Below are 261,918 nucleotides of genomic sequence, written 5' to 3' on the forward strand. Positions count from 1 at the left end.
AAAAAAGTTTACAATCACCTACATATATGATGTATAATTATAATTTCTAATGAGGTTGGTAGAAATCTTGACCAGCCAAATTTCAATTGTTACATGTAAAAAAGTCCCAAAATCTCATTTACTTTTCATGCTCATGCAAATGGTGCCACTTATGTGGTCCCAAAGAGAATGGTACATTAAGATATTTTTGGGAGGTCCTTATTTGATGCATATTGCTGGTCCTAAATCTTTGACCATATTGCTAAGTTTCATACTCAAACACAATCTCAATCCATCTCCCATTTATGTCCATGCATCTCTTGTCAAGTGATACATGTAAATATCACATGACAGAAAATTTCATCCCAGTGGTCTAGCAGTTTAACATGTCTTGTCGAAGCATGCTTGGGGTTTTTGTCACTTGACCGAGTCCTCAAATCTGTATTTGATGTTGGCATGCATCTCTCCACTCCACCCATACACTTCCCCACCTTGGGCTGCCCCACTGGGTGAAATCTAATGGTCTATGGCTACTTGATAGGTTGAGAAGAAAATAATAATAATAAATAGATAAATAAATAGAAGAAAACTTCATCCCATTGTCCCAAAAAACAGTCAATGGTTTGGCATTTGGATGGTTGGTCATAGGAGGGACCCCCTCCATCTCCCGTCTTGATGGCTTTACAAGCTATGGAATAGACATGTTATTGTACTCACCTTTTTCTCGTCCTCTAAAAGTCACAACTATTATATCTCCATTGTTTGGTACTTTAAAAAATAAAAAATAAAATAAAAATTGAGGATAAAGATTGATACATAAATAATGACCCAATAGTTTTTTTGTGTCTATTCTCTTCAAATTCAATTTTTTTTTTAATTGTTTCCTTTTTTTTCTTAACTACCAAACATAGCCTTGGAAAAATTAGTTTAGATTGAAACTTAGTAGGTGAGGGATAATGTGTGGAAAACAAGATCATAAAATTTGAGCATCAGCTGAATTATCACAATGCATAATTTTAGATTGTGAAATAAATAAACACAAACCTTGAGAGAGGGGGGAATCTTACATTAAACTGATCATTTGAAGTTTGAGGAATGGGAATTAAAAAATATATATATATATATATGCTGGATGACTGACTTAAAAGCTTAGCCACCGTGTGGTCTCCAGATCTTAAAACCCAAATCACATTTCTGTTAAATTGTCAGTGGCACTAGCGTACTAGCCCCACCTCCCTATTGGAATGGTTTAGAGTTGGTCAATGTAACTTTAATTTCAAAGAAAATTTCCAAACCCCCTCCCCCCCTTTTTTTTTGGGACACCCCCATTATGTTATAGAAACAACTCCAATTGATCTATATGATATAACACCAAAGTAGGGATGATGGGTCAACACATGGGAAAATTTGGGCTCCACATTATCTCTGAGGTGACAATTTTGGACTGATTCAAGGTCAAAAGATTATCTTTTGGGTGGGAGGTTTGGGGAGAGGGGTGGTTGGTGTTTTGACTTCGGAAGGGATGTCAATCTGTTACAACGGATTTTAGTTTCTAGCCACTGACATGTGGGTCTCCATGGTTTTCAAAAGTACAAATCTGCTTTTTGCCTTTCAAAATTAACCTTAGAATTACCCTTCGAGTATCAATGTTCAATGTCCACTTAAAAATGAAAAAGTATCAATGTACGAAAATACCTCAACTGAATTATTGGGAGATTTGAAAAAAATAAAAAAATTTGCTGAAGTATGGGAGGATATTTTGGGATGATTTTAAAATTTATAGGGGTTTGTAAACCTGGTCAAGGAAAACTCTCTCTTGAAATGAAACTACCATTAGAACTAGTGAAAACAAGTGACATTTTTTGTAGATGTTTGTCGCCTTGTCATGGATCTATACAAGCCTGCTACATAGCAAGGAATTGCCATTTGGTAATGAAGTTTAAGAATATCAACTTGGATGGCAATTAGATATATTTACTTGAGTCACGGCGAAGGGAAATCCCTTTTTGCAACTTTCGAATGGGTGAGAGAGGATATGGTGCAACAGTGGATTTAGGAAGGAGGGGGTAGTACATTAACTATTCATAAATAGGGAGATATTTTGGGACCCTAGAATCATGGCTGAACCCTGTACTACGGGTGTAGGGAAAAACTTTCTATCATCTATTTATACTATTGTTAGGCAAAAGGTTATGTACACACTTGTGCACATGGTGCCAGATAGGGACAAATGGGGTTCAAAATGACCAAATTCTCCATAGATGCACCATCATATGTGCATGATAAACAGTAGTGCGGGAAAATCTTCCCCTTCTAATTAGGAGAAAAGTTTGTTGGTTGATGACGGTGCAACTAAGGGAAACCATGAAAGTGAAATAGTCACTCACACGTAATATGAGGTGCCCAAATTTTGTGATCAGATTGTCACCCATTCATTATGGTCATACCAACTAACAATTCGTCAAGAAAAAGAAAGCTAACAATCCCTCATGTTTATTATTGATAGGGAGAGGGTTCTTGAGAAAATGGCATAGAGTAGCATGCCAATGAGGTCCGGCAAAAGGGTATCGTATATTGGAGGGCAACCAGTTCATTTCATTTGAGGAAGAAAGAAAGAATACATAGAGATGCTAGCGCACCTTACCCTCGTGGCTCAGAGAACCTTTTACCCTATTATTATTAGGAAAAAAGTTTTCTGTCTAGGAAGTGTGACTTACACTAGTGTTACCTTGTATATACCTTCTATCGCCCTATGAAATGAGATATTTGCTCTTATTAGGGGACGAGAGATGGCCTAGAGAGTGCTTATGTAGGCCATGCTTTTAGACATAAAACTTCAACCCTTCTTACTATGAAGAAAGTTTTCCTTACTGCAGAAAAGTACACCTATCTAAGGTCATTAATATCCCCCTCCCCCAATATTACGAAGTTAATAATTCCCTCTTACTGTTCTCAATACCTTCTCAACATCATCCGAACGCCTCAATCAAGGGATTCTCTATTGATCGTGGTCGAAGGAAAACCATCTCTTATTATTATTAGGGAGAGGGTTTTGTAAATGGCAACATAGCCTCTACACTAGTGTGTGGGCCAATCAAGATACCTCTCGTGGACAGAAAACACTTGCCAATATAATAGGAGGTTATATAATTCCAGACAAAAAAAGTGTGCTGAGAACTAAATGGTGATTTTTTAATGAAAGAATTAGAACAATGATTGTTTAAAGAACAAAAAAATCCGCTCGATAAATAATTTCAGCGGTTCATTTAACAGAATAGTACATCTCTCATCTTTACATCTCTCCCTTCACCTTTTTTGTTTGGATTTTTTCTATTTTGTTTTGTATGGATCCATGTCCCTTTTAAGTTGGGATAAAAATAAATTTATTGTTGTATTTACAAAATGGCGACGTTCAACGAATTTCAATTCATTTCCTTCATTTTCTTAGTTGAATCGGACCAATTTCAGGGCCATTTCTCAATTTCAAGGCCGACCCTATTTCTACCCCAAATGGTTTAGAGTAGATAGGATCAAACCGGTTCAGGTTGGATCAGAATCAATCTCTTATAAACCCTGCCCCATCATTGGTTTTGCTTCCTTAGCTGGGTTTTAAAACATGAAATTGGGGAATAAACCAGCCAATGCCGATTCCAATCAATATAGCACATATCCAAGAATTATTCCAACGATTCTATGAATAGATCGATTGATTCTGATCAGAATCGGGCGATTCCAGATCCGATTGTCCGATTCATGAAAACCAGATTAGTCAAGGCCAGACTCAATCCTCAAGGGACGTTGTTTAGTTGGTTAAGTAACGGAACGTACGAGGGTGGTAGTGTGGGACCCCTGAGGCACCGGTCCGGACCAAGGCATTGAGGCAAGGAACCGAGTTGACTGTTTAGACGTGCGTTCCATATGTTATCTTTGACTCATTCTAAAACCGAAGGAATGGAATCATAACCTTAAAGGATTCTAATCTAACGGTAAGTACAATCTTCGTAGCCGCATTTATTTTACTCTTTCAGTCTATGAAGCACACGAACATGGATCAATCACATTTATTACATATTTTACTGATGCTTAAAGGGTGGTTTGGTCAGAGAAAAATAAAAGGTCAATCGCCATTCCGCGGCAATTGATTTCTTTCTTCGTTCGAGGTCGAGGTCGACTTTGGAATTGGAATCAAATGCTTCGAAGCTTCCATCCATTGATCTGATCTGCTTCTTCTTCGTTGGTGAAGACTTCGTGAAAATCGAAATTGCAGAGTTTGCTCGATCCATTGATCAAAGCAATCTTCATTCGACTTTTTCTTGTCAAATTCAGGCTTCGGCCGAAGAATATTAATCAATAATGCTTCATAAGAGTTTCAAGTCGGGAAAATGGTAACTTCTGCCAATCCTATTACTTCTTCATTTTTAGTTTTTGATTCCAAATCAAATCACTCTGAGTGACGGATTATGCTAATTTAATTCTGGATTAAAGGATCGGAGAAGGTTTAAATGATTCACTATATTATTAGAGATTTTGCGAATTATAGGGTTTTGTTTTGCGGTATTAGAATCATTATTGAAAATTTGAATTGGTTGTTTGGTACAGCAAGACATCTTTGAAGCTTGCGGCAGCTCGTATCAAGCTCCTGAAGAACAAGAGAGAGGTACAGGTGAAGCAGTTAAGGAGAGAATTGGCGCAGCTTCTTGAGTCTGGACAGGAGAAGACTGCGAGAATTCGGGTATGCCGTATATCACTTTCGTCCTACAAGATAGAGTTCTTCATTCGGTTGTCTTTATTTTACATATACAGTTTTGTGTCATTATATATTTTCTTTTGTTCCTGATTGATTTTTAGTTATTTGACATCTGTTTTTTATAGCTTAGAACCTAATTTATTGATTTGTTTTAAATCTTATATCTTCTTGTGCTGGAGATAGTATGGTGCTTATTCCATGATTTGGAAGACTCGAGGGCAAAAAGCAACCTTACAGTTTGATGTCTTCTCACAGCGGACTGTGGGAACTGCTCCTCAGTTTTGTTGTTACCGATTAATTTCCAATTATGACTACATGAATCCTGTTTTATCACTCCATTCTATTTATTTAATACCATATCTGCTGTTTGTCAGCAATCATGTATAATATGAATCCTGTTTTATCACTCCATTCTATTTATTTAATACTATATCTGCTGTTTGTCAGCAATCATGTATAATCACAGCACCTCAATCCTGATTATCTTCAGTATTCCCCCCAATACTCTAACAACTTCAATTTACTCATACTCCTCAACTTCTGTCTCCTCATTTATATTTTATAACAAAACTATGATAATGAAAATCGACCCTATGGGATATCTATTAACCATGAATCTTAACCACTTGTATTCTATTCATGCTTTTGTCAAATATATTTTTTTTTTCTCTAGTCCTGGTTACTTTTAAATTTTTTATTCTAAAGCATTCGTCAATAATTCTAAGTGACATTTACCTGTTATCTTGTGTCATTGACCAAAACCATACACCATGGAATTCACCGTATGTCTGATCATCTCATCTATAATCTATGCATAGAGGTGGGAGTCAACGGTGATGGAAGTTCACTCTGATTAGAAACACACTCAATGGTTCTAAAACTAGCCAGAACCACATCATATTGTTCACCTTTCTGAATAAAGGTGAAAGGAGCTCCCCTACATTGGGACTGTTTGATGTTTAGATAATGAAAGAGTACATTTTGTGCCATTGCATTCTTTATATTGGATAATTTGTTGAACAAGTGAAAAAGTGAGCTGATGGTATTCAATTTAGAGGCAACTCAACTCAGCCTAGCCTTATCCCAACTAAATGGGGTCAGTTATATGGATCATTTTTCTCTGAATAACTCTATTTAAAGCCATACTTGTATTAGTCCTAAGGTTTCCATGTCTTTCCTCATCACTTCTCTTAAGAATCATTTTATGCCTACCCCTAGCTCTTTTAGCTGTTCGATCCGAAACAAATCACCCCTTTGTACTAGAGCACTCAAAGGCCTCTGCTGCACATGTCCATACCACCTCAAACGATTTTCTCGCAACTTATCATGTATCGGAGCTATTCTAAAATTGTGTGCAACACATATATTGTAATACTTAGGTAGGTTTGTAATACATGTTGGTAAAACAATTGGAAGGAAAATCTACTAGAAATTTAGTATACGTCAAGCAGTATGTGTGCAAGAGATAGATGACTCCAAACAAATGTTTGGCTATGCCCGACTCTCAGACACAACATTGGACATGAGAAAAATTCATGACTTTTTATTTTCTTTACTTTAGTACCATGTTTATACAGTTTAATAATTTGAATTGTCAAAATTGAGCATGCATTTTGAGTGAATTTTTTCTGTAAGCATTCGCATATGTGTGACTATATCTACATTTCAGGATAAAGAATCTTCTCATGCAATAGTCAGTTAAATAAATGAGGCGGCTATCTTGCCATAAATTTAGAGAAAAAAAAGGACTACCTGATATATAAAGGAGTCTCTATGAGAAGTGAATATTTTTTTATTCCTTTCCCCCTTTTAATACTTCTCTTTCTTTTTTCCATGTTTCAGGTTGAACATGTGGTGAGAGAGGAAAAGACTATGGCAGCATATGATCTTCTTGAAATATACTGTGAACTTATTGTGGCACGCCTGCCAATTATCGAGTCCCAGAAGTATGTATTTCCAGTTGATCTTTTTCTTTTTCCGTTTAACAACCATTTGGTCTATATTGCACATTTAGGGTTTCTTCCTATATCCACTTATTGGCAAAGTAGTATTTGCCTTTGTCAGTCAATTTTGGAGATCAAATATTTGGTTTATTCGTTGTTCTTTGTTACAAACTTCTAAAAGTATTTTTTTTTTTTTTTGAGAATGCATAAAGAGACACATGGGGAGTATCAATTCAATACTTATGTTCAGTAACATCTTAAACCACAAATTTACAACAGAGCAGCTCCATCAATTTTTAACATAGGCATAACTCATATTCTTCATTTGATGCAAAGTGACTATGCTACTCCCCACTCAGTTTGGTGATTATCCAAACTCATTGTTGCAACTCAAAATGGTTTTTGAATTGAATTCCTGAAGTTGAGTAATTGCACAATGGAATGATTCAATGCACAACAAGGCAGAGCAGAAACATAACTAACAGTTCCTAGTTCCTACCTTGTATATCGTACAGAAAGAGTTCGGTTTCCAGAAGGCTCATTTTGGAGCCTCTTAGTATATGAAACCCAAGTTGGAATAAATAGGGTAAAAAATAGTCGGGCCAGTTTTGTTAGCTATGTACAGTAGTGCTGGTTCTCATTCACTTGATTTTTTTCCATTTTGGGGATGCAAAGAAATATTTATAAAATTACTTTAAAATGTTTTTTTTTTTTGGTTGAACTAAGATGGTCACTGAGAGAGAGGGGGTAAATCAATGATCCCAAATATCTGACTCAACTCGTTCGCTTCATAACTCACTCATTGATGTCATTGACACTCAAGCCTCACAATCGCTCAATCCCACTGTATGCAAACCTTCAACCTAGCGAACAACCATACATTCCCGGCAGTCTTCAGTCAATAACACAAACACAGTCGTGTGTCACACCTAGCCTCTCAACCATATATGGGCATGCAATTTTGTGGCAAGGTCTACTTGGTGTGCACACACATCCTGTAGATGAATAGATGATGCACTCCATATACAAATACAATACACATAGGCACATCTACAACATGAAATATAACGTGGTTTGGCTGGTTTCCTACATCCACGAAGCAATTTCACTAGAGCTGCTCAATGCACACTACTTTAACTACACCTACAGCTGGGAGCACCTGCACCCAAATTTTCCCAGCAACAAACTGAGAGGGCATTACAATGCCAGTACAAGAGATAGCGCCCACACTCAGTTTACTCAGCATACAACTGAGAGGACACACCCACAACAAATTTTAGGCAGCATTAGCTACGAAGGAAAACCACTTCCTGTGTCCAGACGCAACTGGAAACCCTATAAACAGTCAAATGAGCTTATAATAGATGCCCTACAATGATACATGTCTAGTCTAGGGTTTTGGCAGTTAATGCACCCTAAGACTAGCATACAACGGATACAAAAATAAATGAAACATGCCAATGTATAGAAATGCTCACAATTATGCTCTGTCTCAATTCCTGGTACTCGGAGTAGAAGTTGGGATCTTTAATTGTCCCTTTAACTGGGGAGACTTGACTCTTCAAGTGCACAATAATAAAGCCCATCTAGTTATCCTTGGCAGTAGGACTTCACCAGACACTCTCTCTCCTCCTCTTTCTTCGTTCTTTTTTCTTTTTCCTTCTCTTCCTTATTTTCTTGCTTGCCTTCAAACTTCAATACATGCTTATCAATACATGTCCGCCATGATCATTAAGCTTCAATGGAGGTTGGAGATTCAATCCCGATGTTGGTGGAGGGAATTCAATGCTAGACAAGGCTTCCAACCTCAGTTTCTCCCCTATTTCTCTTCCTTCTTTCCTCTCTCATGTTCTGGTTGGGTAGAGCTCCCCATAAGGAGCATTTTTCCTTTTGAATGACCTCAATCAGATACAGGATGATGGACTTACAAGAATTTTAAGTTTATCCAACCAGAGGGCCTAAAATGAATATCAGAAGCCATTTAAGTACTCTTGTGTAGTACTGTAACATGGGGAGGCCCTCAACCTTCAAATCAGCATCATAAAGGATTGGTTAAATTGTGATCGTTAGATCGCATCAGTCATTGGCGAAGATCGCAGAACGACCTATCAATCAGGGCCTCTTCAAACACATCTTGGTGATAGAGTTGTTTGTCACTAGAAAAAGCATGTGCCAACGTTTCGGCATCTGATTGGTTCCCAGGTACAAAATCAATCTTGTGCGTCCGATTCAAAATCAAGATGATCGGCTGAGTCCAGCCCTTTTTGACATGTTTTACCACTTGCTCACTGAACACTACCGACTGTGCACTGTCCCCTAGGTTGTTAAACTGCCACATCACAGTTCTCACCTGAATGACCACAAACACCTGGATTTTCACCCACGTTCTTCTTTTATTTAGCTATAAAGTGGACATATCAGCATGAACCTATGGATGTACCATACAGTGTGGATGTACACTGTTCCCTATGCTGCCACTTGCATAGAAAAGAGAAACCGATGGAGGTTTGGGAAGGAGGAAGAAGAAGGATAGGTTTTGAGCATCTCACCCAACTGCATCCCACAGCAAAACAGCATAAGCGAGAGTACATAAGCTCCAAATATATAGAAGTAAGTTCAGATTACAAAATAGAAAGTGAATAAAAAAGTAAACTAACTAAATTCTCCTAAATAAGCTACTTGTTAACCAAGCAAATCTGAAAATAGAAACTCCTAACTAGCCTAATAGCTACTAACAACCATATTTGACTTGGCAATCAAGCCAATGCTAAAAAAAGAATCAAATCCTAAGCTATATTGCTGAAATTGATGGCTACTGCTGGATTCCTTCTTGAAGCTTCTACTTTCCAATTTGTGGGACAGCTGGCTGGTCTTCTAGAACTCCATTTGAGGACAATACTGCAGGGGTACTGTTTATGTGAACAGTGCTTTCTGGTTTTTGGGGTTGGCTCGATGGGACCAAGGAGAGGGCTAAACCAGGGCCAGAACTGAACCATGATCTGGTCAGCTCGAGCCCTCCTCTTGACAGACCCATCTAGATCACCCATTACAATAGTAATCCCAAACATAGTTGTCAAGGCATCATCATTTATATTTTGTTATTTCATTTACTTAAGATATTATTCATAAATAAGAAAATACCCCCTATTTGAATCCAATAAAAATGGTTTAAAAATTAAATTCTAAAAGAATAAAAAGTCAACTCCCCGGTCCAAGAACAAAAATTGGATTTTGGTTATAGGGCGATTTTCAACTTTCGAATGGTAAGGTTTTTCTCAATTGTGAAAATTTTATAAATCTTATCATGGTAGAACATTGCTAAAAACTAAAAGTTCGGTAAAATAATTTTTTGTTTTGATGTCAATAAAATTATTTCCATTCAGGCGATTTAACAGCATTCGCACACTTGAAAATAAGTTTGATGGGAACATAACTTTGTCTTAATAACTCAAATTTAAGTAATCTTAGACTTGTTGGAAAGCTAGTTTTGTGTTATACCTAATACAAAAAGTCTCATCTAAAAATAAAATTATTTGACCAATAAAACTTATTATAGAAGAAGAGCATTTTTCTAAATGTCAATAAGTCATGTTGATTTTTTATGACTTGATGTGAGTGTGACTATGTTGATTTTTATGACTTGATGTTGCTTAATGTTGATTGGTTTTTTTATGTCATAGGGTATACATTATAACATACAAAATAACTTTAGAAAATAGCGGAAATAAAAAATAACACATGGGCGATTTGATCGCCAGGCAACGCCATTGTGGGTGATTCACCGCCAAATTGGTTAGTCACCCCTCCACTGCCTTGGGTCGCCATGACTCCGTGACAACTATGAACCCAAAAATATAAAGCCCATGGCCCATACAAACCCGTTGGACACTCAAATTAAGTTTATTAATCCATTCTCTCCAGTTTAATGGCCTGGTTTGCTTCTGATCTTCTTGTTCTTTTGAACTACTTCATTTATTGTTATGTTTTCACTCTCCTTTCTGAAGTTCTGTTATCTGTTCTAAGATTTCTGGTTGATTGGTACTGGTTCCAGTTCTACTAGCCTCTCGATTCTTCTAGCTTTCTCTATTCTGTTATAAGACTTGACCCAATTTTGTAGATTTATTTTGTTAGTAAAATAGATTATTTGACTGAAGTTTTGGTTTGTTCTGAGATCTTGTGTTCTCTTATTAAAGTTCTCCAAAATCTAGTTCTGCTTCTCCATTTTCGATCCTGTTGTGATCTAGTTTTCTGGTTTGAAAACTGGTTCACATTAGCCACACACTGTCATGAGAACCAGTAGCTAGAGGTTTCCAGATTCTGTTCTGCCTCTATTTTGGTTTTTGGATAAGATTCCAAATCTTTTCCTCTTTAAAGAATCATATCGTGGGGTTTTTTCTACAAGATTTATTAATTTTTTTTTTTTAATTATTGTAAAAAGCTTATCTTGGTTGGGGACTATTTTATTCTAAGATTAGTTGGCTCCTTTTTTACTTATTATTGGTTGTTTATGTAATACATCTGTAATATGTTAGTTTGGACCTTTCCTATTGATTAAGTTATAGAACTCTTATTCCTGTTGGGTGAATGATGTAATCTCCTTTTAGCCAATCATAGGCCTTTAGTGTAGCAATAAATAGATGTAATGACAATAGGCCATCTCCATCAATTTTAAGAGTGCAGCAATTTGGTTTCAGATCAGGGTCTGTGGATTCAGGAGTGAGGCTTAGGTGGATTTAATCCAGATCTCAAAGATCCAGCCATCAATTTATTATCAAACTACGCAGGCCTTATTTACTTGCTGGACTAACCCCTTGATTACAATTTCAGGTCATTCAGAGTTCGCCAGCTGAAATTATCGAGTTTCTTATTTTCTGGTTCTAAGTCCTATAGCTGCGATCTTATTTTTCTGGTCTTCTATTAAATCAATTCTTTTAGGAGATTAGAAACCCCAATATTTAGTAAGCTAGATTTCCCTTGGTGGTTCTAGTAACCAACCCCCCGTGTGTGTGTGTGTGGGGGGGGGGGGGCACATAAATAGGAATCCATAAATCGGTTCATAATTTCCTGATTAGGGAATTCGGTTGCTGTGCTTTAGCTTCTGAAAAGTTGTAATTTGTGGGAATTTAATGGTTTATTTTTCTATTGTAGGTCTTATATATGTTCTTGTGCTCAAATTTAAGCTGTTTATTATAATATTTTTTCAGAAGCTGCCCCATAGACTTGAAGGAAGCGATAGCTAGTGTGGTATTTGCAGCCCCAAGGTGCGCAGACATACCTGAACTGCTGGATGTCCGCAAACATTTCACGGCGAAATATGGGAAAGAATTTGTTACTTCAGCTCTTGAGCTGCGTCCAGAATGTGGTGTGGGCCGCATGGTAAGTTTGTAGATTTTTTTTGCAGTCCTTGTTTTTGAAATTCAAAATTTGGCTTGTAAAGGAAATCAACCAGATGAATCGATCATTCCAAGGCTTACAACTTAATTTTAATTCTCATTTTACTGGGTATGGGGCTGCATGTGGATCTTTCATTGGTTGCTAAAAGATTTATTAGATTTTTAGCAAACATTTGTTTTTGATGATGTTGAAAATAGCAATGGTAACAATAGTAGTAATTACCATAATAATAATTCAGTAAAGGGCATTGATTATGGTATTGAAATTGTACAAAATACTATATATGGTTGAGTCTATGTTACTGGGACACGACACTTTAACCCAAGCACCCATGTCAACATGAAAAAACACAGGCGCAGGTAGAGGATATGAGTTGGACACAGTTATGGCTTTCAGAATGGTTGAGATGAATGCAGTAGTAGGAGAAGAAGAAGTAGTGTCCTTGCAGAGGAAGGGGAAGAAGGTTGTAGTGTACCTGCTGTAATGTAGATCTAGGATGCTGGGTCTTTCAAGCCAATCTGAACTATCTGAGACCGATGGTTACAAGAGAGAAATTCTCTGTTCTTCCAATCTTGCAATAAATAAAAAACATTTGATTTTTTTTTTTTTCTCCTTAGCTGGGCTTCACATGTGCCAGGTTAGGGAATTTGGTTTTCCAGGCGGGTTCTTTCGAACTGGGCTGGGCTATCTGGTCTTCCAGGCGGGTTCTTTCGAACCGGGCTGAGCTATCTAGTCTTCTAGGTAGGTTCTTTCGAACCGGGCCGGGCTATCTGGTCTTCCAGGCGGGTTCTTTCGAACCGGGCTGGGCTATCTGGTCTTCCAGGAGGACCTAAACCTAGGTAGGATCTTGTTTAGCAGCAGATTTACTCCTTTCAATAATCTTTAGATCGATTGAAAAATATAACAGAAAATTAGAGAATAAGGGAAAGAAGAAGGGGATAGGGTAGGCTCTCTCAGACTCGGGTTTCCCACCCACGACCTTTCACCATATGTTGACTATCTTAGTTAAGGGTGTTAATTGGTTCGGTTTTAGTGTAGATGGTTCGATTCGGTTCGGTGCAAGATTTTTTAGGTAAAATCAAAACCGAATCATTTAATAAACAGTTTCATATATTAAAACCGAAACCATTTATAAACGGTTTTCTTTTGTTTCCTAATTTTTTAGTCAAACAACTTCTTTACCTTTAAAACTTTTAGCGAAATGGATGTAAATTTTAACATTGAATTGAATTGTTTATTATATATATAATTTTATATTTGTTTAATGTAAACTTTTTTTTTTTTAATGGAAATGTATGTAAACTTAACATTGAATGACTTAAACTTATTACGTATATGTTAATCGGTTTAACGCTTTACCAACGGTTTAAACTTTAAAACCAAAACTGAATCATAGTTTCAATTTTTAAACCAAAACCGGACATTTAATAAATGGTGTCACGGTTTCGGTGTAAACAGCTCGGTTCGATACGGTTTCGGTTTCAAATTAACTTCCTTAATCTTAGTCATAGCCTCTCTCAGGATAATGGGAATGGGGATGGGATGCACAAAGCTAACTTTTTTTCATAACTTCAAATTGTGGGGGAACTCTTAAGGGTCATTACGTTATATAGGCATGAAAAGGTCGATAAAAAAATTACATGATATTATGACTAGAATTTTCTTCTTAAAAAGAATATTACTTTTTCTAGATGCTGAAAACTAGGGGTACTTGCACACGGGGAAAAAAAAAACTAAGGGTACTTAGTTTATTTCATGGAGGATGAAGAAAATTAAAACAACAATTTGGTGGATAAAATTGCATGAAAGCATGTTATAATTACAAATTTTTCTTCTTAAAATAGTCGAGTTGTTTTTCTCCGTAATGAATAAAGCTAAGGGTAATTTAATCATTTCATTGAGGACAACAAAACCAAAACAATCATTTTAGCTTTCAGGAGTGGTAGAATCATTATTTTAGTTGAAATGTTCCAGATGATTGAGAAGTTGTCTGCAAAAGCACCTGATGGTGAGACAAAAATGAAGATCTTGTCTACAATTGCTCAAGAACATAATATCAATTGGGATCCTGCATCATTGGTAGATAATGATTCAAAACCTACTGATTTTCTGGTAAGCACAATTGATTTCAGTTTGATTCAGTGTTTGCTTGGTATTGCATTGTCATAGAATGAATAATAAGTACCTGCATTTATATCAATCCCTGTTGAGCAGAATGGACCGAGTACCTTTGAGGATGCTAGTAAGACGACTGTGAAACCTCCTGATGTCCGATTCCCACCTGACCCTGGCTACAAGTACGAATCATCTACAAACCTGCCTGACCACAATGTAAGCATTCCACCACTGGGTTCCCAGGTTTCTGCTTCTACGGAAACCAGTACTTCCACAAGAATGCCTGCTACTTATAGTCCTGAGCCAAGAGCATCAGGTATGTGATTGTTTGGTGATGCTGGACTGAATGGCAGCATATTCCATCACATCTTCCGTTTACTCCTTCCAAGATTTATTGTTTTTTTCCTCATTTGCAGAAAGTAGAACTGAGCGGCAGGAATATGGACGCCCATTGTCAAGGAATGAGGATGTCTTTCCCCGGAACGGGCAGAACTGGAATATGGAGTTCACGGATGCAACCTCTGCTGCACAGGCAGCTGCAGAATCAGCAGAGCGAGCTAGTATGGCTGCCAGGGCTGCTGCAGACCTCTCAAGCCGTGGTAATATTATGAGGCAATATTCTACAGAATCAAATAAATCGTCTGTTTATGGATTTAGAAATGAAGGGTCTAGAACAAGTGGCTCAAAGTCACAAGAACCTTTTACAAAGGATTCAGCGGAGGTGGTGTGGGGTGCACCAGGAAGTTCTAGTGAGATTGGAAATCTAAGAATGCAGAATCAATCTAGAGATAGAGAAGAGACATTGCCTGGAGTTTCTGAAAACAAATTTGGTGGTGAAGCTAGTGTTAAGAGAAGACCTAGCAAGTCTATTTCTTCAGAGTCTGGTATAACTTCCCTTGACAATGAAACACCAGTGGTTAGCTCCCAAAAGGCAGACAGATACTATGAGAAAAGGTCATCCACTGCAGAGTCAATCAGCCCCAGTTGGCAGGGTGGATATCCTGAGAAGGCTGATTATGTTGATGAAGAAAGTCCGAAAAGACGATCTAGCCAATCTGAGTTAGATTCTTTTTACCAGCAGCCACAGAACGAAAGAAGTGAGTACGCTGACAATTATGGAGATGGAAGAACCAGAAAGCAGTCAAGCAGATCTTCTTCATCTCACACAAGTGCTGATGGTGATCACATTGATGTCATATCTAATGCGAACCTAGAAGAATATTGGAATGTTGTTGATGATAACTCTCTCTTCACCAATGACCGAGGAAATGTGCAAGTAGGCACTGAGCAATCGGTAGTTTTTGATGAATTTGGTTCAGATGATGACTATAATAATGATTCAGGGGCGAAGTATAATGGGCATGGATCCAGCTTTTTTTTCCCTTCACCGGGTAGGGAATCGCCTCAACATCTCTCAACAGTTGGAAATACATGGAACCCTATAGAAAACAGAGGCGAGAACCTGGAAAAGAAGCCTAGAGCAGAAGAACATTTTTTCACAGATCTGGAACCCCCTTTCAAGTCTTCTGATTCTGAACAGCAGATAAAATCTGGAGTTCCTTCTCAGTCAGATGACCTCGCACCTGCTACATTTGACGATTCGGAAGGCCTGAGTTCTGAGAGTGAAGTTGATGATTTACACACTGGTGGAAAAACAGGATCTGGTAGTGGGCTTCATAATAGCATCCCTAGAAGCCCATCACCACCCAAGAATGATAGGAGTCATTCACCACCAGCATCCTCTATTAAAAATGAAGTCACAAGAACGAACAGAAAGGTTATTTTGCCATCCTCTTCTGATGATTTAGACTTCGAAGAAGCACAACTTGGTAGAAATCAAGATGTAAAACTGAATGCTGTTGGTGACTCTTCAGAAGAATATGGTTTCACTGACATGTCCAGTCGTCAGTCATCTCCGGGACATAGAAGGTCTGTGAAGAGGTCGGATGATTCAGCACAAGAGCCTTTGCACAGACCAGTAACTGAAGAGCAGCCATTGCGGACTTCAAAATTTTCATCTGCCAAAGTTGAGGAAAATCCCAGCGCACTAGAATCAAATGATATTATGAACTCTGAAAGTGAGCTGGGATTGAACTTAAGAAAATTGACAGGTGGTCTCCGCAACAAGGGTTTCCAACACCCTCCTTATACAAGAGCTCCTTTAGGTGACACTTCACTTCTCTCACAAAATCAATCAACAGTAGATACCCCAACTAAAATTGAGCAACCAAGTGTTACCCCGAAGATGAAGACTCCACTTGTTTCTGGAATCCGCAATCAGAAGCCATACAATCAGAAGGTGCATATAAAAGCTCATAAGGAATCAAGCTCAGTAGCCTCAAAAACCATCCTTGACTCAGACAGTGATGATGCCCATGAAGCATCTCCACTCCAAACTGTTGGTAGTAGGAGTTATATGGCTGGTAGGCGTGATGATGGCCATGATGAATCCCCACGCCAAACTGTTGGTAGGAGGAGTTATATGGATGGTAGGCGTGATGATGCCCGTGAAGAATCTCCACGCCACACTGTTGGTCGGAGGAGTTATATGGATAGTAGGCATGATGTTGCCCAAGAATCTCCATGCCATACTGTTGGTAGGAGAAGTTATATGGATGCTAGGCTTTCTCGAAGGACAAAGGATTTTCCTAAACAGTCTGAAACAGTTTCGTCGGAGGTGGCAGTCACGACTGATGCTGGCATGGTAAAGAATAACTCTAGGAGCTCCCCTGCAGCTGAACATCGTCGGAAGCCTCAATCTGAGCTGATGAGATCAGGAAGTGCAGAGGATTCTAAGTTGGCAGCACCTAATGCCCCTGTCCAACAAAAGCCTTCTAAGCCTATAGCAGAGTCCAAATCTGCAGTACATCAGGAAAGTTCAAAGTTCTCTCCTCCCAGTTCAGCAGTGGATCAGTCATCTAATGTTTCCAATGCCCTGCCACAGACTGCATCTTCAGGAAGCAGTGGAAGTCCAAATACATCAAGTATGAAATCAACATCCAGAGAGAACTCATTGAAGAAAGAAGGCCATGTCCACCCAAAGCTCCCTGACTATGACACCTTGGCTGCTCACTTTCATTCTCTTCGGTCAAACCGCCGAGCATAGGTACATCTTTCTTAATGTTTTTCAATTATTATTTAGTATTCTTTCATGGACCAGGTAGAAATAATCAGTTGATTACATTATTGATCTTAGTATGTGATGGCAATGTAAATGTGTGTAAAATGGATCCTTACCCATACTTGGTAATGTTTGTGTTGCTTGCCAATTGATTCAGCTCTCAGCTGTGTTTTTATAGGAACCTGCTGCTGTTATAACAGGAGCCTGGATTTGAAACTCAAATAAGCCATATAGTTACAGCTATTGCCTATTCCCCCCCCCCCCCCCAAAAAAAAAAGTACAGCTATTGCCTATGTTTCCAACATCTCAGTGTTATTCCTTTCCAAGTGGCACCAGCCATCAATAATGCGATAAGCTTTTTCTTTTTCCATTTTTGTTTGTGCTTTATGTAACTGTGGTTGATTGCACAGAGCCTGTCACAATGTCGAATTTATCCTCCATACAATAGGCGGCTGGTCTTATACTCTTCTTTGTTCCGTAGGAGGTATAAATGGTAATTTATAAGTTTTTATACTGTATAATTGTAATTGTCTCAGATCTTAGGTATGTATCGCTATTCAACATTCAAAGTGGTTGTCAATGCTCTGAAGAATCAAATGCCAAAACTGTCATTGTTTGCTTTAGAAGTATATTGACTCAGATCAAGCAACTGCTGTAGGGGTTTACACTGGAGATTTCTTAGTTCATAAATTGGAGAATAAACAGTGTTTGACTCTAGTGAGTTTCTTGAGTTCCTAAATGGGAGAAGAGACGTGAACCTACCTCCATTATTGTTGAGGTCGTGAAGAATAGTTTTCTTTGACCAGGACAGGAATGGAGCGGGTTTGGTTTGCATTCGATGTCGGTGTCTGTTAAGGTTTGGTGGATATTTAATACCATTCAAAATTCACAATCACAAAGGTAAATTTTGGGGGTTGAAATCATCTGCAATTCCGATCTTGTACAATTCCGTGCAATACCACCTTCAGACGGTGACACATGTATTGATACCAATACAATGGTCTAGATCTGGTACAACTAATAAAACATTAAATCAGTGAAGAGGCATTTAAATCAGATCTGGACCATTGCATTGGTATCAATACACGTGTCACCCCCTGAAGGTGGTATTGCACGGAATTGTACGAGATCGGAATTGCAGACGATTTTTTTCCAAATTTTGGAGATGGTGTGTTCAAGTCAGCATTTCACAGCATAAATACCATTTTACCATATAGCTTTAAACATTTATTGAAAATTCAATTTTGGCAATTTTGGTTGGGAATTGGATAACAATTCAAATAGTTTGACAATAAAAAGGGGAATAGGACGAGTTAATCTTACTTAGGTAAGCTTAAGCTTGAAACTTGAATTCAAATGATTTGAATGGTGGGTAATAAGTAATAACACCTATCAAGAGTTCAAGATCGTGTCCAACACCATATACATTAGTCAATGACTCTTATGGTCGTAAGCATGGATTTAGTTATTGGTATTGGATTGGTCCAGATCGGTCTATTTTGCCCTTATTTCCCAAAATTAAAGTTTTTTCTTTTTGATAAGTTTATTCTTGTTTCAATACTGATTTAAAAGGTTTGAATTTTTGACCCGTTTTGAAGAATGACCTGCTCTGACATATTTTGGTGGTGACCCGAATGAGAAGTTTTTTGAGATCTGTGATGGAAACAAAGGGGTTGGATCGATAGGCCCAAACTTGGAGCCCAACACTGATCTTGTATGGAGGTGCCGATGGTATGGTTCGACCTGATGAATCGATCCGCGACTTGGAGGAGTATATAATGTACTATCATCTTATTGAACAAGTCATTATAATTTTGTGGGTTTTTCAAACCAAGTTTTCAGAACGAGTTTTCTCACCGTTGTTTGAGTGTAATATCTCTTCTACATAGTGAAACATCTTCTTCTTCGCCTGAGGACATAGCACACCACATCGGTGTGTGAATCTTGTTAAATCTTTGTGTTGTGCGGATCTGTTGGCTGTTTATTTTCGTATTTGTTGGTATTTTTTATAATAAAACCAATAGCTATCTAATTGGATTCAATCCATTATCTTTGTAACTAATACGATGTTCAGTCTATAAAAATCAAACTGGTAGCTATTGGTCAGATCAAATTCGATCTATCACCAGTTAACAATCTCTTAATGGTTGCATAAAAATCCTCTGTGGTGAGACAGTAAATGGCAGTGAGGATCCAATGGTTGGGTGCATGCTGGGGCCTCCTAGCCATTGGATCCTCATCACTATTCACAATTCACCGCAAAGGATTTGAACCACTTAATTGTATGCTATTGGTTTGTTCAGAGTCTAGTCTCAGTTTATTTAACAAAACAGAAACAAATGTTCAACAGTTTTAATAGTTAAACAACATCTCTCCATCCTAGATTTTTTGGCTATCCAAGTAGCCATCGAAATTATACTACTGTACTTCTTCATAAAAACTATTTATAATATATATATATATATATACACTAGTAAAAATTGCACGTGTGGCCATATGTCGAGGGTGAGAGGATTTGAAAGAGAGAGAGTCTGAGAGAGAGGTGTCCAGCTCAAAATAAATAATATAACAAATGTTATCATCTATCAATGATGCACTTTTTTTCGTCTCTTTTTTCTTCCCTTTTTTTGGTTAAAGCAAAATTACTTTCATAGATCACAAATAAGCCGAATATGTGAATATGTATACATGGATATTAAAAATGTTATCCTGACTTTGGAGCGCATTCTACTTTAGTATGCGTTGTTTGTTTGACGCAATGTTCTTGGAATTGAAGTTTATTTATTTTCAATGTTAGACAAGCTTAGAGGGAAATAGTATCTTGAAAGGTCTATAGGGCATTATGAGTGGCACAATAATGCTTCGAGATGAAAACCAAATAGTGTCAGGAAAATGATTTGATTCATCATTCTTCAAAATTACAAATTAAAATCAAAATCATTCGTTCTGTAATTTTTTATTTAATATAAAGTATATAGGAGAATGATAGGTATGCCGCCAATGTCAAGTATGCTAGCGGATAGCACCAATAAAATCACATGATGAAGTATAATTCAGGAAGGATATAAGGGTCATTTCAGAAAAAAGAGAAGAGAGAGATAGACACAATGGATGCTAACATACTTGATATCGGCGGCATACCCAACATTTTCTCAAAGTATATAGAATAATTTATAAAACTGAAATCACAAGAAAAGTTACTACAATTCAAAACACAAACGGGTCGTTAGGCTACTTTATAGGAAAACCTTGAGCAACATCACCGTACATTTTTCTCCTTAAATTGCCATTGAAACAAGGGATAGCTAATAAGAGCATTATAATGAGTTGCTGCAATGAGCACAAATATCAAAATAAGTAGTCAGATAAGATGGCAAAATATGGTTGAATCGGCTAAATAAATTTTCATAAAAAATCATTAGAAAAAAATAAAGTAACCTTCAATGCCTTTATAGTTGATAAGATCATGAGACCCTCAATGCAGAATTGAGAAATTTCATAGTATCAACTTAAATATTGATAATGACAAAGAATTTGAGAGAAATATTTATATTTCTGACATCTTTTACAATGTCAACAAAGTTGCAAAGAAGTTCTACTTCCAATCATCATTTCAAGAGTGGGTTTAGTTGATGTTGCTCAGTGCTAGAGTTGTGCCAACATTGTTGCTCTCAAATATTAGAGATTGGATTCGGTCCAAGACAAGTCGAGGGAGTGTGGTAGTGAAGTAAACTAAGAAGAGAAGTGCGAGAGAGAGAACGGGAATTAGAAAATTTTCTATTTATCCACAACAATGACAAAGGGATCTAAAAGAAATAATTCATATTTTTTACCAATTTCAGATTTAGATACTCACAGAAGAGTAAATCCTTGGAAGCACTTTGGTAAACGACATGATATCACTTACATTGCATAAGATGAAAAGAAAAAGCTCTATTGCAATTGAAACTATTGACTCTTCAAACTCTCAATCAATGATAAGGACCTGCAACAATTCCAATATTTTCAAAAAAAATTATTCTAAATATATTGGTAAACTAAGAAAATTGGAACTATAGGAACGAAAAGACGTCCAAGAACAAAAGAACTATGAAATATATATATATATATATATCAATGCATAAGTTTCAATACAGACATGGTATATATTACATTAAAAACAACTTTAAGACCATCCATAAATGCATTCAAAACATTGATACGGGTAAAGAAAATCTATCCTTCTGCCAATGTGTCATATCCATTAATATAAAAATTAATAGACACAAAAAATATTTATGAGGAGCAAAATCCATACCAAGACGATACTGCTCGAAGGTCCCAATAACAGGGTAGGGAGCCTTGGAAGTCTGATCCAATAGCCATGACTCTCTAATTGCCATGGAATTGGGTCAACTTCTTTCTTCACCCATTATAACACTGAAGAAATAAAAAGTAATCAGAAATTAAAAACAATCTAATATTCAGACTTGATATAAGTTGATAAAAACAAATTTAACACGTATTACCGAGAAATTTATAATTCCAATTTGTAATTTTTTTTCTCACAAACCCCTTACCTTGCAAAAAAATTAAAAATTTCTTGAGACATGGTGTACAAGGAGTCAAGAGAGGCAATAAAAAGCTTGCTAAGCATTATAAAAGTTGTAGAGAAACACTTCCAAAAAACAAAGGCTGCAATAAAAGGGTTACTAAAAAAATGGAAGAAGGCATAAGAGAGGAGTTAACACCGTAACCATCTAGAGAGTGTCTTTTTCCCACTCATGTTCTGGTTTAATTGTATGTTTTCTTCAAAAGTATCATTACTAAGGTCTAGCAGCTCTGAAAAATCTTTTGGCCCAAAGTTATGAACAACATCACTAATAACTTCAATTTTAGGAAGGCCTTAGGAGGTAGGCACTTCAGCATCCCTCTAACTAGATGCTTCTGTTTGATCTATTGGACCAAGATTTGAAACACCCACACCTTTGTCTATTGGAGCTGAACGAGTGACATTATATAAAAAATATATCATGTTATTTCTGACTTGCATTTTTTATTCCTATAAATTCAAAAGTGCAATCATAGGATGAAGAAACACAGGAAATAGAAGAAACATACTCTTCTTCCATTGGACTAATTTCTGGAATCTTTGTAGGAGGAGGTATATCCATTCTAATATCCTATAAAAGGCAAAAAAATCTCTATCAAATGTTGAATAGTACTTGGCATTCAAAATATCAGAAACTATAAGTATCATGACATAAAAAATTTGCTAAAGACTTTTGACCTTATTAATGAAGAAAGTAATATAAGGATTTCATTCAGCAGGGATCTGATTTGTAAACAAGATAAAACCAAACATTCACTCATAGATTGTACAATTCCAATATTTTTTCAAATAGAACATTAAAGAAAAAATTAATAAATAAATAAATGCAAGCACCAATCCAAAACTAAAACCTGTCAATGTAATCTCTTCACAGCTCTTAAGATGATTATTTGGTGATCTGAGAAGCAAAATACAAACATTAAATCAACAAGTTGAAACAGAACATAAGACACACATAGAATAGCATGACCAGAAAAATATTACCCATCAACAAATCATCCAAATTCCAAGCATCAAGCTCAAATGTTTCTAAGAAAGTGACAACATAAAATGGAGCATGAGTTGCATCCTATGCTAGATTAACATCTCTTGAGCCAAAGAAAATATTTAATGACTGCAATATCATATTGCTGTCATGCCAAAGATACTCCACCTTCTTTGAATATATAAAACCACCACCCAATAGAAGGTGCACTGACAATCTTAGCACAATTGGGATTTTTGGGAACATTATACATTCTAAAGGCACCATCAAAAGAAAACAATAGGAATAAATTAACTCAAGTAAAAGAAACACATGTTAAACATTGCATACACATTGAATCAAAGAACACGTAGAATACTCTCATAATAAACTACCAATAAATAATACAAAGGAATGGCAACAAATCGTTATCTCGAGATGGTTGATTCAATCTCCATATCCAATAAAAACATACATGCAAACGCACGTGAGGATAGAAATTAGTAAAAAAAATCAAAGTTACATGTGTTGTCTTACGTTGAGAGAGAGAGAGAGAGAGAGAGAGAGAGAGAGAGAGAGAGAGAGAGAGAGAGAGAGAGAGAGAGAGCATTGATGATCATTGAAAGATTAAATAAGCATTGTTACAAACAAGGGCAAGATGATATGAATATTTAGAAATAAAGTATCATCATGATATAGATCCAAAATTGTCCTAACAACTCTGTTATATAGCCCCAAGTTTATGCCTTCGTTTTGTGAGAGAGAGAGAGAGAGAGAGAGAGAGAACAAGAAACATAAGTTAGAAGGAAGGGGGATGTGAGGGATGTATTCATGGTAGAGGATTTGAGTAATAAGATCTTAAGATTTAATGGCAAAAATAATATAAAAAGATTAAAAAAAAAATAATAACCTCAAGATACCATGTTCACATGAAGAAAAATAATAATCAATGAGAGAGAGAGAGAGAGAGAGTTAAATAATGAAAATTTTAACCAGTGAAATAGAGAGAAAGAGAGTAAAATATAGTATGTAAGTCTCCTACATCTGTAACGCAAGTCTGAAATTTAAAATTATTCTAAAATGACCCAATTGCCAACATTTGAAATCTCTCTCTCTCTCTCTCTCTCTCTCTCTCTCTCTCTCTCTCTCTCTCTCTCTCTCTCAAACACTATCTCCTATTTGCCTTTAAATGGAACTCCTTCTCAATTATTGAATTGATTAGTGCCGTTTTACTAAAACAAACTTTAATTGACTATTAATCCATACAATTAAATATGGATGTGTTAATCATTAATCTTCAACGCTCTTCTAATATCATTAATCCATACAAAGGGATGGCAACAAAGCAATGTGGGACGGAGATGAAGATGGATAAGAGAAGTGAGAAGGGGTTTTATCAAGTTCAATTGCAGAAGTAGAGAGGGATGATTCCATCAATACCTCAGCCTTTGCATATCGTCAAAGAGCAATACCAATGTTTAGGAAAGACTGAACGTAACAGAGTTGAGCAGCGGCAAGAGAGTACCTTGAATCGATTGCTTGTTTGATAAATCTCTTCCGCTCCTTATATAGCCGAAGCGCCTCGTTATTCTTGCTTTTAAACTCAAATCACCTATTTCGCACTCGCAAAAGTCCACTCCAAGAAACAAAGTTCATTTTCGAAACTCCTACTTAAATGATCGTTTTTAAAAGTTGTTCGTCGCGGTTGCTTCCCTCGAAATCCACCGTTTCAGGGGAATGCAATAGCAAACATTGAAATACTTAAGAGGAAAGACCCAGTTAAGTGTAACCAACCTTCTCAAACCAATGGAGTCCACTGAAATAACTAATGGAGGCAAAGATGGCTTCATTCTGGATGAGGGCTTGATGAGCAAGGGAATGGTTGTTAATGAAGACTCCATTGAAATAACCAATGGAGGCATCTATACTCTACTCAAAATCTAGCTTGTCTTGTCTCTGATACTGTAAGAGAGGAGAATTATTACAAAAAAATAAAAGTAAAAGAGAGGAGGATGAATTTTTATTGGTACGGAATTCCTACGATATAGATTTTTTTACTTTAAATAAATCCTAAAAGATATTTTAAAAGAAGGGAAAGAGAGGAACGTGAGAGAGGAGGAATGGAGAAAGAGAGGAGATTGAGGAATTATTATTGATAAGGAAACTATTAAGATTTTACGAGAAAAAACTCCTAAAATATAGAATTTTTATAAAAATAAATCCTAAAAGATATTTTACAAAGAAAAAAAGGAAGAACGGTTGAGAGAGAGCACGAACGGCTTATTGTAAAAGACATAAGGAAAGTGAGAGAGAGAGAGAGAGAGAGAGGAATTATTCTTGATAAGGAAACTAATAAGATTTTGATGAAAAAGTTCATACAATAAAGATTTAAAAAAAAAAATCCTTCAAGATATTTTAAAAAGAGAAAAAGGAGGAACGTTGAGAGAGAGGTTGAAAGGCTTATTGTAAAAGAATAAGGATAGTGTGAAAGAGATAGATAAGAGATGGAAGAAGGTGAGAGAGAGAGGATGAGGAATTATTATTGATAAGGAAACTAATAAGATTTTGGTAGAACAAACCCCTAAAATATACATTTAAAAACAGAATCTTAAAAAATATTTTAAAAAGAGAAAAAAGAGGAACGGTTGAGAGAGAGGAGGAAAGGTTTATTGCAAAATAAGGAAAGTGGAAGAGAGAGAGAGAGATAAGGAAAGTGATTTAAGTGATTTTTAAAGAATATTTAAATATTAAAATATAAAATATAAAGGGTACCAACAATGTCAAAAAAGTAAAAAAGATAAGATATTTAAATAAGTAAGAAGGATAAAGTAGTCAGGTGAAAGATTAGCCACGAAATATGAGTACATATTTTTATATAAGAGTATATATATATATATATATATATATCATCCAAAATAGCAAATAAGTTCCATACCCAAACAACCTGTCCTCCCTTCTCCAACCAAAATTCACAACTAAACTAAACTTCCACTTCTTCCCATCTTTACTTTTTGGTGCTTCGCAGTCCCTGAAACAGAACCTTAGCTTCTGATTCCTGTGCACATCCCTTAAAGCTGAACTCCAATAACCTCTACCTAAACCTAAAGATCCAGAAGTAAATCACATGCGTAAAAAATATTATAACTATAGGGGTTTAGTCGGGTATTATCAGTCTCTATCCAAATGGTCGGTTTCTGTTTTTGTGATTCTAAAAACCAAAATCAATACTGAACCAATAAACCAAAATTCAATCAATCGATTTCAGTTCTGTTTGATCAGTTTCGATCAGTCCTATAATTTTGGGTTTGTGGATTTGCAAGTTAAGTTATTACCTTCGATTTTTCTAATTTTTGATGAGAAAATATTATCCAATAGTGCATGTATACATAAACACCCATGGCCAATAAGAGAGTGCATGTGAGCATTTCAATGCAAGACAGCAGGAAAATTACCATAAGATCAGATCCCTCCTATCCATGGTTTTAGTTATAGGTACCTGATAGGGTGAATCATCTGATTTGAATTTTGGAATGGATTAAGTCCAATCCCGATTTCAATAGCTTCTATAATGCTATTTTAAATCATTCATTATATGTTTGACTTTTATTTTCTTACCATTGTTTTGACGCAGCTAAGAAATAAACACATAAAAAAAAAAATGCTAATAAGATAGAAAATGAAGAAAAATACAAAATAACAAGGTCAAAGAGGACCAATTAACTTGAGTTTCCAACTCGTTCATTATTAGAGGATCTTAAATTCATAATGGGGCTCGTTATCCAAAAAAACTCATAATGAGACTCAGCATGGAACAACCAAAATTTCCACAAAAATATAATTTATCAATTCTATCTCGTCAAACCAAAAGATATATAACATGTTGCACACTAGCAGGCGGCAACAATGGGGTCATGGGACGGGGCATCATAAACAAGAGGAGCAAGAGGGTCATTTCAATGGCTAAAAGAGAGACAAAATGCTTGATAATGTGCTCAATCTTTTCCCATATTATATGTAGTGATTGGAGGAGTTGTTGGGAAAGAGTCGTCAAAAAAAAGAGGGAGAAAGTCGAGTGGACATTAAATGTTTATAAACATAACATAATTTTGTGAAAGTAAATTGTAATGTTACCTCTTACCGTTTGAAGATATTAGCACACCCTTTTTTTTAATGAGGTTAAATCTTGGCATTTCAATCATGGTGAAAGTTCATAATGATAACTCACTTTCACCTTGCATTTAAAACCCTTTTCTACGATTGCCTTAAATAAGTTTTGAAAATAAGAAATTGGGCAATCATAAAAATGTTAGAGCTTCATTTCACGTTGAAGAAGAGAGGGAAAAAGTCAAGTGGACATTAAATGTTTAATTTAATCACACTTGTAAGTAAGTTGTAACATAATTTTGTGAAAGTAAGTTGTAACGTTACTTTTTACCCTTTTAAGACAGCACACATTTTTTTTTCATGAGGTTAATCTTGGCATTTCAGTCATGGTAACTCGCTTTAACCATGCATTTGATACCCTTTTATACCATTGCTTTAAATAACTTTTGAAAATAAAAAACGAGGGGTGATCATTAAAATGATACAGCTTCATTTCACCACTACTGTGATAACAAATTGCATCCATAGAGTTATATACAATGGAAAAAGGCTCTCTAAACATGAGGCGTTGGGAATACGTAGACACTTTTATTATATTTTCTCTCTCCTTACAAAAATTGAATACAAAATTTGAATGCAAGTGGTGGATGGTCCCTTCTCCATGTTTAGCGAACACTTTCCCAATCAATACTAGGGAAGCAATTTTTCTGAAAGCATGACCTACGCTAGTGCTCCCTTTATCTATCTTTCTCCTCACCCCACCCAAAACAAGAGATAAGAATGCTTTTCATATTAGGAGGAGAGAGATAAATACATGGGAGTCATAACGGAGGCCATGCTCCCCAACAAAGTTTTTTTTTCTCATAATACAATCATATATATAGTATAAAATAAGCTTAGCTTGGCATTGCCTAACCCAAAACTGACAAAATAGGGTCACGAGGCTTTTGTCTATTGTGTACAAGGGCAATTATCATCACTCCTTTTTGCTCAACCTGTGTTTACTAAAGTCTCCCAATCTAAACCTGTTTCCTGATTCCCACAGAAAATCAAAGTTTCACCTCCCCTTCTCCCATGGTATTTCAAAAAGCTCCAAATTACTCTTGATATTGACCCCCTCTTCCTCCTTGCCTTTCCCTCCAATTCTTTTCACAATCCCCCACCCCCGACCCCGCCCCCTCTCAGCTAGTCCTCCAACTTAGAATATATGCCATATAGAGATTCTGAAGGGAACACTAGATGATCCAAATGAATCACTTGAAAACAAAACTCCTAATTACAATCCAATAACTTCAAATCTATCAACACATAATCCATCAAATCGACTACAAACTCACTCTCTCTCTCTCTCTCTCTCTCTCTCTCTCTCTCACACACACACGAAAACAAAGCACCTAGACACTTGTTCTTTCCATTCCTTATAAATCAATACCATGAAACAGGCAAAGAGAGCTTTAGATATAGGCTGGAGAGAAAATACCGAAGGAAAGGGGTGGGTATCAGGGGTAACATGAAGTTTTTAAAATATCAACGGAGAAGGAGAGGTGGAACTTTGGTTATTTGGAAAAAAAAAAAAGTTAGTATAAAGGGGATTCAGATCTTCTCCGGACTCCAGCCATACTAGACACCTAACGCGCATAGGACAATTAGGATCTCCTGGAAGTGCAGCCAGGAGCGGGGGTGCTTGCTAGGAATGCTCCCAATCATCGGATGTGGCTGGGAGCCCAAGAGAGGATCAAAATCCAATACAGGAGTGATACTTATTGGCTTATTGCCCTGGATTGTTATTGTACATTGTTGCACCAATATTAACCCTTATGATAATGAAATCAACAAGACCAGCAAGAAAAAACATCATAAAAGGGTGTCAAAATGGAACTAGAATCAAAATTGATCATTTCTAATCGAATAAAAAATCACAACGCAGAAAAACAATCCGAAAAACCAAGAGTCCTAAACTGAATAGGAACCGAAAAATTTGAATAAAACTAGTACCTTTCATTCGAATTCTAGCTTATACATTAACCATGCTAATAATTAATAAAATAATGATTAATTTTAATAAGCAACAATTGTTGCATCATACTTGAAATATAAAATATGTAAAATGTATTGAGACTAACTATATAATATATATGTTCAAGTACGGATTGAAAATGATGGGTTATGTTAAAATGGATTAACAAAATCTTTCTTGCTAATGGAAGAAATAGTTTGTTTTAACATGTGAAAGTGGAGAAGAAAAAAAATGGGAAAACACAGTACAGAAAAAGAAAAAGAAAATGATTGGTGAAGATCGAATATTTTTTTTCTTTTGTCACATAGAAGTGGGAGACAAGATGTATAGGGAGACAGAGAGCATGGTGAAACACAAGAATAGATAGGATTTAAAAATTGAGGTTATCTTGATTACCATTTTTCGAAAAAAACAACATTACAAAATGCATGTAAACCTATTGTGAAACAGATAATGAAAACTGAATCAAATGCAAAGATTTTTGTAGCTTATTTGATTCAATTTTGATTTCATCTTATCAAAATGTAATCGCACTGAAATTGGACCGATTGATATCTTCTGGCAAGCAATCGCGGACGAGAACAAATCCTTTGCACATATATTCATTTGGATGTATATTTGAGGATCCAACTAAGGGTGTTAATCGGTTCGGTTTCAGTGTATATGGTTCGATTTGGTTCGATTCACATTTATTTGGCTAAAATCAAAATCAAACCATTTACTAAACGGTTGCACTTTCTGAAACCGAAATCATTTACTAAACGGTTTTGATTTCATGGTTTTTAAACGGTTTTGGTTTCATGGTTTTTAAATGGTTTTTATCGCGGTTTAATCCATACGGTTTCTAAATTGTTAGCAATTGGTTTGCTAGTTTATTCGCATGCTTACTGAAATTTGCTTTTATTGATAAACACTTTAATCTTGTATCAAATTAAATAAGACACTGAACAAGTAAAGATTTAACTATATAATAGCAGTAAATTATTGAATAGACTGGTGAACAACTTCTATGGTCCTTAATGCTTCCTTAAATTAACCCATCATGTTTTGTTAAAATAATCAAACAACTAAACAAAAGAAAATATTATATAGAAAAAGTGAAATATAAACAAAGCTACTATTAAACACAACTTATCATTAGTGTTCTAAAGTAAAAGAGCATGAGGCACAGAAAACTCATTAGTTAACCCTTATCTATTAAACCACTATGCGGGTTAAATGGGTCGATTTTGACAATGTAAACAGTTTGATTTTCACGGTGTCAATTCTATTTTAAACCGATGGATTAAACGATTAAAACTGAACCAACCCATTTAACTAACCAATCTTAGACTAAAAACCATAATCAAACCATTTAAATGGTTTTACGATTTCGGTATAAGTAATTTGATTCAATTTCGATTTCAAATTCACATCCTTAGATCCAACGGGTGTCTCATTCACTTTCATGTATATCCCTCTCCTCTATTTTTAATGATAGAAAATAAAATAGATGTTGAATCCTAAGTATATTCAAATGATAGTACGTGAAGAGGACCAATCTCACCACGGACGAGTCACAAGTGTGAGGTTTTGTGCTTATGTGGGAACTGGTTCTTCGCAATGAGACGAGGATAAAAATGTAAATTTCTATATAAGACAAGAGTCCATCAATCGCTTTCTTGGAATGATCGAATCTTGACTGTGTATTTATCAAAAAGAGAAAATCCTGACTGTGTGGTTTCCAAAGCTTCACATGCGTGCCATGTGTCACACCTGACTTCCAAAAATTCAAACTCAAAAAATCCCCCACCATTACCGCCCATTCCCATTGAGCAAAATTACCATATCTCTCCGCTTCTTCAGTTCTCTCCCGTGATCAGTGGCTCGGTGCTCTTGCTGCCCCCATGCACACCTTCATGCGCTTCCACCACCACCATCATCATCATCACCCTTTGTCGGCCACCTCCTACTTCTCCCACTATTTTAATATAAAATCCAATATTGATCCAGTGCTTGGCTCTTCACTTCAATTCAAGTTTTTCATTTGTCCGATCGGAATCCAATGAACAAAGAAAGAATTGTCTACTTCATGGTTTCAAGTATCGGTCTGATATTGGTTGTATTAGGCTATCAGCCATATTGGATCAGTATCGGGTGAGATAGGTCTCCAATCCCCGATCGATCTGGATAACTGATCCACATCGGTTCAGGGGTAAAATGGTAAAAAAGTTAGCACTTTTATGAAAACAAGGGCAAAAATCAATCAATATCCACCGATCTAATCCGATTCGGATCAATATCGGCAGAGACCGATATCGATACCAATATCGTCAGAGACCGATATCGATACCAATATCGTCCCTTAAATCCTTGGTCTCTGTATCAATTGGAATCGGTCAGACTCAATTCGAAACAGAATAAAATTGGTGGGAATTGTGATTAACACCACCTTATAATGATGAATCCATATCACGTTAAGTGGAGAGATCATTCCCAAAGTCATTGTTTCATTACAACGTGGGTCACGCTTTTGATGAAAGAGCGGGAGTGGTTACGCTACTCTGATGGAACCAAATCTATGTATTCAAGTTTAATGTTGATCAGGGCGAATCTAAACCCTAAAGAGATAAGAACAATTAATTGGTTGAGGATCCATGAAAAATGAAAATCGACAAAGAAGATGTTCAGTCATTGCCATTACCTATATCAGATCGCATGTATTCGTGTTAATTTGGCAAGTGTTTGATCTCAAAACTGGACTGATATCGTATCGATTGAACGGTACAAACTATCGTAAAAAAATCCAAAAAAATATTTGTTTAGAGATAAATGAATCATTCCAATATTATAACGATTTTAGGAATGATCAATAGTCATTCCAACACCATGCTCTAAACCATGATAGCAACCTCACATTACCCAACCCTAGTCATAGAATGCACTCACTGCATGAGATACCAATTCAACGGAGAAACCAGAGTCCTACTTTGGGAAAGCTTATCACTGAATCACAACCGTATATTATCACGTCAGTCACTCTTCTGTCTTTGACTTCCCATCAAATCAACAGTCGGCAATATACAAACCAGGTGGGCCCCCCGATTAGACGGATGCTGTAAAATCACAGAACCAGACATCATAAGGTTTATAGAACGTAAGGTCACTTTTTTGTTTGCGACTTTCCATACAATCCCTTCATTTGTGGGGTACATATAATCCAATGCAGTTGCTCTTAGCTGCCGACGACTATTACAACGTCAGATTGGGATCCACACATGGTGGGGTAAAAAACCTACGGTTTGGATTGTTTATTAACCCTCACAGGTTCTGAGCTGCTGAGAATGCTTCGTGTGTACGTAACTAATATCTTCCACAGTTCCACGATTAGAAATCTCTTAGTTATTCTCCTCTACAACGCGTTGGACGCGTATGTGACTATTAATGGGTGAGTGCTGAAAGCGTTGGAAAAAATCTTTTTTTTTTTTTTTTTTTTTTTTTTTTTGATAAGGTAGATTGTTTTTGTGATTCTTAATTCTTAATTTGAGTTCATGCCTTGGGAAAATAATCCTCTGTTTTTTACATCCCTGTTTTTCCTTGTTTTGCTACCTGCAGAACAAGACATGTGGACAACTTTAAGACCAACGCACCGGATGTAATAATCCTTACCCAATCTTGACCGTTGGATCCTCTGTTGTCCACGTGTCGTGTTCTGCAGGTAGCAAAACAAGGAAAAACAGGGATGAGAAAAACAGAGGATTTTGATCCCATGCCTTCATGGTATCGGTACAGTAAATGTGAAAATATCTTCCGGAGTGAATGTAGTAGTGCAATGAATATCGAATAGTGGAGACATTCTTGGACCGCATGCCTAGATATTCTCGGCCATTTGATGCAGACCACCGCACTCACTGCAGACAATAACCGTTCACAATTCCTTTGTAATAATATCGATTCCAACAAAATTGATACCCATATGTAGGGGTGCCAATCTTTTGGTTTGGTTCAGTTTTAAATTCATTAACAGACCAATAAGCAAATATTTGGTTTGATTCGATTTTCGATTTGATATCAGGTTTTGTTTACCATGTAAATATATACATGTCATGACAAAAAGTACTCACCAGTAGTAATGCACTACGTGGATTTAGTGGAATGAAGTAAGTCTGAATTCAACAGGTCTTGGAACGAGGCAAGCTGATAAGGAAGAGTGCATTCGAGCTAAATTCCCGATCGATGGTCACTATCTAGGCCAGGTATAGCACGATCGACCCACATTATGATTAGACAATTAGAGGACTAGTCGTCAAGTGGCTGAGTTGTGCCTACACATGAAGGTCGGTGCGTGGGAACGGCTGAGCCATATCCAAACTACAGTTGGGGTCCCAACAAGACAACGTCCAAGCTACATCCGTGCAATTGAAGTATAATCACTCATTTAAGCCTAGAGCGGGGAATAACGGCTAGCCATCGAGCGCTTGGCAACCAAACTACCAAATCAATGTTGTTCGGCTCTCGATGTTCGTAAGGTTCCTTGACAGAATATGTTTACTATGAGGAGACATTCTTAATATAGTACTTAATCTCCAAGTAAGGATCAGATCTATCCTAATCAAGAAAGAACACTCACAAGGACTCCAAATCTCCTCTAGCATAAAGGAAATCTCCCGATACACGCAGGATATGAAAAGTTCCCATAGTTGAGACATCTCCTAAAAACACTCTCCAAATATAACTCCTGCTATATTTGGACTCCTATCAGCGCGAGGGGACTTTCCTAATTGGGACTCTCTGTTGGCGCTACTCCACAGCTATAAAAACCTAGGTAACCCTCCCTTTTTACGGGGATGGAGTTTCTTCCATTTTTACTGGAATTATTGTTTACAAAGAGATCTAACTTAGGAATAGGATAGTCCCCTGTTGGATTAGCCCGGTGCTCACTTTCTTGTGTTTATTTATATATAAAAGACCCACTAGCTAGAAGCCTAAGACGATTTCTTGAAGCAACAATACATAATTATAGAAGCAAGAAAAAAAAAAAACAATAATTTTATGATTTCCGAGTTCGTTTTGGCTTCAATCATTTTTAGTGCGATGTGATTTTGGTTTGATTTCACAATTTCCCAATACAAAGTTGATTCAATAAGCTTCGATTTGCTTCACATCAAGTAGGTTCAATTTCAACTGTTTGGCTAGGATTTGACACCCCTATCGATATGTATCTACCGTATCAGCCTAGATGAAATGTTTATGCCCTCCAAGATATCGATATCAACATTGTTTCGATCATTTTACCCTATGACCATACTAATACCATCGATTCATATTGATCGGATATTTATATCCCGATCTAATACCGATTCCTAAAACCCTGAGTGAAAGTGGAAGTGGAAGCATCTTATCAAACAACATTATACGAGGATGGGTGCAGGCGTGCACCAAGCTACCAATAGGTTGAAGTTTTCATGGATCAGAGCTGTATGAGTGTATATTATGATGAAAGATCATTAACTTGAGGCGTGGACCTATTATACTATAGTTTCCTGAAAAAAGTCCTATTATAGTATAGTATCTTTGATACTATTATATCAGGCTAGATTTTAACTTTGAGGCCCTAAGTTGAGGTTTCCTACTTTACCACAAGAGTTTGTATAGTTGACTTTTCAACCAATTGAATTACAAATTATGAATGAACATGTGTACTAAGTTGAATTATAATTGTCATTATGTCATCAACCAATGGAAACTACAGTGTCTTCATAATCACAGGTCACATACTCATTGTTTTTCATTTTTTTTTACCAAAAATAAAATAAAATAAAAATAGGCTACTCATTATTTTTTTTTTTTAATGAGTAAAATATATTCATGATTAGTATTAAAAAAATATGGACAAGTTTTTTCTGTCTGAAAGCTGCCTCTTTGCCCTGACATAGTGATACACTCCCCCCCCCCATGAGAGGCATGGTGGTTACCCTCTGTTTGTAGCGTAGGAGTTGCTTTTGGATGGAAAACTGTCCCACAAAATATATTCATGATTAAAATTAAGGGTGTAATTGGGAAAAATTGAGACGAATTTTTTAAAAACCAAGCTTAACATTTAGTTTCCAAGACTAGGCGGAGGTCCAACTCTCCTCCTTAACCTTTTTTTTTTTTCATATTATTGTTTATACTATATACTAAAAAATAATTTATACACTCATAAGACCGTCTAAATGACAACTCTATAGGTGTATTTAAAACTTGACATCTTTTTAATTTCTCTTTTTTTATTCTCAAAAGTTATTTAAGTTAGAGTAAAAAATAATTTGAAAGTGATTTATTATATTATTATTATAAAAAATTATCATTGTCTAATACATTTTCTTAATATATATATATATATATATATATGAAATGATAGTATTCACTATTATTGGGGGAAAAAATGTGTTATACTACAAGGAGAAAAAAATTAATGTCACAAATTATTTAATGTCTTAAGAAGTGTCACACAAAAATCTCTTAACATAAATATGGGATAGGGTTGGGCATACTACCATCTTTCTTGGAACTAGCAACCCAACTAATTGGGGCTAGGATGGGAGGGGAATGGGGATACAAAGGGGAGAGAGAGAGAGAGAGAGAGAGAGAGAGAGAGAGAGAGAGAGAGAGAGAGAGAGAGAGACAAAGCACCCCAACAATATGCCCAACATAAGGCGTTAGTCTGATCCGACTAAACTACCCTGAAATGGCCTGACCCTATCCCGAGCTTGGAAATCCCATCCTTTGCCAGGCTCACATACAAAAGAGCCTAGCCCAAGACCCTAAAAAATTTGGGCCAAAACTGAATCCATAGTTAAAATAATATATGTATCTATCTATCTTATCAAGGATATGTTTAATTTTTTTTTAAAAAAAAAATTGCATACTAGAAACTGTAAATTTTGTCAATTAGTTTTCAAGCTCAAGAAATTTCCATTAAAAAAAAACACACACACAATTTATGTTAAATCAGATAAAGATACCCATATCGACTAGCCAACTATGGTGAATCAGAATATGAGCTTTGTAACTATATGGTAGACAATAGAGAAAAAAATCACATTGTATATTTGATGAGGATATTCATATGTATTGGCAAGAGGCTGCTCCATAGAATAGAATAAGAATAAGGATAAGAAAAATTAATCAAAAATACAACTGGTAGTGGCATACTGGCATACTTTGATAGTTGGAAGATAATTCTTTGTAATTAACCCTTAATAGTTTGTCTGAAGACCCTCATTGACATTCCTAATCAGGTTAAAAAAATTGGAATGCCCGATAAGAATTTGGTTCGGTTCAATCTTGGTTAAACCAGTCAATTTCTTGATGACCTGACTGGTTCTTGCTGAAATTTTGCTTCCCCACTGGACAGTTCCATGTGTCATCTCTCTCTTATTTATTTATTTTTTTTATAATGAATAGCCAGCTTAAACGCTAAGCTAAGTATATACGGTAGAGGAAGAGAACATACAGATGTTGAGCAATGAAGCGAGAAGCGTCCAGAAACAGGAAATCATAGGGATTGCTGGTGGCCCACCACCACTTGGATGCTGTGATGAATTACAATTGTGAGAGATAGAGAGAGAGAATGCTTGGGTCCCACTAAGGATGATGAACACCTTCTATGTATCATTAGGTATATTAGTTGAAAGTCATGTGCGGGAAGGAAAGATGAAAGAACAGGAGCCCAGAATTGTCACTAAACAATAACACTATTGAAAACCAGAGAGAGAAAGTAGAGAGAGAAAGAGTATTTTATTGAAGGTTAAGCAGTGACTAATCTGGATTAGTGTTAGTGGAATGTTTGTGATCTTGTGATTCTTCCAAAGCCAAGTATTTAAAGGAATCCCAAACAAAGTTGAGAGACAAAGCTTCCTTTGTCTGAGGAGTTTCAACCTTTCAGTTCACTCAGAGAGATAGATAGTTCCTCTCTTCATCAATCATCTCGTTCTTAGATTCTTTACTGTCTCGTTTACAAAACTGAAATTTGTTTTCTTCAATTCCAATCTCTTCTCATACGATTCTGTAGATATCCAGAAACCCCAAATCATCTTTCAATCCAGCGAAAACCCAGTTCTTCAAGCTATCCATTTCTTCATGAAAAAGTGAGACACAGCGAATCAGAAACCCAATTTTGTTATTTTGTTCTCAGAATGCAAGATCCGTCTTCATTTCAACCTCTTAAACCTCATTTCGCGGAGCAAGAACAACTCAAGTGTCCTCGATGTGATTCAACGAACACCAAATTCTGTTATTACAACAATTACAATCTCTCTCAGCCACGCCATTTCTGCAAGAATTGCAGACGGTATTGGACTAAAGGAGGTACTCTTCGGAACATACCGGTTGGCGGTGGAAGTCGCAAGAACTCAAAACGTTCATCGAATCCGAAGCGTTCTTCATCATCTACTTCTTGTTCTTCTTCATCAACATCGGTTTCGTCGGCCCAGAATGTAGTTCCAAAGCCTGAACCGTCCAGTATCTACAGTTCCTCTGTTAACAATATGGATCAGGATCGTCGGATGTTGGATATCACAGGAAGCTTCAGCTCTCTTCTGGCTTCAAATGGTCAATTTGGAAATCTATTGGAGGGTTTGAATCCAAACGCTTCAAGCATTCGAACAGTTCAATTTGGAGAATTTGCAGAGAATTCAAGCTCAGGATCGATTGGGAATCCCACATTAGAGTTGCAAAGCAACAATAACCAGGAGACATTCTTGGGCATTCAAGGTGGTGATTCGAGTTGCTGGAGTGGTGGTAATGGATGGCCTGATCTCGCCATTTACACACCAGGTTCGAGCTTTCAATGAAAAAGATAAAAATCAAAAATCAAAACCCCTCTTTTTCCTTCCCTTTGCTGTGATATTTAGAGATTAATATGAATAACTTTAAGGTGACATTGGTTTGTACTTGGGTGGTGTTTGTTCTTAGGGTAGAAGGAGAGAAAAGTATTATTTCCGTTTTGGGTTTTTTTAGGAGAATATGAAATGATGTACTTAATATAAAGTTTGATATAATTTACTATTATTAGCATAATTTATACAATAATATAATAGAAAAAAAAAAAAAAAAAAAGGATTTGAGCTTATTAGGGTTTTTTTTTTTTTGGGTTTTATCTACTTATTGGTCCTTGATAGATGATGATGTATGACATTCATGAATGTGTTTGCGGATTTGATGTTTTAATATTAAGGCCATTACTTGTTGTTTATTGATTAAATTAAGAGATATGGGCATGTGATGAGATGAAGGGGAAGCTTAAGCCCTTGAAATCCTAATCTTCAAGATCTGATTTGCGTACATTTGCCCATACAAGGATGACAATAAGAAATATCTTTGTCACGCCCCTTTTCTCTTATTCTATATTTCCATGGTTTCATATGAAGGTTCATCCATAAACTAAGGTTTATCATATCAAAATTGTGGAATTTAGTGATGGGATCAGATTTATTAACCCCCCCCCCCACACACATTGCATGCATTTCATTCTTCTCAACAACTCAAAAATGTTGTGGAGTTGGTGGCTTTGGTGGATCACCAGCTCCTCCATAATAAATATAAACCTCTCCTTTGCTACTGAAAATAGAGGCATTTGCAATAATGGGTCATTTATTATTGACATTGTATATTGAGTGTCATTCCAATTTTGGGGTAGGCCTATGTTACCTGCCTATTGCCCGAATTTTGTAGGTTGTCTTTGGTGTGCATTCTCGGAATAGATTCTTAGTCTAGAACACATTTTGAAGTGAGAAAATAGAGAAGTTTTGAGTTTCAGAATGTGGTCTATATTTAGAATCTATTCCAACATCCTTAGTATATTGTGGGGCGGGGAAAGGATTCTATTCGAAGGGGCTCTTTTTATCAATGAAATCTCCACATGATGCTTTTTCCCTTCCCTTTGAATATAACATAAAGTGATGCAGGGCTATTCCTAGGATTCGCGTTTATCTTTTTTTTGTTTTTTTTTGCCCTTAGTTTGTATTTGATATGTATTCTCAATATAGATTCTGGGTCTAAAATGCATTCTCAAAGCTAGTTCTTCTTTATTTTCTCACTTCCAGAATACGTTGTAGACCCAAAATCTATTCGGAGAATGTTTACTTAGCAATCCTTAGTTTTTCTTGCCCAGTCCAAAACTACAAGTCTCTAATGGAATTTTTCTAGTAAGAAAATCTGCAAATAGTTTTACTTGCCCAGTCCAAAACTACAAGTCTCTAATGGAATTTTAAATGAATTATTTTCTTATTTTTCAATGAAAAATACTATTTCGCAAACAATGAAAGACCATTCTAGGCTTCTAGCTGAACAACTGCCGGTTTTTCAAGATTTTTAGGTCCAACCATTGGCCAACTGGTCGGACCGGCGCAAATGCTGAACAGGCCTCAATGACTCCCAGTATGATTTCAAATACATGGGCATTACAAATTCTCTTCTACAATCATCAAACAAGCCCTAGCAAGCACTAAGCAAGGATCAACTTCTATAGCAAAACCCTCCTTCCCCCACCCCCAACTTGGGCTTTTAAAGTGGGAATTTCGAGGAATTTTCACTAATCTTAATGTAGTTAGTGTAGCCACATTAGGAATGGACAGGTAGGTTGCTTGGACAAGTCTATTTGTGCTTAGTTGATGTGATCAATATTTAATCCACACCCTTTGTTGGATAAGTGGATGGTCAGTAACCATCCATCACCCTAAAGAAGCTTCTGATGAAGGACCACACTAATTTTTTTTCCAACTACATGTGGGGTTGTTTGATACTGGAGAAATTTAAATTCAATTTATGGTTTCTGGGGTCAGAATGGGTTCAGAATTGATCTAATTGGGACATTGAAACAATCCCATGTGCTGTGCTGAGATTAATAGATGGTGGAGAAGGGATGTTATAGAATGACTGCAAAGTGTTCGATGAAAGTTCTGAGAAGGAAGTAGGACTTAACCTTCCATTTATGGGGAAGAAAATGTTGACTAGTACAATGGGAACTCCTCTTATCTCATCATAAACAAGCAACTCTTTAATGGGATATGGAACCACTCAGTAAAGATAAGTGGACCTTCCTTTCTCTGCTACAGAGCTTGGGCAGTTTTTAGTCTATTACTTAATTGTTAGTCTGGCTTGGTTGCCAACTGTGTGAACATAATTCTTATGATAGAAAAGAGGAAGTTTCTTTTCACCCACAGTGAAGAAAATTGAGTACCATCATTATTTTTCTCCCCTATTAAACTTCTACTTCTTGATTCTTAGAGGTGATTTCTTAATGGGGATTTGAAGTGATTCTTTGTTCAAAAGCATGGTTTACGGCAACATTCTTTATGTCTATCACTCTCCTCCCCTTTCCCGACAGCAAATTCACTTCTTTTCACAAGGGAAGGAGAGAAATAGAGCACTCCGGGATAAAGTTCTTTTTCCCCTCCTTACATATTACAAGGTCAAGTGTTTTTTGTCCACAAGAGGCCCTTGCACCCATACATAGGGGTTGCACACCCCCAGGCAGGGACATGGTGGCCATTGCACACATAGACATAGGGGCTTCCATATTGCAATTATCCTTAGGATTAAGAAGGAAATGTTCACACTTCAAAATGGTAGTCTCAAAACTAGAATGGCTAAAAAGATTTCTATGAAAGGAAAAATTGATATTGATTATGCTTCGAGGAATAAAAATTTCCTTAGTTCCTCTTCTACTTTGGCTACATTTGGTATCATTTATGGAGCTTGTTTCTACTTTAAAAAAAAAATTGATAAAACACAAAAGCCAAAAAGAGATTAAAAATCATTTATGTGTTTTGGCCAAAAATGATTTTTGGTTATTTTTGCATTGAACTTTAATGAGCACGTGCTTAAAGTCCCAATATGGAAGGGTAAGGTAGTCATTTGTTTTGTAATTAGAAATCCAAGCCTCTTGCCTCCTCTTCTTCGGTCCAAATGGAGAAAGAGAGTTATAAGAAAGATGGGTGAAGGGAATCTCTTGACCCCTTTTTTTTTTTTTTTTTTTTTTTTTTTTTTATTTTACACATAGAGATACCAAAGTATTTCTCACAAAAAACCATTTTTGTCAAATAATTATCAAACTATTTTTATGTTTTAATAAAAAATGGTTTTCATTAATAATTTGTTAAATATGTAAAAAAAAAAAAAATATGATACCAAAGAAGCCTTAAGAAGAGGTATCAAATACACATTATAGATTACATAAAATACACTCAAGCTTTATTTGCTCCAATGTAGCCTTCATGGGGTTTTTTTTCTTCTTCTTGTTTTCTTAATTTTTTTGTTCTTCTCTTTTTCCGAGAGGTAGTGAGGTTATAGTTGCTTCGTTGGTTAAGAAAGGAAAAAAAGAAGGTAATTACATAGAAGACAATGAACAAAATTTATAGGGATTTGCTTAGTAGTAAATCAAATTTTTAGTTTATGAATAGTATATGGCCCTATTAAAAAACAAAAAATAAAATCGGTGAATTTCACATGATTCAGACATAAATGTTAAGTTAATGAAAACTGACTCACTTGGACCTGGTCTAGTCATTTCTTAAACTTGGGTATTATCCTCATGACTTATGAGTCATGACCATGTTTCATATTTTTTACTCAAGTTAAAACTTGTTTTTCCAAACATATGATAGACTACTTAGCCTAAAAATGTTTTCCTAAATTTGGTAACAAAAAAAAAGGTGGGGGAGGGGGGAACGATTCTGTGAAACATGGGATTTACTATGTCCCCTCACATTAATTTTTGAATCATTTTTTCTTTCTATAAAAAATAATTTAAATATTTCATCTTTTATAAGAGATATCCAGTAACAGCCTTAGCAGCTCAGAAAACCCTTATTTTATGTTTTTTGACTTTAGTCACTTGATCGAGTCCTCCAACCCTACACTCCCCCACGCTAGGTTGCCCCTTAGGCATCCATCTTATGGCCCATGGACCCTCGATAGGTTGAACCCAAAAAAAAAAAAAAAAAAAAAAAAGTTTCAAAACAAGTAAAAACAAGATGTATAAAATTATATATATAATAAGTATACTATTTCATTCGAAAAGACTAATACAAAGAGGGTTAATTGAAAACAATTCCCCAATCCAAATTACTTCAAGGCTGGCTCTCTCTCTCTCTCTCTCTCTCTCTCTCTCTCTGCCAAATAGGCAACGAGGGGAGGAAGGGTAGGAATGATAGATGGCGTGGATAGTGGTGGGGGTGGCGGCCCACGTCTAACTCAAATGGTGAGGTGAGGCTGGTGGGCACATGGGTCCATCATATCGTGATATAGCCATGCTCTACACAATCACTGCAAGCACGCAGTGATGGTGATGGCAAATTCATGACTTGGGGTGCACTGCTTTGCTTATTATTGTATGTTCCTAATCACTAAGACCACCATTACTGGGTTATGGATAAGCTTCGCTCCCATTGCCCCACCCATTCATCATTTGCTTGGGTCCTTTCATTTTCCAAGCTCTCGTATTCACTTGTGAGCTAAGATTAATACGAACTATCGAAACTCACGTAGGTCAGCCTCTCCGCAAAGTAAAGTAAGGTTATGTACATTACGACTCTCCACAAATTTCACAATACGAGAGCGATCGTGCATTAGATTTATGCCCTTTTATATTTATTTTTAATAGAAATATATGTGGATCCTTGGGGAAATAAGAGTCGTTCCTCACTATTACTAAGGTTTTGTTTGGAACTAATGAAATTCGCATTTCTAAGGCCCTAGTGTTATTGCCTTCCTCATAAGATATAATAACATAGTACAATAGAGCTCCAGAATCTCTTGTATTCCATATCCGGCGTGTAGAAATGAATGTCTCGCACCATTCCAAATTCAGAAAATTATATGAAAGGGCCATTAAATGGCTCGAAAAAGCTTGGACCACTTATGTAAGTTGAAATGGAGGTAGATGTGTTTTGAGTGAATAAATACTCTGAGATAGAATGAGAAAAGTCTATCATAATCCATTCAACCTATTAGAAGTTGGAATGGTTAAAAAATTTCAAAAATGAAAAATTTCAGTTTAAACAACAAAGAGCAATTAATCAAGTTCAGCAACGAGTTTTCCAACAATCCTTGCAATGCACTATAGCTCATACAAACCTATTCCGAAAACAAATTTATAAAGAGAAAAAACTTCGGCTCTATGTAGTTGCAAGGAATACAAATATTAATTTGAGAACCTCTACCAAGAATATGACAAAAATAAATAAGAAAAAAAGAGCTCGGGTATAAGGATTTCATTACTGTGTAAGCCAATTGTATATAACACCACTGATAAACACCAAAATAAGTAGTATTCATTAATGAAATATATTTTATAGGAAATTAAATTTATTTTTGGTATTTGATTCCTAGGAAAATACAAAATATTTTCTTTGCAATAAGAAATTTATTTTATAGGAAATGCAAATGTTTCCTTCACTTCCCTTACAATCAAAAGAAGCCTCCATTTCATCACCGTCATGACACTATGATGGCCACCAGTACTCTTGAGTCATAGGGAGGGAGGATATTGAAGGAGCCATTGTTGGATCGACTGTACATCTATTGTTTGATATATGTTAAATTTTAGGTCCCATCTCAACTGCATGGTTTAGAATGGGATACACTTTTCTTTTTCCCCTTCTATTTCACAAGGAATTTAAACTCAGAATTAAAGGTCAAATCAGTCCTTAAAAATCTTAGAATTGACCCCCAAATATGAAAACCCAATGATCGGATCCCAAAAACCCTAGAATCCGCGGATTCGATTCTACTGTTTAAAGGTAAATGATTGGGTGGGCTTTAACATCCTTTCACGAAGGGGAAACGATAAAATATTCCATCAGGTTCGAGACTCATATTCAAGCCCAACACATTGATAAATGGGTTATAAAGCCAAACATTGCTCTAGCCCATTTTTGGAGGTGTTGTGGGAAAAAGTCTAGCCCATTTATTAGTTGGACAAGTTTCGAACTCAATTTAATCCCATTTCTTCCCAGTGAGTAGCTATTTCCAATTTTCCATTTCAGTTCTAATTTTTGCTGTTTTCTGGTCGAATATTCTATTTGATTGCACATAATTTTTTGCAAATGGAATCTTCCTCCCGAGCTCGCAAAACATGTATTGATGACCTAAATGCCTGTGTAATCCAAACTTACCAATTATATGTATATTGATACGTATTTTTGGTATTAGCCAGAAGGTTAATCTTTTTTTGAATTTATGGCTGGACCGATGATTGATATTGTTGATGTAGATTCCCATTCAGTGAAGACCTGCAATCAATGGATAACCCGGAGGAGTGCTTTGGGAAAGAGGCTACGATGCCTAAGTCAATAACATGGTACGGAAAGGAAGGAGGTGAAGTAGAGCTCAGAGTGTTCTAAATCATACCCTTGATTTCACTAACTCCCCTTATATAGTGGTTGGTGCTTCTGCTTGTTGGGTGGCTGATCGCTTTCTCTACCGATGTGGACTCAAACGCTATTAGTGGATGGATCTCTTTTTTGGTTGAGGTGATTGATCTCATAACAGCTAACCTAACCATAGTTACTTCTAGATCTGATGACTGTTTACATGACCATGGTTGAGCTCGTAGACCATGATCAAGTTTATAAATGGTTATGGTCGACACTATCCTATGATTGGAAGGGGAATCTAAATAACATGTGGACGGTAGAGACGAATCCTATAGATGGAACACATGGTAGGTATATATGGCGTCGTCAAGATAAATAGGTAGAGACGACTAGGTCTTGGTCAGAGGTCATGAGAAATGCGATCTATGAGACCGATCAGTTTTGGTGGTATGGAGTCGACTAGATTTGATCGGCATCTTAACCGCATCACCCTTAATTCACGTGTTCACTTATTTGGTTAGAATGTATTATGGTAAATCAGATATCATCGTTCGATATGGTATCGACCGTAACCTTTATCGCGAACTAAAACTATGATGGTCTACTGACATTCTTACCAAGACTGATTCCAATTCTTGAAACCATGACACCAGACGATTTTGGCTGAATTAGAATCAAAATTCATGGTGACCAAATCCCTAGTAAAGAGGGAATGATCAGCTCGTTCCCATGTAAGAGATAATGACTTTTTTGTGGATGTTTTTCGTGTGTTTCCATTGGCATTTGTTTGCTCACGAACGACACTCCCCTCACAAGAAAACGCATCTCCCACCAAAAAAAAACCACTCTTTTTTTATTTTTTGGTAATGAAAAAAATCACTATTTGACTACAATAGGGGTGGTCATTAGTTTCATCATATTGAAGTGTCATCCAGAGTATTCCTAAAAACAAAATTACATGATACCCACTTTTGGATTTCGTTTTACAAAACCATGGACTTAAAGTACCGTTAACATAAATACTTAAAATCATATTTGGATTTACAAAACTTCCCATCAAAAGAACTTCAGTTAAAAAATAAATATATAATAATAAGCCACCATTACTTTGAGTAATTGACCCCATTTTTTCTATTTGCACGGATCCGTGTTGTTCACCCCATTTATTTGAGATAAGGCTTTTGTTGTTGTTGCTAATATTTTTGTTATTGTATTTTTCCCTACCATTACTCTGTGTACTTAAGCTTGGACTGATTGGAAATCTCAAATACTAGTTTGTTACTAGTTGATCTTGTGACAAACTGAAATTGAAATGTTGTATGCTTGATCATCATCAATCTGGATGGATTCCTAAGTTTGTTGGGGGACTCTTGAATGGACTAGAGACCCCTTTACGCAGATAAATTCTTGATTTTAACCGGGTAAAGAGATGAGCAGACATTGAACTCTCGAATATATTGAGATGATTGAACTTTCTACCACAGTTAACTATATTCTCTAATAACAAAAGCTGGGAAGCATCGCTGCCAATACCCTCCCTCACACTTTTGAGGACCCCCTAAAAGAAATAAATAAATATACTCAGTGCAAGGGGCTCTCGCGACCACGGGTCTGACAAGGGTCATAATGTATAAAACTGTTTTCACACTTCGTGGAGAGGAGGTTTCCTAACTCGAACCCATGATCCGGTCTCCAAAACCCTAGAATTGGCCGAAACAACCTCTCGGCATTATCGGGGTAAGGTGGCATAGCTCTCACCCTGGACCTCTCACATATGAGAGCCTCGTGCATCAGGTACACCCTTCTATTAGGGAGACCGATTGGGCTTAACATCCACTAAAGGACAAAAAAGAATAAACTATTCCATGAGGTTCAAAACCCATACCATGGGCCCATGGCATTCATATGTTTTGATGGATACCACTACATATTTTTGGTATGAGCCAAAAATTTAATATTTTTTAAATTTTTGGTCAAATGGATATTGATCAAATTCGCATCAATATCGTATTGGTATCAATTAAGAAATTCATAGGCTATGTTTGATTGTCAAAAACCATGATTCTACAGCCAGAGCCAGGGTCAAAATCAATACTATATTGGTATCAATACACATTAATTAATCATTACATTAAAAAAAAAAATGACGATATAATGATTGATTTATACTTACTCCTCAAATTCAAATTATTTTGAATTTTATACTTCTCTTTTCTATTCTTGGCTTTCAGAGATAGACTTAATAACAACGAAACATAGTCTAAGAGAAAAATTATCGAAACCGTGATTCTACTACCAGAGCCGAAATCCATGGAGGCCAAATCATAATCGAAATCCTAAAATAAGGGAAAAAATATCCTCTCAATTAATTGCATGTCCAATTAATGATCTAAAGACTAAGAGGACCCGAGATGCCAGGAATATACACCCATGTATTGCGATGCATGTCTAAGATCATCCCAGCCCTTGGATCACTATTGGGTACTAAATTAATTAATTAGAAAGAAGTCAAATCTAGAATAGGGGTGATCATTAGATTCGTATTTTACCCAAAAAAAAAGTCATAAATTCGAATAATGAAATGGGGTCCACAATACAGCTGGCATACCTTGGCTTTAGTTGTGTTTTGCTGGTTTCACGCGCTCTTAGCTTAGGCTATGGAAGCCAAAAACTTACGCTGAAGCTATGTTTGGCTGTCAAAGAAAAGAAAAAACAATAAGACATATCTCTCTCCTGAAATTAAAATTTTTTTAAATTTTTTCGTTTTTCAATTCCAAACATAGCCTTATGGTTGGGGATATCACTATTTAATCTGGTAATCGTGTCAATAGTTATCATGTGGAACGAACACGGGAGCATCGGATAACACTTAATAGGTAAGGATTGTTTCTGCTTCACAAAATGTAATCAGATCTTGTGCTTTCTTTGGATCTTTTAGATCATGGTTTTTCTTCTACCAAATAAAAAAAAGATCATGGTTTTCTTCTTCTTCATCTTGTGGGCTTTCTATCTAACTACCTTTTGGAACCTTTAGGCTATAAAATAAGGGAAATGAAACAGTTCCATTCACTTCCTCTACTCTCTCTCTCTCTCTCTATAGATACATTAGGGATGCAGCAAAACCCAGTTCATCAACTTCACTTTCACCCTTTGAAGTCGTTACCCTATAGGATTTAGAACAGCAGAAAACAGTTTCATACATATAACAATGGCTTCTTCTTAAAATCTCCAAACTATTCCAGATATGCCTCTAAAGCTCTGATTACCTTCCATTCATACACCCACAGTCAAAAACCCAGTTCATTCAACCAAGTAAATGCCAAGACCCCCTTTTCAGATTGGAGATTGGAGCCTATGCACACCCAAGGTTGTATTGTTGATTCTAATGAAGAAAGATGTGTTAAGGGGGAACCAATTGTAGAGCAGAGGGAACGCTTGATGATAGTAGTAGGAGGGACAAGGGATGAACTTACCAAGCTAGAAGTCTAGGGAAGGTAAGGGAATTTGAAAATTTGTATTTTAGAGTATCTTATCCAGCCTAAAATTCCATTCAAACAGTTGCTTTACCCAGAACCTTGGTTCCAGAGGACTTGAGATTGTCCAGCCATCTTATGATTGAGTTTAACAAGTCATTAGCATCAGATCCTCGTGTCCAAATATCTCATGTTCCTGTAGGAGATGGCTGTACTGTCTGCATACGCTTGCACTGATCTCAAGCTATTTGCTCTGTCTTGCACGGATGACCCCATTTAGTCAGGATAAGACTGAGTTGTCGTTGTTGCTGTTGTTGTTGTTGTTGTTGATCTCTCCACCATTACTCTGTGTAACTTAAGCTTGGACTGATTGGAAATCTCAAATACTGGTTTGTTTACTGAAACATTAGTAGTTGATATTATGAAAAACTGAAATTGAAATGTTGTATGGTTGATCATCATCAATATGGATGGATTCCTAAGTTTGTTGGGAAACTCTTGAAAGGACTAGAGACCATCTTATGCAAACGTCTTGATTTTAACCAGGTAAAGAGAGGCATTTAACTCTCCAATATATTGAGATGATTGAACTTTCTGCCACCATTAACTGTAATCTATAATAACAAAAGCTGGGAAGCATTGCTACCAATACCCTCGCTCAAACTTTTAAGGACCCCCCTAAATAAAAGCAGAAAAAAAAAAAGGTGTATCCCAAGGATTAAAGTATCGGTATTGGTCACCGTATCGGTCGGTCAAAATTAAGATACGTATCGGAGGGTATCGTATCGTATCAGAGATACGCTAAGATACGCTAAAGATACGCACATAAATGGATAGGGAACACATTTTTATACACTTTTGCATAAAAAAATAGTTAAAAAAAACTATATATAACATGTAGAATGCATAAATTAGGGGTGTCAATTCCTAAACCGAACCGGTAAAACCGGCCGGACCGAACCGATAACAACCTGGACCGAACCGAACCGAACCGAAGCCTTATTGGTTCGGTTCGGTTTCAAGTATTGTAACCCCAAAACCAAACCGAACCGCACCGAAAACCGGATGAACCCGAAACCAAACCGAAACCGGCTCAAAACCCGGACCGAAACCGAAACCAAACCGGTAAGAAACCAAAACACTCCAAAATTCATTAAAAAAATCAAAATTTGAATAGTTTTGTATACATTTGTATGGAAAATCGAATCCAAACTAGACCAAAAACCAAAACCAACCCAGTTACAAATCGATTTAAGAAACCGAAGTTCAACAATTCATCATTTGGTTGTTTCCTAATGGCTCCATACCGGTTTAAAAACCGATCCAAACTGAAATGAACCTAATAAATCCAAAACGGTACCAACCCGAACCCAAACCGCACCGAAGCCGACACCGGACCGAAACCGATAAATCCTTAATGGGTCGGTTTCGGTCACTTCCAAACTCACACCGAAACCGGTGGAACCGGACCGAAACCGCACCAACCCGGACCGTTGACACCCCTAGCATAAATACTTAAGTAGAGGGTATCGTATTGATAGACAAATATATTGAGTTGAAAATGTTCAAAATGATGAGGTTTGAGTTTCTTACAGTTTTTTCTTTCCTCATTGCCATTGCCACTGTGATGAGTGCCGTGAAGAGTGTCGTGGTGGTTCAAATCCTTGGCTAGGACCTTCTTCTTCAATAGGAGCAACTATGATGATATTCTGCACTTGTCGAATATAGGCACAATATTTACCCTAGTCGAAATATTTATGGTAGTGGGTCTCCCATTCATTGTAGAAAAATTAAATTTTTTTTATAGAAGTTGTAGATTAAATGTTTTTAAAGAACATATAAAAAATCAACAAAGTGTGGACCAATATATTTGAGTAGATCTGAGAAATAAAAAAAAAATTTGAAACCCTCACTTTTTTGGGGAAAAAATGTGGGTTTCATTTGAAATCATGTATTTAGTAATTATAAGTTATGACATTATTTTTAAGAGTTGAATGAACTAAATTTTCTAAAAAAAAAATATTTTGGGGATTTTTTTTTAATTAATTTCGGAATAAAAAAATTTTAAAAATATATTTTTTTGAGAAAAATAAAAAATTTCCATGGAAGTTGTAGAACACTTGTTTTTACATAACATATAAAAAATCTAGAAAACTGTTGGTGAGAGTGTGAAGTGTTTGTTTCAAACAACAAAAAATTCACACTTAAGTAGCCGTATCGTACCGATACAGTACAATACGGCACGATACCTTCGATACATACTGATACGGTACTGATACATACCGATACTCTCGGGATTTTTCAGATTTTCAAAAGTTCGTATAGTAGAGTATCATACGTATCGGTACCGATACGGTACGGCATAATACGATACGTACGATACGCCAATACACAAAAAGAGGCCCAAAATTCCCCGTAGCGTATCGGTATGTATCGTGCCGATGCCTACCGATACGGATACGTATCGGCCGATACGGCACGATACGCACCGATACTTAAAACCATGGTGTACCCGGTGCAAGAAGCTCTTGCCACCATGGGGTCTGGGAAGGGTTATAATGTACGAAGCCTTACCCCAACTTTCCAGAGAGGCAGTTTCCTAACTTGAACCTATGATCCGGTCCCCAAAACACTAGAATTGGCCGAAACAGCCTCTCGACATTATTGGGGTAATGTTGCATAGTTCCTGCCCCTCGGGCCTTGCACATGCGAGAGCCTCGTGCACCGGGTATGCCTTTTTATTGGGGAGACCAGTTAGGCTTAACATCCTCTAAAGAACGGAAAGAACAAACTATACATTCTCTAAAGAATGGAAAAGAATAAACTATTCCATCAGGTTCAGGACCCAAACATCCATATGTATTAGTGATACTGATACATAATTTTGGTATGAGCCAAAAAGTTAAATCTTTTTCCAAATTTTTGGTCAAATGGATATGATAAGATACGTATCAATATCGTATTGGTATCAATTCTGAAAATCAAAGGCTATGTTTGGTTGTCAAAAAATTGATTAAAAAAAATCTTTTGATAAAAAATACAAATATAAATCAATCATTACATTATAATATTAAAAAAAAAAAATTGATGATGATGCAATGATTGATTTATACTCTGTCCTTAAATTCAAAATAATTTGAATTTTACTTCTCTTTATATTCTTGGCTTCCAAAGATAGACTTATTGACATCTAAGAGAAAATTCTTGAAGCCATGATTCCAGCTATTCTGGCTGAATCAGAATCGAAATCCCAGATTAGGGGGGGAAAGATCCTCTCAATTAATTGGATGTCCAATTAAATTTTTGATTTTTATTTTTCTTTGACTTCCAAACATAGCCTTAGGGTTGGGGATAACACTATTTAGTCTGTTAATGGTGCTAGTAATAGTGAAGGTAACACATGTTGAACGAATACGGCACCATCGGTTGATAGGTACGTTTCTGCTTCACAATTTAATCAGATGTTGTGCTTGCTTTGGATCTATAAGATCAGGGTTTTCTTTTTCTTCATCTTGTGGGCTTTGTATCTAACGACCTTTTGGAACCTTTAGGCTAAAAAATAAGGGAAATGAAACAGTTCCAGTCACTTCCTGTACTAATATTCTGTGATCATTTGGTCTAAACTTAAGACTCTCTCTCTCTCTCTCTTTCCCTCTAGATTCGAAGTCTACTTTAGGGATGCAGCAAAACCCAGTTCTTCAACTTCCCTTTGATAGGGAATGGAACTGGATTGATATAACCTTCTCTGGTTCCTCCATCTGTGACAATGTTGGCAAAATGGTTTTTATGCTACCATTAATTACCTCTGGATAGAGCGTAACATCCGTAGATGGACTCCAAAATCTCGTTCTCCTGATAAGGTTTGGAAAGCTATCTACTTTGATGTCAAGTCCAAAATCTCATCCCTTCAGATCCGGCCAGTCCACAATACCTCTAGAAATTCGCACATCATTGCTTCCTGGAACCTCCGGGTTGATTTCATCCTTCCCACTTGATGTCATTTTGGGTTTTGGCTCCACCCCCCCCCCCCTCCCCCCTCCCCCCTCCCCTTTCCCCTTGCCGGCCATTGCTGGTGATTAGTAGTTTTTTGTAATTGACTCGGTTTGGCTTTTGCGCTTGGCTTTTGGCCTCTGTTTTCCCCTTGCTGGCTTAGGCCTCCCCCCCCCCCCCTTCCTTTTTCCTTTGTATATTCTTCTCCACTTGGCAATGAATTATTTATTCATCAAAAAAAAAACTTCCCTTTCACCCTTTGAAGTCGTTACACTATAGGCTTTAGAACAGCAGAAAACAGTTTCATACATTTAACAATGGCTTCTTGTTAAAATCTCCAAACTATTCCAGATCTAAGGCTCTGATTACCTTCCATTCATACACCCACAGTGTAAATGCCAAGAGCCCCTTTGCTGATTGCTGATTGCAGATTGCAGATTGCAGATTGCAGATTGCAGATTGCAGATTGGAGATTGGAGCCTATGCACACCCAAGTTCATGGGTCGTATTGTTGATTCTAATGAAGAAAGATGTGTTAAGAGGGAACCAATTGTAGAGGAGAGGAAACGCTTGATGATAGTAGTAGGAGGGCCAAGGGATGACCTTACTAAGCTAGAAGTCTAGGGAAGGTGAGGGAATTTGAAAATTTGTATTTGGAGTAGCTTATCCAGCCTAAAATTTCATTCAAACAGACACTGGAAAGTGTTGTGTCAGTCACTGTTTTCCAAGATGCAATTTCATAGTTGGGAATTTGATCCTAGAGTGTGATTCTTCTCAGTGAGTCAGCTCAGTACCCTCAAGGTAATTCACATCCAACCATAATACATCTTGTGTCAGCTACCATTAGAAAAGGAAAAAAAGGAGGTTTTGAACACCAACTACAATAAACCTTCCTACTTCTTGTGATGGTAGAGTAGTTTGTTCAGACCCTTTTTCTTTACTCAGATAATTTCGGAGCAGGCTACAGAACACATTCTCTTGCCCTTCTGGAACCTGCATCTGCCAAGGACTAACCACTTTCCACTTGCCCACCAAAAAATAAATAGAAGAGGGAGATTTGTCATATGTGAGATTCCTTAACCAAGTAATATATACATCACTTCTGATGTTCTTATGAATAAGATTAGTTGGAGAACCCATCACTGTTTTTAAGATATAATGTCAACAAGATTCTTGTTTCATAGTTTCAGTGAAAATACATGAACAGTTTGATCTGTTTATAGTTACTCAATTTAGTGTAAAGTTCTTATGGTATGAAAGAGATTCAATGCAAGCTTAGCCTCTTCCTGAACTACTCAGTGTCTTCTGCACAGATGCTGTATGAAGGTTACTTGTCTTCTGTCTGTCACTGTAGCTTTTTGTAAAAAAATAATGGACTGCTAGTTTAATAAAAAACTTGGATTCTCCTTGCATTACAATGACTGCATATACCACATATTTTTCATATGTAATATTCCTAAACCAAGCAATACAAACTTCACTTCTGATGTTCATATGAAAAAGATTAGTTGGAGAGCCCATCACTATTTTTTATATATAATGTCCACAAGATAGTTGTTTCAAGGGAACTACATTAACAGTTTGGCCTGTTTATGGATACATAATTTAGTATCAAGTTCCTATGGTATGCAGTGATTCAATGCAAAGCTAAGCCTCTGCCTGAACTACTTGTGTCTTCTACTCATATCCTGTACGAAGATATTGATAAAAATAGTCACTTGTTTTCTGTCTATAATTGTAAAAAATGATGGACTACTATTCGAATAAAAGACTAGGTATCTCTCTCTGCATTACAGTGACTGCATAGATATACCTTATTTTATTAGTTTGGACAGTTGGAAGTTCTTGTGCAAGGTAATTAGAGACGATGGAAGCATCTTCTAACCCGGACAGTGGGAAGGGAGAATCTAAACCTAGCAAGGGATTGTTGCAGAGTGAGGAATTGTATCAGGTGTTGTCTATGTTTCTCTTAAATTACCATTTTTCTTTCAGAACTTTATTCTGTTTGCACTCCTAGCTTCAAGAAATTTACTTTGATCTTCTAACTCTTGTGACAGTATATCTTGGAGATTAGTGTACACCCAAGAGAATCGGAACTTCTCAAGGAGCTAAGGGATGTTACTGCCAAACACCCAAAGTAACTGTCTCTTTACTACAACTATAGAGGTGTCATTTAGACAGTCCCTTACTCCAAACCCTAACATGTACCTAACATTGTTCCTCTTCAGGGCTGTTATGGGTACTGCACCCGATGCCGGTCAGTTGATGGACTTGTTCTTGAAGCTTATCAACCCAAAGAAGATAATTGAGATAGGTGTTTACACTGGATACTCTCTCCTTCTGACAGCTCTTTCCATACCTGATGATGGAAAGGTATTTCAAGCCACTATATATCCATTGATCTTTTCCATCCATCTACATAGCTATTTATGGTGCAAAATACTTTTATGCAGATTGTGGCCATAGATTTAGAACGAGAAACATATGAGATTGGATTGCCAATTATCCAGAAAGCTGGTGTCGAACACAAAATCACTTTCATTCAGTCCCTTGCGCTTCCAGTACTCGACAAATTGTTGGAAGATGTTAGTATAATGCCACCAATATTCTAATTTTCTGCGTATTTAAAACTTTGCGTGTTCTTTAATGTCACTATGCCTAGTGAAGTATAACGCTTCACTATTTGCCACATGACAATACATGGGTTAGTCCATGTGATACAGGACCAGGTAAGCATTTCAGGTTAAAATGAGTAGAGGAAGTGATTAAAATTACAAAAGATGCTATTTTGTAGCATTTTGGTCATTTTACCAAAACTCTTAATTCGTGTTTTCAGCAACTTTCCTCGCTTACTTTGGACTAAAATTTGGTCATTGGGATTTATGCGGAGTCCTCTAACACATGAACTAACCTAGGTACTACCAAGTGGCCAATAGTGAAGCATTATACAAGCATAGTGACACCTAGAAGGACCCTTTTAACTTTATATCAACTCCATTTTATGACTAATCCTGTTTGGGTTCTTTTGCAGCCTGAGAGTGAAAGCACATTCGATTTTGCTTTTGTTGATGCAGACAAGGTTAACTACTTAAATTATCATGATAGGATCTTGAAGCTTTTAAGAGTTGGTGGGATAGTTATCTATGACAACACACTTTGGCAAGGAACAGTTGCTTTACCCAGAACCTTAGTTCCAGAGGAGTTGAGACTGTCCAGCCATCTTACGATCGAGTTTAACAAGTCCATAGCAGCAGATCCTCGTGTCCAAATATCACATGTTCCTGTAGGAGATGGATTTACTGTCTGCAGACGTGTGTACTGATCTCAAGCATTTTATCTATCTTGTTTCTCCCCACCATTACTCTGTTATTCTCTGTAACTTCAGCTTGGACTGATTGGAAATCTTGAGTACCAGTTTGTTTACTGAAACATTAGTAGTTGATATTATGAAAAAAAAAAAAATGAAATTGAAATGTTGTGTGCTTGATCAACAGAAGACATCTCTTTTCAATTTAAATATGTAATACTTCACACAAAGTTAGTTTTATCTCAACTCTGTTACACCTCTATGTGGCTTAATCCATAAAATATATCATAAAACACAAATGTATATATATGCATAGCTTCATAATCAGAAGCTGGATCAATTTTTAGTTCTTGAGATAATATAACAACTTCAATCCAATTGAACTAAGACTATAGAATTCATGGAGGATGGTGATGACTGAACTGGTCTTCGTACTTGAATGCAAGGAACCATTTGTGAGCAGAAAATACAAGGATGCCATTAGTGCAAAAGGAGAGCAACAGTGAAATACAGTACTCCTTCCATACATGAGATGTGGGAGTTTAGAATCCGGATCAGCAGATGTAGAGGCAAGGTCCTAAGATCGCAATTGTCCCATTGGGTTTTTTTGTGTAGCTTTGTTAGAACTTTTAGGCTATGTTAGGTTGTCAATAAATGAAAATAAATTTTTCAAAAAATCATGATGATGATGCAATGATTGATTTATTTTCTTATGCATTCTTGGATCAAAAAACTATAACACATACCAAATGATGTTTCATCATCTCATAAAGTATTCTCAACCTATAATGCATTCTAAGAATACATACAAAACAAAACCAAAACCAAAACCCGTTTTTAAACGAGCATGTAATTTCCAAAGCTTCCCTTTTCTGTTTGGTTGTAAGGGAAATTAAAGGGAAGAGAAATGAAAATTTTTTTCAAACTTGAAATGGAAACGTTTATAATCATTATCTAACATGATTATATAAAGTAATTAAATTTCTTACTATGAGTAATGATAACTTTTAGATTAGATATACTTTGTATATGAAAAAACTGTGCATACAGCCAATGCTTCGTAAGCTAGCACCCACTAAGAAATGACCCCTACCCCTCTTGTATGATGCCCCATTCCACGCTCCCATCGGTGCTGCCCGCTAATTTATTTACCTCACACGAAGGATGTGTCTATCCCTCTCCCAATTTATATTATACGTTTTAATTCAAAAGGAATTGGACGCACAGTAAAGTGAAGCTTAATAACAAGATACAAAATGATCTGGAGTTAAGGTCTTAATCATGTGGGGTAATGATTAGAGACATTTCCTTTGGAAAAAGTTGGGCACGTTGCTGGGGTGCCTAGCCAGTGTCACCTTCTTCTTCCTCCCCTTTGGAAATGACCCCAATTCCCTCCTATCTAGTAATGTCAATTTCAGGCTTGACCGTTTAAGGCCCAAACCATCCTGATTCTATAAATAAATGTGTCAGGCTTAAGCCTGACTAGTTTATAAATTGGTTATTCTCGGTGCAAGGGTGCAACTTGATGGGTGTCCCACCAAGATCGGCTGATTATTGGACTTACACATTTAAGCCCAATTATAGCATTGTTTACTCAACTCGACATGTTTAAAATCCGATTAGAATTGTTTAGCTTGATTAAGGGCCAATACCTAACTGGAGTTTATAAGAAAAAAGACAATGCCTAGCATATGAGGCCTGATTACATAAATGGGACAGTAACGGTGCGTGGTCCTAAAATGGGTATTAGGCTCAACTAATTGACACACCTACTCTCGTCTCAGCCTCTACCCCAACCTTATTTTTAGGCAATGGAACCTTGCTAGTCTAGCATTCCCTCAATTAAAGACAGTTGGGCATAAAATATTCAATGCATATGGGGGTAATTAGATCTTTTCACATCCACCTCTGTCTAGGCGTAGAGAGTGCTTAGACGGGCAGGTGTTTTTCTATTTCTCTGTTTATTTTTCCCCTTAAAATCCTTGATTTGAAAATGTCACTTTTTCTTTCCTTTAATTTCCGGAGCTTTCTCTTCATTCACTTTGCACCCAAACAGAACCTAAATTTTATCCAATTGCGAAGGCAAAGCCGCAGCCAAGCCAACTCTTTTATAAAAGCCCCTCTACTCTGGAGTTTACCTCGTTCTCATTCCTTGGCACCCTAGGGTTTTACCAAAATCTTCGTTTCTCTTCTCACTGCGCTAAAAGCTTCAAACTCTCGATCCAACCAAAATCACAGAGATTCGAAGGTAATGGCCGGAACTGGCGTGGGTTTTTTTATTACATTCGATCATCGAAATATGTTTCGCGGTCTTCTTAACGATTCATACCATCGATTGATTTATAGAAGATGGGAGAGACGAAAGACAACGTTGAGACTTACGAGGAAGAAGAGCTTATTGATTACGAAGAGGAAGACGTGAAGGCACCTGATTCTGTCGGAGCTAAAGGCACCGGTGATGCAGTCAAGAAGTAAGCTTCGGCTCTCTTTTCATATTCTGTTGTGGATTAATCAGGGAAAACCTTGCTTGGTTCTTGTCCTTTACTTTTCTACTTGGTGTTGTAAAGATTGACGATTCGATTTTCTTCGGTTCACTGGTTGATTTGACGAATTATACTTTTGGCCAAAATCCATTAATATATTTTTAATCTCTTTTTTTTTTTTGGGTGCAACGCAGAGGCTACGTTGGGATTCACAGTTCTGGATTCAGAGATTTTCTATTGAAGCCTGAACTTCTTCGTGCTATCGTGGATTCAGGATTTGAGCATCCTTCAGAAGGCAAGTATTTAAACTTTTTTTTCCCTCTAATTTGATGATCGAAGGGAGAGAAACATAATGTTTTATACTTTTAGTTGAAAATTAACATGCGTGTTGACGTAGCTTGCTGTTGTCTGTATAACTATTGTAGATTATTGTTGATGAGAATCGAACCAGAGGCCTTTTCTGAGTGTCTCCTAGATCTGTTAGTCGTTGCGGTCCCTTTATCTCTATTTACAAGTCTAACGGGAGGAAAATCTAGTGCATTCTTTACAAATGCTTTTGGTTTCCTACTTTCGAAGCTCGAAATTGTTTTCAGAATGCTATTTACTATGAGGGGGCAAATTCGTGAATTCCCAGTTACAATTGGACTACATCAAGGATTTTCTTTAAGCACTTATTTGTTTGCACTTGTCATGGATGATTTAATCCAGAACATTCAAGAGAAGTTTTCGTGGTATATGCTCGTTGCTGATAATATTGTTTTGATGGAGGAGACGAAAACTGGGATTAACGCTAAGCTGAAGCTATGGAGATCAACCTTGGAATCAAGAGGTTTTAAATTAAATAGCATAAAGACAATGTATGATGTGTAGCTTTAGTCACACTACGATGGATAACAAACGGTGAGTATTAAGAAGAGAAAGGTTTTGCAAAGTGATCATTTAAGTATCTGGGGTCAATCATAAATAAAGACGGTGATATAGAGGATGATGTTTCACAGAGTATTAAAGTGGGATTGATGGTGTGGAGAGGTGCGTCTGGGTGTTGTGTGACCAACATATTCCTTCAAGGCTTAAAGAAAAGTTCTATAGGATGTCGAGATGTTGGGCAGTTAATAAGTGTCTATGTAGCAAAGATGAGGATGTTGAGATCGATGTGAGGCAAAACTAGAAAGGATAAAGTAAGGAACGACCATACTATGGCTGATTTGAGAGTTACCATTTAAGGTGGTATGGTCATGTTCAACGGAGGCATGTGGATGCGCTAGTAAGGAGGAGTGATCTGATTCAGATTGAAAGAGTTAAAAGAGTTAGGGACAGACCTAAAATGAACATTGGAGAAATGTCTTGTCCCTGAGTATGACCTCGAATAGATCCGATTGGAGGGTTAGAATCCATGTATCCAACCCCATTTAGGTGAGTTTTTACAGTGTTTTATATCCTTTTTTTTTCCCCCCTTTTTCTGCCTTTGATCGGATCCATGTCACCAACCCCATTTAGTTGGGATAAGACTTGAGTTGTAATTAAAAAAAAAAAAATGGTGTCTATTTTTCTTCTTTGTTGAAGTGCTTATTACTAGTTAACATGCACTCAATGCTAGATTACTTCTTTTTTTTTTAATTGGTAAGGTGTGTTTGATTTCATTGAGTTGATCAAGTAAACCTTTTGTGATGCCACAAAATTTTCATTCGAGACACTTGTTCACTGATTTAAAGATTTTTACAATATCGGGTTCTCTATTTTTAACTCCCATCCCCACCCACTCACCCATCCTGCTCCCACCCCAAACCACCCCCACCCCCACCCCCCAAAAAAAAAAAATTCTTTGTAAGTTTATGGGGTTGAAATTTCAGCCTTTTTATTTGTGAATGTCCAGGTAATATACTACTTCCATACTCCTTGTTTTGGAGGAAAAAATTCATTGGTAAACATTTCCATTAAAAGGCTCAGGAAGGTCATTTGTTTCTTACTGAGATTCCCCAACTCCAATTTTGTTCGGTTCTCCATCAGTGCAACACGAGTGCATCCCTCAAGCAATCCTGGGGATGGATGTCATCTGTCAAGCAAAGTCTGGGATGGGAAAGACTGCTGTCTTCGTTCTCTCAACCCTGCAACAAATTGAGCCTGTTGCTGGTCAAGTTGCTGCGCTTGTTTTATGCCACACGAGGGAATTGGCTTACCAGGTTTTTATTTTTATACCTAGTGCCTCTTCTATTTTTGTGAAGTTCTTGGTGTTGATAAATTATTTCTTCTAAATTAAAAATTACTTGTTATTGGCTTGTAGATTTGTCATGAGTTTGAGCGTTTCAGCACCTACTTGCCTGACATCAAAGTTGCTGTATTCTATGGTGGTGTAAACGTCAGGACTCACAAGGATTTACTTAAGAATGAATGCCCTCATATTGTCGTTGGGACACCTGGGAGGATACTGGGTTTAGCAAGAGATAAAGATCTCTCATTGAAGAATGTTAGGCATTTTATCCTTGATGAATGTGATAAAATGCTTGAGTCACTGGGTATGTATTTGCTGGTAGATTCCAATTTTGAACTACAATATGTGATCCTTAAAATTCTAAAGCGTGACTCCAGTCGAAATGATTGCTTGTCACCATCTTATCATGGCTGTTATCTGCAGACATGCGGAGGGATGTGCAGGAGATTTTCAAGATGACCCCTCATGATAAGCAAGTTATGATGTTTTCTGCGACACTCAGCAAGGAGATCCGCCCTGTTTGCAAGAGATTCATGCAAGATGTAATATTCTATTGCATAGTATACCTTCAGTTTATCCCGTTTTCTGTCAGAGATATTTCAACCTCTAGCACCTTCAGTCATGTCATCTGCAATGTGATTGACATAGATACTATTTTTTTTTAATTAAATATCATTTAGAAGCCTGGGGGATGGTTCGTTTAAGAATCACATCTGACCCCTTTAGTTTAAACAGTAAATAGTAAATGCATTGGCCTCAAAATCAAGTGGTGCTTCTCCTTGTCAAATTTTATGCTGTTCTCATGTCTGTTAATTGTAGAGTCAAGCACAGAATGTTGTCTACGGAGTTACTATGTCAGTTGGTGGTAGTCTGAAATTTCATTAGTGCAAGTAGTGAGGTTTTGTGAGGGTGTAAGATGATATCTCTGTGAATGAGAAGGCTCTAGCATACTTGGGATCTGTTCTTCATTGATTCGGTTTTTGGATTCAGTTATCTTCAAGTAGATGCAACTAATCTGCTCTTATCTTACTTGTGTTCCCTTCCAGCCCATGGAAATTTATGTGGATGATGAAGCCAAGTTGACCTTGCATGGCCTTGTGCAGGTAGGGCATGACATCTGTCTGTGTTTAGTTCAGTTATATTTGTAAGTTTGTTTCCTCACTTTTTATTGTTCCTGGCAGCACTACATTAAACTGACTGACTTAGAAAAAAACCGCAAGTTGAATGATCTTCTAGATGCATTGGATTTCAATCAAGTGGTCATATTTGTTAAAAGTGTGAGTAGAGCATCGGAGCTGAACAAGTTACTCGTGGAGTGTAATTTTCCATCCATTTGCATCCATTCTGGAATGTCTCAGGAAGAAAGGTTAGTGTTCTTTTATTCCCATTTGTTCATTCTAGCAATTTAGTTACACCATCTTCTAAATGATGTGGTTGCTAGTGGTTGATCTTCAAATATCGTGGTTTAATTACCACCTACATCTCCTATAGAGTATTCTGGTGCTGGTTTTTCTCCTTTTTACACGAATATCAACATTGCATGCTTTTTTTTTTTTGCCGGTTGTTATATTATAGATGGCACTTTCACTGGATTCATTGTGGAGATTTTGTTTACTTGTCAAAGTTAATTCTCGCTTTTGATTGGAGGACGTAAATGCCAGATGGTGAATACATCATCGAAGCTGTTTGGTGCAGTCCAAGCAAACCCCAAACAAAAGAGAATAATAGCTCCATAAGATCCTTGTGTCTTTGCGGTGTATAAATAATCCTTTTGGATTCATTCTCCATATTGTACTTGTTAACGTTCTTGAAATATACCAGTCCACGATCCGGGTCATTGGATTCGACTTGAAATAGCCTCAGATGATTCAGAAAGGCCCTAATCCAACCTCGGCTTCCAAAATCCTGATGTAGGTCATTTTAGGTCACTGGAGTGAGAAAATTCCCATCATAAAAGACAAGTGGCAATTCTGTAAATTTTGATAACAAGGACTTTTTAGGCAAGCCAAGAAACATAGTCAAGGACGCAAAAGTAATTAATTTGAAAGGAAAGGATATTTCTGGAACTTGAAACAAAGAAGGGAATAACACAACAAAGTAGGGCCTTTGTGCAAATAATAAGAATCAGGCCCTTATGTGTTGATATGGAAAGTATTCTTCTTCAGTCTTGGAATCGTGTGATGGCTTTTCATGACTCAACTCAGATTCGACAAGGGAGAAGAAGTATCTTAGAGAATTTCAAATCAATCATTAAACTACCTAAGGTCCTAAACCCATTTCTATATCCTACCAAAACAGAATTTTTTATGCATACCTATTCTTGTGGGTGTCTTCCTTCGCTTAGGTAACAACAACTCTCTCCTTGTCATTGAATCTTTGTGACTTCCTCTTATTCTCTCTCTTCTCCTTCTCTCCATGATTTGGCTGAATGGGGTGCTCTCCTCAATTCGACTAGGGCTCCTGATCAGACCAAGGTTCAAAGTATTGGGTTTGGACCCTTGGGAAGACCGAAATTCTAGGAAATTTTGAGGAAACCACATAATTTTTTCTGGTTTGGTGGAAACTTTGGTTTCGACTCCCAAAAATGTGTCTTTATTTGCCTTTTTTTGTGGAAGTCTTATTTTAGACATTTCTAACGCATTTACGTAATTAGTTTCATGGAAAAAACACTTAAAATCATACTTGTGGTGTGAACCAAAGTTTGCTAATGTACATTGAGTCGTTGACTAAAATTATACTACATAGTCTACATTATATGTAGTCTACAATCTATATAGGTACATAATTATGAAATACATGAATAAAATTTGAAAACAAACAAAACATTATGCAAAGGATCCAAGATAAGTAATAATATTACATAATTGTGAGTTCTCAAGTCTCAAGTCTCAAGTCTCAAGTCTTCAACATTCAACACACTAAACACACTAAACACTCAAAAAGTCAATTCCAAGTAGAGTGTCTAGACAGTTCCAGTCCATGAGCTGCGTATCATTGCAAATGTCGTAGCCGCTCCTCTGAATGCATCACATATGAGTCCCATGATATGTTTTGGGCTCATTTGTTTTGGTAGTCTGTCACTGACCATCTATATAAGATGAATCAACACCAGCTAGGTATCCCGGCCTAGGGAGTGGCTCTGCCATAGGATGTGGATGTGGCACACAAGGTTGGGATGGATACCCAAAGATAATGTCAACAAAAGATTACCCACCTTAGGTAGATTTCGCAAGATCCAAGCTTAGATTTAAGTTTTTTGGGCATAAGGAAGAAATCTTGAATGTTTTTCCAAGTTCCCACTTCACAGAGTAGAAATATGAGGAGAGAGTCGGAATTTTGAAATGAGAACACTTGGTTTCCCATTTAAGCATGTTTTATAAAGGTTGGTTTGACCCAAAAGGTCAGACCCATTTATCCACTAAAAAATTTTCACATTTCGGTCTATACCCATCAAAAGTAAGGCTATATGGTATTGGAGTCCTGGGATACTGTCGAAATGTGGGAAATTTCGACGGTATTGCTCGAGCTCTTGAACCATGGATCAGACTCTACTACTAAAACAACTCTACCTCCTACTTCCTTTGTTATATAACTCCAATAAGATAAAACAAAAAAAAACAAAAAAACAAAAAAAAAACAAAAAAAAAAACAAAAAAAAAAAAAAAAAAAAAAAAAAAAAAAAAAAAGAAGGCAAATTACGTGGTTGGCCCCAAACAATAAACATATCCCCTACATGCCCCTATTGGACCAATTGTATGCAACCGCATCAGCCCTAAGTCAGAAATGGCTTTGTATTGACCTTGATTCAGAGAAAATGGGTGTATTTTGGTGTAATTAAGCCTTAGGTTGGGTTACATGTGTGTTGGGCCTTGGATCCAATTGGTTTTCTTTTTAATAGACAACTTTAATATTCCTAAAATATGGGTGGGAGGTAGGAATACGGGATTTACTTTAACAGTTAGATCTAGTTAAAGTATAATTTTTGTTTTAATTATTATTAAATTGTTTTTGTTAGGCTGGAATAGTTCTCTATGAGTCGAGCCTTGTTTTAAGCAGCTTTTCCTTTATTTTATATAGAATTTCAGTCAGCTAGATTACCTCCATAACAAGATATTGGTTCTTCTTTTGGTTCTTTTATATAAGCTTGTAAGGAGCGATGTTGGGCCAGTAGGGGCCGGGAAGGATCCCTAAGACGAACTCAGAGTTACTGGGGAGGGAAAGAGGATTCGCACAAGAGAAAGGGGGGAAGAAGAGTCACACACATACACTAGCCCGTAGGCTCTTTACCAAAACCAATCTTAAATCATTCTTTTCAATCTGTCTAAAAACTTGTCCATTGGTTACATACTTATAGGAGAAAACGATCTCAAAATAGAAAGCAAAGAGAAACCTATTCGACTAAGGAATAAACTCAAATTAGGAAACAAGTAAACCGATTTCACTCCTACTCTAAGTCCTACTTAAAATAGAAGATTACATAATATTCCTAAATAAATAAAGCTTCCTAAAATCCTACTGATTCTAAAATCTCAAATATGGATTTGGTTCATCTATCTAGATATCTAGATGGTTTTAAATTGGCCCATGGGTGTGCACCTAAATCAATACCCCCGGTGTTGAGATTGTAAAAGGGTAACAATAACTATTCACGAACGGGGGTCAATTGCTTCTTGTCTGAAACACGAATAAAATCCAAAATATGAAATTTGGGACGTCCATTCAAGTCTAGAAAATCATAGGGTAGTATGAATCATTATAGGGAATAGTTGGCACTGCACTGATGTCCATCATTACTTGATCCACAATCTTCTCATTGTTCATTGTTGTTACTTGTTCCACAATCAGGCGATCTTCCTCTTGTGTTGATCCATTAGGCTCATCTTGTGACTGCACTGTCAGTATTTCCATTTTTATTCAACCGATCCATGAAGAACAAATGTTTGAGGCATATGGAAGGGTTGAAGGGTGAACAAATTTGTTACAATCAAGGGTGCCAATTCGATCTTCCAACCAATCTTGATCTAATTTAATAATGCATTGGGACGAATCAAACACTTCACAAAATGCTCTATCACAATATTGTGAAATAAATAATTCAGCAAAGAAATAAGCCTTAGACCTTAATAATATTTTGATCGGTCTTCGATAGCATATCCACCACAGATCCCAAGACAAAAGTTTTGTTTGCCTCTCATCAATCAACAAATTAGTAGGTCTTCCATTGGGCAATTGAACTCTGAACTTGAACACAAAAGATTCCTCGTCCAGGTTTGTATTTGGAATTGTCATCGGCCCACTGTGGTAAGAGAACACTTGAGACGAAGGCTTAATGGCAAAACGATGAATAATTGGAAATATAAAAAGGGTGGTAGAATGGTAATTATAAGGGAAAACAATTAGAATTCCACTATATCACTTATGGGTGGGGGGTATACTTGGAAGGTAAGTTAGAAAATAGGATATCGGGGGATACAAGAGAAGTGCAGGGGTAATATGGGAAATGAGGGTTTAAGAAGACTTCTTCTTGTTCGGTGGAGACTTGGGGTTTTCTTCGACCTCTGAAGAGAGTCCGTCTTCTTCTGGGACACGAGACTAATGGAGGTGGAAGTTGCGACTTCGACCAAGGAGGAGAGACTTGCGGCGGGAGCTTTGTAACCAGGTATGTTTGATTTCTCTTCTTTGAAACTCTTCGTCTCTCTCTCTCTCTCTCTCTTTGTGCTGTTGGCGGAACCCTTGAATAGGGAAGGCTTCGATTGAGGCAACAAGGGGGGGGGGGAGAAGGAGAGGTCACACGACCACTACTTGCTCCTATCCGGCACCAAAACAATTCATTCAAATCATTCTTCAAAAACATGTCAATCGATTACAAGAATATCACTATTTAAAGACTCAATAGAACCCTATTTTCCTATCATGAAATTGAAATAAATTAGGAATGTAGCTAAAAGGGGAAAAGGATCTCCTAATTACTTCCTAAGATCTAAACTAATAAAATTAGAAACAAAATAAAGGTCAAATTAGAAATTCCTACTTACCCTAATATCTACCAAAATAAAAAGATTACATAGATTTCCTCAATATAAAATAAAATCCTAAAAATCCAATTGGACCCGGTTCATCTTGGTCAAGATTTCCAGATTGGTCAACCCAGTTCAGTCATAATTCTGCATCAAGGAGCTACAGCCCTACCAATGAATTTGATGAATGGAAATTGGTTTTTGCCTTTTGGTTTTGTGAGATTCAGAGGTCTCTATATTTTGGTGATTTAGTGGGAGACCTAGTCGTGATTCCAGTAAGGCCTGGTGGTGATTTCAAGCTGGGTTTGGTGGGATGCTGGCCCTAAGGATCAGGTAGGATTCCTAATTCATATCCCTTTCCTTATCTTTTTTCTTGTTCCAATCAATTACCAGGTCAGATACGGAAAACAAGAAATAGAGCTATTTTCCATCATAATGATCCAGATTTGTCTAGCACTATATCTTTTTCCTACATCTACATCTCAGTTGAAGAAGGCTGTGCTTGTATTGTTCAGCAAGGGTGCAACACAGAGTCTATTTCTTATATCTTCCCTTCTATTCTGACAGAGCTACCTACTGAGCACTTCATTGTACACACTGACGATGCTTGGAATGCACGGCTGAAACATGGTTGTATGGGTGTGATTATAAGGAACAATTCTGGTCTATTATGTCTGCTAAAAACTGGTACTGGTTTATCTGCTGTTACCATGGAGGCAGAAGCAATTAGGGATGGTTTACTCTGTCAAAAGTCGCAATTTGTCAGTGTTGGTTCTTTCTCCCACCCACCTTTTGTCGGGCAGTGGTGAATGCTCTTAGTAATGCTGTATCTTCCTTGGATTGGACTACAATGACTATTGTTGAAGATATATTTCTTTTACCTTCTTATTCTTCTGTAGTAGTATTTTTGTTTGTTCCCTTCAATTCCAATAGAGAAGAGATACTCTTTCTTGTAAATTTTGCTCATCTTGGGCAGGATTTCTCCTCAACTGATTTCTATTAATAACATAATTTTTGTTTTTTAAAAATAAAATTACGGGGTCAGAATGTCAGATCATTCTATTTTCTACCCTGCACATGGATATCTCTCACTTTACTTTTAATTCAGTTTTTCTATCATTATACTATTCTGTTAGCTGATACTCTGATCTATTCTTGTCTAGTTTCCTATTCTGTTACTGGTTCTAGTTCTGCTTTAATTCTATTTTCAAAAACCTTTCCTTGATTGATTTCTGGTTTGCCTAGTTGAGTTGACTTAGAAAATTATGTCCGTCTTGATTTTAGAGCATTGTTCTGGCTTTGTTATTTAATGGTTCCTGTTAATTCTGTCCTAATCTATTAAGTTTCCGCCATCGATTCTTACAAGTCGTAATTCAAGTTGGTTTTCTTAAATCTCAGTTTTCTGGATCTGAATTCATATTCTGATTTCTGTTTAGTGTCAGTTACTGATCAATCATTATTGCTGTTCATTGCTAGTGTCTATTTAAGTTTTAAATTTCTGTCAACTGAATTCAGCAATCCTGGATTTCTGATCTAGAGTCTTAATCACAACAAGATTTCTTCATATTTCAGAATCTAGTTGAATTTTGCAGGATTTTTCCTTATCCCATAACCGACCGTTCACCGGAACTTTGGCCAAGTCAGATTTATCTTTATTCTGTTATTCTTTATTCTGTTATTGGTTCTCTTTTGAAATCTGGTTTGTCCTTTTTCTTGCGATCCTGTCATAAGCTGATCTCTTAGTGAATCTCACTGATTCAATTTTAGTTCTGCATTAAAATCAAGTCAACTTAGTTTCGATTTTATCGTCATTTTTTTTTTTTGTCCCCTCCTCCCATAGTTTTTAAGGTGGTAAAGCGACGGAGGCGTTTAAGGGTCTTTCGGAGCGCCTTAGCGATAAGGCGGGCATATAACGTCGCCTTATTGACTAAAGCGTTCCTGTGTAATTTTTTATAAAACCAATCTATTTGGCTCAAATCTTAGTTGAATCTTATTACTCATATGTTAAATAAATATTAAATATTCATATTCATACCAATGTAAGATATTTATCAAGAAAACAAATCAATAAAGTGAATAAACTAAGTTCATCTTCATCAATCATCAATCATCAATCATATTAACATATAATATAAATACATAATTATGAAACAAAATTATAAATATAAAGAAAAGAAGACATAAAAAATACAAGTATTTATTATAATTACCTCTATGATGTCAAAATGAGTGCCTAAGCCCTAAGGTCATCCACTATATTTCTACTCCTGTCAAAGAAGAATGAAGCTCACCGCTGCCGGAGCAAAATGGTCGTCTAGATCAGTGGTTCTTCCTTGTTCCTTGATTCCTTCTCAAAGCCCTTTCTTAAAACTCTTGACAAAGTCCAAACCCTGTTTGTGAATCGTGTTTTTGTTTTGTGTGTTTTGGTTATTTTTGGTGGAGTAAAGTTGATCCCATACATCTCAAGTGTTAACAAAATCATACACCTACTAATAAAAAAAATCTATATTTGGAATTTTCATCAAGTAATTTTAAAATGTGTTAAAAAAAAAAAAAAAAACCCATAAGGCGCCACTTCACGTAAGACGGAGCACTGCCTTACCATCTCTAGACCGCATCAGCGCCTTAAAAACTATGCCCCCTCCCCTTTTTGCCTCTAAAAGACATCTAAGCCCCTTCTATACCAATCCCAAGCATCACTACAATGTGTTAACCCTTGAGAGATTTTTGAAGATTTTGAGAGTTTCTTCATGACCAAGTCCCCTTCGACGTAATCTTCATATTTCTATGTACACAGCAAGGCAAAACTTTCTCAAGTGAGCCAGCTGGATAAGAATCTCTAGCCAAATCGTTCAGTTCTTCTACTGGGAGTTTTTTTTCTCTTCTGATTTGCCATTATTATCCACTTGGAGTGTTGATGTGACAAATATGATCATTGGATGGATAAAGCATCGATTGGATTGTTTAAATGCCAAATTTCTTAGTCAATCTCAACGAAGCATAACTCTTGAATTGTTAGAGAAACCTGATAGTTTTTATGCGTGTTGGAGCTCAGATGGGAGACCCTGGGGTTATACGGTGTGCCACTGCCATCTCACCACTTTCCATGTGCAAGTTTCAGCGTCACCTATTTGAGGTTTTAGGGGAATACCAGGGTATGCTTTTGTTAGTTTGGGGTAGTCTTTTGAAGAGTTTGAACAGGATGTACAACATGCACTTCCATATTCTTCTCCCTTTTGATTGAATGAGGTTTCATTTAGATTCGTGCAATGTCTTGTATCAAAATTTAACGAGGTTTGCCCAATATTCTCGCTAGTTGACTTGGAATTGTGTGTGGAGAAGGTTTTGTGGGTATTATAATGGAAGGATATTCATTCAAGGTCCGTGCATATTATAGTTCACATGTTGGTTTCTTCTGTAAATGACATCGCAAACAATTTTGTTGAACAAGGGTGGTTTGCCAAGAACTTGTTGATTTGTGTCCAAAGTTTGTTTTTCTAGAATCTCTTACTTTTGGTTTTGTTGCAGCTTTTCTTTGGTTTGGGGTGTGGCTTTTGGCTGTTTGCCTCCTTTGGGTTGTACTGTTCTTTTGCCTTTCTTTCCCTGTTTTCCTTATCCTGACGTTGCATACTTGCATGTGATGTGAAGGTTGACACGGTACAAGGGTTTTAAGGAGGGGCATAAAAGGATTCTTGTGGCAACAGATTTAGTTGGCAGGGGAATCGATATTGAGCGTGTCAACATTGTAATCAACTATGACATGCCTGATAATGCTGACACGTACTTACACAGGGTATGCTCTTTCTTTTTTTTGGGGGGGGGGTGTGGTGGGGTGTAAAAATCAGTTTTTTTTTTTTTTTTCTTTTCACCTAGTGTTAATGAGCTAATGATGGCCTCATCCAATTAAGCACTACTATATTGTTTCTGCAGGTTGGCAGGGCTGGTCGTTTTGGTACCAAAGGACTTGCAATCACGTTTGTCTCATCTGCTTCTGATTCTGATGTTCTTAATCAGGTTCATTCTGCTCTTTTGCAACTTTGCATTTTTATATCATTGGTTATATCCTATGTATGTACACATGAACTGTTTCATTTTTGTGCATGAATCTCATCGTGTTTCCTGTATTGGGAGCAGGTTCAGGAGAGATTTGAGGTGGACATAAAGGAGCTTCCTGAGCAAATTGATACCACCACATACAGTATGTTCCTTGCTTTTTATATCCTACATTCGATTTTTTTTTTCATGTATGGGATTAAACCGACTCATCTTTGGTTTGCTTTTTATGGTAATACTAAACTGATACTCCCGAGTACCGATGATTCAATGACTATTGGGTTTTGGGTCTTGTATAAAGGGATTACCTTGAGACAGTTTCAATACCAAGTGCATGAAATCATTTTTGGAGAATGTTGTTTAGTATCTGGCTGTTTGGGATGAATTGTGGACTGACAAATATTTTGCGTTGTTTGCAGTGCCATCATGAAAATACCTGCTGCAACAGTGTGTCCTATGTTAACAGAAAGGCGGCACCTTATTCGACTTAAAGTGAACAATTCTATAATAATATTCTACTCTGGTGGTTACCTGTGGGGTTGAAATGATCATTAATGAGCGCAGGTATTCTGACAAATGTTTGTGACAAACTTTGTGTCCCAACAAAATAGCGAAACCCAACATATTACTGTGGCCGTCTTTGATGAATGAAGCAGAGGACTTAAAGTTGATGTGCAAGGGTGCATCTGAATCTTTTTCTTGTGATGCCTTGTATGTTCAATTTGACTACTAGTTTTTAGGGTATGTTTGGGATAAGGTTTTGGATATATTGCTGTAAGCTGCGTTTTCAAGTCTTCACACGTAACACCTTTGATTTTGATTTTGATTTTGATTTTGATTTTGATTTCATTCAAACATTGCACCCCCCAGATCCTGTGGCACACGTAGATATAGATGAGATTCAAAACCTTGAAAGTCTATTTATTATATGTTTAACTTGTATTTGTCATTTCATCTAATTTGCAAGGTAGGACTCTTTTAATGTAAACCAGAAAATGGGAAAAGGACTCAGTAAACGCCCCTTCACATGCCTTCTCTCGTTAGTTATATATATCAGTATTAGGTCTGTTAAGTGATGTCATGTCAAGGTACTACAGAAGAAGAAATTGCAAAACCGATCAAATTTATCGTGGTTAACTGTATTCTGAAATATAGAAAAATCATTGGCTTATTAAATTATGAGACGTGAAAAAGATTCAACAAAAGACAAATAAATCCACGATTCATATCTTGGATAAATCAGTCAGATTATCTAAACCCAAATGTCCAATGCGATGCGTTCTTTACGTTGTGTTGAATCCTTTTAGTAGTGTTACCAAAAGAAAAAAATATATATATTTCTTTTTAATGATTTGTTTTGCCATGTAAAACAAAGACCACACTGCAGAAATAAAAAAAATCTTGCTACATAAAGTTTTTTATCCGATAATATGTTTTTTTTCCTAGAAAAATCTAATAACCAAACCCTTAAAATCAAGGGAAATTTACTGCGCCACCCGTTGGAGAATACTACAATGATAAAATCACCCCTTCTGTTTCACCAAATTATTCTCAGACCTTCTACTGCCAGTCAATGTTAAGTGTGGAGTTAAAATGACCATTATACCCTTACCATTAAAAAACTTTTGTTTTCACCATTATACCCTCCCCGTCCCTTCCAATCTCTCCTCCGCTTTCCTTGAACAACTTATTATCTCCGACGTTAACCTCACCGGAACTATCACCGTTGATATTGGAGACTGCCCTTCGCTCACAATCCTTGACCTCAGCTCCAACAGTCTTGTGGGTAGCATTCCTGTAAGTATTGGTAAGCTCAGGAACCTCCAAGACTTAATAGAAGGGAATAACATTAACATACATATTTGCTAAATCTCCATTCAAGACAAAACCAGGTCAAAAACACGAGATGGAATAATTCGTTTACAGAAACCCTAAATCCACAATAAATAGGACTACAAAATAAAACCCTAATATGGCTGCAACTTGTGACTCAAAGATCTTAAGAAAGGGACGGAACGGAACTAATCCCAGAGATTTGAAGAAGAAAAAGGTAAATTTCTATCCATCTACAAAACAAGTTCTTCTTGAATAGATTAGTAACAATAGGAGGAGATATAAAAGCATAAAGATTCTCATCCCACCATATCATGGGTAAGATTCTAGCCGAGATTGGGAACCGCATTAGCCTTCAAAATATTCTTCTCTTAGAGAACCGTCTTGGGGGTTCTTTACCACCGGAGCTCAGAAAACTGTCTAGCCTGCAAGTCCTTCGTGCTGGAGGGAACAAAGATGTTGTCGAAAAAATCCCAGATGAAATTGGTGATTGCGGAAACCTAACTGTATTGGGTCTCGCAGACACCCAAATTACTGGGTCTTTGCCTGCTTTCTTCTCTTAAAAAACCGTCTTGGGGGTTCTATGCCACCGGAGCTCGGAAAACTGTCTAGCCTACAAGTCCTTCAAGTCGGAGGGAACAAAGATGTCATCGGAATGGGACAAAAAACTATTGATTTCGGTAATGAAATATTAAATTATGGTAAGGGTATTTTTGGTACTTCCTATTTCATAAGGGCATTTTGGTATTTGAAATAAAATATAGTTGTTGATGTCATCAACTATAGTTTATTCCTTAAAGGTAACTGACGATAGGGGGTCTGAGAATAATTTGGTGGAACAGAGAGGGTGGTCTTATCATTGTGGCATTCTCCAGGGGTGGCGCGATAAATTTCCCTAAAATAAAAATGGAAAAAGAACTTTGTAGAGGAGTCTTGTGTCTAGTTTCTCCTCCCAAAACAAAGGATAGAGATGTCTTTACACATGGGGAGGAGAGAGACATTTATTTCCCAATTTAAAATATCCTTCGGAAAGGGGGACTTCCAAAAATCCCGACTGGTAACCAACTGCCCATTTCTAAACAGAGGGGGCAACAACATTCAAAGGTCTAAAAACATGAATAATATAGCAAGACTCAAAACAAGTTTGTAGGACTTGAACATCTGAAATGATGGATGAGATCTCAAACAGAGGATGAAACCCAACCTCATGTAGGATTTTAACAAGAACCATATAGCCTGAATGGCACACAACATGCCTAAGGCCATCTTGAAGACCAACTTGAAGGGTCAATCTAAGCTCAAGAGCCTCTTCAACTAGAGGAGAGCTAGGGAACAAGTGATTAGAGGCAACAAGACAAAGTTGTCTAGTAGCATCAAGAATAATGCACCCTAGCCCCATGGCTTTAAGCCTCGCCGAGTGTGTTGCATGTGTGTATATGAGATAAGATTCCACAGGAAAACCACTATGGATGTTTGCTTTCTATTAGAAAGTCCAAGAACCTGAAGTCCCTAGAAATAATGTCATAGTTTCCTCCAAATTTCTATTCACCATAGAGATCCAATCACTGAAAGAGGGCAAGGTAACTCTGAAGACTCTAGCATTCCTCTACTTCCAAATCTCCCACGCAATAGGGCATGAGCCAAGAAAAACCTATGTACCTCTAGCTTTGTGAGACGTGGAGTTCTTCCCCATTCAATAATCCACTCATGCATGGGCCTACTAGAGGTAGTAGCAAGTCTAAAAGTGACACAAGAAGCAAACCATGCTTGTTGGGTAAAATGGCATTTAAAGAGGTTATGCTCCACTGTCTTAGCTGCTTGAGGTTAACCATAACTCCTATAGCTTTTAAACAAGTTTTCCAAATTGCACGTTTGAGTTCCACAAGATTTTGCAAACTTCCTTGGAGATAGAGCTTACCCTAACCTTTGATTTGGAGAGAGGAGGGATCAAAGAATCTTCAAGTCTATATGTGGATCTAACTGTGAAGATGCCATTTGGGTGGGGGCCCCAACAAATATGGTCTTGATGACCTTCAGTGTTAAGTGGAATTATAAGAATAGCTTCCACTTCATTTTGCAAGAAATAGACTTCTCAATTTAGCAACATTCCATTACATAGTCGAAGTAATGATATCTGAAACCCTCTAATCAGTACAACCAGGAGGCCTAGGAGAGTGTACTAGTGTACCCTATATCCATCTAACGTAAGAATCCCAAGATCTTCTCAAATAAGAATAGAACTGCCATTTCTAACGATCTATAGAAGACTTTTATCTAGCAAGTTTCTACCTCTCGATATGCTTCTCCAAGCCCATGAAGGATTGTTTCCCAATTGTGCCTTAGTGAAAGCTCCATATGAGAAATATATACTCTGAAACAGTTTCACCCATAAAGAGTTTGGGTTCTTCAACATTGGTCATCCCATCTTTGCAAGCAAAGCCACATTCTTTAGTTTCATATCTCTCAATCCAAGACCACCCTCTAGCATAGGTTTGCATAGATAGTCCCATCCTACCCATTGAAGTTTCCTCTAATTTTTTTTTTTTTGGCCCCATAAGAACCTACATACTGCCTTATTTAAATCATCTAATAAATCCTCTAGAAGCTTGAAGTGGGTGATGGTATAGGTAGGGATTGAGGTTGCCACTCACTTTAAAAGACCTTTTCTTCTTGTAGAAGGTAGCAATCTTAATAAGGGTTCTATCTTTTGTCTCCTGGAAAGCATCTACTTTACTCTTTCCAATTTTTGAGGGAGGGCCCCAAATATTTGTCCAGCTTAAGCATACTAAGAATCCCCACAATGTTGGCAAAAATACGCCCTAAGCCTTAATGGCGTCTTAAGACAAAGAACGACTGAAGGCTTCTGAAAATTTACTGTTTGCCCACATTTTGCACAATGTTGGGCTACTAAATCTCTCCGCTTCTTGAGATAATTGTGGGTAGCATGCAAGAAGATAAGATAATCATCAGCAAAGAACAAATGAGTGATTTGTGGACTGCCCCTTTTAACAACTATCCCTTGTTGTCTTTTTGAGGCTATCGTACTAAAAATCAAAGATGTAAGGCACTCTATGCATGAAATGAATAAGTTTGGTGAAAGAAGATCTCCATGTTGAAGGCCTCAAGATGATTGCAAAACTCCTTTTTGAACCCATTTAATAGGAATAAATAAGACATTTTACTGAACATTGAAGGAGAATATGCACTCATTTCTCACATAACCCCAATCTCAGTAGAATAGTTGATAAAAAGCTTCATTCTATTCTGTCATAGGCCTTCTTCATATCAAGTTTAAATGTAACAAGGTAATCACCACCAATTTAGAAACAAGCTTCTTAACAACCTGACTTTTTTTTTTTTTTTTTGGGGGGGTGGTGGGGTGCCGGGGGTGAGTTATGTGGGGGCTTCAGTGCCACTCTTCTATGCTATGTTCAATCAGACTCCTATCATGATGCCATTCCTGCTACATGTGGCAGTTTCTGGATTAGGAAAACCAGACTTGTCTCACCGAATCAAAGCAACCTGACTATGGCAAACCATGCCTACAAGCCAATGGCATATGATCCATGGTCTTAAATCTCAGTGTCGGTATCCGAATCAGTCTCGGCCAATACCATGTCGGTCATATCAGAGAGTTTTGCCCCTCATTTTTAATTAAAAAAAAAATCAATTTCTAGACAAATTTACCATTAACGAAGAACTGTCTGACCTACAACAGGATTCCCCCCCCCCCCCCTCAATAGGTAGGTTAAACATTTTATTAACCCTTCCCTCCCAAACTGGCCACTGCTCAATTGGGAAGGCCCGAAGGGTCCCCACCCATTTTCCCTACTCGGTTATGTTTTTGTTAACAAACCATAACATCAAGGAGAGAAACCAAAGCCAATAAGTTTTTCAATCCCAATCCTCCAATAGTGTTCATAAATTTTAGGGTCTTTCCAAACAATGTACAGAATCCTCTAACCCATGTTAACAATACAAAGGGCTGGCCCCCTTAAATTACAGAGTTTCTTGATAGCTATTATGGTTGTCCTAAAACAAATCAACTGACTTTCCAACTATAAAACATGAAATATCAAATCGACAAAACACGGGCCTTGTACATACAAATGTATGCCATATGCCAATCACCTGAAAGAACATAAGATGTACGAAGTTACAGACAATGAGAAGCGTATGAATAGACTTTTTTAGGTAAATTGTGGCAGGTTTTACCTCCTCCAGAGAGCTTAGTGATGTCGTCCTCCCTCTGTGGGATCGGATTGTCGTCATCATATTGAATCCATTTCCCTGGAACCAACAGCCATTTTATTAATCAAATTTACAGATGTACATCATGGATTTCCAATTCATTGGAAATGGAGCAATTTGGTTTTCCCTAGAATCATGACTAACCATTTTCTTGTTTGACCCAAGCAACATAATGCCCTGAGTCGGCACTCCTTCCCTTGTGGGTAAGCACAGAAACCAATTCATATATTCCACTCAAGTGAACTCGTTTCTCGGATGGAACACCTGAGACATGGAAACCAAGTAAGCAAAACCAGTATTGGCAATTGATAATAGATTAAGTACAAAGTCTGTGAAATAAATATAACTGGCTTCTTCAGCTCACCATTCTACAGACATTTTAAGTGCAAAACAACCCAAGAAAGAATCCCTTACTTAACAATGGCAAATATCTAGGAGGTGTTTTACCTTCTTGGGTAGCAGCACTAGATGGTTCTCCACTTGCATTTGATGATCCCTGTGGGCAAGTAGAATATCAACATGGTAAAGCATTCAGTACAAATTGATTCACAGCAGTAGTCGGTTATTATTCTCTATTTAGCCAGTGTCAACACAAGATCATAAAATGTAGCAGGAATGGGCAGTAACCTCTGTCTGAAGCACCTTCACATCGTTCTCCATTGAATTGCTGTTCTTCTCACTGGTCTTCAGCCCAAACTTCTTGCTTTCTTCCTCTCTCAGAATCTAAGTATTGGATGCCAAGGATGTGAACATGCACATAGATATGTGCCAAAAGAGGGAGACAAAGGGTGAAGTATGAGTCAGCCAAATACACTGTGATCTCTATATGATAGTTGGATTTTATCAAAAGAAGGAACCCATCAGGAAGAAAATAGTACCTGGCGAGGAGCGTCCAATTTTTTGCGGAGTTCATCAGAACAAAAGTCATAAACATCCAACTCCAATGGGTAATCCACTTTCTGGAACAAAATACATTTTTTTAAAATTCTATATATTGACATACTATTCATGTAATAACAGAAACACAGCGAACCGCAGAATGAATGAAACATATAGGTGGGACTCCAGATAATTATTCAAGGTGATTCAAGGTTTTGTTCTCACTATTCCCATATGAGGTTAACATTCTCAAACATGAAGTCCAAACAATGCTCTGGAAACTCATTCAAGTATATAATGTAGAAAATGAAATTACCCGCAAAATCTTTGCCTTCTGATTTGACTCCCTCTTCCAGAAAAAGCGGACGAACTGAACAGTTAAGTACCTGCAAGTTGAAAAACCATGGGCATGATCATCTTTCAGCAAGAAAGCTGCAATATAATATCAACAGAGATTTATATATCTAAATAAAGGATTAGATCCGGGAAGTACAGACAATTTTGTCGGCTTTAGTACTCTAGATAATTTTTGTGAGATCATCTAAATACAGCAGAAGACTGTAAGTTCTTGCCTTGGTAAGTCATTAATACGAGACTCCTTCAAGTAAATTGCACTACGGCCCAAGGAAGGAGAGACTTTCTCCAGCTCTGACTTTAGTCCCTGCATGGAATCCGCCACAGCATAAATGGAAGCTTAAGTAGGGAAGCTCAAACCACCTTCAAATACATTTAACTTGCCACATGTATTATGAAGTTGCGTAGTGGAATATCCTAATGCAGCAAAGTAATTTTATGTACCCCCCCCCACCAAAAAATAAAAAAGGGGGGGGGGGGGGGAAGGTTAAATCCAGAACTCAAGTAAATTTTTAATGATGATAAATACAATAAAATAAAAAAGATCCATCACATGCATACAATATGTGCATCAATCTCAATTTTTGACATAGAAACGCCTGGTGTGGATGTTCCCATGTCAGCACAATTGATCATCAACTGGCACATTTATGTTAGTCCTCCAAAAGATGGATCTACTTGGCCATAAAAAGCACCCCCCCCCCTTCCCATGTCAGCACAATTGATCATCAACTGGCACATTTATGTTAGTCCTCCAAAAGATGGATCTACTTGGCCATAAAAAGCACCCCCCCCCTCTTCCTTGATGTCTCAATTGCATTTTAGATTAGCAATAATACTTACATGCTTTAAACCCTCATGCAAATGGTTGACCTCATGAGATATATGGCATTTAAGTGAGTAAACTGACTCTGATTCTGAGGTTTCTTCACCACTTTCTGCACAGTGGACCCTGGAAACAGAAAAAACTTATGAATGGCTACAAGTTTCTAGCATGAACCTAATTCTGTGCATATCCAATAAACAGTGTGCATAAGAAATAACATTTACATTGCAATAGAACTCCAAATGAAAAAGCAAGCTCTTCAATGAACTTGTGCAAAACACACTGTACAATTTTTAGAATTCACAATTTTCATTCATGACCATTGAGAATGAGTAGAATATCCACCGCCATTGAATCACGGAAGCAAGAAGATCAGTCCTCACCTACAAAGTTAATTTCTCTTTACTTGAACCTGTCATCTTCAGGCAATTTTCAGATCAGATTGATTCCAAGGGTGGGAAGCACTCAAAAGACAGTTATGCAGATAAATCAGAGAATCTGGTGGTGGTGGGTTTTCTTCTAAGATAAAAGGAAAGAGACTACTAGAAATGGAGCCGTAATGATAGGAAAGAAAGGTAATCACAAGGATGAGGGGAAGGGTGAGAGAGAGGGAAACAACATCAATATTAACTAAAACAAACTAATTTTCCATTCCAAAATTCCATAAAATCTTGTAGGGTTACAACCCTTATTTATAAAGACCAAATAAACAATTATCCCTTCAAGTTACCCAAACAAAAACCAACTTAAACTGATCAATTACGATATAGAAGATGTCAAACAACATAAACCACTGACTAACAATAAGACATAAAATACTCAACTAAAAAGGACCCGTTCTAGATTACACTAACTTACTTAACAGCACATGGAATCTGTAGAATTAAAAACCAAAACATGGGCTTATAAAAGAGGCCAATTAACGTCAATAAACCCCAAAATAAGAAACCGAAGGTCCATAGAACCCAACTATGGGCCAACATAAAGTCTTCTGAGGCCCGATCGGACAATCTTGACTATATCAGACAAGATTGATAAGCTAAGAAATTCTAGACCATTAATCTCCACAGACAAAACAGAGAAATATGAGGAATATTTAATACCTGCTGACAAGATCAACACCAAAAAGTGCCTTCAGAGTCTCCGGATTATCTCTGCAAGGAAACACTGCACAATTAGCTAATTTAAAAGGAAGAGCAAAACAGGAATTTGCGGACCACGGTTAGATATATACCCCACACCATCTCACAGATCAAATTTTAGCCCGAAACAAGCACAGAAATGGTAAAAAGTAGGCTTCAATTTCTATAAATCACAAGAAGCGATTCATGGGAGTGTAGTCTAGTGACATTTTTTTCACTTTTTCACTTACTTTGAAGCATGGTTGTCAAGGCATCTCTTTGGCAGCGGCATGGCGTCCAGGCACTACAAGAGGGGCTGGGAGTTGATCGCTTTTCTGTATACACAAAAGACAACTGCCTTGTCCAGCCTTGGGACCTGGGCAGTCACCCTTTTTTTTTCCTACTTAAAATGATTTAATTGATTGATTCCTTTTCTAACTTCATTATTGGCTTGTGTACAGGGTTACCATACTCATCACTACATGGAATCAGAGGTTATATATGTAGAAAACAAGACAAGAGACAGAGACGCAAAACCCTCAACTATTCCCTTCAGGAGATGAAACCCACATCTCCCTTCTACTCGGCTCCAGTAACAGTATCCCCACTATTCCAGCTCCAGTTCCAAGTCAGCAAAGGTAAGTCGTTTCTTCTTCTTCTCCTTCCTCACTTTGCTGCTTTACTCTTGTTCTTTCTTTCTTCTCCTTCTTCGTCATTTCCATTTTTTCTTTCTACATTTCTTCACTGAACTGTTAACACGGGAATCTTTTTTATTTACCTTTTCTTTCTTCATTGCTTGAGGTGTTATGGTCATGTTCAACGGAGGCCTGGGGGCGTCCCAGTAAAGAGGAGTGATCTGATTACAATCGAAGAAGGTAAAAGATATAGGGGCAGGCCTAAAACGACCAAAGGGGAAGTTGTGAAAGATGACATGCATAGTCTGGGCCTTGTCCCAAGTATGACCTCAGATAGAGCCTATTGGACGGCAAAGATCCACGTTTCCAACCCCACTTAGCTGAGTTTCTCCTGACTTGGTGGTCTGTTCCTCTTTCCTCTTACCTCTTACTTTCTTCTCTCTTTCATTTCTCTTCTATCATTTCTTATTTTCTTCTCACCTCTTCATTTCTCCTTTTCTGTTTGGACCTCTGTTTTCCCTACTTGTCGCCAACCCCATTAAGTTAGAATAAGGATGAATTTGTTGTTTCTCCTTCTTCTTCTTCATTTGTCTGTCAGTTTGTTTCAGGTTAGCTATTCTGATTCTGCCCTTTTTTTTTCCCATTTCAACTTCTCTTCCCCGTTTCTCACATTCTCTTCTGTGCTATCATGTGCTGGTGCTGCTGCCTGTTAGTCTATTGCTGTACATATACTGCAGTGCAGTGTTACAATTTACTGAACTAAAGTTTTTAGCTTTTACTGCATGTTAGTTTATAAAAGTTTGTTGTGAAATGTGAACAATTTGTCAGTTGTGCTATTTTTCAAAATTGGCTTCCTGTGACTTGAATTCAAACTCTGATATAACTTAAAACAGGATGTATTGTCTTTGTTTGTGAGAACTCAATTCTGACTCCTAATTTAATTATTAAAGTTAATTACTGGATATTCTAATATTTCTTTCTTGAAATGGAGATCTGTTTGTCACTTTGTCACTTCTGATTTATGATGGTTATGGTCTTGAGTGGATGGTGTTTCTGATTCATTGTTGATTGTTCTATTTATTTAATGACTAATATATATATATATATATATTTTTTTTTTAATGAATGGTTTTTTTTATGTGATATTAATTTATGGGAGAGGGTTCTCCAAGCAAGTGGTAGAGAGGAATGTACCATTGAGGTGTGGAAGAACAGTTTCATACATAGGAGGGCAGCAAGGTCATTTTCTTTGAGGAGGAGAGAGATAGAGAGGGTGCAATCGTACCCTCCCCTGGCAACTCAGAGAACCTTTTTCGCTTGATTTATTTATAATGTTTCTGATGTAGTTTGTAGTCAGTGACTCAGTCTTCTACCATATTGCATTGATATGGCTTCTATATTTATTCTTGATGTGGCTTAAATGTTGATTCTTAATGTAACATATACGCAAAATTATACCATTGGTATACTATATATGATGGATACATAAAAAAAATAACAATAAATAAATACTAAGACGCCTAGGCAACACTAAGCGCTTAGCTGGCCCACCAGCACCTTCAGTCGCCTTGACAACTATGCTTTGAAGGCACTTCTATTACTCATGTCAAGCTGAAATTTCACCAGTGAAATGGGTGTGGAACCTCTATTACATGGACCCAACCTCATTTGTCCAATTCTTCGTGCAGCAAGGTGGCAGCAGTGATCAAATGTCAATAAACTTTGATATAATCAAGATTCAAGAGTACTAAAAGAACCAGGAAAACCAATTTTTATTTTTTCCTTTTTTTATGAATAAAATAATTCATTACTTAGAAGAAAGGAAAGAATATACTAGGGCCCCAAGGAGGAGGGAGAGACTAACAAGAAGCCAAGAAAAAATGAACAAAATCATCACCCAGGGGGAGGGGGCAGCAAGATGGATGGGGGAGACCCTAGGACACAACAATGAGCATGTTCCTTAAGGAATCCCTTCTATTTTAGAGGGGGTGGGGAGAAGCAAGTTTAGAGCTAACATCGAAATAGATGGCATTCCAAATCTTATCGAAGGATCGAGAGTTAGAGGTCCATCTATGAAGATTCAGCTCCATCTAGATGTGGTTGATGGAGGCACAAAAGGCGAGTTTTCCCACAATGTAACAAATGGAAGAACCTGCAAATGACATATCAACCCAATCCACTCTCTACCAAGGGGGAGAACTCTTCTCCTAGTAGGCCAGAAGCTACCAAGGACTCTCTTCTAGATGGCAGAGAAGAAAGGGCAGGAAAAAAAAGTGTCATCCTGATACAGATACAGCTGCACTTACCTGGTTGGACCAGCATGACCGGCTTTAGAAGCCAAGAACCAAGAAGAACTGGTCCAACCCAGGTTTTTGGTTCAACAAGGGTTGGAAGTAGTTTGGTTTAATATGAAGTCTTTTATTTTCTCAAGTTTGTTTTGGGTAGAATACGTATGAGATAGAGAAGTAGGAATCTGTTACAGTGTCAGAGTCTAAGAAGGAGTCTTATTATTTTCTTTTAAATACTTGTATATACTCAATGTTTTGGACAGAGTGAATTTTATTTTAGAATTACTTGAATTTGTGCGTTGTGTGTGATCCCCATCCCCCTCTTTATGCGATTTCCCCTTTCTCCCCTAGGGCTACCCCATCAATTTGGTATCAGAGCCGAAGATCTCCATTCCCTTTCTTCCTTCCATCTTGTTCTTCCCTTCCCCATTCATTGTTTTGGTTCTACCGAGACTGAGAACAAAAAAAAAAAGAGGTTCTCTCTTACCCATCATTCCCAATTGAAACCCCAACCCCTCCCCTGACCTTTCGAGCAAACCCCCATCGCCCTAGGGTGTCTCCAGCAGCAAAAAAAAAAAAAAAAAGAAGAGCAATCGACGAAGAGAAGAAGCAGCAAGAAACAGAGAATAGAAGAAGAAGACGAGACGAGAGCGGAACAAAACCAGAGAAAAAAAAAAGAATCGAAGAGAAGCAGCAACGAGAGCTACCATAGAACCAAAAAAAAAAAACCCCCCATCGTCACTTTCTGTCTAGCAACTTCGATCGACCCCTCTAGGGTCCTGTAATTCCGCCAGTAGCAACCAACAAGAGAACAGAAGAAGAAAAGAAAAAGAGAAGACGGAAGAAGCAAAAACAGAAGAAGAAAAGAACAGAAGAAAGAACAGAAATCAGAAGAAGAAGATGAGACGAAGAAGAAGAGAGGCGGAGACATACCTGTTCTCGACATCTTCCCTAGTTGAGGTTTCCATCTCTAGAAGGACTCTTCTCCTTTTGTCGGTAACAGCCTTTTCTCTTTTTTACTTTCTCTAGTTTTCTGATTTTCCCACTTTGCCCTCTCTTTATCCTTTAATTCCTTTATCCCATAAATTTTTCATTGTTCCCAATTATACCCCTGCCCCACACATGATACCCCTTTGTGGTTTAAATTGAATTTCAAGTATTTACAATTTTGCCATCCCTGCAAAAAATAATAATAATAATAATAAATAAATAAATAAAAAAGACCAAGGTTATTTACCATCCTGCCATTGCTCTTTAAACCTCCATTATTTACTATTTGGCCATCATACTTGAATGTAATCTTGCCTATCTCCACCATTGTAGCCAATAGTGAAGTTGTTCAACAGCTGAACACCTATAAGGGAGAAATTGATGCAAAATTTGAAGCTCTCATTACCGATGTCACTTCCCTTAAGACAATGATGGAATCCATGTAAGTTTCTATGAGATCCATGCAAGCTTCTATTAATAGAGGAAAGATTCCCATTCGATATGGGGATTCTTCCAACACCACTCCACAAGATCCATCACTACCACTACCACCATATCATACACCGCCACCACCACCTCCACCACCATATGGAACTAGTAGATATAATGATGGAGCAAAAAGAGCAGCAAAATTGGATGTCCTTGATTTTTATGGAAACAACAATCCAGAACTGTACCTTGACTGGATTCACAGTTTAGAAAAGTTCTTCAGATGGTACGGGTTGACTGAGGCCCAGAAGATCCTATTTGCAGAGGCCAAACTGAAAGGCACGGCTCGAGTCTGATGGATCAAGCAACAGAACCGAACCTAAGGCATTAGTTTAGTCACCACTTGGGCTGAAATGCATGAAGTCATAATCTGGAGATTCTTGCCTTCTGATTACAAGCAACGCATGCATCTCAGGTTTGTATAGTTGAAACAGGAGAACCATTGAAGAGTATGTTGCTAGATTTTATTATTTGGCCACTCATTCTGATTTTGAGTGGGATGAAGAAGTATTGGTGGCACAATTCCACAATGGTTTGCACCCTCAGCTTAGTGCTACCCTTGCCTCTAGCCGACTGCCTACAATGGAAGATGTTGTACAAATAGCATATCAGGTTGAAGAAAGTCTGAAACGCCCATACAATAGGAGGCCATTTACAAAAACTTTTCCTAGGGGTTCTAATTCTATTTAACCACAGTCATCCCAATAGGAAAAGTCAATTAGCAGACCACAGGCTAATGCTTCATCTATGGCATCTTCACAACCCAGCCGGCCGTATTCTCCTCCTCGATGCGATTTGGACATGTCATCTTCACGGCCTAATCATCCATACTCCTCACCTCAGCGTGGTTATGACAGGAACTCAATATTTCCAATGGAGGCTATTCAATGTTTCCAATGCAAGGGGTACGGGCATCGACCTAATCAATGTCCTAACCAGTTGTTAACATACATCTACAAGGACAATTTTATACCCTATTTACCAGAAGAGCAACCGAAAACAGGAACAGTAATTCTGGGGGATGAATGCGATCGTGAGCCTAATGAGATTAATGATAGTGACAGTGATGGTGAGCCTCAACCGTTCTACATGATCCGTCCTCTTTTGACTACATAGAAGATTCCTAAGGAGGACGATTGGAGTCATAACAGTATCTTTCAAACCAAGGTGCGATGCAATGACAGCTTGTGTAATATGGTGATTGACCCCAACAGTTGTACTAATGTTGTTGCTGAAGATGTTGTTCGCAAGTTGGGTCTGAAAACTGAGCCTCATCCGAACCCCTACAAGGTTGGGTGGGTGAACAACAATAATCTGAAAATTCATGAAAGGTGTTTGCTCACGTATTCCATTGGTGGATTGATTGATTAGGCTCACTGTGATGTTCTCCCTCTGAAAGTCTGTCACATTCTTCTGGGGTGCCCATGGTTATTCGACAAGAAAGCCAAGCACAGTGGATATGAGAATACATACTCTTTTCAGCATAGTGGCCTTGAGATGAAATTCCTTCCAGCAAAGAATCTTCCCCCTCTCAAGCTCAAGAGGGTAGTTGGTATTTTTCTCATCAAGCGCATCGACTTTGATGGCATTCTTAGACCTCATCCAAACTCGACGGAGTTGAGTTCTTTTCAAATGAGAGTTAATGCAAATACAACTGCACTTACTTGGTTGGACCAGCATAACCGGTTTTAGGAGCCAAGAGCCAAGAGCCAAGAGCCAAGAGCCAAGAAGAACCGGTCCAGCCCAGGTTTTTAGTCCAACAAGGGTTGGATAAGGGTGTCAAATCGGAACCAAAACCGAAAACTGAATCCAGTTCCGAACCTAATACGGAGTAATACCTTGAACCCAATCCAACCCATTATAATATGGTTAAATCCTGGATCCAAAATAAGTATTTATAATTCGGTTCGGTCCGGATTTGGATTTATGCCAAGAACCGACGGATCTAACTGAAACCGGACCGAATAACTTAATGTCACTTTTTCCTCTTTAACTAAAAACTTGACGTAACTTGTATGGAAACCCAACAAAATTAATCACCTAAATGATAAATCATCTTATAGAGTTACAATTATAGTCCAACTGAAAACCCTCGTTTTTTAGTTTTTGCTGCCTTAGGACTCATGAACCGTGAGTTAAATGATCTACTTAACTGTAACTTTTCAAGTTTGAAGTATTATGTTCTTCATCTTCTCACGATCAGCATAGCAACAACTTTGTCTTAGACAAAGTTACAGTGGCTGAAAGTGTCCCTTCTTCCTTTTCTCACGATTTTCCGGCAGCCAATCGATCGATTCTTCTCAACAACATTACTATAGATCGGTTTTCCATCTCCTACAACGTTGCACTTGTTTGATTTTCAATCTCCAATAGCGTTGCAGTTTTTTGTATGAGTTTTCTTATCTTTCTAATGTATGTGTTTTTTCTTGAAACGGAACTTGAAAATTGTTGTCTCTGTATAGATATATTGTTGGGACTCATCCAATCTACCACATTACAGATAATTGGGCGTTTGAGACCATAGTTGTAACGGCACCAAGGCAAACCAAGGCGGTGGAGGGTTGTCTAAGCGCTTAGGCGAGAAGGCGCCCGCCTTAAGGCAAATAAGGCGACCAAGTGTTATTTTTTATTTTCTCTATTTTCTAACATTATTTAGTAAGCTATATATACCTTGTATTATAAAAAATAAAGATTAAGCAACATCAAGTCATTGAAAATCAACAATTAGCCATATTAAATCATAAAAAATTAACATTAAGTCATATTAAGTTATAAAAAATCAACATTTAGATAAATGCTCTTGTTCTATAATAAATTTGACTGGTCAAATGATTTTATTTTTACATGAGACTTTTTGTATTATTTATAACATAAAACCAACTTTCTAACAAGTCTAAGATTACTTAAATCTGAATTGTAATGACAAAGTTATACTTCGGCCAAACTTAATTTTAAGTGCGCGAATGCTGTTAAAATTGTCTGAATGAAAAAAGAAATTTATGGATATCAAAACAAAAGATTATTTTACTGAACTTTTGTTTTTTAGCAATGTTTTAATATAATAAAATTTATAAAATTTTCATAATTGAGAAAAACCCCACCATTTAAAAGTTGAAAATCACCCCATAACCAAAATCTAGTTTTTATTCTTAGATTGGGGGGTTGACTTTTTATCCTTTTGGAATTTGATTTTTAAACTATTTTTATTGGATTCAAATTAGGGGTATTTGCTTATTTATGAATAATATCTTAAGGCGACATGCAGTGCAAGAAGGCGATTGTCGCCTAGGCCCCAGGCAAACTGCCTGGATGCCTAGTCGACGCCTTGGCAACTATGTTTGAGACAAATCTCAATGGGCCGTTGAGCTAGGGACCTTTGCCATTGTTTATTGCTTGTTCCCGAATATGAACCAAAATCGGACCGAAACCGGATAGGTCAGGTACAAGTACCAATTTTCATAATTGAAGGGACTTGGTCCGGTTCTAGATCACACTAACAGTCCTTGGAACCAAAACCGGAACCAGACCAAATACCTGGTTCCGGACCGATTGACACCCTTAGGGTTGGAAGTAGTTTAGTTTAATATTAAGTCTTTTATTTTCTCAAGTTTGTTTTGGGTAGGATACGTATGAGATAGAGAAGTAAAAGTTTGTTTCAGTGTTAAGAGTAAGTAGGAGTCTTATTATTTTCTTTTAAATATTTGCATATATTCAATGTTTTGGACAGAGTGAATTTTATTTTAGAATTAGTTGAATGTGCGCGTTGTGTGTGATCCCCTTCCCCCTCTTTATGCGATTTCCCCTTTCTTCCCTAAGGCTATCCCATCACATCCAGCAAAGAAATCAAGAGGGAAGGACTTGAATGTGCCGGCAATGAGGAAGGAGTGCTTTGGGAGGTAATTAGAGAGGCCACACCAAGTTGTGAATAGTGACGGGGGATGTGGCCTTTAAACCAGACAATCTTACGCCAATGAACAAGGGAGCATCTAGATCTAACTAAGTCTCAAGCAGAGGAGAAGCTAAACATGCATGTGAATGAAAGAAGCCAAGAAATTTTGTCCCCTCTTCCGTGATGACCAGGGGGAAGAAGAGGCAAAGGAAAACCAAATATCTAATAAGGGGGGGAGAGAGGAGGGGACCAAACACCATTTGAAATGATGGAAGCAACTAAGGAATTTCTACCCAAACCAGAGGAGTAAACATTTCTGGAGTTTACCAAAGAAAATAGTACACCTAAAGGATGCCAGGAATTAAGACATAAGGAGGTCGAAGAGCCTTCGCCGATAGAGGAGGAGAAGGCTCCAAGAGCAGCAAGCCTAATGTTAAAAATTTTGCACCAAACCTAAGAGGCATTAGATGAAGGAGAAACAATCCACATGGAATCATTCCAAAGGGGGAAGGAATAAACCCAAGAAACCCACATATTTTTTGGCTTATAGACAATCTTCCAAGTGATCTTGAGTATACCGGCAATGTTGACCTCTTTAATCCTTCTCAAACCCAAACCCCCTTCGGATTTAGGGAGACAAACAGAAGCCCAACGAAGATGATGGAGGAACTTGGTTGAATCAACTCCCTTCCAAAGGAAATTGCAAAGAAGAGACTTAATAGCTTTGATGGTGGTGATGCAGCAATGAAGGTCTACTCAAGAAGGAAGAAGAGGGTCAACCCTAGTGGCTGATTGGGTCAACCAGATCTGTCTTATTGGCCCATGATTTGGGCTATTGATGGGGTTATTAGTTTCTAAATTCAGTCTATTGTTAGTTTCTAATTCCAGCTAGCAGTTAGTTCCCTTTTTCTTTAGTTTACAATTTCAGTTTTTTAGTAACTACATAGTAGTTTTAGTAACTTTTGAGTTGCTATTATTTGTAAACACCCCCCCATCATTATAAATAAAGGAAAGGGCCCTCTCATTGCCCACGATTTGATTTATGAAAGAAAAAACTTGCTGCTGCTGCCGCTGGTCTCTATTGAGGCTTCCTTGTGTCTGATCAAGGTGTAGGGATTGGTGTCCGATCCAGTTGGCTCCTTGCCGCGTGAAGTCCAGGAGGGTTTCTTCAAGCTTTCTTATTTCTTTCAAGTTTGTTTTCAAGGTGCTACTGCTGTCAAACAATCAGGTATTTATATCTCTGAGTTCTGCCCAGATTTTCTGACAAAAGAGCGGCCTCTACTGTTGGTATTAGTTCCAGCCGTCAGTTTACTCTCAAATTTTGATCGATTGTTCTCCCATACTCCACTAAGGATTGAGCCAAACTTGGGCTGTTTCTGTGCAGCCATTAGTGAGATATTCAAAATCTCTATGTTTTTGTCTTCTAGTGACCTGTCAAGACCAGAACTGAGATCGATTGGATTATTCCAATTTCTGTTGGTTGTTAGGCATGTGACTCATATTATTCTGTTATCTGAACCTGATTGGACCACTATCTGCTCCTGGTTTATTCTTAAAGAATCACTGTTGAATTGGATTCTGTGATTATTAATTAATATCTCTTGAGATCGATAACCTGCTGGACTGATAGTTAATATTCTGATTTCTGTTATATTGTTGGGATTGGTTTGGTTGTTCTTTGGTTTAAAAGGTCCTGCAGACTGAGACTTGGTTAGACCTCTATCCTAGTCTACATTAGGTGGACTTAGGAAGGACAAAAATACCAGATCAATATAAGTAAAAGAATTGAAAAAATCCAGCTAGCTCAATACACCTAGCATAATATAGAAACTTGCCTTTCCAAAGTTGAAGTCTTTTCCTTATGAGGTCTAAAATAGGGGTACAATGATGGGTAGTTAGCGTAGCAATGATGAGGGGTAACCCAAGGTATTTGACCAGGAGAGAACCCAGACAGAAGTCAATGAGTTCAAGGAGACGAGCTTTGAAGCTTCGAGGACACCAAAGAGGAAGAGGCAGGATTTGAGGAGACTGATATAGAGGCCGGAAAGGTTTTCGAAGAGGTGGAGGTAGGACATGATGGTCAAAATGGAGAGGGGTCAGTCTCAGAAAAGATCATGAGGTCATCGACAAAAGGCAGATGGGTTAGCAAAAGGGATTTAAATTTGGGGATGGGAGAGATATATTTTACAACAATTGACAGATTTACAGAAGTCGTCCTTTACTGAATTTTTTAAAAAATACATATTGTGAAGCAATTTTCAAATATATAGCATATTTTATAGGTTAGCCATAGCATTCGTGTGGACTCTGTAAATATTATTCCATATCATTCTGATTTTTTGCCACATTTCATTTTTAGTATGTACTTGTATTCAAGAACTGTTGAATTACAGGAATGATATATGAAAATCCATTAACAAATTATATATGTTGAATTTTTATCGTACTTTTCAATATCCAATGTTGTACTTCACCACAACCCGGATTTGCTAACCCATTATTACTGACCTTATATTCACAGCATAAAATGGCACTCAATAAACCATCAAAAATTCAATTAAATGCAATAAGAAAAAACCAATTTAACTAAGGGCAAACATAAGACAGGATCCAATGAGATAGCCAAGTCCAGCTTGTTGGTGTACAATGTCTTGTATTCCGTCAGAGTTTAATCTAAGGAGTACTGGTGCAGCACCTCAATAGGCAAGACGACGGTCCCGCTAGCCGGTTAGCCGGCCGTGGGGGTTGCAGGGGAGGCAGGAGGCCCCCCTGCATAGCAGAGGGTGTAGGGGGGCACAGCCCCCTCCCCCTCGAATTTTTTTATTTAAGGGCAATTGTGTACTTTCCGGATTAGGGTTTTTTTCGCATATATTTGTAGCGAGGGTTTTTCTCTGAAATGCAAGCAATACTGAGAGGTGTGAGGATGAGCGTTGTAACCCTATTCTCCATTGGTTGTGAAGTATGATCTCATCTCACCGGGGACGTAGGCAACCTTGCCGAACCTCGTAAAATCCGTGTGCATTGTTTGTTCTGTTTTTCCATCATCTTTTGCATCGTTTTAGGGTTGCGTTTCTACACAGCCTTCCTTCAGCAAGCCTATGGCCTATTGAGCCCAACCATATAAATCAAATGGGCTTTGGCTCAACACTAGCCCAATCACTTCTAGGGCCAGGCTTTGGCATAGAACTGAAACCAACATATGAACAAGATGAATCCCTGTTTACCTTGGCACTGCCCAGCCTAAGCCCGTCCCATGTATAATTGCTTCCCAAAACCCTGTTATATTTTTATTCAGAATGGTGGGAGGAAAGTTGGGCCAGGGGAAACTTGTACATTGGCTTGCATCTAGGGTCTTGTCCTTTCTCTAGAAGTTGATAACGGGACAAAAGAAAAGAAAATGATCAATAAAGGGTGGCAATCACAATACTTCAACATTGTTAATTTGTTATCATCTATTGTAGTGCAACATTAGCCATGTAATAATTTTCTAGCAATAAAAATAGATTATATTAGTGCCCCAAAAAAGAAACCTGATCTAAATGCTGCCCAGACACAAAGATTAAACAGACAACTTTGCTGGATTGAAAAAAAAAAAGAAGAAAGAGTATACACGAGATTCCCAGGATTGCCAAAAAATAAAAAATCAATGGAAAAAGAAAAATACCTGGAATCTGGTGCTTTAAGAGACTGAGAAAGAGTGTACAGAAGTTGCGTCCAACATTCTTCTGCATCCTGTTATTCATTTCAAAAGATATTACATCAATACTATTAATTATGGTTTAGCTACTAATGACCATTCGAAAGAAATAAGGTAAAAGAACCTGTTGCATGTAAACACCATTATGCATCTGGCCAAATTGTGGATACTTTTTACGTAACACCTGCAGAGATGAATCAAGTAAGCAAATCACCACGCAAGTAATTGAATTTTCTTTTATCCTCGATCAGCAGGTCAAAGTGCAACTTGCCAGCATAAATAATGCGACCAAAATGAAACTAAGTGGATAGTGGTCAAAATATTTGACAATGACTTTGCTACTTTGATGCTAGAATCATCTTGGTTAAAATATTTGACAATGAATTTGCTACTTTTATGCTAGAATCATCACCCCCACCCCCCAAAAAAAAGGACCAACTAACTAGAAGAAAACTATGACCTGCAAAAGAACCATCAGAAGACAGAACCCTTGATCTTCTTCCCAACTCCAAGATTGAACCACATCATTTTTTATCTCTTTGTATGTCACAGAGAAGAAGCTCACTGAAGGAGCACAAGATAACACAAAGATGAGCGGTCTATGAAGCACAGAATCAAACCATATTCCATGAGGCTACAATCCTAACACTTAGGAGCTAAATTTCTAAAATTAGTTCGTTTCGGAGCCTTTTGAAAGGTCATCCAACTATCTTCCGAACAAGTCCAAAATCACGAGATCAAATTGAAAAGAAGTTAGGAAGATCTAATACCAATATCGTCAGGCCCTGTTTGTTTGTTGGGGTTTGGTGAGTGGGAATAATGGGGCAGGAGAATTGTACACTTTTCCCGTAGAATACCAAAAATGTGTGTGTGTGTGTGTGTGGTTACATGGGGGGATTATTGCCAGACAGCACCTCCCAGGCTGAGTATCTTGTCAGTGGACCGTCTTTCCCACCCCATTCGTCTCCAAAGTCCTACCATTTTCACTAGGATTTGCGTGGAAGAGAGAGGAAAGAGTTCTGCATCTCCAACGGTCAGCGTCTTATTCTGCTACAGGGTTGTCCTGGGCGGGAGTTAAGCATGTCATTTATGTTGTTTATTTTTTCTTGCTTTCACTTGCTCACGTCACTTTTTTCTCCTTCTCCCCCCCCTCCCGTCTTTCGATTCATTTCTTCTTGTTACTTATTTCTTTAATTTGTTTTCTTCTGCAATGGAATTGTTTTTCCTTGGATCAGAATCAACCTATGGCTTTTTTTTTTTTTGCATTCATTCATGCAGCTACGGTTTTGGAGTTCGTCTTTGTTTCGGGTGTTGCCTTCTGCTTTTACTTCGATCGGAATCAACATTGTCTTTAGATTGATTGTCTATTGCTATTTGATGCAATTCGTCGGTGTTGGAATTACAGCCACCTTTTGATTTTTTTATTTCCTTTATTTTTAGAGTAGGGTGTCAGTCAACTGAGTATGGAGATTCAATTTTTATCTACATTTCAGTTTCTAATTTAGATTAGTTTCCGTTAATTGTTGTTATTTCCCTTTAAGTAGCCATGTAAGACAATGGAATATTTAGAATTTGGAACTGAATGAATGATTTTGTTTGGTTGAAACCATGACTGTTGTGAGCTGCAAGGTCATTTTTCTCCTTCCCCGATCTTTTCTCTACTCTTCCCTCTCTGGCCTTCTTCCCTTTTCCATTTCTTTATTGTGACTGTTCTCTCCTTGCCGGTAATCCCCTGTTTCTGCGATAGTTGCAGCCCTACAAAAGCCATTCAATCTCCTTCCAGTGTGATCTGGTTGGGCTGAAGTTTTGGTCAAAAACCCCCCTTCCTTGGGCAACCTTAAGTCCTTAACGCTAGGTTTCGTCTCCAAAGGGCCCTCCTAATGTGAGAATTGAATCAAGGTTCACCGCTGGTTCTACAGGCCATCGTCAAACCTTGTTACAGATTTCTCCTACCAGCTTTTCCACTTGCTGATCGAGTAGCTACCTACTGGATCGATAGAGCTCTGGCTGGCGACCCCACACCTGAAATTTCAGGCCTAACAGAGAAGAGCTGAAGGAGCTCTCTCCTTCGCAAGCTGCTGGAAGAAGGCAGAGTCATGGGTTTCGTCTACATCATCTAATTTCTGGTTTGACCATATTACCCCTTCCTTTCTCCATTATTCTCTCTTGTCCTAATTTTATTCCTAGGTTCTAAATTACCCTTTCTACTAGCAACTTGTAACCATTGCCTACGTCTCGAAGTTCAATCAAATTACAAGTCTGCCACCCCTTTCTAAACTTCTATCTATTTACAAAACTGCCACCCTCTTTGGAAACTTGATTTTATTTACAGATCTTCCATTTGTTCTTGAATTTGAGCCTCAAATATTCTAGTGGGCCCATAGCGATCCAATTTAGGATTATCAAACCACGGATCGGCATCACTATTGTTTCCATGTATGCATTGTACTGGTTCAGATGGACTTCTCACCTATCAATCTCACTTCTCATTTGAAAGCTTTGTAAGATGATGAGATAAAAGAATCAAAGGAAGCAGTTAAGTGGCCAGCCAAGTGCCAAGAAAACTTAAGGAGTCCGTTCTTTCGATTAACATTTTTTTCCCAGAGTTAAAAGGGCAAGAGTATTGTTTTCATCTTTTAAATTCAATTTTCGCTTCTCTCATTGAACAGAAATTATTCTCCCCGGCTATTCTAATTAGTCTCTCAGCTAGTAGTCTAACTTTATATCACCAGGATATGAAAAGAACCAACTCAGCTATACTATTTTGTACTCAGAAGTGCTCCAAAATTTTAATAGTCCATGTTAAATATTCAAATTTACTGCTTCTGGCGCAGCTACAGTCATCACCATCTCATCTTCTGTACGAGGAAACAACAATCCAGAAATTTTCTGAAGGGGTGTGGTTATAACACATACAAGCAGCGTTTCTTACGTTTAAGAGTAACTGGTTTTTGGTATTTCTGAAATAGCTCAAAATTTACAGTCCCAGAACATGTTGAAAGCTAGCTTTACTTCAATCCACCTAGCTTTTTAAGGAGAAGCTAGTATTTACTCCAATATTTAATGTTCTGCATGTTAATAGTTATTTAACTAACCATTTTAAGATCGTTTAAAGAGCTTGATCAAGATTTTCATATGATTATCCATGCTTAGTTAAGTAAACAACCATCAATCACTAACCATGATACGGATATGGTAACTCTTTTTAGGATTTGTTCTTCACCCAGAAAATCTATTCATTTCTTAAGACTATGGTCTATGGTTGACTTTTGCTTCAGTAAACAATTTAAAAGAAGAGATTTGTCGAAAGGGAATCATCTTTCTTTTCCTAGTTCTTTCCATTGGATATCCCTCAAGGGAATCACTATGACCTAATAGATGGATCATATTCTGTTTCTAATTACTCATAGATGGAGAGGGGACAAGTCGTCAAAATCAATCTACAACTACACTGAGGCAGAGGCGAAGGCAGAGATAGGGTTTTACTCTCAGCTCATGGCTAGCATCGTTGAAAGCATGAATGTGATAGCAAAGGCATTTCGAGAGTAGCATCCTTATCAAATGGATTTGACACCTACACTTGCCACCATACAGGAGATCCCCAGTATTCCTGATGTCATAATTGAAAGGGCATTTGAATATTTGAGTGAAGAGCTTGATGTATATCCCAGAAACAAGGCCCTAAAACCAATCCAGACTCGTCGTGGGAGGCAGCCTGGTCTGGTGTGGCTTGGTTCTTGGTTCTTGATTGGTTCAACCCAATGACATATTGAGTGGAGAAGAACTGAAGAAGATTCCTTCCTGATTCGCGGGCCCCATGCCCAGTTCGCATGGAGGAGTTTAAGCTGCAAGATTTTAGGAAATCTTTGAATGATCTCGTTTCCATTTTCATATTTTCTTGTAATAGCTAGGAAGATATTAGCTAGATAGTTTCTAATTTTAGTGTTACTTTTAGAAAGTAGGAATTCTAATTTATTGGGTATCCATCTATGCAAAAGGGAGGGATTTGATTTGATTTATAATTGGTTTCCAAATAGGATAATATCTAGTTGTAAGGGGATTCCTTTCCTTTCCATGCAAGGAAGGACCCAATTCTGTAATCAATTTGAAAGTTTATAATAAAGAAAGAAGCCTGATGTAGACCATGATCTGATGAAAAAAAAAGACCTGGAATATTCCAATTGCTGTAAGATCCAGTGAGGTGAGAGACGTCATGAGATGCCCAAGGATGAGTGAGATAATCGACCCAACCTATCCCCCTTCCTTATCCCCTCCTGTCTTTCCTTCTTCTCCCCCTTTCCTCCCTTGTAATCGATACCCCCCTTTTCCCCTTGATTTTTCTGAGTTCTCTTGGCCATTTGGGACCTATTGGACTACTTAATATCATTGATGGTTAGTTCACTGAAGTCTACCTTGAAGACCCAAATTGTTGTTGTAGTTAGCGCACCTGCGATTCTGGTTTAAGGGCTTTATCTGAAACCCTATCACTGATCAATCTCATCAACTAAGAGAACACCAAGACTGATATTTGAGTGATCAAATCTCCACATCAAGACCTCCACTCGATGCCTACTTGAAGACCATCCAAGATCCTGTCTGGGGTTAAGTCCCTCGCAATTTAACCTTACATTAGAGCTAGTGAAAGCAAATGTATTTATGACATATGAGGTCTCACACAGGGCATCTTTTCTTCAGAGGTTGTGGCAATCCCAAGACAACAATGGGTAGAAGAGCCTTCAAATTTATGAATGTCTTGTTTGTTGGGTAATAAGCATTAATATTAACATACTCACGTTTATGGATGATTATTATGTATGGATCCATATTTCATAATTGGACCAAGTTAGCCAAACTTCTTTAAATTTGTTGTCTTTGGATATTTCTTTCATGTTATTTTTGTGGGATATTAAGAATAACATTTGATTTTATTCAAACTAAATTAATTAAATAACATAGTGGGGGTTCCATGTGGTTTTAGTATTAAAATTGGACCCACATAGCATACATTTTTTTTTTTTTTTGGGGGGGGGGGGAAGAGGGCTTATGGGCGTAATGGTATTCTTGTAATTATATCATGGTTTTAGCAACTTTTTCACAACTTTACACTGCCAACCAAACAAGCAATGGGTACAGTTATCAAAACTTACTATCCTCTACTTGTCTTGTCACTCGGCCACCAACATGTGGGCCCCAATCCCCACACCCCTTTTTCTCCGGCAAACAAATGGAGCCTTAAAGTTCTAATGATGCAGCAAAGTAAGTATTCCCATAGCCAAAATAGGATCTTGTGTTCTATAAATGCAACACTAACAAAACCTCAGAAAACTAATGCTCCAAAAGGACACCTAGAGTCAGGGATGAAATCAGCTGTTAACAAATTTCAATAAAAAATGTTGAAATACTAGCAAAAAATAGACATGGCTAAAGTATTTTGGTTTCACAATCATAGAAACCAAAAATGTTTCAGTTATTTCACTGAAATCAAATAAGGTCCTACAGAACTTAATGAGATTTCAACCCAAATGGCCAATGTAATTCCTTGGTTGAGGGGAGCAGAACTAACTGACATTCAAGGAGCAAAGCGCAAGAAACAATTAAACAAAGATAACTAACCGTCAAAAAGTGCATTGGGGCAACAGGCTTGAAATTTCTATCTAGCTCGCTAAATAGGTCTCTTGTTGCCATGGTCAAGAGATGTGAAGACTGATCCAACTCATTGCTTCTTCCAGAATGAGGATACCTAGTATGAAACATCACATCGAAGAGCATATAATAGTTCAACAATAAACACAATTTTCATAAGTTCAATCAGCACACCTTAACTTTCTGAAAAATCAATAGCAACATAATGCAACAAGGCCACTCACTTGAGTAGCACAGACTTCAACTCTGGAACTGAATGTAGGCACTGTAGTGTAGAGTTCATGTAGCAGGTATTCCCCAAATTATATAGACCAGCAGTGTGACCCTTGAAAACAGAAATAATGCCTTAAGAGCATATAAATCAATGGAATAACATCAAGAGATCCCACACAAACAGCAACTACCCTTGAATCATATGTGCTTTTTTTGGGGGGAGGGGGGTGGGATGGAGAGGGGAATCCAGCCATAAGAATAATTTGTAAAAAATACGATCATTCAACTCACCACTGCAACAACTTGCTCTTCTTCCGGAAGGTCCTCCACAAAAACAGGGCCTTTCTCTGGGGCTTTTACAATTTCATCTGCAGTTCCCATCATCATCAATTTTTGACCCTAGCCAAGGATGCATAACTGTGAATATTCAATACAGAAGTAGAATGATAAAGGATTTTGGAACTTCTGATGCACTAAGAAAATAGTAACCTCTTTCACTCCTACTGTTGACCAGTCTGCATCATCCTGAAGTATCCACAAAAGAAGAAAAAAAAAAAGGTGGTCAAGCATGGATCTGGTATACCACCTTCAATGAGTGCCACCTCAACACCATAACTTGGAAGTTAGTGTTTTCCGGTGCTCCAGGACACTCAAATGAAGTAGTATTATTCATTATAGAAAAGAATAGCTTGAGTGATTAACTCAATGATTACAGTTACCTTCAGCAAACCACCTTTAACCATAATCTTCTGTCTTTCGGGGGGCACTCCAGTTAGATCATACAACTGGCACTTAAAAACTAAAGGGGGTTGGCTTGTGTCAATTTCTACAGCTGGGAACAGCTCCTTCTGCCATTTCACACTTACTGCACATGGTGTAACCACTACAATTATAAGGAACTTATTTGGTATACGTAGAAGGAACTAGTGAAGAAGCATTAACACTGGTCACTGATAATCTCATAAGATTCTTTTACAGTATGAGATGATTTTTTGTGATAATTAAACAGATAGCATACAACATAGTAGGATGACTCAACAATATGACATTTGGTGGCTCCATAGCAGTGGAAGGTTACAGTTGACAGAAATTTTCCATTTCGATTTTTTACATTGTCCGATCACAAAATTGTGGCCAACCATCACAGAATCCAAATTATTTGTTCATCTACAACAATAAGGCCCTAACATTAAAGCAAAAGAACACTGACGCATATACACTTTCTGATAACTAACCTTGTTGGGTTGGCAGAGTGACATTGGCTCCCTGACGCAGAATTCCAGCAAGAAGAGAAGATGGGCCAGTTGCTCTGGGCTTGGTTTAGTTCTTTGGGTCCAACTGAACCTATGTTTCAAGTTTGGTTTAAGTTGAGTTAATTTGAGTGGCCAATGTGTTATATGGGCCATGGGCTTAATATTTTTGGGTTTACAATTGTAATGGGAGAATATATTAAGGACTTAAATCCTATAAGGGATTAAGTAGTTAGTTTAAGTTATCTAATTTTTTAAGAGAGACTTAAGTTGTAAGGGATCTCTCTTACCAAACATAGGGGTTTCCTGCTTCAGTGATTGCTACAGAGTTATATATAACGGAGTAGGGCCTAGACCCTCCAACGATTTTGACAAATAACTATATGGCCCTATGCTGTATGATTTTCTGTTTGATGCAGGACTGCTGTCGTCAGATGCAATAGCATCCTTAGTGGGATGCCAAGTGGACTGGTGAGATGCTGGTCAAGTTCTAGGTGGGAGGCCTAGTACATATGTGTCTCTTATTCTATCTTCTTATCTTCTTTTCTTCTTTTCTTCCAAGGTCAGCTTATATTTCTCCTCATATTCATACTGTTCTCTACTGATTTGCCCCTTTTTTTTTCTTGGATGGATAAATAAATGTATTAAAGAAAGGGGGAATTACAAACCCAAAAGGGTAACAAGAGCCTGCATGGGCTAAAAGACAAGAGCTAAGAAGCCCATTCAACTCAAAGGACTGCAACCAAGGCCCAAAGGACTTCAAGTCTCACATATCCAATACATCACAAAAGCCCACATGGGCTAAAACCAAAGCAAGGAAGCCCATCAAGGGCAACCAAGTCAAATCCAGTTAGGGTTTGAGAAACCCTAACAAACTTCTTCATCTATCCAGCTGCCAAAGGAGCATCGCCGGAGAGAGGGCTGCCACTTTGGAGGGCGCTGGCCTTGTGGAGGGCCACGACCAAGCTTGCAGCTGGCCTAGCTGAGGTGACAGCCACGACTAAGTGCCAGCCTTGCAGAGAGCAATGGCGAAGCGGCTGCCGACCAAGCATAGCTGGCAGAAACAGCTGCTTGCCATGCAGCTGGCAGCAAAATGGCAGAAGCCGAGCGAGCCAGGCAAAGGGTGGCTGGCAAACAAGGCTGACGGAGAACGGTTGTTGACCAAGCGGGCTGGCAGGAGCCCAAGGAGAGGCAGAACAGACCGGCGGAGCAAAATCGAAACTGAAGTTAGAGCAGGCAAACGAGATCGAGGGCGATGAGGTAGCTGGCCGAGCGGGAATCCAAACAAGCATAAAATTCAGCAGGGATGGTGACCTACAGGGCTAGCGGCCAAGACGCGACTTCAACCGAGAAGAAGCTCCAGCAAGGGATGAAGAAACAGAGAAAGGAAGGAGAGGAGGAAGAGAGAAAGAGAGAGAGAGAGAGAGAGAGAGGAAACGAGCGAAGGAGAGGATGAGAGAATGAGAAGTGAGGAAGAGAGGCGGGGGAGCAGCCTGGCCTTGAGGCCAAGCTGCTCCAAGGCGGCAGCCCAAAGGGGGCTTTTCTTAGCCTAGGTTTGTGAGAGGGGAAAGGGGCTCTCACCCAAAATTCAATTTGATCAAGACCTCTTCAAGACCGATTTGCCTTTCTGTTAGCTTATTTCCTCAATCAGTTCTTCAGTTTTCAAGTCTAAATTTTGGTAAAAACTCTGCGTAGTTTTCACCCATAATTTCTTTTACTGTATAGTAGAATTCTGCCATAGTTTGAACCTTGCGACAACACCATTCCTTGCCTTGATTTGATGCATGGGCGCTTCCTTGGACCTGTACAAACCCATTTGGGAGCCCAGGCTGAGATGAACAGGGTCCAGTAGGACATTTAGGGATTTATTTGCTAATTTGAGATTATCTTGCAATCAATATTTTATGGAAAGAAGGGTAATGTAGGAGATTAGTTTCTTGGTTTGAGGTTACCTAGTTTACTACAGTTTCAATTTTAGAATACATATATGAGTCTTTTTATTTTCTTATTTATGCGAATGTAATGGATGGAAATGAATATGTAATGTCGAACTAGAATCGGCAAACCAACCTAGTCCCAAACAGCAGGATACTCTCGAAGAACAAACACAAGTCAAATTAGGATAATAGCACAGCAGATCAGATTACAAGAGAAATCAGACCCGAAACAGTTAAAGCTATTGAACCAAATACTAGGGTTTCTCTGATCAGATTAGGACCGATAACAGGGGCTTACAAAACTTCAAATAGGTCCAAAACAACTTAATACCATGAACCAAAGTCCACGAGCACAGTAGGAACTGAACCAGATCTGTCAATTTCAGTTCTGCTTTGTCACAGGTCACTAAAAGACAAGAAAATGGAGAATTTTTAAATCTCTCAAACCACTGGTCAGAAAGAGCTCCCCTTTGGGTCGAGTTCTTCCCCAGGTAGGACCTATCTTTGATCCAAATTTCAGCCCAAACGGATGGCTGAAAGTGTTTCTAGAAGCAAGGGATCAAATAGGAAAAATATGAGGATTTTCTGGACAGAATTGAGAGAAAAGTGATTTAATTAAATACCTATAATAGTAGATCAGATCTGGAACACCTTGAGTATGGAAGAAAAGAGGGAGATAACTAGAAGATAACCTCTTGTGCTTCACACCGCAAAGAGTTAATTGGATCAAACACCAATTCCATCAGCCTTGATCAAACACAAGACAAATCTCCATGTAGAAGACAATAGCAACAACCATTAATTTGTTTATTAAATCATCTAGGTCTTTAGGAGCCTCCTCTTCTTTATTTATAATGTCAATGGGGGAGGGAATTACAAAATAGAAGGTTCCTCAAAAAGGAAACCAAATATTCTCCTAATACAATAGCTACTAAAAACTGAAATTAGAAACTATTTGAAAAAGGAAACTAGCTGCTAAAGACTTGACTCAATTAATAACTTGACTCCTAAGGAAATAAATATAACTCAAATCAAGCCCAACTAGAAAGAAAACTAATGAAAATGAAAACTAACAAGCAATCCCGTACTCAATCTTAGAGCCCCCTTTTTAGACCCATAAAAGTGGTCTATTACACTTAAAACACATGGGATCAAAGGCCTAACATGTATGGAACCAAACCCTAGGCTTATTCCTAATAAAACAAGCCTATTTTGATAATTAATCTGCATCAACTCTCCCGGTCTTAAAAGAACTCGACTCCGTCGAGTTAGGTCGTGCCCCCAAGATTCCCTTGTAAATCGCTCGGCGATGAGGTGGCACATATCTCGAAACAGAAGGGAGCATAACTGCAAGAGGAGGGAGAGTAGTTTGATGTGTCACCGGAGCAGGAGTCAGTCGACGACGTGGCATGTCTGATAATGCATGTGGCCTCATTAAGTATATACGATCTCCTTGCTTCACCTTTATGGTGTTCCGTGCGCCATCATAGAGAATGCCTGCATGCCGCTGCCAAAGTCGCCCTAGAAGAATGTCGCAATGTGCCAATGGGGTGACCAAACAGGTGACATGGTACTGTAACGGCCCAAACTGTAAGTGTACTCGAACAACTGCAATTGCCTCTTCTCGAGCTGTGGGTCCAAAACCTCGCACATGAATCTTCTTGAAAAGCTGCTTATGTGGAAAGTTGTGTGCTCGAACAAATTCAGCAGATATGAAGTTTGCTTCTGCCCCAGTATTAACGACTGTATGAACATCAATAGGGTTGAAGCCATGTAGGAGAGTACCCTTCTGTCTGAAGAAAGGAGCCTTATCAACTAGTCTATTCGAAAAGGATGAAAGGCTAGCTGAATGAGCTTCTACATCCTCATCTTCATCATCGACAATATCATCGTCCTCGAGGGGATAAGGATATAAATGAGATTCATCTTCACTCTTCTCTATCGACTGCTTCTCTGCTATGTTCACAGAACGAGTCCTGTTGGGACACTTGTTGGAATAGTGACCCTTCTCGCCACAGCTATGGCATATGATATTCTTCACCCCAACACTATCCTTGTTGAACTCTGACCTTTTTTCTTCAACTCTGCAAGCTTCAGGCTTCTTTTCCTCCATACGTGGTGGAGGTCTAAAAACTGAAGAAGTCTTCAGCATACCCTTCCAATAAATGGATTTCTCTTCAGCTGTCTTGGCATGAGCCGCTGCCACATCAACAGACCTGAAATCAGTGTTAGCCAACTCAAGTCGAATCTCAGTACTTAATCCACTGATATATCGCATCACCCGTTGCTGGTCTGTTTCCTGAAGTCGACACCTTGAAGACAGTTTGTGGAATTCGAGGGTGTAAGAATCCACATCTTTGTTCCCTTGTTGCAAGTTAAGTAATTTATGGAACATTACCTTTTCATAATTAAGAGGAACAAATTTTTCAGTCAGGATTTGCTTCATGACCTCCCAATTGGTAACAGGTCCAAGTTTTCTGACAAATCTTACATGCAGTACATCATCCCACCATGAACATGCATATCCAATAAACTTGGTGATGATGAGTTCACACTTCTTCACGTCTGGAAGAGACTTATACGCAAAAATTCTCTTCACTTTGGTAAGCCAGTCAAGAAATTCCTCAGGTCCCTTTTCACCACTGAACTCGGGAACATCAACTTTGATGCCATAATCTCTGTCAAAAAATTGCCGAGTAACATCCTGGGGAACAACTGGATCAAGTTGCTGCCTCTGAGGTGTATCTTCGATCCGTAAAGTGTTGAGCTGAGGAGGTAATGTAGAGGATCCTTCTTCAGCTCGCTTGTCGGACCTCTTCATAAAGGCAATCATCTCTTCCATAAACTTATCAAACTTGGTTTCAGTCCTCTCAAGCCTAGCATCAGTATTCTGTTGGTTCTCCGCTAACTCGCGATACAATTTGTGCAACTCAGCATTGGTGATGTGACTTGCCATTGATAGAAAATTGCAGGAAAATTTGCTCTGATACCACTTAATGTCGAACTAGAATCGGCAAACCAACCTAGTCCCAAACAGCAGGATACTCTCGAAGAACAAACACAAGTCAAATTAGGATAATAGCACAGCAGATCAGATTACAAGAGAAATCAGACCCGAAACAGTTGAAGCTATTGAACCAAATACTAGGGTTTCTCTGATCAGATTAGGACCGATAACAGGGGCTTACAAGACTTCAAATAGGTCCAAATCAACTTAATACCATGAACCAAAGTCCACGAGAACAGTAGGAACTGAACCAGATCTGTCAATTTCAGTTCTGCTTTGTCACAGGTCACTAAAAGACAAGAAAATGGAGAATTTTTAAATCTCTCAAACCACTGGTCAAAAAGAGCTCCCCTTTGGGTCGAGTTCTTCCCCAGGTAGGACCTATCTTTGATCCAAATTTCAGCCCAAACTGATGGTTGAAAGTGTTTCTAGAAGCAAGGGATCAAATAGGAAAAATATGAGGATTTTCTGGACAGAATTGAGAGAAAAGTGATTTAATTAAATACCTATAACAGTAGATCAGATCTGGAACACCTTGAGTATGGAAGAAAAGAGGGAGATAACTAGAAGATAACCTCTTGTGCTTCACACCGCAGAGAGTTAATTGGATCAAACACCAATTCCATCAGCCTTGATCAAACACAGGACAAATCTCCATGTAGAAGACAATAGCAACAACCATTAATTTGTTTATTAAATCATCTAGGTCTTTAGGAGCCTCCTCTTCTTTATTTATAATGTCAATGGGGGAGGGAATTACAAAATAGAAGGTTCCTCAAAAAGGAAACCAAATATTCTCCTAATACAATAGCTACTAAAAACTGAAATTAGAAACTAACTGAAATTAGAAACTATTTGAAAAAAGAAACTAGCTACTAAAGACTTGACTCAATTAATAACTTGACTCCTAAGGAAATAAATATAACTCAAATCAAGCCCAACTAGAAAGGAAACTAATGAAAATGGAAACTAACAAGCAATCCCGTACTCAATCTTAGAGCCCCCTTTTTAGACCCATAAAAGTGGTCTATTACACTTAAAACACATGGGATCAAAGGCCTAACATGTATGGAACCCAACCCTAGGCTTATTCCTAATAAAACAAGCCTATTTTGGTAATTAATCTGCATCAATATGAAATGAAAATTGAGAGTTGTACCTCACGGGTGTGAGTGTCATGTATGCTCCTCCTCTCCTCTCTCCCTCTCTCCCTCTCTCCCTCTCTCATTCTCCCAGTCAGACCAGGGCCTTCTCTCGGTGAGTCCCTCCTGTTCCTCCTTCTTCATTTCCCTACACTTTTCCATTCTTATGCTATCTTATTCCTCTTACCCTTTTCTGTTTTCACCACTCTCTGCTGTTGAAAATACTTGGGGCCGAGAAACGATGTGTTCATAACTCCTTAGATCCTAAACCATTGAGCCCGAAATTAGGGGTATACGTCTCTCTTTCATAGGTGACCCTGCCCCTGGGTTTTGCTCCCAAAGACCACCTCTATCACAAGAACCAAAACTGCAACCAGAACTGGTTCTCTAACTACCACCCAGCATGACTACAGCAAGCTCCATTTGATCCTAAAGTGGCCGAAGGCCCTAAACACTCGATTGATTGTTGGGATTATCAAATCTATGATTCAGCAACATATCCCAAAAATTTCATGTCAATCCAAGGCTGTTTGAGAGAGTTCTCTCAAACTAAATCAAAACTGATCTCCACCCTGGTTGCTGTAATGTGAGGAAGAAGATGATATTCTTCTTGTTATTTACAAATAAAGCCCCACTTGCTGTTAGAACACAAATATCCCCCCTTCCATGTTTTCCTGATATTTCTAGATCTGATTCATATTTCCAGAATTACAGCAAGTTTCTAATTTGGTAATTCTCTAACAACTCCAACTTGATCCTTGGATTGGCCTCCAATTTGGCTGAATAATTCCTAGCCATACCTAGTCCAATCGACCAAACTATGGCCTTCAGATTACCCCTAACCCTAGGTTCCTAAAACATCTCATTATTTGAGTTAATCTTGACCTATGGTTCAGATCCTTGTTGGCTATTTCAAGACCAGCCATTGGGCAATTAGATAGCCACTAAATTAGTATCAGAGATAAGGCTGAACCTGGTTCAAGGAACTCTGGCCCAATAGATACTCTCAACCAGATCACTGACTTGTCCAGGCAGTTATCAGACCACATGACTGTCATTGCGCACAGGTTTGAAGCCAAATATGGGCAATTTGCCAAGTTCTGCCCCCCAATGCCCAAAAGATGCTTTCGTGGCAGCCGTTGACACCAATCAAGAGACGAAGTTCTATGATGGGCTTCCACCTAAGGAGGCGGTTGAGGAACAACTTGCTGATGATGAGGATGGTGCGATGATCCATGGCACTCATGTCTTATGTTAGGCTCTATCAACAGAGATTACTGAGGATGGCAGTGATGAGGAATCTAAGGTGTTTGCCACTACAATGGAAGCTGAAGTGGAGGGTGAAGAAGTCGATGATACCGTTACGGACTTATGGGAGACCACTTGGCACATCCTTTACCCTTGATGATGATTGTGACATTGCTCACATCGAGCTCGTCAATCCACCCAAATACTTTGAAATGGAGCTCCACGCTTGGAGGATTACATTCCCAACTTTCAAGAGCTGCTAGAGTTTTGCTATGGGTTAAAGTTGGATGTGCACTATAAGCTCATTCCTTGACTCTCCAAACTCGAGCATGAGTTTTTTTAAGCTAGGAGTGTTGATGCCAAATAGATTTCTTTCTAACTAGGACCGATAGGCTGCTACGTAAGGATTGTAAGGTTATACCAGGGGAGAATAACCACACAACATAGATTGGTGGCCATAGATGTGTCCCTAAACACGCCGAATCCAAAGAAAGGTGAGATTATTTGCCTTACAATAAGGTAGTGGAGCTTAAAAGGAAGGAATTACTTGAAATCATTTACTAAGAATTTGGTCAAACAAGGAAGGTAGGACGTTGATGGAGACACTAATACGATGTCGAGATGATTACTTTTATTAAGAAGGTTGTTAAAGATGTCCTAACCTCCTAGGAGAATAAAAAAGAAAACGCCATTCATCTAGAGAAACTTGGTGGTGGGATGATGAGGTTCAACCAGCCATTAAGGCTGGGAAATCTTGTTTTGAAGATGTGGCAAAGGACAAAGGGAGAAGTGGATTTAAAAAGGAATAAATTTGTTAAAAATAAAGCAAAGAAAATTGTGAGAACAGCAGGGCGAAGATATATAAGGATCATTATAACAATGTGAGCACAATTGAAGGGGAAAAAGATACCTATAGCATAGCTAAAACGAGGGAAAGGAAGAATTGAGATTTCAATCATGTTAGATGCATTAAAACAGAAGATGATAAAGTTCTAATAAGGGATGAAGACATTAAAGAGAGATGAAAAAACTATTTCTACAGCTTACCAAATGGAGAAATTTCAAGTAATAGTCCCCTGGAAGGTTGCAAACTTGCAATACCCATCCAAGCTACCAAAGGTCTTAGCTATACACGGAAAATTAGGGTGCTTGAAGTAAAAAAAAAAAAAAAAAGCTTTAAGGAGGATGAAAGTAGGAAAGACACCAGGCTCAAATGGTGATGCAGTACAAGGCCCTTATTTAATTCCTAGGTAGGCCCATGTTTTGGGGTTATCTAAGCCCTGGTTAAGCCCAAGTTTCTGCCCAAGATAACCATTGAACAGCAGTTCTAAAGGTGAAATTTTGACAGCTATAGTGGGTCCCACGGAGAGCTTGAGTAGGAGAAGAACTTGAGAAGATATTTTCCAGATTTTCCAGATCTGCCCAAACTGGCCATTGCGCGGGAGGTATTTCAAGAGATGGAAACTACTTTGTGTGGTGATAATCTCTCGGAGCTCATGTGGGCCCATAGGGGATACCAAGTGGAGGAAGATCCTATCTTAATGTTGCTATAATTTAGTTTCTATTTTCATTAAATTTCTATTTCCTATTAATTGTTAGTTAGTAATTAGAAATTAGGAGTTCCTATTTGTTTGGGTTTCTATTTATTTCACTTTCTATATTTTTCAGGGGGAGGATCTAGATTGGATTTGCCAACGTATAGAAGAGACCAGCTTTAAAATTGATTTATTTTATAAATACAAGAGAGGGGGACAATCCCCATTGGTTTTGGATGTTGAAAAAAAAACCTAGCTTTGTCCTGGAATGCTGAGTGAGTCAATTCCTGTGAGAGACAGCATGTGGTGAGAGACCACAGGTGAGAGGCCCTTCATTATCCTTCTTTCAGTTCTTGTGCGAGATAGTATGTGGTGACATACCACGGGTGAGAGGCCCTTCCCTATCCTTCGTTGTTATCAACTGCTATTCTATCCTACGATTGACTGCATTACCTGTCCCATCAATCGGCCAGTTTAAGAGTTCTTGGTTCATCTATATTCTGTTCACAGACTATGTTCACTGTGATTCTGGTTATTCAGTAGGTTAGCTAGTGTTAATCCCCTTCTCAGCCTAGCCCTCTACATCAAATGGGGTTCCAAATAGAAGTGTGGAAGAGCCTAGGAATTTGTGGTCTATCATGGCTAACAAAGTTGTTTAATAAGATTATAACTACAAGAAAAATGTCAAATGAATGGAGGAGAGGCATTAGGGTTCCAATCTATAAAAATTAAAGTAATATTCAAGGCTGTAACAACCTTAAAGTCATAAAACTTACGGTCATACTATGAAATTACGGGAGAAAGACAAAGTTATTAAGACTCGCCTGAGATAAGAAACTAATACTACGAATAACCAATTTAGTTTTATGCCAGGAAGATCAACGACATAAACTATTTATTTATTCACGAGACTCATGGAAAGATTTCGAGAATGTAACAAGGATCTCCATCTGGTCTTTATTAACTTAAAAAAATCTTATGATAGAGTACCTAGAGAGTTAATTTGGCATATATTGGACAAGAGATGTGTTTCAAGTGAATATGTGGACATAGTTAAAGATATGTACAACGGTGTGGTAATTAGTGCAAGAATTGTGGGGGGATAGGGTAGTGTCTTCCTAATTACAATTGGGTTACATCAAGGGTCAACTTTAAGCCCTTATTTGTTTACGCTACTCATAGATGAATTGACTAGAGACATTCAAGATCAAATCCCTTGGTGTATGCTTTTTGTTGATAATATTGTTTTGGTGGATGAAACTAAAGCAGGGATAAACACAAAGTTGGAATTTTGGAGATCAACCTTAGAATCAAAAGGTTTTAAGATAAGTAGAACAAAAACAAAGTATATGGTGTATAACTTTAGTAACAATGGGAAAAATAATGAGGTGGTGAAAATTGATGAGGGAGATACCGCAAAGTGATTATTTTAAGTATCTGGGCTCAACCATAAATAAAGAAGGAGAAATAGAGGATGATGCTACATACAAAATTAAAATAGGATAGATGAAGTAGAGAGGTGTGGCCCGAGTGTTGTGTGATCGATGTATTCCTTTAAAACTTAATGGTAAATTTATAAGACAGTCATACAACCAGCAACAATGTTGGGAGCTAAATAATAAGAAAACAAAATGAAAACAAAGGATGGTAAAGAGGTCGCATAAGGTAAGAAAAGAAGTCAAAAGAGCATCACAGGAACATCCCTTACAAGGGGTCGGCTACACGAGTTCTAGTCCTCCACATTACTCTATTTGCAGTCATACTAGGATCAAGCCCTACTGTATGCATATCTTTTCCCATCACTTCGTTTATAGTCATTTTAGGCATGCCCTTACCTCTTCTTGCTCCTTCTAAATGAATCTGGTCGCTCTTCCCTACTGGGCATCTATGGGTCTCTGTTGTACATGGCCATACTGCCACAACCGGCTCTTGCGGAGCTTCACCTGGATCGGTGCAACCCCCAAGGCGTTTCTACTATAATCATTCCTTACTCCATCTCTCCTGGTCTTACTGCACATCCGTCTCAACATCCTCATCTTCACCACGCCCAATTTATTCAAATTACTCTTTTTCACTGTGCAACACTCTGCACCATAAGTCATAGTTGGTAATATTACTATCCTGTAGAATTTTCCCTTGAGTTTATCTATCATGCGTTTGTCACATAACACTCCCAATGAACCTCTCCACTTCATTTATCCCACTCTAATTCTATGAGAAACATCACCTCCATATCACCCTCTTTGCTAAAGATTGACCACAAGTATTTAAAATAATTACTCTATTGGGAGCTAAATGTTGAGCAATAAAGAATCATCATATAGATAAAATTAGTGTAGTTGCGATAAGAATGCTAACATGGATGTGTGGTAAAAGTGTAAAACTAGAAAGGATAAAGTAAGGAATGATCAGTTTAGATCTGATTTAGGAGTAGCACTGATACATGACAAGCTGGGAGAAAATTATTTGAGGTGGTATGGACATGTGCAACGGAGGCCTTTAGACGCTCCAATACAGATCTGCTTTAGTCTTTAGATTGAAGGAGCTAAAATGGTCAGGGGTAGACCTAAAATGATTCTGAGAGAAGTGGTGAGGAAATACATGCATAGCTTAAACCCTATAACAAGTATGGCCTTAAACAAAGCTGATTGGAGGCTAAGTATCCACGGAGCCGATTCCATTTAGTTGGGATAAGGAATTGAGTTGAGAGTTTATGCAGAATTTCAGCAAGAAGAGAAGATGGGCCGGTTGTTTTGCATTTGGTTTAGTCTTTTGGGTCCAATTGAACCTATGGTTCAAGTTTGGTTTAAGTTGGACTAAAAATTTGAGTGACCAAGGGGTATATTTTTAGGTTTACTATCGTAATGAGCCAATTCTATAAAACCAGATATTAGGGAATTAAGTCCTATTCGAGATTTAGTAGTTAGCTTCTATTTTGTAATGTTTCAGAATAGCTTATATTTTAGAAGAGAGACTTAAGTTCTAAGGGATCCTTCGTACCATACATAGGGCCATAGGGGTTTCCTATTTTAGTAATTGCTATGGGATTATAAATAAAGAAGTTGGGCCTAGACCCTCCAACGATTCTGACAAATAATTATATGGCCTTCTGCTGTAATTTCTGTGTGATACAGGACTGCTCTTGTGGGATGCAATAGCAACCTTGGTGGGATGCTAAGAGGACTGGTGAAATGCTGGTCAAGTTCTAGGTGGAAGGCCTAATACATCCCTCTCCCTCCCTCTCTCTTTACATTTAAACGAAAAAATGTAACGAACTGCTTATCTACCGGTCAAGCATGGTCATGGATGTCAAAGCCTGTTATGGATAACACTACGCCAAGTGACTTGAAAAAAGAATTCTCACATATTTTTTGCAGAAACACTTATTATAGCATGGAAGTTCTTGTTCCTTTTAATTGCCAAAGAAAATCAACCCTATGACTGGTTCTAACAATCAGTCAGAAACTCAATGATACTATGGATGATTTAGGAACCAGTTTGCGAATTGCTGTGATTCACCCAATCTTGTGCACTGAGTCACTGACAACATAACGATATAGGACACCAAATTGAAGATTTACTTTATGAAATTTCTACTAAACACTATAGATAAATCCCAAGTTCCCAACCTGTAAGGCATTCAACCAAAAGACTTTTGGATCTATGGGTGGACGCTGAACTTATCTTAACCCCCACTTCTAACATATTTGATCCTTGACTGAAGAGTAGAACAAAAAGATGAACAAAGTGTAGAAGACAGAAGAATTCTTCTGATCAACTGATCCATGGCAACGAATAGGACCTGTTGTAATAGCTACGTCCCAAGATGAATGTGCCTTGATTTCTAATAAAGCCCCCTCAGGTCTTTCTCCTTGTCCTCAATTTCTAGCCTTCTCTATCATCTATTCCTGATCCAAATTGATCACCCTATCCCAGTGCAACTTTTAGGTCTCGTCTGCTCCCACCACCATTCACTCTCCCCCTCATGTCCCCACTCCCTATAGACTGTGTTTGTTTCTCCACTTGCGTCATGCCGATGCTGAGGGTTTTCAAGCCTCTTCACCAACAGCAAACTATTGATGTCATCATACTCTTCTCAGACACCTTCACTTTTCAAAAGGTGTTTATATTAGTGTCCTATTGAAAAATCAGATTTCCTTTTTCAAATACTAGTTCCAGAGTACCAATATCAATATTAGTGGCACACCACCACCAGGTAGAGATTTCACTCTTTTTTACCATCCAGCATGCCTTCCCTTAGATTTTGTTAGCATGTAGATTGCAAGTCTTAATTAGCAATTAAAAAAGAGTCCATCCTCGCACAAACATATTAAGCCTTGGGAAGATAGTAAATGTCGAAGAACCCTGTAGAACACATTAATCTCAAAAATCACCCAACTTCCACCAGATGATTCCTGGGGAAGAAGCACGTAAAATATAGGAATAAGGCAAACTACAACTTCACCTTCAATCAAAACACACACTATTATACATGTCACTATATACTACCATCCAGGCTTCCTACCCAACTCCAGAGGTGTTTCAAGTGAACTATGGGGACTCAATATCAGCACATGATTAAGGAAACTGTACCAATAACTACCACTCTGAATATTTGTTAAGAGAAAAATTAGAAAATTTCTTTCCTCAACATTCCATACTAGGAAAACAACCTGCAGCGAACATCTTATACAACTCTCAATGCTGCAGGTATCCCTTCCCAGATAGCTCCTTCATTCCAAGGTTTTGACACCCAACGTTGCTGACATTATCAAAAGGTACGGTGTCCTAGGGCTCACAAACATGTCAAATCAAGGCTTGTAACCTCTGTGATAGTAAAACACAGCTAGCAGCAAACATCTTCACATTAAAGATGGCAAATTACCTTCTTTTTTTTTTTTTAATGGGGGGGTGGTTGGAGTGGGACTTCTCACAGTGTGATCAGTGGAATGCAGCCTGGACTGTGGTTACAACTGGTAGAGGCAATCTCACTAGAGTTCCACTTTCTTGGAAGCCATCTCTACAATATGTCAGAAGGGTTCCTTGCATCACTTCATCTATGCTCCAACCCACTAAGTTCTCATAGGTCATGCTAAGTATAGCAATGTATCAATGTATATGTAAATCAATATAAATTGGGGAAAAAGCAGGTGTTAGAGGTTAAATGTATAGAAACGCATTGTTCATTGCATAAGTTGAGTATCGTCCACACAGTGTTGACTATAAATGAGAATCGGTCGGACTTGGAAAAGCAAGGAACCTCTCTAGACAGGTAGGGCATATTAATTCATAAACTATGTCACGTGTACAGTCATAGGCGTCCTAATTGATGTCTCGTATTAAATCAGGGGGCAAATAAGCAACAACAAACTCAGAATCAATGGCTTCATAATCGCATACTAAATTCGTATCTGTTAAAGTAATGCTGTAGGGATGAACATCCTATATTAAAACTAAATGCCAGGTAGAAATTATTAGCGATATGATTCTGAAAGATCCTATCCCTATCATAATCCAAAAACCACCGCCCAGCTGCAAAACTTACAACGAAAACTACAAATAAGAAAATAAACCCCAAAAACTCAGATCCGTGAGCCAACAAAAACCAGTAATGGCGATAACCCAAATCGCATAAACTCAAAATAAACTATCGCTACAAAGACAAGTTGTGATGTGATCCAAAATTATACAGAAACAACAGTAAAATCATTAAAAAAAAAACACACACACACAGAGTTCGAAGCAGATATATTGCTGAATTCGAAGTGCCCGAATTAGTAAACCAGTTTAATAACCTGCAAGATTAAACTTGCGGGTTTTCTGTAATGTTCATGAGACGATAGAGAAAAAACTGAAATTGATACGAGGTGTCTACCTGTAGGCATGTTTGCTGAGCTCCGCTCCTGTGTTTGTCCTGAAGAAGGGCAGATGGAAAAGAAAGGTGTCGTAGTTTTCTTGCGCAGCGAGCAATATGGCGTCGTTATATTATTTGTTTGACTATATATAAGGTATATGAAGCGCAGAAGGCACATCATAAAAGGGTATTTTGGTCGGGTTGGATCAGTTTCGGTGCGGGAATGGTGAAATCAAAACCGAACCAATAAGGAAATTTTGGTTTTGATTTGATTTCGGTTCCTATGCGGTTTGGTTACGGTTTCTTATATTGATTGTAATCAGGTTGGTTTCAATTTTTTTTTTTTACCGGTTTTGGTTTGGTTTCAGATCCAATCATTTTCAATAGGGTCCGGTTTGTTAAGGGGTTACAATATGTCAAACCAAAACCAGCCCAATAAGCCTTCGATTCGGTTTGGTTCAAGTCGATGGTTCGATTTATGTATTGCCACTCCTAACTGGGAGCATTGGGAAGCCATTCCCACTATTTTTTCCCCCTTTTTTGGTAAAAGAGGGAGAGAGAACTCTATTTGTCAAGTGCTGCCTAAGCCCATAAACAACTAGGTGTGAAACGATCTAGGCATCGTTTGATAACGTTTCTACTGTTTCTGTGTCTAGAAATAGCAGAAACAGCTTTTCACGTTTCCGGAAACAAAAACGAATTTTTTGGAGCCTATTTCTCAAAACATTTTTTGCAGACGTAATGCCACTATAAACCCCAATAGTATCATCGCATGCCGAAAATGGAAAGAGGGTTCGGTTGCCTCTTTTTAGGTTTAAATAGTTAAGAGATTTATCGAGCACAACATCTTTTTTTTTTCTCTCTCAAATTCGTTTCTAAAAAAGACAAACTTGTTTCGTCAAAGTCATTTCTATAATTATAAATAGGCATAAATTTTGATTTATGCTTCTAGAAACGGGTGAAACGGAACAACTTTATCAAACGCTTTTTATGATGTTTCTCTGTTTCTGGGAACAAGAAAACGTAGAAACAGCATAAACGAAACATTGTCAAATGGTGCCTAGCCCCCATGTGCATTGGGTATTTTATGCCCAACTATGTCTATGCGTAGGCCTATGGATGGATCATTTTAGATCTATGGGCCAATCGGCCCCAACTGTTCACATGAGCATAGGGAATCTATAATTGAGCATTCGACTAGCCCCTTATAGCATGGGTGATGAATCACTATTGATATGATCTACCGAGGCCTACAAGTTTGCCGAACCGACTAGCATACGACTCGGGATAAATGGAAGATAAAGGGATGAATGGCCGTACCACCACACCTATTGCGAAGGGCCCAACAAAAAAGTTCAAGATTATAAACTTCACTTACCTCTTATGAACTAAGGGGTCGAGTGATTTTGTTTATATTTTTTTTGTGTCTAAAAACAGCCAAAACGGTTTTTCCATTTATGTGCTAAGAAACGATTTTTGGAATTGCAAAAAGGTGTTTAATTTTTTTGTTTCCCGAAACATTTTCAATAGTGTAGTCAAGTTCAAGACACGAGTGAAGGCACCATGTTGTAGATACGCAATTCACAAGTGAAAGCATGACGTTGGAGTTGCAAGTATGTTTCATGGAGATGAGCTTCAAAAGGATGAAGGCAATCCAAAACTGTGAGCTTTGCATAACCATATTGGAATTGTCGCATCTGGATAGCGAGAAGTTTCAACAATGGGTTGGCGTTGGGACAGGTTGAGTGAAGTATCTGGTTTTTCACAATTTTTGCCTCATCTACTTGTTTCTAGAAACAGAAAAACAAGTTTTACTTGTTTCTCCATTTCTGTTTCTATACGCATAAATATATATAAATTTATATTTTTGTTTCCAAAAACAAGTGAAACGAAACAGAAAAATCAAATGAATTTTTGGATGTTTTTCCATTTTTTAACATAGAAAAACAAAAAAATATGTTATGAAAACAAAATTAAAGGGCCCTAAGAATCAATTGCACGATCTATGAATATAGTTCTCTTGTCTCTCTTCTTTTTTTTTTTCTCTCAGTGCTCAAAGGTAGCGATGGATATTTTTAAGTTCTTTATTACTCCAACTTGGTACCAATGGTTCCACGAAATGGAATCTGATTGTGGGTTCCAACAAAATCGGCTTGGAATTGGTTCAATACGATTTGCACTCCTCTTTGATTCCCACTTTGCATATTGGATTGGTTACATATTTTGATCGGCCTTGAATCAATCAATCTTGATTCCATTCCATTGCTTCTATGTTGTCCACATGGAAAGTTCTTGACCTTAAAAAATTAAAATTTGGAAGAACCGAGGGAGAGGAAGATGGAGAGGGCGGGGACTTGGAGACACATATGGAAAGGGAGAGGGAGGGAAAGCCATAGGGGGGGGAAGTAAAGGTGAAGACATAAAAGGATATTGGGCGAAGCCGGAAGGAAAGATGGAGAAGGAGAAGATGGAAGAATACTTAGAGAAAGATAAAGGGGAGGGAGGCAGATGTAGAGTTGCAGATATGGGTGAAAAATTTGAAAGTCCATGCTCAACCTTGCATCCTCAATGGTCAACCTAAGCCCAACCCATCCCGAGGTTGGGCTAGGATATCTCAACCTAGGCACAACCCTGGTAGGGTCCAGGCTAGCGGGGGCTTTGCCTTGCCAAGTCTTTCATCCTCTAACCCTATGTATGATATATCTATTCCAAATGATGTGGAGACTATGCTAAGCTTGCTATTAAGAAATCCCTTGTTGTCTCTTTCTCAACCTCCTCCTCGTATTCTTCTTTGTTGTCGACAATTTTTCCCTCTCCAATAAAAGGTCATTCTCTTACTATAACTGATGCCATCCTAGATCGCATCGAAGAGTAGTTTGAGTCTAAAATATCTCTTTGAAGGGCACTGACGATCAACCTACATTTGAGATTGTAGAAAAATGGGTGGATAAGAATATTAAGAGAGCACACTTATCTTTGGTTGTTGAGCTTTCAAGAGATCTTCGAACCACGAACTCTTAGGAATACTGTAACAAAATATGTTAGCAATATAGAAGGGCAGAGTCGTGTCACTTGACACTTTCCTTAAGACCGTAGACGCCCCCAATAGTGCAACCAGGTGAGTTACAGATCAGCCTCCAAGATGAAACAGCCCAATGGCACCCCTAATAGTTGTACACTCAACTGCTAGACCCCTTCAAGTACTCCAACATTGCGCTCAAACTAATGATGAATAACTCAAAATACACTTAAGTATAGACACTAAAAAATAATAGAACAATCTCTCAATCCTCACAACACACCATAACTTGAGTGAACTTTGTAGTTGGTTGTTGGAGTGTACAATGCCTAGAGATCCTCTCTATTTATAGAGGAAAAGAGACTTATAGAAAAGAAATGAAGAGATAAGGTCTCTCATTCAAGTCTCTCACAAGAAGATGAAGAGATAAGGTCCCTCATTCAAGTCTCTCACGAGAAGAGGAAGAAATAAGGTCCTTCAAAATGAAGAGACAAAGGTTCTCATAAAGTGAAGTAAAAGAGTCCTAAAGATGAAGAGATAAAGTCCTAAAAATGAAGAGACCATATTAAGTATTATTTGTAAATACATAAAAGGTTATGAGAATACATAGAGATAATTATACGAGGGGTCATACAAGAAGATAGAAAGATGGTCAGATCTGAAAAGACATAAGAAACCATAAGGTAATTTGAATCTTATAATAATTTAAATTAAATTATCATTTAAATTCCAATAATTCCCCCACAAGATTCAAAATACCGGTAAAAATAATAGACTGAGCACATTAGAATGGTAGGACACATCATTGCAGATGTCTTTCGGACTTGAATCTGCACTAGGTCTGGTAAGCCATGCTATAGAGTATAGGTGAAGTCAGACTTCTTGAATCTTTCCTCATTGGTGTAGCCGACTGATTTACCATCCGACGTTGTTGTCGCCTTTTTTATGTTGTGAACATTTTTTGCCTTGTCCCCTTCCTGGACTCATGAATGTTTAGAGAATTCGCCCATAATTCTCATTGGAAGCCGCCTCACCCCTACATTCACTTAGGTCAGCCCATGGTATGCACCACAATTAACATACACCCATATTACATGAGCCTTGGATGATTAAGAGTCTTATAACTCATCCTCTTGTTCTTCATGGTTAGTACTATCCTTCACATCTAATCCGGAATAGGCACAATATGATAGTACTAGTTAAGTCATCTGGCGACTTCGTTTTTACCCATTGAACCTAATTAAAGAGATCTCCTATCATATAGGTTGGGTGTCCATCACCTTGACTCATGAATCACAGGCCTTAAGCCTACTCATTCAGATGTCTAAAAAATAATCTTGGTGACTTGAGGTTTTGTAAGCATGTTTGCTACATTCGTCTCTGACTTTACAAAGTCAATAGCAATGGTACCATTATTTATATATTCTCTCACCAAGTTATGTCTAAGGCGTATGTGCCTTTTCTTACCATTGTAAACCCTACTATTGGCCTTTGCAATAGCATCCTGACTATCATAATGAAGATACATGGAAGGCACAAGTTTAGGCTCTAATGGTAGATTTGCTATTAGATTCCTTAGCTATTCGACTTCATATCCGGCTTTTTCTAAAGCCACAAACTCATTTTTCATGGTGGAACCTGTCCCACAAGTTTGTTTAATTGATTTCCATGAAATCGTTCCACCACCTAAGATGAATACGAATCCATTAGTAGCCAATGTTTCATTTGAATCAGAAATCTAGTTAGCATCGTAATATCCTTCAAGCACATTCGGGTTACCAGAATAATGCAAACCATAATTCATGGTACCCTTTAAATACCTTAACAACATTTCTAAGGCATCCCAATGTTCCATTCCTGGATTCCTGGTGTGGTGGCTTAATTTTCCAACAACAAGAGAGATATCAGGTCTTGTGCAATTCATTAAATAATAAACATAACCAATTATTTGAGAATACTTATTTTGTAAAACAGGTTCTCCCTCATTTCTCTGTATATGGCTTCCAACAGCTAAAGATGTTTTAATGGTATTGGCATCAAAATAACCATATTTCTTAAATAAATTTTCCACATAATGGGCTTGTGACAAAACAATTTAATATTTATTTCTAATAATCTTGATTCCTACAATCACATCGGCTTCTCCTATGTCTTTAGGGCCCGTTTGATAACGTTTCTGATATTTCTGTTTCAATAAACAACAGAAACAGAATTTTCCATTTCTGGTAACAGAAATAGAATTTTGGGTGTTTGATAAACCTTGTTTCCGTTTGATTGGATGATTACAGTGTTGTATTTACATTCCGGTGGATAACGATCGGCGGCCATTTGCTTGAAGAAATAGATGCTCCGACGTGACAGCCGACTATTTTCTTGAACAAGACAGGCGTCAGAAGCTGATGCTTCTTGGCAGCAAATACACCCCATCCCGTAATCTGGAAGAAGAGGAGAAGCTACTCGCCCTTGTCACAACCGAAGACGATGATGGAATTGGTATTGGAAGTGGTACCTTTTGTTGCTGAGGAAGAGGAAGAGGGAGGACTAGCTAGGTAGAACGACAGAGGGGACAGGACCCATGAGCAGACAACCACACATCTATACATTGGGGATGAAAAACGTGGCCGCAAAAGGGAATCACCTTAACCATTTATTTTTCTTCGAATTCGTTTAGGCAAATTGGGCAATCGATGGGCTCCTTGACGTTACCGTCCTAAGCGAATAAAGGAAGTGACTGGATGATTGAGGGGTCGATCCCATAAGAGGAAACTCTATCTCTGAGTGTCTGATGGTGGCATCGGCGGCGGGGATCGTTTGGGGGATTATTCTCGAAGAGACAGTGAATGTAAAAGGAGAAGAATCCCACGAAGCAGAGCGCGGTGGGGAGTACCACCACTGTTAAAGCCATGGAGGCGGAGGCGGAGGCAGAGTCGGAGTCGGTTCCCGAAATGGGGTTTAAGAAACCCAAATCGACAACGGCTGACAAGATGGAGAGGAACTCTGTAGACGGAGCTAGTCGGAGATGGTGGTGATGGTGGTGATGCCAAACTCCATCTTCAATAACGATTTTTTGTGCCCCATTTTTGTTTCGAGAAACGAGCGAAACAAGTAAAACTTGTTTCGTCATTCATGTTTCTTGAAGCATAAATTGTTATAAATTTCAATTTATGTTTCAATAAACAAGTGGAACATAACACTTTTACCAAACGGTATTTATGCCGTTTCTTTGTTTCTGAGAACAAGAAAACACAGAAACATGTTTCTGGTTACGTTATCAAACGGGCCCTTAGTGTCAAAATTAGACATTAGAAAAGCTTTAGTGGATTTTATCAAATCAAGACCAGTGCTCATAATTAGCATATCATCAACATAAAAAACAATGAAAACACCACTATTGTTATAGAATTTGATATAAACACACCTCTCATAATCATTGACATGAAAACCATTAGAAATTAAAACATTATCAAAATTTTCATGCCATTATTTAGGTGTTTGTTTCAAGCCATATAAAAAACGCACAAGTTTGCACACTCTATGCTCTTACCCAGGAATGACACAACCTTTAGGTTGTTTGATATAGATTTCTTCATATAAATCTCCATTTAAAAGCATTGTCTTTACACCCATTTGATGTATGACAAGTTTATAAATTGATGCAATTGCAATTAATAGCCTTATTGTTGCAACTCTGGCTACAGGAGAGAAAGTGTCAAAGAAATCTATATATTTATTTTGCTTGAATCCTTTGACTATTAATCTGGCCTTGAATTTATCAAGTGAACCATCATACCTCAATTTATTTCTAAAAATCCACTTGGTATCCATAACCTTAGTTTCTAGTGGAAGATTAACTAATTCCCACGTGTGATTAGAAACTATAGAGTCAGATTCACTCTTAATTGTTTATTTCCAAAAAATATAATAAGGAGATGTGATGGCTTGTTGGTATGTGACCGGATAAAGTCAAATTCACTCTTAATTGCTTATTTCCAAAAAATATAATAAGGAGATGTGATGGCTTGTTGGTATGTGACCGGATCATTATCAACAAGATAAATAAACATACCATTGCCTAAATTAGTCTCTCTCTATCTTTTGCTTCTTCTTAGTTGATCTTCATCACTAGATTCAACAACACAACTTGATATTGTGAGATCATGATCACTTACCTTTCCAAGTGAAAGATTATTATTGGTCAAAAGTGTGTCAGTACTCATTAAATCTTTCCTTATGGGAAATATATGCTAAAAGAGAAATCAACACCTATAGATTCAATGATAATATTTGTTTAAAAAATGGCATTTATAGATTTAATCACCATGAATCTATATGCTGCACTATGATGAGAATATCAAATAAAGACACAGTCACAAGTTTTAGGTCCCACTTTTATTTTTTTGGGTTCAGCCAACCCAACTTTTTCCAAACAACCCCAAACCTTTAGATACTTAAGGTTTGGTTTTCTACCATGCCACAATTCAAATGGTGTAGATCCAGATTGCTTACGAGGTATCCTATTTAGAATGTGACATGATGACAATATGGCTTCCCCCCACAAGTTCCAAGGTAATCCTGAATTGATAAGCATGAAGTTCATCATCTCTTTTAGAGTTATATTTTTCCTTTTTGCAACTCCATTAGATTGAAAATGATAGGAGGATGTGGTATGATGAATAATTCCATTTTCTTCACAAAATTGTGATAGAAATTGAGTATCATATTCTGTCCCTTTGTCAGTTCTTAGTCTTTTGATCTTCCTTCCTAACTGATTTTCAACCTTAGCCTTGTAGGTCAAGAAAGTATGTTCTGCTTCATCCTTGGTTCTAAGAAGGTATAACTTTGTATACCTAGAACAATCATCTATAAAGGTAATGAAGTATCTTTTGCCACCTTTTGACTTATGTGATTTGAAATCACCTAAGTCATTGTGAACTAATTCCAATAACTCAGACTTTCTTTCAACAAAAATATGAGGCTTTTTTAGTGAATTTAGCCTCAACACAAATGGGACATTTGACTGATAGGGTTTTAAGGTTGCCATGTATCAAACCTAGCTTACATGATTTCTTTATGGATGATGCATTGTAATGCTCTAATCTACCATGTCAAACATCATAAGAATCGACCAAATACACAAAATTACTAGGATTTTCATTGATAATGTTAGCAACATTCAGAACAAATAACCCACTAGAGTTATCCCTTTCCCAATAAATATATTGTTTTTTGGTAACAATAACCTTATCTGCCTCAAACGATAGTTTAAAACATGCCTTAATAAGAAGAGCACCGGAAACCATATTTCACCGAATATCGGGCAAATGCAATACATCCTTGAGAACAAGGGTTTTACCTGAAGTTAATTTCAGTTGAACTTGCCCCTTGCCAGAGACCTGAGAAGATTGAGAATTTTTCATAAAAACTTGTTCACTTATTTCAATCGTTGAATAGTTGAAAAAGTCATTCTGATCCCCACATACATGCTTAGTAGCACCTATGTCAATGATCCATTCTTTTGGTTTTTCAACCAAGTTTACCTCTATCACCATGGCAGTGAAAATATCGGTCTCAACTAAGTTAGCATTGGTCTTGCTCTTCCTTTTCCTGTAATATTTCTTATAATGCCCTGGTTTGTCACATGCAAAATATTTTCTTTTCTTTTTTCTCGAAAGAAGTTCCCTTTTTGGCCTTCAAGCCTTTCTTAAATTGTTTGCTTTTTTTTTACTCGACCAAATTAGCCTTAGATTGAAAATCTTTAGCTTTTTCGGTCTTGTCATTTTCTTGGTTCTTTTCCTCAATCTTAACCCATATAATAATTTGGTCCAAATTCGAATCATTCCTCTTGTGCTCCATATTCATTTTGAAGTCACCACAGGATGCTGGTAACTTCTCTAGAAGAGAGCCAACAATAAAATCATCGGGTAAGATCATTCCTTCCTTAGCCAATTTTGACACAAGGATTTGAAACCCACCAATTTGGGCATAAACGCTATTGTCACCCCTTATCACAAATTTAAGAAAATTTGCAACAACATATTTTTTATTCCTGCATCCTCTAAGGTATATTTTTTATCCAATGCAATCCAGATTGACTGAGCATTATCATAAGCTCCATAAACATGATAAAGCTCATTGGATAAAGAATTCAAAAAGCGGTTCTTGCACTGATAGTCTGCCTGGATCCACTTTTGCCTTTCAGCTATGAGGGTAGGGTCATCACTTGTAATAGGTAATAATGTGGTCAATGCAAAAGAGACAGATATTTGATCCATAGCAAACAACATTCTCTGTTTCCATCTCTTAAAATTTTATAATTTTCTTAAATTTTCTTAAATTTTCCATAGCCATGGCAAGGTTGTTGGCCATATCAAAGAACCCGGTCTCTCAATAAACTGAAGTTCTATGGTCTTAAGAATTGTAGAAAAATGGGTGGATCATAATATTGAGAGAGCACACTTATCTTTGGTTGTTAAACTTTCAAGAGATCTTCGAACCACGAACTCTTAGGAATTCTGTAACAAAATATGTTAGCAATATAGATGAGCTGATTCATGTCACTTGACGCTCTCCTTAAGACCATAGACGCCCCCAATGGTGCAACTGGGTGAGTTACGAATCGACTTCCAGGATGAAACAACCCAGTGGCACCCCTAGTAGTTTTGCACTCAACTACTAGACCCCTCAACTACTCCAACATTGTACTCAAACTAAAGATGAAAAACTCAAAATACACTTAAGTATAGACACTAAAAAATAAGAGTAAAAACAATATCTCAATCCTCACAACACAACATAACTTGAGTGAACTTTGTAGTTGGTTATTGGTGTGTACAATGCTAGTGATCCCCTCTATTTATAGAGGAAAAGAGACTTCTAGAAAAAAAATGAAAACATAAGGTCTCTCATTCAAGTCTCTCACAAGAAGAGGAAGAGATAAGGTCCCTCAAAATAAAGTGACAAGGCTCTCATAAAGTGAAGTAAAAGAGTCCTTAGGATGAAGAGATAAAGTCCTAAAAATGAAGAAACCGTATTAAGTATTATTTGTAAATACATAAAAGGTTATGAGAATACATAGAGATAATTATATGAGGGGTCATACAAAAAGATAGAAAGATGGTCAAATATGAAAAGACACAAGAAACCAAAAGGTAATTTGAATCTTATAATAATTTAAATTAAATTATCATTTAAATTCCAACATTGACAACAAGTATGTGGCACGTGCAGATCTTATTAGCCCAAATTTGAACAAGTCTTGATTTGTTTGACATGTTTCATACCTTTCAAGGCATTTCTTCGTACCAAAATTTATGGATTGGATTTTATTTGTGTGGGATATTGGGAATTTTCTAGTTATTACTTTTCTAAGGATTTATTTTATTTCCATTCAAGTTACTAGTATTTCTTTTATTTCCATTAAAGTTCTTCATTAAATGTTTCATTTTCGTTGTGCTCAGTTTCAGCCATAGGATCATTAAGGGTAGAGGTAGGAGATAGTGTTACTTTTCCTCTAATTAAGAGTTTTGTACGAGAACAACACATTTTTTTTTTATTTAATTAAAATGAATAATGTTTTATGTTTGGGAGTATAGGAGCTACACCAACGCGGGGACCAATGGAAGCACACCTGTAAGCATCAACAGGGAGGGCTTTCCACGTTTAATAGGGGTTGAGCCAGTTATTTCACCCGCCACTATGTCTAGGCATAACCCCTACACTCCCGAATATAAAACATTATCTAAATTAAAAATACACTATTGAGTGTTTAGAGCATAAACAACATCTTCCTTTGAACCTATAATAGCTCAAGGGCCCGTTTGATAACGTTTCAAGAACTGTGTTTCTGTCGTTTCTGCGTCTAAAAACGGCAGAAACGGAACAAAAAGCGTTTGACAAACTATTTCATTTCACTTGTTTTTATAAATAAAAATTGAAATTTCTACCTATTTATGATTCAAGAGACGACCTAGGCGAAACAAGTAGAACTTGTTTCGTTGTTTCTGGACACGACTTGTGGTATTTCTTTCGATGGTTACTATCGACTTCTAAAAATATGACTTATCAAACACCTTCAATTCCGTTTCTATTTTTAGAAACAAAATTTATGTTTTGGCCGTCTCTTGAAACATAAACGGCATAAATGTTATCAAACGGACCCCAAACATTCTTCATTTTCCGCTTAGTTTTGTTTGTATCATGATTTTTATCACTCGGTATTAGGGTCAACTGGAGATTTTCTATAGGCCCCAAGTATAGAGGCGACCTCATAGCTGCCATTAATGGCATTGGCTATAGATAAGAGGTTGAATAGCTTCAACGACAAATTATAGAGTCGACTAAAGCAATTGTGGTAATGAGAGCTTATTTACAATGGAACCGACATAGGATGGCTGGATGCTTCATAAGAGTATGATTCTTCTTCATCAAAGAGCCAACAATTTGTTCGTGATCGATGAAATCCTCATAACATAAACATGGAATGGCATTCACCAACATAGTATTTGGGTATGCGAGTTAATGCTCATGAGCTTACCAAATCTTAGTCATTAGATGAGGTGGTGGACTAGCTCATCGCTGTGAATTGGAGTTTTCGACTTCAAATACGTGCATGAGATGAGGAGAGTGGGTTAGTCCATACATGACTTTGTGGCAGGTCATCAACAAGGTGGAGGCGAGAGAGACAACTTCACTAAAACATCGATAAAGCCCCAATCGCACAATAAAATAAAAAGGGTAATTTACAGTGCCACCCCCTGGAGAATGCCAATATTATAGAAACACTCTCTCTCTCTCACCAAATTAGACTTAGACCGCCTGGCGTCAGTCACTATTATGGAATGTACTTATTTGCTGATGTCAGCTACTATATATATTTTTTAAATACCAAAATGCCCTTACTAATTATGAAGTACCTAAAATACTCATCTGATAACTCCTCATCCCCATCCCCATCCCCAACCTATCTTAACCTTCAACACTAATCTTCCTTCATTTCAACGATTTGGGATTTATTTAAGTAACAGAGACTCTAGAGATAGAGAGAGAGAGAGAGAGAGAGAGAGAGAGAGAGAGAGAGAGAGAGAGAGAGAGAGAGAGAGAGAGAGAAACAAAACCCTTCTCCCGTTCTCCATCCCTACGCTCACGGTGAAAATTACAGTATTTACCATTATGCAATGGAAATATTTACCATGTCAGGCATGTCGATCCTCAGGTATAGCCCATTCTCGTTCTCTGTTGCCCTCATTCCAGATCCCATCCCTCTAGAGGTATCCAAGAAGGGATTACCCACGAATTGGTCCATCGGATTTAACAGTGAGAGTGGAACGAACACATCTGCTGTGAACATTTTATAGATCGCAGTGCAATGCTTTCCTGCTTAGACTTAGCAGTCAAGCAAATTGGCCAATTTGTGAATAAATGGAAAGTGGGGAAAGCCAAAGCTGTTATAGAGCGGCAGAGCACATGGACTGACGACGAAGGTGACGATGGGAAAGGGCTCTCTCTCTCTCTCTCTCTCTCTCTCTCTCTCGCTCTTCACAACACAAGCACAGAGTAATAGGAGATGGTGGCGTTAATATTGTAGCCAACTAACAAACTCTCAATGGTTCATCAAACCCCACGAATCACACGCTCATCTTTTTGTTTGTTTTGGATTTCCAAGATTTGTCTATTGGCTCTCTTCCTCTGCTATTCTTCGTTTCTTCTTCCCTTTTCCCCTTTCATCAACGTCATAATTTTGAAACCCATATTGGTAGAAATTAGAGAGACGAAGAGAGGCTACTCCAGTCTCTGGTTTCTCTATATTCTCCAATTCCCTTATAATCTCTTATGTAGCAGGAGTAATGTGAACTCAAGCCCACCATCGGAGCTGCTGCTGCTGCTGCATCTGTTGTCTCTAGACTACCCTATTCATCATCACTCTGATCCTGCTCACAACCATCGCCGGCGCCGTCATATGGGTCCTCAACCGCCCTCACCATGTGAAGTTGGATCTGAAGAAGGGAGGGATACCGTTGGCGGTACAGTTGGACACGAAGGTGAAGGTGAAGGTGAAGGTGAAGACGAGAGGTATGAAGACAATGAACCTATTTTAGTCAAAATGGTACAACAATCATTTCAACTCATCACTTAACAATGACTGATGGTAGGGGGTTTGAGTCTAATTTGGTATTCTTATAATATTGGCATTCTCAAGGGATGGCACTGTAAATTATCCAAAATAAAATGGAAGTTTTCAGAGAGTGAGAAATTTCCTATAAAAAAAAAAACTGTATGATTTTTGCACTTTCTTTTTCTTAAGGCTATGTTTGGTTGTAAAGGTTTTTTTTTTTTATACATTTATAAGGGGAGTTAAATAGAAAGAAAGTGAAAATTTCATACTAAAAAAAGAAATATATGTAATCATTGCCCATGTGATTTTAACATTAACTTTAAATCATTCCATATTTGGTTATAAATTTTCACTTTACTTTGCATCCAAAACCCTTTGTTATATAATATGTAATATAAAAATTACATGTAAAATATATCATTCATTATTAAATATGATTAAAAAATTAAGTAATTTATATAATCATATAAGGTAATGATTGTAAACATTTATTTTTAAAGTATGAAATTTCACTTCCCAAATTTCCATTGCAATCAAACAAAGCCTAAATAATTAAAAGGAAATTACACCCCTCCCCTACCTTAAGTTTAAAAGATTCTATCAATTGTCCCATTAGTCGCTGACAATGTTACAATGTCATTTAAAAAAACAATACCTTTGCATTGTAATACATCCCCTTCAGCTTCTTTGACGCGGAGAAGAAGATCCGAGAGCAACAAGGGGGCCTTGCAACTCATCAACTATGTGAGAACTTGCACCTGCAACTTGGTACTCTCATCTCTCTGATTTAGATCTTCTCATCCTTGTAGATTTTTCTTTTTTTGGGTAAAAGCTGTTATGGGATTAAAGCCTTTGAAATTTGAACAGGAGGAAAGACGAGAAAGCAAGGAACATCAATCATTTAAGCCACGCTGACCCTAGAAAAAGTAAATAAAAAGCATAAAAGGTAAAGGGCCAACACATACATAAACAAAAGCAGCGATCAAGGAAGAATCCATTTTTGGAACTTCCATTCAGATTTTTCTCTCGCTCTTCCTTTTTTCTCCCTAAGGCTGCGTTTGGTAGCCAAGAGAATAATAGAAAAGAAAAGGAAAAAATACACTTTTTGTATTTTTTTTCTTGGGTTAAGAATTTTTCTTTGCACTTGGTATGTCTTCACCCAAGAGAAGATTCCTCTTTTCAAATTCAAAATTCTTCATGGGAATTGTGAAATTTTATTTTACTCCCTCAAAAATTTTATTACAAAAAAATAAGAAAATATGAAAATATAATAAGACAAAAATGAATGATTACATAATGATTTCCTATATGTCTACCTCTTTCCTAAAATTCAAAATTTTTTTAATTTATTATTATTATTATTATTTTTATTCTCTTAATAATCAAACACACATACTCTTTTTTATTTTTTTCATCATTTATTTTCTTTTCTATATATATATATATATTTTTCATCTTTTGGCTACCAAACATAGCCTAATGTGTCAAAAGTTAGTTTCGTGTAACTTTTGACCTTCGAAACGACCAACATGATATGACATATATATGGGATGGAAGAGTGGATTTAGGGACTTTCTGGGGCGCGAATCGCCTGGCTCCTAATCTTCGGTCGCTCTGCTCTGCATTCAACAAGTAATTTATTCAATAATTAAAATCGTTTATATCTTGCGTAAAGTTGTTAATGAGCACGTGTTCTCAAATCAAGGGTAAAAATGTAGTTTCATACAGCTTATAAGAAACGCAACAACACCAAAGCAGAAGCAAGGAATTTGAGATAGAGAGAGAGAGAGTGGAGAACCCTAACTCTTGACACCGAGCAACAGAAGTGAGGAATTGGCCGGATTTGTGCATCTAGCAGGTACGATTCTCCTTCTCCATATTCCTCTCGCTCGCTCGTTCTCGTTCTTCTTGTCTCGTCTCTGCTTGTCTGTTTCTCTCCTAATCACTTTATCTTCCTCTTCATTCTGAAATCCATCTCTGAGCTCCAATATTTCGACCATACAATTTTGGATTCCATTTCTTTCTTTCTTATTCAATCCTCAGTTCAGGTAAAGCAACTCCCTGCAAAAGTTGGAATCTGCTAAATCCCCAACTGGTTTCAGAGATTAGTCTTTAGCTTTTTTGTTTTTTTGCCTGGATGTGGTTAAAATGAAGAGAGGTTTCAATGGCGGGTTTTCTGCAGGAATTTTTTTGGGGGGGCGGGGGGTGGGGTGTTTTGTTTTGAGAGGATGAAATCTTTTCAATGGCAAGTTTTTGTACATAGCACTATTTTCTACTAATATCAGGTACTATTGGGGAGCGGAAAGGATTTGTTTCAGACTTGGGCAAGAGTGACAAGGCTCCATCCAATCAAAGGGATTCATCATAGAAAACCCATTTCTCTTGTTAAATTTCATTTTCTAGTGTTGGATCATTATCTGAAATATGGAAGAGAGCTTACTCGTGCCATTTAGGCTCTCTTCCAAGTCCAGGATTCCAGTCTATTCGCATTCTGTCATACCAGAAGATATGTTAGCAGGTGAATTCCTTCATTGGTACAAATGTATATAGCCTCGGGGTAAATCACATTGTCCACCCGTCTGCCATCATTTCTCTTTTGGCATCTTCACATTATCTTTGTAAAATTGAGGGCTTACGGACTTTATCGTAATAGACTTGAAGCCTAGTTAGAACCGAGAGCAACCCTGAGGACGGAGGCAATCAGATCTGACACAGGCTTTAATTTGTTCATAAACTCCATACTGTTATTCTCCTCACCAATCGCACTGAAATTGGCCTTTTCTGATACAAGCCAAGCTTCAAGTCATGTAAAATGCCTCGGTTTCACCTCCCTGTTGTAGTGACAATTGCCTTTTATTTATTATTTTTTTTGTCAATATTCATGCAGGGGAGGAATGATGATGGACACGTGAAGAATTTGATGCATTATTTTGCAATTTAAATTTCTGCAATGGCTAGAACTTCCAATCAGAGAACGTTGCCTGTGTACCTTTACATTCCCAATATCATTGGTAGGCTTATTACTGGAGTATGCTGGCATAAATGATGTTATTACCTAATTCTGACCTTCTTCTGATGTAGTTCAAAAAAGTATTAGCCTGCTCTATTTAACCAATATTCCCATCTTGGGTGAAGGCATAATGTGAAATGATGCCAGTAGAAGTTCCAATAGCTGATAGACCTCCTTTTTAAATAGCTCATTTATTGCGATTATCATATGAACAAGTTTAATGGACGATCTCTGTTTGCGTGGTGATGCAGGATACATAAGAATTGCCTTGAACTGTATTGCTTTTGCCCAATGCTTTTCCAACAAAATACTGTTCTCTATTCTCTATTTCATCAGGTTCAAATCAATGCCTTGGTCTTTCTGAATTCAATAGCTATTCTCAACCTTATAATAACTCAATATATGTGGTTTCAGCTTTGTATGCGATGGTTTAGATGGTTGGTTTGCCCGCAAGTTCAATCAAGGTACGGTTGGATCCGTTTTATACTTCTATCATCTCAAGAATGTACATATTATTATAAATTTCCTAATGCAATTACTGGAGTTGATTTAGTAAGTTCTAGAATTGGTGAATCTTATTTGTGGTTGTTAGCCTAATCACAAGGGCATCCTAGTTCTATAAACTTCTCTTGCCCAAAACAATTATAACTGGAGGGAAATGAATTGAGTGAATTAAAGAGGAAACTTGAAGAGTTAAGATGAGAGAATCTTCTGAATGGCTGTACGTGGAAGTTCTATTCTGGCCTCCCATATCCCTTGCAATATTATCACCTGAATTTTATATCATCTCAAGAATGTACATATTATTATAAATTTCCTAATGCAATTACTGAAGTTGATTTATTAAGTTCTAGAATTGGTGAATCTTATTTGTGGTTGTTAGCCTAATCACAAGGGCATCCTAGTTCTATAAACTTCTCTTGCTCAAAACAATTATAACTGGAGGGAAATGAATTGAGTGAATTAAAGAGGAAACTTGAAGAGTTAAGATGAGAGAATCTTCTGAATGGCTGTACGTGGAAGTTCTATTCTGGCCTCCCATATCCCTTGCAATATTATCACCTGAATTTTATCGTTACATTCGGTAAAGAAGATGATCAAACTTTTCTGAGAGGAACAATATTTTTTACTTAAATGGTGTCTTCTTCATAGTGTAAGCCAAAGCCACGGTCAGATCTGAGTCCCAATTATTTTATTCATTACCTAAATTTTCTTTGGTGGAATCTGTTGGGGAACAGTTTATTTGATATTCAGCTGTTCTTATTTGTCATCTATGTTGTCTTGTTTTAACCTGGGTTTTCTACATAAGAAGCATTTGATCCAAAGATTTATGAATTATACCATACATTCTGCTGTCGTTGGGTTGTTGGATTCAACTTATATTTTTGTGCTGGCTTAATAGATAAGCACATTGAATGATGATGGGAAATTATACAGCATTTATGTGGTCAGTGATGTCAAATCATCAAATATCTTTGCAATTTAGTTTGTTGAGGTGTTCAATAGCTTAAGAGGGCATTCATTTAGGTTTTCTGGCAGATTATGGTTTTGATAGTTTTACTATTGGTATTACAAGGTATAGTCATGAGTGTGAGAGGAGAGAGAGTAGGCTGGGACTGTTGGTGGCTTGGTGTAAAGGTGGTAATAGTAATCAAATTTCCAATTATAGCTTTTGGTTGAAGAATTACTTATTAACAGAGATATGCCCATTGACATTTTGATATATTGATTTATCCCCTATGCTTGAGTTTCAATTCTGACCGACAAAGAGATTTATAACCTCATTTATGGCTTCGACACTTTCTATTTTATCTTATGTGCTTGTAGCTGACAACCAAAACGATTTAAAATCTCATTTTGATCAGGGTAGGAGACATTTGCATTCTGATTTATTGATTTGTTCCCCCATTTTTGAGTTTCAATTCTGAATCTTCTCGTTATTGAGTATTGACCAAGAAAAAGATTTAAAACCTCATTTATGGCTTTGATATTTTCTATTTTATCTTAATGTTCTTGTTGGTGACCAACAAAAAGATTTATAATCTCATTTTGATCAGGGCATGAGACTTCATGTGTTCATTTAGGATTATTGAAGAATGTCTAAGGTTTACATGGTCTAGGGTTTGAGAGCTAGTCTGGTAGAGTTTTGTGGACAACAGAAGCTTTGACCCAATTTGCAGTGAGAAAGTGGGGTGAAGTAAGAGTTGTAAGATACAGTTGGTCTGGATTGCCATTGGATTGATTAGTTGACCAATGTAGTTGGTTACAGTGGGTTTATCCTAGATGCGTTACATGTTTCCACCTATGATAACAATCGTCATTCATTATAGATGATGTTATGCTCATGTCTTCCCCTATGCCTTTCATGAGATCAATTGGAAAAGGTCTCTTTGTTTTCTCATGTCCTACTTTTTATTCAATTCCAAGAGTGTTTCTCTCACCCAAAAAGGAAAGAAAATAGAAAACCTATGTAGAACCAGCTCCTAATTTCTTAAGAATTTGCTAAAAGAGTGTCCAATTGTTGATCTTTCACACTTTTGAGGGACCGAATATGATCCCAGAGAAGCTATCAAATAGAAACACAAAGGTCCCGTCAACCTCAATCTTCTAGACAGACAAGGTTACTGATTCCATGATTCTTAATACCTTCTCCACCTAGAGTATTTTTTTGATGGCATATCTTGGAGGCTTGTTCATCCTTCTTTTTTGTTCCCATATCCATGTACCATGGGTCACCCTATTGGCTGGCCTTCCTTAGCTAGATCACAAGGAAGAAAAAAGCTTTTGTGATTGATGAGGTTTTATATTTCGTCTTCAGGTACAACATTTATTATAAACTTCTTTGTATTGTTTCAAGATAATTGATTACCCTGTAGCTCCACGGAAGTGGCATGACTTAAAGGGGGTGGATGGGTTTGATGGGGTCAGCAGATCAAGCTGTTGGTAAGACGCTAATTTATTCACCCATGAAAGATTTAGCTTGTTTCTGAATTGGTTGTTATGGGTTAAAATTATTGTTGTTGTTGAAATTCTAGAGAACCTCAAATTTGAAAGAAAATGCTTCTTGTTCAATTTCTAGAAATCCTTAAGTTCATTAAATTACTGAAGTGCTTGTATTTTTTGTGATGATTTTTTTGAAAATTTGGAGAATCTTACATTTCAAGGAATAACAAACTACTTCTTGTTTTCCTCTTTTCCTCTTTGATGTGGAGGGTGTAAATTTCTCTATCCTTTCATGGTTGTATGTTCTTTTATACTCTTACAATCCTTCTATTAACTGCCATTGTCACTGATAGATATTTTTTAATGTAACTATTTGAGCATTGCATTTGACTCCTATCTCTCTCATTTCCTGATTCAGTTTCTACTTTTGGAGCCGTTTTGGACATGGTAACAGACAGGTGCTTTTCTTGTCAAATGTTTTTTTTTTTTTTTTTAGTAGTTTATTATTACTTTTTAATAATCCACAGTCTTCTATCTATGTAATACTTTATTTTTTTTTAAATTGCAGTTTCATATTAGTTGAGAGTTTGCTTCCGGTACATTATTTTAGACTATTCTTGATTTTATATTTCCTGTCCACAGGGTTAGCACTGCTTGTCTGTTGGCAATCCTCTCCCAATGTTACAGGTTGAGATTTTGTTCAGTTACGTCTAACTTTGTGCTTAGTATTTCTTACAAACTTATATCATGATTGATTTAGTCAGCATTTTTGGATTTATTTTGCAGGCCTGGATTGGTTTTCTTGTTCTTGCTCGCTTTAGATATTGCCAGCCATTGGCTGCAAATGTACAGGTATGATGTTCAGATTTCCGAACTCAATTTATTATATCCTGAGGTTTGCAAAAGAAATGGAACCTTTTCCTCGGTGAGCAGATTTGTGGTGAATCTTTAGAACCCATGTGTTGAATTTTTTTTAAAACTTTTAAATAACTATTGCTTTGTTGTTGCAGTACTTTCTTATCAGGTAAAGCCAGTCATAAAGATGTTAAAGACAGCACTAATTGGCTTTTCAAAGCATACTATGGAAACCGGTTCTTTATGGCTTATTGCTGTGTCGCATCCGAGGTGATTAATTCAGCTTATTTCCTTAAGAGAGTTCCTTATACTCTATTTATTTCTTAATTGAATCAGTGTTTGATGGTGCAGGTCCTTTACCTCATCCTTTTCCTTCTTGCTGAAAACCAATCTGACAGTGTGATTGATGTAAGTCTTCCTTGTTATTGGTTGCACTTCTGTTTCACTTTCACAATGTTGATTTCTGAGTAAGGCTCCTCGATTTGAGTTTTTGTATTCTTTCATTTCAGGTTCTAGCAAATAATGTGACCAAAATTTTCCCTCTTTCTTTTCTTGTCGTTTTGACTTTGTTTGGATGGGCAATCAAGCAAGCAGTTAATGTTATACAGGTATAATCTTGGACTTGTGTGTTATGTTCTGGGAAAAAAAAATATTTCTGTTCAATTTAGAAGTTCTTCCTCACTGCTTTTGTTAATTCGAACTTCGAAACGATTATATTTTCAGTTGACTGAAATGCTAATAAAATCCCTCCACTCATCCATTTTTTGGAAATGCAGCTTCCAAATTATGTCCCCAAAAACTTAAAATGGATTCAGTGCCATAACAGTAATCTGCTCCCTTGATTCTTGCTTGAATGTTTTACTCACAATATGGTCCGTTGTAATATTGAAGTTATGGAGGTGATGATACTGAAAGTGTTTTTCATTGTAGAAATTAGTTTTTTAAGCATCAGTGATGGAAGCTAGGGCTGCAAATCTGATCGTTGACTTGAATAAGCCTAAACTCAAAGCGCCAATGGGTTATATAGCTCATGGGATAACTATTCTTGGGTATTTTGTTGCAATGGGCCAGTCCTATGAACCCAAATGATGAGATAGTCATATGCAAGATTTAACTTTAGTTTCTATTTTGTTTAGTCTCTGGTATTCCTTGACTAGTTTCTAGTAGTATTATTTTCTGTTTCAAGTCTAGAAAGTTGGGAAAGTCACTAGAATTATGTCAATGCCAATAAAAGAGGGTTTAGGGGTTAGTCTGTAAATAAATGGGTTGATAAGCAATTTCATGCAGTGGAATTATGATTGGATGAATGAGAATTAAGAAAGTTGCAGGACAGCAATTTCTGTTGGTGTTTTCTGTGTGAAAGCCCTAGATCATGGCCTGGTAGATGGAAGCTCGTGTTGCAGTTTCTCTTATCTACTGTTCATCCCTGCACAGAGAGGTCAAATTGACGCCTTTGTCTTTACACCCTGCGATCCCTTTGTTTTTGAGTTAATCAGCGATCAATCCTTGATTATATCTCTCTTAAATTTTCTCAGTTTTACAGTTTTACCCCAAACTTCTATTAATTTTTGTTTCTCATCCCTACTGTTTCCTGCAATCATCCCCTTCATCAGCCTCTGTTTCATACGCAACCTGAATGCCTACTATGTTCTGGCTGGAGCCATTGAGAGGCAAACTGCAGCCCTTGAACACTGGTGGATTCCAGCCATATTTTGGGGTCTAGCTGGTCTGTTCCAAGGGGTGGTTCGACTGGAGTTTCAGCCCTATTTGAGCATTTGTTGTTGAGTCATTAAAAATCTCCTAATCTGTCTTGCACTAGCTCTAATCTGGTCCCCTAAATTTTAGCCCTAATTCCTTAATTTATGGTTGGGTTGTAGTGTGCCACCAGTTAGGTATCAGAGGAACTTATAAATCATGAACTTATACTATAAATAGTCTGAATAGTCTGAATATTATGAGATTATTTGTTGTATGGTTTTTCCTTTGTCAAAGAGCATTATTGCTTTCTGGTCTCTTGGGTTGTTAACATAGGTTCAAGGTTTGAAGTTTTGGTTTTGACATGGCTCGAAACTGAAATATTTTGCGGAACTATGAAATTTTGACACTGAAACCTGTTAAGTTTTGGCTGCATGTTTTGACTGCTGGTTTTGAGGCCCAAATGGCCAAATTAGACCCTGACCCCAAAACTTCTAGGAAAACCTATTTTAGGCCCTCTAAACATAGTTGAACTCTTAAATTGTAGATAAACACACTCAAAATGGTAGTTTGGCTGCAAACCCTAATTTGGTAGTGTATGTTGTACGCTTATGTATACTTTATCTAATATAACCAATTCTACTTAAAACTAAGACTCTCTTTGGCATATTTTTTAAGGCGGTAAGGCGACGGAGGCATTTGAGGATCTTTCGGATCGCCTTAGCGATAAGGCGGGCATAAAGCGTTGCCTTATTGACTAAAGCGTTCATGTGTAATTTTTTTTTATAAAATCAATCTATTTAGCTCAAATCCTAGTTGAATTCTATTACTTATATGCTAAATAAATATTAAAGATTTATACTTCATACCAATGTAAGATATTCGTCAAGAAAACAAATCAATAAAGTGAATAAGCTAAGTTCATCTTCATCAATCATCAATCATCATAACATATTAACATATAATGAGAAATTGAGAAGATGGAATATGAAAAAGAAAAAAAAAAAAAAAAAAACAACACATGGAGACATTAACATGGTAACATCAGAATCCACTCATCCAGTTGAATACAGAAGCTAACTCTATTCAAGTTCTTAGTTTTCAGTTTAAAAATTAGAAGACGGATTAGAGAAGAATGGAAGAAAAAATTAGAAAATACTCAACATACTAAACATAGAAAAATAAACAATAACATATCTGAGAATTACATACAGATTACAGAATTACGGATAACAGATCAAAGTGTGTCTGTGTGTTAAAGGGAGTACAGGCTGGCGGCTATCATTAACTATTTCTAGTTTAAATATAACCAATTAACCACTTCTTGTTTTCTTGAAAAGTGAAAACAATACTTGAGCAAAATTGCAAAATTTCTGTTAGCTAACTTCATTGCATCGGAAAGAAGAAGCCAGAACTCTGAATACAATTATTATCACTAAAAGTCTAAAGCAAAATTAAAAATAAAGAAGAAGGAAGAAGAAGGGAGAAAACACACAACGTCGTAACTCGTAAGACTCAGCGTAGGAGGAAAAAAAAAAAACTGTTGAAGACTTGAGAGTTTTTACCTAAGAGTCGTAAGTCTCACGGTAGGAAGAAAAAAAAAAAACTGTTAAAAGACTTGAGAGTCGTTACAGTCGTACGAATCTCATGTAACGACTCTCAAGTCTCACAGTATGGTGTATGATGAAGATGAAAGAAGAAGGAAGAAGAAGGGAGAAGAAAGAAGAGAGAAAAAAAAAGCGCACAAAGAAGATAAGAAAAATCAGAAAATAGAAAAATGAACAATAACATTCCTGGAGAGAGTGGAAGAAACCTTCGCCGGAGGTTGCCGAAGGCTGCTAGAGGAGAATAATAGTCGCCGGAGAAGTTGCCGAAGAAGAATCGAAGGAGGAGGGACGAGGGAGTGAGGTTGTCGGCTTTGGGGTTTTGCGATTTGGAGTGGAGACAGAGAGATGTGATTTGGGGTTTTGTCTTTTAAGTTATAAAGTTTTTGATCCAATGCATTACATGTGCATCAAAACTTATACACCTGCCAATGAGAAAATTTAATTTGGAATCTTCATCAAGAAATTTTAAAACTGTGTTTTAAAAAAAAACCCCATAAGGCGACCGCCTTTGTCTTAAGTCGTCATAAGGCGTCTTCCTTATAGCGCCTTATGCTATAAGGTGACCGCCGTAGCCACTTCACGTAAGGCAGAACACTGCCTTATCATCTCTAGATTGCATCAGTGATGACGCCTTACCAGCACCTTAAAAACTATGCTCTTTGGTATAGTTTAAATTTATGTTTGCTTGTCAGATAAACTCATAAACATAAATAGAAGCATGTGGTATAATTATGACCCTTATTTTTAATCAATATATCAATAAATTCATAAATAGGTAGATAGGTGTTTATGATTTATTGAGATAAAGCGATTGTTGTTGTTTATGCGCGAGACCATTAATGAGCACATGTTGTAATGGTTCAAAAATTAGGGTAAAGGGGTAATTTCACATGTTTTTATAAAAATCTCTTCTGAAAGAGTTCAGTCCTTTGCTGAAACCCTTCAGAACATCGTTGAACGATGCTGCACAGGTACTATCTCTATCTCTTTGCCCTCTCTCTCCCTAGAAATCCTATGGATCGATAAATATGGATTGGCTGGAATTGGGTTGGCCTCGGCCAATTCTGATCCAGTCCCGATCTTGTAAACCCTGGCTGTGGCTTCCTACCTACACATGCAACAGAGAATGAACATCAAAAGATTATTCTCCAGCTTTTAACTGAGGAGCCCTACCTGCCCCTGCAACTGAAAATGAAAAACAAAATTAATCAAAAACTATTGAAATTAGCCAAAAGTGGATGTTTGAAATAAAAGAGAGATTAGCATAATTGTATAAGCTGATACCAACTCTCAAGGCATCATTAAACAGTATGAAGATTAATGGGTTTGTAATATCCCTTATCCTATGTTTGGTTGCTCTCCTGGAGAGGGACTAGGATGGGAAAACCGTTTTCAATATATTTTGGAACTGAAATTTGGTTTCTCTCGAAGGAAAGGAAACCATTATGATTTTGGGAAGATTGATGAGTCCCACAAAATTTGTTTGACATAAAAGTGGTAAACATTGTGAAAGAAGCCTTATATTTTAAATAAAAAAAAAGTGAAAGAAGCCTGTTCCTCCTGTTCTTTCGAAGTCCAACCAAACAACATCTACAGAGAAATCTCTTCTTCTCTTTTCTTGTATATCTAAGTGTAACAAAACATATTACTCATTTTATCAAGTTGATGTGAGGTGGTGGTGACATTACTCATGTGTTGCGTTTGGCTGCTTTCCTTGAAAGAAGAGTGGGAAGGGAAAGCCTTTCCTAAAAGTTTTGGGATGTTTCTTTTGGTTGAATTTCCAAGGAAGGACATATCTTCCAAAAGAAAACTATGAAATATTGAGAAGGAAAGATGTCTTTTTCACATTTCTTGTCTTCCTGAACACATCCAAACAACATTGGGAAGAAAATCTCTTCCTAGAATATAGAAAAAAATGTTAGTCTTGATCAATTTGCCAATTGACCAGAACTACTTTGTATACTTCCTAAAAGGCACATCTTTCAATGTTACGCAATATATTCTGCACTAGGCATACCAGACCCATTTTTCATTATATAATCGATTATGTCTAGTAGCAAACAAAAGATTATTGTTTATAGCCAATAATTTTATTATTATAATTGATTATTTATAAATAGGTAATAAACATAAGCATAAACTATGCTAAAGAGAACCTTAGTACTTGAACACACGTAATTCAATTAAAATAACTAAAATAGGCATTAGGAATGATTAAAACATAAAATGACAAACCATTTCATAATTTTCAGATGTTATACATGGTTCATTACAAAGATATGGGAGTGATTTGGCAAAAAATCACAAAAACTGTGGCTTTCTAGGAAGTTTCCCTCTTTGGAGTCGAAATTGTTGAAACTAGAGAAATGATAATGAAACACGAAACATGGCCAAAATTTCACCAAAGTAAGAAGTTTCAATCGAAACCATGCCATTTTATACAAAGGGCTTGACCGAAACCCAAAACCCGAAACCCGAAACCCGAAACCCGAAACATGGTTGAAATTTTGCCAAAACTGCGAAAGAATTTTGATTGAAACTTGGTAATACCCAGTAATGGCACCTGGTTAGAAAGTTTTTGTGAATTTCTGTCGAAGTTGCATAGGTTGATGCAGTAGCGCTATCCTGGTTGGTCCAGCATGACTTGATCTGAAACCCAGAGTGAGGCGATACCAGCTCAGGTCGGACAATTTGGTCTAATAAGGGTTGGTATAAGTTTTTTTTTTTTTTTTGGGTTGTGGTTAATCTTGTAATTTCACTTTATTTTGTTTGGGATAGATGCATAGGAGGATTGGATTTAATAGTTTCCTAGTTAGAATAGAGTCCTATTTCAGTTTTTAGAAGAATCTTTATCTGGAACACTAACCCCATCCCCATTGATTGAAAACTGGTTGGGTTTGCTGTGGTGGGGGTGGGCTTGCTGGCCATCGTGTTCCTTATCTCTCATCTTACTTCTTCCTTCTTCTATTTCTCTTCTACTTGAGTTTCTTAAACCCTTTTTCCTATTCCCTGTTTTCCAGTGGTAGTAACAACCTTCAAGTTTGAGGTTGATCTCCCTCGCCCACTTCGTTCTCTCTCTACAACTTTGGGAGATCATTCATCACTCTTAGGCAGCTCTACTTATGTGATCTAAGAGTTTCGAACTGAAACTCCATCTGTTCTTCCTCTTTCCGCCATGGTCAGTTTCAGGTGGGCTATTTGTTTTAAGGTCCGTTGTTTTAATTGTTGTTCTTCTAGCCTGATTATTGCTTGTATTTAGTAGGGCCTTGGAGCTAAGGACCTAACCTCAAAGCTCCAGATTGCTTGGATGCCTATTGTTGATTGTTTCATGAATTGAAACTAAGACCTATAGTCTCTGGTTCTGTTGTTTCATGGATGGTTGAGGAAGATAATCTGGTGGCATTATTTTATTTATCACTATATCTTCTCCTTTCTCAAAATACACTTTCCCCGTATTACTAATTCTATTTGTCCTTAACATATTTTATTGCCTAGAATACCCCTCCCTTTTGGATCCCTATCCATCCTTGTGTACCAAATAACCCTTTTTAACTTCTGAATATTTACAAATTGTCATTCCCCTTTAATGCTTGGTTTTTTGTTGATTGGGTGGGACCCATAAGCTATCCGAACCTGGTTTTTGGAACCTTGGATTTCATTAATTGCAGAGCTGAAAGTCCTCATTCTACCCAATATCGTTGTGGCTAATAGTGAGGTCCTCTAGCAGCTTAACTCTTACAAGGAGGAAACAAGGCTTGATACTCACAAACCATGTTGATACCCTCAACACAATTGTCAGTTCCCTCCAGGCTAAGATGGCATCTTTGCAAGCGTCCATTGACTGACTGGTATCTTTAGATAAAGTAAAGAGTCCCATTCAATCTGGAATTCCTCTAATTCTATCCCACAGGGCCCATCTCATGTTGCACCACCACTCACATTTTACACCACGGCCACCAAATAGGTTTGGCTGACCCTTTGACAATGCTCTCTGTGGAGCTGTAAGAGGAGCTGAATTAGATGTCCTAGATTTCTACAGGGACAATAATCCAGAGCAATACTTGGATTGGATTCAGTCTGGAGACTTTCTTCTGATGGTGTAAGTTGATTAAGGTTAGGAAGATTTTTATTTGTTGAAGCCAAACTGAAGGGTATGACTTGAGTTTGGTGGATCAAATACTAGCAACATAGTCGAACACGAGGCACCGGGTTGGTGAACATTTGGGCTGAAATGTGAGACTATGGATCAAATATTTTTGCCTACTGACGACAAGCAGCACATACATTTCAAGTTCTCTCAGTTGAGGTAGGAGTGCCCGTAGGACAACATAACTGTTGAGGAATATGTGGGGAAATTCTACTATTTAGCCACTTGATCTGATTTTGAGTGGGACAAAGAGGTCTTGGTGGCACAATTTCGGAATGGTTGCACCTTCTGATTAGTGCTACCCTTGTATCTAGTCGACTATATATGATGGAGGATGCAGCACAGTTAAAGCATATCAGATGGAAGAGTATTGTCCTAAAGGGGCCTTACAATCGGAGGAGCTTCCCATATACCTTTTCTAAATGTGACAGTGCAAGAAAGCAACCTCATCCACCAGAGAAGTCCTTAAGCAAGCCACAATTTAGCAGTTCCGCAGTGGCATGTTCATGGACAAACAACCCTTTTACCCTCGAGGTTGTGGTTTTGACAGACCTGTGATGCCAAAAGTTGCAATCAGTGCTTCACGTGCAAGGGATACATGCATGCCTCTGCTAAGTGTCTCAATCGTTTGATTGCCTATATTGACAGGGATTCCTTCGCACTTATTGCTTTCGAAGAGCAATGGAATCCTGAGACAATTTATTGGAGGCAGGGCATAAGCATGGTGAAAGCAACGATGACAACAATGATGTAGAACAACAGCCTTGCTGTGTTCTTCTTCCACTTTTGGCCACTCATAAGGTTTATAAGGAAAGGGGTTTATGCCTCAACAGTATTCTAGGCCCAAGTGAACTACAACGACCAACTATATAGCATGGTGATTGAAGAAGGCAATTGCACTAATGAGTCTATGAGGACACCGTTTGTAAGCTTGAATTGACGATAAAGCCACATCCCAATCCTTACAAAGTTGTATGGGTGAGAAACACTAATCTTAAAATAACTAATAAGTGTTTGCTCACATATTCTATTGGTGCATTCTTTGATGCGGTGCAATGTGACATCCTACCTCTGATAGTGTGTCACATTCTTCTTGGGTGACCGTGCCTATTTGACCAAAAGGTGCAACATTGTGCGTATACGAATACCTACTTTTTCAAGCATGGTAGCAAAGAAATGAAGCCTCTTCCTGCCAAGGACCTCCCAGATTAAGTTCAAGAAGGTAGTGAGATCATTTCTCCTCCAACGAGTTCACTCTAATGGCATCCTTGTCTTTACCCGAACTCGATGGAGTCAAGTTCTTTTCAGAGGAGAAGAGTTGATGCAGTATTTCTATCCTGGCTGGACTGGCATGATCGAAGGCAAAACCAGCCCAGATCACTTTTTTTGTCTAATGAAGATTTGTAGGGGGATTATTTGTTTGTTTTGGGTTAATCTTGTAATTTTTACTTTATTTTGTTTGGGATGGATACGTAGGAGCATAGCTATCACGGCGACTAGGCGACCCAAGGCGTTGGGGGCCTGCCTAGGCACCCTAGACATGCTTGTTGTATGTGACATATACAATATAGCAATGACAATTTTATATAATTATGCTTATATGCAACATAGAAGTCATATTAATGCAATATGATATAATTATGCTAGTAATGACTTAATATGAGAAATGCAACATATAATAAACAAAACATAGGATATAATATTAGCATGTTCATACAAAAAACAAAACGATAAACATAAATCAATGTAAACTCATGAAGTTTCAACAAGGCGTGCAATTGCCTTGAACCCAAGAAAGAGCATAGATGCCTAAACAACTATGCGTAAGAGGATTTGGTTTAATAGTTTCCTAGTTAGAGTAGAGCCCTATTTCAGTTTTAGAAAAAAGGGGGGGGGGAAGGTGAGAGGTTGGTGAGGTGGTTCCTGTAACTTTGGGGCTGGGGTGGTCTGTATGTATTTAAAGTTCTAATTTAGGAGGACTAAGCATGAGGAAAACACCACACATATTTTCCCTTTCTTTCTAATCTTTTTGTGGGGTATAACGGATCCCACCCTCGCTGCCTCTGGCATGACTCTGCCTTGCATGTGGACCAGAAGATGGTTTGCATGGTATTGTGGTAACCCTCTGGTGGAGAGGAGATTATTGACTCACTTTATCATATGTTTTCTGTGTCTTACCCGACTTGCTCTTTATATTTTCCGAAGTTCTGAAATATTATATAATTTTCAATTTCTTGGTGGACATATATTAACCTAATAGTAGTTTGAGCAGTTTTTAGAGTCTGGTTTTGGTGCTCAGTTAAATTAATTAGTTTTGCAAATTTAGATTGCTTTTTAATGATAAAGCTATGCACTAAGGTTTGTTTGAAATCTCATGATGGTTTCAGATGAAGACTGCTGCTGACATGTGCGTTCTTTACGACGTAAACAGAAAGCAAAAACCCTGATTCTCCTTAGTTGTGGTCACAGTTTCTAGGCTTTGGGTGATGGTCACTGTGCTACTGCCCCCCATCTTAAATTTTATTAAGTTGTATACTAGATTTTTGCACTGGAACAAGAAAATTTCTGTGTATTCTAATTCGGATATACCCGGAAACCTTTAGAAGACAGTTTTGGTGCTACCACACTTTGTGGCATTTGCACAGGCCTTGCCATTGATCTTTGTCTCTACATTAGATAACATGCATGCAGATGGGATTGCCAGGTTCCTATGGAGTTTGTTATAGATTTATGTTTAGTTTTGGTCAAAATTTTCAGTGCTTTGGGTGGAAACCTGTGTAATTTTATGCTTGCCATTGATTTCGGAAAATTGCTAAAATTTACTTCATCTGGTGCCCATCGAAAATGAGATGATTACTAGAGGATATAGATGATCTCCTTGGAGTTGTTCATATAGTGGTTAGGCTTAAAGCTAAGTCAGGACTGGCCTGAAGCTTGGCCTGGCCATTGTGGTCAAGCTATCTTCAACTCTGAGGTCCTTGGGGAAGTATCGGGAGCAAAACCTGGCCAATAGATTGTGGGAACACTATGAGTTACATACTTTGTAACTTTTTCTTTGGAGGCTTACATTTTAATTGAAGTTTTGCACTTCTGGACATGGTGGTGATTTTGGAGAATCGAAGGAAGAAGGTGGCTTATATTTTGATACAAAAATAATAGAGGGGCTTGTTGAATTGTCAACAGTTCTATTTAGATTCAAATTTACAGGAATGACTCAAGTGAGTTCTGGTTTGATTTTGTTTTGTTTTTAGGCTCCATTTGTTTCATTGTAAAATAGTGAAAAAAGGAAGCTTTGGAAACAAATATGTGGAAGCTTTTGAAGAAAGAGAAAGGAACGGACATTTTGAAAGATATGTACGGACCTGTGATCCTAGAGATTTCAGATTCTTGCATGGGCGACTGCAGTTCTAAGCTCTATTTAGATGATGTCTCATCCAGCCATCGATTTTAGGAACTTTCTGTAGTTTCTGTATCGCCTGTAATAACAATTGACTCCTACACCAGTAGGCCGTTAATTCACTCAGAAGCAGCCGAAAGGGAAGCTGTTTGAACTATAGCACTACAGCCTTGATAGACCAAGCCCTTGCGATGGTACATGATACTGATACCTGCACGATTGACCGTATCGATCAGGTGTATAAGCTAGATCGGCCATGATGACCTGTCACGAGTTATAAACCTACAATAATGGTTTAAAGTATCGGTATCGTATTGGCCTATGGGGGGGGCATAGCAGCCAATACATATCAATATCAGCTGATATGCCCGGTAAGTATGTCCCTCAGTACCCTATCCCAAAGAAGTGGCCCGAGTGACTGTTCAGACTGATACGGATTGATTCGACTCAAATGCATATTTCTGAATCAGTCTAGACCGTGATTTAAAACCTTGCATCCTCCCATAATCTTAAGATTCTAAAGTGACTACAGTATACGGATTTACTCATTTCGGCATTCATCCTAGACAATCAACTCTCAGCCAGTTTTTTCTTTATTTGTTGGAGGTAGAGGTAAAGTCTGCTTATGAGAAAGCTTCAGTTTGAACCTTAAACTACATCGGCCATGCATGAGACCCAGCTTTTGAAAAATTGATCAATACCAACAACCCAGTCAGGCCTGAGTTGCAAACCTGTGAGCATCAGCCCCAGATCCCTAGAATCTATTCTTTTGTGTTGGATTCTGAAAGTGGGCTGATTATTTTCGAATTTTCATAATATGAAACCAAAACCAACTCAAAAATACTACTCTCATGAGCTTAAATCCATAAACAAGCTCTTGCCCATGGTTGCTAATGTTGAAACTCCTGATGTAAACATTTATTACTGCATCTATCAAGATCCTTTAAAATAAATTCATGCTCAACACATTTTTAAACTAAAAATTTCAGGGTTGCGCCATAGATGCAATACAAGGGCTAGCAATTGGAGACCAAACCTACCTGCTATCTCCATCGAATTTTCCTAATTATGTGCAATGTTTAAAATGCAAATGCAGGTTCATGTCGCTTGCATATCACTCTACTAACATCAGAGGTATATGTACACATTGTATATGTTCCTAAATACCAGATTCTCACAAAGAAAAGATAACATCTTGGATTCTCTCTTCTTTTACATTTTTTTTCCCCAATGAAGTTTATATAAATTACTCAAGCAATAAAATCCAAAGCCTGGATATCAATTTGCATGAAAATCAGAGAGCATGTTGTGTACATGAGAAGCTAAACCTTAAACAAAAGCATAAGTCTTCTCCAAAATGACATACAGAGCTGTCCCCCTCTCTCTCTCTCACACACATACGTCCCATCCAAATGAAGATATGATGGGTAATTAATGAAAATAACCCAGAACCTGACCTCCAACATTTTGTCTTATAGCCTCCTCATGATCCAAAACACCATTGGGAGTTGTAATCACGACATAACCCCACTGCATAAGGGAATGAGTGTACAGAAATCAGTTGATCATCCTTTTTGTGGAAAAAAGAAATACTAATAATGATAATGGACTATAATTTTGTAAATATTGTAAACAAAAGAAGATTTACAGTTTCAAGAACTGGGGACATCAAGGTTATGATACCCCCTTTAATCCATAAACATGCCATGGCTTAACAGCAGTGAAGCCAGGATTTCATTCCAGCAGAAGCAAACACGGGCAGAGCTATCCAAAAAAAAAAAAACAAGAAGTTATGGTACAAAGGTAGATTCTTACCCTAAGAACCACTACTACAGTAGTGGTCAAGGCCTTGTCGTAGTTGTCGATGTGCTGGAAAGCATTTGGCTTGAACAACAGAACAAACAATAGGATACAGATTTATAGTTATGCAGTCTACACCTCTACAAGCGCAGCTGCTGTTGTATTGTTTGCCTTAACAGAAATCTACCCATTAAGAAATTACGATAACTCAATTGGGTAAGTTGTCAATGAAAAAGATCCACTCTCTGGTGTAATATTGGTATAATCAAAGCCCAAATGCAAGAACCAACTATGACTACTATACCATTATTCTGTCTTTGAATGAAACAATAATATGATTACCCAAAGGGGAGGGGGGGGGGAGGACGGAAAGAATCTACCACTCCAGGATCCCACACCAAAGATTAGACAATTCCAATAGCCTAGTCTAGAGAGGGCACATCCCAGTTTGCCATGTGGTGGGCTGGGCTAGCCCATTACAAATATATTGGTTTTCTTCTTTTGTCAGTAATATTGGTTGAGAATATAATTACTGCATCCTTCGTATTATATTTTATATTAATCTATTTAACACAGATACAGACGGGGCAAGGGAAAGGGGGGGGGGACAGCTATGTAGTTTAAGGGGGAGGGATCTGCACACAACCCACATGTATTGGCATCTCCCACGCCAAGCCAATGAGCGCACAGGAGGGAGTGCTTCACAATTCGTATACAGGGAGGCCCACATGGTCAGGAAGGAAAGAGAATGATAGAGTGCGTGTACCATTGGCAGTGTGTACTTCCTTTTCCCTCAGTTTAATATATCAAACATCATCAATGTTCCTCAGTTTAACTAGACCAGACTTTTTAGATTCAAAATAGACGGTACAAGCTGCAACTAGAACTGACAGAATGGAGTTGCCTGTGTAATAAGGATGATGTTTACCTCCATATCTAGCCTAAATGTAATATATTAATAGAGAATAAAATTGAAAATTATGGGTTCAGAGCTCGAACTGGCTATCCCAGACTCTCAGTGGCACAAATAGACAATAAAACTATATAAATTACAGATTCACAACTCAAATCAAGCCATTTCAGTGCCACTAACATACAAGAAGGGGTGAATTTTTTTCTTTGCACCCTCTTTAATTCATTTCTTCACTAGAAACATTACTTTTTTCTACTTGGACACATTCAATGGAAGTATGCAAATGTGCCAACATATAGAAATTCTCTAGGCTACACACAAGTCATATATCTGATTGGAAGTTGGAATGTTGTAACACCTTATTAACTACTACTAAAATAGTTAACTACAATAATTTAAACAGGTTCTTTAGGTATTGGATATCTGAAGATGAAAGCATAATTAAAAAGACAAAAAGAAAAGGAGGACACAAGATTAGTCTTAAAAACAAAAAACAATAGCCAAAATAAGGAAACACACCTGATGAGTTGGAAGCATACGAGTTCTATAGGTTTCAATTTCCTTGGCTTTGATATCTTGCCTATAGGTGAGTGCTTTACAATCATTTACCCTGCCTTGGAGTTCAACAGTTATCTTTCCTACTCTATGTGGGTCAAATACCTGAAAATCTTTGATATAACCTGGAAAGCAGAATGAAATAAGTCGGTTTAAAACATCAAAGTTCTAATCGAATTTGAAACAAGTGGCACATGGATTGCTGCCATGGATAAACATGTTGAACTGGAAGTCTGAACGTAATTCAAGAACCGTAAAGGACAAAAACAAAACCTTTATAAACTTAATTGAAGTCAACAAAACATTATTCCAATTACTAGGGGCAGCTACGTGAACACTCTTTTTCCAACACAATCAAAACAAGTCAAGAAGGTTATTTAAGTCAACAATGCAAATCCAGTTCACCAATATCCAGATAAAAGTTATTCAATTACTGCAAATCTGACATTAGGTTTCTAAAGAGTAACACCGCACATCACAAAATCAGCAATTGTTAACTGATGAGAAGCAACAGAGACAAACTTGTTGTCTCTCCTCAAAATAACTGCTCTCCTACACCTTTTAAGCATTAACTAGATACCTGATTGACAACAATGTTGCTTTTCCCATTTTTTTTTTTTGGACCTTTATTAAAATCACTAGTATACAACAGTTTGAATCCAGCAGGGCAAAGAGAAACATTTGAATGAATAAATTCCACCAATAGAAAATGTCTCCACTTAGAACATAGCTGTTTTTGTTTCAACATTTGTAACGTATGAATGGCTAGAAACCCTAAATCAGAAACATAAGATGAATTTGGCTTTGAACAGTAGCTAATCTTTGGTCAGGAAGAAGTACAAGATGGTGACCAAAACTCAACAGGAAGATAATCAGAAACCCCTAAGAAAACCTTTTGTTTTCTTTGTTCATTTTTCAGGCTGAAGTCAAGACTCTGACCTTAAGGTTTCCATGATGAGTTCTCAATTAATGGAGCAACAAAATCAACATATAATAGTGAAGGTTAAGAACTTTTCAATTCAGGCTAATTTAATACCTCTCAGTTCTAGAATCTTCTCAGGACTCAAGGAACATGTAGCAGTCAACACTACTTGGATCTTCAAGATCGTGGAAACATGACAAAAAGTGTCATGCAAACTTGTAACCTCTCCATTGTTCAACAATGACAATAATAATTTTATTATCTCTTTTACAGTTTACCTAGCCCTCTCCTGCTTTGCTTACAAAGAATATAGCTGGTCAGGTTCTACCTTACCCATTGTTCACTTTAATCGAAATCTCTGATATCACCCCCTTTTTTTTGCTGGTTGGTTGGTGGAGGGTTTAACAAAGCTTTGATTTCATCAATTTCCACATTCATGTGCAGAGTAGACTTCAATAAGCTATGTCAATCCTGTGGAGTTTAAGCAACTTATGAAAATCAACCTGGGGCATTTTCCGTTCACCAAACATAATACAAAACACAAACAGAATTACAAGAAACAAACAATACTCATCTAATCCTTTACCTACCCATAACAAAAAAAAATGTTAATTTTTCCTGGATAAATCACGACTGAAAAATGCGACTTTTATGTGGAACAAAATCATCTCAATTTCATTCTGACAGAGCCCAGGAGATCCTAAGAATTTTAGCAGGACAAAACATAATAGATCCATCAAAAAAAAAAAAAAAAAAACCGAAATTAATGAACAGTAGTAACGGATGGTGATGGTTTACCTCGATCTTTCATAATCTTGAGAAAGGAAGCCATAGTGTTGGAGATAGGCTGCAGGTTTGCTGTTGCTTTTCCTCTTTTCTCGGCATTCACAATCGTTCTCAATGCATCGTTCAGTATCCTCCTCCCCATCTCTCTCACCCCTTCTTCCAAGTCCCACCCACAGATACACTTTCGAGTTTGAGCTCTGATTCTGAAGAAGTCGAGGACCAAAGAAAGGGTTTTGGTGGGGTAGGCTCGAAATTTTAGAAATCGATCAGGGGTACTTTAGGCATGGTAATACACTAATAGTCATCTGCTGACTTTTGATGCGGTTCTAATTTGTTCAGTGCATTAATTATTTTATCCGTTCGACCATGACCAATAGCCATTCGTTTTAATCGATTTGGGTTAATCGAATCCAACAACCAAGGAGAGAGAGAGAGAGAGAGAGAGATGACCTTCTCTTTAGATTGGGTTGGGGCTCAAACTATCGGTGTACGATGTCTTGTATTCCGTCGCAGTTTGACCCAATGAGTACTACTGTAGGTCCTTCGACAGACAACACAACGATTCCATTTACCGATAAACGGGCCGTGGGGGTTGAAAGGATGGGGGCAAAAGGCTCCCTACATAGCGGAGGTGTAGGGGGCATAGCCCCTCGCTTGAATTTTTTATTTGAGGGTAATTTTATACTTTTAATTTTGGGTTTTTCGTTATATATTTGTAGCGAGATTTACTTTCTCTGTAAGCAATACTAAGAAGTGTGAAGACGAATATTGTAACCATATTCTTCATTGATGGTGACGCAGGATCTTATCTCACAAAGGACATAGGCGATCTTGTCAAACCTCATAAATTTGTGTGCATTATTTATTATAGTTTTTCCATTACCTTCTGCATTTCTTTTAGGGTATAGCCCCTCGCTTGAATTTTTTATTTGAGGGCAATTTTATACTTTTAATTTTGGGTTTTTCACTATATATTTGTAGCGAGATTTACTTACATACTTTCTCTGTAAGTAATACTAAAAGGTGTGAAGACGAACACTGTAACCCTACTTTTCATCGATAGTGACGCAGGATTTTATCTCACTAAGGACGTAGGCAATTTTATTGAACCTCATAAATTTGTGTGCATTATTTATTATAGTTTTTCCATTACCTTTTGCATTTCTTTTAGGGTTGCATTTATACACAAACGTGGCTTAAATTCAATTCCTTCAACACTTCCCCTTTGGTCTGCGATTAAATGACTTGTGAAAAAAGGGAAAAAATTTAGACAAAAAATTAGAAACTTTTAATCGAGATCATTCATGACCAATTCCATTGATCTGATTTTGATTTTTTAAATAAGTGGGCGAAAACGAAAGGAAAGCTAAGGCAGTGTTTGGTAGGCATTCAGAAAAAACGTTTATAATTTTTTTTTCATTTATGGAAACAAAAAAACGGAATAAAACATTTAAGGCACCGTTTGATAACGTTTCTGTTGTTTATGTGTTTATAAACAACATAAACGGCTTTCATGTTTCCATAAACAAAACCGGATTTTTTGGTGTTTGATAAACCTATTTCTCGAAATGTTTTTTGCAGACATAATGCCACTAAAAAACCCATTAGTATCATCGGATGCCCAAAAGGGAAAGAATGCTAGGTTGCCTCTTTTTAGATTTAAATAGTTGAGAGATTTATCGGGGCACAATAACATTTTTTTTTTCTCTCAAATTCGTTTATAGAAACGACAAAACAAGTCCAACTTGTTTCATCAAAATCGTTTATATAATTATAAATATACATAAATTTTGATTTATGTTTATAGAAATTGGTGAAACTGAACAACTTTATCAAATGCTCTTTAAGTTGTTTCTCAGTTTCTAAGAATAAGAAAACGCAGAAACGGCAAAAACGGAACGTTGTCAAAAGGTGCCTTGGTATCAACTTGGTGTTTTTCGTTTTTCTGGAACGAAAATGGACAAAAGAGGCTAGAAACACAAAATGATGGAACGACGAAACCTTGTTCCATCATTTAAGATTCGTTCCTACAAAAAAAAAAAAAGTGAACAAGTAGGCTAATTGTTCTTGAAATAGGTTCATCAAATACTTTTTTTTTTTTTAAACGACATTATGGCACAGAAACTGAAAATTGTCTTTTTGATATGAAACGTCGTTTCTGAAATTAAATGACTACCAAATGCAGCTTAAAGTGTCAAGCATTGGGACCTATTGGGTCATTAAGGCCCTGCTTGTCTGACGGATAAAAATGAGTGGAAAACTTGTGTGGGTGGATCTATGGATTGGGTTTACACGGAAAGTGAAGGAAAAGAAATAATGAATATATAATTTTTAATGGGGTGGGATTGAATGCAAAAGTGAAGAAATTGAGGTAGGTGGAATTCCATGAGAAATAGAGGAAAGGGAGGAAATAGAAGGAGAGAGAAAAACAACAACAACTTATGAATGAAGTCGTACCGATTTGAAAGTGAGAAAAATTAACTGCCACATCAAAAGACAAAGATTATTGCATTAAATGATATTTTCTGTTAAGTTTTTCATCCAATTTATTTAAACACTCATATTTAGGATTATCGAGTTAATTACGCATATGGGATCTGTAAACTGACCGGACCACTAATTAAATAATCAGTTCAATCTGATTTTAATTGAGTGGATCTTATCCGGTTCATCCGGGCAGCCGGTTTTAACACGCGCTCCATCATCAATTGCTGACATAGAAAATCTGATATAAAAGAGAGGTTGAAGCAAAGTCCTGCAGCTCTAATTCTGAAATCCCAAATTTTTTTTCTCGTTTTCGCAACATGGATGCGCTTCCTTCGGTTTTAATTCTGGAAATATTAAACCGAGTGAACGATTTCACTGATCTAGTTCGTTGTAGACTCTCTTCAAAAACCCTAAATTCCCTCTCCTACAATGTTCGATCCTTGAACCTCTTTTGCTCCTACGATCGGTATTTGAAATCGAAAGCACCGGGGACGAAAGCTTCTGTCACTCCATTCAAGAAGGTTATCAAACAAGTACTCCAGAATTTGAGAAATATTGAATATGTAGCTATTGGCGTTGAGAAGCCATTTCGTGGGCTATTTGATGATGATGATGGAGACGATGAATCCGATGATCTCTACCTTTCTGACGTCAATTTCGTATCAGAATGGCTGCCGGAAATTTCTGGAAGTCTGAGATCGCTATCGGTTTCTGATTTCTGGGCTCAGTCTTGCTGGCGACAGTCCGAGGTTCTCTCTCGAATTTCTTCGTGTTGTAAGTTTAATGGGTTCCATATAAATCTTTTATTTGAAGTACAATTATTTCAAAATCTCCAAATTAAAGATTGGAATTTTTTTATATTGGGAATCCTTGCGTTCCAATCCGAAGTGACTGCCTTTCTTGGATTTTATAATCTGTAAAAGCTTCGGTTTGCAGTCACTAAATGGAAAATTGTGGTGACCATAATTTTTTTTCCAAACTGAAATCTAAAACATCTTACCCAGTTCCACACATGTAGTATCTTATCATGTAGCTCATAAATGTAAAGATGCATCTTCCTTTGGTCATACTATCATGATCAAGGAGCTGTGTTGTCTTTACCAAAAAAATTAAAAAGGAGCTAATTGATTCTGGACTTCCTAATTGCTGCCAAAACTCGGGAGTTGGATTAAAGTGGATATCATAAATGGTTTTGGTCAGTTACAAAGGTCCATACATATGCTTATGTGCATAGGTTTTTTCCCAGTAACCATATGCTTGGTGGGTGTACAGAATCTAGTCTTTGTAAATAAATCCAGCACTCCATAAGTATATTAGCGGACCACAGGGCATACTGGGTGGACTGGAGCATCGATTTTAAATTCCAATAATTCAATTTCTGCTTGATATGGCAGGTTGCTCTCTTGTATTGTGTCATGACCAAACAAGGTAAGCTCTTTACTGAAGTTTGTATATGCATTTTGCAGGTCACGTTCTTCTTGAATTAGAGCTTAAGAATGCTTGGCTGTCAGTGAAGGGCTTGAAACCAATGCCAATGCTCACGAGTTTGACACTTGAATATGTAAGATTAGATGATGAGGACCTAGACAAGGTGAACCAATGCTTCCCCTCTCTTGAGACTCTTAGTCTTATTGGGGTTGGAGGGCTTAAAGAACCCAAGATACATCTCTGGCAACTTAGAACTTGTCATTGGACGCTATCCAATGCTCCAATCTCTCTGACTATACATGCCCCTAACCTTACTTCACTCAAATTGAACTGTGTCAAACCGAGGAGTCTAGTTCTTGAAGCACCATTGCTCTCTGCTCTCTATCTTTGTATTGAAGGAACAGATAAGTTTGGATTGGCATGCTTATATCATTTGAAGTCCCTCTGCATTAAAACTGCTGATATTTGCATCCTTGGACAGTTGTTTCAATATGGCAGAACAGTCAAAACTTTGGTGGTGGATTCACCTAAATGGGATGAACTAGTTGGAGTTGGTGGAGAGGTAGGCTTTGGTGCTTTGTCAAGTGCTTTTCCAAACGTTTGTGATCTTGAATTGGGACCTAGGGCATGGTCGTCATTAGAGATGTCTTTTTGTATGAGAAGCTTGAATGATGGGAGTAGAATGAAGGATTTGAAAAGATTGATGATATATTTGGGGTTATCGGAATTTAGAGTTACGTGTTCATTCATTTCATCTTTACTGGATCATTGTACCAACTTGTCAGACGTGGCATTGCTCATCCATCGTGATGTCAGTTTTGATGTTGCAAGCCGACTCAAGTCCAGGTGTATGACAGATTTTCCTGGGTTTAGGTGGAGATGGGGGATTTGGAAAGAAGAGACAAAAGACATTTGGATCTCTTAGGTCTTAGACTCTTAGTCAACATGTCCAAAGGAAGAACTACACAAGGTCCCACATTTTTGTACAGGGATATTCTGTAGTTAGTTTCTGCAAGCTTGTTATTTAAGAGCCCTCCTGTACTGTAAAGGCTGTTTATAAGCACAGTATTGTAACACTAGATCCACATCCAACATGTTGGAAACTGTCCCATAAATAATTTCCATTGAAGATAAGCACAGTCAAAATCTGTGCATGGATGGCCATCAAATTCTCTGGAGGACATGAGAGGATAGTCGGGTGGTTGCGCAAATATGCCCCCTCCTTCCCCCCTCCCCTCATTTCATGTATCCAATAAATGTGGAAATATGTTTATTAATTGTTTCTATGCTTGTATAGATGCCCAAGGGCGTGTGATTGAAATATATGAAAAATGGTGAACTTTGTTTCATGGGAAGCATCGACTTCTTTTTTTCTCCTTATCTTTGGCGGGATAAATGAGCAGCTTTCAGTATGGGCTTTATTTCTGATGGGTGGCTCCGTCGGTGCCCGACTTTTTGAACTGTTATTGATGTTCCTGTTTATTCAAGTCTGTTAGCATGTTTGGATTTTTCTGAGAAAATCAAAAGAGTTGTTCTGAGCTAGGCAGTTTGAGAAATTATAGTGCAAGTATAGTAATTTTCCCACAATTCTCTTCGATGTAAAGCATTTGCCAATTTACAAGTTAAGGAGTTCCATCACAATGTACGCAAAGATGTTGGTGAATCGATCTTTTAGATATTTGGGTCAATTTTTTACATTAAAAAAAAAATAAAAAACCTTATTTGTTAGGATCCTAATCGAACCAAATGTTATCAGACATTAAAAAAGAAATAAGATTTATCATCCATGTTGATTGAAATAGTAAAAAGAATATAATTCTAGTCAGTTCTTTATCGACTTGGATCGGTATCAGTCATTTTTGCCCCTTGTTTTTTCAAAAAAAAATACATTTTTTACTGTTTTACCCTTGAAATGATACGGGTAACTAATCCGAATCGATTCAGGATCAGGGATTGGGGATTATCTTAGCAGATGCTGATACAATATGGCTGATACGATACCAATACTTGAAACTAGGGGTGTCAGAACCTAGCCCGAACCGATAAAATCGATCAAAACCAACCGATAAAACCAAACCGATCCTTATTCGATCAGTTTTGGACTGAGGTATATTGGGATCGGCTGAAAACCAATCCAAACTGAACCACCCAATAATCAAACCGAAACCAAACCAAATGAAACCGATAAAAAAAATAAATGATTATGAGATTATAAATTGGTGAATTGACTATCCATTTTTTACAACATTAGTGATAACAATTTTCATTGTAAAGGGAATTGTTACAAATCATTGAATATTACGTTATAAATAGAAAAATTGATTTGTAAATTGTAATAATGTTTGCATTGATTACCTTGGTCATTATAAAAACTAGTTGGATAGTTAAATGAATGATTGGATAATAGGGTTCATTTTGTGATTTTAATATTAGTTATCTTCTTAATAATTTGTTATCCATTGGTTTCAATATTAGTTATTTATCCCTTACAATGATAAACCATGATTTAATCATAAATTTGAAGTGTTTTTTTCGTCAAATATTGTCAATATAAGTTATGAATATAAGATTTCATTATGGTTCAAGCCCAATAATAAAATGATATAAACCAGTATTCGATATTGAAAAACCAAAATAAACCTAAATCGAAATCAAACTGGATCGAAACCGAAACCAATCAAAAACTGAAGTTCCTTAATGGATTGATTTTGGTCTCCCTCATTTTAGACCAAAATCGATTCAACCCGACCAAAATCAAATTGAACCGACCGATTGACACCCCTACTTGAAACCATGGTTGCATATGATTGTCTTGGGCTCAGTGCCTAAGCGTTTTTGGCTGTTGGATGCATGCCAGATGCCCTAGTGCACTATAGAGGAATTCAATCCGTTATTTATTCGGTTTGAAAATAGGTAATTTGGTTCAATTAGTCATGAAACCAAAATCAAATCGAGCGAAGAAAAGATTTCAGCTTTTGAAACTAATTCGTTTTGATTTCCGATTTTAAATCATCTTTAGCCTTAGGTCGGGGTAGGTGGGAGATGGGAGTTGTAGGGCAAGGAGTGTGGGGAGGGAGACGAGGGTGAGGGGTGGGGCAGCAAGGGTTGAAGTGATCTGGCAAGGGGCAAGTGGGTGAGGGGGATTTGGGAATGAAAGAAATAAAAAAGGTTGTAGAAACTACAAAGGGAAGTAAAAGGGAAGGCGTGAAAACAGTGAGAAGATAACCTGAAGAGTGGAGTGCCATTACATGTGAAAACAGTGCAAGACTACTTTGTGTTCTGGTGAGCAATTGATGTCTGATTGAGTGCCATTAATCCCCTTTAAACACTGTTTTTCAAGTTTTATCCTTTCCATTCCTTGAATTTTCATCCTTTTTGCCTCAAATTCACAGGCAATACCCTCTTATATTAACTCGGAGAGATCAATTTGTCCCAAAATCGTGAACAACTTTCGAAACCCATATGGTACATGATCAGAATCGCAGTCTGGAGTTTCCTTCTCTGCGCAAAATCACCTATGGTGGCCGTGGTAAACGAGGTGTTCAGAGTTTATACTGAAAATAAAAATTGAAACTTGAAACTGCAATTCTTGGTTGGTTCGCTCTTATCTCTTCGTTCTTTCGATTAGGAGGTATGTATTCGTCCCTGGTTTCATGATAGTTGACTATTCTCGTTGATTTCGAAGATGGGTATTCATAAAATTTCCTTTTTTTATTTAATCTATTGCGTTGAATATCCAGTTTTTGATTTATTGCCGTTTCAGTTTTTGTATTGCGCACCCGAGTCGTAGCTCACTGGAGTGGAGGATGGAGGGTTTTGTGACGTTTTGATGAATGCTGATACTAGGAGTGTTTAGGGATGCATTCCGCAATGGATGATATGAACTTGCTTCAGCAGGCTCAGAGGCATCACTTGGTGGTGAGGGAAATTGGGGAGGAGATTGATTTGGAGATTGGGCCTGGAGATGATGACCCTTCTTTCTCTAACGCAACTCTAATGGGAGTTCCCCCACGAGAAGAGCAGGAGGAGCAGGAAGAGCAAAAGCAGCTCATCATGGCTTCTCAAAACCATAATGAACATGAAGAGTCGTCGAAGACACAACCGACTAAAAGGAAGAAGAAGGTGGTCAAGAGATGGAGGGAAGAATGGGCTGACACCTATAAGTGGGCTTATGTTGATGTTAAGGAGGGCACGGCAAGGATATTTTGCTCTGTTTGCAGGGAGTATGGGAGGAAGCACCGGCGGAATCCTTATGGGAATGAAGGAAGTAGAAATATGCAAATGAGTGCACTGGAAGAACACAATAACAGTTTGCTCCATAAGGAAGCTCTTCGGCTTCAGATGGCTTCCAAGGATAAAATTTTAACAGTTGCTGACAAACCCATTTATGTAAAAGGTCAGTTGCAGTCTTCAAATATATACATATTTTTTTTCACCAAACAAAACTGACTTTCTGCAAATGTAATGAACATTTGTCCTTGGTCATCCAAGTATGCATATTTGTGAAATTTTAATTGATACACAGACACTTCCGTATGCATAGATGATTTTTTTCCACCCTCTAATCCACTTATACTACCATTCAGGGTGCAAAGAATCTAGATTAGTTGCAGGAATTCTTATTTTGACTCAACCTTTTATCGTAATTCATAAGAATGTTGAATATAACCCTTAACTAAGAACATGAAGATATTGTTGCTGGCTGAAAGAGTTGAGCTTGCATTCAAACCTTGGCATCAGATCAATTTGAAGCAGGTTATTTATTAGCTGGTCTTATGGGAGAATTGGTTCCTCAGTTAAAAAAATATAGAAGTGTAAGCTGTGGTTATTTTTATAACTTGTTGCATGCTAATCCTCCTGCAGCACAATTATTTCTTCGCTAAATTGATCATACTTTGCTTTGTTGTCTCATTTCCATACGGCAAGGATTTGGTAGATATTTTTAAAACAAGAACTGAAAGGAAATGAAAAAGAAGATATAAGTATCATTTCCTGAGAGTAACAATTGTGGGTTATGCCTCAATATACAGCAGATGTCTTGAATAGAGTGGTGGAACTTGCCAAAGTTCAAATGGTCATACATCTTAGTAGTTGCTGCACATAATATTCATCATGTGGAAAAGTTGGTTCTTGGTTTTTTTTTTTTCAATCAGTTACTGTAGTTTAAAGTATGACCCTTTCTCTTTACCTGTGGCTGTTGACTTTATAAATTTGATATCCAGGAGAATTATGGTATAGTTATTTTAATATTTTTATTTCGTTTTCTCCTTCAACTGAAAATTTTGATGTAATGATTGAGTTAGAGGTTCTTGTGAATCTGGTGTTACATTTAAACCCATGTACCTTTCTTCAAGTGAAGTTGGAATGTTTCTTATCAATAATCATCTTTTTCCACTGAATTTCCTTTTATTGACTTGTCTGGTACATGTTTCTTGAAATGAAGCTCTTATGTCAAAAACTGCTGGATCAATTGTTGAAGCTGTGTTAAGAAGGGATCCTCATGAGGTTGAGTTCATACAGTCTGTGCAAGAAGCCGTTCATTCTTTAGAACGAGTGATAGCAAAGAATACTCAGTGAGTTCACTTAAAGGAGTAATGTACTTCAATCAGGACTTGTTCATCTGAATGTAAAATAATTTCATTGTGAAGGCTATACAAATCTTATTTGACTATCCTGTGTTTCAGTTATATCCAAATCCTGGAGCGCTTATTGGAACCTGAGCGTATGATTGTCTTCCGAGTTCCATGGGTTGATGACAGGGGAGAGACACATGTAAATCGAGGATTTCGTGTTCAATTCAGCCAAGTCGTGGGTCCTTGTAGGGGTGGTCTTCGTTATCATCCCTCCATGAATTTAAGTATCGCCAAGTTTCTTGGGTTTGAACAGGTATTGTTTGTGTTCAGTGTCACCAATCTCATTTGATGCATCATCCTTAGGATCCTCTCTTGCAGTTGAGTGTCCAAACTTAAGTCTCAAAATTTCTTGGTACACTCACCCTTCCTACTGTAGGTTTCTTGGTAGTTTTATTTGTTGTTTTCTATCTTTTGACACATGTTGATGGTAGAGGCTCTGACTGCCATGTTTTGTAAGAACTCCTTGATAGTTATTTAAATGTTGGAAAAATTATTGTTGTCTTATACAGTGGAGTGGAGATCCTTGAAGATTAGTACCCAAGTTGATTTAGTTTGATTTTCCTTACTTGTTTATTACTAAAGACGAAATATTTCCTGTTCTATCTTCATCTCTACTCCAAACTTCCTCTTATCTTTTCAATGAGTTGTCGGTTTTGACCTGGGTTCTGATCTAATCCTGGATCCCTATCTGTCTGTCCTCCCTCCTTTTCTTGCTCTGTGGCCTTTCTGGATAAATGAGTCCTCCCTGCTGAACTGTGTGCTTTAGTTACTTTTATTAATGATTTCTTTGGCAGACATTAAAGAATGCTTTGTCGCCATATAAACTGGGAGGTGGCGGGGGTGGAAGTGATTTTGATCCAAAAGGGAAAAGTGATAATGAGGTATTGCCTGTTCTGTGTGAATTCCTTTTATTGAAACAAGCTACTTCATTCTCTAGTAGGTTAGTTTCTATGCCGAAGAGGTTTTGAAAGTGGTTCTCATAATGTATCTGGAACCATTGTTGGCAGCTAATGCGTTTTTGTCAAAGTTTTATGGATGAGTTATATCGGTACTTAGGTCCTGATCAGGTAACAAAAGATTGTCATTACATGGTTTTCTTCAAGTGCTTACTGGATTCGAATGTTCAATTACTAAAACCTTGGAGTCTGGCATTTGTGATGTTCGAAACAGGATCTTCCTGCAGAAGATATGGGTGTTGGTCCTCGGGAGATGGGTTACCTCTTTGGACAATATAGGCGTCTAGCTGGTCATTTCCAGGTACTTATCATACTTTGAATTAGTGTTAGAAACTAACTGTACCATTTCTGCAACTTGCGTTGGAATGTGACCTCTGTCTATGTAGTATCGTTACTATCTGCAAGAAACATCTTAGACATGCTGCATTGCAGTATTTTTCTACTGGTAAATGAGCTCTGGTTTAGCACAGGCACCACCGTTTAACAATAACAAAAAATATTATAGGTTTATCAGTATATATCATTGCTATAAGCTATAATTTACCTAATTGGGAAATTGTTGGCAGGACAAGCCACCCATAGATTCCTAGCTGGTCAATACACCTAATTGTGCCACATGGCAAGTCGGATGGTGTTGAACTTTACCCTGCTCACATGTCGAGTTTCAGCCCAAACAAGAGTTGCCCACATGGTAAAATAAAGCCAGGGCCATCACAAAGGTGCATGGACAAACGTGGAGGGTGTCTCATCTTTATTCTGTTGTGTCCTCTCTGGTGGAGCAGTTAGTTGTGGAATGCTCAATCTTTCACAATATCAAGCAACTGTTTCTTTCCCATGCATCCAATACTTTTTCTTTGATTGTTTTGAGACATTGCTTTCTGCTCATTAAAATCTCAAAATATCTATAGAGGGATGACATAATTGATCTTCAGCTGATGTGCACTCCTCAGAAGCTTCTGAATTACTGTATCCATTAAATACTTGTTACTGTCTTCTGCTGCTGTTCTAGTGAATTTTTCCACTAATGGTGAATTTTGATCTGGCTTTAGGACTTCATATGTATGCTTTACTTATGCAGGGAAGTTTTACAGGGCCAAGAATATTCTGGTCTGGTTCTAGCCTTCGAACTGAAGCTACTGGCTATGGCCTGGTAAGTCTTATCTCCTAATAAAGATTTTTCTTGTTTTCTCAGTATTTTTTTGGGGTTTTCTTATCCAGTATAAATTGTTTTCAGAATCCCTGACTAGATCCTCATCTCACAAATTCGCATGTCCTCTGCAGGTTTTCTTTGCCCAACTTATACTTGCGGAAATGAATAAAGAGTTGAAAGGATTAAGGTTTTTAACTTTACTTGGAAGCTATGCAAAGAGAGTTTGCAGGATTTTTTTGAGTCCATTGGATCTTTCTTATTCGTGAAATGCATTACTGTTTGGCATTATTTCTTGATTTTTGAATTTTTTTTTTTACCAGGAGAAAGAGTTCTGGCATGGTTTTCAATTTCAAACATATTCTGCCAAAGTAGTTGGTGTTCAATGGGACTAAAATTGAAACCATATTTGGTTGGGATTAAATGAAGTTTTATAAGAGTTACAATGATTAGAATATTCTGACAAAACCCAAATTGAAACGACTATAATTCTGCTTAGGCTGCAAATAATATCAGGACTGAAATTGGATTTTTGAATTGTTATGGCCTTTTGAGAAACTTTTTATTCTTATTATTGTTTAGTTTGCCAACTATCTCATTCTTTGTTTATATCATGTAAGTTTTGCGACTCTAGCATTTCTTGTGATAGCCTTTATACTTTGGTCTTCATTTTCAGTTGAAACATGAATCTTGAATCGTGAAATGTTTTGAAATGCTGAGGCATGAGAAAAATCATTTAACTTGTCCAAATGATGAGGTTTGATCCTCATTGGCATGCCTATGAGAAAATAAATACTTAAGATGTAGTAAATTGTTAAACTTATATTCTCATACAATGATGGTAGGGTTTCTTTCTTTTTCTGAATGATAAAGAAAATCCCTTAGTCTTTTGTTTGGTGATTAGGATTAGCCTATATTAACATTTGCTGGACTTGAAAATTTAGGAAAAAAGGAAGAGGAATCAATTTTTACAATGATTCTCTGCTATTATTCATCTTTTTTCTTAATGCTGTCATGTTACGAGGTGCATACCTTTGCATTGAGGTGTAAAAAATGTGTGTCATACCTCATATGCATTTTGATCTTCAAACTTGTGTTTCTCAGCTTTTTGGGCTATGCCCTGCCATGGGGCATACTTCTCAAACACCTCTGGAAAACTACTTGTTTGCTCATTTGTGTGGACATTCTTCTGATATCATGTTTTTTTGGGTACTTATTAATGATTGATTCATTAAGAATCTTGTTTACTTATTGATTCACCGAAGGATGAGCATTATCTTATTGTTTAGACTTTAACTACTAGCAAAAGCTGATATATTTGTTTGTTTGTTGATCCTTTTTAAACTTTCATTGCCAGATGTGTAGTAAGTGGTTCTGGAAAAATTGCGATGCATGTTTTAGAAAAGCTTCTTGCCTATGGTGCTCTCCCCGTTACAATATCAGGTAACTTTCTTGTGCCTTGTTGGGTATACTGGATTTTGGTGCATTGGGTATAAATAACCTACATGATGAGGTGGACCATTTGGAGATTATTGATACATATCTTTGGTTTACAATTATGTTCTGCCAGCTGTGTTCAGTCATGTCACCATGTCAGAGACAATTTGATTGTTTAAAGAAGGTGGCCGATGTTTTTCATGTCATTTGAATTTGAAGCACATAGGGATTAATATATTCAGTATTACTTAAATTCTTTTCATAACATTGTTTGATTAAAGTCCTTATATGGAACCAACATGTGGTTTTCCTCTCTTCGATGATTCTCTACTGCTTGTTAGAGTGTAGATCAAGATTCAAAATGGAAAAACCCAAAATTTAATATTTATTTTCCAAATGATGCATGAGATGTTTCTTGGGTCTTTGTAGAAGCAATGGTCATCTATGACCTTTTGTATCTGGTAGGACTTGCCACATTAGCATCCATGGTTGGGTCCATGTGTTAGAGGACCCTACCACCATATGACTTGACAAGTATAATCCCAACTGTGCCCCTGGGGGGGGGGGAAGAAAGTGCCTTAAAAGTAAATCCTTAAGTGACAAAAATACTGAAATGCCACTAGATTCTTTTTGGGTGAATAAAATATTCATACCAAAAAGGGGAGAAGAACAAGGAGCCCCAAAAACTTGGGAAGAAAGAGAAGATATTACAACAAAGACAAACGAAAGAAGAACCGGGCCCAAATCTTAGAGAGAGAGAGAGACAACAATGAGCATGTTCCTTTGGGTGTCATCACATCTAGTGTAGACTACAGAGACCTTGTTACGAATGTCAAAATCAATGAAGTCCCAAATCTGCTGGAAAGATCTAGATCTTTGGGCCCATTTTATGATACTGTGCTTCATCCAAATATGATAGATGGCAGCTCTAAAGGGAAGCTTGCCCACCAAATCATAGATAGACTTGCCGGCGAAACTCCTGTCCACTCAAATCCATTCCCTCGAGGCTCGAGAAGGGCTGGAATCTTTGCAATCAAGGACTGCTTACAAAAGCCCATATTTTAGATATCCATGGTTTCTACTGAATGGAGGCGAACACCCATCGGGTGCCAATGGCGAAGCCAAAGGTAGCAGCCCTATATGCAAGAGGACGAAGTTTCAAGATCTTTTTCCAGACCTGAAATGCATCAAGAGAAGAAAGCACAGTCCAAATAGTCATTCCCAAGCAACCCAGAGTAAATCCAATCCACCCAAATATTTTTCTTCTTAGCCTCTATCTTCCAAATCAGTTAAGGATACTGGAACTATTCACCTCTTTCATCCTTTTGCAACCCAAGACACCCTTTATCTTTGAAAAGGCAAACGGAAGTCCAACCATTGGGGTGGAGGAATATTATAGGAAATGTCCTTAAATTGCTAAGGTGATGTTATTGCCAGTTATGGTTGCCTTTACCATGCCAGTGCTTTAAATCATGAATGCAGATTTTTCTGTTATTGAACCGGCACTCCATCTCAGTTGAGAAAGCAATGCCAGAGGGTAGACTATCTAATTGAACTTTGCAAGGCATTGCTTTATGCACTATTGGAATAATCTTGGAAACTATAGTTTATCTGATGTAGATAAGTCACTTAATGGGCTTATTTGATTGCAATTAAGCCTTGTGTTGGATTATGTATGTGTTGTATCTTTGATCCCATGGGTTTTCTTTGTCATGGGCCACTTTAATGGACCTAAAATATGGGTAAAAAGTAGGAAAACGAGATTTAATTCATTACTTTTGTTAGAGTCATGTTTTGAGTCTATTTCCTTTGTTATTTCAGTTATTAGTCAGTTTAGGTTTGTTAGTTACCTACTCCATGTTGGAGTTATAGTCTTAATCCTATTATGAGTCCAAGTCCTGCTAGGATTGTCTAGTCCTATTTGAAAACTAGCTCCTAGTTATGTCTTATGATATGATTGCTATTCTGCCCTCTTTAAATAGAGGAGTTTATGTACACATAATTTCAGATTTGAAGAATGATGAATTGAGTTAGTGTTTGAGAGCCTTAGGGCTGTGAGTGATTCTTCCCCTCCCTCCATTCTTTATGCGATTTCTCTCCCTCCTTGGTTGGATCTGTGCAATATCTTTGTTCCTGCAAAATCCTTCTCATTCTCTCTCCTAGGTTTGAAATCAAGAAAGCGCATAACTCTCAAACCAGCTGTCAGAAGCTCTTCATATTTGAGGGTTTTTGTACCCTCCCTGGGCCCTACAATTGACCAAATTTGCAGCTCAATTAGAGCCCTACAGACATGGCCGCACCTCTCTCTCTTCAACTCTATAGCAGGTCTTTTTCTCTCCTATCGGGTTGGGTATTGGGCTGGTTTTGCTCCTATATTGGTATTGTATTCTTGGGGGGTTTATTTGAGGGTCTTATTTCTTTGTTTCCTGGTCCTATTTATCTTGTTTGGAGGTATAAATTGTGTGATCCCTTATTCATTCTTTCTGTCCCTGAATTTGGTTTATATTGGATTCAGTAAAGATCCTGCCTGGGATTGGATCACTTGTGATTTGATCCTACATTACTATCCATTATATAGGAGAGATACTTAAGAAGGAAACCACGAGCTGCAAGACACATTTATCAGTTCCACAACCATTCATTGATTGGAGTTTATGAAAGTAGAAGAATTGCATTGTTGTAGGTTTTGCATTTTAATATGATTCAACGACTAAATCTATTGGGAACTATCTTGACATATTGTAACAACTCTCTAAAATATTCAGTTATGGAACACCGAACACCTAATAATCAATATGACTATATGAGATGGGTTGTTGAATTGTGTTTTATTCAGGTGGAAGAAAGCATGTCCCTGTGAGAAGAAATGCATTATGGATCTTTGATTAGTATGATGAGTAGATAGAGATATCTGTTGCAACTTGGTTGATACTCTAAAAAGTGAGTCATTCGCATGTGTCTCTGCTAGTCCAGTAATCAGAGCTAATGACTAGAGAAAGCACATCAAAATTAAATTCAATTCATCATGTGATAAAACAACAAACTCAGCGTTAACCCAACCAACTTAATGGGGTCAGCTACATGGATCTATAAAAAAAAAAAATAGTAAAAGACAAAACAGAAGAGGGGGAAGGGAGAGAGATGAGAATAAGAGGAAAGAGGCACAACCCAGCAGATGGAAAAATCCCTGCTAAATGGGGTCGGTTACATGAATCTTTGTCCTCCAATAGATTCAGATTTACTCCTTTCTGGGGCGTCCGGTGGTCTCCTTTGAACATGGCCATACCACCTCAAATGACTCAGGGAGCTTGTCGTTGATCGGGGCAACTCCTAAAGCAGCTTTAATATGCTCATTCATTACTTTACTCTTTCTAATTTTACTGCATGTCCATCTTAACATCCTCATCTTAGCCATACATAGCTTCTCAATTTGACTCTTCTTGACTGCCCAACATTCCGCCCCATACATCATAGATGGACACACAACAGTCCTATAGAATTTTTCCTTGAGCTTTAGAGGGATAAGCCAGTCACATAAGACTCCAGACGCACCTCTCCACTTCATCCATCCCATTTTAGTTCTCTGTGAGATATCATGCTCTATGTCACCTTCTTTATTTATAGTAGACCCCATATATCTAAAATGGCTACTTTGAGGAATCTCTGTTCCCTCAATTTTCATCATTTCATTGTCCATCATAAAGTGGCTAAAGTTACACTTCACATACTCCGTCTTCAATCTACTAATCTTAAAACCTCTTGTGTCCAATTTTGAACTCCATAGATCCAACTTAGTGTTAATCCCCGCTTGAATCTCATCCACTAAAATGATGTTATATGCGAAGAGCATACACCAGGGGATCTTGTCTAGAATGCTCTTGATTAACTCATCCATGATGAGTGCAAACAAGTAGGGGGTTAAGGCCGATCCTTGATGTAACCCAATCGTAATTAGGAATTTTTTGCCTTGACCTCCCAGAGATCTTACACTAGTCACCACACCCTCATACATGTCTTTAATTATATCCACATATATACTCGACACCTCTCTCTTTACTAAGACATACTGAATTAAGTCTCTAGGAACTCTGTTGGATGCTTTTTCTAGGTCAACACTTATGGGTTCTATAACTTTCCATGATTTTCCTTTGTAGGTAGATAGCGTTTGTCGTAGATCTACCTAGCATAAATCCAAATCGGTTCTCTGAGATCTTAGTTTCTTTTCTCAGGTGGGCTTCAATAGCCTTCTCCCATAGTTTCATAGTATGACTTATTAGTTTTATGCTTTTATAGTTATTGCAGTTCTGAATATTTCCTTTTTTTTATACCGGGATTATAATGCTTCTCCTCCAATCATTTGGAATCTTCCTTGTGTTTATAATCTTGTTAAACAACTTGGTTAACCAAGCAACACCACATACTCCTAAGGTTTTTCAAACTTCTTTTGGGATCTCATTTGGGTCTGATGTCTTTCCTGCTTTCGTCTCATTATGTGATAAAGTTGTTCATAAATGAATCAATGTCACTTGTGAAGTTTGAACCAACTTATTGGTGTTTGCACTGAAAATTAATCATATTCGTATTTACGATTGGATTTCATGTAGCATGCATGTTGCAGGTGATGCTACATAAAAATCATATACATGGTATATAGATTCTGGTTAAAAGCAAGAGGTACTTGGTAATTCCTCTGAAAATAATTTTCAACGTTGTCTGACGGGGTTGTATTATCGAAGTTCAGGAAAATGGAGTGTCTTGATATATAGGTTCCTCCCAAAAGCGGAGCTCCTGGTTTCCATTCTAGTTACCTTCTCCATTTGTGTATAGGTTTTGATGAAGAGAAGGTTTCTCTTTGATAGGTATATGGGAGGAGTGGGGAAAGACATGCATGGATTAGGGTTGATGACAAGTATGGCTTTGAATAGAGTTGGTTGGCAAAACTGGATCAATGTAGCCAATCCATTTAGTGGGGATAAGATCCTTGTCTTTGTTTCAGCCTTTCATGTTTACCACATATTCCTCATCTTCCTCGACTGTTGGCAAAGGTCATGACTCAAGGCTTCTCTTGTTGTATCATTGACTCTTACCTCGTGCTGACCTTACTTTTATTCCCGTTTTTAATCATTTGACTTATTTTCTATCAAATTAAACGTTACCAAGGGACTGCCTCAGTTTAGGATCTAGAGGCTTGTGCTAATGTCTGGGGCCCTAATAACTGGCCATTTCTCACCTACTAAAAGGATCTGTTCCTACAAATTAGTGGGTCCACACCATAAATATCTATATACATAGTAATGAGCATGATTTGATGAATTTTGGTTGTCTAATCTTAGTCACTTTTTGGAAAATAAAAAATTTTGAAACTCCATTTATTAATGTAATAAATGCATAAAGAATATATGATTTGAAATTCAATTTAAGTTACAAAAGGATGTCACGTGTGGGTGCTGGGGTATACTTGGAAAGACAAGGTAAAATATGGACTAAAAGGAATTGAAGGATAAAGAGGAGGGTAATTCTGGAAATTCAGAAATAGGGATTAGGAGAAAAATAAAAAAAAGGAATCGTGGGGGTTTTACCAACCAAGGGCTTCTTTTCTCTTGGAGGCGGAAAAAGAAACCTGCAACCGAAGGAAAATTAGGAGAAAATGGAGGTCTATCTGCGACAGGACTCCAGGTATGAGTCTCGCTATCCCTTCTCTTCTTGTCTGCTCTTCTTCTTCTATTTCTTTCTTCTATTCTTCTTCTTCCTCTTTTGATTTCTGCTTCTCTTCTTTTCATCTTCTGTTTCTATTCTTTCTTCTTCTCTGAATCTTCTTCCTCTCTTCCTCTCTTCTTTTCTTCTGTCTTCTATCTCTCTCTCTTCTCGACTTGTAGACTTCTTTTTTTTTTTTTTTTTTTTTTTTCTGCTGTCGGACCCAGAAAGAGATCGACCACGGAATAGAAGAAGGAGGCGTAAAAAAAGGGGTCGATTCTGTCCAAAGAAGACAGTCAATTGTTTTTCCGCGAATCATTCTTCCTTTTTTTTTTCAGTCTCTGTAACCAAAACAGAGAATGGGGGAGGGAAGGAAAGATGGAAGGGAAGAAGGGGAATGAGGACCTTCGGCTCTAATACCAAATTGATGGAGTAGCCTTAGGAAGAAGAGGGAAAATTGCACAAGAGGGGGAAGGGAAGGGGATCACACACCACGCACAAATTCACTAATTCTAAAACTAAATTCACTCTAAAAATCAAACATTGAGTTTATGCAAGTATTTAAAGGGAAATAATAAGACTACTCCTACTTAGACTCTAACACTGTAAAAACTCCTGCTTATCCTACCCAAGGACAAACATGAGAAAATCCTATGTATCCTACCCAAAGACAAACATGAGAAAATCCTACGTATCCTACCCAAAGACAAACAAAAGAAATAAAAGACATAATATAAAACTTACTACCAGCTCTTGTTGGACCAAAAACCTAGGCTGGACCGGTTCTTCTTGGCCCTTGGCTGCCACAGCCGGTCCTGCTGGTCCAACTAAGTAAGTGCGACTGTATCTACATCACGTGCACTATGCTATAATCACCCTCATACTCTACAAAATTTGAGAACGAATTTTTTCTAAGAGAGAGCAAATTGATGCAGATAAGTCACTTAATGGGCTTATTTTATTGCAAATAAGCCTTTTGTTGGGTTATATATGTGTTGGGTCTTCGATCCCATGGGTTTTCTTTGTAATGGGCCTAAAATATGGATAAAAAGTAAGAAAATGGGATTTAATTCATTAGTTTAGTTAGAATACTGTTTTGAATCTATTTCCTTTGTTATTTCAGTTTTCTAGTCAGTTTAGGTTTCCCAAGTAGTTAAAGATTGGGTTAGGCCTTTCATTTTTAGTGTTTGAGTCAGTTTTGAGTCTTCTATATAAATTTGTAAGGGGCTACAACATTGAATACGAATTTATTAATGAAAAAAAAAAAAGATGGCTTATACTATTGTGCTGTGGGATGCAATTGATGCCTAAACCTAAGGGTGAGATGCCCATTCACTACTTCTTTCCTCTTCTCAACCCTCCATCGAATTCTCTTTCTTTTTTTTATTTTCCTTTTTTTTGTTTGCTGTGAGAGAGTATTTGAGAGCTAGAAGCCTAGAACCAAACCTATTGGAGGACATCTTCTCTATTCAGCCAGAATTTCAGATCATGCCTGGGATAGGATTACTTGTGATCCTAGTTCTACATTACTCCTATTCCTTACGATCTTGCGGAGTGAGGCGTATATACATGATCACTAATCTATGTTGAGTCGATAGGCTCTCCCCTAGTATCACCTTACCGTCCTTACATAGCAATTACTATTGGACCTTCTAATGAGTGAGAAATTTATTTGGCTATGTGATGCCGACTTTTATATGTAGCTATATGCTCCTCCCTCATCTTGAGATGTGTTTACAATGGATAATCATAAGAGAGAAAATTCTAAAACTGAGATGCCATCTTCATTCCTCTCGCCAAAACCATAGCCTCCATGTACACCTTCATAACCTCTACGGTCTCTCCCAACACATCGATTCAAATCATGCCCTATAATAATATTTTCTCATTAACCAAAATCTTATAGTGAACCATCCATGTGTTCTAAGAAATGCAACTCGCTACTTTCATCCAATCCTACTTGGGGTGCATATGCACTAATTATTTTAATATCTATCTCCATAACTATCTCCAAGTTTTTGAACATCGACCACATCATTCTGTCTTTATCCACTACTATTCCTAATCCATTCCTATTACTTTTATCCCTCGTATACCAAAGTTTAAATTCGTCCAACACCTTAGTTTCGATACAATTCCATTTAGTCTCTTGAATACAGGCTATATTAATCCTTCTTCTTCTCTAGAAATCTATTAACCATAGTTTTTAAGGCGCTGCTAAGGCATCGCCTTGGCGCTGATGCAGTCTAGAGATGGTAAGGCAGTGCTCCGCCTTATGTGAAGTGGCGCTTTATAGGTTTTTTTTTTTTTTTAAACACATTTTAAAATTGCTTGATAAAGATTCCAAATATAGATTTTTTATTGGTTGGTGTATGGTTTTGTTAACACTTTAGATGTATGGGATCAACTTTACTCCAAAAATAATCAAAACAAACAAAACAAAAACACGATTCACAAACAGGGTTTGGATTTTGTCAAGGGTTTTAAGAATGGGATTTGAGAAGTAATCAAGGAACAAGGAAGAACCACTGATCCAGGCGACCATTTGGCTCCGGCAGCGGTGAGTTTCATTCTTCTTTGACAGGAGTAGAAATATAGTGGATAACCTTAGGGCTTAGGCACTCATTTTGGCATCATAGAGGTAAGTATAATAAATACTTGTATTTTTTATGTTTTTTTTTCTTTATATTTATAATTTTGTTTCATAATTATGTATTTATAATATATGTTAATATGTTATGATGATTGATGATTGATGATTGATGAAGATGAACTTAGTTTATTCACTTTATTGATTTGTTTTCTTGATGAATATCTTACATTAGTATGAATATGAACCTTTAATATTTATTTAACATACGAGTAATAGAATTCAACTAGGATTTGAGCCAAATAGATTGGTTTTATTAAAAAATTACACAGGAACGCTTTAGTCGATAAGGTGACGCTTTATGCCCGCCTTATCATTAAGGCACTTTGAAAGACCCTCAAACGCCTCCGTCGCCTTACCGCCTTAAAAACTATGCTATTAACAATAAAATAATGGTGTTATATCAACTGTTTCTTTAACCATGTCTACTGTGCAAGTGACTTACTGAATTTTTTATACGAATTATGGGGACTTTTCTAGGTCCGGAGCATTAGTGATACTTAGAACTTCCTTTCAAATTATAAAAGAACCAATCCAGAGTAAAGCATCGGTATAGGATTGTTGTATTCTGTATGACTTGTATCATTGTATAACAAACCATTATTACCACTTGCTTGAGAATATAGCAATATTGCAAATAAAACATAAGTTTTTAGTTTACATCATCGTTCAAGATCTCGGCTTTTTTTAGATTACGAGACGAGATCACAGGGGAGGTGTAAAAATGACAAAATCTCGCTGAGATCTAGCCAAATCTAGCCTCTCTCTACTTTTTTGAAGAAAAAACACTAAGGGGCAAGAATTTTGGTGCTTTTGCTTGAGGACCTCCATTCCTATCTTATGTCATTTCAAATTTTCAAATGTATGTTAATGTGACTCATCTTTCATCAATGTTAATTGTTAATCAATTAAACAATTATCTATAATGTCTTTTAAATTCTTAAGATTATGTTGTGTCATGTGTTGGTTGTGGATTGTGGATTGTTTAATAGAGCATACTAGCCTAGGTCTGAAGAGTCAAGAGACTACTTACATAGGGTATGAAGTCAAAGTACCATTTTAAGTTTGATTTTTAAAAAAACTGATGTTTCCAATGTGTTTAGAAGTCCTAAAATAGGGTAAATACCTAGTTTCAGGGACTACAAAGACCATACGACCACCAAGATTAACAACCGAGTTGATCGTGAAAAAATACATGATCTCGGCGAGATCTCTCTTTTTTGGATTAGCGAGATCTTAAACCATGGTTTGCATACAAACATATGAACTGGAAGGGCAATGTCAGTGAACATGCATAACATCATGATGGTGCAGATCCCAACCTTTATCCATTGAGAAATTATTTTCTTTGTCTGGATAATCTCTTAAATCGGACCCCTCAAGTCGTGGAACTTGATCCTTTTTATTGTATGCATCATGGAAAGTTACGATGGCCTGGACCAGTAGAACGGTGTAGCAGACTTGAGGTATAGCAGTATAGTTAGTTTTACTTGAATTGTTTGAGAATGAACTCTCATACTGAATCGAATCAGGGACATGCTTCCCTGCTTGGATTGCAAGAGATAAACTTAACAGCTGTGTTAATGGAGGCTTTGACTCTGAACTTTGTGAGCACCTACCTGAGACATGGTTCAGGTGCCAGTTGTCCCAACCAAGTGAAGAAGTTACTAGTTGATACTTTCAGGGCGCAGTTGTCACATCCAGGCGCCCTTCGAGCAAAGGACACCTTGTTGGTATTGCCTTGATTTTTCCCCCCTCCAATGCCTAGGGTTGCCAAGACACTAACCACGTAGATGTAGGGATATAGTGGATTGCTTTGACCTTCTCTCTTCTTTCATTGAGGATTATTTGGGACTGGCAACAGGGAATTGGTAATTCTAGTGATTGGGTATCACTGCTTTATTGATTGAAATGTAATATTTCTAAACTTTTCTCCACTGGTTTTTCCAAATGCGTAAAAAAAGGGGCGTACCCAGTGCATGAGGCTCTTGCCACTGCGAGGTCTGGGAGGGTCATAATGTATGCACCCTTACCCCCGCTTCATGGAGAGGCTGTTTCCTGACTTGAACCCACGACTACTAGGTCAATGGAGCAACCTTACTGTTGCGCCAAGGCCCACCCTCTGGTTTTTCCAAATGCATAGTCATAATATATTATTTTATTAAGTTAATCTTGGGAATTGTAGATGGAATTGGCTGTTGATACATATTCGTTTACTTAACTAATGATACTAGTACTTTGTTTTCATTTCAGATTCCAAGGGTTATTTGGTGGATGAAGATGGTTTTGATTACGTGAAAATATCACTTTTGAGGGATATCAAAGCCCATCAAAAAAGTTTAAGGTATTTAATTATTTCCCACTTCCATGACATATTTCCCCACTTACCATTTGACATATTTTATAAGCTTTGTGAATATTATTGACTTCAGGATTTTCTCATTTTCTTATTTTTGATATTCGCAGAGACTATTCAAAGACTTATGCTCGGTCTAAGTACTATGATGAGGCAAAGCCTTGGAGCGAAAGATGTGATATTGCATTTCCTTGTGCTGCACAAAATGAAATCGACCAATGTGATGCTGTCAATTTGGTTAATTCAGGTTGTCGTATATTAATAGAAGGTAGAATTCTTCACTATGCCTCTTGCCTTCTGGTGCTTCCATTGTAACCATCCCCTATCGCTTCTAATCCTTCACCACCATCTGAATTGTAGGTTCTAATATGCCATGCACCCCTGAAGCAATTGATGTACTGAGGAAAGCTAATGTTCTGATTGCTCCGGCAAAGGCTGCTGGCGCTGGAGGGGTATAGTTAACCATTCCCTATTTCCCTTTGTTGCCCTGCATACATGATATAGGTTCTCTGGATAGCTCTTTTGATAGACTTAGCAGGATCTGCAGCTTAATTGAGCCAGATGAAGGGCCTAGTTTTCCAATCAAAACCATTGGATAGATGAAGGGGGCTTATGTATTGGTAATTTTTAGGATATGCAGCAATATTTTGAGTCAAATGCCAGTTATGCCAATCATGACCATGGGATAGATGAAGGGGCTTCTGTAGTTGCAACTTGTAATATTTTGGTCCTTCAACGATATGGTCCTTAGGCTTACTCCTATGTGTGTTTGATTGTACCATTGTCTTTTTGGCGGTTATCGTGCATTTTCTCAAGTTGAAAAAGAAGAGGGCTTTACTTTTGCCAAATGGGAGAAGTTCTTTCAACTAAGTTGTCATGTGGCAGGGCAGGGTTTGGTCCATCCTACTGGTTTTGGGGGCTTCTTCATGCCACCTAAGCTGCCATTTGGCAGACATGATGCCCATCCTGCTAAGCCTAGCAGGATAGCCAGCCCCCTAATTACTGATATCAGGGTATCAAGTATTGATATGATATGGACCAATACTTATAGAGATTGGCCATGTAAATTCGATAAAGAACCGATATGGTATCAATATGGGCTGATACGGATCGATATGGGCCATAAACCCCCTCCCCACCCCCAAAAAAAAAGAGTATTTGAAAGAAAACTTCTTCCTACTCTGTTTTTTGCCACAACCTAAGTGGATCTCATCTGCACTAAAAAAAAATGTAGTAGTAATTAAACAAGCAAAAATTTGCATTAAAGCACATCAAAGCTGTCGATTGAAATTTGTTTAAAAAGTTGGATTTATTTGCTTGAATCTTGGTTTTTCTTGCTTGTTTTTGCCAAGTATTACATCCAAACTGGAAATTGGCCTAAAATTGGATGATATTGAATGACTTGTGATCTATATTTGTTGTTTAAAGTACTTATTATTAGTAGTTATATACTATGTGATGTTTGTCTAATATGTTTCTAGTAGAGTGTAGTATGGTTAATATGTATTTACGTAATATTTTTTTTGGGATGAATTATAATTATTATATGTTACTTAGTACTAAATAGCATGTTTATACTTGCATATTGCTTGCTTGTTTTGGACCTTTAAGGTTACTTAAAGCTGGTATCCACGATACAAAAATAGATTTTTCTTATTCAAATCTTCTTAATTACTTCTTATTACTTAAGAGTAAGCTCGGTATTGCATTTGCCAATGGAGATTTAATCACATAGATGCCATGAAGATAAGAGATGACCTGACATTGGTTTGATATCGTTATTTATTGCTTATTTATGGTGCAAAATGCTTAAAACACTTGTTTTGCGTGTATCATAAGCATATCTTAAGCACGTCTAGCATCTCTTAGCGTGTCTTCGATGCATCTCTGAGATGTCCCTTAAAATTAGTTCCCGATACAATGTTCAATACCGATACTTGATTCTGCAGCCAACGAGGTGATCTAGCCACATTTGGCTTAGGGAGCCTTTGAATCTGACCTATGTGGAGGGATCATATGGCCATTCCAACTGCTGCATGGTAGGGGATCCTCTAGATTGACCATGTGTCAAATTCCATGGCCCACCTCAAAGTTTTAGGGCTCATGATGTAGTTAGATTATTCTTCTGTTGTCAGCCATCAAACCAATTTCCATTTCATTTGCTTCGTTTAGTGAAGACCCTATAATATCACTTTGATTTCTATGTGGATAAAGGAATGAACTCTGTCCCAAAGTGTAGCGTATGCTAGCACTTCCCTGAGTCTCTCTCTCTCTCTCTCTCTCTCTCTCTCTATCCTATGAAGTGACATAGCTGCCTCTCTTTAAGTGGGAGGAGAGAGATAGACTCAAGGAGGTGCTAGTGTATGCTACACTCCCAGACTTTTTTTCCCCTATATATTATTATGGAAATTTTTTAGTCTATTTGCCATTTATAAATACTTGTTCATAGATGATGATATTGCTCATGAAAGTTGTTTTTTTCTTTTGTCTTCTTCACTCTGATGAATTTGTAATAGCTTTGGTTGCAGGTTGCTGCTGGAGAACTTGAGCTAAATCATGAGTGTAATTTAATGCACTGGTCTCCAGAGGACTTCGAGACTAAATTACAGGTAGGCTGTTGTGTAACTTATGGTCCCATTTTGTCAGAGTGAGTAGCCATTTGGAGAACACTCGTATCAGTTCATTATAAATACTGAGTCTCAATCTACTTTCACAGATGGGACACCATGCAGCCAAGTTGTGAACACATTTACTCTTCCATTTCAAATGGTGAACCATAATTCCATATACAAATTTTCCGGTGACAATCTTGTAGCTTAGAATATTCACCCCTCCCTGTCATTGGGAAATTTGGCATTTAGCTGGGATCCAATGTATTACCTCCACCTTGTCTATGTTTAAAATCTGTCTGGGAAAATTTCTGCGGGAAACCAATATTCCCAGCATTCATGATGCAGGTAATCTAACATGTGGGAAACCAGTCTTTTAGGTATGGTTCAACATATGGTGACATAATTCCTGAACTTGTAATAAAATTTTAAACCATTTTTCACCTTTTTCTTTTCTTTCTGATTTTGATACTCCTTTTTAATAGTTTAAGAGGTCAAAGTCAGCCACTTCATCCCAGCCTCCAAAAGAGACAGGAAAAAAAGAAACAAATGGACAAAATGAATGTGGCAGATTGCAAATCATTTCAGACATGCCAAACCATCTGAAAAAGAGCCCATTAGAAGGCAATACTCTTACCCCTTCTCCAGGGTGAGGGGTTTGGTTAGGGATAAAGTATTGCATTCTGCCAGATGACTCAGTCATGATGTGTTAATTCGCCCAGAACTTATTTTTTCCTTATCCTCCTGGTACATAATTGGGTGACCGTGTAATTTTTGCAAATCTATTAAGAGCTAGTGCAACATTTAGTAGGAACATTCTCTCTAAAGAAAATGGAAGATAAGCTTTTGGAGAATTGTTAATTTAGGCTTCTTGCTTGCTTCGTTTCTTGAGCTGGAATTCCTGACGAGGAAAACATAGTCTGATGTATTTTTCTTCCCTTTCCTGGCAGGATTCCATGAAACAGACCTATCAGAAAGCCATCAAAGCAGCAACTGATTTTGGGTATCAGAAAGAGAGTCCAGAGTAAGTGTTCATACTACCCAACCACCTTTGGAATGTAAGATCAATATGCATAATGTAATTGTTTATCCTACCTAACCTTTATCTAGTCAAGTATGGCTGTGGTATGGCTGAAGACATGGTACCCAAACAAGAGTACTAACTTGATAGTCTACTGAAGTGGTCACCTGAGTCAAAAATCAGCATGAATTATGTCCTTTTGGTAGTGTAAAAAAACAAGGTGTCCTGTAAATAAGAGGTTGATGTGTGGGTTGGGTTGTGGTTTGGAAGTTTGAATCATATGAACATCTCATTGGGTTCATTTACCTAGACTATAAATTTGGTTTTTCCTTTTTCACATAGTGGAGAGGGGGATGCCTGCAGGCAAGCTTTTTTATAGTATCAGTGCAAAATGTGGTCCCACTCAAGATTATCACCCAGCAATAGACTATACTCAAACAAGCAAGCATTTGAGCCATCTAACTCTTTTTTTTTTTGTGTCCTACCGTTCGTCCCCGATCCTTACCCACATGTATATGCACATACAGAGCAAGAGGTGGCTATTTCTTTCTTTTCTTGTAGTGATTATTTTAGGGGAAAAAAAATGAAAGCAATAATGAAAACAAGCAACATTGCCATTTTTGTCGAAGAAAAATCATCACAGGATTAAATTTTTTTTTCATTATTCCATAGTCGTCATCCCAGATTTTGCTCAACTTCCCATTGGTAAATCTTTTTTATTCTTGTACTTAATACATTTAGTTGTTTTTTTTTTTTTGGGGGGGGGGTGTGGGGTGGGGTGGTGTGGTTTAAAGGAAGGAATCTTCAAATTTATATTCAGAAGTTAAAAATTAAGTTTTCTTGAATGTGATCCTTTTCTGTGTCTCTTTCTTTTTACTTGGTAGGGCCTTGGTACATGGGGCAACCATCTCTGCTTTCCTGGCACTTGCTCAAGCAATGACTGATCAAGGATGCGTATAGAACGCGGACATTGCCCTCATACTGATACTTTTGAGACACAAATGGCCACCCGGCAGTTAATTATAGTGAGCATTTGCTGCACCCATTTGGAGATAACCAGGAAATACGCAGCCAACGGGCTGCAGCTTTGATCTGTCTTAAAATGGATTACTCACATTCCTGAGCTGATGAAAAGAAATATTTAGGAGCTTAGGGAGTAGCTTTCGTCCTGTTGTAACATATGTCTGCTGATATGTAATTTTCTTTTTTTTGGATAAAAGCTAATTAAGGGAAGATCCTATGCACAGGGAGAAACAAGGACAGTGGCAGTAGGGATAGAATGGCAAGGTTTGGGAAATTCATTGCAAGAAGTGCTTATGTTGTCTTCCCAAAATGCAAATCAGTCTTGAGATGACTCGAGAAGTGCCTCAAAATAAGGTTGTAATTCTTTGTGACAACGTATGCATGCATAAAGCTGTGTATTATATCAAACTGAAGGCGCTATAAAATATGCTCCCTTTTCTTGTGGTGTAGATCTGATTTCTACCCTTCCCCTTCCCATTCCCCTTCCCCTTTTTTTTGACTCATTGACTCACTGTGGTGCTTCTAGTTGACCCTTTTGTCAATTGCCGATTGATGTGCAGCGCAGAGCGTTCACCTGACATATTCCCCTATTCCAAGTTGCTATTGGTTGTTGCAGAGGTCTACATGTTCTGAATCTCTGCTACTGGTTCACATTAGTTGTGTTCTGGTGTGGGCCAAGAGAGAACAAATGATTTGGCAAGCAAGAACATAGTTATGCAAGCTAAGAAATGGAACCCAAGACATACCTTACACCAATTCAACTTATGGTTTCCTGGATCTTTGAACCCACTTTCTAAACCTACACCAATTTCTTCACCATCCAACCCAACTTTTCCTGTTTTGAATGACATTTTGTTACCTGAATCCATTACATGGTCTGATACTCTGATGGGATTATGCAGGATATCTCTGATAATCTAATAGTGGTATATTGATTCACACTAGCAGTGCACTTGAACCCGAACCGAAAGGAAATCTAGTTGGTTTTGGCCGTTCTTCCAAAATCTAGGTTTAGGGCAACCTTGGGCTAATTCTGACCAATTCCTCACTAACCCTGGCTGATTCTGATCCGGTTCCTGATTTCGGTCTTGGTTGGAACCATTGATCCGGAAGGTACAACAATATTCTGTGTCTTCTTTTGGAGGTTGTTCAGTTTGATTTCTGACGTGTGAAGATTGGGATTGGAAGTTATTTCCTATTTCTATTGGCTTATGGTCAAGTTTAAAGAGCCAAGACAATTGCTAACTTGATTACACTCAGAGAATCCATATCAGATTAGCAGACTCCGTATGGGACTTGGTTTTTCTGTACTTTTAATTTCTTTCGCATAATTAAAAGAAAAAATAATGAAAAAAATGGGATTCAGTTGTCAATTACTCCCATCAGACATAGGATTGACTACGGATTTGAGCAATAACATATAGTTCATAAAGTCCGTACAATTTTCTGGATCTAAATCAAGTAGGGATTACATGAAGATTTTGTTCATATGGATATGAAAGCTGTTAAAAAAGATAAAAATCATTTTTCATAATTAATAATTAAGAGAGAGAGAGAGAGAGAGAGAGAGAGAGAGTATCCAATAAAATTCCATTCACACTGAAATCATCATGGTCAACATGATACGTTCCAACAAATTAACAAGCAGATCCAAGCCCCCTTTTTTCTATTTCTTTTCTTACCCCAAATTAAGCCCCAATATTCAACAAAACCAATTTTAAAATAATCTTCCAATATTGTGTGGACTTAGGAAACTACTTTAAATTTTTATTTTTTTATGTTTCCAGAAAAAAAACTGGTGTCACACCTTTGGACAATGTTACAATTGCCACCCATTGAAGACATACTCCTATCATGTGGATGGATTCTTTTCCTCAATTTACCACCCCAACTTAGAAAAGGGACAAATAAATAAAATTGATTTTCCAGGAAATATTTTCCATTGAAACTAATAGAGCTTAGAGCAAAGTAGAAATTTCAGTCTAATGTAAGAATATCTGGTTCTTCCCTCAATGGGAAATGATAGAACTTCATAACATTGTGTCTACCCACCCCACATAAATACCAGATAATAAGTCCCGTTGCACAATATGGTTAACCAAAATCTGAATGTTTCTAACACATTGCTTATTCTTCAGCCCGATCTCCCTCAGCTATATTTACGCCCATCCCCTGCCCTGCGCAGGGGATAAGCGATCAGTTTGCCAAACATTTCAGTTGCCTCTCCTTGAAGAATGGGTTGATGAGTCTGACTTCTCTGCCAAATAGTGCTCAAGCATATCATCATCATCTGCAGAAACAGGACATCGTCTTTTTAGCTCAATAAAATACTTGGGACATATCTAACTAATATTACCGTTCCCAACTGGGGAAAAAAAATCATCAAAAGCAATCAGCAGCTTTTTCGGTCTGCCACAAATAAATTTAAAATGAATGGGGAGAAATCACCTTCAAAATCCTCATCATCAAAGTCAATATCTTCCTCGTCGTCTTCTTCACCCTCTTCAGTGACTGGCATAGCACCTTTCTGTCAATGGGGGCAAAAGAATATTATTTGAGTCTAAGACATGGTTGCTCAAAGCTTGGGCTATTGAATGCCATCCCCCCCCCCCCCCCCTCCTCTTTTTAAAGGGGTGGGGGGTGTGAGGGTTCTCCAATCTATAGTAAGAAACTGTCGGGAAAAACTAAAAATACCGCGGAAGCTCTGCCGCTTTCAAACCACTGTCGCCCTGTGAGCTTCTTCTCCTTAGGTGTTGCAAGTGCAGACTCCGGCATCAACCTGAAAATCACATGGGTTGTCAGTCATGAAGATTGAAGTCAGTTACATGAATATATATATATATATATATCATACGACAACGAAATCTAACTAAAGTCAGTAAATCAAGAAAATAAAAGTACATGAAAATGATATCTAATCAACATCAATCCTAAAGCATAGAAGACCCGGCAAGCACCATCATCAAGATTAGAGATCATGATTCTGTGCTATTGACAATTCCTTCTATTGATAAAGATAATCTTCTGCCATTGCACAGTATCATTTCTTTAACCAACACCATTATCTAACGACATTGACTGCAGGGTTTTTTTTTTTTTTTTGGGGGTGGGGGTGGGGGTGAACATGCAAACAAATATTATGCCATGCTTCGTGTGATTACTTACTTGGCTCGTTCTAGGGCCAACTCTGCTTCAAATCGTTCTCTCCATGCAAGAAAAGTCTCAACGGTAACTGGTTCTCCATGTGGTATAACTATCTGAAATTGAAATATGATTAAGATAATCAATCAAAAGAACAGAATGTATAAATGAATATGTGAAGCTCAAGATCAAATGCACCAAAGAGAATAACAGTCATCATAGAACTTGACAATGAGCAAAACTACACGTTGGGTCACAATACAAGAATGTTTACAAAGACGATTAAGAGTAAAATAAAATCAGATGAAACAAAAACCTGTACATAATTACGAATGACTATCACCACAATTTCTCTAAAGCTTGCAGAATATAATAAAGAATAACATTATAGTCATGCTTCAGGAGTTACAGCAATAACTAGAATGAACTGTAAATGACAAAGCTGCCATGCTCTTTCCAGAAGCCATAACAAAAAAATAAACTGCAGACATTTAGAGAATACCAAACAAAAGTTGATTTTTTATTTATTATTTTTTTTGGGGGGGGGGTGGGAGGTTGTGTACGGATAAGTAGAAGTAGATATGTTCCATGATACTATAGATGACCAGGCTAAGTCGTGTGGAACACCACAGCAGATGACAATGCAAAACATTTCTTAAGCAGTCAGTACGAATAACAAGAGAGCATAAGACTAATCGCCAGTCTTTCATTGGTTTAAGCAGGAATAACAATTTTGGAGCTGAAATCCAGCATGTAAAAAGCGCAACAATTCTGGATCAGGTTTTACACTGTAGTGGATACTGGGTCCAGAGTTATTTTGCACATACACAAATAGGAAACATTTTTGAAGAAAATCAAGTCCAACTCCCACAAACAGTAATTTTAGCATGCCTCCCAGTTTTTAGCAGTGGACCAGGTGATGCAGTACTGAAGACATGTCGCAGTAGGACCAAGAAAGGCCAGGCCTAATGTGGCCCATCCTATTTTAAGGCTTGGGTCCAATTTGTTTCTTGTTATAAATTGTTTCTTTTATGTTTTAAGTTATTTTGAGTCAGTCCTGTTGAACCGGTGGTTTACTTGTTTCAGTTTAGATATTTATTTCACTGTCTTTTAAGTGTTTTAAGTTGGGTCCACCTCAAGCCATGTATAGTTTTAAAAGGAGTTAGGCCAAGCATCTAGGAGTCGGCTAGGGGGTTTTCCAGCCCCACTCTAACTCCTTTTCATAGTCATCAATAAATAATAGGCATGGGGTCTTTCAGCCCACGATTTGTTTTTGAAAATAGCTGGTGCTGCTGCCTCTCTGCGTGGAGTGCTCTTCCTTGAGAAATCAAGGCGTGAATCCTGTGATTGGTGCGAATCCAATCAATACCTTGTGGCGGGAAGCCCAGCAGCCATTGCTCTTTGTTTAACCTTCGTTAAGGTATTGTTCTTCAGTTCACTTCTCTGCAATTCGATGCATTAAAGCTTCCTGTGATATCCAGTCCTATTCTCACTAGGTAATATAGTACCAAATTTGAAGACTCAAAAGTTTACAAAAAAAAAAAAAAAAAAGAGACTCAAGACAGTACCAATAGACAAGATCTTTAATCAAAGGAATAGTTCACATTTAGGGAGAATATAGATCACACAAAATCAGATGTTCAATAAGGGCTGAAACTCAAATCAAGTTCAGTATACATAGGGTAAAATACTTGCCAAAATTCTGAGATTGATCCAAGGGCTGGATCAGAAAATATGGATCAATCCTAGTTGAACTAGGGCAAGGGCAAAACTGTAATTTCACAAACCACAATAGGGTTCAGAAAAGAAGAAAGTAATGATCGACTGATTATCAGTAAAACACTTGAGAAAAAGAGAATGAACGTAAAACACTAAGGGCCTGTTTGATTAGTGGTATTTTGATGGAGTGGGATTCTTGGGGTGGGATTCTTGTATGAATTATCCCACCCCAATGAGTAGTTAGGGTGTTAGGTTAATTGGGGTGGGAGTTTGAGCAGACGAACTCATTTTTCCTGTTGGCCCACGTGGCATAGCAATTCTCCCACCCCACCCCTTTGCAAAGTCCTGCAAAATCGGTAGGACTTTGCTGGGATTTTGCAACTTAGAGGCTTGACGCTCTTAACTGCATGCCAACCTGTCTCTCATCACCGTGTTGCACTGCCCAACCATCGTGCACAGTCGCTGCAACACTAAACAGCTACTGCTGCAAGCCAACATAGATGCTGGAAATGCGTTCCTCACCTAAATCACAAGCCACCACAACAGTACCCGCAAGCCGTCTCTTCTCACCCAAATCACAAGCCACCACACGCTTGTGATCTCGTCTGCTTGCAGCCTGTAACCTAGGCTGAAAACATCATAAAAAAAACACAAAAAACAAAATAGAAAAACAGAGAAGAAGATGAACAGTAGTATTATAGGGATTTTTATTTTTTTTAAACCCAATCGCATTTGGATTTTTTCTAAAAACCTAACGTTTACTTCACATTTGGATTTTTTTATTTTTTGTTTTTAAACCCAATGTTCCCATTGCACTTGGGATTGGAATGAACCCAAAACATTTTGCCCTTCTTCTTCGTCGCCCTCTCTTTCTTGATCAGCTTCTGCATCTGCGGCAACCCAATTTACAACGGCTTCATTTGCCTAGACACAAATTCCTCTTTCCGGATCCAACCCCAACACCCTCCTCTCTTCTCTCTCTTCCAACGCCTACTCTAATACCACCATCACCCAAGATCTTGTCTCCATTTACGACCTCTATTATTGCACAAGCTGCAGCAGCAAGCTCAAAAAAAAAAAACAACAACAACAGAGAAGAAGATGAACAGTTCTCCACCGCTTTTCACTTTTCCCATTTGCATCCAAACACGATAAGGGTGGGATTGAACAGTAACTATCACAATAATTTCCTTTCCTGTTGCTCACCCCATAAACATGTGGGGCCTACATGTCATACTTTCCCACCCCATAAACCCCTCTAAACAAACGGGGCCTAAGGAAACTAAGTTAAGAACAGAATTAAAAGAGTAGACATACTAGGCCATGCTAGGTTTGAACTGAAGGAGTACAGTGGGTAACATGATCTACATATATTCTATGACTGGTTATCAAGCTTGGATGATTATTTGACTGATTCAAACTCTCAGAAACAAGAAAGATGAAGTTGGCTCGAACAAAATTGATTGGTGTCGCACATAAATGGTGGACTTATGAAAGGAAGCTTGAGAATCGTGGTAAAGCACCCACTTTGGAGGAGATGAAAGAACTGAAAGAAAAATACCTACAAGAGCATATCCGAAAGAAGTTGGCCCTTCTGAAAGATTACCATCAACATGCATTTTAAGTTGCAGAACTTAAAGTGTCCGGATATAAAATTCAGTTCGCAAGCTGGAGAGTGTTGGAAATCTGACACCAACAATGTCAAGGCAAAGGCTGAATTCAAATTCATAATACCGAAAGAAATTAAGAGAGCACCAATTAAAGAAAATGCGCCTGAAGAAGATTAAAAAGATGAAGTGATCACAATGAACTGTGATGATAAAGAAAAGACAATGCTTGAAGCTTCAAAGACACAAGGAAAACAGGTAGAAGATTTTACTGAAGAAGTCTACCTTGAAGAGACCGAAGTAGACAAAGCTGAAACAGTGGAAGATGAGGTAGTGGTCGAGAACGCTCCACAAGAAATCGTCGACAGTTATGATGTTATTCTTGAAGAGGTAAAGCTTGTCTCAAGTCTTCGATGAGAAGGCTACTAAAGTCGAGGACTCCATGAATAGGATGCAGTTGATATAAATTCAGAGGCTGAGCACATAGAGTTTGTTACGCAACCAAGGTTCTTTGAAGAGAAAGCTCAACACGTTGAATGCTACATTTCTAGCGTCCCCAACTGCCAAAGTTTTGTTATGGTTCGATGGAATGCTCACCATATAAAATTGATTCCTTAACTTTGCAAAACTTGAGGCCAAGTTTTTTAAAGATGGGGAGAGATTGGACGTTCTCGCCAACGCGTAGCTGGGCGGCCGCTAACCAACCAGTTCATTAAGAATCTATATTTGGTTGTCAGTGTAGAGCCTTAAATTGGGTCGTGTCCATATACTGAGAATTGATGTTGTTAAATCACCTAAATGATTTAAATGGGCTTATTTTATTAAAAAATAAGCTTTGAGTTGGTTATGTATGTGTTAAGCCTTTGATTCAATGTGCTCTCATTATAACGGGACACTTTAATGGGCCTATAATATGGCTAGGCATACGGGACTAGTTAAGCAAGTGTCATTATTTCTTTATTTAATTGTTATTAAGTGTTATAGTTAGGATGGATTAGGATTCTATAAGTCCAGTCCTGTTTGGAGTAAGTTTCCTAGTCAGTTATGTTACCTAATTAGTTAACAATTAAGTTGGGCCTTTCCTTTTGATGTAGGTTAGGGGGCCAATCGAACGAGCTACAGGGTTCCCTTCCAGAACTGGTGGCCAGCCATTGAACGAGGCCATTCCTGGCCCATATCTGACCCTGATCGGACCCATTGAGCAGCAGCCTTCTCAGCCCAGATTTGGGCAATTATTGGTTACTATTTTTGGTCCTTCAGTCCAGCTCAGCAGCAGTCCATCTTCCCATGACCAGCAGTGCTTTAGCCTCCATTTTTGCCTTCAAAAGGAGCTTCTAGAATGCATACAGCTGTCCCTTATTGTTGAAGAGAGCAGCTTCAAGAAAGGAGTCCCAGCAGCCATCGAACTACATATATCCTAGGATTTAGTTTCTAGAGGAAATTACACTCCCCTCCCCTGTATGTTTCAAGTATTACATAACCCTCCCCTACGAAGTTTGAAATTAAACTCCCCTTCCTCCTAAGTTCTAGATTCTATCAACAGTACCCTGACCGTGAGTGAGGAACCGTTAAGTGTATTACACTTTTTCCATAAACCCCAAAATACCCCCAACTTTTTACCGTCTTCTTCCTTGAGAAGACGATGGACACTCGCTAGCTGTAACTCTTCCTCTTCATTCCTCCATGGTTTCTGAACTTATGAAATCGAAGGTGGTTCATCTCCAAACTTTTGGCGATCGAAGGTGGTTCATCTTGTTCGTGATCGAAGATATTACATCTTGTTGAAGATCGGATTTGTTAATCGATGAAGATCAAAGTCTTAAGGTTAGTATAAATCGCAGATTTGGGAGAGTTAGGGCTTCGGGAGATTTAATCAAACACAATCGAAGTCTTAGGGCTTTGAGAGAGTTAGGTATTTGGGAGATTAAAGCTCTCGGTTGGTTTTTCAAAAGAGGCATTGAAGAATTAGGGCTGTGGCGATTTATCATAAATCTGAGATCGATTGGATGCAATGAGTGCCTGTATGTTCTCTCTTATTCTCTATTATGCTCTGTTTCTTATTCTTCAATGGTGAATGATGATGATTGATATGAAAATCGATGGTGAAAATTAGTCATTTTCTTTCTTCCTCTCTTACCATTTTTGGCTTTCATTTGATTTACAAGCTACTTGAAATCCAAGTTGATCGGCTCAAACAAACTAACCCTCGATCGGCTCCCAAGAGTTGAAATCCAAGTTGACCGGATCAAACAAACTAACCCTCGATCGGCTCTCAAGAGAGTGTTTTTTAAAGAAAGGGGAAGGGGGTAAATGAGTCATTTAACATGAACTTCTAACAGAGTTAACAGCATAGGGTGCGGTTATAATTTCAAACTTCGTAGGGGTCTAAGTGTAATACTTGAAACATACAGGGGAGGGGAGTGTAATTTCGTCTAGTTTCTATTTTGATTGTCCAAGTTAGCTTCCTATTTTGTTAGTCAAGTAGTTGATATATATTGTAACTTAGGTTAGTTTCCTTTTTGTCATTAGTTGTTAGTTTTTAATTTATTCTTACTTGGTTAGCAAGTTAGAAAACAAATTATAAGGTTTTTCTTTCCAGCTTTAGTTTCCTACTTTAGAAATAAACGATGTAAGCCTATTTAATAAAATTTTAGGGGCTTCCTAGGGTCCCAGATAATATTCGGGTTAAAAAAAAAAACCTATGTAAGCCTATAAGAGGCACCCATCGATTGTACTAGACACAAGTTTGATTAATGAACTATTTGAGTGAAAACTCTTGGCTGAAAAGCTGTTATTGAGAGGTGGGATGCCTACACCTTGAGGGGTGAGATACTCATTCCATAACTCTTCTTCCACCTTTCTCAACCCCCCAATCAATTCTTTTTTTTCTTTTATTTTCCTCTTTATTTGTTTACTGTGAGAGAGTGAATTGACTCATTGAGTGTTCTTATAATACTTGAAGACCAGAAGCATCATAGAAGATCAGATTGAAGCAGCAGCCATGAAACGTAAAAATCGATTTCAGCTTGTCAGGGTTTTGGGGCCAAATCGACAGGAGCAATATCTCCCTATCCAGCAGCCTTCTTCGAAAAGTCTTCGGAGGGGTTCGAGACCTCGGTAGAGAGACCATTCAACCAGGGTTTCAGCCCCAGCTGACCAGCCAAAATCCAGCCGAAACTCTCTCTCCTTTTCTCCATCAAAACCCTGACTCTGAGATGATCGACCCTTGTGTTGCTGCCCTTCTCCAAGTCTGGTTACAGCTCTAATCGGTGGACTTATTGCAGTGTTTTGAGGCTTCATTCAACCAGATCTGTGATTTGATGTGAGTTGCTTGTATTATTGGGGTTGTTTACCATAGGGTGAACCAACCTTACATCACCTTGTTAGTGTTTGAATCTATCTTGGAGTCTTCTAAATGAGTTTGTAAGGGGGGTCCAGCATTGCTAACGAATTTGTTAAGCTTCTTCCTTGTGTGAAATGTGAATCAAGGTGTCATTGGTGTGAAACCAATCAACACCTTGCAGTGGGAAGCCCAGGTGCCATTGTTCTTTACTTGTTCCTTAGTAAGATACCATTCTGATCTTGATATTCTTTGCACTCTGTCCATTGTTGATTCCTGTGATACCTCGGTCCTATCTTCACTAGGACTGCTCTTTTGATTGTGATCTATATTCCTGATTTTGATTCTGTTCACTGAATTCTTCAACCAACAGTGTCCTTTTTTCATAACCTGTTTTCTAATTTCAATTCTGCTCGTTATTTCACACAGTCATTGTTCGAGTTGGATTGATCCTTGTGAGTTGTGCGACCTTAAAAACTGAAATCAATATAGTCTGTTTAGTGTTTACTATTCTGTTGGGTCTGGAATTAATAACCCATATTGATATTCTGTTAGTCTATAAAAACCTGCAATCAGATCATTATTCTGAGATTTAACTTGACAGATTTAACCCTATCCTAGTATCAGTAGGAATCCTCCACAATTCCTGATCTAGTCATCGGATCAAGCTGAGATTTTCAGCAGGTTAATAACCCCTAAAAAGAGAACTTGATCAGGTTTTCATCGTGCCCTAATTATATGATTTCATTACATCTGTTTTCTACCAATATAATTTTGTTACATCTGTTTTCTACCAATTCTGGAATTTTATGTCTCTGTTTTGATTCTGTTTTGGACTTTTAGTACTGGTTATAAGTTTACAACCCTTAAATCAGTACTTTATTACCAGGTATTGTTCTTGGACTGCTCAGACAACATAAGTTCTCAGCAGAATGGTGAGCCGGCCCTGAATACAGAGGACCTAAACCACAAACACACTGCACTCTGCAGCACCTCCTGGATTCCACATCCCTCCAGGTAATGAGGTTTCTTGACCTAGGTTGCTAAATTGGTATTTCTCTTGCTTCATAAAATTAATCTAGGTTCAAAAATACATCTTCACCAGCTACCATTTAAACACTGACCTACTTACTGTAGATCGTAACAGCTCAAAATCTCAAATTTAGAAGCCAGGGACAAAATGGGAGTAACAAAAGGTAGCAAGGCTTAGTGATGCAGGATAGAAGCCAGAAACATCAGCATAATATCTAACCAAATATATTGAAGCTATGGGAACATAGATGTGGCTGCAAGAGTAACTGCAAACTAGTGGAAAATACATCTAATTTCTGTTGTATTTTCATGGTTGCATTCATACTTCAACAGAAAATCAGAACATGAAATGTGATGGAAAGTTGGAGGAAGAAAAGTGTCGCTTTGAGAAGAATTTTTTCCCCCATAAAAATGTCACAGAACAACTTTTTGAGTGATCAGTAATGCAAAGGTCACGATGTAGATATTCTTTGACTTTCTACATGCCACAAGGCATGCCAGGAAAGGGTTTGTAAGGGTGTTGGTATTTTATGTTACATTTAGCGTGATCCATGAGGGCTCTCCACTTTACGTGATCCAAAACCAGAAAAACCCTTAGGAAAGTGATTTGAAAACATGAAGGCCATAATATTTTTTTATAAGTAACCCAATTATTTTTTTGAGTCGTGTTTCAACTTTCAGGTAAGTAAAGTTAAGCACTACACCTAACCACAGAGATAAAGATGAAAAACACCAACGGTCCAAAATCACAAGTTTAGTTTCTTGTAGCCAAGGAGTACAAAATATAGCTTGGCAACATCAACAGAGATCACACCTGCAATTCAGAAAACACAGCATCATAAAGCAGTGAAAGTCATAGGCAGGACAAACAGCCATACGTCATCTTTAGCTGTATCTTCATCTTCGGTGTCTGAAACCCCAGCATTTTGACCATAGCTTTCACTCAACCAATCTTTAGCCAATGTAACAAGTGTGTAGACCATAGCCATACCAAGATTCTCAGATGCCTGTGAAACATAAATGAGTCAAACATCACTCTAAGCAAGTTGTGAAACCAATTTCAGAAACAAACACAGAAGATCATTTTGCTAAATGAAACCAATTGGGATGGATCGGGGGTATAGTATAGGTGAGTCAATTAACAATCTATTCTTAATTTGAGTTTTGAGGCATTTCCTAGAGATTACATGATAAAATAGATTTCAGCACCCCACTTATCGTATGGTCAAGGGGCCTCATATAATGGGATATTCTACTCACCTAAGGATTAGGATTAGAAAAACTCATGTAACTCCAGAACTGTAGGGAGTTTATGTACCAAAACCAGCAACTGAGATTTAATTAAACATATTAGTTTCTTGGTCCAGTTTGATGGCTTGGTTTGCTGCTGGCCTTCCTATTACTTTGAACTACATCAACTTTTCCCCTTTATAAATACTCATTCACAAGTTTGTAGTGATACCAAATCAGACCCGCATGCTCATCCTTCAATTGGAGGTAGAAATCAGCAACCCTCGATATCGTCCCATCAGTGTAGTGGCTCTATTGCTCCTACAGAGCTCTGCTACCAATTAATGGGGTATTCTAATCACCCAAGGATTAGGATTAGAAAACTTCATGTAACTCTAGAATCGAAGGAGTATATGAACCAAAACAAGCAAATGTGATTTAATTAAGTATATTAGTTCATTCTTGGTCCAGTTTGATGGCCTAGTTTTTGCTGGCTTTCTTGTTCTTTTGAACTACATCATCATAACTCTGACTTAGCTTATCAGTTTGGTCTGGAATTTAGCAGAATAGTAGCTCTATAACTTTAGAACTGACCCCCAAAGCTTTAGACCAAATGGAGATTTTCATCACAAGTAATGACTCTTTTTAAGTTTACTGGTTTCCGACCCCAACCCCCACCACCGCCCCCCCCAAAAAAAAAACAAAAGAAAAAAGGTTACCAAAATTAAGTTTGTCGAAGTCTACTGGCATAGTTTCCTACACAACCACTTAGATGGAATCTACTTAATGAGACCTAGTTTTGCTAGGTTGGAAGAGTGATGCAACAAATCCAAAATAACATCAACAACAACTCAGCCTTACCCCAACTATATGGGGTCGGCTACATGGATCCAATCAAAGACGGCAAAAGAAAAGGAAACGAGCACACCACAACAAAAATAGAAAAATCTCACCTACATGGGGTCCGGTACATGGATTCTTGCCCTCCAAAAATATTTATCCGAGGTCATACTTGGCATCAGACCTAAACTATGCATGTCTTTCCTCACTACTTCTCCTAATCATTTTAGGTTTGCTAAGCTCTTTTAGATTCTATCTGAATCAGATCACTCTTCCTTACTAAAGCATCCTCATGCCTCCATTGAACATGGTCATACCACTTCAAACGACTTTCTCGAAGCTTTACCATGAATCGGGGCAACTCCCAAATCCACATTCTAATATGGTCATTCCTTACTTTATCCTTCCTAGTTTTGCCACACAACCATCTAAACATTCTCATCTCTACTACATGAAGCTTATTTATATGATACTTCTTCACAGCCCAACGTTCCACATTATACATCATAGCTGGTCGAATGACTGTCCTATAGAACTTTCTTTTAAGTTTTTAAAACCTTAAAGGAATACGTTGGTCACACAACACCCCAGACGCACCTCTTATCTTCATCCATCCCACCTTAATCCTTTGAGAAATATCATCATCTATATCACCTTCTTTATTTATAATTGACCCCAAACACCTAAAAATGATCACTTTGGGGTACTTCTCTTTCCTCAATCTTCACCATTTCATTATCCATCGTAGTGCAACTGAAGTTAAACATCATTTACTTTGTCTTCGTTCTACTTATCTTAAAACCTATTGATTCCAAGGTCAATCTCCATAGCTCAAACTTAGTGTTAATCTTGGCCTTAGTCTCATCCACCAAAACAATATCATCGGTAAAGAGCATACACCATGAAACCTAGTCTTGAATGTTCCTGGTTTAAATCATCCATGATAAGCGCAAACAAATCCAACATATCTAGGAAATTGTCTTTATAGGTAACATGCCAAATTTCAGACTCAAATTCAATCATATACCCTACCATGTATGTCCATGCACCCATTCATACTCCAATGCATCCTCTTGGTAGTCCTAGATTTTTCAGTCTTGTTTTGCCACATGGTCAAATTCTGTTTAGGCTGAAATTCGATATTTGGAAGTTTAGTCTTAACTCTTAACATAATTAATTTCCGAACTTCAATGTCATTTGATGTTTTAAAAGAGGCTCAAGAAGTTTCCACTTTCCAATCTTAAGCCTGCAGAACTATAATTTTTCTCAAAATTTGCATTGTGGTCATTATTTGGCCTAATGTAGGAGTATATTAGGCCCATCACCCACTAGGATTAGGTTTATTGGAACTCATCCTACATAGACGTTGCACTAACACCTACACCATTTCATATAGGAAACATATACCTATTTGGGGAACATTGTGATGCAAAGGAATTCACTCAATAACGAGGCCACTCAAGATGCAAGATAAACACGAGATAGAAACCTTAGTGGCAGAAAGAAATAAGCATAACAGAACAATGTATCAAAAGAATTTACAAAAATCAAATCAAAGTACAATTCTTGAGAAAATAACCTCTTGCTCAAGCTTTGCTTTTAAAATTTTAAGATCCTCTGATTGTATCCCTCGTATACTGCACAGCATACCATTTTTCAAAAATTAGGAAATACAAAATCATTTAGACCAACTCAGGAATATTCAGAGGAATTAATACAAATAGACAAAAGAGAGCAATTCTATATGCATATGGAGTTAAGTCCATGTAAGTGTCCCACAGACTAATGGACCATTGGTAAATTGAATATTCCAGGATTAATGGTATCACTAGCTTTTGAGCTGCATAACCACCTCTTGCATACATATGAATAGCCTTCTGATGATGAAGGATAAAATTACAAGTACCAGTAGAAGAAGAAACTGGATAAGTAAGAGCATTATCCGAAACACATATGATGCAGTGGCATCAATGGCTCTAGAAATTCTGAAACTTCACTTCCAGCAAAGGTAAACATTTATAACCAGATTGGGTTGAATTTCCAAAGACAAATTTCTTCTTGCTTTAGCTTCGCTCAGCGGCGCAGGAGATTAACTTGACGACTGGTGTTGGAAGACGATCCAACCTCTATCTAATTTTCCATTCAAGTCTGTAAATTTGTGTGCATGTCATGGTTTCAATTCCAGAATCTCTAACCAGAATTAATTTTTATAATTCCCCAACTCTCGTAGTTTAAGTTGCTCAGAATTTGTCAATGAATTGGGCCAATTGGCTGCAGGTCATTTTGAGGTTTATTAACCCCGCCTGAAATGCATCACTATAGCCGTTTAAGACTAAGTTTACACATCTATGTTAGATATGAAATATAAATGAGAAAGAATTTTTCTATTCTTCCTCTAAGAATAAAAATAATAGAATTTCATTTGACAGACAGAAGAGAAGAGAGTTGGAATAGAATATAGAAAATATGCTTTGCACAATGATGTTTAGACAATAAAACGCATTCACTTACCTTTTTACATTCAGATATGGTGGTTCGTCTGGATATTTTTCAGTATGTGAGAAAATTAGAGCCAATTGAACTGCAACAGAGAAAAAATTAACAGATATCAACCCATGTAAAGAGGTGATCTAGGTGATACAACTTAAACTTCCACAAGAATGTAAGTCAGAAATGGCATTATGTTGGATTTTCTTATACTGAAAACTAGTATGCTCCAATTAGATAAATTGAGATACCTGGAGTGGTTGTTGATTCATCTGCATCATCCTCATCCTGTAGAACAAAAACATAAATCTCAGAACATGTAGAACACCCGGAACAAGAGGACACCCTGAATTTAAATGACTAGCAAGCAACTATTAGTGCATAATCTTCCCTGGCTGCTCACAAGCAGAGATCTTTAAAGTTTCAACTGTTATCCTTCCTACCAAGTTGGAATAATATGACGGTGACACATGTTGCCAGAAACCGATAGCTATTCATATAACATATGCAAGTTAAAAAAGAGTTTTTTAACAAAAATAAAACAAACCAATGCAACAAGATTCCGAGGACATGGAGACATCTGACAGTTAAAAAAAATCAAAGGCTATAAGTTGATTATACCACATGAAATGCTTTCCCTTTCTTTTTTCTTTTAAACAAAGAAGAGATTTCATCAACAATATATGCTTTAGAGCAAGGCAGATCGAGCATCAAGTACAATAATCAAGTCAACCTATAATTAGAGCATCCCACTTAAATAAAGATCTTTTAAATCTATGGTTTTTGAACTCTTTGCAGAAAAATGACAAACAAAAATGCAGACTATTTAACAAAAAAGAGAAGTGCGACTAATACTAACAGCCTCCTAACCCAAGTTCCAGAAAGTTTTATAACATACAATAGGCCCCTTTATAATCAGTTCTGATGAACAAATTATCTCTTATATTCATAATACTTTGCCAACTTGGGCCCGTGGTCCCTAACTAAATAATCAATTAAGTGGCCATTAGGTTACAAAGTGAAATATCAAAATTTTTCCTTCCAACCAAACAACTATTGAAATGTTTTCTTTTCCTTTTTGCATTTCATTTTACCTTACTTTACCAATGAAAATTTATTCAAGTTTACTACCCTTCACTTCTAACTAAATGGGGACCAAGCAAAGCTCTAAGCAGAAAATATATTGTTTCAATAAAAAAACAACTCCATACCTGGGGAGATAGAATAATTTGGAAGCAACGATTTGATGTACTGAGGCCACTCTCATGAGAGGGAATTTCTGCCATTGAACAACACAGAGATAAGCATCCTTTTGTTTATATGGCTAGAGGGAAAACCTTAAAAATAAACCAAATAACAACATGACCAATAAATCTAACCCAGTAACGATGCAAACCTTTGAAGTCATCCATAAGTATAGCTTGCAATGCTTCAAGTTCCATCTCCTGCTCTTGGGCATAGTCTGTACAAAACTGCTTGTAAGAACGATGACAGTGTAATTGTATACCAAAAATCATTTGCAAAACATGTTGCTTTATCGATAAAATTCTGTAAATCAATGTCCTAAAAAAAAAATGTAACACTCCTGTACCATTTCTATCAGGAAGCAAACGAACATGCACCATGTGTAAAAATATTCCTAGAAATATTTTAGAACAATGAAAATAAAAACTTTGGAAATCCACCAAAAGTAACACCTGGGCCCTTCCCCAACTTAACCCTAGCCCATCGGCCCCACCCCAGCAAACTGTTATCTCTGGCCCAACCATCCATCGACCCCCCTACCCTGGTCCATTCAACCCATCGGCCCCCCTCACTGGATCCAGCAACCAGGGTCCCACTGGGGGTCCTTTTGACCCATCAAGCAACCCATCGAGTACTCTCCTTCTCCTGCCATCAACACAACTTGCCAGCACCTCTTTACGCCTCTGCAAGCTTCCACCTTGCACCCTCCTCTTGTGGAGAAGGCTCCCGACAATCCCACCTTAGTTTACCACCCCCCCTCTCAAGGAGTACCACCAGCAACTCAAAACCCATCCTTCCTCCTCCTGCCTTAACTGGCCCCTTCGAGATCCGCAAAGCTTTTGCCGCACCTCCCTCCTTCTCAATGAATACTTGGGCCCATTAGAATGTCCAGGGTCTCAACTTGTCGACCAAGTATGTCGATATCCGCTCCCGCCTCAACTCCAACCAAGTTTTGTTTTGCTACCTCCTTGAAACTGAAGTCCTTGAAGGAAACATCCTCCTCCCCCTCCACCCCGATATTTCTGTTTCCATTGCTACTTCTTGGTCCTTCCTCTCAAACTACTCTAATTATCCCAATGGTTGTATTTGGCTCCTTCGGAAACACTCCAAGCTCAAGATTTCAATGGCCTCATCTTCCTCCCAGGTCATCTACCTCAAAATCTAAGACCCAAATGGTGCTAAAAGCTTCTTCTTCACAGTAATATATGCACATAACTGAGCCCCTGAGAGAAATCCCCTTTGGGAGGACCTCCACTCCTTTACCCCTAGGTTGGCTCCATCCCTTGGGGGGGTTACCTGATCCAGAGTGGACCACCGTGGACATCAATTTGGAAGTGTGGTGGTATGTTACAATCTCATATCAATTGTATGGGGGTTGATCCCACATCGGTTACATAAAGGGATTTGATGTGAGTTGATATGGTCTTGGGTTCCCTCACCTTATAAGCGAGTTTATGGGATTGAGTTTTCCCAATGTTCGTATCACATGTGGCATATGTGGCATAACCCCATTATAAAAGGTACACTTAAGAGGGAGAGAAACCTAGACGTTGTCATGGTGGCTCAAAGGAACCTCCCTAATGGTGAACGGTATGCATCTCTGTTCTCTTTGTGATATTTGTAATTCATGTAGTGCAACGCTAGATATTGATATATGGTTTCGGAATGTTAAATTCCTTCAAAAATTTTGAACTTTTTGTAGGTTCTATGTATCTGTGGTTTTTTTTTTTTTTTTTTTTAATCGAATTTATCAATTATTGACACCATCAAAACTAACAACAGCATCAAATCACATCGATAAAAAAACCCAGAAGTTCATTATCGGTTTAAGCATGTTTTGACGGCAATCTAAGAGAGAAACGTAATCTTTAAATGTAAAACTATTTTTCCCTTCAGTAAAACAAGAGGAGAGCAATCCGGAAATAACATGCAGGCGCATCTGGGAATTGGAATTAGATGATAACACTATGAATAAAAGGTATAGTACGACTCAGAATCTACCAGTCATGGTCGGCCCCTGCTAACAGAATCCTTGATCTCCTCTCTATGATTCGTCCCCTCCACTTCGTTACTCAAGTATAATGGAGTAGCAGACGCAGCCAGTGGTGAAAGCAAACCTCAGCAGCTACTTCTTCTATTTTGGATTTTGGAAGAGGCAAACTTCTCACCCAGACGCCCAGCGCAAGATCGTCTTAAGAGTCCGGATCAGGTCTTGGGTTCTCGGATTCTTTTATTGTGATCCATCCTCTCTATAGCGAAAGAAATCGGCCCAGTCCACTAACCCGCACAAAACCGGCCTGGTTCCTAAAAAACCCGATAAAAAACCTCCTCATTAACCTAACATCACAAAGGAAAAGGGGGCCGCTCTTGCCTCAGCTGGAAGACGAGAAGAACGACGTTGCTCCCTCCGGGAAGCCGATCTTGCCCTGCTGTTCGCTACTCCCATTTCTACTCCTGAAGCCCTCTGAAATCGCTTCTTGGCGATCGGTTTCAGACGACGAGAAGAAGGTGACGCTCCAACAGTCGACCCAGATATTTCAGGTAGGTGAATCCCTTCTTCTTCTTCGATTATGGTAGATCTGTAAACGCTTGTGCTGTAATTAATATATACGTAGTAAGAAGGAGAAAGGAGCCATGCCCAAAGATTAAAGAAGGGGTAACTGATGCTTGAGGATGCTTAGGAACACTTCAATATTCATTCAACTAGTTCTATATTTTTGCAAAATTAAGAGAGCATACCCTTAAGTTTGTTTGAACAGACTCAAGGGCATAGCAATCTTGTATTTTTTTTGTCTTCCTTCCTGCCATGTAAGCTTGATCGAAGCCAAATCACAGAGCACTACAACACACCATTTGCTATGGTACTGGGTTTACTTGGATGTCATGATATGATAGCATATGTGCAGTATATACTTCAATGTCTATGTGTTCTTGAATGACACGCCAATTTGTGGTCATTTAACATGTATAATTAGATTAAAACTACATAACCAAAGACAAGCATGCATTTATGTTATTAATTATTTGGTTTTAACTTTTGGAGTCAAGAGTCTAGACTAGCTGTACCTTCTAAGCATAAGAACCAAAAAAGCTAGACAAGTTAGCGATGGTAACCATGTGGATGAAATGAAATAAGAGGAGCATGCGGGTAGAACCATTGAAAAATGGGTTCCCATGGTGGAATTGACAAAACAAAAATGCCACCAGAATCTTCTTATGCTTATCCCAATCACAGCACAAGCGTTTAGTATTGGATGCGTCCCATATTCCCATGTGTGGGCTTGGTTCTTCTAAATCGAAACACTTATTCATAGTCAAAGGAAAAACTGGTAAAACAACGAAGAGGGGAAAACAAAAAACCGAAACCCTGAATTTCCTTCTTTTTGGTCCAATCGAAAACGGAAGCACAATCTGGGTTCTGAAATTCTGATCTAGAGGAGTAACGATTCAGGAGAGAATGAAACAGAAACCGAAAACTGTACGCATTCAGTAACATTGACCTTGAGAAAGAGAGAGCATCTCGTCCAACATGGAGAAAATAGACTAACATGAAACTTGCTGAGGATGACCAGTCTAAAATAGAAGCTCAATTAAATAAACACAATGATGATAAGGAATTGAGATCTAACCTGAGACACTCGACGTCGTTCAACACAGGAAATGGATCTTTGTGTCTATTTCTTTAGGCAAATCCCCCAGCAGTTGACTTCTGTGTCTATTGTTTATTCTGTTGTTTTGGTGGACGGCAGGGTCGATCATCGAACAGAAGAGTCTTAAGTTGACATATTGAAATCATTGCTCCTCATACTAAAGTGTTTGCTTCTCACAATATATTAAAATGATACTGTAAATCATTACTTTCTATTGTTCACAATTTCCCAAAATGCCGGTACCAATTACGAAGAAAATGACCCTTTTGTTTTTCCCTCTTTGTTGTTTTACTTTTTTCCTTTTGACTATGAAGAAGTGTCTAGATTTAGAGGAATCAAGCTCGCAAATAGGAATATGGGATAAGCATCCAAGAATAAACGCTTGTGCTGTAATTGGGATTAGCATGAGAAGATTATGGTGACATGACTTAATTGCATATTTGCTTGGTCAATTCCACCATGGAACCCATTTTTCTATTGTTCTACCCACTACTCAGATCGCGTGCTCCTCTTATTTCATGTCATCCCCATGGTTACCATCGGTATAACATGTATAACTTTTTTGTTCTTATGCTTAGCAGGTCAGAGCTAGGACTTGACCAGAATACTATCTATAAATGTGAGGAAGTAAGTCTTCTGTCCTCAGATTACTATCTCCAGCATGTTTTACTAACAACCACTTGGATACTCATCTATTCATATATGAAATGAATTTTAAGTGACTATTTCATCTGATCTTGTTGTATGTTATGTCTATAGATACTCTCTTTTCAAAATGTTAGTAATGCAGCTTCCTCATTTTCTGCTTTTGAGGACTTCAAAGTAATTAAAAGTAATAAATTTTCGATTTATGAAAAAAATGCAGAAGAGGTGTAAAAGGTAATGGCAAGCAAAGCAGGAAAATCCATAGTGAAAGCGATTGAGGCGTATCAGTACCCATGGCAGGAAAAGTTGGCCAAGTACAAAGTTGAGCTCTCAAAAGGAGTTTGGGGACATTGGTACTTAGGGGCATGGAAGCCATCGGGCATTAGTGCTCGCCATCGGGCACGCCTCCGCAAGGAGGTCCTCCTTGCAGGTGAGGATTGGCCATATGATCCAGAGAGGAAAGAGATGAGGACCAAGAGGAAAGGGCACAAGTGCGACAGAATATCTGCAGAGAAAAGGGCAAATACTGTTGAATTGATGAAGAAAATGCCAGAAATGTTACTGGATTACAAGAAGCGCAGGTGGGAGAAGAAGATGAAAGAGGAGGATGCAAAAAAGTTGGACTGACTCTTAAGAAACTCTCTATCTCTTGCTTGCTGTTACTCTTTTCTGCTCAACTTTCAGTTGTCACAGGTTTTCTATATAGATGAAAGTGAAACAATGCTTTCTATGGGATGGTACTTGAGATGGTAAGTAATTTTAGTTTATGGAATAATTGAAGCAAAGGAGAAAAAACCAACCAAACTATCAATCAATTCAATAAGTGAAAGGACCAGGGAAGTTTAGAACTGCTGTATTGTGATAATCCCCTGGGATCGCTGGATTCGGTAGAACCAGAGACCATGAATTCTCAGATGAGAAAGGAATATTTTTACCAATTTTTTTCTGGGAAATTGATCTAGAGAATGTGGGAGTGCCATTAAGTGGTTCAGCAATCAATTGGAATCTAAGGCTCTGTGTTTGGTATGCATTCTCGGAATAGATTCTGAGTTTTGAACACAATTGATATCTGGCTTCAGAATGCTCTGTGAAGCCCAATTCTTCTCTTTATCTCAGTTCCTTAGAAATCTCCTTCTTAAGAGTGATGCTCCAACAGTGATGCCACCACCCGTCTTAAGAGGAAAGCACGTCCATTGTGATCAACTATATTGTATTTACTTTTCATTTCAAATAAACCAGCTCTGTAGAGGATCCTGAGCTATTCGACTCTGCTCTTTTTCAGGGTTCAAACACCCTTTTGGGGTTGCTGCATATGCCTTACCATCTGTTCCTCACTGCTTTCATTTCCTCCATTAAGCTCTTGACAGAATAGCTCTGATAGCAAACGATCCATTTTGTTTACAACCAAAAGAAAGATAAGGGAACAACTATGAACTGTTCCAAGGCAGCATTTGTAAATCCAATATTTCTAGAGGTTATCTTTAAGCTTAGATTTGTATATCCACCTACATAGAGGTTTGTGTAAATTGAGTTGAAAAACTCAACTAGACGGGATTGATCCTTTGAATCATGAACTTGCACCACTAGTTGGGTTCCAATCATTTTTCTTGATGGTAATTGCATTTGTACTACCAAGTTTGGATTATGTAGGAAGCGCACATGAATCGGAAACCATAGGAGTTACAAAAGGTTGCGACAAGCAAAGCGATTAGGCTCACCTCCATCACAATATGGTCTGACTGTGAAGAAATTCTCAAACTTTTACTGAAGGATTGGAGATAGAATGATATCTGATGTTCAATTGTTTGAATACCCAAAAAAAAAAAAAAGATTGGGCAAATATTGGTGGTAATACCAGATCTGCGCTATCTCTCACAATTCCCCTATGCCAGAATTCCTAACACCCCTCCCCCACCCCCACCCCACCCACCCCACCCACCCAACCCAAAAAAAAAAAATGAGGATACTATAGATGTAAGATGATTAGACATGTCCACCAAACATAAATTTCAGCTCTATTGGCACATGACAAATATTTACGGCTTTGTTTTATTTATTTATTTATATATTTTTAAGTAGGTAAACTTGTTCACAAAGTGTGAAAGTACATGTTGGTCATACAAAATGTCGAAGTATCCATGCCATAACACCTATTCATGGTGTTTAATGGGATCACCACGCCTAATCAATGGGGGCCATGGGAGAGGGTGAGATCATAGTTCGTACACACAGGAAACAATGAATGATGGAGGAGAGAAATGTGAGGGTGTTCTTCTTTTTTAAATTTAAAATTTTTTTTATGTGGCTATTTTCTAATGAACTGTTTAGTGGAATTTTACTCATGCACACTAGAGGAGTAAGGGAATGATAGAGAGAACCCGAAAAAAGGGGGGAACACATTAAGTACAATTCACACACCTATGTGACAAGAATTCACGCAATGAGGCGCTTGCTATTCAAGCATAAGCAACAAACCAATGCATAATGACTGCATTTATCTCATATGTTTAATACATAATTGTTTACCCATTAATCAAATATAGAAGCTACTATTGTGTATTGTGTACTCATAGCAACAAAATTTGAAGCTCATAGCCAAAAAAAAATTAATTAATATTGTGTACCTATTATTATTTTTTCATATTAATATATATTTTTTATTAAATGTAAATGAAGGCTAGCTTTTGGTTGAATGTAATTAAATGTTGCAAATTAAGTCGAAATAAAACCAACATGGAAAATTCAAAAATTAATGATGACAATGATTGTGTATCTAGAGATTTAATAGTCATGGCAATTGAAAATTTTGGCCGTTTTAAAAATAGATTCATCACCCCAACAATATTTTTGGCCTAAAAGCAAAGTAATTTAGTTCAAATAAATCTTAATTTTGTACATTTAGTAATTTACTGAAATAATTCCTTATCCAAATAAATAGTAAATGACTGCAAAACTTTTTGTCTTTCGGTTTTCTTCTTGCATTCTTCATTATTATGGTGTTTTTTTCATTTTCACTTCTCATATCTTCATACCCTTTTCTGTTTATACCTCAGTTTTTACTTACTTTGTTTTGTTTGGATCCATGTAGCCGACCCCATTAAGTATGGATAAGGCTGAATTTGTTGTTGTTTTGTTATTGTTGTATTAAATCCAAACAAACAAAACGACCTTTAACTATGTGGTGTCAATAAAAGGCTTTCAAAATGCAATGAATATCAAAAGTTAACTTTGGCATTTTGAGATGGAGAAAGTTTCCTACACTCGTAATGTAGGATTCGACCACCATCATAGGGTCAATAAACGTCCCCTTATTTATAAATGGTTGAAGATACTCCCACTATTGCACGATGTCCTCTCTCGCCCATCGAAGTGACATGGTCAAGGGCTAGTTTTATCATGGGTTTAGTGATTGACACGAGATCCATTAACACATGAATAATCTAAAAGGTTCCACTATATATGTTAGATAGAAATCCCAATGCGATCATTCGAAGCAATCCCATATGACCTTATTTATTTGCTCTTGATTCCAAAACAAGACATGTCGATTTAGGAATTATTCATTGAAAGTTGTCTACTTAGAATCACTCAAATATTCCTTCTTCTATCCACGTATTGTTTTCTTGGCAAATCAATTAAGTCTTGATTTAGTTCATTTCTTGGTCTATCAACTAGTAGTTGATCTGGAATTGAATTATTGTAAAGATGTTGCATCTATGGTGTCATCATTGACATTTAGTTAATTGTATTGTAAGTAACTCTTTTTTTTTTTTTTTTGGGGGGGGGTTAGGATATTGCATGTAAACCTCGCGTGATAGTAATTATTGGTTAAATGGTGATGACCCTATAGTGAAATATCTAGTTGAAAGACTTTGATTGGAGGAAGTTGTTGGAAATGTGTGAATTTTCACCATTCCAAATTCCTTAAAGCAAGCAAGCTTTATACACGTCTAGCACATTATTTGGTGCATGAAGTTATTTAGGCTTCACTTGAATAAATTTCCCTTTTTCTCTAAAAATAAATATCTTCTTTTTACCATTTTGACATTAAAATGGTTAGTTCATTAGCATGGTGGTTGAACCATAACATTCAAACCGATTATTTAACCTACTTAACTAGAGTTTTGGGTAATATTTCTCCTTTAGATAGGTATACTATAGAAGTGGGAAGCGGCAAGGTAACAACTAAGAGACTTGTATTGGAAACCGCATAATGGGTGAGGGTTTCATGGGAAAAAAATCGTCTGCAATTCCGATATCGTACAATTCCGTGCAATACCACATTCAGGCGGTGACACGTGTATTGATACCAATACAATGGTCTAGATATGATTTAAATGCCTTTTCACTGATTTAATGTTTTATTAGTTGTACCAGATCTGGATCATTGTATTGATATCAATACACGTGTCACCGTCTGAAGGTGGTATTGCACAGAATTGTATGAGATCGGAATTGCAGACGATTTCAACCCGGTTTCATGTACCAAAACCTCACCCTTTACGCTAGGCAGTTTTTTAATTTTTTTTAAAATTAAGGCATTAATTGTTAATTCTAGATAATATGTGAAACATCAAAGATGGAATTGCCAAAAACAACAAAAGTTCACCTCCCATTATATTGATTGTTTATAAAATCAGAAAAAAAATATTGTGAAAAGGGCAAAAAGGGAAATAGATTTTTTTATGAGAGTCTGGTTCCTGCGTCTGGATTTAAGAAGGGACAAAATGACCGTGTCACCCCCAATTAAAAAGTAAAATTCTCATAACTCATGCCTTTTGATGCTTTCTTATACGTTCCCATTGGCCTGTGCAGGGCCATGCTCATGGAAAGAAAACTATTCCACATTCAAAAAAGAAAAAAGAAAAAACGAAAGAAAGAAAAAAAATAACACGTCATCTCCCATCATCAGTGATTCAGTCCAGCTCAGCACTTCCCGTCCGTTATATTTTCAGTCACAACTCACAAGGTAAATGGTTCAAAATTAACGGAGGGGAAATTAGGAAAAAGCAAAAGAAAAGTCTTATCTATCTCTTTCTCTCTCTAACTCTCTCTTTCAGTTTGCGTCTGCAAACAACCTCGCTCGGCAAAAAAATAAAGGAAAAAAATTGCGATAAAAGGTACGTACGATCTAACAGGAGCTCTACACTTCTACAGTTCTGATGTTCATCTCTCTTCTCCATCCTTAAACGGTATAAAAATCTTGGTCATGGAAGATATAAGAAGCAAAGGAAAAAAAGAAAGAAAAAAATAGGGATATAATGAGGTGATTCAAGGGACGGTTGAAGGAATGAATCATTTCTAGGTTCTGTGCTCATAAATCAAAACCCTAGCTACTATTTCCTGCTTCGATTTTCATTCCTCCAGAGACCGATTGTTCTATATTTATGATGGGTTTTTTAAATCTCTCCCCCTCTCTCATGCTCTGTCTTGGATTTTTTTCCCCATCCAGTGTTGTTTCCATGCGAAGCTAAGTAAGTATTTTTTCCCCATAGTGAAGGATATAGCCTATAGGGAGGCGTTCATCTGGGAGAGATCTCTGATTGTGGAGACTTTGTCCATTTGGAAAATCAAAATGGTGACTGAGATGGGTAGTTAGAGATTGCTTTTGGAGAAACATGGGGACTAGCAACGAGAGAAAAACGAAAGCAATAGATGCGTCAGTCGGTGGCCTGGTTTGGGTTAGGCGTCGAAATGGGTCTTGGTGGCCTGGCCGGATAATGGGTCTCGATGAATTGCCAGAAAGTTGCTTGGTTTCGCCGAGATCGGGGACTCCTGTGAAGCTCCTGGGAAGAGAGGACGCTAGCGTGTGAGTGGTTTTAGTATTTTAGATCGCATGTCTTATTTGCTTCTGTTTAAGCTCATGGGAGAGGGAGAAAGGAAAAAGCTTTTCATCCCAGTTTGGATTTTTATTTGAGCCATTTCATTTTCAATCTTGTTCCGAATAAAATGTGTAACAGCTTCGCTATTCTCTAGTTTTTGCTTTTTCCTTCTCCCCCTTCCCTTATTGAACAGTATGTTTTAAGCTTGGTGTCATTATACATATGTCATCCTTCCCCCTTATTCCTTTATTATTGAATTTTGATGAATAGATCTACTGTCTTCTCCAAACTACTGCCGTTGTTAATTTCCTTTTGGATCTTTGTGTCAAAGAAATCTATTACGTTATGTGTTTTTTATTGTTTTTGTCTATTGCTTGACCTCTTGATTGATTTGTTTGTTTCAGCACTGACGAAATTGTATTCTAAAGCAAAATATATTTCTTTAACATGCTAATGTGGCAAACTGTAGAGTCTGCATCATCCTGGTACCACAGCTTTCACTGTGAAATTCATTTTCCTGTTTGATTCTGTAAACTGTTTGGAATCTTCATATCCACGTGAAGATCAAGTCTGTTTGGTGTCCTATGAAGGAGCTGGCTCTTGTTCAAAAAACTTTTAAATGGTAAGGAAGGTGGTTGGTGTTGCCAACATTGTTAAACTAATGCAAGGTTGGATCACAAATGACCTAACCCCAGCTAGGATCTTAAACACGAACAATAAATTTCAGAGCCAAGTAACAAATCACAGTAACCATGGCAGAAAATAGGTTAAAATCTCAGAATTTCATTATAAACTCTAAGGTTCTCTGATAGCTTAGATCTTTCAATCTAGTAGCCTTCATTAGTTGTAGAGTTGGTTGTGGAAAGTTGATATTCAATTGCTGGACAGAATAGGAGATCAATCACTTTGTTCAGCAGCGGATTTACTCCTTTGAGTAATCTTCTGGTCACCAACAGATTTCCTGTTACATGTTTATTATGATAAATGGGGTCATCATGTAATAGGAGACGTTGTGGAATTGTGGGTTTGGTTAATAGGAATTACAAATGATTAGGAGTTGCATGGGTAGTGGATAGGTAGTTATTTTATTTGAAAGTTGATTAGTTATTATAACCATATATAATGCTTTAAATAGGTGGCAGTCTAATGGAATGGATAGACTCAAATGACAAAAGGTTCCCGACAATTTCTCTTTGGAGAAGGAGGTCATGGTTCCTCAGTAGAACAAAAAATGTAATAGCTTTGTCCATTAAGCTATCTATCCTTTTTCCTTATTTTATTTCCCTATTTATCTCTCATCCCATTTAAAGGGCGTACCCGGTACACGAGGCTCCTATATGTGCAAGGTCGATGGACGTTTTGTCATCCCATCTAGCCTTCTATTTTCTTTATCACTTACTCACCTTATTGAGATAGGTAAGAGGGAATTCTCCCTTGCACGCATCATTTGGTGTTAGAGCCTGGCTTCAATACTCTCGCATTCACCCTGCAGTATAGGGTGAAGTTCAAGAGAAAGATGGCATGCTTTATCTGCAACCTCAAAATTTTTTGATCGAAGGTTCACAAGTACTTGACACAAATTTGCCACCCACAAAGGCAACTTGGGAAGACCTTGCCACTATGGGGTCATGCATGTAGTTAAGTGGGAGTCCTAGGAAGATAGGAGACGTTATGGGGTTGTGGATTCAGTTGATAGGAATCACAATTGATTATGAGTTGCATGGGTAGTGGATAGGTAGTTCTTTTATTTGAAAGTTGATTAGTTATTTTAACCCTATGTAATACTTTAAATAGGTGGCAACCTATTTAATCAATTGAATGACAAAAGGCTCCCTACAATTTCTATTTTAAGAAGGAGGTTATGGTTCCCTCAATAGAGCATTAGAGCCACATACGTAATAGTTTCTTTCATAAAGCTGTGTATCCTTTTTCCTTAATTTATTTCCCTATTAATCTCTCTTCCCATCTAATCTCCTATTTTCTCTCTCGCTTACTCACCTTATCAAGATAGCTAAGAGGGAATTCTCCCTTGCATGCATCATTTCCATGCAGAGATCGATTGAAAAATAAAACAGAAAATAGAGAAGGGGATAGGGGACTATCTCAATCCAGGATCTCTCATCCACAACCACTCATTGCCATTGCATCTCACAGCTTCCAAGCAAGGTTTGAAATCTCGTTTTGTTTCGGTATTTTGGTGGTTTGAAAACCACCGGAATACCGAAATATCGCGAGATCTTGGCAATTTTCTATCTATATATATTGACTCGATTGCCTGTTTCGATAGTCAACCGGCCATATTATGACCTGAAACTTGGTGGGGAGTTTGTTTTAAGGTTAATAAATATGCTTAGAACTTAAATTTACAAAAATATTAAAACATGACAGTGTTTTAGAGTTGCACCATTGTTAGGCAGCAACCATCGAACTGCTATGGAGATTTTATAAAATATTGCTAGAAAAAAATATAATATGATAGTAAAATAAGTAAATAATGCATCCAAATCATGAACATACCTCAATATTAATTAAGTAATATTTAGAGTACTAGAGTAATATAGTATGCAACTCCCTAACTCCCAAGTCTCAACCAAGGTCCTCTACTTGTGTCTTACTCTGAAATCTCAAAGTCCCAAATGGCAATATCCCAAGTCCCAAACAACATGCATTTTTTTTTTTTTACTATTTAAAAAAAATAAAAAAAAGGTTTTGGGGAAAGTGGTTTACCTTTCCAAGGCTTGGAAATGTATAGATCTTCAAATTGGAGTGATCTTCAATGGAATAGATGTTATGATGTGGCAAACAACTTGGCAATGTACTAATTTTGTGAAGTTACAGTCGAGTTGGGTTGAGATAAATGAGTTGGAGTCTAAATTTCAACTCCTTCTCACGAAATGATGTATAAATAGCATGTGGGTTCTTGCCGAAATGTTACACGAAATTTTGGACGAGATACCGAAATTTCAACCAAAACATTATACTTTTTTCATTTCATAAGCTGTTTCGTCTTGGTAAATAAAAAGGCCAAAATTTCCGAGATATTGGCTAGATTTCGAACCATGCTTCCAAGTCAAAGCCTTTTCTTTTTCTTAAACTCGAGTCGTGGGCTGTGTTCAGCCTTGTGCTTTATTTATAGAATCAATTACAACCTAATCGATTGAACTATAACCTTTCCATTATAAATCTAAATCAAAATTAAACTCCTATTCCTAATTGGAAACTAGCCTATTAGCTATAGATGAAAATGGGAAATAACTGAATTAAATAGCAAATAAGATAACCTTAATGACCCAAGTCAATCGCTTGTAAATCAATCCATACTACTGCAGATTTAGTCTCCTAATTAATCTCCAACTGCTGGCCATAATCCCTTCCTTGTTTGATGGTCATTGCCTTCCAAAATGAAGCTATTTAGTCTCCTAATTCATCTTCAATTAATTTTCAACCTCAATCTCATCAGGCTGGCATTGGCCCACACGAATCTGGAAAGAATATGCTCCTAAAAATTAGCAACACGATGGCCATTACTCCCCTAAACATTGATGGTTGATCTCTGTTATATGTGCTCAATATAAGATTGAATAAACCCTGGATAAGGGCCAGGTACATGCCCATCATATACCCCAATTGGATGACCAAGTCTAAATCATAAACTGCCTGAGGACATGTGTTATGTTATCTTGCTGCTTTGGTCCATAAAATTTTAAGTGACCAGCCTTTTCACTTACCACAGAATATGGCACATGGTCCTATTTCCTTCTGCTGAACAATATTTTTTGCCTTCTTTCATTGTACTGAATTGAACTACTTAAAAACTACACAGTGCTAAGTGCAAAAAATATCTGTTGTACAGCTACGCTTGATGGAATGGTTGCTGTACCACGGAGATGATTTTTATTTAAAATTGGAACTGAGAATTTATAGGGGAAAAAATTCCGGCAAGTAAAAATATAACTAACGCTCCTTTGTGATTAAAGCCAAGCTATCTGCTGTTACTTCTACGTATCTGCTGTTACTTCTACTTGTATCGATTCCGCAATGAACACGCATATTTTTGTCTTGGGATCTTCCCCCTCCTCTATCAAGGCACATTCCTCTTCTCCTTGAGGTTCTGGCCTTTTATGTATTTAGCATTTTTTTCTCCCCCTTGGGGCTGTTGCATTTTTTCTTCTCTTTGGTAATGAATTATATTATTTACCCAATAACAAACGAACAAATAAATAAATAGCTAGTGTAAAAGACTGATGGTTCCATTGTACACGTCATTATTTCTAGACAAAGTTATGTTCTCTGATTGTTATCTAGTGATCTGTCCCAACTTTTATAATATTTTTATGTGGTTGTCTCATATTTATTATTTTTCGGAGGGCATTTTATTACCTTGATTCAATTTTGTTACACTATTTTTCTCATGTTCTTCATTTCCTTTATTATAGCTCAAAGAAAGACCAAATTATTTCATGTGGTCGGTTAGTGTATTACCAAATTTTAGTTGGAAGTAAATTATTGTCTTGATGACTTGGTTAGATCTGAGTGCAATTGACATATGGGAAAACTGGACGAGTTTAGTTATGCCCTAATCTTTACATGCTAATTCATTGAAAAGATCTTCCCATTAGTCATTTTCTGGATCTTTCTTTTTGGGGGTATCTGAATGATTGGCAATGGAGGAGTGCTTCCAGCTACTACAGATTTTGAAGGGAGCCCCCCTGCAAGGATATAGGTGAATTTTTGAAAGTCTAGAAAGAGGAAATGAAGGGTATGCTATGTTATGTATTTGACGTAGGACAGCCTAGATATTTTGATTTGTAGGCTGAACTACAAGGAAGAGGTGGTTGGAATAGTGTTAGGACTGATTAGGGTTTTAAGGAAGAGGACGGATCATCTCGGTTGAGATTGCCCGAACTCAATTCTGCATCAAAGAAATTATGAAGAAAGAAACTAGTTGCTATTAAGGGGTTGGGAGATAAAGAGATAAAGTTAAGGTGTGGAAGTCATAGCATGATTTTTGGTTTTATTAACAGATAACGTTTTGACCACTTTTTGAATTTATTGCTGGAGATTTAAGTGACCATGCTCGCATTACATTAGGCACTTTAGGGATGCTTTCTGTTGAGTTCCAGCTTTTTGCAATTTTTCCTTCAGATTTTAGTTCCATTCTTACTTCTTTTGGTATTCAGGGATTGGTATAATCTTGAAAAGTCCAAGAGGGTGAAAGCATTTCATTGTGGGGAGTATGATGAGTGCATTGAAAAAGCCAAGGCTTCTGCAGATAATCTTAGCAAGAAAGTTGTGAAATATGCTCGTCGGGAGGATGCCATTCTTCATGCTCTTGAACTTGAAAGTGCTTGCCAAGTGAACAAAGAACAGGATTTTCACTCCCAAAAGGATGGATCGGCTAGTATGGAACATGATTACTGGGTTGGACAATCACAAAAGATGTTTGGTCTGCGCAAAGAAAATGAGTTTGTGGCGGGGAAAGTGAGTATTGCTGAAGGAAGTTCAACACAAGAATTGTCTCAATCTGGTGTATCGTTTGAAAATCCAAATCACATCAGTGGCTCTAAGTTGTACTCAATGCAGAAAAAGAGACAAAAAACCCCCAATGATTCGGAAGATGATGGAACTGAAAGAACGAAGCGTATGAGAGGTCTTGAAGACCTCGGGATGGGAGTTGTATCAAAAAGAAACTCTAGTATTTGTCACACTGAAGTGTCTCATGATCTAGTTCAACTAGATGGCGCTTCATTCGGTGAGTCTAATATTGGTAGTAGTTTCTCTAATGGAAGTCCTGTCAATAGCAGCAGGAATTGTTGCTTATCCTTGAGAAAAAGGCGATCACCGGTGACCAATGTTTATGAAAGCTTGAAAAGGAAAAATCGCCGTCGTCCTCTAACAAAGGTTTTGGAGAGTACAGCCATGGTGGCTGTTCCTGTTGTTTGTGATCAAGGTGCTAGTCCCGGTGGATCATCTCTTCAAGGACTAACAGACAGTACGGTTTTTGCGCTAGAATCAACAGAGTCAAAAAAGACTAGTGTTTCAGCGGTAACCAATAATAATTCAGACAGTACTGTGGTTTCGGGTGAGAAGGAAACCTCATTAAATGCTTCTGACCACACTTGTGATGCTGGAGTTGATGGTTTTCCATTTCATTCTGAGATGAGGGATAATGAATTTTCCAGTGCTTCAGAATTCCCTGATAACGATTGTTCTGACAGCTTATTTGATGTGCCATTTGTTGGGGAGGAAAAACATACTAAAGGTATGCTCTTATTTATTCCTTTGTTTCATTTATTCTCATCTTCTGACTATTTTATCATTTTGAGGATTCCATAAAACATACCGGTGGCTTGCTTCATTTCACATGATGGGAGTGGCCGGTGCATTGGATTATAATTACTCCACAGGTATGAGCTGAAATTTGGAAAGGAAGATGGAAAATTAGCTGAAACAGTCTAAAATATTACGAGAAGAAGATTCAAGAGGAAAGGATGAGGATATATCAAATTCTCCTAAGTTAGTCTTCGCCTGTTTAAGAGGCAAAATAACCAAAATTTTCAAACAAAAAGTGCCCTTTAAAGCCTAGTCCTCAGTCTGATCATTGAAAACAGGTTAATCTTTGAGAGAGGGTTTCCATAATATATTGGTTGAGGGAGCTTCAGCAACTATTTTTAAATTCATTGCTAAATCTCAAACAGTGAACTGTGAAATCTAGTGGGATATCAGCTTGTGACAGGATTGCAAAGTATTGGGAAGGAATCCAAATTGAGAGAAAACCAGATAACTCTATTTAAACAAATCAGATATGCATGAAATTCTGGTCGAATGGTATATTTTTCAAAGAGAAAAAGTGTGTAAAATCTTATGTTGATCTAATGGTTAGATTCGAAGATATGGGGTAGTCTAAAAAATAGCAAGTTGCCAAATAGAAAGTCCAGATATAGTAACTGACAGAAAATAGCAAGTAGGAACCAAGAGATAACAAGTCTTTACCCCAAAAAAAAAAGAAAAAAAAAAAAAAAAGAGATAGCAAGTCAAGCTCAAAATGGAAACAAGTTTTGAATTTGGAAACTAAAGTGGACAGAAGTAGCAAGTGATTTCAGAAATTACCAACTTGCAGAAATAGCAATAGAATGTATATTGTAGTGCTGAAACAGACAAGGATTGATGGACAGGATCGCAGCTACTATACCAGCACTAGAAATCTGATGTGAAAACTTGATTGATTGGAGAAGAAGAAGATAGAAAAGGAAAGATATGAACTAGGCTTCCCAAATAGAACTTGACTAGCATCTGATCACTACAACTTGGTATCCCACCAAGAGCTTCACTGCATCTTACAGAAAGAAGCGCTGAATCAGAACTAATGGTGTGGGTAGATAGGAATAGTATGAAGCCTAGGTTCAGATTTTACTCCCCTTTTAACAGGAACTGAAGCGAACCCTAAAACAGAATTTAGGTCAATAGTAGGGTCAAAGTCAACCTTATCTGATGAAGGTCAGATTTTGACCAATGTTCACAAAGTGTTAGAACAAGTGAACCGCAAAATACAGCATTGTTTCAATGGTCAGGTTTGAAGTAATAATCAAAACAATGTAGTGTCAATCCCACAACTCAGATTTATGGAAAAATCTGATGTCAATAGTCAGATTAGGTCTGATCTAAGAGTTGACCTGGTCGAAGGCCACTGGAAAGGGCCACTTGAATGCTTCAAAGTGTGGAGATGGTCTGCTGGTCAGATCTCCCACAATCACTTGTATCAATTTCAAACAAAAGGGGGCAAAAACAGGGATGCTGCCAACTTTTGGAAGCCTTTCCTTAGCTGGATTTAATTCCCCTATTAAGAACAGAATATGAACAGTAAAGAGAGTATATGATAAACCCTTCCAGACCTGAGATGAACCAATTTCAGCAAGCACCATAAACAGCAGAAGATTCAGCACTTGAGAGAAGAAAACAGAAAAATATAGAAGAGGATATGACCTTTGATCTCCCAGCAACAGGTCTAGAATAGAAACCCTCCAATCGCACCCACGCTCAGCTGAGTGTCACAGCAGCTCCTTTCATAGCAACAAAAAGGCAATAGCCATTCATTCATTAATTCGTTGGATGCCTAAAATTGGCTACAAACTTTGATATGAAAAGAGAAAGAATCACGGAGACTACATCTGTAATGGTTGTTTATTCCATTGATCTTTTTGAGGAATCCTGAAGGATTGGGGAATGCTTTCATATATTTGACTGTAATGCAAGACCGGTAGGAACTTCAATCAACAACTGCCAAGATCTGCTGTCGCTTCTTCTTCATCCGCTGGACATCATCGACCCAGGCCATTCCAAAATGAATAAGGAATTCCTTTCATTCATTATTACTATTACTATTACTATTACTATTACTATTACTATTACTATTACTATTACTATTATTATTATTATTATTATTATTATTATTATTATTATTATTATTATTATTATTATTATTGTTAGGCCCCAAGGAGAGTTGGTGGCCTTTCATTCGTTATTGTGAATAAGATAGATGAAAGACACCAACAAAAGATGAGGTCAAAGAAGAAATAGACCTCGTGCCCTCAGGAAAGAAAAGCTTGACAAAGATTGGCATAAGAGCGAAACAGATCTGGGAGCCAAGGGAATCTTCGGGTGAGCTAGCCATGCTCTCAGTAGAGCATGAAATAAGCTATCTAACTACAATTACATAGCCAATAGGAAACATAATACATGAAGGAAACCCACTAGCCTAGGTGATAAGTCTTTAAGTAAAACAAAAGAAGTTAAAAAAATAAAAGAAATACAACTAGAACATAGTCCATGACTTGGGCTAGAAAAAAGGCCCACTAATGGTATTTAAAGTCCCATGTCGGGCTGGACTTAAAGAAACCCAGCTTCCTTTAAGTTATTGGCCATTAAGGCCGGTTTGGTTTTCTTCTTTCTTCAAGAGTAAGTTAAAAACTCCCCTGCATCAAACTAACAAGTAAAAGCTAGTTTGAATCTGAAAATCGTGGGGGAGTTGTAGCCCCTTCTCTTTATTTACAGAAGTAAGAAATAACAGATTAGGAAACTCTCAATGCACAGGCTAAGAAAAGTTTCATTACAACTTAACTCTTGAAAATAGAAAGTATCTAGAAACTTTATGAAAATAAAAACAGACATCTAATTTCGTATAGGCCTCAAATCGCTCATATTTGGGCTTATAGAATTGGCCCTTTATAATAGAAACCCCAAAAATACTAAGCGCATGACCCTATAACCCATTCGATACTCAAAATTAAGCCCTTTGGTCCAGTCTGACCCAACTGATGGTCGTGGTTTGCTGCTGCGTCAGTTTTATCTTGGATGAGGCCAGATTCACAGGTCCCTTGGAGATACACTCACGTCATGAGAACATTTAGATCTCTGTTCCTGGTATCTCAAATGAATTTTTTGTTCAACTGGAGGCCTAGATCTGCTAATGACGTGGCAGACCAGTTGGCATAACAGAGGGCTCATAGTTTGTGGGGACTGGGGAGTTTGGGGTCCTTCTTTCTTTCATATGCTAAAACACAAGTGTTAGAAAATTGTGTTATCAATATTGGTTTGTCCCTATATGCAATCCTGTTGCAATTGATTTCTCACTGGATTTACTGGTTTGAAATAGATTTTGCATAGCTAAGTATGTTTATATGTTGTTTCATTGGTTGCCATGTTTCTGCACCCTACATCATTGCTGGTCATATAACTGCCTTGTAAATTTTCATTTGAGTTTACTAGAAAACTGATAAAATTGTGGGTTTGGCCCGAGGCCATTACATCTATTTATATATTGAAGAATAGACCCATAAGTCAATTATAAACTACTTAGGAAGTCCTAATAAAACTCAAAATAACATAAGCCAGACCTATCACCATCTCTAGAATACACACCTAATCAAACTATAAACGGAAAAATAAAACCCAACCCAATATCTTAATAATTCTAGGACTCCAACTATGACTCATAAACAGAAAAGTAAACAAAAATGATGCCCACGATCTGGCTGTCTTTATAGTCCTACTAGGCTACTACTACTAGGAAGAGAAACTCGTTAACCCCTACTTCTCTTTTTTCCAATGGCTGCATCATCAGAACTTGTCCTTTTGGTGCAATTCTGGTGCTACACGAAAGCTTATTTTGTTGCCTTTCTAATGACACCAAGACCTTGCAATCATGGATTGAATCAGGGAAATTGTGACCAATGTAGTATTAGGGTGTCAGTTTCTGATAGGATTTCAATTTTAGGAAGTCTGATTTAATGTAAGGAAGACTATGGATGTAATCAACCCCAGATAATACTAACAATAGACTTAAAACTATAAACAAATAATAGACTCAGATGTGGACAGAACTGTAACTGAGAAGTAAATCCAGATTAGGCTGGGAAGCTAGCCTTCGGTCCCACCATCAGCCACATCTGGATGGAGTGCAATCTTCGTAGATGGACTTCCAATTCCAGGTCTTTTGATTCGATTTGGAATGCCATTTTCTTTGATATTAGCTCCAAGCTGGCCTTCTCTCCCACTCGCCATCGTTCGGTCCGTGATTTCTCAAAGGAATAGGCTCATTGTTGTTGCTTGGGTCCTTACCCCTCCCCCCGACTAGTACCTTGTTCTGGCTGCTTTGCTTTGTTCTGTTTGCCCCTTTTGGGGTCATAAATCCCCCCTTTTTTTCCTCGTGTTAATGCAGTTGTTATTCACCAAAAAAAAAATCCAGATTAGGCCAAAACGTGAATAAATTATAACTCACAAAATAGGACTCAGTTGAGCCTGAAATTTGGATGGAATGGAGATCTTATATATGCAAACAAACCCTCAAAGTATGAACTTCTGATGGCTGAGTTGAGTGTTGTGTTGTTTGCATGAAAAGGAAACTTTTGGGAGAAAACCTAGTACTCACAGACCATGCCAAGCTGCTGGTCAAGTGCAATTCTTAAGGGTCCCCATGTGATCCTCAAAATATGGGCCTGATTGGATGGCTGACTATGGAGATCTGTATGTTCTTGCTTGAAGTCATGAATTAGGAAACTTTTTGAACTTCATCAAGAACTGGAGGTTGCAACTTCAGATGGTCATCAAATTAGGATTGAAGGTCCCTGATAACCCAAAGAAGTTCTCAAAACTTGGACTGAAGCTGTGCGCAGGTCTGGAAGTTATTGCAGATCAAACATCAGTCCAGAAGTCCTTTTCTTGCTGCCGCAGGCTTTGAAGATGGTCGAGAACTTCAGAATTTGAATGGTAGGTTGCAGCCTTGATAATGCACAGAAAATAATCAAAGAAAAGAGAAAGAGAAGAATTCGATGGAGGGGAAGAAGAATGGTAGTTGGTTGAGGTTCTGGCTTACCCTCTCAGCCGACTCTCCCAGTCCATGAAGATTACTTCAACTTTTTAACTTTTTTATTAACTCAATTCAACTTGTCCAAATTACAAAAGGCTGGCTTTAAATAGGCTAAGCAATTTCTTCAAAATAGAAGGTTACAAAAATAGGAAATTAATTGAAAAAAGGAAGATAACTAAAAAAAGGAAACAATTGCAAAAGGAAAGTACATGGGAAAGGAAACTAATCCTAACTAGAACTTTCCTAAAACTGAAACCAACTACTTGTTTAACAACAAAATACATAGAAGGAAACTGAACTTATTCCTGCTGCTCAATGGGCTGTAGATTGGCTCAAATTTTGGGCCAACACTATACCATTTGTCCCCCTTTTTTGCAAGCTCTATCTGCATCATGACTAGCTTAGGTATTTTATTTAGAGTACTTCTTAAGTTGATATTTTATTTATTTAGGAAAAGGATTGAGCACTTGGGGGTGTTCCTGAATTGTAATTAGAAAGTAGAAGTTTTTTTGAGTTTTTGATTTTCACTATGCATTGGAAAAAGGCACCTTGAGGCCTGTAAGTATTGATGTAATTCAGACTACTTGGTCAGTTTATAATTTAATTTTGATTATGGTTTAGAGAAGCAATTTCTTCCAACAGTCATTTGATGGTCTAACCAAATGGTTCTTTTCCAACAGTAATTTGATTGTTTAAACCTAACTTTTTTCATGCTGAAGAATCACCTTCTCTCTTTTTCTTTCTCCTCTAACTATTCTGTTTATAGTTCTAGACTTCTAGTGCCATTACCGGCAGGTTTTATCAACCTTCTGCATCATTCTGACAGTTGTTCCATTGTGGGTTTTTGAATTTGAACTGGGCTAAACTCTGTTTTTGTGTCTATGTGCATTAACTAATGCATGCTTGCCATGTAATATGGCTTATGGATGATTTGGTTTTCCAATGCTTCATTTCTTTCACCAATTCGGGCTGATTCATATTCAACTGTTCAAGTATTATCCAACTTCCTTTTGTGTGTAATTCATTGCGGCCAATTCAAGAAATGTATCATAGTTGGTTTAGTCTTGGTTAACTTGCTCTGACTTGTTGAGGTACTTGCTGAATTTGGTTTAAGTTATGCGTTTATTGCATTGAGACATTAAGATTTTCGATTTAAATTCATTATAGATCCTTCGTGTTGAGATATTTTGGTCATCATCTTTCTAATCAGAGTTCAGGATTTGTACTTTATAGGTCTGGCGACTTGCTTCCCACACCACCATCCTTCCTCTTTTCCTCATCTTTTTTAAAGTGATTCCCATGAGTTGGAGCTTCTTTAGTTGTTTCTCAAAACTGTTCTAAATGTGTTTTTTCTACCTAGTTCATTCCCAAAAAACACAAAAATAGACCGGATGTCACATACAAGATCTATTCCAAAAAACTACAAAACACCAGAATTGCTTCTTCTTCTTCTTCTTTTATATATATATATATATATATATATATTTTATTAATGTTGCCATTACAAACCCTTAGTTCTTTCAATTTGGTTCTGTCCCTATAGCTACGTACCTGTTGCAAGATGTTCTCCCTTTGGCATACACCGGTTCGATGTTAGCACCACATTAGGTTCTAGGTGATATTATAAATTGTGTTCCATAATAACCTTTAGAAGAAGCTAATTGAGACTGACTTGGTGGCGGAACTCGAGTTATTCATGAACTTGACGCATGATCACAAGTAGCAACAATTATCTCTTATCCACATTAAGTGAATTTTTACCTAAAATTATCCTCATCTAACAGTACAGCATAAAGTAACTTGGATTGTAGCATCCTGTCATCATTCTCACCCTAATCTTTGAGACATTTTCTGAGGGCTTAAATGAAAATTCGTTGAATCAATGCAGAAGTATTTGTTGCAGGTCTGACGGAGATATTGAACATGGTTGGATAGCTAAAAATTAGATATTCAGGACAGGAGATATGCATGTATAGAATCCACTGCTTCATTTTCCCTTGTTGGAGATTGGTTCTCCTAATTTTACAGATATTCCTGGAATGCCTTTCTTGTAATGTTTGTAGGCTTGTAGCCTGAGCTGTTGTCCCCTAAACCAATCCATGAGGTCTTCCCTTGCCAGGAACTACAAAATCCTCGTTTAGTGTTCATGTGTGTGTGTGTGTGTGTGCCTGTCCTATTTGTGGGCACCATCTAATAACTGGTGCTGAGTTTCCTTCCATGGTCAAGTTGGACCACTGAAATGGTGATGGTGGACTAAAGCCTGTAAACACATAGTTTAGCTTGTTCATGGTTCCATCTGCTATGCCAACAGAATTCCAGCAATGCAGTTTCTCTGTGATCAAAGAGGGCACCAATTCCTTCTGCTCCCAAATCTCCCAGGCTAGTTCTGTCAAAATTAAGTTTGGGGAGTAAAGGTGGTGGGGAAACCCCAAATATGATAATAACCTTTTATGGAAGGGTTGGAATGAGCCTCCAGTCCTCCCTTGTCAATGGATCAGTCAAAATCCTGCAGAACACACACAAAAAAAAAAGATAATTGTTAGCAACCAATTAGACCCTAAAACCATGATAGTGATGTAGGAGAATTGATCCTACTACTTTCAAGTTTCAACTACTATGCTTGGGTAACAATGATGCACTCTCAATAAATTAGCGTTTAAAAATAAGAGGAATTAAGGAACAGTCTAGAATTCTTGAAAGAAGATTACAGTTTGATATAGGTTTATCAAACAAATAAGGTGCAGTGGTGCTAGAAGTCTAAAATTTGTGGGTGGCGGCTGAGATAAAAGAACTGATTTTTTTCACAAGATTGATGGTGCAGCTAGGCTAGGGGTGCTGGGATCTTCAAAAGCAAAATCAGGGTTCTTGATAGGAATGGGATATTTTCCCCTGTTGGGCGGGGGGGGGATGTGGTATACTGGTATGCTGGTGTGGACTGCTGAGTGAGTTTGGTTTGATGATGAATGACGGAGATCTTGATGGGAAAGCATGTCGTTTATGGGCTGTTTGATTTATAGGTTATGAACTGGAGAAAAATTTGAGTTTCTATGCCTCTCAGCTACTGTAAAACTTGATTCATTCATTTAGCTCGCGCTCAATTTTCACTCATATTGCCTACTTGAAATAGAGCATCCAACTTTATGAAATATCTTCTCTAATCTCTGTACAACTATATATCCTTGCTGGAAATAATACCAGATCCTCGGAAAACCTCTAGTGACCTGAATATTTGATGTATGTAATGGCCTCAATCTTTAAATTATTCTTCTTCTACTCCAGCTGTTCCATAAGATGATTTAACTAGTCTATAGGGCATTCTCAGCCAGTCAGTCTATTCTGGAATATCCTGTTTTGCACTTCCCACATAGTCCATTGGATGACCGTCAGAGTGAATATCCTTAGGAGCTTCCTCCTCTTACCTTAAGATATAGTGCCAAAGCCTCCAAAACTGCATAGTGACCCCCTTCCCAGGGTCACAATGAGTGGTCAGTTTTGTCGATTCCTCATCGCCCATTGGACCAACGCATTTGACACATGGAGGGACCACACCGGTCTTCTTCTCTGGAATGTATCATACCTTTTCTAGGCATATTTCCCAATTAAGAAGCTTATTTTTAGTTGAAGCATGGGATTTCCAAATGGTCCTTATTAGGGGAAGGGGTCTTGGGAAAGGTCTAGGGATGGTGTCTGGGTGGATGGGTGTGTGCGACTCCCAAATAGATATTAACAGTTTTGAGAAAATAGATGGCCTGTAAAGGGGTTGAACTTCCTGAATTCATAATGTGTGTATATGTGGTATCTTTCGTTGTGGATTTTTCTTTCTTCTACAATTTGATTTGGTAATTATCTTGGTTAAAATTCATATGCCATTTTCTTACATTTACTTGGTAGACAGGATACTGATATACCATTTTTATCCCACCAGGTTTTCCTCCTTTGTTTGCATCGTTTTCATCCAGAAAGCTTCAATCTGGTGCTGAAGCAGGGAAATCTAATCCTCAGTCTCAAGTTCAAACCATATGCTTAAGAACTGAAGGTCTTGATGAATCTGGTTCCACTAGTATGGCTGCTCATGTTAATAATGCTAGTCAGACGATAGAAAAAGGTGCATCGAAGTGGCAGTTGAAAGGGAAGAGAAATTCAAGAAAACTGAGCAAAAAGGTGAACAAATATTTGGACTCAAGGAGACCCAGGGACAGCAATGATCAGTCAGATGCTTATTTGGTGGGTACACAACAGATGGATGAGTTTCCTGCAAGCTATGGTCGAAAAGTTGACGCTGGCACCTTTGGCAGGTGCCTTACATCTGACAATTGCTCCAAACTGGCGAAGTCCAGATTGGTTCCTGAAGGGCTGGGGGACAGGTCTCATAATTGGAGCAGTGAAATTTCTCATAAAGAAAGTCAGATAGGACAGCCCCGTTACTTGGATTCTAGCAAATATAGGAGGTTGAACTTGGGAAGTAAAGATGTCACAATCTTGACAACAGATGGGAAAGGAAGGCAATCTTTATCTCATGAATCTCTAGTTGGTAAATCAACAACACATATGAGAAGTAAAGAGTCATTCTTGGCTAGTCGTATGCCTATTTCTCCTCTCACAACGCAAAGGTTACTTCCCCAGTTCCAATCCCATTTTACACAGTACTCCAGATATCAGATTGCAGATGCACCCGTTAGAAATTTTTCTGGTGGTTATTCCTTATATGATGTAAAGCTGGATGTGCGGGCTAGCTACCGGGGTCAACATGTACCTCTGGTTTCACTCATGAGCAAATTGGATGGTAAAGCTATTATAGGTCATCCCATTACAGTTGAGGTGTTGGACAATGGTTACAGCGATATCCTAATGAGTAATTATGACTGTTGCCCGGCAAGTAGTAGTTGTGATCCGCATGATGCCTCACAAGAAAATATGTCGGACCAATCAACAGATGTTCCTAATAAATCGTTGCTTCTGGAGGGGGATGAAAGTACTGATGGTGCTTTGCAAGCTTTTACGAGTAGTCGAGTCCAGACCCATGTGGAGTATCCCAGGAATCCTGTGAAGCATTTGAATGACCAACCCACTTTATCACCTAAAAGGTCTCCCAAGATTAGGAAGTGTGGGATTCTGTCTAAGAAGACTCGCAGATTATCTTCATTTGCTGTTACTCATGAGCCAGGTGAGGACAAGAGGAAACCAGTTGTTGAGAAGCTAAATGGACCTGACATTGCTTGTGTTCCCCTGAAGGTTGTGTTCAGTAGGATAAATGAAGCTGTTAACTGTTCATCACGTTCAGCACGTCGCGGCCTAACCTGTAGCAACCCATGATGCAATGACATTCTCTTAGGGGTCTGGTGCGGCAGGACTTGTGCCTTTTTGGTTTAAAGGGGATAACGAATGGAGCCTGGTTTGGGCATTTTCACACCTAATCAATGTGTGCTCGGTATTTAGCAATGTACATGCTGACCGATGGTAGAAAGATATATTAGTCGTGCTCTCTTCTTGAACTAACTAGAAGACATTACATTGTTGTAGAATGGAACTGGTAGGAGGCACTTCCTTTTTACCCCAGTTGAATCTTGTCGCGGATCATTGTGGTGTAGAAGAACGAGAGTAGGCTGTAGCGTCTTTGTATATGATGTAATATTATTTTCTAGTGTAAAGATGATCTGATTTTTGGATTTTAGTTGATGCAAAACATGAATTATGATCCCATATATGGTTCAACTGGGAATCAACTCAACTTTGTACCACTTTTGGTTGGCTATATAATATGACCCATGATTCTGAAATTTGACTTGCAGATGTGGTTTATCTTTCACCACAAAATGCATTTTAGATTTTCATTTAATGATTGATATTCATGAAACAAATGTGACTTTTAGTATTAATTATATCATTGTGATGGTTTGTCTAAGAGGGTTCTTCGGGAAGACACCATCCAGGTTCAGGATCTGGGATAGGATTGTATCCATATTATGACTTGTTTCATTTTGAATGAGTTGTTCTTGTTCTGTTACAAAAAAATCTTAACAGATTCCTTAAGCTGTGTTGGATTGTAGGATCAGATAGAGGTTCAGAGGAACCAGAAGCCTCTAAATATCTGAATGAAGCTGAGGCCAACACAAATTTGGGTCCTAGTTGAAACTTGAAACTGCCAAATGGGTTTGGGTTGGTCTGGTGTGATTCAGGGGCTGAGAGCCATTCATCAATCCATATTCCATGCTAGTGACTTCTGAAAATGGTTCTCTGGTCAATCAAACGGGTCGACCACTTTCAACCACGGTTTTAAAACAAGGAATCAGTATCTGAATACTTCGTTTGTTCTGATTTGGCTGGAAGTTCAGATTTTGTCCGAAGTCTGAAACTCAGAAGGATTGGGACCCTCTCTTGAGCCCTCATCACCTAGGTCTAGCTATCTGGGCGATCGACACTTGTCCAAGTGGTGATTCAATACCAACAGTTCTCGGTGCAACACCTCTGTTCTGATCAGTAGAAGCATAACAGTTGAATTACCGTTTGGACATGTATTGATCATCCAGGTAGTTATGGACTGACCTGAGCAGAGGAGCTGAACATGGTTTTAAAACTTGGATTGATATTGGCCGAGACTGATTGGGTCTGGTTAATATACCCGAGAGTGAATTGGGCCAATTGGCCGCTCTGAAACAGTAGGAATGAGGATCGGGTTTGGCTGATTCAAATGCAAAATTGGTCAATTGACTGGATTTGATTTCAATTTTTATTTTTGATGAATTATTTCGAATTTGTAAACACTCTATCAAAGCTTATAAGGCATAAGATCCACTGTTTGAAAAGTCCAAATCAGATCGGTTGAATCCGCCATGATCAATCCCAGATTCTGGATATTTCGATCCAGCCAAGTACGGTTTTCTCACTGGATCACTGGATTAGGGTCCATTCTAGGGTTTCTGAGACTGATTCCGTTGATTCGATCATGATCCAATTTTTATAACCTGATAGGCCCATGCAACATAGGTCTCGTAATTCTTTATTCTTGTAGGGTAGGAACTAGCAAGTAGGAAGGAAGGACATTTCAATATTAAAGGCACACCTCGCTCGAGGTTTTAAAAATCGGATCGGATATGTATCGGTATCGGTATCGGTCGATATCGATCACGAGTCTTGACCGATTCGATACCGATCCAGTCTCTAGGGTTCATTAGGGTTTTTGATATCATTATAAAGCTGGTCTCCACAGCTCTCTATACTCTGCGCTACCTAGGACCCCGACTTCCGCAGAGGACGTTAGAGACTACCTTTGCTTTCTCTGGTTCGTAAGATCTTCTTAGATCCATAGGTTTCCTTGAATCACCACGATTTTGGTTGTGATCTCTTCTCCTGTCCCCTTTGTCACCTATCGGATTTTACATATTAGTTCTTAATTTTAGTTTTGTGTTTCTCTGATTCATTTTTTGTCTAAAGCTTAAGCGATTTCGTTCAGGTAAAATGGCTACTGTTCCTGGGCCTTTGATTTGGGAGATCGTGAAGAAGAACAACTCGTTTCTCGTTAAGGAGTTCGGGAATGGGACTGCTAGTGTGCAGTTCAGTAAGGAGAGCAACAATCTCTACAACGTTAACTCCTTCAAGTACTCAGGTATTTGAGACTTTCAGGGTTTTGAAGTTAGTTTTCCCTCGGTATTGGTCGCTGGGAAATGGGAATTATTTCGAGTTGAAGCGTTATTTATTGATCGCACTTTTTTTTTTTTCCGATGTAAATCAGGGCTGGCAAACAAGAAGACAGTTTCGATTCAACCTGCGGGAAAAGATCTGTCTGTGTTGCTTGCCACTTCCAAGACGAAGAAGCAGAACAAACCTGCAAGTTATCTCCACAAGTCCGTCATGAAGAACGAATTCCGTAGGATGGCTAAGGCTGTTATCAACCAGGTAATAGTGATGCCTCATTTCATGTTGGAACATATCCCTGGAATGTCTTCTGAAGAAATATTTCGAGACTTATTACATTATTTTTTCTCCTGCCCGCATATTGTAGGTTAGCTGAAAAGATTATGTTTTGCTGTTATGTTGGCTTCAGTGTTATATCTAGTATTATCCTGTGAATGCTAAAATGGCTTTCATACATCCTCCAGCCCATTTTCAGCTGTTTCTTTTGTCATAGGAACTCAAGTTGTAGCATAACTCTGGTACAATCAGTTGTCTCCATCGCAGATGGATGAACCTTTTTTGTTGATATTTCATCGTCTAGACTCCTATTGATTCTTGCACCAAAGTTTCTTGGAATGCATTATGTGCTAATGCGGTGATCTGTTCCATGATTCAATCAATTTCCAATTTTCGACTACTTTTGTTTTATGGATGTGCTTTTTCTTTATTGCTTAACTTTCAGCTCCATCAGGCATAGTTTTCATTATAGCACTTACTAAGAGTAATGTGTTGTGAGGTCTGACCCTCGTGTTGGATCCTACTAAGAGGAACTCTCAATGAAATTTACCTGTTTTGCTTGGATTCTGGAATTTTTATTTTCTGTTTGAGAAATGCTAGTACTTCGCACCTTGGGAACATGTAGCATTACAACCCTATCCTGTGATTGACATGTGTACTATACTATTTCAAAGAATATAGTTTCAATTTGATTTCTTTTTTATCTCTTAAACTGTTTTGATCAGGTGATATAGTATAGCACATGATTCAATAACAAGCTAAGGCTTTTAATGCTACAAATTTCCATTTCCTGTTTCCCGTACATTGTCTTTAGGAGATTTTGTCAGCTGTTTCTTCAGTGTGCGATAGCATAACTTTATCTAGGCTCTAAGAAGGTTCGAAAGGTGTTTGTGGTGGCTTTGCTTTCATTGTTCACCAAAGATTACAGCAGAGGTTAAACTTTTTTGCAGGATCTTCAATGAGATGTTCTTGTTACGCTTGGCTTCTGAGCTACTTTTCTCAACTGATTGATTTGAATTGTTTTATAGCTTCAATTTGATTTCTTTTTCATCTCTTAAAACTTTTATAGTCAGTTGATAGAGTATAGCACACGATTATATCACATGCTAAAGTTGCCTACACACACCCCGTTTCCCGTTTCCCGTTTCCCGTTTCCCGTTTCCCGTTTCCCGTTTCCCGTTTCCCGTTTCCCGTTTCCCGTTTCCCGTTTCCTTTATGTTGTCTTTAGGAGAATTTTGTCGGATATCCTTAGTGTGCGATGGCATTAACTTTTATCTAGGCTGAGAAGGTTTCAAAGGTATTTGTGGTTGCTTTGATTTCATTTTTGTCCAAAGATGACTGCAGTGGTTAAGCTTTTTTGCAATGATGAGCAGCTAACATGTAAGAAGTTGCCCTTTATGGGGATCTTCAATGAGATGTTCTTGTTACGCTTGGCTTCTGAGCTACTTTTCTCAACTGATTGATTTGAATTGTTTTGTAGCTTCAATTTGATTTCTTTTTCATCTCTTAAAACTGTTATGGACAGCTGATAGATTATTGCACACGATTATATCGCATGCTAAGGTTTTAATGCCTACGCACTCCCCTTTTCCCGTTTCCTTTATGTTGTCTTTAGGAGATTTTTGTCGGATGTATCTTTAGTGTGCGATGGCATTAACTTTTATCTAGTCTGAGAAGGTTTCATAGGTGTTTATGGTTGCTTTGCTTTCATTTTTCACCAATGATGACTGTAGACGTTAAGCTTTTTGCAGTGATGAGCAGCTAACATATAAGAATTTACCCTTTATGGGGATCTTCAATGAAATGTTCTTGTTACGCTTGGCTTCTGAGCTACTTTTCTGAACTGATTGATTTGAATTGTTGTATTTGGTTTCTTTTTCATCTCTTAAAACTGTTTTGATTAGCTGAATAGCACACGATTCATTCACAAAAGAAGGTTTTAATGCTACACACTCATTTTCTGCTTCCCTTATGTTGTCTTTAGGAGATTTTTGTCAGCTGTATCTTTAGTGTGCAATGGAATTAACTTTATCTGCGCTGAGAAGGTTTCAAAGGTGTTTGTTGCTTCAATTCGATTTCTTTTGCGTCTCTTAAAACTGTTATGGACAGCTGATAGAGTATAGCCCACGATTCAATCACAAAAGAAGGTTTTAATGCTACACACACACCTCATTTTCTGCTTCCCTTACATTGTCTTTAGGAGATTTTTGTCAGCTGTATCTTTAGTGTGCAATGGCATTAACTTTATATGCGCTGAGAAGGTTTCAAAGGGGTTTGTGGTGGCTTTCTTTCATCTTTTTACCAAAGATGACGGCAGAGGTTAAGCTTTTTTGCAGTGATGAGCAGCTAACATGTAAGAAGTTTCCCTTTATGGGGATCTTCAATGAAATGTTCTTGTTACGCTTGGCTTCTGAGCAAACTTTTCTCAACTGATTGATTTATATTGTTGTCCATTGTTCGTAGCTGTCATTATATACAATTAGCTGTCTTATTGTTTGTGAACCTTGTTTTCTTTGTTCATGGATTTGCGGGTATAGTTCCATTTCCATCATCTTCAGCATAAAATTTCAACATTTTTTTTGTGTAGTTTTTTTCTCAATTCCTCTGCTTGTACAGCTTGTACAGTTCCTCGTCAATGAAATTAGCTGTTATGCTTAGTTTCATTTCCATCATCTTCAGCATAGAATTTCAGCATTGTTTTCTCTCTCTCTCTATATATATATATGTATATATATATATATTTTTCAATTCCTCTGCTTCTTCAGTACCTCGGCATTGAAATTTACCTGTTAAGCTTAGATTCTTAGCTTTTTATTTTCTGTTTGAGAAATGCTAGCACTTCATGCCTTAGGAATCAACTATTTCGAAGAAGATAGCTTCAATTCGATATTTTTTTAGTCTCTTGAATTGTTTAGATAAGCTGATATAGTGTAGCACACATTTCAATCACAAGCTTAGTATTCAGTGTCTAGGCATTTAGTTTTCGCATTCCCATTTCCTGTTTCCTGTACATTATGTCTTTGTGTGATGGCATTAATTTTATCTAGGCTGAGAAGAGGCTTTGACAGTGTTTGTCGTGGCTTTGCTTTCATTTTTCTTCAAATATGACAGCAATGGTTAAGCGTTTCTGCAGTGATGAGCCTCTAACATGTAAGAAGTAAACCCTTTATGGTAGTCTTCGATGAAATGTCTTTGTTACGCTTGGCTTCTGAGCTATATTTCTCAACTGGTTGATTCGAGTTGTTGTCCATTGTTTGTGGCTGTCCTTATATGCAGCTGTTTTATTATGTGTGAACCTTGTTTTGTCTGTCCGGATTTGTGAGTCTTGTTTTATCATCTGTTGGTGTTTTAGCAAAAAAATTCAACCCCCTCCCCCCCTATGTGCACCTATGTGCAAAAAATTTCAACATCTGTCATGCTTTTTTAACTTTTTCATTCACCCATTTTGCCATTATTTCTGCAGGTTGCAGATAACCACTACAGGCCAGACCTGAAGTATGCGGCTCTTGCAAGGCTTAGTGCTGTGCAGAAGAGCCTCAGGGTTAGCAAGTCGGGTGTCAAGAAAAGGAACAGGCAGGGGGTCAAGGTCCACGGTAGGAAGTGAATCAAGAAGTGATTTTTTGTGATGAGGGGTTCTTAGTTTTTCTTTTTGAAGCTTTTTCTTCTTTTGGATTCACCATTTTTAATTTGGTAGTGTGAATTGAGAGGCTGAGACATTTGTTTTAGAAGCTGAAAATATATGTTTGAACTTGAATTTTGGTATAAACCGTTCTGTCGTTCTTTCTGAAGCATAAGAGCTGCTTACATTTAGAAATATGATCAGTTTCTACGTTTAGGCATCATCTCTTGTTTTTTCGGAAGACCGTCCTGGTTACCCTTTAATTTATTACCATCTCTCTGCAACAATGGTGGGGTGGACATACTCCCAAGTAGAGGCGTTAACGAGAGATGGAATGGTATAACGACTTTGTGATACCAGGGACCATCGACTGCATTAGAACTGGTTTGTGGTTGTGCCTCTTCCCATCTCCCTCCACCCAATCTCTAAGCGTTTGGATCACCGATGACTTCAGAATGGAAAATGTTGAAGGGGCCTTAATCAGCCATCCAGAGGTCTGCCCCCCATATTGGATTGTAATCCATGAGTCAAAAAGCGATGGAGACATCATATATGGGAAGCGCATTGGGGGTTCCTTTAGGGCGCATTTGGTTCATAAATTTTATAGACGATTTTTTAAGAATGTAACTTCTTAGAATATGGTTCCTGGAATTTTATTCTTGAAAAATTGAAAAAATAACTGTTTGTTGGTACGGTTTCTTAGTCTTGCTCCTTTGGATTCTCTGAAAATTTAAGTCCTCTAAAATCTTAGACAACAAACTCTTTATTCACGGTTTTAAAAATCGATAATTGGATCGGCCGATTCATGCCTAAAATTCTTAGAATCCCTGTGTTTTTATATGTGATGGCTGATTCTAGGGGTTTTGGGACTGATAATCTATAGGGTTCGATTCCGTTCCTGATTCCATGGATTCCATGCTTTAATACCTTGGTCTGGTCGGCCCAAAAATCAAGTGAAAAAAGCCTTTCATTAATCATTTAACAACAATAATAGTGTAGCTAACTCAACAACCCCGGAAACACTTTGCTGGCACACACAAGATCTTCGCCACCCACCCGGTTCGTGATCCCCAATGTGGCTTTCCTTAATTCGGTAAGTTAAAAAGATGAATGCAAATAGCAAGGTGTTGTGCTGTGTGAAGTGAGACTGCTGCCCTAAGTGAACTACTTCTCATTTTTTTTTGGTAACAACTTCTGCTCGTTAGATATAGAGAACTGAAAAAACCAAAGAACTAAAGAATAATTTTCCTTTTAATCACAAGAAATTTTTTTTATTAAGAAATGATTGAATATACATCATTGTAGGATTAAGGAGTAGAAAGAGATGTTCTTGAGAACCCAAAAGGCTGATTGTTTCAAGAGCATTACTACATCATTATAATTAATTTTTTTTATGAGAAAGAAAAATATTTATAAAATTAACTAGAAAATAGTACATCTACGTCTGAGTTAATATGGTTAATAGGAGAGTGTGTAATATCAAATGTTTGACAAAAAGCACCACTTCATTGCTAGGCTTGAGCATAAATAAAGTTGATGGAAGTTCATTACCACATCATTAGTTGGTTTTAGACAAATGTTAAGTTCAGACAACAAAATATAACCATTCAAAGAAAGAGGAATTTCTCTTAGGGGCCAATTACAATTCCAATAGCCCTCTAATATATGCTTCAATGGTACTTCCTGTCATCATATAATCAACATTAAATAAAAATGCATCATTTTTAGCAATAAGCCCCAAGCAGAGATAATATTGGTCTAATTGGTCTAATCAATGACTCCCACATATGCTATCGTAGATGGGTTCATAAGGGAAAGATATGTAGGGAGAGGGGAGGGGAAGTCTTATGAATTATGTTCACATTTTAGTAGGAAAGTATGACTATAAAGAAATTTATTTGCAAAATTCGCAATATTGAAACCACCTAAATGTAGTTTTTAAAATTTTTTTCCCAAGCTTCGGTTAAATATGTTATGAGTCTTTTGCTTAACATATCTTACATCACTCTTCCACAACAACAAATGGGAGGGTATGATTTTAAGTATACAAATGGGTGGGTATGATTTTAAGTATAGAATTTGATAGTACACCAATCCATAGTAAGTCTCTAGATATTCAATGGTTAGTATTACTAGCTCACCCAACTAGTTAGGTGAATTACCCATAGATATTGATAGGATGCCGGTAATGGAGTGAGGATCCCCAGTCCTATATCATCCATCTATTTATATATCATTGTGGCCCCATTTGGTTGCAATGGAAATTTAAAGAGGGAAGGGAAGTGAAATTTTCATACTTTAAAAAGAAATGTTTATAATCCTTACCCCATATGATTATATAAACTACTTAATTTTTTTAACCATATTTAATAATGATATATTTTACATGTAATTTTTACTTTACATGTTATATCAAAGGGTTTTGGATGCAAAGTAAAACGAAAATTTATAACCAAATATGAAATGATTTGAAGTTAATGTTAAAGTTACATGGGTAATGATTACTGTTGGGAAATTGGGTCAAGTGTTGTCATTGTTGGCAACAGTGTGATGGTTCTAGTTCAATTTGTTTGGGTTTGGTATCTTAACCGAAAATTGGATTCAATCTTGAACCAATTAGATTGAATCGGTCCTAGTGGTCCGTTGGATATTTGGATTGAATCTCATTATATAAGCAAGGTGGTTTGATGAGGTAAGAAAGCATTATGTATATGCAATGGGCCAGCAAGCTTGAACGTGTCTCTCTTTTGAGTAACCTCTTTGATTTAAAATCATAAATACAATAAGAGTTCTACTATGACAAGGAGTGTATGGCAACATCAACAACCTCTTGGTTTTGAGAATCAACAAAGCACATGAGTTGATGAGGTAATTAGAGTTGGGCTCGGTTTAAAGAAAAATAAATTGAGTTTTATTAGAACTCTCAAAGCTCATGGGCGGTTGGTAGAGAATTCCAAATATAAAAGATTGAGATGGGATTGGCTCTCGCATGAGTAAAATACGACAAGATTTAAAGGAGTCAGAGATAAACATGTTGCTGAATTGGAGACTACAGATTGGTTCAAATTAGGAGTCGAAGTGCTAGAAACCAACGTGAATTCAGCAAAGTTTCTATAACAATTTTATTTGAAGATGAAGTCTAGATTCCTTATCTCATTCATGTGCAGCAACTGCCAAGTGTTGGATTCAGCCAGAAGAAGAAAGTGAAGCTATTACAAAGAAGAGAGGATAGCAAGAGTCTGCCACATGTTCAAGAACTAAAAATTGGGAAGTGGACTTCAAATTGGATTCTTTCGCACGCACATGGACAACAGCGAAATAATGAGTGCCCAAGAATGAATAGAATTTCAGATCAAGGAGGATTCTTTCACGCTTAATCGATCCACTCGACAGAATCTGGCTTCTTCAAGTCGTCTTTTATTTTCTGCAATAAAAAGAGATTTCGTGGGCAGAATATGCAGCCTCTCCATTACTAGCAAAACCGAGAGAGACAAAGAGAGAGAGAGGGAGAGAAACAATCTAGAGAGAGAGATCTAAAAGTCTGCTATGTTGATGGTTTGAGCATGTTCTTTTTTATGTCAAGCAAGCGATCATCAACGGGATTACACAGGGTGAGGTAATCCGTATCTGAAATCCTTATTTTGGTATTCTAGAGCCTGTTGATTGTTGAGAAACTCTAGATCAATGATGTATTGGGTTGGGATTTTATTGGTTTAAAATTGTGAACCTAGCAAGTTGGAGCTTGTGTAGGGTGTGGGGTTGTTGCTCTTGTCTGAGTTGCATCTCAGATTGAAGCAATGATAGGTTCCTGGACCGTTGTAACGGTTGAAAAAGTTGAGTATTGGGGAAATACGAAATCCTATATGGATATTTCTTCGTGAAGTAGGCACTCTGGCTGAACCACGTATATCTGGTGTTATTGTCTCGCATTTATTTTTCTACATATATTTGAAGTGTGTGTTGTGCAGAGTGGTGGGACATTGTCTGATAGACCCAACCACATTGTGGTGTGAGGTGGACATGTCATTATTTGCGTGATTGATAATTACGAGATTGCCCAGGCCAATCTAGAACTGTGCAATGAAAGCTTTTGTTGTGTTGCAATTAAGAAAATTTTTGGAACCACTGATTCACCCCCCTCTCAGTGTCAACTGGGAACATCAATTACAAATATTTCTTTTTTAAGTATAAAAATTTCACTTCCCTTTCTTTTAATTCCCCACAACCAAACATAGTCTGTACTATTTGTTTGCATATTTGTAGATACCCTCCTGGATTTTTTAACAGCTCTCTTTTGCTACTAGGCCAATCTTGTTTGAGCAAGGGACCTGAAGATCTCTACTGTCCACTAAATTTTAGCCCCGTCTAACCTACCTCATGGCAAGAAATATGTAATCATAATAAATAACATGGACACAATGAACAAAGAAAAAAAAAATATTCAAGGAGGAAGATTGCAATTAGAAGTCTCTCCCACCAGATGCTGAGACTTCATTAAAGACTGAAATTACCCAAAACTTTGGCTTTATAATTATAAAGAAGTACAAGGCAGATATAAAATGAATTGGAAAACAGAATCACCCTGTGCAAAAGAGTGAAGTACAGAGATGGAGTGAGAATCTGGATCACAGAGCAGGGAATCAAGATGTGTTTTAGACCCAAACTTCATTCCTCAATCGCTCACAGAGAAGACCCTCAAGTACCTTGCCTTCCCATTGTGTCCCCTAGATGACAAGTAACCATCCGCGTTGCCTATGTGAAGAGGATTCTTCTTTAGCCTTGGATAGTTGTTCACACTCACCCTTTCCATAAGAGGGCAATGCAAAACAGGATTTGGTTCCACACAGATCAGCCAGTGCTGGTAGGTTTTGTAATTCTGAACTTATCAGTTTCAGCTCTCCATCTTCTTCCTCTGCTTCAATTATTACTTTCATTGTCTAGCCTGAGACAATTAAACAAATCCAGAACTTGGAACTGTCGTGATTAGTTCTTGGCATCTCTCTCCGAGTTCCGGAGACTCCTCTATTTGAGTATACATTAGCGAAATCCTTGTTGCATGTAGTGGTGTATTAGATTTTGAAGAAGTAATTCAAAGTGCAAGCTCTCGCATCATATCATGCATCTTCACACTGCCTTCAAACTCAACATCTTCTAAAGCAATTTTCAAGCTTCCAACGTCACCTCTATTCTTAATAGCTTTCAAACTACCAAATCTATCTACTAATCCCTCTTCAACACAATAACGTAATATCTCTTTTCCTCAAGGGAAGCAGACATAATAGAGAAATAGATTCCTAAGCATATCATTCTCTAATCTATCAAAACTGAATCTATCTTAAAGAGCAAGTACTTCATATTTCATACCTCAGAGATCAACTTTTATTATTTTACTAGAACCCATATCAGTGCAGGTATGTTGATTTTCATTCATCACAAGGAATCTTGATGAATCTTGCTCCCTTTGTTGGTTCGAGGGTGAGTGATTCCGACACCCTCAAGCTTTAATTTGCACCACACCATCATCCAAAATTAGAAGAAATTTCTTCTTCCTTAGGGCATCGAACAATTTCTCTCCGACCAGTGTGGTTTTACCTACACCTCCCATACCATACACCCCAGTGATTCCAAAACACAGATCAGTTATACAATCAAGCATCTGCTGCAACATGCTTTGAATTGATGGTCAGTTCTAGATTGGAAATAATTGGAAGAGATTAAAACTCATGTATCTTTGTATGAAGAGAAAAGGGTTAAATGATTCAGAATGCAAAAATAAGGATGGCTTATGAAGATGGAAGAATTGAAGCTACAGATCAGTGAGAAAAGGATCAATGGAGTATATGGTATGGGAGGAATAGGTAGTTGAAAGAACCAAAGATGAAGATAGCGAATACATCTTAGAGAAGCCAAATGGTTACGACCTGGTGATGTAGGAGGAGCTTTATAGAAGGAAAGTAGTGAAATTTCCAAGATCTCTCACTCTCGCAGGCTTATCTAGAGCAGGGCTTATCTCATATATATATATATATATATATATATATATTTTTGGTAAGGAGGGCTTATCTCATATGAGTGGGTGGAAAGTAATGTGAAGTTTACATTTTCCAAATTTCCATATTCTGGACTTTGCTTGCACATAAGAAGTTGTGCCCTCTATTATTCTACTTCACATGATTACACGGTTCTGACCAAAAAAATAAAAAAATTCTTCAGTCGAATTAAAAAAAAAAAGAAAGAAAGGATTCCATGAGGCCGCGTGACCTCTCCATCAGTATGCGGCGCCATTGGGAGTGCACACATAAACATTTAAGAGGTGGGATTTTTACCTTTTCTGATATCTTAGACTTGGATCCTTTATGATGTAACAAGGCATCTGGTGCACATTCCACGCTTAAAAATACCTTGAACTATGTATAAGTTTGTAACTGTCTTCGACTCTGTGTCCGAGCGTTTTTTTACCGTTGGATATGCACCACATAGAAATTCAGTCCAGAAAACTTTTTGGTCATGCAATCCTTACACTTAAACACAAAAGATGAAGAAATGACTCCTCGCCCTTGTGAAATCCAAGAGACCCACCCTATTTATGCCTATGTGCATACTATCATTGTCCCCCATCCTGGTCCAAGAGCCGCATGATTAAGGAACGTTCTTTTCCCTTGGAAAAAAGACTTTTGAAGATTGCCAATTTAAAACCAAATAAAAAAATATATATGAGCCGAACTAATCGAACCAAGTTGAATTGAATTAAATTCGACCCAGATTTGGATTGAAATGCTGAGATTAAATTCAGTTCGTTTCAGTTTTGAAACCACCTCAAGAATAATTGATTGAAACCAAAATCAAATCAAACCAAATCAAATATAATTTATTAAATCTAAAACAGTTGTTATTATAATGCTATTGACATTTTACACCAGATCTACAGCTAATGGAAAGGGCAACGGGAGTATCTTCTAAGCACAGTGTGGACTGTTGAGGGGCATAGTAATCTTTTCAAGGTTTGAGAACTCTCCATTTCCCAATTTCAATCAAGATTTTAAAATTCGGATCGGATCAGATTGGATCAAAGTTTGAAAACTCAGTTTCGGATCAAATCATCCACTCGTATGTGTATGTTATTTGTACGGTTAGCTGATCGACGTGTCCTCTTGTTTTCGTAAATTCACCTTCATGCATACTTAATAACAGCATGAAAAAAAGACCAGAGAGAGACATTTATGAAAACAAAAAAGATTATCACCATACGATCCAGACTCATGAAAGTCATGTACGGAAATTGTGTGTTTTGGATTAGAATCGGCCGGTCCAAATTCAAAATTAACCGATTCGTAATGAATTTCTAGGGTTTAGGCTGATTCTAATTTGGGAATCAGAATCAGCATAGGCCGATCCATTTCCGATTCCACTCAGTTGGACCATGTGTATGACTGACACCAACATATGTGGAGAGAATCCTTGTTTTAACCTTGGACAGTTCCTCACCTTTAGAATGTTTGGTCATGCATCCAATAAACGCAACTCAGCTCAGCCAGTCTTTTATCCCCTTCAGGAGAGAACCATTCGATTCAAGAAAATGTTTTTAAAGCAATCTGTTCCCTTGAGCAACCTATCCTTCAAATTGTTCTTCAGGTTAGTGAAGATTCGTTTAAGATATTGGAATCGATTATGGGGTGGGTTCCAACAAGGACGATTCTCATCCAGATCGGATAAAAATACCCTTGTTGTCATTAAAACATTCAGTTTTTTAACCTTGTTACCCTTTGTCCATACGGCCATACCGATCTATTCCAACCGATTCAGGCTGATCTGATCCCTCAAACCATGCAAAGAGAGCAAATTATGAGATCCATGGCTAGCAACATGGAGGTCCCCAATAGAGGCAATTCTTCTCCTCACTCCAACAATCCTAAGAAAAAAGAAAAAAAAGGCTCTTCACTTCGCATCCCCAGATCCATAGGTACCACTACAAAATTCAGTATTTGGGCAAAAGAATGTTAATTCCTAATCTAGGTGCACACGCCAATGGGCACGATCAATTGGAAGGCACACTAGAGCATCTTCAACAAGGATTGTGTGATCTTTTCGCACCCATTATCTAGGCACAGACAAGTACACGCTAGGAGACAACATTCTTTCTTAGTAATTTTATGAAGGGGAAAAGAATCATGTCCAACACCTACACTATCGTAATTTAATCTAGGGAATAGTGGTGCAAGGTCCCCAATGGAACAACGGTCCCACTTGTCGGTAAGTGGGCCATGGGAGTTGCAAGGGGCAAGAGACTCCCGGCATAGCAGAGGTGTAAGGGGTAGCAGCACCCGCTCAAATTTTTTATTTGAGACTCGTTTATTAAGAGTAATTTTGTATTTTCTGATATTAGGGTTTTTCGCTATATACTAGTAGCGAGGTTCTCTTTCTCGGAAAACAATCTGAGAGAGGTGTGAGGACAAACATTGTAACCCTATTCTCCATTGATATTAAAACAATGATCTCATCTCACCAGCAACGTAGAAAATCTTGCCAAACCTCATAAATCTGTTTGCATTGATTGTTCTTGTTTTTTCATTCTTTTTTGCATTGTTTTAGGGTTGCATTTTTACATACACTAGTGCTCCCATATGTGTGTGTCTCTCTCCTCTCCTCTCCATGAGTATATATATCTTTGCCCTTTGTTTGGGGGAGGAGAGAGATAGAAAGTCACAAACCTTTGTTCAAAATATTGCATAGTTGTGTTTTTTTCTTGTCTGGATTTACAACTTGTGGCATCGACCCTAGGTTTATCACACAAGAACCGAAGCCTGGAATCACTTTTTATCATTGAAGAGAAACAAATAATAAGAGCCCTTAGAATCACTTCTTTCTTCTCTCGTGGTAATGAATTATTATTCGTTCAAATAATAATAATAATAATAAATCCCTACACACATTCTCTGCCTATGTCATTATCAAAGCTCCATAAATTACTGAAACTGGCTTCTAAACAATAGCATGACAGTCAACCAAGTTCCTTTAGAGATAAAACAGTAAGATATTGCAGCCACAGACCAAAGATACATAAAATGGAGGCATTATGCTTTAGAATTGTTACTTTCAACATAATCATCATAAAATGGAAGTGAACACTTTCTGGACTCTTCAACACATTCAAAGTGTTGAGTGATTGAGAGATCCAGTGACTCCAGATAGGATGTTATCACAATGAAATCCTTCTATGTACCAGAAACTAGTATAAAACATGGAACAAAGCACCTGGTTCTGTATGAAAGGGACCCTTCCAAAACTGAAAAGAAAGTCAAGGCACATGTTTATGTGGAATCTGGGGCATGAGCCATACAATATGGCATGCACAACACAACAGAAGCACAGATCCTACACCCTGCAGCTTAACAAGCATTGCTCAAGCTCAACAATGTGCACGCCTTTGTGAGGTCTGTGCATGAAATTTAAACTAAAAGAAAGACTTCCTTAGCAGAAAGGTAAATCCAAATTTTGGATTCAAGAGCTCTACAAAATGAGACTATCATCTTGATGATCTTAACATATAACCAGAAGTCGCAATTATTAGTTTTTTCCTCGGAGAGCTGTACTTTCACTCTCATTGGTACCTGAAACTCGACTAGTGAAAGTTCCGACGAAGTCATGAAAAAAGTATAATCAAGCCCTTAACATCAGTTTTGCAGTTCACCTGAATAAGGGTTTTTAATAGGTCGAGCAATGCATGTTAACCAAGGAAATGGACCTCCAATTCTCCTCCTCATTGTTAGATTTAGGACTACATTTCCTTTGACATCAAAGCCAAGTTATTTAGTGTTTCTTCTTGTATTGACACCCCAAGAAACAGGCATATTGTTGTTTCTTGGGGCCTCCCCTCTCTTTCCTTTGGACTCCCTCTTTTTCCTGAGGGTTGATCTTTTGTTTTTCTCTATATCTTCTCCCGCTTTTGGGAACTGCTATATTCTTTCTTTTTTCTCTTTGGTAATAAATTCTTTATTCACCCAAAAAAACCGGGGATAAGTGAATCATGCGTAGGAAGTATAAATTATAAATACCATTTCGTAAGTGATATCTCATTGTAGAAGATGAAGAATTTGCCAACTTGCAAAATCCTGCTGCATATTTCTTTTATATCTATCTAAATTTAAATAAAATCAAACCAATGGAATGGAATGGACTGAAATTTCGATTGAACCTCTGTTTTAGCAATCTAAATCCCCAAAGCAGTAAACAATCAGATGGTTGGTTAAGAATTAATTTGGAACACTCGGATCTGAAATAGAACACAGGACAGAAATTAGGAAATTAAATCACACCTGTGAATCAGATCAGCAATTAATCTCGGTCGAAGGACTGTCTAAGGAAGCCCTTGAATGCCCCAAAAGATGGAGGGAACTGATGGTCAGAGTCTCCGATAAAGTAAATTCGTTTTCAGCAAAAGAGGCTCAAAAACAGGTATCTGCTAGGTCTATTTGTGAGGGTTCTTGCTATGATTTAGACCCCAGTATGAACAGCATTAACCAATATTCAAAGAGATGAAAATCCCTCACAATCTCAGGTTTAGATTGAATCCCAGCAAGCACACAAAGAACAGATGAATAACAATACTTACTTGAGAAGGAGAAAAGAGAGTAAGAGAATAGAATAACAATACATATGGTTTCCCACCAAACAGGATCAGCTTCCCACTGCCCTTGGCTTCTCACCCAAGACTGAATCATACAGCTCCACAATTCAACTTTATTAATCTTCAATCGTCCCTTAGCCTGAGGCCTTACAAGTTTTTTTTTTTTTTTTTTTTTTTTTTTTAATTAAAACAAAAAAAAAAAAAAAAGAATTAAAGTCCTCATATAATTAAAACACCTTAGCTTGTGCACCAAGCTACTAATAAAACCCACTAACCAACTAACTGACTAACTAATCCTGAGCTTGATAGGAGACAATAAATTAAAATTTTAGACTTAAAAGAAGACACAAATTAAACCCACATGTAGGTGGAGAGTTACAATAAAATTAACTACTTGACTTGTAACTGAAATAAGATAACTAACTAATGAGACTAATTAATGAGTCCAAAATAAATTAGAATACGCCCACAAATTGGGTATTCTCAGCGCCCCCCCCCCCCCCCCCCGGGGGCATCGAGCTGGCTTATTCCTACATCACTTGGCCTCACTTTTTGGTTATTGGTTTTGCCTTGTATTCTTTTTTCTCATTAAAAAGATATATTATAACCAACTATGGTCAGGGGATTGTTGTATATTTAGTTGAAGTGCCAAAAAAAATTAATTTATATTTATGTGGTCATTGATTTCCCTTTGGTTGCTACTACAGTGCATTGGAAAAACAATAGTAAATGGTGCTCTAATTGTCCAGCCTAGTAATCATAAACAGTCACTCACTTCACGAATTTCCTGCTTATTGTTCTTGGTTGGCGGATTTGTAGACCATAGGTATCTCCTTTAATCAATCTAGATTTTAATTAGAAGTTACTTTTCCGTAGCCATCTTTACCTCTTTGTATTCTTTTCATAATGCATTTGTGAGAACTTGATGTTAAGAATTGACATGATGTTGAGCATTTCTTTCGGATGGATAATATAAAGATGGTCGAAGGAGATACAAAGGGTAATGTGAATATCCCGAAAGACACCTATTATTGGACTAATGAGTAAAATTACTAGTAAACATTGCTGTCGAAATTCACGCAAAGGGTATAAGCTGAATACAACTTTCATGAAGGATGGTTGGGTGTGCATGTTCAAAGAGTACAACCAAAAATGCGAGAAGAATATTACCACGCTACAACTTAAAAATAATTTGAATATTTTGAAAGCTGTGTGGAATGTAAAGGTGTTTTTGAAAAACAAAACTATTGGTTGGGGATGAAGCACGGAGTTAGGAATTGTTGATCACCTAGTGAAGAACATTGGAACTCTTTGTAAAGGTATTAACTCATCACAAAGCATGTCCTACTTTTGTAGTTTACTCATTATGACGGTTGTGTCAAAATTTTAAATTGCGGAAACATTACTACGGGAAGCACTTGAAGAATTGCCCATTGAAAAAGAAGAACTATGGGAATTGTTAAAGGGAGTTGTTGTTGATGGTGATGGTGATGGTGATGGTGCAATTTACACCAATAAGGATGACAGGTTTGGGAAACCTAACAAATTATCCTAACTAAAAGGTAGGAAGGATACATGCAAAAATTCTTAGCCAAGATAGCCATAAATTTATTAAAAAAATGAACAAACCATATCTGCAGAATTTCATGCCAAGTATATAAAGGAAATTTAATAAGAGAAACATGATATATCAGTAACTTCCTTTGCTGTCCCATGGGTTAGAAAGTTGTGAATAAGTGCTCAGTCACTACCTAACTCCAAAGATTGTGTCTCAAGGCTTCCTTCTTGTTGGTTGAAGAATAAGTTGAGATAAAAAAAATGGAAAATTTGGAACTGGTAAGAAATTTAGCAATAATCAAGTCTAAGCAAGAAGGGGAAATTGGGTTTCTTAGAGATTTGGCTAAGGAGGGTCAAGGGAAATTTGGGATAACACATCTTTCATCACAATCAGTCCTATTCCAGCCAAACAAGTATGAATTATTGGGGGTTTATGGGCTGATGTAGTTGAAAGAACATATGGAATGCTCTTAGGAAATGAAAATAGAGGTTGGGAGAAATATGATTGCACAAACAACAATGGGTTTGTGGGGGATCAATAGGGATGGTTTGCTGTAGGTATAGAGTTTGAAAAAGTGGAATGGATAGAAGAAGAAGAAGATCACCTTGGCTTCACACCATCTTGGATTCACTCCAAAAATTGCATAGTGTCATTCGTGCTGCAGAAAAAATAATAATCCTCCAAGTCCCAAATACTTTCACTCATTCATTGTCTTCCCCATCAAGAGTAACAAAGGGCCTCATAACATTACGCAAAAAAAAGTAATAATTATTTTCTAAAATAACTACCCATATAACTACATATTAAACCTCTAAACAGTTATTTCCTAAAATAACTACCCCATATAACTACAACATAATAACAACACAACATCAAAATAAGATAGTCTGCCCCCAAATATAAGTACAACAAATTAATAAGAAACTACACATAATGCTAGCCATAATGAAGTGACATGTGGCTAGATATGTTTGTGTCTCATTTGGCAAGTCCTAAATCCTTGAATGATGTCCTCATCACCACTAGCTTCACCAATTGGGGTAATGGCTTCCAATAGTGCAGTAAATTTGAATGATGATGAGCCAAATGATGATGATGTCATACAAATTGAGTTGTCGATATGAATAAGAAGAAAAGGAAACTGAAAACCAAGAGTTCATTCAAGCCGTCATCTAAGAAGAATAATATTTGTGATGATGTGGCTCAAACACTAGAGAAAATCCTTGCTTTCAAAGAGCAACGAAGTTTCGAGCAAAGGACACAAACCCAACAGTTGATGAGGCCAGGAAGATTCTTAACTCATTGGAGGGGATTGAGGTTGCTACAGACCATGTGTTGGCTTTGGAGGTGCTTGAGGATCAAATAAAAAGATAAATGTTCATCAAGATGCATCCTACAGCTCGCAAACCATGGCTTCTTAGAGGAATTCTGCAGATAATGAGGGAGTAGCTTGGATCCCCTATATGTCTACAAAGTTTCTAGATGGCTGACTGTTTAGATTGACTTTTGATTTGAGTTTTGACAATTGTATTACTTTATTTCAGATTGTTTTTGAATCTTTTAATTTTGAACTTTATATGATCAGATTCAATCCTTTGGTGTGGCTTTAGGACTTTACTTCATGCGTGCCTATGTGTTTGCACTTTCATAGTTTAAATGTCAACCAAGCTGTTGAAACGTAGGCAAAGGCTATGTAATTTGTAGGGAGGTTGAGGTTACATAGTTTTCTTGCTACAATGGAGTTTTGTATCCGTCTTGTAGCTTGTGCATAGGCCTTTTGTATGAGATAATTTTCTTTGATATAATTATATATACATTCAAATTCACATGTGCATGGAGACTTTTGACCAGGCTGATGATTTTCCAGCAAATTTCGTTGGCCTGATTAGGTCTGTTAAAAATTGTTGTGTGTAGTAAAATCCAAATCCAACCAAAGAGAACCTTAGACTGAATGAAAATTGCATTATATTAATAAGTAACCAGATTCTAAAGTACATCCAAAATGCAAGAACCGCATGGACCTCTACTCAAATCCAACCCCTAAAATGGGGGGGCCAAAGTAATGCAAAGAATTGTTCCTCAAGAGAGTACCAAAAGGAACTGAGGGCTCAGAAGCAACAAGAACAATCAAAAGGACAAAGGGGGGTACCTCCAGCATCAGCCCTCCTAATTCCCAACTCTTCTTCGCTGAAAATAGCAAGTCCATCCGCTGTTTTATTTCGTGATTTGGTAGGTGGATCAACAAACCCATCCGTTTTAGCAACCTTACCCTTCTTTTTCTTCATCTTCTTCAACTTAGGATTCACATCTTCCTTTGGCTTATCGACTTGCTCGTCTTCTTGTTTCTTCCTCTTCTTATTGGAAAAAATCTCGTCTATCTCATTACCTTGCTTTTTTGAATTCTGTTTCAGTTTCTTTCGCTCGGAAGCAGGTTCCTCCTGCGTGGAATGCGTCTCGGAAGAAATTTTTTTGGGCATGGATGGAAGAATAAGCTGCACAACGTTTGCCACAGTGAATTCAAGTGTGAAAACTGAACAAAGGTTCGGAATGAGAAAAACGGAGAGCCCAGACCAAAAAGAGTTCATCCAACTTGGGAGGGAAATCTTCATAAAACCAGTTTGATTTATAGTGCGAAAATTTACTTACCTAGCACAAGCAATCGATTCAAATGAGACGGAGATCTTCTTCTGCTCCCACTTGGGTCGTCCCTACTTCTGCGACTTCTTGCTTTCGCTCGAGGGGAATGGTTGAAGGGAAGGGGAGAGAAAGAGTATTTTTTTTCTCTACTTCCTTTACTTCTCTGAAGAGTCCCAGAGTATAGTGAGATGTGAAGAAGGAATTCGATTCAGGGAGAAGAGTCGCTTAGACGAGAAAAGCAGACTAGGGCTTGAGAGATGTCAGGTTCAGGCTAGGCAAGCATGGGCAGCGGTTCGTATGAGACCGAACAGTTAAGAACTGCCGGGTTGGAGACTTCGGGTGTCAATCGGTCGGGACGGGCCGATTTCACGAAGAGAAACGAAGTAATTTACTCTATAGTTATTTATTGGGAAAATTACGTAATTACCCACTATTAGGTTTACTTTTACAGAAATACCCTTGATTGGTTTGACTCAACAGATTTATTAAAAGCACTTTGCGTATTAGAAAAATGACCGAAACAGTGAAAGCGGTATGCATTCCCTCATATACCTACGTGTTGGATATGTATCATGTTCCAATCGGTGAAAAAAATCCCGATTTTCATTATAGTGATCTTCTACAATCGGCTCTTTAACATTCAATGATCAATTCACATCATTGAGTGCATAAATCTTCTTTCAGACTATGGATTTCCGAAAGAAGGAAGATGAGGTTACTGGTTTCAGGAGAATTAGGGCATTGTTAAACAAGAATGGAGGGAGAAGGACGGAGGAAGAAGAACCGATTTTGCTCCAACGATTGACTCTCCATCCACTTCTCATTCACATAGAGAGAGAAAAGAGAAAAACCCCTCACATTTAGGGTTCGTGGGTCTGCGTGAGTGCCTCTGTTGTGATCAAAATTCCTTACCATCATTCATCTTCTTCGCATAACTCTAGCAGGGGTTGAATGTTCATTTGAGGTAAGTAATGATTTTTTTCAACCTATTTTCCATGTCTTACGATTTTTGTTTTTGTAATCTGTCTGTTCTTTTATTATTATTTTTTTTTTTTCACTACACAGAGAATCGAACGAATCTCATTACCAGGTTGGTTCATTCGAATTTCTTACTATTCCTCTAAGCATGGAAGTCACATTTCTAATATTGGTTAGTTAACTCAAGCTTCATAACATTTTCATTCATGTTCTCTTTTATTTGATGAATTCACATAAACTTATCATTATCATTTTGTATCTTGATCTTTGTACCATAGCATATGGGTCTTTTTTTTTTTCTTATTATTTTTATTCTTATTATGGATGGCACATTCAATTGTTCAACCTAAAAACAGAGCACATAGATATAGTTGATTATAGTGTTGTTGACTAGTAGCCTAGTAGGTGTTTGATGTAATGCCTCAATGAAATCAAGGGAATTACAACATGCTCTTTGGTTTCTGGAAATGGTATAAGATCTTATCTAAAACAACTTGGAATGCCTCTCTGTCTCTCTCTATCTCTCTCACTGAAAAGGCATGGATGTGTCTAGATAAGCTGACTTGAATGTGTGAAGTATGGAATGTAGATTTAGGGTTATTTTCCTTGATTGATTTGAGTTTCTCTTTAATAAAATTTCAATGTCTCCTGTGAAGCCTTGAATTTTTTATTTTTAGGAAAGAAGCCCTCAATTTGTATTTGTTTACTGTCTCTATAGAACCAGGGACATTGTTAGTACATACAGGCCTCTTACATTTTAGTCTTTAGCTCAAAATGGTAAAGCACCTAGGTTAATGCCTAGGTTATGGTGATTCAAATCCACCAAGACTTTGAAAAGTGAACAAATGTGCTCTACCTTATTATATCTTGTAAGCATTTTTTTTTTTTTTTTTTTTTAAAATTTGCCCTGAGATTGGTTCTTTTTCTGTCCTCATTTTATTTTAAATGTACTGAGTTTTGTTAACTATTACTGTTGTCATGTGCATTTTTTTTTTTTTTTTTCTGGTGATGTAATTGCATTCTTCAAGGTTTTTCAGTTATGGGTTTGAGAGTGTTTGATTGGAATTTTTTTGGGTGAGACAACAAAGCATATGGACATTTTCAGTTCTGGGTTTGAAATTGTATTTTTCAAGGATTTTCAGTTTGGTTCTACTGGTTTCAATGATTTTTTGGCTTTTGTGCAAATTTCAATTCAGTTCTGCTGGCTTCATTTTCAGTTCTAGGTATGTATTCAATTGTGTGGGTTGGGTTTTAGAAACATTAGTTTGCATGTGTTATTCATTTTAATAATCAAACCAGGGATAAATGAATCATATCTGGTCTAAATTCCAATCAAATGGCTTGATGATGATGGGATGAATAGTCCAGCAAAGTTGGATGTTCATTTACTCAGATTTGAATTTATCAAGTGGCTTCATTTTATAATAATGAGAGGGTTTTTCCATGTACAGATAATGGGAGAGAGGCTAAATGAGTTCTTGTTTGTTATGATCTCAAAGCTGGCCAAGCTTATACTAATACATAATAGCAATTAGAATAAGAAATCACTTTGAATAATGTAGGACAGTTAGGGGAGAAGATATCTGATTGGATGATAAAACATAGCAGATTATAAAAGACTACTGTTGCTGCTACTTCTGCTTAGCTTGTATTCCATCCCAATACTGATGCATTTGGATAAGTATCCAAGCCCCAGCAGCACATCAGAGTTGCAAAACCAGAGTTGAGGCATTTTCATATCAAATACCTGACATGAATTCTCAGAATGGTTTTGGGGCTTAATTTTTCCAGTACTACCTATCTAGAACCACAATCACCAACAGTAACATGTTTTCCTCTATGATGTCTTCCTTCAAAGGAATAGGAAATATCATCAAATAACCAACAATAGATTTCTAGTGGTAAAATAATTAATGAAACTGCGAGTTCAAAAGCAGCTGTTGGGAACAACAGAAACTGAACCCTCTGATTGGGACTTCAAGTAGACATAGGAAAGTTGAAGTTCTCTGTTACAAAGCTAGAAGGGTCAAGTTTCGTGCTGGTTTGTATGCTCAGTTTTGCCTCCATTAGGAATCTTCACAAAACCTTATCATTTTTCTATGAAGTAGGCATAAAAATAGGAGTGCCTGAAAGCTATGGGGTAGGAACATATGACAGCTTAATGACTTCATTGAGCACATTGTATGGGATTAGGTAGAACACAATATGACTTCACTTTTCTCTAATTTCATATCAAAAGCTTCATAATTTACTAGGAAGGATAAGAATAGGGCATGGCTGAACTGGAGTCCTCCCAAATAGTTGAGCTAAGACTTCATTTATTGGAGGCATAAACAAGAGACTAGCAAATAAAAGATATATGCTTTATTGTGTATCCATAAAAAAAATATATGCTTTACTCTTAGGGAAATCTCAAACTGATTAGTGCAACTTATTCCACATCTTTTACTGTGTATCCATCAGAATAAGGATTTATTTAGAGAAAATTTGAAGTAAGAGAATTCTTTGATTTGCTTGCAGACCAATTTGGAATCAGAAACACTACTGACCAAGGTAATGGAATATTTTGTATTTTCCTGATAACTACACAGGTGACCAAATTTTGAAGAAGTTCTTTCACATAAGATGCCATATCAAGGAGATACCATTGGCCCATGGTAGGATCAACAACCATGGGAGTAATTCAAACTTCAGTGTAATTGAATTTTTTTTTTTATCCAAATAACATCAAGAAAGTAATCTATTTAGAAACAATGCAGCAATTTCAATACATCTAGGTATTATAACTTCGAGTCTTGGTGGATTCGAACCACCATAACCTAGGCATTAACCCAGGTACTCTACCATTTTGAGCTAAAGACTCCTTCCCCAAATTGTAAAATTTGTAATGAACCACTTAAAAGGTTCCAGGTTCAATGATTAAAAGAAAAGACAGGGAAAAAAAAAAAAAAAAAGAACATCCCATTATCATCAAAATTAGGTAGCTGTATCTGTAAGAGAGAGAATTCCTACTGCATACCCCAAGGGGCTGAAATATGAACCAAGGACATTGGGTATGTACTAACCATGTCCTTGGTTCGAGTCGGTTCGACAAAGACAGCAAGTAAATACACAGGAGATGAGATAAAGATTTTACTTTCAAACAAATTCAAATCAACCAAGAAAAGTAACCCTAAATCTGCATTGTATACTTCACACATTCAAATCACAGAACTAGAATTTGATTTCGAAGCCTTTTGAGAGAGAGAGAAACAGAGAATCGAGTATTACCTTCGTGCATAGAGACTGAAGAAAATATTATCTCAGGTAAAATCAAACTTCGACGTGGTTGGATCAACAAGGTAAGCCGCAAAAAAAAAAAAAAAAAAAAAAAAAAAATGTTAAGAGAGGGAGAGAGAAATCAGGGGGGAGAGGGAGTAAAAGAGGGACCTGGCTGAATTGCTTTGCCTTAATTATCAGAGTCAATAGCAATTCTCTAATTAAAAGGAACTAGTCCTTGGGATATGTAAGATGTGAGCTTATTTCAAATAATTAGGACAGCTTGGGACTAGCCTATTCTATGATTGAATTATGGGTTAATTTTATATTTTGGTTGATATGTAGGAGGGGTAGTTCAATTATGTCATTAAAATCTAAATTCGAGCACGAAAACATGCGATTCATGTCATCTTCTAGTATAATTTCTCTTCTACATAAAGCATCTATTGTTTACTAAAAGCAATATAAAAGGAAATTTGTAGGTAAAATCAGCACAAAAACTTAGGATTTTATTTGAGATTTTCCTTTAACCTGGCTTTTACTAGGAAACAAACACAACGAAAGCAACAAATATGAGAGGAATTAAGAAGCCCAATAAAAGCAACAATAATATTGCAATGGTTACTTGAATAAAACTTGAAATGTAGTCGAATAAAACAACTAGCTCTTCGACTTTCAGTTGTCAATTTATGTCTTATATGTATATTGTGAAAGGTATTCATGTTTTTCCCAATCTTCAAACAAGGTGCCATTTTCTACCAACTCCAGATCTCAATAGAGATTTGGAATCCCAGCCATCCTCAGCCATAGTGATTCCATCCCAAACCCATATGCCTCCACTTTACTATCCAATCTATGATTCAGATTTACAGATTTTCAAAAGGGTAAAATGCAAAATTACATTAAAATAAATAATACACATCTTCATCAAGCAAGACAACGTATATTGGATTCACACTAAAGACTTTCATCAAAAACCTTTTGCTTGTTATCTTTTCTTATTTGGCTTTGGTTGGTGATGAAGTAGATTGAGGGAGAACTCTGAACCTTCACATACTAAGACATTATCACTGAACCACTAATCAGGCTTTTAGTTTATGGTTCTACTATCATTAACTTACTGTTAGTATCCAACGATGACTTTAAAGTTATGGTGATGATGGGTTTTAATCCAGATCTTATGGCAAATGGCAAATGCTTTCCATTCTCAGCTACCAATCTCTCTTTAAGACTTCATTTTGTTGGGATTTCTACTTGAGGAGGTTGGCAAGCCTCGTTTGGTGTTGAAGGCAACAAAGAGAAGCAAATAAAATGGGGGTTTTACTCTTACCTCTTATGAACGTCAAGAGATGGGGTTTAATGTGGAAAATAGAGCAGCAATAATGTAGGGTCTTCAAATAGAGTAGCAGTAGCACCACAATATATAGTATTGGTTAAATGTATCTACAACAAAACTGTTAAAAGTTCATGCTGCTTTTCTAGGTATTCAATAAATTTAAAATTATAGAGATGATATGAACCCAACTTCTTTATATCATACCAGCTAGTAGAGATAGAAATAGAATAACTAATGTGGAAATAGATTTTTCAACTGAGTTCCTTCCTCAAACAAAACAAATAGTAACTAACAACATAACCACAAGACAATTAGAAAACTAGAAATAAGTCGAGTAAAATGTTCTCATATTAACATATATGCGGTGCTTCAATTACAATTTATTCATACCGTCTATGTACATGAACTAAGATCTTAATGAGGAAGCAAATCCTTGATTGTAAATACAAAGAGGGAAGCAAAATGGAGTCCAGAGCTACCAGGTTGCACAAAATCCTAGTAGCTCCTTAGTCTTATGAAGAGATTATTCATGAACTTTCCCAACAACCTAACGAAAATCCTGAAATCTCCTAGGTAGTTTAAGCTATTTTGTTCCACATTGCTTGCTTGAATGGCCTCTCAACATAGGTTTTTTTTTTTTTTTTTTTTTTGGGGGGGGTGGGGGTGGGATGGGGGGAGGGGGTAGAGGAGGGATCCTATAATGTTATGTTATAGAAGACACACCAAGAGTAGTTGAGCAAAGGATTTGTTTTCAATTGCAGGTAAGATTACAAAGGACATCTGCTGACTCTATAAAATGGAATTCTCTTTATGATATGGTTAGATGATTAAACTTTTTTCCATAAATAGATTCAATCAAGCAAAACCCAAGTATTGAAATGTACATATGGAGAATCAGGAACAACAATAAGTAACAAAATTACAAGTTCTTTCCGTTCGAGGAAAAATAAACAGCATACATTGCCATTTCCTAGGCATTATTATTGTCTAAACTAGTGAATTTGGCCCAGTCAAGACCAGTTATAATACAAAATTTATACTATCTGGGGGCCAAACCATCTGAACTAAGACTGTTCTTCAATTATTTATGTAATCAAAACAAGATGACCCATTTTAGCTAACAGTTTGAACGCTAATCCAATACAATCATTGGCCATTGCCAATTAAAGTAGCATTACATTAGTTACACAACTGAAATCACAAGCACTATAAGAAAATATTTAAGAACAGAAAAGGAAAAGAAAACTGAATAATAGGCTTTCACCTCCAACACACCCCAATCCTGCAAATGCCCAAACTTTGTGTAATAAAATAATGAATCATCAGACCACGTGAGACACACCTTGAGGTGTAAGCGACATAAAAAATAAAAGAGAAAAAATTCAGCATGGTCCCCTTTACTAAAGAAGGAGTCTTATTTTGGAGAACTGTTACATGGAAGCAGTCAATGAGACACCTTATGAAACTCAACAGCCTTTCATTCTTCTTATCATCATGAAGCTATACAGTTTCTCCTTGCTTAACGAAATGAAGGAAAGTGAAATAAATTTTATTCACGATTGTAGAAACAAATATGAAAGAAAGAAAAAATGAACCAGAGTCACACAACCAAAGAACAAGAACCAGGGTGAAGAACACCTAAGACTTTTATATTCCAAAGGCCTTAATAGCAATAGTGCACAAGGCAAGGAATCCATTAATATCTCAATTTTAACAGTTTCTCTAAGAAATAGTGTTATTTGCCAACAAGTTGTATTATTATTTTTGAAATTCTTTTCATGTTCTACGGATACAGCATTTTTCTAATTCACACGCTTCTGATGGCAAGTTTTGGATTCTGATTATCTTTATGTGCCTGTTGGACATCAACAACCTACATTGAGTTCACTTGTTTGTCTTCTTAATAATAGTTATAATGGCACTTGAGGACACCTTTCTTCCAACATCAATGCATATTATCATTGAAAAGAAAGTGTATATATTTTAGTTATTCATTTTAGTTCTTCACATATCTACTTAGTCATAAGTAAGAATAATTTTATTCTTTCCCATTGAGACATACATAATAAACCACCAATATAATCCAATACCATCTAATTTGACTCTACACTATTAACCTTTTCAACCCTTTCAATTAAATCAAACACAAACCAACAAGCTTGATTTCCATCCTATTTTAAACCATAAATTCTTGACCCACCACTATTTTCTTATAAAATTCAAATTTTCTACTATCAAACTCCAGTTTTAGTTTAACAAGAAAATCTAATATCCTCATTGTTCCTGAACCATTAAACCATCGGTTAAACATTCCAAGTTGTTTCAGATAAGATCTTATACCAATTCCAGAAACCAAAGAGAATGTTATAATTCCCTTGATTCCATTGAGGCATTACATCAAACACCTACTAGGCTACTAGTCAATAACACTATAATCAACTATGTCTATGTACTCTGTTTTTAGGTTGAACAATTGAATGAGACATCCATAATAAGAAAAAAAAAAAAAAAACAAAAGACCCATGCTATGGTACATTGATCAAGATATAAAATGATAATGATAAGTTTATGTGAATTCATCAAATAAAAGAGAACAATAATGAAAATGTCATGAAGCTTGAGTTAACTAACCAATATCAGAAATGTGACTCCCATGCTTAGAGGAATAATAAGAAATTTGAACGAACCAACATGGGAATGAGATTCGTTTGATTCCCTGTGTAGTGAGAAAAAAAAAATAATAAAAGAACAGACAGATTACAAAAACAAAAATCGTAAGACATGGAAAATAGGTTGAAAAAAATCATTGCTTACCTCAAATGAACATTCAACCCCTGCTAGAGTTATGCGAAGAAGATGAATGATGGTAAGGAATTTTGATCACAACAGAGGCACTCACGCAGACCCACGAACCCTAAATGTGAGGGGGTTTTCTCTTCTCTCTCTCTCTATGTGAATGAGAAGTGGATGGGGAAAGTCAATCGTTGGAGTGAAATCGGTTCTTCTCCCTCCGCCCTTCTCCCTCCATTCTTGTTTAACAATGCCCTAAATCTCCTAAAACCAGTAATCTTGTCTTCCTTCTTTCGGAAATCCATAGTTCGAAAGATGATTTATGCTCTCAATGATGGGAACTGATCATCGGATGTTAAAGAGCAAATTGTAGAAGATCATTATAATGAAAATCAGGATTTTTTTCATCGATTGGAACATGATACATATCCATCATGTGGGGATACGAGGGAATGTGTACGGCTTTCACTGTTTCGGTAATTTTTGTAATACGCAAAGTGCCTTTGGATAAATCTGTCGAGTCAAACCTATCGTGGGTATTTCTGTAAAAGCAAACCCAATAGTGGGTAATCACGTAATCTTCCCGTTATTCATTTTCACCGGTTCACTTCGTAGGAATATAAAAAAGAATCGGATATGTCAAACATATTTCTGTTCTATTTGCATTCTTGCATATTAGAAGAACACCAGAAGCATTCTCCTAGAGTATTATCAAACTAATTGTCTTAGATTTAAAATACTTTAATATATTTTATTAAATCATAAAAAATTTAGAAAATATATTACACTTAATTACATTCAATAATTGATAAACATATAACAATAAATACTCTATTCCATAGAAGAAGAAAAAAAATCAAAATATACATATAAATGGTCGGGCTAAATGTCAGGCTAGTCGGGCTTATAAATGGGTTGGGTCAGTGGAGCTAACCCCTTGCACCATGTACTATCTGTCTATAAACGGGTCGGGCACCCCTGTTGGAGACGGTTTGTTTTACCTTTCAATCCGTAAAACAATATATATACACAGAGAGGGGAAATCAATTTGTCTAACCCGTTTATGGCTCTACCTCATTTGTGCCCATGGAATGAGTGTGTAAAAGATTCCAATCAGAGGGTTAAGATCCAAGTGTCCCTTGAAGGTACCACATGGTGTGGGTGTGACTTTTGTTCAACGGATTGGATTAAAAGATTCCAATATGCATTAGGATTACAACCTTACAATTGGATGTCTATAAGAGTATAACGCTTGCCTCACCTTTCTGCATTGCTTCTATTTCTTTTTCTTCCCACCACTTGTCCACATCCAACTCATGTGTAGACATAAAAAATAAGTCCAAAACCCACCCAACATTGAACCAAAAAAAAAATGTATGAACTAGGCCATATCCCGACTCACAAGGAATCCACACGACACACCAATTGGAGTTCAAGAAAATGTATCAATCATATAAGACACATGAAAAAAATAAAAAAAATTCTTGTGAGTACGAAACTGCACACCATCTGTGTGGCAATCTTTTTTTTTTTTTTTTTTTTTTTTTTTTTGCAAATCAAATTATCATGGAAGCATCCAGTTGGTGCCGCGATGAGACAAACCATTGTATGAAACCTGCAATATTTTTGCAAATTGGATACCCACCTCAGTAAGTTACATCCATCCCCCACCCCACCCAAAAAACAGAAAAAACTGAATTAATTCACCGCCATCAACTGCGTAAATGCAAGCAAACAAGTTTAGTGACTCCCACCAGAACAAAAACTATACCAGTACTCCTATGAAGGATTGAAGGTCATATTCACAATCCAGCTTTTGTTCCATCCGTGTGAGTATTGGCCAAGACCGATACATCGATACTGACTGATACCTATCACCTTGGTGGGAAGAAGAGCATGCAAAGTAAGGGGATCTAAAATGTGATCAGAAAACAAAAACTAACAATATAATAGGGAAACAAATCACATTCATTTTCAGTTCTGCACACGAATTTCAGACATTTTGAATCTGGACATTAACAATGAAGAACAGTTGTGTCAGTGACCAACACAAAGTATCATTGGCGGTGTCTCTCACCTTTCTTCTATATACATGATGATAGGTGTGGTTTAAACAATGAATGGGGTAAAGTACAAGTGTAGTAAACCCTATATGATACTTGCAGGCTTGTGGCTCCAAACATCTCCCCCATCAAAAGCAAATCATCAGGTCTGCTTTTAGATGACAAGGAGCTAATTAAGAAGAGCAACATGAGGTCTTTTGAGCAACTGGCTGACCACGCATGTGCACAGTTGCTGGCCTGTTGGTATTCATCGCTGGCTGACTTGCCATCCTTCAAGCAGATGAAAATTAGTGTCAGCACTCCAACAAAACACAGATTACAATTATTTGTATCCATATAGGGAACGCTTTTAATGACTCTTATTGATAAAAACAAATAATGCATCCTAAAGCTATTTAGAATTGGAATTATTATTGTACTCGAGGGTTGCACACTTAAAATTAGAGTTTTTAAAAACATTTTTGAGTTTTTGATTTGGGTTTTTTTTTTTTTTTGGTGGGGGGGTGGGGGGAGCTGCCACTGTTTTTCCACATCGCAGATGTCTGATGGTGTTCCAACACCCAAATAATCAGGGATGGCTGGGACAACCATCAGGCATATTGGGCATTCCAGACATCCCTCTATCTGAGAGCTTTAAATATATTCAAGCAACCCCACTAATTATTAGCCCATCCAACTATGGGGATAGGTAAGTACACAAGGTAAAATGGGAATAACTCACCGATTTTTTATGTCGGCGGCCATGGTCATGAAAGCCTGCTCTACATTTGTTGCATCCTTTGCACTTGTTTCCAAGAACGGGATCCCGATCTCATCTGCGAATGCCTACAAAGACCAAACAGAACAGGCAAAAATGAGGTCCACAATGACCAAGCCATCCACTAATAAGAAGCAACATTAGCAACCGAGTATTATCACCTTCGCAGTTTCAGTAGATACCACTTTGTTAGCAGTCAAATCACACTTGTTTCCAACCAAAAGCTTGTTCACATTTTCACTTGCATATCGGTCAATCTCATTCAACCACTGCTTGACATTATTGAAGCTTTCTTGGTCCGTAACATCATAAACAATCTAGCAAACAAGGCCAAGACATGTTTTGTGAAACTTGTAGCACCAACACAAGTGACACAACTATCACAACAACAGAAGGCATATACGTACGATAATGCCATGTGCACCACGGTAATAACTACTTGTAATTGTCCGGAAACGCTCTTGTCCAGCAGTATCCCACTAAGAGAAGAAACGGAGATTTGACCATCAGGTTGGACAGTTGGTAACTGAGCTGCTTAATGGAACCAAAATCAAATGAATACTTACAATTTGAAGTTTAATTGTCTTCTCGTCCTGCTCTACTGTGCGGATTTTCTAAAGGGAGAAAAAAATGACCATGATAACATAAGTGCCAATATAACAACTTAAACTCTGACTTGGATAATATCATTATACTTACAAAATCAACACCAATGGTACTGATGTAACTCTCCAAATACGAATCATCCTACAAAGCACAGAATTAATAGTTTAAACCTTACTGCAACAGGTAAATAAGTTAGAGGATTACAAGTCTCACACCTAATATTTTATAACTAATATTATAATGAGGAACCAAGTTGGTTTCGCCATTCAAAAAATAATAATAATAATAATAATAATAATAATCTTTTTTACCACCATGATTATTAATAATAAACGGCCTTTGTGCATTTAAAGATATGTATGTAATATTTCCTTAACCTAGAGGACCGAAACCCAGAGGAAGATAACCACTATGCTATTTTGAATTCAAGAATGTCATGGTTACACTCTACTAAACCATAAAACATATGCATAGGGAAACTGCTCTGAGAAAGCACCACCGAGGAGCAAATGACATACCAACTTCTTGATGGCCTTTCAACCAATGCACAGACAGGAAATTATTCCAGCAGAGTAACAGACTCCGCTTAATTTGCCTTAGTGGGCAGTCCTTAAGAATTATTTGCATACACTACTAGTAATATTCATGATATATTTCCCCAAACTTCATGTCTTTTATGTCTTCCAATATCTATTTTTTTAAATAAGATCCAATTTTTTCCCATTTCTAACCTTTATATAGTAAAATAATCTTCATTTTCAAGCATGCACAAAACGCATATTGGAGGGGGTGGGAGGGGGGGGCAAAAAACCCGTAAGAAATAAAGTGACTGTTCCTTACCGCAAATCTCAATAGAAGGCATGATTTGCCAACGCCAGAATCACCAATAAGCAACAGCTTGAAAAGATAGTCGCTGCAAAACACAATTTGTAGAAAATTTCATTAAACATTAGAGTTTGTTAATAGATAGACCTCAAACAAAGGAACATTTCACTCCATCTAAAACTAGCAAGCACCCAAAAGACACTTTAAAGATTTAAAATGATAAAATGAAAAATAAATGAAAGATAAAATCACAGGAACACACATATTACTGCTCAAGTACCTACGGGAAATCAAATCCCTTGTAGAGGATGGAAGGGAATAACAACCCAGAATGCGATGCGAGCATGAGAATGTCCGTTGACATAAAATTCACACTTGTATATGAGAGTTTGGAGGGAAGTGCCAATGATTGCCAGGTTTTCTACGGAGCACTACGAAATCCAAGGTTGAGATCTCCTCATCCCACAAGGTATATGATGTCATCATTTGTTAAACTTCAAATTACCAAATTTAATTTCCCAACTATGTTTTCTAATTGTTTTTATTTTCAAGATTCTGTGATAAGAAAGTACTATGTAATAGACTCAGGTACCTTTGAATGGCTATTTAATATTGTTTAAAGGAGAGTGATATCGTTTGCAAGATAGAGGGAGAAGACAACCAAGAACCCCTATGGAGTTGTTGAGCCATAGACATTTCTCTCTAAGGAATGTGACTGGACGGACTTTTGGGGTGTTAAAAAATTGATTTGGTATTTTAAAACCGATGCCTCCTTTCTCCCTCAGATACCAGGGTTACATTGCACTTACTATTGTGCACTTCCGAGAACTACGAGCAGACCAAAAATTTGCATGTCTAGGAAACAATGGTGCTATAGTAAAGAATTCAAATCTGGCAACTGCTGTTGGAGAGGAGGACGATGGTCCATTTGGACTAATACCTCTTCAGCCCATAGGAGATGAATAGTCTTATAAAGGATATTGCATACCAGTTGGTTAGACATTATGGGATGGAGACTTGATTTTTGAAACACTTATATTTTGATAATTTTATACGCAACTCATTTGAACATTTATTAAACACTCATATTTATAGAGTATTATTATGCTTCAACAAAAGTATATCTACATCATTTGGTATGGTTAACACATTGGTTCTTGGGGGTCTGATGCAGATTCTTCACCAAACTAGGCTTGTTTTATTAGGAATAACCTTAGGGTTAGGTTGTGTACATGTTGGGCCTTCAGTCCATGTGGTTTGGAGTGTATTGGGCTACTTTTATGGGTCTAAACTAGGGGCTCTAAGGTTACATACGGGATTCAGTGATTTGTTTCCTTTTCTTTAGTTTCCATTTTAGATGGGGTTATTTAGTTTCTAATTTCAGTACCTAAATTAGTTTATAATTTCAAGTCATTGTTAGTTTCTAATTTCTGTCTAGACTAGTTTCTATTTTCATTAGATTCTAATTTCCAATTTTTAGTAACTTCTTGTAATCAATTTTTAGTAACTCAGATTTAGTAACTCTGAGTTACTATTACTTGTAAACCCTCCCCATCATTATTATAAATAAAGGAGAGCTCTCATCATAGAGAGACGATTTTACAATTAAAAAAAAAGAGAAGCTTCATGCTGCTGCCGCTGGGATTTCTCCATGGCTATACCTTTGTGTCTGATCAAGGGTTAAGGATTGGTGTGTGATCCGATCGACACTCTGCGGCGAGAAGTCCGGGTGGGTTTTTTTCTTATCTAGTTTTCTTATTGGATTCTCTTCTCCAACAGTTCAAGTAAGTGATCAAACTTCTCTGCAGATTTCTGGGTTGGTTTTCTCTGTTTTCCTTCCTATCGGCTTAGCTGTTTTTGGAGAACCAGCCATCCGATGGCCTCCATATTTTGACTGAAGGATAATCCTATCCAGAGGGAGGATCAATCCAATTTTGGGGTCAATCAGACCACCAGATCTGCTGAAGTGAACTGTCAAGCAATTCTGGCCGACTGTCAAAACCTGCACAGATTTAGATTCTGTTTTCTGTTCTGTGTTACTGTGACATTCTGGATTATTAGCATCTGTGATCTGAACCTACTGGAGGTGTTATATTGTTATTAAATTTCTGGTTTAATCCCAAGAATGCTGCTGATTTATTTCGCTTCTGGTTACTGTTCATTGAGATCGTTTATCAATTCTGGTTTGTGGCCGAAGTCTGATTTTCTGCTATTGGTTTTTGGTTGTTCTTAGTTTAAAAGTTCCTGCAGGTGGGGCTGGTTTGGTTGTCAAATCCTAGTCCTACATTAAGTGGTATCTAAGCATGGCTGGGAACAACACCCCCACCCTAGCTTCTCTTATGGAGATGCTACAGACTGAGGACTGAGATGAAGGTTGAACAGCAAACCTTACGGACTGAATTGAAGGCTGAGTTGAAGGCTGAATTGGATGCCAGGTTGTTGAATGAAGAGACCCCACCACAACAGCCTACTGGCGACTCACGTACAACACCCGAAGTAGAAACCCCATTGAATGTAGTTGCTCAGTTGACTAACAGAAGAGCAAACCCTAATCTGAGAGCACCACAGAGGGTTCCGATAGCACAACCTACTGTTGAAGAGCATGTAAGAGGATATTTTGAGACTGAGCGTCCCGTGCAACAGAGGTATTCTGGAGATTCACAGAAGGTCAAACTCGATCTGAAGGGGTTTGATGGGAGATATGACCCCCAATTGTTCTATGATTGGGTAGTGGCTTTAGACGACTTTTTGACTATTATGAGTTACCTGAGGAACGAAAGATGAAACCAGCTCGTGCTAAGCTAGTTGGGGTTGCTCGTGAGTGGTGGAGGACCTATGAGCTAGAGTTAGAAGACCGTGGTAGAGAACCTACTAGTTGGGAGGAGATGAAGCTTGAGTTATCAGATAAGTACTTGCCACGCAACTTCAGAGCTCGCATACAAGACCAGCTGAACTCTCTTCGTCAAGGGTCTATGACTGTTGCCGAGTACATGAACAAGTTTGACGTACTTTATTCTCGTACAGGCATAAGGGAGAATGAAAGGCAACTGTTATCTCGGTTTCAACTGGGATTGCGAGCTGAAATCAACAGGGGTATCGGAGTTGTTGAAGTGCACTCAGTGAGGGATTGTTTTGACAAGGCCCTACGAGCAGAGGAGCTTCTAGCACAGCCAGTTAGAAGGTTTGGGTTCCAAGCTGGGGAGGTAAAGAAGAATTTTCCAGCTATTAAACCTAGTAGCTCAGCACCTCCAAAGTCCACTGTTCCTCCACGAGCTGATCATAAAGGAAAGGCACCCATGACAGGTAGTAATAAGGTACAGTGTTTCCATTGTCAAGAGATAGGACATTTTGCTAAGTCTTGTCCGCATAAGCAGAGGGTTAATGCAGTAGCTGAGGTTGAAGACTCCAATGAGGAGGATGAGTCAGCTCTTTATCCCTACCCATTAGATGATGATGATGATGGTGGATATGACTATGATATGGAAAACACTAATGAGGATGATACCCAGGGAATAAATATTGTTACTCGCATATTGGTGGCTGAAACCAAAGGAGAGGATTGGCGACGTAACTGCATATTCTACAGCCGTATGAAGTCAGGTGAGCATACTTGTCAGATTATCATTGATAGTGGCAGTTGTGTCAACGTTGTTTCTGAAGCCTTTGTGAAGAAAGCAACCTTGAAAGCTGACCCACATCCTCAGCCTTATAAGGTATCCTTGCTGAATGGTAATACCTTAGCGGTGAATAAGAGGTGCTCAGTTCCTTTGAAACTTTACCGATATGAAGAGAAAGTTTGGTGTGATGTGATCCCAATGAAACTCACAGATGTATTGCTTGGTCGTCCCTGGATGTATGACAATGATGCCATGGTTGGAGGGAAGAAGAATCTGTGTACTTTCATGTGGAAGGGTGTTCCTACAACTTTCTATCCGGTAAATGTGCCGGCTGAAATACGGCGGAAGAGATCATTAAGGTCAAATCAGAAGGGCATTGACAATGAGAAGAAGGTATTAGCTCTGCCCACAAAGGAGTTGCTAACTATTTCCCATAAACAGTTCTTACGCACAAGTCATGAGACTGGAATGGTTATGGCACTTGTTACTAGGGAAGTCACTCCCCAACCTGAGGTAACGTATAGTGCACCTATCAGAGAGCTCCTGTCTGATTTTTCTGACTTAATCCCTGATGATCTCCCAGATGAGTTGCCTCCCATGAGAGACATACAACATGCAATTGACTTGGTACCTGGTTCGGTTTTACCCAACCTTCCTGCTTACAGACTTAGTCCTACTGAGCATGCCGAGCTGAAACGGTAAGTGGATGGGTTACTACAGAAGGGCTTCATTGAGGAGAGCTTAAGTCCTTGTGCAGTACCAGCTTTACTCACGCCAAAGAAGGATGGTTCTTGGCGTATGTGTGTGGACAGCCGTGCTATCAACAAGATAACAGTCAAGTATAGGTTTCCTATACCACGACTAGATGATATGTTGGATATGTTGTCCGGGGCAAAGGTCTTTTCCAAGTTAGATCTGAGGAGTGGCTATCATCAGATTCGCATCCGTTCTGGGGATGAGTGGAAGACCGCCTTTAAGACCAAGGATGGCTTATATGAGTGGAAAGTCATGCCGTTCGGTCTGACAAATGCACCTAGTACTTTTATGAGGGTGATGACACAGGTCCTTCGTCCCTTCATTGGTCGCTTTTTGGTTGTTTATTTTGATGACATTCTGGTATACAGTAAGAACCAAGAAGAGCATCAGGATCACTTGAGGCAAGTCTTGAGAGTACTTCGTGCTGAGAAGTTATACATTAATCTCAAGAAGTGTTCCTTCATGCTGCCCAAGGTTGTATTCCTTGGATTTATAGTGTCATCAAAGGGGGTTGAAGCTGATCCGGAGAAGATCAAAAGCATCACTGATTGGCCCACACCTAAGACTCTAACAGAAGTCCGTAGCTTCCATGGGTTGGCTTCCTTCTATAGGAGATTTATTCGGAACTTCAGTGCAGTAATGGCACCCATCACTAAATGTATGAAGTCGAGTAAAGGGAAGTTTGAATGGACAGCTGCAGCGACCAAAGCCTTCGCTCTTGTGAAAAGGAAGATGACCGAGGCACCCATCCTACGCCTACCAGATTTTGACAAGGTATTTGAGGTAGCTACAGATGCTTCACATGTTGGGCTAGGGGGAGTGATAATGCAAGGAGGACACCCCATCGCTTTTTATAGCGAAAAATTGAATGAGGCCAAGAAGCGCTATTCAACTTATGATCTGGAGTTGTATGCAGTCGTCCAAGTGCTACGCCATTGGAGGCACTACCTCATTGGTAAGGAGTTCATTTTGTACACTGATCATGAGGCCTTGAAGCACCTTCACTCACAGAAATCGATTAGCCACAGACATGCCAAATGGGTAGCCTACTTGCAGGAGTTTGTATTTGCTATGAAGTACAAGGCGGGAAAAGAGAATACAGTGGCTGATGCACTTAGCCGGAAAGTGCTCACACTTAACACATTTTCAGCACATGTTATTAACATAGATCAGATACGAGGTGAGTATACATCTGATTCTGATTTCAGCACTGTCTTTATGGAGTTACAACAAGGTGGGCAGCACCTAAAGTACTCTATTCATGATGGGTACTTGTTCTTTGGCACACGGCTTTGTATCCCAAACTCTTCCCTACGTCATCACATCATACGAGAGTTACATGGAGGAGGATTAGGAGGACATTTTGGGAAAGATAAGACTCTTGCACAGGTGACTGATCGATATTATTGGCCATGCATTGCAAAGGATGTCGATCATGTGATCAAGAGATGCCGTGTATGTCAGTTGGCAAAAGGGGGAAAACAGAACACAGGTTTATACTCTCCACTACCTGTTCCTCATGCACCGTGGCTTGATGTTAGCATGGATTTTGTTCTTGGACTACCCCCTACTAGAGAACGATATGATTCCATTATGGTGGTTGTGGACCGTTTCTCTAAGATGGCTCATTTTATACCTTGTCGTAAGACTTTTGATGCTTATCAGGTTGCAAAGCTCTTCTTCAAGGAAGTAGTACGACTACATGGGCTGCCAACTAGTATTGTATCTGACCGTGACGTTAAGTTTATGAGTTATTTTTGGAAGACATTGTGGTTGAAGACAAATACAAAGCTGAACTTTTCAACTGCATTTCATCCACAGACAGACGGACAGACAGAGGTGGTGAACCGTAGCTTGGGAAACTTGTTGAGGTGTTTGGTTCGAGACTATGAGAAGACATGGCCTTCTATTCTTGACATTGCAGAATTTGCCTACAATAGCTCAGTGAATAGGACAACAGGTCGTACTCCTTTTGAGATCTTGCTTGGAGTCCAACCTAAGCGGCCTATTGACCTTATGTCACTCCCACCCCAGGCTCGAGTTAGTATTGAAGCTGATGAGTTCTTACGTCATATCACTGAGGTGCATGCCAACGTCCGACGGCGTATTGCCTTGAACAATGAGGTGTATAAGGCTTCTGCTGATCGTCATCGGCGTTATGTGGAGTTCAAACCCGGGGACATGGTGATGATTCGAGTAAATCCTGAACGGTTTCAGACAGGTGTCAATACCAAGCTACATCCACGAAAAATGGGTCCCTACAAGGTGCTGAAACGTATAGGACCTAATGCTTATGTGCTTGAGCTGCCGGATGACATGACCATAAGCAACGTGTTTAATGTGGCTGATCTTCACCTTTATGTTGGGCATCATTCGGATGATGGAGACATGGAGCAAATGCTGAGGTTGCCTCAACTGAAGCCACCCACTTCTGAAGTTATTGAAGACGTCTTGGATGATAATTACAAGACCTCCCGCCGTGGCACCGGTTATCACACTTTTCTTGTCAAGTGGAAAGGCCGTCCCCGTAGTGACTGTACTTGGATTCATGCTGATGATTTCAAGAGGCTTGATCCCGACTTGTATGAGCACTACATGTCCCTTATCCATTCGTCGGAGTCGAATGTTTCCAAGCCGGGGAGAGTTGATGCAGATTCTTCACCAAACTATGCTTGTTTTATTAGGAATAAGTTTAGGGTTGGGTTGTATACGTGTTGGGCCTTCAGTCCATGTGGTTTGGAGTGTATTGGGCTACTTTTATGGGTCTAAACTAGGGGTTCTAAGGTTGCATACGGGATTCAGTGATTTGTTTCCTTTTCTTTAGTTTCTTTTTTAGATGGGGTTATTTAGTTTTTAATTTCAGTACCTAAATTAGTTTCTAATTTCAAGTCATTGTTAGTTTCTAATTTCTGTCTAGACTAGTTTCTATTTTCATTAGATTCTAATTTCCAGTTTTTAGTAACTTCTTGTAATCAATTTTTAGTAACTCTGATTTAGTAACTCTGAGTTACTATTACTTGTAAACCATCCCCATCATTATTATAAATAAAGGAGAGCTCTCATCATAGAGAGACGATTTTTACAATTAAAAAAAAAGAGAAGCTTCATGCTGCTGCCACTGGGTTTACTCCATGGCTATACCTTTGTGTCTGATCAAGGGTTAGGGATTGGTGTGTGATCCGATTGACACTCTGCGGCGAGAAGTCCGGGTGGGTCTTTTCTTATCTGGTTTTCTTATTGGATTCTCTTCTCCAGCAGTTCAGGTAAGTGATCAAACTTCTCTGCAGATTTCTGGGTTGGTTTTCTCTGTTTTCCTTCCTATCGGCCTAGCTG

The 261,918-nt window shown here is 37.6% G+C and overlaps 14 protein-coding genes, 2 long non-coding RNA genes and 5 other non-coding genes across 33 annotated transcripts; 16 read left to right on the forward strand and 5 right to left on the reverse strand.

Annotated features, from left to right (window-relative positions):
- The first annotated feature begins 4,080 nt into the window (after window positions 1-4,080).
- Window positions 4,081-19,251, forward strand: LOC122064391. 3 transcript variants are annotated; one of them, XM_042628110.1, is made up of 8 exons: window positions 4,081-4,364; window positions 4,579-4,711; window positions 6,569-6,672; window positions 11,874-12,045; window positions 14,038-14,175; window positions 14,278-14,494; window positions 14,595-17,284; window positions 18,898-19,251. In XM_042628110.1, the coding sequence occupies exons 1-7, from the start codon at window positions 4,333-4,335 to the stop codon at window positions 17,282-17,284; spliced, it is 3,486 nt and encodes a 1,161-aa protein (XP_042484044.1). In that variant the 5' UTR covers window positions 4,081-4,332; the 3' UTR covers window positions 18,898-19,251. The 3 variants fall into 3 exon arrangements, with proteins under 3 accessions (XP_042484044.1, XP_042484046.1, XP_042484045.1); XM_042628112.1 differs by lacking the exon at window positions 18,898-19,251 and adding an exon at window positions 17,836-18,210; XM_042628111.1 differs by lacking the exon at window positions 18,898-19,251 and adding an exon at window positions 17,478-17,557.
- Window positions 19,252-20,452: 1,201 nt separating this feature from the next.
- LOC122064372 lies at window positions 20,453-24,913 on the reverse strand. Of its 2 annotated transcripts, XR_006135676.1 has the most exons (4): window positions 24,380-24,913; window positions 22,400-22,461; window positions 21,597-21,718; window positions 20,453-21,284 (listed from the first exon to the last, which is right to left on the reverse strand). It is a non-coding gene; the product is annotated as an uncharacterized LOC122064372 (long non-coding RNA). The 2 variants fall into 2 exon arrangements; XR_006135675.1 differs by having other exon boundaries at window positions 20,453-21,718.
- Window positions 24,914-36,713: 11,800 nt separating this feature from the next.
- On the forward strand, window positions 36,714-38,201 carry LOC122064379 (dof zinc finger protein DOF3.1). Its single transcript, XM_042628092.1, has one exon. The coding sequence runs from the start codon at window positions 37,135-37,137 to the stop codon at window positions 37,789-37,791; it is 657 nt and encodes a 218-aa protein (XP_042484026.1). The 5' UTR covers window positions 36,714-37,134; the 3' UTR covers window positions 37,792-38,201.
- Window positions 38,202-47,088: 8,887 nt separating this feature from the next.
- LOC122064376 (probable caffeoyl-CoA O-methyltransferase At4g26220) lies at window positions 47,089-55,277 on the forward strand. Of its 5 annotated transcripts, none has more exons than XM_042628087.1 (6): window positions 47,089-47,192; window positions 53,615-53,730; window positions 53,837-53,916; window positions 54,008-54,152; window positions 54,233-54,364; window positions 54,811-55,277. In XM_042628087.1, exons 2-6 carry the CDS (start codon window positions 53,647-53,649, stop codon window positions 55,099-55,101), a joined length of 732 nt encoding a protein of 243 aa, XP_042484021.1. In that variant the 5' UTR covers window positions 47,089-47,192; window positions 53,615-53,646; the 3' UTR covers window positions 55,102-55,277. The 5 variants fall into 5 exon arrangements, with proteins under 5 accessions (XP_042484021.1, XP_042484022.1, XP_042484025.1 ...); XM_042628088.1 differs by having other exon boundaries at window positions 47,092-47,192; window positions 53,606-53,730; XM_042628091.1 differs by having other exon boundaries at window positions 47,159-47,192; window positions 53,622-53,730.
- A 1,898-nt stretch (window positions 55,278-57,175) lies between these two features.
- On the forward strand, window positions 57,176-70,674 carry LOC122064390 (DEAD-box ATP-dependent RNA helicase 15-like). Of its 2 annotated transcripts, none has more exons than XM_042628108.1 (12): window positions 57,176-57,334; window positions 57,433-57,557; window positions 57,764-57,864; window positions 59,577-59,749; window positions 59,851-60,082; window positions 60,202-60,320; window positions 60,825-60,881; window positions 60,960-61,144; window positions 69,444-69,588; window positions 69,726-69,809; window positions 69,930-69,993; window positions 70,268-70,674. In XM_042628108.1, exons 2-12 carry the CDS (start codon window positions 57,436-57,438, stop codon window positions 70,276-70,278), a joined length of 1,293 nt encoding a protein of 430 aa, XP_042484042.1. In that variant the 5' UTR covers window positions 57,176-57,334; window positions 57,433-57,435; the 3' UTR covers window positions 70,279-70,674. The 2 variants fall into 2 exon arrangements, with proteins under 2 accessions (XP_042484042.1, XP_042484043.1); XM_042628109.1 differs by having other exon boundaries at window positions 57,179-57,334; window positions 57,436-57,557.
- Window positions 70,675-75,553: 4,879 nt separating this feature from the next.
- LOC122064389 (ubiquitin carboxyl-terminal hydrolase 6) lies at window positions 75,554-113,099 on the reverse strand. 2 transcript variants are annotated; one of them, XM_042628107.1, is made up of 18 exons: window positions 112,951-113,099; window positions 97,676-97,821; window positions 97,446-97,481; window positions 97,248-97,355; window positions 96,968-97,068; window positions 96,714-96,840; window positions 91,225-91,284; window positions 91,068-91,135; window positions 79,095-79,145; window positions 78,009-78,117; window positions 77,384-77,472; window positions 77,128-77,197; window positions 76,811-76,891; window positions 76,575-76,655; window positions 76,380-76,428; window positions 76,077-76,196; window positions 75,897-75,971; window positions 75,554-75,812 (listed from the first exon to the last, which is right to left on the reverse strand). In XM_042628107.1, the coding sequence occupies exons 1-18, from the start codon at window positions 112,958-112,960 to the stop codon at window positions 75,757-75,759; spliced, it is 1,437 nt and encodes a 478-aa protein (XP_042484041.1). In that variant the 5' UTR covers window positions 112,961-113,099; the 3' UTR covers window positions 75,554-75,756. The 2 variants fall into 2 exon arrangements, with proteins under 2 accessions (XP_042484041.1, XP_042484039.1); XM_042628105.1 differs by having other exon boundaries at window positions 76,560-76,655.
- Window positions 113,100-127,829: 14,730 nt separating this feature from the next.
- On the forward strand, window positions 127,830-143,066 carry LOC122064392 (CDP-diacylglycerol--inositol 3-phosphatidyltransferase 1-like). The gene is made up of 11 exons (XM_042628113.1): window positions 127,830-127,917; window positions 128,947-129,070; window positions 129,321-129,405; window positions 129,484-129,533; window positions 132,431-132,470; window positions 132,655-132,699; window positions 132,799-132,864; window positions 133,023-133,137; window positions 133,219-133,275; window positions 133,377-133,475; window positions 142,704-143,066. Exons 2-11 carry the CDS (start codon window positions 129,010-129,012, stop codon window positions 142,761-142,763), a joined length of 678 nt encoding a protein of 225 aa, XP_042484047.1. The 5' UTR covers window positions 127,830-127,917; window positions 128,947-129,009; the 3' UTR covers window positions 142,764-143,066.
- Window positions 143,067-144,971: 1,905 nt separating this feature from the next.
- LOC122064374 (40S ribosomal protein S15a-5-like) lies at window positions 144,972-148,902 on the reverse strand. Its single transcript, XM_042628084.1, has 3 exons — window positions 148,702-148,902; window positions 146,946-147,106; window positions 144,972-145,243 (listed from the first exon to the last, which is right to left on the reverse strand). Exons 1-3 carry the CDS (start codon window positions 148,829-148,831, stop codon window positions 145,145-145,147), a joined length of 390 nt encoding a protein of 129 aa, XP_042484018.1. The 5' UTR covers window positions 148,832-148,902; the 3' UTR covers window positions 144,972-145,144.
- Window positions 148,903-151,439: 2,537 nt separating this feature from the next.
- On the forward strand, window positions 151,440-153,982 carry LOC122064385 (F-box/LRR-repeat protein At4g29420). The gene is made up of 2 exons (XM_042628102.1): window positions 151,440-151,950; window positions 152,643-153,982. Exons 1-2 carry the CDS (start codon window positions 151,494-151,496, stop codon window positions 153,527-153,529), a joined length of 1,344 nt encoding a protein of 447 aa, XP_042484036.1. The 5' UTR covers window positions 151,440-151,493; the 3' UTR covers window positions 153,530-153,982.
- A 1,748-nt stretch (window positions 153,983-155,730) lies between these two features.
- Window positions 155,731-177,579, forward strand: LOC122064384 (NADP-specific glutamate dehydrogenase). 3 transcript variants are annotated; one of them, XM_042628100.1, is made up of 17 exons: window positions 155,731-155,886; window positions 155,997-156,235; window positions 156,368-157,000; window positions 158,048-158,177; window positions 158,289-158,490; window positions 159,032-159,118; window positions 159,245-159,304; window positions 159,408-159,494; window positions 160,272-160,343; window positions 160,475-160,530; window positions 161,698-161,783; window positions 172,375-172,465; window positions 172,588-172,745; window positions 172,838-172,929; window positions 175,006-175,086; window positions 176,037-176,110; window positions 176,992-177,579. In XM_042628100.1, exons 3-17 carry the CDS (start codon window positions 156,463-156,465, stop codon window positions 177,065-177,067), a joined length of 1,890 nt encoding a protein of 629 aa, XP_042484034.1. In that variant the 5' UTR covers window positions 155,731-155,886; window positions 155,997-156,235; window positions 156,368-156,462; the 3' UTR covers window positions 177,068-177,579. The 3 variants fall into 3 exon arrangements, with proteins under 3 accessions (XP_042484034.1, XP_042484035.1, XP_042484033.1); XM_042628101.1 differs by lacking the exon at window positions 176,992-177,579 and adding an exon at window positions 175,194-175,246 and having other exon boundaries at window positions 155,763-156,235; XM_042628099.1 differs by having other exon boundaries at window positions 155,770-156,235.
- A 1,472-nt stretch (window positions 177,580-179,051) lies between these two features.
- LOC122064382 (RWD domain-containing protein 1) lies at window positions 179,052-195,945 on the reverse strand. The gene is made up of 11 exons (XM_042628096.1): window positions 195,773-195,945; window positions 193,923-193,988; window positions 193,738-193,805; window positions 192,778-192,814; window positions 192,551-192,620; window positions 191,619-191,676; window positions 188,848-188,976; window positions 180,296-180,387; window positions 179,825-179,909; window positions 179,579-179,657; window positions 179,052-179,420 (listed from the first exon to the last, which is right to left on the reverse strand). Exons 1-11 carry the CDS (start codon window positions 195,777-195,779, stop codon window positions 179,344-179,346), a joined length of 768 nt encoding a protein of 255 aa, XP_042484030.1. The 5' UTR covers window positions 195,780-195,945; the 3' UTR covers window positions 179,052-179,343.
- Window positions 195,946-196,114: 169 nt separating this feature from the next.
- Window positions 196,115-198,865, forward strand: LOC122064383. 2 transcript variants are annotated; one of them, XM_042628098.1, is made up of 3 exons: window positions 196,115-196,312; window positions 198,003-198,048; window positions 198,287-198,865. In XM_042628098.1, the coding sequence occupies exon 3, from the start codon at window positions 198,304-198,306 to the stop codon at window positions 198,691-198,693; it is 390 nt and encodes a 129-aa protein (XP_042484032.1). In that variant the 5' UTR covers window positions 196,115-196,312; window positions 198,003-198,048; window positions 198,287-198,303; the 3' UTR covers window positions 198,694-198,865. The 2 variants fall into 2 exon arrangements, with proteins under 2 accessions (XP_042484032.1, XP_042484031.1); XM_042628097.1 differs by lacking the exon at window positions 198,003-198,048 and having other exon boundaries at window positions 196,118-196,312.
- A 4,189-nt stretch (window positions 198,866-203,054) lies between these two features.
- Window positions 203,055-221,030, forward strand: LOC122064387 (uncharacterized protein At1g51745). The gene is made up of 3 exons (XM_042628103.1): window positions 203,055-203,875; window positions 209,069-210,150; window positions 219,179-221,030. Exons 1-3 carry the CDS (start codon window positions 203,685-203,687, stop codon window positions 220,564-220,566), a joined length of 2,661 nt encoding a protein of 886 aa, XP_042484037.1. The 5' UTR covers window positions 203,055-203,684; the 3' UTR covers window positions 220,567-221,030.
- Window positions 221,031-222,373: 1,343 nt separating this feature from the next.
- LOC122064388 (60S ribosomal protein L28-2) lies at window positions 222,374-226,952 on the forward strand. The gene is made up of 4 exons (XM_042628104.1): window positions 222,374-222,532; window positions 222,704-222,856; window positions 222,983-223,146; window positions 226,625-226,952. Exons 2-4 carry the CDS (start codon window positions 222,709-222,711, stop codon window positions 226,763-226,765), a joined length of 453 nt encoding a protein of 150 aa, XP_042484038.1. The 5' UTR covers window positions 222,374-222,532; window positions 222,704-222,708; the 3' UTR covers window positions 226,766-226,952.
- LOC122064404 lies at window positions 224,060-224,155 on the forward strand. Its single transcript, XR_006135688.1, has one exon. It is a non-coding gene; the product is annotated as a small nucleolar RNA R24 (small nucleolar RNA).
- Window positions 224,518-224,607, forward strand: LOC122064403. The gene has a single exon (XR_006135687.1). It is a non-coding gene; the product is annotated as a small nucleolar RNA R24 (small nucleolar RNA).
- LOC122064401 lies at window positions 224,906-224,995 on the forward strand. Its single transcript, XR_006135685.1, has one exon. It is a non-coding gene; the product is annotated as a small nucleolar RNA R24 (small nucleolar RNA).
- LOC122064400 lies at window positions 225,491-225,580 on the forward strand. The gene has a single exon (XR_006135684.1). It is a non-coding gene; the product is annotated as a small nucleolar RNA R24 (small nucleolar RNA).
- On the forward strand, window positions 226,288-226,378 carry LOC122064402. The gene has a single exon (XR_006135686.1). It is a non-coding gene; the product is annotated as a small nucleolar RNA R24 (small nucleolar RNA).
- Window positions 226,953-242,181: 15,229 nt separating the features above from the next.
- Window positions 242,182-245,328, forward strand: LOC122064371. Its single transcript, XR_006135674.1, has 3 exons — window positions 242,182-242,563; window positions 242,665-242,749; window positions 245,169-245,328. It is a non-coding gene; the product is annotated as an uncharacterized LOC122064371 (long non-coding RNA).
- A 6,580-nt stretch (window positions 245,329-251,908) lies between these two features.
- Window positions 251,909-254,320, reverse strand: LOC122064380 (ras-related protein RIC1-like; the record flags this gene model as incomplete). Its single annotated transcript, XM_042628093.1, has 7 exons — window positions 251,909-252,294; window positions 252,746-252,849; window positions 252,943-253,098; window positions 253,189-253,260; window positions 253,348-253,395; window positions 253,481-253,528; window positions 254,228-254,320. Coding segments are annotated over 7 exons (618 nt in total), but the record flags the coding sequence as incomplete, so codon positions are not given.
- Between the last annotated feature and the right edge of the window lie 7,598 nt (window positions 254,321-261,918).

This window comes from Macadamia integrifolia, unplaced genomic scaffold (assembly GCF_013358625.1).
Source record: "Macadamia integrifolia cultivar HAES 741 unplaced genomic scaffold, SCU_Mint_v3 scaffold164, whole genome shotgun sequence".
Taxonomy (NCBI): domain Eukaryota; kingdom Viridiplantae; phylum Streptophyta; class Magnoliopsida; order Proteales; family Proteaceae; genus Macadamia; species Macadamia integrifolia.

Coding starts and splice junctions, on each gene's coding strand:
- LOC122064391 (XM_042628110.1), top strand. CDS start 4,333: ATGCTTCATAAGAGTTTCAAGTCGGGAAAATG. Junction 4,712..6,568: donor AGAAGACTGCGAGAATTCGG/GTATGCCGTATA, acceptor TCCATGTTTCAG/GTTGAACATGTGGTGAGAGA. Junction 14,495..14,594: donor TCCTGAGCCAAGAGCATCAG/GTATGTGATTGT, acceptor CCTCATTTGCAG/AAAGTAGAACTGAGCGGCAG.
- LOC122064379 (XM_042628092.1), top strand. CDS start 37,135: ATGCAAGATCCGTCTTCATTTCAACCTCTTAAACCTCATTTCGCGGAG.
- LOC122064376 (XM_042628087.1), top strand. CDS start 53,647: ATGGAAGCATCTTCTAACCCGGACAGTGGGAAGGGAGAATCTAAACCT. Junction 53,731..53,836: donor AGAGTGAGGAATTGTATCAG/GTGTTGTCTATG, acceptor CTCTTGTGACAG/TATATCTTGGAGATTAGTGT. Junction 54,365..54,810: donor TCGACAAATTGTTGGAAGAT/GTTAGTATAATG, acceptor GTTCTTTTGCAG/CCTGAGAGTGAAAGCACATT.
- LOC122064390 (XM_042628108.1), top strand. CDS start 57,436: ATGGGAGAGACGAAAGACAACGTTGAGACTTACGAGGAAGAAGAGCTT. Junction 60,321..60,824: donor GCAAGAGATTCATGCAAGAT/GTAATATTCTAT, acceptor GTTCCCTTCCAG/CCCATGGAAATTTATGTGGA. Junction 69,589..69,725: donor CTGACACGTACTTACACAGG/GTATGCTCTTTC, acceptor TTGTTTCTGCAG/GTTGGCAGGGCTGGTCGTTT.
- LOC122064389 (XM_042628105.1), bottom strand. Junction 79,146..91,067: donor CTTAAAGCACCAGATTCCAG/GTATTTTTCTTT, acceptor GTTTCCTTGCAG/AGATAATCCGGAGACTCTGA. Junction 77,198..77,383: donor CGTATTAATGACTTACCAAG/GCAAGAACTTAC, acceptor TTCAACTTGCAG/GTACTTAACTGTTCAGTTCG.
- LOC122064392 (XM_042628113.1), top strand. CDS start 129,010: ATGGCTAGAACTTCCAATCAGAGAACGTTGCCTGTGTACCTTTACATT. Junction 129,406..129,483: donor TCTATTCTCTATTTCATCAG/GTTCAAATCAAT, acceptor ATGTGGTTTCAG/CTTTGTATGCGATGGTTTAG. Junction 132,471..132,654: donor TTGGACATGGTAACAGACAG/GTGCTTTTCTTG, acceptor TCCTGTCCACAG/GGTTAGCACTGCTTGTCTGT.
- LOC122064374 (XM_042628084.1), bottom strand. CDS start 148,831: ATGGGGAGGAGGATACTGAACGATGCATTGAGAACGATTGTGAATGCC. Junction 147,107..148,701: donor CAAGATTATGAAAGATCGAG/GTAAACCATCAC, acceptor TCTGCTTTCCAG/GTTATATCAAAGATTTTCAG. Junction 145,244..146,945: donor GTATGCTTCCAACTCATCAG/GTGTGTTTCCTT, acceptor TCCCTTATGCAG/TGGGGTTATGTCGTGATTAC.
- LOC122064385 (XM_042628102.1), top strand. CDS start 151,494: ATGGATGCGCTTCCTTCGGTTTTAATTCTGGAAATATTAAACCGAGTG. Junction 151,951..152,642: donor CTCTCGAATTTCTTCGTGTT/GTAAGTTTAATG, acceptor TGCATTTTGCAG/GTCACGTTCTTCTTGAATTA.
- LOC122064384 (XM_042628100.1), top strand. CDS start 156,463: ATGCATTCCGCAATGGATGATATGAACTTGCTTCAGCAGGCTCAGAGG. Junction 159,495..160,271: donor GTCTAGCTGGTCATTTCCAG/GTACTTATCATA, acceptor TTACTTATGCAG/GGAAGTTTTACAGGGCCAAG. Junction 160,344..160,474: donor AAGCTACTGGCTATGGCCTG/GTAAGTCTTATC, acceptor TGTCCTCTGCAG/GTTTTCTTTGCCCAACTTAT.
- LOC122064382 (XM_042628096.1), bottom strand. Junction 188,977..191,618: donor AAGCAAAGCTTGAGCAAGAG/GTTATTTTCTCA, acceptor TATGTTTCACAG/GCATCTGAGAATCTTGGTAT. Junction 179,910..180,295: donor TTGGCCCTAGAACGAGCCAA/GTAAGTAATCAC, acceptor TGTGATTTTCAG/GTTGATGCCGGAGTCTGCAC.
- LOC122064383 (XM_042628098.1), top strand. CDS start 198,304: ATGGCAAGCAAAGCAGGAAAATCCATAGTGAAAGCGATTGAGGCGTAT.
- LOC122064387 (XM_042628103.1), top strand. CDS start 203,685: ATGGGGACTAGCAACGAGAGAAAAACGAAAGCAATAGATGCGTCAGTC. Junction 203,876..209,068: donor GGAAGAGAGGACGCTAGCGT/GTGAGTGGTTTT, acceptor TTTGGTATTCAG/GGATTGGTATAATCTTGAAA. Junction 210,151..219,178: donor GGAGGAAAAACATACTAAAG/GTATGCTCTTAT, acceptor TTATCCCACCAG/GTTTTCCTCCTTTGTTTGCA.
- LOC122064388 (XM_042628104.1), top strand. CDS start 222,709: ATGGCTACTGTTCCTGGGCCTTTGATTTGGGAGATCGTGAAGAAGAAC. Junction 222,857..222,982: donor TAACTCCTTCAAGTACTCAG/GTATTTGAGACT, acceptor GATGTAAATCAG/GGCTGGCAAACAAGAAGACA. Junction 223,147..226,624: donor CTAAGGCTGTTATCAACCAG/GTAATAGTGATG, acceptor TTATTTCTGCAG/GTTGCAGATAACCACTACAG.